This window comes from Microcebus murinus, chromosome 10 (assembly GCF_040939455.1).
Source record: "Microcebus murinus isolate Inina chromosome 10, M.murinus_Inina_mat1.0, whole genome shotgun sequence".
Lineage (NCBI taxonomy): Eukaryota > Metazoa > Chordata > Mammalia > Primates > Cheirogaleidae > Microcebus > Microcebus murinus.
In genome coordinates this window covers 78,734,739-78,984,451 of record NC_134113.1, presented here as the reverse complement: position 1 = coordinate 78,984,451, position 249,713 = coordinate 78,734,739, and the positions used below count along the sequence as shown (strand labels likewise).

Here is a 249,713-nt window from a genome sequence, read left to right as displayed (position 1 = left end):
CTCAGGCTAGTTTCGAACTCCTGACCTTGAGCAATCCACCCACCTCGGCCTCCCAGAGTGCTAGGATTACAGGCATGAGCCACCGCACCTGGCCTGAATTTTTCATTTAATTTTAATTAATTAAAATTTAAATGTAAATAGCCACACATAGGCAACATAGTTACATGAGTTCAAATTCTTGCAAAACCTCTAACGTGGTTTCAGATAATGGGTGGTGTGTAGACTGGTCAGTTGAGGTCTTAATCTACAAATGGGCCCATGTATATCAGGCAGGATCCATTTTCAGTCTGGAAGTGACTGTCCCAGCAATTTTCTTGAGTTTAGGAAACATAAAACTGGAACGATATATTTGAAATCATATTTAATTCATTAATTTTTGCCACTTGGGAAATACTTTTAAAAATAGACATATGTCAGACATTATGGGTCCACAGAAGAATAACCAACCAATCCTAAACCTGGAAGAGATATAGATTCTTAGGAATCTTAGTTGGGTTGTAGATTTTGAGAAAGATTAGATTTTAATAGAATAAAACAGGCTGCATAAAAAGTGCTATGAAGGAATTTTCTAGGATTTCATGTTGCTCTGTGCTGAACTGTGTCCCTCTCCAGGTTCATATGTCAAAGCCCTAACCACCAATGTGACTGTATTTGGAGACAGGGCCTGTAGGGAGGTAATTAAAGATCAATGAGGTCATAAGTGTGGGCCCCTAATCTTATAGGACTGCTGCCCTTATAAGAAGAGGAAGAGACACCAAACAGACCTCTCTCCATTCCCTACAGAGGAAAGGACATGTGAGGCCATAGCAAGAAGGCAGCCGTCTGCAACTGGGAAGAGAGGCTGCACCAGGAATCCAATCAGCTGGTACCTGGATTTGGGAGAAAATAAATTTCTGTTGTTTAAACTCCCTAGTCTGAGATATTTTGTTATGGCACCCCAAGCTGACTAATACAGACGTTCATCTCTTAGGTTATTCAAGAATAGCTGAATACTAACTTCTTAGCTTCCTAAAATGAACTTTATGCATTGACACTGAAAGTTCAATGTGGAAAAACCTTATTTAAACATGTGCACACACACACACACACACACACACACACACACAAGGCTGTATTTTGAAAATTCTGGAAGTTAAAGAAAAGTAAAATATTATCCACAATTCCACTATTCAGAAATTCCATCGTTGACCATTGTATGTTAAATTTTGGGCTTTCCCCGCCACATTGTCTCCATATATTTGAGATCGTAGTATATATAATTTGCTCCCATTTACTTAAAACCTCCGTTTTTAAGATTATTTTTGTACTATTCCTATTTTATCAGCTTTGGATGTCCTCCTTTCTTTCCGTTGTATTTGAGCATTGATGGAAGATGAACTCCTCTGATGTCTGTGAGGCAGAAATGCTATCACAGCCTTTTGAACTGCCCGAGAGAGCTTTATTAAGTCAACAAAATGCTTTCTCAGCTTTGAGCTACTGTGCAGTGGGATTCAACACAGACATTCCACTTTGTCTGGATTTTCCATTTTGAGACTCATGGAAGTTAGACAAATATGGACGTTGCACCATTTTCTTTGTATCATATCTTTCATGTATTCTTTTTATGTATAGCCGTATATTTTCAAAATGACAGGTGTTCATAGAATTGATAGGACTTGCAGAAAGTCTTAGAGGAAGGTATTATAAAGTCTGTAATTTACTTTAAAAAAACATTGGTGGTTGGTCTATCATTACATACATGCCAATTAGGTAATGCTGTGATTCCGGGGTGGCCAACCACCTGCTCTCAAGCATGTGTGCTGGGCTGCTATCCTGTCCAGGGCCTGTATGGAAAAGGCCAACTCCCAAGATGCCTCCTGTAGGATTCTCTGCGACCCTATCTCCTCCACCAACTAGGCCTCAGTTAATGAGCACAGTGGATGTCAAAAATGGGGTTTTATTAGCAAAACTAGTGTCTGTATTAGGAGGGTAGATGTTAGAAACTGGCTCTCACTGGTGAAAATTATATTCTCTATATGTGTGTAGGCAAAATAATTTAGGGACAGTCCCTCAATCAGTTCACAATCTATGGTTCTCTTCTAAGTCTGGGCTGGATTCAGTGACTTCATTATAATGAATATAATATAGCAGAGTGATGGAATGTCACTTCCAATATTGGGATTTTTTGGTGTTTTGTTTTTTGAGGCAGAGTCTCACTCTGTCACCTGGGCTAGAGTGCTGTGGCATCAGCCTCACTCATAGCAATCTCAAACTCCTGGGCTCAAGCAATCCTCTTGCCTCAGCTCCTGAGTAGCTGGGACTACAGGCATGAGCCACCATGCCCGGCTAATTTTTTCTATATATTTTTAGCTGGCCAATTAATATCTTTCTATTTATAGTAGAGATGGGGTCTCACTCTTACTCAGGCTGATTTTGAACTCCTGACCTTGAGCGATCCGCCCGCCTCAGCCTCCCAGAGTGCTAGGATTACAGGCGTAAGCCACCGTGCCCTGCCTGATTTTTATTATTTTCAGTAGAGATGGGGTCTCACTCTTGCTGAGGCTGATCTCAAATTCCTGGGCTCAAGTGATCCTCCTGCCTCAGCCTCCCAGAGTGCTAGGATTACAGGTGTGAGTCAATGTACCTGGCCCAATATTAGGTTTAAAAAGACTATTGTTATCTTGGCATACGCTTTCTCTCTTTTCTGTCTCCTTCTCTTGGATTGCTCACCCTGGGGGAAGCCAACTGCCAAACTGTGAGGCCACCATAGAGGAAGGCCCACAGGGAGAGGGACCTATGGCTGCCAGTAATCACAGGAGTGACCTTGGAAGCAGAGCCACTTAGCTAAGCAGTCCTGGATTGCTAAACTCCAGAACCTGTGAGATTATAAATGTTTAATGATCTGGGTCTCTAAATCTTAGGGGGATTTTCTTCACAATAATGGATAATTAATAAAAATGGGTAAGACATAGAAAAGCTCAAAGAAGCTACTCAGTGTCTGATATATTTTTGGCAATCATATAGCTAACACTTCAGAGAACCTGGTATGCGCTAAGCAGTGTTCTGTGTATTTTACATGTAGCAATTCATTTCATTCTCACTTTGATACTATTAATATCACCGTTTTACATATAAGAACAATGCTGTAGAGAGGTTAAGGCACTTGTCCAAAGGGATAGATTAGAGGAAACTAGGAAATCTAGATCTTGAGCCCATGCACTTAATTGCTGTTATTCTGCTCCTGTTACAGTCCATTTCGGCAGGGGGAGCGAGTCAAATTCTATTAGAAGACCATTGTGGGCCAGGTGCGGTGGCTCACGCCTGTAATCCTAGCACTCTGGGAGGCCGAGGCGGGTGGATTGTTTGAGGTCAGGAGTTCGAGACCAACCTGAGCGAGACCCCATCTCTACTAAAAATAGAAAGAAATTAATTGACCAACTAAAAATATATATACAAAAAATTAGGCAGGCATGGTGGCACATGCCTGTAGTCCTAGCTACTCGGGAGGCTGAGGCAGCAGGATTGCTTGAGCCCAGGAGTTTGAGGTTGCTGTGAGTGAGGCTGATGCCACGGCACTCACTCTAGCCTGGGCAACAAAGTGAGACTCTGTCTCAAAAAAAAAAAAAAAACAGACCATTGTGGGTAGGGGTGGAGGGGTGCATGAGTAGACACAAAAAGTTGAAAAATCTCACTGAAGACTAAGTTTGAATTTATTAAGCGTAATCTACATGAATTAAATCACCTACTCCCTATGTCTTAGTCCATTTTCTGCTGCTAAAACAGAATACCACAGAATGGATAATTTATAAAGAAGTTTATTTGGCTCATGGTTCTAAAGGCTGGGAAGCGCAGGAGCATGCTGCTGGTATCTGGGGAAGGCGCAAGGGGGGAAGGCAGAAGCAAGTGCACTAGAAAAAGAGAGGATGGAGCTGAATTTTGGAGGAGCCCCTTCCAGGACAACTAACTCAATCTCATGATAACAGCATTAATCCCTTTATGAGGATGGAGCCCTCACACGACCTAATAAGCTATTAAAGGTTCTGCCTCCCAATATCATTGCACTGGGGATTTAGTTTTTGATGCATGAACTTTGGTAGGCGCACATTCAACCCATGGCATTCTGCCCCCCCCCCCATGCCCCAAAATTCGTGTCCTTCACACAATGCAAAATACATTCATTCCATTTCAAGAGTCCCCAAAGTCTTAACTCCTTCTAGCGCCAACTGAAAAGTACAAAGTCCAAAGTGTCATCTAAATAAGATACAGATGAGACTTGAGGTACGAATCATCCCAAGGCAAATTCCTCCAGCCGTGAGCCTATGAAATCAAAACAAGTTATCACGAACTATTGTCCAGATCAGGGGTGGGGAACATTTTCTTGTTGGAAGGCTGCATAAATTTAGCTGTAATCAAATAAGGCCATTTTCAAGAAACTTCAATTAGATATACTTAAAAATGCACATTATTTTCTAAAAGTCTAACTACTATGTACTTAATTTCAAAAAAAGGAAGCTATTCATTAATTTTAGAGTTAACTAACCTTTTAATGACTTTGTGTGTCCGCTTTTTGTTGGAAAGCATTTGAATATTTGGTTGCAGCATGGAGGTCCACAGTTTCAGTTGACCCTCTAGATGGGTGGCAGTCATTTGTGACTATAAGGGTGTCTTGCTTTGGGTTAGATAGGAGAGTGTAGATTCTCAGTAATAAAAGGTTGAAAAGCAAGAAAGCATTTTTAGGCATATTGCAGAAGGTGTGAATATGTTATTGCATTTTTCCATAGTTCAACTGGATTTTTCTTAGCATCAAACAATGACTAAATTATCATCTACTGAGAGCTGAACCAATTCCATTTGTAGTTGTTTAGGTGCCTTGGTGATATCAACCAGAGGAGGCTGAAATGCTAATTTGAGTGTGATGTCATGATTCTCAAAGTCAGTGGACCTTTCATTGTATTCTCCAATTAATAGGTCTATAACAGCTATATAATCTTCAAATGGTTCGCATATATCATCCTGCTTATTAATGACTTTTGTTAAATGGGGAAAATGTTCATCTGAAATTTCCTTTTGAAGAAGTGTTTTGAAAAAAGATTGTTTCTTTTCAAAATGCTTGGATTTTTTTTTGCCACATATCATATATAGACTTAGTTTTACCTTGCAAAGAAATATTCAAGTCATTTGGATTTGACATGGTATCACACAGAAATGCTGCATTCCTATGGAAATCTTTCAATAATTCACATTGCTAATTCTGTTTTTCATAAAATTTAACTATCTGTTCTCGCAGAGATAAAATCTTGGCTAACACCTGTCTCTGCAATAGCCAATGCACTTTAGAATGATAAGACAAATCCACACTGAATACCTCATCATTCAACTTTAGCATGTTATGAAACTGACAATGCCATGTTGCATTTGCACAAATATAATTAACAATACTTATAAATTGTTGCAAAGTGTAACTTAAAATAGTAGGTTTAGCGCAGAGATTTTGCTGATGATACAATAAAAGATACAATGAAAAGGCTGGGCGTGTTGGCTCACGCCTATAATTCTAGTAGTCTGGGAGGCCAAGGCAGGATTGCTTGAACTGAGGAGTTTGAAAACAGCCTGAGCAAGAATGAGACCCCATCTATAATAAAAATAGAAAAATTAATTGGGCATCATGGTACGAGCCTGTAGTCCCAGCTACTCAGGAAACTGAGGAAAGAGGATTGCTTGAGCCCAGGAGTTAGAGTTTTCAGTGAGCTATGATGATACCATTGCATTCTACCCAGTGTGACAGGGACTCTGTCTCAAAAGAAAAAAAAAAGTTACAATGAAAAGAAATGAGAGCATCTGGATCAGTTAATACTCTTTTTATCTGTGCAATAAACCCTTCATATTTTCTTGTCATGGAGGGTGCACTGTCTGTTCATACACTCACTAAATTTATCAAATTCAGTCCAACTTCATGACATTTATCTTCAAAGTTCTTGACGATATCTATTCCCCGTGTTCTGTTCACGAGAATGCCCAAAGTGAATAACTCTTCATTGCAAAGAAAATCTTTTGTTATGACTCTAATGAAGTATAAAAGCTGTACCGGGTCAGTAGCATCAGTTGATTCATCCAAAGCAATTGAACAATGTATATTTTCCTTTTGAAGTATTGCATGAAGTTGTTCTGTTAAGTTGAAGGCTAATTCATACTGCCAGTCAGTAATGGTTCTCTTCAAAACAGGCAGTTGTTTGTACTTGCAAACATTATTGGGGTCTAAATATCCTACAACTGCGAGAGTGCATTCTTTCACAATTTCTACGTCACTGAGTGGCTTCCCTTTTTCCCCCTGAGTATATAAGCCACTTTACAAGTTGCTTCAGTGGCATGATTTCCAGGTCTTACTATTGTTTGAAAAATTTGTCTTTGCTTTTGCTTTTCATCTTTTAATTTCTGCAATCCAACCTTTCACGCCTCTCCCTCTAATTTAAAATGTTTGTGGTCCTTGTGAGTGTTATAATGCTGATGAGCATTGCATTTCTTTAATGTTGATATTGCAGTATCACAAAGCAAGCAAACCATCTTATCTTTAGCAGAAAAAAGATAATGTTGCAATTCCAAATCCTTATTTAAAAATCTGTTTTCTTCCTTCAGCGCTCTCTTGGTCTTCTTTGACATGGTGGGCTGTTAAGCAGACAGAATTTAAAAAATACAGTCGAGCTGTGCAACTATTCACAAATTCCACTTCAAACAGAAACACAGTGCACTGTTGTCAAAAGCTGACAAAAGGCTGGTGTACTCAACCCCCATAAACTATTGCTAATAATACCAGCCTCATGTGGTAGTGGTGCCAGTCAGGTGGGGGAACTTAGAACTAAATCATGAGCATAGCAGCCATCAATTTAGCCCTTATAGTTTCTTAATTAATGTTCTAATTGTACTGGTCAACCTGGGAGGATTATTTCATTGAAACTTATTTTATTCTTTGATATTTTAAATATGTTTGTTTTAAAAATAAAATAAAAATATAAAAGATGAACAAAAATGTGTTGATAAAAATAAAAGGATTTGTTCTGTAAAATTTGGATTCAGTCAAAAGGCTGCACTTAAGGACCTAGAAGGCCACATGTGGCCTTAAGGCTTCCCACCTCTAGTCCAGGCCATGAAAAAAATAAAACAAAACAATTTATCTACTTCTAAAATACAAATTATCCACTTCCTATTATAGGCATGGGATAGATATTGCCATTCCAAAGGGGAAAAATAGGCAAGAATGGGGTAATTGGTCCCAAGTAAGTCCAAAATCCAACATGGAAAACAAGAATGGGTCTTAAAGCTAAGCTGGGTGCTGTGGCATGTGCCTTTAGTCTCAGTTACTCAGGAGGCTGGGGTGGGAGGATTATTTGAGGCCAGGAGTTCAAGGCTACAGTGTGCTAAGATCACTCCTGTGAATATCCATTACACTCCAGCCTGGACAACACAGTGAGACCTTGTCTCTTAAAAATAAATAAAGTCTTAAAGCTGGAGAATAATTTCTTTTGATTCACTGTGGGGGGAGTTGGGCCCCTAAGGCCTCTGAGAGCCCCGCCCCTATGGCTTTGCTGGGCTCAGCCCATGCTTCAGCTCTCCCAGGCTGGAGTTGCACTCTGGTGGCCCTAGAGTTCTGTGATCTTGGGGGTGGCAATGCCTAGTGCAGGCTGTAGTGGCTCTGCCCCTGCAGCAGGTTTCTGCCTGGGCTTCCAGGTGGTCTGCAGCATCCTTTGAAGTGTAGGTGGAGGAAGCCATGCCTCCACAGCTTTTGCATTCTGTGTGTTTGCAGAATTAGCACCGTGTGGATGCAACCAAGGCTTAAGCCTTGTAACTTCTAGAGCAGCAGGTGGAGCTGCACCTGGAACCACTTGAGCCACCACTGGGGAAGCCAAGGGCCATCCAAGGTGGCTCTGGGCCATGAGCCCAGGGAAGACCCTTCCCTGCCCATTCCCTGAAGCCATTCTGCCTTCCTAGAGCTTTGGCCTATGATGGGAGCCGTTACCTCAAATATTTCTAAAATGCCTTTGGTGTCTTTCTCCCATTGTCTCTATCAATGGCACCTGGGTCCCTTCTAGCCGTGGTCATCTCTTTAGCAAGTGGTTGCTGGACCACACTCTTAGGATTCTTTTCTGAATGTGCTTTTTCACTGTTTACATGGCCAGGCTGTGAGTTTTCCAAATCTTTCCACTCTGCTGCCCTTTTAATGATAAATTCCATCTTCAATTTCTTTGCTCTTGTATCTCACTATATTGGTTAAAAGTAACCATGCCGCCGTCTGAATGTTTTGCTGCTTTGATATTTCTTCCACCAGATATTCTAGTTCATTACTCTTTAAGTCCTGCATTCCACAAAGCCCTGGGACACAAACACAATTCAGCCAAGGTCTCTGCAACTGTATAACAAGGATGGCCTTTACTCCAGTTGTTAATACTTTATTCTTCATTCCCATCTGAGACCTCCTTAGCATGGCCTTCATTGTTCATATTTCTGCCAACATCCTGGTCCTGACCACTAAGGAATATCTAAGAAGATTCAGACTTTCCCTAGTTATGAGGTCTTCTAAGCCCTCACCAGAATTGCCCTTAATGTTTATTCATAGTAATCTAGGCTGTTTTTCAGCCTGCTCCTCCAAATTCTTCCAGTTTCTACCCATTACCTAGTACCAAAGCTGCTCCATATTTTCAGGCATTTGTTATAACAACACTCCCACTCTTGGTACCAATTTTCAGTCTTAGTTTGCTTTCTGCTGCTATAACAATATCACAGACTGTGTAATTTATAAAGAAAAGAAATTTATTTGGCTCATGTTTCTGGAAGTGGGGAAGTCCAAGAGCATGGTGCCAATGTCTCATGAGGGTCATCCCATGACAACAGTAAGCACACTAGAAAATTGAGGATGGGGATTATTGGAACTCACTCCCATGATAAACAACTTACACTTGTAATAATGACGTTAATCTATTCATGAAGGCAGAGCCCTCATGATCTAATCACCTCATAAAGGTCCCACCTCCTACTATTATTGCATTGGAGATTAAGTTTCCAACACATGAATTGGGGTAGAGGGACACATTCAAACCATAGCACCCTGACCCCACCAAGAGCAACTAGCAGACTATGAAGAAATTTGTCTATTTTGGCAGGCAGGGGCATTTTCAAAGGAGGCAGAAAGCCCAAGTAATAGATATGATAGCTAAAATCATCAGTGTTCTTTTGTGATGCTATCTGTGTTACATTTCCACCCCAACTGATTCACTCAAAAGACATAAATTCATCAAAAGATTGATCCAGGCCAGGTGTGGTGGCTCACGCCTGTAATCCTAGCTCTCTGGGAGACCCAGGTGGGTGAATCGTTTGAGCTCAGGAGTTCTAGACCAGCCTGAGCAAGAGTGAGATACCGTCTCTTCTATAAATAGAAAGAAATTAATTGGCCAACTAAAAATATATAGAAAAAATTAGCCGGGCATGGTGGCACATGTCTGTAGTCCCAGCTACTCGAGAGGCTGAGGCAGGAGGATCGCTTGAACCTAGGAATTTGAGCTTGCTGTGAGGTAGGCTGACTCCATAACGCCATGGCACTCTAGCCTGGGCAACAGAGTGAGGCTCTGTCTCAGAAATAAAAAAATAAAATAAAAAAAGATTGATCCCTATGGGCTTCCTCCAAGATGTAATAAAATCTATCATTGTTATTTGTCACAAACAAAAATGAAAATCAAAGGCTATTTTGTTTTCTTTGTCTTCCTTTGCATAGTGACCTTTGTGCACCTATATCTGGCATTTAGAATTGTGTGAAGGAAGGTACTGGGGGTCTCAGCGGAGCCTGATACACTGCATCCTAGTTTTGTTCCTGCAGATGAGACCAAAAATGTCCAATGTCTTTACTCCAAGCGCTGTCTGACCTGATTGCTGGGAAAAAAAATAAATCTCCAGCATCCTTTGGCTGGTGCTGCTAAAAACACCTGTTGGGTATCAGAAAGTTAAGTGCAGCATAGTTGTTCCAGTAAGATATTGTAGACAAAGGATAAGCAGATTGGAAGAAAGGATTTTAATGAAAATATGAGCACTGATGCCTCCTTCTTAAAACCTCCATGGTGCTGACAGACAGTGAGTAGTAGGGTTATCCTACCCTTATAGCAGCTTTGCACCTGGCTGCTCATTTCCAAATCCAGATATTCAGGACTAGAAGTTCTCTGATAAACTTTCTCTCTCTCATGACAATTACAAAGCCAACTCGATTAAGTTTGGTATGTAGAGAATGCCTAGATCTTACATAGGGTGCTTGAGTTGTGACTCAGCTCTGTGCGCTACTTACTTCGTGAGTAGTTTTATGGAAGAAAAGTCATCGTGAATAAGTGATTCCATTTTGTACATCATAAAAACAAGGAAGTGAATGCAATATTTGTGTCACACTAATTCTCACCTGCCAGGCAGCAAAAAATAAAAACATATTTGTCTTGCAAGCTAAGTAGGGCTCTCAGTCAAGTATTTATGATTGCACATTTGGGGGGAATGAAATGTCTCTTCCATTTAAAAAAATGCTAGTGTGTATTCTATTCAGTGTTCTAGTATATTATATGGACACATGAACCACTCAAGGGATTATTTTCAAAAAATATACCGAAGACAGATATATAAGCAGTACATCTAAATCAAATGGCTCAGTCACTAGATGCCATATAAGGCCCTCTCTTGGAGGAACAGCATAAGCTGGGCTTACAGAGTTATTAGAGCACACTCACACAGCCACTCACTCCCTGGCCGTACCCTTGACCTTGTCATTACCAAATGCTGCAGCCCTGTCATATCTGTATCCCACTCTTTGCCTGCCACCTGCTAACTTTCCAGCTCACCCCTTCTAGTATCCCAACTTCACCAACCTTCATTCTTACCAGGATCTTCAATTCACTGATCCCATTACTTTGCATGGTCCCTCATTCTCACACTGTATCTCACGATTGGGTGTTTTCTTGCTACCTAGGTTAAATCTCATGGCCATCAGTACAGTCACTACTCTGCATACACTTCCAACTCTACTAAGTCCTTCTTCTTATATTGTACTTGCTCAGATAGATCATAATCCTAATTAACTCCAATTCTCCACCTACGCTGTACCCGCACCCACGCAGCTGAAAGACACGCAACCGTGCTAGCTGGTCTCCTGTTACATTTGGGACCATGAATTTTTCTTGCGATCTTTCATGGTGCCCAGCAATCATGCTGGGTTTCCCTAATCCATTCTCTGTTGCATTTTCTTCTAGAGTATCTTATTTATTTTTTAAGACAGTCTCACTTTGTTGCCCAGGCTAGAGTGAGTGCCGTGGCATCAGCCTAGCTCACAGCAACCTCAAACTTCCTGGGCTCAATCCATCCTCCTGCCTCAGCCTCCCGAGTAGCTGGGACTACAGGCATGCGCCACTGTGCCCGGCTAATTTTTTCTATATATATTAGTTGACCAATTAATTTCTTTCTATTTGTAGTAGAGACGGAGTCTTGCTCTTGCTCAGGCTGGTTTCGAACTCCTGACCTCAAGCAATCCTCCCACCTCGGCCTCCCAGAGTGCTAGGAATTACAGGCGTGAGCCACCGCGCCAGGCCTATCCATGACTTCTTGTCATCATTTCTCCTCCCAGATTATTGCTGTAAATGTCTAACTAGTCTCACCATTTCTGTCCTCGACTCCCTTTACTTCATTCATTTATTCAGAGCACATCTCTGCTCTGCTTAAAATCCTTCAGTGGTCTCCCATCTCCCTGAGAGCAAAGGGCAATGTCTTTCTACAACGCCAAGATCCTGTATAATTTGCTCCCCTTCCCTTAGTGCTCTGACCTTATTTCCAACTACTCTCCCCTATATTTATGTCTTTCCAGCCACAGTGGCCTCCTTGCTGTTTCTTGAATACGTCGGGCAAATGTGTACCTCAGGCCCTTTGCACTTGCTCTTCCTTCTGCCAGGATGCATTTCCTCAGGTGTCCTCTGCCTGCCTCCTTCACTTTCTCACGTCTTTATTCAAGTATGCCTTAGGGCAAGCCTTTCCTTAGCTACCCCATCTACAGCTGCAAGCCTTCCTGCAAAATCATTCTTCATGTTCTCTTTATTTTTCTTTCTTTAGCATGTATCAGTCCATAACGTACTATTTTTTTTTTGTTTGCCTATTATGTAACTTTCTTTCTCCTCCCATGGGAAGTAAGCTTCATGAGAGCAAGAAGTTTGCCTATTGTATTCCCTGTATATCCCTAGCACAAGTTCTAGCGATATACAGTGAACACACCAAGTACTCTCTACTTGTTGAATGAATGAATTATAATGGTGACGGACATGATGAAAATAAACAGACTGACAAACATGCACAATCTTGCTTACTTTTATACAAATTAGTGATAACTATTGTTAAAAATAGTTATTTTATCCTCAATGTTCCCACATGATCAAAAGCATAGTTCTGCACCCAGAAGACAGTTAAAACACTAGAATTGCGGGCCACTACCAAAATGTGTAGCTTTTGTAACTTTAGAAAATTAATTTGTGTTTTAAAAGTGATAATACAAAATATTATCATCCTTATGATACACCGTTCAAACACACACTAGTAACCACAGACTTGAACCTAAGATTAAGTCATAGGTAGGTTTATTAATGATTTGTGGGGTCACTGAATTTCAACTATTTACCAGCAGAGGGTGCTACGTATCCACATTTTCACACATGTATAAAGAATTTTGCTGAACGAAAAGGGCAGGTTTCAATGCTGTATATGACATTATCTTACAAATCTACCTTATGTGATAATGAATCAGTCACTAAAACATAATAACTTGAGTTCTAAGAAATCTATTTTTTTCGTAATTCATCTATTTATTTATTTTGAGACAGAGTCTCACTTTGTTGCCCAGTCTAGAGTGATCCATTTATTTAAGTAGGTGATATCATACATGAGTGTGGAACAAAAAAATAGGCAGAAATAATTAAATCTCTTTTCTACCACTGTTCCCTAGTCCCCCAGTTTTTCCTCCCGGGGTTATTATTGTCTCTGGTTTCTTCTATATTTATGTGTATGAGTGTTTTGTTTTGTGTTTGTATCGTATGGTTTTTTTCTGTTTTGTTTTGTTTTAATCAGAAATAATGTGAGCACTGTTCTTCAGCATAGGGTTGATTTATAACAACCACATAATTTTCAGATTCTATAGCAGCACAGTTAGAACCTTTCTTTTAAACAGCTATATTTCAGTCCAGTGGGTAAATGAATTGCAATTTATGTCACCAGTACTCTGTTGAAGTTGCTAAGGTTTTTTAAATATTTTGCCATTTCAAAGGATACTATAATAAATGTGTTTTTACATTTTTCTTTGTAAATATGTGCAAGTGTATCAGTAGGGTAATTTCCTAGAGAAAACCAGGTAGCCATCTGAAAAATAACGAAGGTGGAGTCCCATTTCTCTAAACACTAAAATTAATTCCAAATGTATGGAATCATAAAAACACTAGAAAAAAAAAACCACAGGAAAATGTTTTTATAATTCTGGAGCCAGGAAGCTTTTTCTAAGGCTAACACAAACTCAGAAGCTGCATGAAAGAAGATTGCAATTTGATTATATTTTTAAAAAATCTGTGTGGCAAAAAACACCATAAACAAAAACTATAAATGACACATGGTTAAAATGTATTCGTAATACATATCACAAAGAAATAAATTTCATAATATATAAAAAACTGTTGAGGCTGGGCACAGTGGCTCACGCCTGTAATCCTAGCACTCTGGGAGGCCGAGGCGGGCGGATTGCTCGAGGGCAGGTGTTCGAAACCAGCCTGAGCCAGAGTGAGACTCCATCTCTACTATAAACAGAAAGAAATTAATTGGCCAACTAATATATACAGAAAAAATTAGCTGGGCATGGTGGTGCATGCCTGTAGTCCCAGCTACTCGGGAGGCTGAGGCAGGAGGATCGCTTGAGCCCAGGAGTTTGAGGTTGCTGTGAGCTAGGCTGATGCCATGGCACTCTAGCCCGGGCAACAAAGTGAGACTCTGTCTCAAAAAAAAAAAAAACCAAAAAACTGTTGAAATGGATAAAATCAAGCCCTTTGAAAAATGACCAAAGAATATGAACAAATAGAACATAGAAATGGAAATACGAATGGCTTTAAACACACGAAACCATATTCATAGTGAGAGAAATGCAAATTCAAATGGTCGGATGCCATATTTTACCTATCAGATTGGCGGGGATCAACACATTGTGTTTGTCAGGGTGTGGGGACACAGGCGGGCTCACAGATTGTTGGAGAGACTATAAATTGGTACAACCTCTATGGAAACCAACTTGGCAACAGCTATTACAATTTTTTTTTTGAGACAGAGTCTTACTCTGTTGCCCGGGCTAGAGTGCCGTGGCGTCAGCCTAGCTCACAGCAACCTCAGACTCCTGGTCTCAAGCAATCCTCCTGCCTCAGCCGCCTGAGTATCTGGGACTACAGGCATGTGCCACCATGCCTGCCTAATTTTTTGTATATATATTTTTAGTTGGCCAATTAATTTCTTTCTATTTTTAGTAGAGACAACTTTCTTTCTTTCCTCCCTTTCTTCTAGTAGTTACTCTAAACTGTAACACCCTCTCACCCCCATTTATATTTGCTTAGACAGAATGACTTCCTTGGATCAACCAGAGATTAATACTAGAGATCCAACATATATTTAAAGCTTGATAATCTAACAATATTGAAGATTGTATTAGAGAGAAGGGGACATGTTATTTAAATAGATTTTTTGACCTATTTACATGATAAGATTTAATTTCCTTGAAATGCCATTTGAAGGCTGGGATTGGTGTCCATTATAGGTTATCTCATTGCTTTCAGGTTACTTGGCAAGTAACAACTACGGTGTTTCCCGGAAAATAAGACAGGGTCTTATATTTATTTTTCCTCAAGAAGACACCCTAGGCCTAAGGCTTATTTTCAGGGGATGTGTTATTTTTTTTATCTTTACCACTCCGTGACAAAGTGCATGGGTTGTGCAGATAAACTGCGTAGCCACGACCATCACTAGGTCTTATTTTCGGGGTAGGGCTTATATTGCGCAAATGCTTAGAAATCCTGCTAGGGCTTATTTTATGGGTAGGTCTTATTTTCGGGTAAACACGGTATTTTACCAACTACCTGCAGTGTGTCTAAAACATGAACTCCTATCTTGGCTTTCTTTTTGTCAAATCTGCATTTGATCCCTTTGTATTCTTTTCCATGTTAACCAAACAAGTGTTCAGAGTTGGAAAATCTGTTTCAGTAGAGACTGCATGCTTCTGGGTGCTTTGGGGCGGGTGGGTGGGGTGGGTACAGGAGTCACCTGCCTTTGTCATCCAGGGTCTGCTCTTTTCCCTGTTTGCTCCCAGTGGGCAAAGCCCCGCATTGTGGGTGCTCTCTGAGAACTATAATGAGGGCAAGATTAGGTAAATAATGAAATCACATGTTAATGCAATTCATTGTAGATCCATTGGAATTTACTGTTCATATTATTCCCTTTACTGCTCAGAGAAACGTCAGTTCTGCTACCCTCATTGGAAGCAGGAAGTAAGAGTATGATTCGTCAGACAGGCGATATGGTCTAGTGAGTTCAGAATTTGAATATTATTTCTGGCTCCGCTACTGGCTTCCCTTATGACTAGGAGGGAAATCTCTCTGGGTGTTGCTGGTTTCGGTATCTGTGGATTGATAAGCAGATCATGGATTTTATGATAGTGCATTTCATGGGAAATTAAACAGTGCAAGTCTCATGAGAGCAATAGGCTAACTGGTCATTTCTTTCTAGGTGCCATTTGGTGCTTTAAGAGGACATCTAATACCGGAACAAATTAAAGGACTTTCTCAGACAGTGCATGATAATACCTAACGTTACTGAGTACTCAGAATGTGCTGCGAGGTTCTATAGGCTGTGCACGTATTATCTCATTTAATCCCTGCAGCACACCCAGGAGGTCATTGCATGATATTAATGCAGTTTTACAGATGGAGAAACTGAGGCACAGAGGGTTAAGCAATCTATCTAAGGTCACAAAGCCAGCAGGCTGCAGAGCTGAGATTTGAACTGAGGTCATTTAAACTCAGAGCCCCAACTCTTAACTACTTGACTCCCCTTTCTTCTCTCCTGATGAGAGGAGCATATATAAAAATTTAGATATTTAAAAATGAGATTTTTCAGAGCACCGTAAGTGAAGCAGGGGAGAGAGAAAATAGAGGAGAAGTAGAAAATCACCTGAGTTAATGTCTGTGAAACGTAAGGACAGGGACCATAAGCGGTCTGGCTAGAAAGGCCTGGAGTGTATTACACAAAGCTGCCAGTTTGATGACAAAATGTCCCCGTTTGGGCGCCTTGGGCTGTGTGTTTAGAGTCCTGATCCTGGTTTGCTTTTTTGTTTGTTTTATGGTAGGTTTTATTTTGATCTGTTTTTAAGATTAAATACTGTCTCAGCTGAATAGTATTTCCTTGGATGGGAAATGGCATTGGAGAAGATTTCATTCATTTCAGAATCTGGCCGTGTCCTACCTTCCAAGCTCACACTTTTTTTGCTGCTCTGCATCTGCCCACCTAGCTCCTGGTTCCACCACACCGCTTGCCCGGTGATGCCAAATAACAATCTGGGTCTCCCCACTGTGCTTTCTCTCTCTCCCAACTGCTCAGCTTTGCCCAAACCCCCAGCTGCCCAAACTGTTTTATTATTTAATTAAGCCCAGAGATGTACCCCTTCCTTTATAAGCACTTTTCAACCTACATTGGATTTACCCTATCCTGACCTCCCATGGAGCTTAATTTATGTAGTACTCATGCATTTCATTGTTTCATTATTATACTTTGTATAATTTATATACTGTGTCTCCCAAACCAGATATGGTCCCATAAAACACAGGGATAATTCCACTCATGTTTTAAAAACCATACAGCATTTGGCCCAACAGCAACTTATGAAATTTAATTTATAAAACGACTTTTCCTTCATCCTAGAGAGAATTAGAGATAGTATATTTGGAGTGAGCTTTATTTTGCTGTTATCACTGTGGTGGGGAGTGAACCAAAATGGCGCCTCATTATCTTGGCTAGAACCCAGGCAGGTGCAGCTGATCAGTGGCTTCCCTCCTCTCCAGCTTTTATCTTTCCCCTCACCCAGCCACACTGTAGAAATTAGCTCCACCCACGTCACCTGATCTGTTGGCCTCTGCTTTCTCTTCCCAGTTTGCAGAAGATGGTTCTTGGAGTGCTGGTAAAGTGAAGTGAAAATACAGTGGTGAGTTTTCCCCAAGTAAATAATTCAATTTTGGCTGATGCTGGCCCCTAGTCAGTCAGCTAAGGCCAGGAAAGTACCGCCCTAAATAGTAAACTAAAAAAGCAATCTTAGATGTAAACTGCCCTGTCGTTCCTTCACCCCAACCCCAACCTCAATTTGCCTGCAGCAAATGAGACAAAGCTCCGCTATCAGGCTATATTAAAGGTTCAACAGAGTTCATTGAAAACTTGAAACCAATCTAGAAAAGAAAACCACTGAAAAAATGGGGAAAAAAGATGGATCGCTGAGAGTGGTAAAGCTAGGTTCCCTAGAAGTGTTGCTTTTACCATCAGCAAATCTCAGAATTGTTTTCAAAGGGACTTTTGGATACTTAAAAAGTCCTTAATGGTGTTTCCAGGCTTCGCCATCAGGAATGAGCATTAGTGGAAAGCAGTAATGTAGGTGGTTTTTCTTTTTTGAGACAGAGTCTGACTCTGTTGCCCAGGCTAGAGTGCTGTGGCATTAGCCTGGTTCACAGCAACCTCAAACTCCTGGGCTCAAGTGATCCTCCTGCCTCAGCCTCCCAGGTAGCTGGGACTACAGACATGTGCTACCATGCCTGGCTAATTTTTTCCATATATTTTTAGCTGTCCAGCTAATTTCTTTTTATTTTTATCAGAGATAGGGGTCTCGCTCTTGCTCAGGCTGGTCTCGAACTCCTGACCTTAAGTGATCTTCCCGCCTCAGCCTTCCAGAGTGCTAGGATTACAGGCATGAGCCACCGTGCCCCGCCAGTAAGGTAGTTTTGTTGACTGTAAGAACATGGGAGCACCTCAGTTGTTGGAGTCAGAGATTTTATTGTAGGTCTTCTCCTGGTCTCTGAGAAGAAAACCAGACCTCATACAATAAGAAGTGAAACAGAAGAACAGTCAGTTTTCAGAAGCATATGTGGTGTTCTGCTATTTCAGAAATTGTTCCAATAAGAGATGTTTATAACAAGCTTGGTGAGACCCAGCCAAGAAGCTTAATATAACAAGGTTAGGTGAATGGTGGGAGGAGAGGGTTCTAGTCTATACCAGCTTGCATTTATTAATAATCAGAAAGGTTGCAGATGACAAACTCACTGAGCATTTACTAAATCTGGGACTTGTTTGCAAATCATTTTGATTAACAGCTGCTATCAACTAACCTAGAAAGGGCAGGGAAAAGTAAGTGTTATTATTTTATCACATAAAATACTAGTCACAAAGAGACTGAAAATACTTTAAAATGGCAAATATAAAATTCGCTGGTTAAGTGGGAAAGCATGGTCTGCCCTCCCACTGAGCTCCCTAAAGATGGGTTTCCTGGGAACGTCTTAGTGAACAGATGTTTCTTCTTATGTTTTGATGAAGAGTTTCGTGGCATCTAATCATTAGTGAAGGGATGTTTTGGCAAAAGGAACCCCTTGTTTGTAACTATCTAGTTAGCTATGTACCCGTATATTTAGATTTTTTTACATGCATTAATTAAGGATTTTACATTTATTAAACTACCAAGTGGTGCTCAGGTGAGCCATGAAAGATTTGTCTGGCTTTCATATCAAGTATTGAATAATTTAAAAAATCTGCCCACCTGACCTAAGGTTTGAAAGTTCAATGTTCAAGAAACAATATTAGTAAAGGGAGAAAAAAAAAATTGTGGTAAAGAAAAAAAAATGGTAAAGGAAAGATAATTACATTGTCAACATAATCTTTTTTTGAGTTAGAATTTGATTCTAAGGCTTTCTAAAGAGCCTTTTGAATCACCCTGCAATCTGCCAGCTTTTTCAAGGATGCTACTTTTGTACCTCTGTATAATTGTTATGACTTTCTTTGAAATGAAATTTTTGGGGTGGAGAACCCGTGGCCTCAAGGCCACATGTGGCCCTCTGGATCCCCTAGTGCGGCCCCTTGACCGAATCCAAACGTCACAGAACGAATCCCTTTAATAAATTGGATTTAGTCAAAAGGCTACACTCAAGGATCCAGAAGAGTAGTACATATGGCCTCAAGGTGACAGGTTCACCACCTGTACTGTTGCCATCATCAGAGGGTTTTCATTGTTGCGTTACAGTTTTGGATCAAGCAGATGGTTGAAAAGTGTTAATTCAAGAGCTTTTACTATATATAACAAGACAATTCAGGCAATAGTAATAGTAATGGGACTAAGAGTCTATAATCAAGAACAGTGAGGCACATTCAATCAATAGGAGGGATTAAGCAGTAAGATTAGTGAAATAAGCAGCATGGGAAATCTCTAACATTATTTTACTTTACATTTAGCTCATGTGAATCCAAGTGGAAATTCCTATAGCATATTTATAGTTCTATTTTAAAATGTTCTGTTTCTAACCCTGCATTTAGCTAACAATTTGTATAGTATTATGCATAGTGTATCGCACATAATAGATGCCCCTAAATTTTTCCCTGCACTCACTCCCAAACTGGGATAATCTATTACAGGCTATCACAGTTCCTGGCTATGTGAGTAATTATTTATTTGTGGGCTTTAGGGTTGCCAGATTTAGCTAATAAAAATAAAAGACATGCATTGAAATTTGGATTTCAAGTAAACAACAAATAGTTTTCTAGTCTCAGCATGTTCCATGCAACATTTCGGACAGACTTATACTAAAAAAATGATCATTATTTATCTGAAATTAAAATTTTGGGCATCCTGGGGTTAATCTGGCAACCCTATTGGCTTACTTGTTCATATCTGCATCTTCCACAGATTACAAATTTTAGGAGAGCAGGTGCTCTGGTTTCTTCATCATTGCATCCCTAGTATCTGCACAGGGTTCAGCACTTAGTAGGAATTTAATAAATATTGGTTGGCTGCTTGAAGTATGTGAAATGTAACTGAGTTCATAGAACCTAAAAGCAAAAGAAGCACTTGCCATTGGGATTTCTGCAAGTGTATCATCTTCACACAGTAAATAATCAGCTAAAACAGATAAATAACAGGGAAATTCCTTTTAAAAGACTTCAGGCAACTGATTCTCCTAGTACAATTCACTCTGTTTTTAATTTTTCAGTTAATGCTTTTTCAAAGGCAGTAATTGTATAATACAAAGCAAGTTAGACTTGTATTTTTAAGTATTCTGGCAGACTGCAGCTGATCTTTTCCACCAGGATCTAAAACTAAAAAAGAGGTTAAGAGGTTTAGACAGAAGAGACAAGAGGTATTTCCAAGCCGTATATGATGAAGGTGGCACAAATTTTGAAATCTTTATCACCGCATCTTATTCATTGAACTCTCACAAATGTTATGCTTTATATTAGAAAAAGCAAAACAAGTTAACCTTGTGAAGCTCTGTTCGCTCATGAAGAGCCAGTGTCTTAAGTGTACTCTTCATGAGGTTTAGCTTATCAACCACCAAGCAGGACTCAGGTGAGTTGTAGAAGTTTAGAAGACAGATGGTAGAAGGAGAAAAATGCTTTGGAAAAGCAAATACAAATGCGTGTCTTGTACACTAGGAAGGTTAATCCGGGTCAGTAACAAATGCCTACAAAGTGAGGCTTCTCATTGTGACTTGAACAACACACCAGGCGGTTGTTCAGTGACAGGGGTAGACAGGGTTTGGGAGTCTGAGGTTCCAACTTCAGGGCATCCGTTAGCCCCATATCCAACCTGTCCCTCAATTTCCCTGGCTCGGGAAGAAACGGTCTCTGGGAGAAACAGTCAACTCAAATTGAAAACACTGATAGATACTTACCCAGTCTTTAGTAAGGCCCTTTGCTTGACATGAGGAAGTCAGATGTATTCCTGCTAAGTCACTTCCATAGTCACCTGTAGATTTGGAGTGCATCGTGTTCACGAGCAAATTCTCTTCCGTCATTACTACTATTTCACTTCCACCCTCCCACTTGAGCAATTGAGCAGCTCTTGTTTAGACAAAACGGTGTAATTCTCCAGAAAAAGTGATAGCTGAATGTAGTTGGGAGCCAAAAATCACAGCAGCTGGGGGGCATGGCCACAAGCCTGATAATTATAGATATTCTATAGAATTGCAGATTAGCAGTTGTGCCAACAATTATGTATTGAATATCTAGGGAAAGAATCACATGATGGCATTTGAATACAAGCATTAAAAGCATTTTTGAGGAGACGACATGCATTCACATTTGAAACAATCCAAGAATGAAAGACGACATTTAATTAAATGAGAAAATATACAGTATAATTATAAATCCTAGGAAAGATCAGAAAGAATTGAGTCCAGTGAGTATAAACCGATTCCAGAATTTTAGTAAAGGGATGTGTTTTAGGCTACACATTGAAAGATAAGCTTTGCATAGATGGAAAAGAAGGTATTGTTAGGAGACAACATAAAGGTGCAGAGATGGTCCTAAATGGTAAAAAGGATAGTGGAAACTCATTGTATTAAAGTAAGATAAAGCCAGATTGAGGGGATTTTGAGTGTCTTCTTCTTTGAGTATCTTCCTGTCCTTCTAGGTACCCCTTTCAATTATAGCTCTTTTAAAATTTCCATACTTCTTGTTCATTCTTTATTAGGGGAGTTAAAAAAAAATCTATGGAAATTTTTGTCAAGGTCCTAAAAAATCATAACTTTCAAAACTAATACTTTCATAGCTGTTCAACTATTTGGTTGTAACTATTCAAACGATTGTAATTCTTTGCCTAGACTAGTTATTTACTTATTTAATTTTTGAGACAGTCTCCTTTTGTTGCTGTGGGTAGAGTACAGTGACGTCATCATAGCTCACAGCAATCTCAAACTCCTGGGCTCAAGCAATCCTCCTGCCTTGGCCTCCCTGGTAGCTTGGACTACAGGTGAACGCTATTGTGCTTGACTAATCTCTTCTCTTCTCTTCTCTTCTCTTCTCTTCTCTTCTCTTCTCTTCTCTTCTCTTCTCTTCTCTTCTCTTCTCTTCTCTTCTCTTCTCTTCTCTTCTCTTCTCTTCTCTTCTATCTTTTGAGATGGGGTCTTGCTCTGTGGCCCTGGGTGGCATGCAGTGGCGTGTCATCGTAGCTCACTGTAGCCTCAAGCTCCTGGGCTCAAGTGGTCCTTCTGCCGCAGGCTCCCAAGTAGCTGGGAACTACATGTGCACGTCATCACATCCTGCTAATTTTTTCCATTTTTGGTAGAGACAAAGTCTCTGTCTTGCTCAGGCTGGTCTCGAACTCCTAACTCCAGAGATCTTCCGGACTTGGCCTTCCAGAGCACTAGAATTACAGGCATGAGCCACCATGAGCTCGGCCCTCGGAGTTGTTTTGAAGTCATGAGATGAAGGGTATAGAGCTTAGCACTATGCCTGGCACATGGTAAATCCTTTACGTATGTCAGCTGTTCTTTCCTAGAAGTTTGATTGCCAAAGTTAAATGCATGGAAAGTTGCTTAAAGCAATTGAGCGTCTGGTCTCGAGCCCTCCAAAGTTGACTTGGGAATAAATGGCCTGTTGCTCAATTATTGTTAGGACAATGCTAACTTTTAAATATGTGTCTACTTTTTCCTATACTTTAGCCACTTCGTCTGTGTAACCGGGGGAGAAGTCACCAATGGCCTCTGCAAGGAAAGTCCCTGGGAAGCGGCATAACCCAGTGGAAAGCATTTGTAGAAAAATCAGAGCCATCCAAAGGAGAGAAGCCATTTCAGATCCGATTCGACAGATAATCAAATACCAGTCTAGCAGTTTTGATAGTCCACAGACCAACACCAAGAGAAATTTTGAAGAGGTACTGAGGAAACTGACAGCTGCGCACATTCCTGTGCCCGACTCTCATTTGTCAAGTTATGACACCGTTGACACCTTCGCTTCAGCTCCTCAAATACTATCTCCAGGAACCCCATCCAGTGCTCACCTCAGCCCCCCTGAGGCTGAGACATACTCTGTTATTCTCACAAGCTCTGGAAACATCTCAAAGCCGAGGTCGGCGAGCAACAGGACTTACACATCTTCGATGTCACAGACCAGAAAACAGGAGTTCTCCTCTAGCGAGCGTTTGAATAACTATGCTAGTGACAATCATTTTAGTGCCTTAACACTCGACTTTGATTCCAACTTTTGTCGGAGCTCTGAATGTTTGGATCCTCAGGTTTCAGTGGTCAAGAAATTATCTCTGAATGAAGATGGTAAATAGTCATCTTTTAATGTTTGTTTTCCCAGTAGAGCAATAAGCATATCTACATTTAAAATACCTGAACTGAAAAAAAAAAACCAAATCCACATTATTAAAGTTTGGATGGAAACATCCATCTTTCCTTTTCTGTTTTAGCCATGTTTGTTTCCTTCCCCTAAAAGAAAATCTTATGTGTAAAATGTAAGTATTTTTGATGCTTCCAGTTAAAAACCTGATAGAAATTCTGGATTGTATTTATAATCATGTGCTATTTCTCCACTGACCTGCAAACAGACTTTCTCCAGGCCAAATCAGAATGTCACGATGGGAATACACAGATACAGGGGTGTTAAAATTCATACGGTCCTCAGGTGTCTTGCTGAAGTGACCGTGTTGGCATTTCTTTGTGTAAGAGTCAAACAAACATGTATTGGAGTGTGGGTTCCATTGCAGGAGCCAAGGACGTGGGCCAGGGGAGCATGTGAATTTTGCAGGCCAATGGGAATGTAGGGAACTCTACTTAGGAGACTGCAAGAGTGCCATGTGTAATAGGCACTGAAAAACAAAACAATGTAAAATGATACATTATCTGTAGAGCTAGTTTCTGCTTTCTCTCTATTTTTCTTAAGAAAGATTCCTGTTTGTGTTATACTAGTTGCTTTTTCATAGGACACTTTTCACATTAAAGGGCAAAAAAATGCATTTCCCTTTCTGTCTTTCCTTCTCTCCGACCTTTTATAAAACTTATAAAGTAAGGCCAGGCACAGTGGCTCACGCCTATAATCCTAGCACTTTGAGAGGCCTAGGTGGGAGAATTGCTTGAGGTCAGGAGTTCAAGACCCCACTGAGCAAGAGTGAGATCATGTCTCTACAAAAAAAAATAGAAAAAAAATTAGCCAGGCATCCTGGTGTGTGCCTGTAGGCCCAGCTAGTCTGGAGGCTGAGGCAGGAGGCTTGCTTGAGGCCAGGAGTTTGAGGTTGCGGTGAGCTATGATGATGCCATTGTACTCTACCCAGGGCAACAGAGCGAGACCCTGTCTCAATAAAACCTCAAAAACTTGTAAAAGGAAAAATGAATAATCTTTTTTTTTTTTTGAGACAGAGTCTCACCCTGTTGCCCTGGCTGGAGTGCTGTGGTGTCAGCCTAGCTCACAGCAACGTCAAACTCCTGGGCTCAAGCAATCCTTCTGCCTCAGCCTCCCCAGTAGCTGTGACTGCAGGCATGCGCCACCATGACTGGCTAATTTTTTCTATATATTTTTAGTTGGCCAATTAATTTTCTTTCTATTTTTAGTAGAGACGGGGTCTTGCTCTTGCTCAGACTGGCCTCGAACTCCTGGTCTTGAGCAATCCGCCTGCCTCAGCCTCCCAGAGTGCTAGGATTACAGGCGTGAGCCACCACGCCCGGCCCAATAATAGACCTTTTAAGACTACTTTTTTGTTGGTCCATTTAACCTAAGTAACCAGTATGGTGGGTGACTGTTTATTAAAATAGGTTTTCTTGTTAAAATGGAAATTAATCATTATAGCACAGAAAAAAAATTTAGATTTGCAAACTTTTTCTTCTACTAGGATGGAAACGAGGAGCTGATGGTGGTAAAGACATAACAGATGGCACCCACAGGGCCCATGAAGAAGAGGTGCTCACAAGTATTTTTTATGCATGTGACACAAAACACAAAGGTAAGTCAAAAGTTACCTGCTTGAGCATTTGGTGGTGCTAACCAAGTCATCTGTGCTTTCTATTTCGGGAGAAAGGGAAATGGTTTGGGGTAGGGGGTGTCTCTGTATCTGTGTCTACACATCTGCTGGATACAACCTAATTTGGGAATAAGATTGGCTATTTAGGTCTTGGTTATTTCTTTATAATTTCTTTGTACCTGTTTTGCATTTTTTAACAGTGACTTGGATGATTTTATTGAGCATAGCAGCTGACTTGCCAGCTGTAATCATTGATTGGAACTACTTACATGGCAGAGGTATTTCCCCACAAAAAGTATATATTTTAAATATATAACACCACTATATACAAGTTTAACTCAAAATTTTTAGTTAATTTTAGATTTTTTCACTTCTGTATTTTTTGGAGATGTGTTCTTTTTTAAAATTTCTGCAAGTAATTTTTAGTATGTAAATGATTCATACTCATTGTAACACAATTAATGATATATTAATAAGCAGAAAGAAGAGAGAAAAACAATCATCAGGAATCCTATTTCCCTGAGTAACCATTGTTAGTGATTTGTTCCATATCTTTACACAATATCCTCTGTCAGTATGGTTTTGGGTTTAGTTTTATTTGGATTAAAAATTTTTTTTATTATAGAACATTGCAAATACATACAGAAGTAGAATAGTATGATGAACCCTTATATGTGTGTTATAACCACTCATGTCTCGTTTCAACCCCACTCATTTTCCTCCACCCTGGATTATTTTACAACCCAGACATCACTTTATTTCATCTGTAAATATTTCAATACATATTTATAAGAGATAGTGACTGATTTTAAACACGACCATAATGCTATTATTACAACTGAAAAAGTAACATACTTTCCTAATATTATCAAATATCTCGTCAATGTTCCAAATTTCTCATTGGTGTAATATATATATATATATATTTTTTTTTTTTTTCTTAAATAGTCTTATTGTTCAAATCAATATCCAAGAAAGGTTGGTTTGTTGCAATTGGTTGTCTGCTTTATCTCTATGTTCCCTTTCTATCTTTCTTTTTGGCATTTTATGTTAAAGAAACTGGCTCTTTTATAGTTTCCCATAAACTGAAATTTGGTGATTGTATGTTTGTTGGAACACTTACCCTATTTGTCTCCTATGTGTAGAGTTTTAATCAGATAAAAGTTTGAGGGTTTTTTTGGTTCATTTTTTTGCATAGATAGTGTGTGTTTTCATCAGAAGGCAAAAGTTGGTGATGAAGGCCTAGATCTATTCTTTCATTAGGTGTTCCAAATGGCAATATTCTATCATTCATTTCTAATTTACCAGCTGGAATACATCTATAAAGAGAAATTACACTCTGCTTTGTCAACTCTTTGGGTATTCTGGGTCTTGTGTCTTGAAGGAGACACAGATAAAAGCTTGACTGGGTCCCTTTATCTGCCAGTTTGCAAATAATAAATTGATCCCTGTAGCGTCCTTCGAAGATGACCAGTGAAGTTTTGTGTGTGTGTGATTTTGAATTCATGATTTTAACATATTTGATATATTTTATCCATTGTAATTATTTGCCTTATTGATGATTATCTTTTTCTTATTGATGTCCATGGTTGAGCAGCAGGAATCTCTTCATGTTGACTACAGAGTCATTTTGGCAGGGAAGGAGGTGGTATAACTTTTCTATTAGTTTGAAATTATATCAAAATGTAAAGTTTTAAGAAAAGTGCAAAAAATTTGCATATGTCCTTTATCTAGATATATCAGTCATTTACATTTTGTCCCAATTGCTTTATCATTGGTCTCTCCCTCTTTCCCTCCCTCCTTCCTTCCTGCCTTTCTCTCTACCTCTTTTCTCCCTCCCTCCTTCCCTCCCTCTGTCTCCCACTTGAGACTAAGTTGCAGATATTATGCCCTTTTGTTCTCAAGTACATCAGTGTGTATTTCCTACTTAAAAGGGCATTTGCTGGCCGGGCGCTGTGGCTCACGCCTGTAATCCTAGCTCTTGGGAGGCCGAGGCGGGCGGATTGCTCAAGGTCAGGAGTTCAAAACCAGCCTGAGCAAGAGCGAGACCCCGTCTCTACTATAAAATAGAAAGAAATTAATTGGCCAACTGATATATATATAAAAAATTAGCCGGGCATGGTGGCGCGTGCCTGTAGTCCCAGCTACTCGGGAGGCTGAGGCAGAAGGATCGCTCGAGCCCAGGAGTTTGAGGTTGCTGTGAGCTAGGCTGACGCCACGGCACTCACTCTAGCCTGGGCAACAAAGCGAGACTCTGTCTCAAAAAAAAAAAAAAAAAAAAAAAAAAAAGGGCATTTGCTCACATGACCACATATCAGAATATTTAATATTGATACAATACTATTATCGAATTCAAAATTCCACATTCAGATTTTGTCCGTTGTCTCACTACCGTACATAGACTTCATAGCATTTTTTGTTTCCTGGTCCAGGTTCCAGTCCAAAAGTCACACGTTGTATTTAGCTATCACATCTCTTCAGTCTTTTTAAATCTGAAACATTTTTTTCAGATTCTTTGTCTTTTTGACCTCAAAAAAAATTTTTTTTGAGACAGAGTCTCACTCTATCACCCGAGCTAGAGTGCCGTGGCGTCAGCCTAGCTCACAGCAACCTCACACTCCTGGGCTCTAGCGATCCTGCTGCCTCAGCCTCCCGAGTAGCTGAGACTACAGGCATACGCCACCATGCCCGGCTAATTTTTTCTCTATATATTTTTAGTTGTCCAGCTAATTTCTTTTTATTTTTTATTTATTTATTTTTTTAGTAGAGACGGGGTCTCGCTCTTGCTCAGGCTAGTCTGGGACTCCTGACTTCTAACGATCCTCCCGCCTCGGTCTCCCAGAGTGCTAGGATTACAAGCGTGAGCCACCACTCCAAGCCAAAATTTTTGAAGAGTATAGGCCAATTTCTGTGTGTAATGTCTGACAATTTCCTCTTGATTAGATTCGGGTTATTCATTTTTGGCAGGCATACTACAGAAGTGACTGTGTGTCCTCAGTAGGCTATGTCAGGACTTTTAACTTTGATCACTTGGTGAATGTGGTGTCTGCCAGGTTTCTCCCTTGTAAAGTTACTATTTTTTCCTTTGTAGTTAATAAGCATTTATAAAATGAAGATACACTGAGTGTATTTAAGTATCCTCATCAAATTTTCACTCATTCCTTTTAGCATCCATTGATATTTCTTGCCTGAATGAATTATTAGTATTATACGATAATGGTTGCCAAATGAGAATTTTTCTGTCTCCATCATTCTTGCTATGTTTATTACCTGTCAATCTGCCTTAAGGGCTTTACCTTCTTTTTTTTTTTTTTTTTTTTTGAGACAGAGTCTCACTTTGTTGCCCTGGCTAGAGTGAGTGCCGTGGCGTCAGCCTAGCTCACAGCAACCTCAAACTCCTGGGCTCGAGTGATCCTTCTGCCTCAGCCTCCCGAGTAGCTGGGACTACAGGCATGCGCCACCATGCCCAGCTAATTTTTTATATATATATATATCAGTTGGCCAATTAATTTCTTTCTATTTATAGTAGAGACGGGGTCTCGCTCTTGCTCAGGCTGGTTTTGAACTCCTGACCTTGAGCAATCCGCCCGCCTCGGCCTCCCAAGAGCTAGGATTACAGGCGTGAGCCACAGCGCCCGGCCTTTTTTTTTTTTTTTTTTTTTTTTTTTTGAGACAGAGTCTCGCTTTGTTGTCCAGGCTAGAGTGAGTGCCGTGGCGTCAGCCTAGCTCACAGCAACCTCAAACTCCTGGGCTCGAGCGATCCTTCTGCCTCAGCCTCCCGAGTAGCTGGGATTACAGGCATGTGCCACCATGCCCGGCTAATTTTTTATATATATATCAGTTGGCCAATTAATTTCTTTCTATTTTATAGTAGAGATGGGGTCTCGCTCTTGCTCAGGCTGGTTTTGAACTCCTGACCTTGAGCAATCCGCCCGCCTCGGCCTCCCAAGAGCTAGGATTACAGGCGTGAGCCACCGCGCCCGGCTAGGGCTTTACCTTCTTACTAGTTAATTACTGTTACTATGAATTTCTGGATTCCTCTTACATTTTGTTGGTTTATAATTTGTTGCTGTCATTATTTATTTTGATGCCAAATTGTCCCAATATTGGCCCTCAGGACATTCTTCAAGCTGGCTCCTGTATCTGTCTGATATATCCCCTCTTTTATTGGCATTTCCTTACTTCCTAGTGCAGCCTGATGTCCCAGGTACTAATACTTTTGACATGTGCCCCATAGTTTTGAATAGCTTCCTTGTTTTTCTTTGTATTATAAAATTCTCTAGGCTTATCTTGTACATTTCCTGCTCCTGCCTTGGAATCAGTTATTTTTTCAAGGAGTACATGGCAACTTTTCATGGGAAATATTATATAGAGAGCACAATCATGGCATAAAGAATGGTTGTTGCTTCTAGGCATTTGCAGTGGTTAGATACAGGAAGCACTAATATTTGTTGAAGCTAAAATGCATTATGAGCTCATAGTCTTTCTTCCAGTGCAAGGGTTAGTGGATTGGAAGAACTGCTGGGTTTTTATGTCTCTCTCTCTCTTTTTTTTTTCTCATTAAACTTTGTTTTAATGGGTCTCAAAATTCTGTGACAGATTTTTGGTCAAGTTGTTTCCATTAAAAAGTACTGATTTTAAAAACTAATAACTTAAAACTGCCACACAAAAAGAAACAAAAGTGGTCCACAAAACATTCTCCTTTCCTTCTGAAGGTTTTACGATGCATTGTTATTAACAACCAGTCTTTTACTATTAAACTTAAATGGCCAATTGAAACAAACAGTTCCGAGACCGTTCTTCCACCACTGATTAAGAGTGGGGTGGCAGGTATTAGGGATAATATTCATTTAGCCTTCTGAGCTTTCTGGGCAGATTTGGTGACCTTGCCAGCTCCAGCAGCCTTCTTGTCCACTGCTTTGATGACACCCACAGCAACTGTCTGTCTCATATCACGAACAGCAAAACGACCCAGAGGAGGATAGTCTGAGAAGCTCTCGACACACATGGGCTTGCCAGGGACCATATCGACGATGGCAGCATCACCAGACTTCAAGAATTTAGGACCATCCTCCAGCTTCTTTCCAGAGCGGCGATCAATCTTTTCCTTCAGCTCAGCAAACTTGCAGGCAATGTGAGCAGTGTGACAATCCAGTACAGGAGCGTAGCCAGCGCTAATTTGGCCTGGATGGTTCAGGATAATCACCTGAGCAGTGAAGCCTGCTGCTTCCATTGGTGGATCATTTTTGCTGTCACCAGCAACGTTGCCACGACGAACATCTTTGACAGACACGTTCTTGACGTTGAAACCCACGTTGTCCCCTGGAAGAGCCTCACTCAAAGCTTCATGGTGCATTTCAACGGACTTTACTTCAGTTGTAACATTGACTGGAGCAAAGGTGACCACCATGCCAGGTTTGAGAACACCAGTCTCCACTCGGCCCACAGGGACAGTGCCAATACCACCAATTTTGTAGACATCCTGGAGAGGCAGACGCAAGGGCTTGTCAGTTGGACGAGTTGGTGGCAGGATGCAATCCAGAGCTTCAAGCAGTGTGGTTCCACTGGCATTGCCATCTTTACGGGTGACTTTCCATCCCTTGAACCAAGGCATGTTAGCACTTGGCTCCAACATGTTGTCACCATTCCAGCCAGAAATTGGCACAAATGCTACTGTGTCAGGGTTGTAGCCAATTTTCTTAATGTAAGTGCTGACTTCTTTAACAATTTCCTAGTATCTCTTCTGGCTGTAGGGCGGCTCAGTGGAATCCATTTTGTTAACACCAACAATTAGTTGTTTCACACCTAGTGTGTAAGCTAGAAGGGCAAGCTCATGGGTCTGCCCAGTCTTTTTTTTTTTTTTTTTTTTTTTTTGAGACAGAGTCTTGCTTTGTTGCCCGGGCTAGAGTGAGTGCCGTGGCGTCAGCCTAGCTCACAGCAACCTCAAACTCCTGGGCTCGAGTGATCCTTCTGCCTCAGCCTCCCGGGTAGCTGGGACTATAGGCATGCGCCACCATGCCCGGCTAATTTTTTATATATATATATCAGTTGGCCAATTAATTTCTTTCTATTTATAGTAGAGACGGGGTCTCGCTCAGGCTGGTTTTGAACTCCTGACCTTGAGCAATCCGCCCGCCTCGGCCTCCCAAGAGCTAGGATTACAGGCGTGAGCCACAGCGCCCGGCCTCTGCCCAGTCTTTGAGATACCAGCTTCAAATTCACCAACACCGGCGGCAACAATCAGGACAGCACAGTCAGCCTGAGATGTGCCTGTAATCATGTTTTTGATAAAGTCTCTGTGTCCTGGGGCATCAATAATAGTCACATAATATTTGCTGGTCTCAAATTTCCACAGGGAGATATCAGTGGTGATACCATGCTCACACTCAGCTTTCAGTTTATCCGAGACCCACGCATACTTGAAGGAGCCCTTTCCCATTTCAGCGGCCTCCTTCTCAAATTTTTCGATGGTTCCTTTGTCGATCCCACCACATTTGTAGATCAGATGGCCAGTAGTGGTGGACTTGCCCGAATCTACGTGTCCGATGACGACGATGTTGATGTGGGTCTTTTCCTTCCCCATTTTGGCTTTTATGGGTGGTTTTCACGGCACCTGTGTTCTGGCGGCAAACCCGTTGCGGAAAAAAAAGCTTATGTCTCTTTTTTATCACTGAATTGCCTTTCTCACCCAATGGCAATCCTGGTTCTCAATGTCACCAGTACAAATACTCATTTGCTTTACTCACACACACACACAATAGTTTCAGAGTAATAATACCAAACTACTTACATTAGTTTTCTATTGATGAATTACCAAAATTTGGCAGCTCCACACAACACAATTTTATTAACTCACAACATCTGTGAATAACAAGTCTAGGCACAGCTTAGCCAGATCCTTTGCTAAGGAATTCTAAGGCTGCGATCAAGATGCTGATAGGATTTAAGAAAGTATTTCTCTGAAGAAAATAAGAAAGCTTCACTGAAGGGCAATGGGGTGTGTATTAGGGTTCTCTGATGGGAAGATATATCTACATCCCTATATCTATCTAAAGAGATTTTTTTTTATAACAAACTGGGTCATGTGATCATGGAGGTAGGGTGAGTCAGCCAGCTGGGGATTCAGGAGAGCCAATGATTTGTTCTAAGTCCTAAGGCCTGAAAACTAGGCAAGCTGATAATATAGTTCCAGTCTAAAAGCCAACCGGCTTGCGATGAGGGAAAAGCCAACATTTCAGTTGAGTCTGAAGGCAGAAAAAAAGCCAATGTCTCAGTTTGAGGGCAGCCAGAAAGGAAGAATTCTCTGTCACTTGAAGGAAGGTCAGCTTTTTCCTTCTAGTCAGGCCTTCAACTGATTGGATGAGGCCCACCCACATTAGGGAGAGCCATCTGTTTAACTCTGTCTACAGATTTAAATGTTAATTTCATCCAAAAACACCCTCACAGAGACACCCAGAATAATGTTTGACCAAACATCTGGGCACCCCGTGGCTCAGTCAAGTTGACATATAAATTAACCATCATAGGAGACCTTTCTAGTTTTGAGGTATATGATAGAGGGTTTAGAATTTTAGAGAAGGAAAATGAGATAAATATATTCTTGTTGGCGTTCTGGCTTTCTTTCCAGTTCTACTGCAAATAAAGAACAAAATAATCTCTCTAAATAATTGCATTAGTCGTTTTATTTCTTTCCAATACTTAACTATCACATCTAAATGACATGTTACATCAAATTAATATTCCCTTTGAAGTTATTCAGTCCCCTTTGCAACTATCTCCTCTTCCTAATTATGAGACCTACTTTTTTCTTATGTTCTATCCTTACTTCCTCAAGGGAAGACCCTCCACTCTCGCATCTATCCTGTCAACCTTCTAATTAGTTTTTCCTCTCCCTGGCAAGCAGCCAGCCCAAAGCAGGCTCTAGTTGGAGTAAGAGAGAAGTCTTATGTTTAAAGAAGATTAGTGTGTCAATTACTAACATAGTCTGGGTGATTTTAACTTCTGAATGTGATAGTAGGACTGGTTGTGTCTAAGAATGGACTCCTTCCTGCAAAAAAAGAGTTGAAGTTTTTACTTGAGACTGAAATTTTATGTGGAGCAAAGGAAAAACTTCCTTTTTAAAAACCTGCTTTTTAAGGAAAGAATGAGAGAAAACATATAGCGCCATTTTGATTGCCTCCCGTAAGTGATTATTGATTACATATATCATCAATATTTAAACCTCCCAACAACTCTATATGATACATATCATCATTCACATCTTACGGACAAAGAAGTTGAGAGGCTCAGATTATTTTTTCCCATAGCCACACAGCTGGTAATTATCAGAGCCAAGATTTGACAGTAGGTCCATTGGACTCTAGCCCAAGGCCTATGGTCTGCTATACCATGCCATCGTGACAGGACTGTGAAGGTTGTATGGCATGTTTCTAGGATCCAGGAGATATAAGATTTAAGAACCTCATTTGTCAAAGTATATCTTCTCCATCTTTGAAAACTAATTTCCCTTTCTTCCTAAGGCTCAGTCGGAGTGGCCAAAATAATGGATTACCTGAGACAAACACATAGCCATGATTCTGAAGACAGTGGCCTTGAGGAGCTGTGGAATGTGCTGGATCCTGAGAAGAGAGACCCCCATGTGGATCTGGAAACTTTCCAAGCGCTCATGAAAGAATGGATGGCTTACTGTAGAACCAAATGGTAATCAGAATCCCAGCAGGATGCATTTTAAAGTTCTGTTTTAACAGTGGATTATAACTGATGCTAATCACTGCATTTCTGTTGATGAAAATGCTATGATCTGTGGCTTCTCCTGCTTTAGCATGCATTGCAAGCACCTGAATGATGTTGAACCGGCTTGCTGGGCCCTACCACCAGGATTCAGTAGGTCTGGGGTGAAGCCTGATAAATTTGCATTCTCACAAGTTTTTTAGTAATGCTGATAGTGGGGAGTGGATGCACTTTTGAGAACCGTTCCTCTAATATATTAATTCTGATAACATTCATTTCTCATGGCGAGTGGGGAGCACATAGTCTTATGTTCTCGCAAAGAATTGAGCTGGCATCAGAGTCAAGCTCATTATTGATATTGACCATCAAATCTCCAAATGTTTTTAAATTCAAGAATTCCCTTTTAAGGCCAGTGGAGCTAGTCAGTGACTGTAATTTGGAAGCCTAGAATATAGGGAGGTGAAGGGGAAAAAGAAAGGATAATGGAATTGGAAAAAAGGGTAGAGAAAGAGAATGGCACCCATGGTCCCATGTGCCCCTGGCGGATACAGGAGACATGTTATCTTCTTTCACAGGAAACCTAATTCCTGCTTCCCACTTGGCCACTGAGCTCCAGCTATCAGCAGATACATACTAGGGATTTGCTTAAAGAAAACGTCAAACCCAAAGAATGGAAACATTTGCTAGATTTCTGGCAGGGTGAGCATGTATAGATGACTTAAGAAAATATGACTGAAATGGTGTTTGCCATACACAGGTGAATAATGAAGACAGAATAAATATATAAAAATACATAATCTTATTAGTAATCAAAAAAGGCATGTAAAGAAAATGTACCCTTTTTGCCCATGAGTTTAACAGAGATTTAAAAGAATTACTCTCTGCTATGTCGGAGTGGGGAAAAGGATGAAAACATAAGCCCTCTTATATATGGGTCATAGTGCAAGTTGGCATAGTTTTTTAAAGAGTAAATTTAGGAATAGTATCAAATCCTAAAAAATATGCAGTCTCTTTGACCGACAATGTAACTTCGAGAAAAATAATTATATGCTGTAATATTTATATAGAAGGTTGTTTCTGATAGTGAAAAATAGAAGCAACCTAAATATTTAAAATTAGACAAATAAATTAAGGTATTTCCATACACTGGAATCCTAACTAGTCATTCAAAGTAATAATTAGATAAATATTTGACAAGATAAATTGGTCATATGTATTGTATTTATTTCAAATAAATAGGCTTCTATAGGTAGTATAATTTCATTTTTTGTCAATGAAAAAGTTGGGAAGAGTAGATGCCAAAATGATCTGTGATAATCTCCACATGATAGTTTTAATTTTTTGTTCTCTTATGAGTTTTTTTTTTTTTTTTTTTTTTGAGACAGAGTCTCGCTTTGTTGTCCAGGCTAGAGTGAGTGCCGTGGCGTCAGCCTAGCTCACAGCAACCTCAAACTCCTGGGCTCCAGTGATCCTTCTGCCTCAGCCTCCCAAGTAGCTGGGACTACAGGCATGTACCACCATGCCCGGCTAATTTTTTATATATATATATCAGCTGGCCAATTGATTTCTTTCTATTTATAGTAGAGACAGGGTCTCGCTCTTGCTCAGGCTGGTTTTGAACTCCTGACCTTGAGCAATCCGCCCACCTCGGCCTCCCAAGAGCTAGGATTACAGGCGTGAGCCACAGCGCCCGGCCTCTTGTGAGTTTTTAATATTTCTAAAATATTTAAGTTTGATTATATGATAAAAATATCAATCCATTTGTAAAGCAGAGTGAGAGCAAAAGAAACTCTTGTTTCTATAACAAATATAATGGAAGAAACATGGGGTTATAAATACAAAATATAAGAGCAGAAACTCAGAAATGGGGATGAGTGTGTCTGTAGGAGTAATGGAAACACTGCGTGAGTGTTTTTGCCCAGCCAACAATCCGACAGACGTCTCACACTGGAAACCCAGGAGATGTAAGCACAAATCTGCAGAATTTTGTGGCTGCTTCAGAAAGAAGCTAAGGATTTGACGCTTAGAAAGATAAAGTAACAAAACTCAAATTATAGGCTGGGCATGGTGGCTCATGCCTGTAATCCTAGCACTCTGGGAGGCCGAGGCAGGAGGATCGCTCGAGGTCAGGAGTTCGAGACCAGCCTGAGGGAAGAGCAAGACCCCGTTTCTACTAAAAATAGAAAAAAAATTAGCCAGCCAACTAAAAATAGAAAAAAAATAGCTAGGCGTGGTGGCACACCCCTGTAGTCCCACTTACTGAGGCAGGAGGATCACTTAAGCATAGGAATTGGAGGTTGCTGTGAGCTAGGCTGACGCCACAGCACTGTAGCCTGGGCAACAGAGCAGGACTCTGTCACAGAAAAAAACAAACAAAAAATCCCCCCAAAAAACCCTAAATTATAGTATAAAGATTCTGAAAAGAAATGGTTGGAATTGTAATATGTTTATTTTGTAACTAGAGCTGGAGTTGTGCATTGCACGGACGCCTGCACAGAGGATTCCCAAATTTCAGGAGTAAAATGCTCCAAGCACAATTAGTCCAGGGGCTACTTGGTTCTCCATGAGAAAGGGAGGATGCTGGCACCATCAGTGTACCCCAAAGTATTAGTTGTTCACGCCTTTCCTCCCCAATCCTTTAAGGCTGCATTTACTGCTCCACAAGTCTCCACTTATCACTCTAAATGATGTCTACTTCCTAATCCATTGAGACCTCCTGTCCCCCAATCATATGCTCTGTATGTGTGTTTTCTTTTTCGTATTAGGGTGACAGTGCATGGCTGGCGGAAGTAATGCCTTATGTTTCTTTGCTATCGCTCTAAGTGCCTAGCATAGTATTGGGCTCCATATAGTTGCTGGATGCATAAGTGGTTTTTTAAAAAAAAAACTCATAAAGAAATAACTGGATAGGCTGGGCGCGGTGGCTCACACCTGTAATCCTAGCACTCTGGGAGGCCGAGGAGGGTGGATTGCTCAAGGTCAGGAGTTCGAAACCAACCTGAGCGAGACCCTGCCTCTACTAAAAATAGAAAGAAACTAATTGACCAACTGAAAATATATATACAAAAAATTAGCCGGGCATGGTGGCGCATGTCTGTAGTCCCAGCTGCTCAGGAGGCTGAGGCAGGAGGATCGCTTGAGCCCAGGAGTTTGAGGTTGCTGTGAACTAGGCTGACACCATGGCACTCACTCTAGCCTGAGCAACAAAGTAAGACTCTGTCTCAAAAACAAACAACAAACAAACAAACAAGAAATACCTGGATAGGAAAGTACAGAGAACATCTGAAAAGTGAACTAAACTGTTCTGGCAAAGATTCCTAACTCACTGGCTCTGTCTTTTGGCTACAGGGAAAGAGCGACTAGTAGATCAAGCAGCAGCATCGATGATTCTGTGTTTGAGCAGCCGGACAGCATTCAATCGAGTGGAGCAAGTAAATGCATCTCTCTTCGGGATCGCTCTGATGCTTTCTTGTGGTTTGGAGACAGTGGTTTTTCATAACGCTCTTGTATGTGTTTCAGTTAAGATGACCACAGGTAGGACAAATTCCACATCAGGGAGCTTCGAGGCTTTGGGTGGAGACACGTCTAGAGGAGTCTTGTAAGTGTCCTTTCTTGTAATGCTTCCTCACGTCTCTAAACTTTCCTTATTTATTTTTCTTTATTTCACAAATCTACGTTTTTCAGTTATGACAAAGTCGCCTAGCTTTTTTTGCAGTAGAACTAGCATAATTGATTTTAAATTCTTGACTATTCTATGTCATCTGTATTAGAACCAGTTTCACTAGGAGCACAATTTTTTTTTTCTTTAGACAGTCTTGCTCTGTCGCCCTAAGTAGAGTGGTGTGGCGTCGTCATAGCTCACAGCAACCTCAAACTCCTGGGCTCAAGCGATCCTCCTGCCTCAGCCTCCCGAGTAGCTGGGACTACAGGCATGCGCCGCCATGCCCTGCTAATTTTTTCTATTTTTGGTAGAGACCAAGTCTCACTCTTGCTCAGGCTGGTCTTGAACTCCAGAGCTCAAGCAATCCTCCCGCCTCAGCCTCCCAGAGTGCTAAGATAATAGGCGGAGCCACCATACCCGACAACACAAATTCTTATTAGGACTAGTAATCCAAAACCATTTGCTCACTCGTGAAACCCTTCTGCATTGCCTTCATGGTGTTTTCTATAGAAAATGAATTCCATTTGAAGTAGGGTTGTGATATTGATCTTAAGTTCTTTTGGAAATGATTTTAAAGTAGTTCTTTAATAGAACCTTATAGGAACAAATAAAAAAAAAGCTGTTTTCCACTCAATTTGTAAGTTTTAGATACTAAAGAGAGGTGGTTTTGCATTTCCCTTATTTTATCTTTGCCACTTCAAGTTCATCCCTGCAAAGAGGCAGAGTAGGAACCACTTACCCAACTTGGGCTAAGCACTGGGATAAGATAGCAGCACAGGAAAGGAGCCCTGAGATGCTGTGAACCACATAGTCCAGTGGGTTCATGAACTAGTGTCAAGGCAAGAGTGACATTCATACTCATTAACAAGCCATGCAAAATGTCAGGAAAGATGAGCACTAAATTGTGAGTCACAGGCTGTAAACCTGAGACTTCAGGAATTGTTTCCTCAAGGCCTACTGAAATTTGTCAAGAGTGCTGTGTTCATTTATTTCAGGATCCTACCATATTGCAGGCAGAAATAGTAACTTCTTCAGTGTAGAAGGAGGCAGATGTTGAGAGTGACGTGAAAAGGAATAAACAAAAGCTGTGGAAGTTGGTTTCACAACTGGCAAATGATGAATACCTGGCAATTTTGGAAAAAATCTATGATGCTATTGTAATAAATATTTGCATAAATATTTATTGTGTATGTGAATTATGTTTGTGATGACAGAGGAAGGCAAAGTAGAAACTCTTACAAGAATAGTTAAGCCTGTTTGGGCTTAACCATGTGCCTTATTTTGGTTGGAAGGGGTTAGAGATGTTGTAGATTACTCTCATTCATCCTTCCACCTGCAGAGAGGTGTCTGATTTGATTACTTATGTAGCAGACCTACATTTCAACAAGCAGAAGTTGGAAGAGGAGAATAATAAGTTTAAGTTGGCATTAGAAACTTTGGAAGAAACTAACAGCCAGTTGTCACAGGACTGTGCTGAATTACGCCTTCAGATTAAAAGGTGAGCTACGGGGGGCACACTGCATGCTGGGGGCTTTTGGTTCTTTTTTCTTTTAAATCTTTTTTTTTATTGAGATATTCACATAGCATAACATTCATTCTTTTAAAGTATGCAATCCGATGTTCTTGAGTGTATTCTAAGGCTGTGCAATTATCACCATCATCCAATTTCAGAACATTTTCATCATTTCAAAAAGAAACTGGATCCTACCCCAGGATAGGATCCCCCTGCCTGCAATATGGTAGGATCCCCAACTCCATTAGCAGCCATTGACCATTTCCTACCCCATCCCTCAGCCCCTGGAAACCTCTAGGCTACTTCCTGTCTCTATAGAGTAGTCTATTCTGGACATTTCATAAACAGGGAATTATATAACATGGGGCCTTTTGTGTCTGGTTTATTTCACTTAGCATAATTTTTTTTTTTTTTTTTTGAGACAGAGTCTCACTTTGTTGCCCAGGCTAGAGTGAGTGCCATGGCTTCAGCCTCGCTCACAGCAACCTCAAACTCCTGGGCTAAAGCAATCCTCTTGCCTCAGCCTCCCGAGTAGCTGGGGAGGCATGCGCCATCATGACCGGCTAATTTTTTCTATATAGATTAGTTGGCCAATTAATTTCTTTCTATTTATAGTAGACATAGAGTCTTGCCCTTGTGCAGGCTGGTTTTGAACTCCTAACCTTGAGCAATCTGCCTGCCTCGGCCTCCCAGAGAGCTAGGATTACAGGTGTGAGCCACCGTGCCCGGCCCATAATGTTTTTAAGGTTCATCCATGTTGTAGCATATATTACAACCTCATTTCTTTTTATGGCTGAATAATATCCCATTGTATGGCTATACTGCATTTTGCTTATCCATTCTTCAGATGATGGACATTTGGGTTATTTCCACTTTTTGGCTGTTATAAATAATGCTGCTATGAACATTTGTGCATGAGTTTTTGAGTGGGCATAGATGTCACTAAAGCATTCTCACCCTCAAAGGTTTTGACCTTGTCTAGTCCAACCTCTAAACCAATCTTATAAAATAATGAAATAAATGCTTATCTCAAGTTCTCTCTATTCCACAAGTAGCTTATTTATTATTTAATTGAAATGTAATTATTTATCGTTTCTTTAACAAAACTGCTTTGGATGAATGTGCTGGTCAGGATTTTTGTTTGCAAGCACTAGAAGCTGACTCTGGTTAATTTAGGCCATCAAGAAATGTATTAGAAAGGAATAAGGTAAATCAAAGAATGGACAGAAAGACTGGGGAATCTGGAGTGGCAGCCAGAATGCCATTATCTACAAAATTAAACCATGTACCATTCTCTTTTCTCCTTCCCCTAATCCTCCACGAAGAGCCTCTGTCTCCTGTGGGCTGTCACAGCATGTTTTTGATACTGTGCAGTAGTCCGTCATAGTACAATTTGTCTTCTATATTAACTGTGCCCTCGTTGATGGCAGGAATTATGTCTTATTCATCCTGGTTACCCTAGTGCTTAGCAGAATACCTACTGCAGAATAATGCTACCTTCCTTCCAGTTGCTTGTAAGCCAGAAACCTTTGTTTCTTTTGGTTCCTCTTTCTTAACATGTATTGTGATTATGATTATTTGTTTACTAGACTCTAAACTCCGGGTGGGTAGGGTTCTCATGATTGGGCCACTTTGGTTTCTTTAATGCCTAATATAATACAATGCCTGACACAGAGTTGCAGCTCAATAAATACTTGTTGAATGATCAATGTAATTTTTTTTTTTTTTTTTTTTTTTTGAGACAGAGTCTCGCTTTGTTGCCCAGGCTAGAGTGAGTGCCGTGGCATCAGCCTAGCTCACAGCAACCTCAAACTCCTGGGCTCAAGCAATCCTGCTGCCTCACCCTCCTGAGTAGCTGGGACTACAGGCATGTGCCACCATGCCCGGCTAATTTTTTCTCTATATATTAGTTGGCCAATTAATTTCTTTCTATTTATAGTGGAGACGGGGGTCTTGCTCTTGCTCAGGCTGGTTTCGAACTCCTGACCTCAAGCAATCCACCCGCCTTGGCCTCCCAGAGTGCTAGGATAATAGGCGTGAGCCACTGCGCCCGGCCTAATGTAATTTCTTAGTAATGAAAAAATCTGTGTCTTCTGTGAGGCCCTCAGAGAACAGTTTATAATCTAGTGGGAGATACAAATAGGTAATTCCATGATAAGGATTAGCATAATTCATGTAATCGATTTCCTGTTGGTGGATATTTAGGTTATTTCGAATGCCTTGTTATTATAAATAATGCTGTAAAAAACTTCTTTATAGAACATTTCATATAGAGACTGTTGGTAATTATTTGTTTGGTTGTCATCTCCCTCAGTGGTCCATAAGCTCTATAAAGGCAAAAACATGTCTCCTTTGTCCTCTATCATAGCCTGCATGCAGGGTATAGCACCTGGAACATGGTACCACTCAATAAATAGTTGTGGAATGGCATTAACTAATATTAACCAATATTACATCTTCTTAGTAGGGGGAAAGAACCATGCGATTCAGCCAATGATCGATTTCAAAGGGATCCTCCAAATCTTTAGCTGCAGGAACATATTTGTTGATTTTCCCCTCTATTCTCCCTTCCCCACCCCCTACTTCCTTCCAATTTCTTCCTTTTCCAAGGACTGTGAAAGATCACGGGTATATTTTTACTATTGTGGGCATCTGGTTTAAGCCTTGAGTGGTTTTCAACTGGGGTCCAAAAATAGTCTTTGGCTTTACTCAGTGTCTTGGACGGTTATATTTGAGGTTTTGCTCATGGCCTTCTCCCCCCCGCCCCCACAGTGCCCACCAGGCTATTATGAGAACAAATCTGTTAAAAGAAGAGCTGGAGGAACTGAAACTGAGTGTGAATGCCTCAGAAGAGCAGAAGGCCGTGACTGTAGCCCAGAACAAACAGTTAGTAAGTCATCCAAACACTTTGAAATTGGCATATAGTTTACATAGCTGAAACACAGGAGGGCTTATTTGGGGGCAAAATTCAGAAGCCAATAGGTTGATAAATGAACTGGTAGCACCTTAGACAAGTAAAGGCAGGTGGTAGGATAAAGAAAAATCTGTTTTCCTTTTCAGTCAAGATAAAAATTCTTTACAAATTTCTCAGTCATGTTCACAATGGTTTGTGAGGATCTAGAAAAATCTCTGGAATGCCTCCTGAAATTGGTAGGTGAATTCATAAGTATCTGATACTAACAACCACTTGAATTAAAAAAAAATTGTCTCTATCAAACTTTCATATTTTTCTCAGGTTTTAAAAAAATAATCAATTCTCTTGAGTACTTGTCACTGAGAAGCTCCATAAATCATTCCTTACACTGAATAAACACAGGCTTGTAACTTCAGGGCCAAAAGTTATTTAAATTAAGGTTTTTATTATTTATTTATTTATTATTTTTTGAGACAGAGTCTCGCTTTGTTGCCCAGGCTAGAGTGAGTGCCGTGGCATCAGCCTAGCTCACAGCAACCTCAAACTCCTGAGCTCAAACAATTCTGCTGCCTCAGCCTCCCGAGTAGCTGAGACTACAGGCATGTGTCACCATGCCCAGCTAATTTTTTCTCTCTATATATATATTAGTCAGCCAATTAATTTTTCTATTTATAGTAGAGACAGGGTCTCACTCTTGCTCAGGCTGGTTTCGAACTCCTGACCTCCAGCAATCCGCCCACCTTGGCCTCCCAGAGTGCTAGGATTACAGGTGTGAGCCACTGCGCCCGACCCGTTTAGCTTAGCTCTTGTTTCAATAATAAAATGTGGGGCCCCGACCCATGGCACGTCAGGTCCTCTGTGACCCTATGAGTCTCTATGGGTGCATTATAGGAAAGACCCAGCAGGGACCACTGAGGATAGTAGAGACCTGAGTAAGAGCCCGCACATGGGAGACAGACTGCCTGCATTCAGGTCCTGGCTCCAAGGGCTGTGTGCCTTTAGGCCTGCCCGGGAACCGCTCTAAGCCTCCATGCCCTCCTGGGTAAAATAAAGATGACGATACTACCTACCATAGGGCTGGGCGGGCGACAGGAGCTAACAGGTGTAAAGCGTTCAATGTCCTTTTAACATCAATAACGTGAACTGTTATGGATTAAAGTGCAAAGTCCTAGATAGACAATCTTAAATCATTTACATTTTATAGTATTTTATAGTTTTGAAAGAATTTTTAATATTTTATCTCACTGGTAATTATAGAAATTCTGTGAGGTAGGAACAGAATTTGCTACATCTCTGTATATTTGAAAAAAAATTTTAATGGAGTGATGAAGTCCAGAGATGTTTTAATCAGTCAATTGTTTAATAAATGGTAGAGCTAAACGAGCCATTCCACTGTGTATGTGCTTTAAAACATCATGTTATACATGATAGAAACACATAATGTTATCTATCTGTCAATTTTTAAAAAATGGTAGAGCTAGAATCAAGCTCGAGTATTCTGATTTTAAGTACATAGGGGTGTGTGTGTTCTTCTAGTGCCAATGAAATTCTAGACAGAGATGTTTTCCCTTTAATTTTTTTTCCCTTTTTTCCCTTTTTTTTTTTTTTGAGACAGAGTCTCACTCTGTTGCCCAGGCTACAGTGCCAGGGCATCAGCCTAGCTCACAGCAACCTCAAACTCCTGGGGCTCAAGCAATCCTCCTGCCTCAGCCTCCCAAGTAGCTGGGACTACAGGCATGCGCCACCATGCCCAGCTAAGTTTTTCTATATATATTAGTTGGCCAATTAATTTTTTTCTATTTATAGTAGAGACAGGGTCTCACTCTTGCTCAGGCTGGTCTTGAACTCCTGACCTCCAGCGATCCGCCCACCTTGGCCTCCCAGAGTGCTAGGATTACAGGTGTGAGCCACTGTGCCCGGCCTTCCCTTGATTTTTATATTAAAAAGGTAATACCTGTTTATGAAAATAAAAAAATCCATATTAACACAGAAAAAAATCCCACAAAATCTTACTGTTGACATTTTGGCAAATATCCTGCCCTGGAATATATTTTCTTCTGATGGTTCTGAATTTGAAGCTGTTAATTATAAAATAGTTTTTGATGTTCAGATGTTGTGGTGATGTTGAATCTGAGAATATCCACAGCTTCAAATAGCAAGCTTAGAACTCTGTGATTTCAAAGTGCTATTTAAAAATCTGAGCTTACAATTACCTGTTATAAATGGATAAATAAATGGCAAAGTAGCAGGGAAGGAAGCCAGATTGTTCCTTTTTCCGTTTTCATCTTTTCCTCCCTAACTATCATAGTTACATTGAGTCCAGGAGAGGAGTAACTTCTCACAGATCCCCAAGAAACTACAAGCCAAGGTGTAACCCCACATTGAAATTATTTTAGATTAGGCTCATTTGTGACATGTGAATGTCACATTTAAAGTTGGTAAGAGGAAAGAATATCAATAGCTTTGGAGGTAAATGTGGTATTTCCATAAACTTCTTTTTTTTTATTTTTTATTTTTATTTTTTCTTTCTTTTTAAAACTCAGAAAAGCATATCCATAAACTTCTTAAATTCTTTTTCGTTATTTTTCTCACAATGAATCAGGAGACAGAAAACCGGGCCCTAATTCTTAAGATTCGGATTCTACAGGAAGAGGTATGTTGAAATCATAAAACACTGGTGTAGACAAACATGGAAATCATATAATCATGAGTTATGACTGTGGGTTAAATAAAAATCATGCAAATATTCAGGGGCCTGTGGGCCAATGAGCAAATTGATTTGTCAAATTACAAATGAGGAAGAGTGGATAGGATTTTCATGTCTGTACAGAGGTACCTTATTACTTTTGCAATTATCCATGGGAAAAAATGGCATTTAAGAAATTTAGATTTAAAATGAAATGACGTTATCCCATCTAAAAAATATCCAAATCAAAAAAGAAAGCATGGATGCCATCTAATCATTTTTCATTATTATTTCATTGGATGAGGTGGCAAAAGTCTCGAGTCTAAAATTCATGTCTTAAATACACTGAAAGCATGACCTTGGAAAAACCATTTATCTTTTCTGGGCTAATAATACTTATTCCATACAATTATTTTGGAGATTAAGACGATTCGTGTAAAAGCATTTGGTAAACCATACGTACCTTATATATGTTAGGAAATATTAGTATAATCTCTGAAAAAAGAATAATTCTTTGCAATATACATTTTTTAAGCACCAGAACTAAAGCGTTAGAAGAAGAGGTCACAAAGCTGTAAGTTACTGTACTGAAGGGGAAATTCTCTATAGACATCTTTTGAACATAAAGTATTATGCAGGTTTAGATTTGGGTTTTATATAAGACTATCAGAAGTATTAAGTTGTGCTGAACAGTCTGGGGAGTTATTCAAAATGCAGGCCAAGTTAAAAATATCTCACAGTGGATTGGAAAGGAACAATTAAAGATTGGAAAGAAGCCTACATTAGATTCAGATGTGTTACAGCTGCAATGCCAGATTTTTGTGAAACTAGTGCTTTCTCATTAAACTCCTAATGTAAGATATTTTTCTCCTCATATTTAAATGAGTGAAAACCATCAAAGAATTGCATGAAACCAGTTTAGAATCGAGATACAAGGCAGATTTAAAACCCTTCATTCTAAAGGGAGAGATAGCAATGCAATGATTGACTTACATTAAAAAATGCATGTAAGTGTTGCGAAAATTCCTTTAGGAAGTAAAAATCTGATGCATTGTGAAGAGAAACAGCATAAAGGTTTGGATAGTGATTCACTTTCATTAATTCATTCAACGTGTATTCATTGGAAGGCCCCTATGTGTGGTGCTATTCCCCCTGCTGAATACAGGAGCCTAAACAAAATAGCCCGTATGGAACTAGTAAGTTAAATGGTGATAAGTGCTATGGAGAAAGGAAAAGCAGAAAAGGGAATTGACAAGGAGGGGGGTGCAATTTAAAGTGGAGTGGTTAGGAAAAGCAGCACTATGAAGCTAATTCTTTGATTACAAACTGGAAAGGAGTTTTACCTGTGAAAGAGCCTTCCAGGCAGAAGAAACAGCAAGCTCAAGGGTGTGAGGCTGCAGCGCACCTGCTATTTTGGAGGGACAGCGAGGCTGGTGTGTCCGGAGCAGAGTGAACAAGTAGCAAGAGATGAAAGCTGAGAGCTTCAGGGAGCCAGACATGTAGGGTTTCATACAGACATTGTAAGGACGCCAGCTTTTTATTTTATTTATTTTTTTGAGACAGAGTCTCACTTTTGTTGCCCGGGCCAGAGTGCTGTGGCATCAGCCTAGCTCACAGCAACCTCAAACTCCTGGGCTCAAGCAATCCTCCTGCCTCAGCCTCCCGAGTAGCTGGGACTACAGGCATGTGCCACCATGCCCGGCTAATTTTTTCTATCTATTTTTAGTTGGCCAATTAATTTCTTTCTATTTTATAGTAGAGACGGGGTCTCGCTCTTGCTCAGGCTGGTTTCGAACTTCTGACTTCGAGCTATCGACCCACCTCAGCCTCCCAGAGTGCTGGGATTACAGGCATTAGCCAACCTGTCCGGCCTATTTTATTTTTTAATTGTTTTTTTTTTTTAACACAGAGTGAGATAGAAGCCATTGAAGGTTTTTGAGTACAGGAGTAATCTGATCTAATTTCTATTTTAACAAGATAACTCAAGCTGCTGGGTTTAGAATCCACTGTAGTAGATTCAGTCAAAAGCTGATGGTGACTTGGACTGAACAGCCACAGTGGAGGTGGACAGAGTGTTTAGATTAGGAAATACTTTATCATACATCCAAAGACCTTTATTATGTATTCGGGTAACATGGAAATTCTCTTATTGGTTCTAGTGTCTCAGTGAAATACCAAGCAATGTCATCAGCTAAAGGAGAGGATGTTGGAGGAGCTATTGGAAATTTGAGGAAAGAGAAGGGATGTTCTGGGCCAGGACTTGAAAAACTTTTGCAAAGTCCCTACCTGATAGTAAATAGTTTCCAAGCTTTGCTAGCCAAAAGCCCTTTGCTGCAATGACTTACCTTTGCTTTTGTAGTGTGAAAGCAGGCATAGACATATCTGTAAACAAATGGGCACAGCTGTGCTCTAATAAAACTTTATTTACAAAAACAAGTGATCAGCTAGATTTGACCTTTGAGGGTCAAATCACCAACCTCTGATTTAGGAAAATGTTGGTGTGAATATACTAGGGTTATATGGTATGATCACTAATAAACGCTGAGGACATGAATTTAACGTGTGAACTAACTGTCCCTTCTTTCTTTAACATGTGAACTAACTGTCCCTTCTTTCTTTAATGTGTGAACTAATTGTCCCTTCTTTCTGAAAGGGTGCTGGCACGAAGTGAGTGGCAAGCTAATTTAAGCCTATACTAAACAGCAGCGGATAGGGAAGGGAACTGAGGCAGTGGAAGGGAGTGATCATAATGACTGACTATGGAAGTCAGAGGGCACTGAGTTCATGGGAAGGTTGAAGGATATGGAAAAAGGTGGTGGGATCATTGGATTGCAGGTTCCAGTGGGGACTGAAGGTTTGTTGGTGTTACAGGAGGTAATCAGGAAAGACGAGAGGTGGTGGTTGGAGAGTGGGGTGCTTGCAATTAAGATAATGGAGGGGTCACAGTTACTGGTAATCACACATTTGCACTGGTAAGGGCCTGAGGTGGAATGGAAGCTCAGAATGCAGTACCTCGAGTATTCCCGGATGGTCATGTTATTTCTACACAAAGTCTAAAGTTTTGTCCCTTAGTTTAAAATGAATTAATTACAATGTTAACAATGAAAACACTACTTCCTAAAAGAGATTTTGATTGTGATTTCCTTGCATTTTTCTTGGTGCTAAATCTAAGAATACTATCTTCTTTTACATTAGAACATGAAGAACATCATGGATATAGATAAACTGGAAAAGACAATTGAGGAATTGTCTAAGACCGAGATAGAGCACCAAGTAAGCCCTTCCCACATACTGGTAAAATATTTTTTTTTTCTGTTAAGCCAATCTTATTTTATAATGATGTATATGACCCATTGACAAAATAACCTCTGGTTACAAGTCCTGAAATTTGTACTTTTCAAAATGTCTGAATTATATAAAAGGCAATTTCTTTTTCTTGGTAGCAGCTTTACTAATACATAATTCAGATGGCTTAAAATTCACCCACTTAAAGTATACAAGTTGGTGTTTTTTAATACATTCACAGCTGTGCAACCATCGCCAAAATCAAGTTGAAAACATTTGCATCACCCCAAAAGAAACCCCTTTAACAGGAGCACCCCTTACCATCCCCTCCCCAGCCGTAAACAACCACTAATCTATTTTATCTCTCTATAGATTTATTAACATCTGTTCTGGGTACAGATATTACGTAGAACCATGTAATATGTTGTCTGTTGTGACCACTTTCTTTCACTTAGCATGATGCTTTCGAGGTTCATCTATGTTATAGCACATATCAGTACTTTCTTTTATTGCTGGATAATATTCCATCATATGGGTATGCACATTTTGTTCATCCATCAGTCGGTGGACATTTGGGCTGTTTCAACTTTTTGGTGGTTATGAGTAATGCTGCTATGAACATTCGTGTGCAAATTTTTATGTATACATAAGTTTTAATTTCTCTTGAGTAAAAACCTAGCAGTAGAATTACTGAATGATATGAGAATTCTGTTTCACCTTTTGAGGAACTGCCAGACTGTTTTCCAAAGTGGCTGCTCCATTTTACATTCCACCAGCAGTGTATGAGGATTCGAATTGATCTACATCCTTGCCAACCCTTGTTATTATTTATCTTCTTGATTATAGTGGCAATTTCTAATTTAACAGTATCTGATTTTGTAAATCCCTAAATCAAGAAAGATTTTATATATTGTACCTTCTTGATACCAAAAATGAGAGAGAGAAAAAAATAATCTATCCTTGATTAAATTAAGGAATAATGCCTTATAAAAATGCTTTCTGTCTGTATCTAAAAAGTTTATATTCAGTATATATTTTTATCTGCCATAGATTCTCATTAGAAAACAGAAGACAACTACTAGTAAATTCATGAATGTGTGTCGTGCTTATTGTCATCTCTAATGGTTTATTTGAGCGATATTTTTTGTTGTTGGCCGTGTCTGAAATGATGTAATTAAATTTCATATCTATACGTGGAATTTGCCAGTTTCCTGGCAGAAACCATAATCTCTTGTGCGTGTATATGTGTGTGTGTGTATAAAAGAGCAGTTATAACTTAGACATTGCAATTAGTTCTGCACTAAGAATGGCTGTGTTTGGAAAACACAACTGTGATGAACAAGTAGAAAGACCTGGAAGACATGGATTTAGATCCTGTCTTCTCTACTTAAGAGTTTCTAACCTCAAGCAAGTTTTAAGTCTCAATTTTCTCATCTACTAACTGGACATGCTATTTCTGCCTACTCCACAAGCTTGTTGAAACACAGATGATGATGTGATCATATCCAGTGTATATGAGTATGATGATGTTTCTGCTTCTGACCATGCTGATGAGTTTTTTCAGGTTCTCAATCCAGTCAATATGCGTATTAATTCTGTTATATGTAGGAGCGTAGGCCACCAAGCTTGCTTTGGATTTGAATAAACTGATGTATCCCTAATATTCAATTTGCTAAAAGAAATCTCGAACATTTCTAAATGAGATTTTTAAAAAAGGAAGAGTCTTCTATGGGTTCTCACGGAAATCTGTTTGTGTCCTACCTAGATTTTCATTTTCACCAAAGAAGTGGAGACTCAGTACGTTCTCTTATTATATGAGGTGTGGAGTAGTGGGAAAGGCACTTGACTGGAGCTGTCCACTCATGCTGTGGGCTCAGCTCTGACAATGACTGTGTGTGACCCAGGGCCCGTCCCTGAATAATGCTGAGCTTTGGTTTCCTCACTGGCAAAGTCAGGGCAATGACCTCCACCTCTAGGGTTGTGAGACTGGATGGGAAAGTTCTTTGTAGAGTGAAAAACATGCATGTTAAAGGAGCTCTGGAAACATATCTCCCTTCCTGAAATGAGTTTATGACACTGTCCTTTTACCAAAGCAATTTCCCAATGGGCGTCCCTAAATGTGTTTCTTTTCAGATGCAGTTATACACATATGAGAACGCTTTACTTAATAAAGATGCAAGTTTGCAGAAGGTCGGTGCTGTTCCTTCCCATGAAAGCCTGCAGAATTGGCTAGTTCTCTCCAAATCATAAAGGAGATGGTCATTTGTGTAATTCATTCCTACTAAAAGATCTGATTCTATTATTATGTCATTAGACTTCCCTTTATAGTCCTTCACTAAAATGCTCTTCTGAGTAAAGAATAAGTCTGAACCTATTCTCTCTAAATTCTGGTGGTGGTCATCCACTTACATAACAAATATTAGTGTGCCAATCTCCTAGTTGCTGGCTATATACTGGTGATGTAGTTTTAATTTACAACAACACAAATGAGTGGGTAGACATTCATTCTAGAAAAGAAGATTACATACCCAAATTATTTGCTATCTAATTTGATTAATTTATAGATACATAGATATTCTATTCTTATATCCTGTGATCATAGCCTCTTTGGTAACAAAGGATGCTGGCTACAGATGCTGATTATGGGGGCGTCCCTTCCCTGAACATTATGGAGTTTCAAAGGAGCCATTCATAGCTTGTAGACTTTGATCAGGATACTGAATATCATAGTAACTTTATTTATTTCTAAAAGCCTGCATGGTTTCTTATACTAACTTTATGTCTTCATTGTGGGTGTTCTCTGTCTGTGGTAATAATATTGTGAGAGGGTGGCTACTTAGCTCCTCCGTAACTCTGGTCTGCCCACCATTCTGCACTCCTGCCCAGCATCCATTAGGTATTGACTGAGCACCTTCATGAGCCAGATACTAGTGCTAGTTATGGGATAAAATCATAGATCAGAGCTGGGTGCAATGGCTCATGCCTGTAATCTCAGCATTTTGTGAGGCCTTTTGCAGGCCTGAGGTAGGAGGATCACTTGAAGCCAGAAGTTGGAGACCAAGCTGGGCATCATAGCAAGATCCCACCTATATAAAAAATAAAATAAATAATAAAGAATTTTGGCTTTGAAAAAAAATTGTACAGGCACTACCTGTACCTTCTGGTCCTGTAGTATAAAACAATAATTTTAAGAGGGTATTCAGAACTGGATAAGCTTGAGTGTCCTTATTTCATTGGTCATTTGCAAGTAGAGACTGATTTTCTTTTTCTTAAGTGCATTTGATAATAGTTATAATTTTAATTTGGGCTTAAGAATCACTTTTTAGAGTTCGATTCCATTGGGCTAGACAAACACAGAATATGATGACACCAATTAGATACAGATGCCTTGTTGTCCTATTTTTCTTGTGTGTTTTGATTTTCAAACAATATTTTCAATATTGGTTCAGTTTTCAAATAGTGAAATTGGCAGAAGATCTCATGATGATTGGGCATTTATAATTCTTCTCTGGTTCACATTGATAGTTTAATATATGATATGGTGGACCCATTGCTTTTTCGCTGCTATTTCTCTCTCCTTTTCAGAAGGATTTAAGTATAGAAGAACTTAAGTCAACCATCATAGAATGCCGAAGCATTATAGAGGTATATCTATTATTAATTGTTATTAATCTCACAGCTTGCAAGGTGGGCTTGTTAAATGTAAACGTAAAATTCCCCACTAGAGTAACCTGTACAGCCTAATGTTGTGTGTTATTCCAGAGTTTAAGAGGGGATAAAAATAAACTGGCTCAAGAATTACAGCACTTGCAACAAGAACTCATCACGTAAGTACAGAGCAACCCCCTGCCAGCCTTCTGTCTTGTACACTACATTATTGGTTAAACGAGCTATATGTAGTCCCTCGTAAGTGCCACATTGTTTTCTTCTATACCATTGTAGGTGATATTTTCTTCTTTTCTCCATGAGAACTCTTTTAGGAGTTTTCTATGACCCTTCCCTGATTGTCTTAGCTTGGGCTGCTATTACAAAATACCATACACTGGGTGGCTTCAGCAACAACACATTTTTTTCTCAGAGTTCTGGAGGCTGGACGTCCAAGATCAGGGTGTCAGCAGGGTTGGAGAGAGCCCTCCCCCAGGTTACAGACTGCTGACTTCTCCTTGTATCTGCATGGAGGAAAGAGGGCTGGCTAACCTTTGGCGTCTTATAAAGACTCTAATTCCATTTGTTATGACACCACCCTCAAACCTAATTACCTTCCAAGAGCTCCACCTCCAAATATCATCACACTGGGGTTAGGATCTCAACTTATGCATTTGGGAGGGATGCAAACATTCAGTCCATTGTGTTGACTTTCCCTTGCTCTTCCCTTACCTTGACGTGAAGGTAACCCTTTGGAATACAAGCACGGCCCATCGTTCTCACTTCTTTCCTAACACACACCATCCTTGTATTACAGTCATTTATTTTCGATTGAGTGTGATGTGCTAGTCCAGGGACCACCAGGAGCCACTCAGATAACAAAAATGAGTAAAGCAGATGGAGAACGATACACTTACATTCTGTGAATGGCAGACAAGAGCAGTGTACTCCCCACGTAAAGGGGGCCACTCTGCTTAGCTCCCAGCTCATTATTACATCAACACTATATGGGCCAGGCGCGGTGGCTCACGCCTGTAATCCTAGCACTCTGGGAGGCCGAGGCGGGCGGATTGCTCGAGGTCAGGAGTTTGAAACCAGCCTGAGCAAGAGTAAGACCCTGTATCTACTAAAAATAGAAAGAAATTAGCCAGACAACTAAAAATATATAGAAAAAATTAGCCAGGCATGGTGGCTCGTGCCTGTAGTCCCAGCTACTCGGGAGGCTGAGGCAGGAGGATTGCTTGAGCCCAGGAGTTTGAGGTTGCTGTGAGCTAGGCTGACGCCATGGCACTCTAGCCTGGGCAACAAAGCAAGACTCTGTCTCAAAAAAAAAAAAAAAAAAAGACTATATGGACCCAGTTTGGCTACATCTTGTTATTTTGGAAGAAAAGCCAGAAATCCAGATTTTGTTAGTGAAATTTTCTAATTTTTAACCGTTGTCTCTAATTCTTTGTTGTTGTTATTGTTCAAGTGTGGCTACTTGTCTGTGACCTCAAGTCACTTCTGGAGAACAGAGACTCTCTCTCCTCTCTCTGTTCCTAAGCACCTTACAAAATCCTTGCCACACACGGGTGCTTACTGATGGGTGATAAGTGAACCCTATTCTGGTGACTTCCAACACAATGCGGGAGGCACCCTAACCAGATTGGACTCTACTGTGTTTGTTTTTTCCAAAGAAATGGAATCCGGTTGAATGTTAGCGGAGAGCGTAATAGTGTCATCTCTGGAGAAAAATCCTTACATTATGAACTCATCCTTGCTCAGTCTGCAGAGGTAGGTAGTTGTCACATGATGGAAAGCTTTGAAAAGTAACCACCCCATATGACAGCGTACTAAAGTCCAAAGCTTGCCAAAAACCACCAGACATTGTGAGGGAATCTTCTGATAGTTTTCAGAATCCAAGTCTAAAAATCTCTTAGTCTGAAGGAAGGGACGTGATTTTAGGTTACAGCCAAAAGCTACATGAGGGTTAAAGTGTGGGTTTGTGGAAGTGTATGTTCGGTGAATCGGGACTTTAGAGACCTTTATATGCCTGATTTTGTTTCAGAATAGACTACCTGCACTGCTCCCCAGCCTGGGTTCCTAGGGGTAGCAGTAGAGATCTGTGAGCTATTTTTTTAGTATTTTCCAAACTCCCAAATTAAATGTATTTACCAAAAATAAAGACGTGAACAACGCCACCAAGTTTCTTTGCTTTAGGATATTTAAGGACATTAATTATTACACGCTGAACAGAAACTAGCGTTTTTTAAATATATGTTTTGGTTAATTTTAAAGTAGCAAAATGAATTACTAGGTTTTTTTTTTTTTTTTTTTTTTTTTTTTAAATCTCAGTTTGGTAGACCCAATTCTTTATAACATGGGAGGAAATACTAATTAAAAATAAAAATCTTGGAGATGAAAACCTTGTAAACCTCCCCACACCCCATGCTATATTTTCACTCCTTTTGTGTTTTCCAGTCTTGTGCTTGTTATGTTAGGAAATATTTTGTGTAGCAAACTGCTTCCGTTCCACCACGTGGTGGTCTCTCCACGTCTGTGGATGATGGATTTGTCAGAGGGGTCTCCTGTTGACAGCTGTGACGTGACCTTGGAGAGGAAGGGAAGAACGCCTCTGGGGCACATGCTGTCGCGTTGCTCCTGCCAAGGATGCGGGGACAGCATATGCTGCCTTCATCCGAGGCCGCCTCAGGCGTCCCTGGACGTCCTGCCGAGGGCTGTGCTTTGCTGACATTCGGCTTCAAATCCTCCTCCTTTCACTGTGGTTCTGAAACCGAGCCAGACTGCCAGACTGAACGAAACTGTGGCAAATCTGCCACGGCACTGTGTTTCTACCCTCAGGCCTCTGAGAGAATAATGATGTCAAGACGCCAGTCCAGAAAGTTCTATCCTTCTAAAAGGGGGGGAAGTGGAGGGAGTGGTTATCAACTGGCAAAGTTCAGGCCCCGAGGTTTACCCACCGGTGAGTTTTAGGGGGTTTGCCTTCTAACCAAGGCCTGGAAATCGGGGTCCTCTGACCGTTTTCAGTGGACAGCAGCCAGGTGGTTACATCTCAAGTGTGGCAGGAGACAGGGACTTTGCTAGAAGTACCGGGAACATAGTGTGAGAAACATTATCCGAGAGCATCGTTTATGAACAAGACGGAGACAAAAGAAACCAACCTGTTTTCAAGGAGATGGATTTGATAAGCCCCCTTCCCCTGTAGCTTCTTCCCCTTGTGAATTTCTTTACCTTCCCCTATTTTTACTTTCTTTTTTCTTTTTGAGACAGAGTCTCACTCTGTTGCCCGGGCTAGAGTGAGTGCCGTGGCGTCAGCCTAGCTCACAGCAACCTCAAACTCTTGGGCTCAAGCGATCCTCCTGCCTCAGCCTCCCGAGTAGCTGGGACTACAGGCATGTGCCACCATGCCTGGCTAATTTTTTCTATCTATTTTTACTTGGCCAGTTAATTTCTTTCTATTTTTAGGAGATACAGGGTCTCGTTCTTGCTCAGGCTGGTTTTGAACTCCTGACCTTGAGTGATCCTCCTGCCTCAGCCTCCCAGAGTGCTGGGATTATAGGTGTGAGCCACCGTGCTTGGCCCACTTTTAAATATTTATTTATTATTAGCATAAATTCATGGAGTAAAAGTGTAATTTTGTTACATGCCTAGATTAAGTAGTGGTGAAGTCTGTTCTTGTGGTATATCTATCCCCTGAATAAGGTACATTGTATCCATTAAGCAATTTCTCTTCCCTCACCCTCTCCCACTTCCTCATTCTTCCCAGTCTCCATTGTGTGTCACTCCACACCCTGTGTCCACATGTACACATTATTTAGTTCCTACTTATAAGTGGGAACATGTGGTATCTGACTTTCTGTGTCTGACTTGCCTCACTTAAGATAATGGCCTCCAGTTCCATCCATGTTGCTGCAAAAGACATGATCTTTTTAATGACTGAGTAGTATTCAATTGCCTTCCCCTATTTTTATATTAAAATTAGAGCCAAAACAGTTTATGTCACCCACATGTAAATGTTATCTGTTCATAAACGAGTTTTCCTTAAGACAGAAAACTTAAGTTTAGTTAATTGTTCAATTAAAGCTGTTCTGGAGAGAAAATGTCAACAGTATTTTTTTTTTGTTTTTTCAAGGATGTAGAAGGTTCCCACAAGACTACTTAGAACTATTTGATGATGACAATTACATTGGCTCATGAGCATCATTTTTGTAAAGTGAAAATAATGTTCTTGGGATGACAGAGTTGTGGGCATTCTGGTAATTGTTTCAGAACAAAGACGCTGAGTGGCAGTGCAGTTTAATCAGCTTGTCATCTCTGGATGTGATGATGAACCAAGAAATGCTGCTGCTACCAGGAGAACCTGAACAAAGAGGAGTGGAATTCACAGCTACACTTCAGAAGCTGGTATATATATATATGTGTGTGTGTGTGTGTGTGTGTGTATATATATATATATATATATGTGTGTGTGTGTGTGTGTGTGTGTGTGTGTGTGTGTGTGGCTTTTGCTGTTTCACTTTGGTTGGAAACATCTGCAGATAAAAGACTTTATATAGCCTGTTTGCTTAGTTCAAATGTATCTGTGTGCTTTTGAGACCCAAATTACTCCTACTTTGAAAAGCGAAGACTTTTCTCAAACCTCCCTGAAGTTGGTCTTCTAGTTCTGGGTCGATCAGACTAACAGATTGACCATAAGATGGTGGCTTGCTTGAGCTTATTTTTCCTGTGGGCTAATCTTTAGAATCAAAGGGCTTGAAGAAATGGTATCTATTGGACAGTTTCCTTCTTAATTTTCTTCTAGCTAACAGCCAGTATTTCTTTCTCCATTTTGATTTTTCACTGGGAGCTCTAGACGATTAAGGGAAATCGGAGAATAGCATTGTCGTGTTGGTATTTCCTGTCCTTTTCACAGTGCCTAGCATGTTGTATAGGTAGCATTTAGTTTGATGAATGATGAAAATGCTTGGGTTTTTTTTTTCTCTTTAAAAGGGGTATAAAAAGGATAGGTTTTGTTCTGGAAAATGATTCTACCTGTATACACTCAGTACGTGCAGAGCATCTGACGAGACTTAGCATGTACACACGGCAACATCCCGGGATAAAGGAAAGTGACTAAGAGGCATTGGATGAGAAGGAACTCACTCTGGTGTCTTCCTGAAATTACCCATAGGGCAGAGCTTTGGTCTAAATTAATTCTGATTATATAATAGCATATGCCTTTCACCTGAACTCATAGTTGAAGATGTGGGACTCTCTTTTCAGCATGAAGAAGTTTCTGAAGTTGCAACCCTCATTGAGAGATTCTTACAGTGGGTAACTGACCCAGAATTTACCATGAAAGAAAAGTGGGAGAGACAGCTTACTGTGAGTATTCTATATTTTGTGATTTTCCCGGTTTTTCTTCTACTTTGTTCAGTCAGGTAATATTTAACGGACGCAGTACCATTTCTACAACCTTATTGTAGTCTTCTGCCGTCTTAGTCTGACGATGGGTATCGAGCGCGTGTCTGGGTGTGTGTACGATCAGCATAAACGTGTAAGGACAAGGCAGGCACACAACAGTGAGTGTATGGACATGTGAGATGTGATGGAGAGATGATAAATAAGATGACTTAATGAAAAAAATGTGTTTTATGTGTATCCGTGTGAGAGCTGGCTAGTCTTAGCTTAAATTTTTCCTTGGCCTATTAAAATTTCCTAACTTTGACAGCATGATTCTTATGTAAAAGAATCTTATTCCTGACAATTTTATTATCCCAGAAAGTCACAGAACATTTGTAGCTATTCCCAGCTTTGTTAGAAAGAAAACACATAAGAAATCTCGCCTATCACCTATTATCTCTACTTCCTGACTGCCAGACTGCCTTTGCATCTATCAGCCCCCTAAGTGAAGCTAAAGAAAGAAGTAAACTCTGCAATATTATTTCAACCTCTTTGCCAATCTAACCTCTTTTTTCTTTAAAGTTGCTTTTGGATATGAAAACCAACTTACTGATTTTATTGCATTATCTTATCCCATCCTGTTGTAAAGCAATTGTGAAGGACTGCTGAAATGGTCAGGAACCCACTTAAGAAAAAGAAAAGAAAACTCAGTTTTAGGCACATGATAGGCACTTTATTCACACTTGTTAAACTGGGATAATCAATAGGATGATCAGTCTCTGGGCAACTGAGAATTGGTATCAATCTAATTATAACTTTGGTGTCTAATAGCAGTGAATGTCGTTGAGATGGGAATGTCCACAGCATTTGAAACTGCCTCTGTCATTTGTCATATTTAACAGCGGGCTACTGGGGTTTGTTGTGTGGCTTTTCTTGTAGGAATTCAAACATACTGTGGAAGAGAAGCTAAACCTTTGCATATTAATGCTGGACAGCTTGGAAAACCACAAAGAATCTCTTGATAAAGAGTTTGCCAAATTAATGGAGACTTTGAAGAGATCAAGGCTGGAAAACTTTTATTTCAGAAAAGAATTTCTTTCCAGGTGATGGTCATTTATATGTAAGCAACCCATGCTTTATATACAGGACATGTTTGTCTCTGTGCCAGGGTGCTCACTTTGCTTTTTACAAGTTACATACCCTGACTTCAGATGACAGTCTTTCAGAGAAGACACTCTATTTGATAATTCTTAATTATGAAATAGTATGAAATTGACTTATGTTCAGAATTGCTAATGATGAACCTTAAAATCTGTGAAAACCAGTATAATGAGTTATTTCTCCCTAGAGTAAGAATTTAGAATTATGCAGTATAGAATTCTTTTAACCAGAAAGGGCCTTAAAGATTTCCTAGGAATGTCATAACTTCACAGAGGACTAAGGCATAAGGAGATATAAAGTAAGTTGATCAAGGACTGAAAGTTACTAATGGAAGATCCAGAACTTGAAGCCAGGAATGTTGAATCCTTCCTCGTTGGGCTTCATGTTGCATCTCAGTATGCAACGCTGTGCACTGCGCCCTAGTCCACTAGATTGCAGTTAAATGAAGCGATAGGGAATGGAGGATACAAAAACATAAAATAGCTTTTACTGTCTTTCCTCTAACCTCAATTCTTATGATTATGAGGAAGTTCTTGAAATTTCTATACTCTGTAAACCACATACTAAAACAAGGGCGGCGTTTCTATCTTTTCTCGACCACTATTTATAGAGCTGCTGGTACCATACTTAGCACTCACTTAAGAGACTCTTGTTGAATGAGCAAATGAACACGGGTGTCTATTGAACTTGAACAAAAAAATGTTAAAAACTAAGGTAAGCTCAAAATAACTAGAAGAAACGGTTTTATTTCCCCCAATATAAGGAGCCTGCGTACCAGAAAGAGGTTCATAGCAGAAAGAACTCTCAAGAAAATGATCTTCTGCTTTCCCTAGGCAGCAGGGAGCCCACACTTCCCCATAGTGGTAAAAGATGTGGGTTAAGTGAATGTGCAGCTTCCTCACACAGATATCATTTCCACAAAAGGAGAGCCGGAATCCTTCTGTTTAGCAACAAAGAACTATTTGGAGAGAGGCCTGGACTAGGGTCATCTCTGAGTGAGCGAATCTTCTGTATTATCCTACCAGACATGCTGGCGGCCCAGTTAAATAACAGTAGGTGTCGTTTGGAGGTTACTGTTGTCAGATGTAGTGCTAAGAATTTATAAACATATAATTAAACATAATATAATAAATATATTATTAAATATATTAATTATATATATTTTATATTTATAATATATATAATATATTATATATAAAAATTAATATATAATAAATAAAAATAACATAATGCCAGGGAGTGGTAAGCGATACGGAGAAAATTAAGGCAGGAGAAGACCACAGAGAATGACAGGAGGAAACTCATTTTAGAAAGAATGGCCCAGGGAGGTGCTATCTCAGGAGTGAAGGGTCGAGTGGAGAGCCGAATGAAGTGAAGAGGGTAAGCTGTGTGACGATCTTGGGCAGAGGATGTAGCTGGTGCAAAGACCGTGAGGTGGTAGGGAGCTTGGTGTGTCTGAGCAGCAGCAAGAAGCCAGCACAGCTGGGGTGGGGCAAGGGCCCGGGCAGCGGTAGGAGATGGGGCCAGAGGGATAGGCAGGGGTCAGGTCACACACAGCCTGGCAGTCCACGTTTAGGAGTTGGGGTTTTATTCTGAATGTGGTGGGAAGCCATCAGAGGGGTATGAGCAGAGAAGAGAGATGATTTGTGCTTTGAAAGATCTACTAGGTAGAGAATTATCTATAGAGGGCAAGAGTGAGAGCAGTGAGAAGAAGAGTTTTTTCAACAACAGATCACCATTTAGGAGATCCTGATATCAATTTTTTGACCCATTTCTTAAATAGGAAATATAAGAGTACATTGCATATAGAAAGAGTTTAGTAGTGCTTAATAAAATTTTTGTTTCAGCCGTGTGTGTGTGTGTGTGTGTGTGTGTGTGTGTGTACGTACTGGTTGAAATATAAAATATTTATTGAGTCATGGTCCAAAAAGTTAGAGTTAGGAGATACTGTAATAGTCCAGGTGAGGGATATAGTGTTGGCCAGGGCAATAGTCATAGAGGTGGTAAAAATGATTAAATTAAAGCTACATTTTTTTTTGGGGGGGGGGCCAGAGCCAATTACTAGTAAATTAGATGTAGAGCATGCAAGAAAGAGAGGAGTCATCCTTTACTCAGAGGTTTCTGGTCTGAAAACTAGGTAAATGGTGTGATATTTAGATAGCAAAGTCTGGGGGAGATGCGGGTTTTGCATGGATTGGAATAGAAATCAAGATTTAGCATTAGAACATGTTAGCAAGGACAGTTGTTGCATTTAAAAATACATGCTCAAAGCTCATATGTATACCTAACATGATAATAAAAATTTCTAAGGGAGAAAATCTCTGAAGGTTCAACATCTGTTGAATATCTTTAACAGTACTATCTGATTATTTAAAAAGCTATTTCTAAGACTGATTAATAAAGTTCATAAAAGAAAGTTATTATCTTATAGGTGGAAATGCATATTGAAAGTGTTAGTATAACTAAATGTCAGGGGTTCTCAAACTTTTTAAACAGGGGGCCAGTTCACTGTCCCTTAGACTGTTGAAAAGTGCGCACTGTGGGCCCGGGACGAGTCGGCTGCTAAGCAGGACAGGCAGCGGCGGCAAAAACACCCAGCGGGCCAGATAAATGTCCTAGGTGGGTGGCATCTGGCCCGCGGGCCGTAGTTAGAGGACGCCTGCTAAATATGGATGTCTGATGGTCCTTAATGTTCTTTTGCTTTCTTTTGGAAGATAATGGACACTTCTGAAAGCATAGGCTATTCCTGGAGGAGAGAAAAGAAGATAAAATGGATGTCTTAAAAAAAAAAAAAAAAAAAAACAGAGAAAAAGATGTCAGAAGGATCACTTGGAATGGAATAGGAAGCCCTGGACCCTTCTTCACAAGGACACACTAATTCAACAACAATACAATACCAAATTCCTTTTGTGAGAAATTCAGAAACCAGTTGAGAGGTTCCTGCACCCTGGGCAAGCATGAAACTAGCCATATCAAGGCTGGTATGAAAATTTGAGGAGCCCTTACCATGTTCCTTACCCCCAACACAGTGTAATATGATCAGAAAAATTCCTCAGCTCCCTGCTTCTCCTTGGGGAAGAAAAGAATTATTCCACATGTCCAACATTCAAGCTTTTCTGGGGGCTGCCTAAGGTACTTGTTTCTGTTTCACCTGTCTCATGGTGCTGATGGGAACTGGCATACTCTAAATGTCTGGAGGCCACTGAAAACAAGGCAGTTTGAACATGCACGCACTTGCCAGAGCCTCCTACTCCCAGCTCAGTGCAAAGCAAGCAGATGCAAAATGCTAGATCCCAGCTTTTCCCTGGGAGTGGAAGGATGAAAAAGTTGGACCATGCATCTAATATTTCAACTCTTTTGGAGCTACCCAGGGAATTGGCTTCTGTCTCACCTGTCTCAGAGTATTGATAGAACCTGGCATACTTTAGATGCTTGGGGGCTGCTAAGAAGAAAAACAGTGGTCTGGACTAGTGTGAACGTTTGAGAGTCCCCCCTGGAATCTCTGGATTCTGGGTCAGTTAAGGGTTTTCTCCTGTAGGAGACCAGTCTATGAAGACTAGAGAAACTGGCTATTTTTTCTAATGTGTAGGTAAAAGCACAAAGACTCAAGGAAAATAAAGAAACAGGGAAATATTAATATGTCTCAAAGGAACAAAATAAATCTCTGGAAACTGACCCTAATGACACACATAAATGATTTACCTGACAGAGAATCCAATAAAGATACTAAACAAAGTCTAGAGAACAATGTATGAACAAAGTGAGAATTTTAACAAAAAGCTAGAAAATACTAAAAAGTACTGAACTTGGAGCTGAAGAATTAATAATTGGACTAAAAATTCACCAGAGGGATTTAATCAAACAAAGGAAAAGATCAGTAAGCTTGAAGACAGGTTATTGGAAAAAGCAAAAAAAAAAAAATAATAATAATAATAGAAGAGCGAACAAAGCTTAAGGGACTTATGGGCTATCACCAAGTGGAATAATATATGTGTTATTGAAATCCCAGAGGAAATGAAAGTGAGAAAAGGAAAGGTTACTCAAACAAATAATGGCAACATTTTTCCAAATCTGGGGAAGGAAATGTACGTTTAGATCAAGGAGGCCCAAAAGATCCCAAATAAGATGAACCTAAAGAAATCCACACCAAGAGATTATAAACAAACTGTCAAAAGTCAAAGAGAATTTTGAAAGCAGCAAGATAAAAGTGATTCATCACATAAAAGGGGATACCCATAAGACTATCAGCAAATTTCTCAGCAGAAACAGTGCAGGCCAGAAGTGAGTGGGATGATATATTTAAAAGGATGAAAGTACAATAATATACCTGGTAAAACTCCTCAAAAATGAAGGAGAAAGAGACTTTCCCAGACAGACAAAATCTGAGGGAGTTTATCATTATTAGACCTGCCACAGAGGAAATACTGAAGTTAGTTCTTCAAGTTGAAACAAAATGATGCTAAACAGCAATATACCACCATGTGTAAGTATTAAATGCATTGATAAAGATAAATATGTAGACAAATATACAATATTGTAATACTGTAATGATAATGAATAAGCTACTTAATTCTAATATAAAAGTATTATAAGTAACTATATAAAATATGTTAATGGATACAAAAGATAGATGTAAATTATGATATCAATAACATAGAGTATATGGTGGGGAAGAGTAAAAGTATATAGTTTTTGTATGTGATTGAAGTTGTTATCAGCTTAAAATAGACTATTAGAACCACAGAAATTGTATGTAAGTCCCATGGTAACCACAAAGAAAATACCTAGCAAAGAGGCACAAAAATAAAAATCAGAGTATATCAATAAAAAAAATCAACAAAACTCAAAGGAAGACAACAAGAGAGGAAAAGAAAGACATACAAGACAGGAAACAAATAACAAAATGGCAATAGTAAGTCCTTTCTTATCAATAATTACTTTAAATGTAAATGGTTTGAACTTTGCAAAGACATAGAGGGCTGAAAGTATTTACAATTTTTTTTTTTTAAACCTAAAGTCTAACTATATGCTGTCTTCAAGAGACGTTATTTTTAGGGATGGGGTTTTACTCTGTCACTTGGGCTAGAGTGCGGTGGCATGATCATAGCTCTCTGCAGCCTCAAACTCCTGGACTCAAGCAATCCTCCCACCTTAACCTCCTAAGTAGCTGGGAGTACAGACATGTGTCACCATGGCCAACTAAGTTTTTAATTTTTTGTAGAGACGGTGTCTTGCTATATTACCCAGCTTGGTTTTGAACTCATGGCCTCAAGTGATCTTCCTGCCTTGGCCTTCCCAATGCTGGGATATTACAGGTGTGAGCCACTACACCTGGCCTAAGAGATTCACTTTAGATTTAAATACATATATAGGCTGAAAGTGAAGAGATAGAAAAAGATATTCCATGCATATAGTAACCAAAAGAAAGCAGAGGTGACAATACTTACACCAGACAAAATAGACTTTAAGTCAGAAACTATCATAAGAGACAAAAAAGGACATTATATAATGATAAAAGGGTCAATTTACCAGGAAGGTATAACAATTATAAATATCTATGCACCCAACATCAGAGCACCTAAATATATAAAGCTAACACTTACAGAACTGAAGGGAGAAGAAATAGAGAGCAAGAGAGTAGGAGTCTTCAGTATTTAAATTTCAATAATGGATGGAACATCTAGACAGAAAGTCAATGAAGAAACAGCAAATTTTAATAACACTAGAAGCCAAATGGACCTCAGTTATATACAGGATATTCCACCCAACTACAGCAGAATATACATCCTTCTCACATGCACATGAATATCCTTTGCATCCCATGTTAGGTCACAAAACCAGTTTTAGCAAATTTAAGAAGTTGGAAGGCATACTAATTATCTTTTTCCTACCACAATGGAATGAAACTAGAAATCTAGAATGAAAACTGGAAAATTCACAAATGTGTGGAAATTAAATAACACACTCCTGAACAACAAATGGATTAATGAAGAAATCAAAAGGAAAATTATAAACATCTTGAGACAAATGGTAACAAAAACATGCCAAAACCTATGAGATGCAGCCAAAGCAGTACTAAGAGAAAGTTTTATAGTGATAAACACATTAAAAAAGAACTCAGATAACCTAATAACATCTCAAAGAACTAGGAAAAGAGCAACTTAAGCCCCAAATTAGCAGGAGGAAATAATAAAGATTAGAACAAAAATTTTAAAAAGGAGTAGAAATACAATAGAAAAAACAACAAAACTGAGTTGTTTTCTGAAAAGATAAAATGGACAAAGATTTAGGCTACAAAAAGAGGACTCAAAATCAAAAAGGAAAGGAAGGGCTGGATGCGGTGGCTCACGCCTGTAATCCTAGCAGTCTGGGAGGCTGAGGCGGGCGGATTGCTTGAGGTCAGGAGTTTGAAACCAGCCTGAGCAAGAGTGAGACACCCCGTCTCTACTATAAATAGAAATAAACTAATTGGCCAACTAAAATATATATAGAAAAAATTAGCCAGGCATGGTGGCACATGCCTATAGTCCCAGCTATTCGGGAGGCTGAGGCAGTAGGATTGCTTGAGCCCAGGAGTTTGAGGTTGCTGTGAGCTAGGCTGACGCCACGGCACTCACTGTAGCCTGGGCAACAAAGGGAGACTCTGTCTCAAAAAAAAAATTAAAAAAAAAAAAAGAAAGATATTACAACTAAAGGTGCAAAAATATTATGTGAAGGACCATAAAAGACTACTATAAATAATTATATGCTAAAAAATTAGATAACCTAGAAGAAATGGACAAATTCCTAGAAACAAATACCATACTCAGGCCGGATCATGAAGAAATAGAAAATCTAAACAAACCTGTATAAGAGTAAGGCATTTAAGACTGCCATGTGACTTGTATTCTACTCATGCTAGTTTTGAGCTCAGGGCTTTATGAAACAAAACCTGGGCAAAACCATGTAGTTGGTCTGTGAAAATCTTACCTCTTGGTGTTTTTATTGTTATAATTAATATTGACAAATTCTAAAAATGTGGATTAAATGAATAGAAGTCAATAAATTTCATTTTTCACTAAATTAGAAAGGATCATTTTGTTTTTGAAGTTTTATTCTATTTTCATAATAAAACACTATGGCCACAGGGAAAAATTGTTTCTAGTGTGGCAGTCAGTGTGTTAAGTCAGCAATTGAACACCTCCCAACAAAGAAAATCCCAGGATGAGATGACCTTACAGGTGAATTCTACCAAAGATTTGAAGAAGATTAATACCAATCCTTCTGAAACTCTTCAAAAAAATGTGAAGAGAAGAAAACAGTTCCAAACTGATCTTATGAGACCAACATTGCCCTGATACCAAAGCCAAACAAGGACACTATAAGAAAACAAAGCTCTAGGATAATATCTTTGATGAATATAGGTGCAAAATCTTTAAGAAACCATAAACTACCTAAATTCAACAGCACATTAAAAGGCTCATACACTATGACCAAGTGCCATTTATCCCTGGGATGCAAGAATGATTTCAACATATGCAAATCAATTAATGTGATATACTACATTAACAAAATGAAGGGTAAATATTGCATAATCATCTCTGTAGAGACAGACAAAGCGCTGATAAAATTCAAGTCTTCTCTGTGAAAACTATCAACAAACTAGGAATCAAAGGAAGCTACCTCAACATAAGTTATATATGAAAAGCCCACAGCTAACACCTTAATGGTGAAAAACATAAAGCTTTTAAGATCCGGGGACAAGGCAAGAATGCCTACTCTTGCAACTTGTCTCCAATATAGTACTGGAAGGCCTAGCCAAGAGCATTTAGGCAAGGAGGGAACAAAAGCATACAAATTGAAAAGGAAGAAATAACAAAAAACCAAATAACCCGGTTTTAAAATGAGTAAAGGAGTTGAATAAACATTTTTCAAAAGATGTACAAATGTTCAACAGGTATATGAAAAGATCCTCAACATAGCTAATCAGAGAAATTCAAATTAAAACCACAATTAGATATTGTCTCATACCTGTTAGGATGGCTATTACTAAAAATAGGAAAAAAATGATAATAAATGTTGGTGAGGATATGGAGACATTGGAACCCTTGTACACCATTGGGGGGAATATGAAATGGTGCAGGCACTATGCAAAAACATTAAGGAATTTCCTCAGAATATTAAAAATTGAACTACCGTATGATCCAGCAATCCCACTTCTGGGTATTTGTCCAAAATAATTGAAATCAGGATCTGGAAGAGATATTTACATTTTCTCGTTCATTGCTGCATTATTCACAATAGCCAAGTTTTGGAAACAACCTAAATGTTCACAGATGAATAGATAAAGAAAACGTAATATATACATACAATGGAATATTATGCAGCTGTAAAAAAGAAGGAAATCCTGCCACACGTGACAACATGGATGAACCTGGAGGACCTCATGCCAAGTGAAATAAGACAATCACAGGAGGAAAAATACCACATGATCCCACTTACCTGAGGCATCTTAAACTCATACAGTAGAGAGCAGAATGGGAGTTTCCAGGGGCTAGGGGCAAGGGGAAATGAAGAGTTGCTATTTAATGGGTATAGAGTTTCAGCTGCATAGGATGCATCAGTTTTAATGATCTGCTGTACAACAGTATGCCTATAGTTAACAATACTGTAAATTTGTTAGGAGGGTAAATCTCCTGTTAAATGTTCTGCCTCAGTAGGAAAAAGCAAAACAAAACAAGAAACAACTGACCATATGCTATTGAAGAATGCTCAGTAGATTGTGTGTGGTGATTTAGGTAGTTTTTATTTTTGGTTAGCATTTTGTCTACTTGTTTACCAGTACGGTAAAGCATTCTATGAAACCATTCTTGCCTCTTACATGGTCCTTCTTGTAACCGGGTCTTGTAACCTTCTTGTAACCGGTGTAGATTTATGCCAGTGTGCATGGGATTCTGATTATAGTTTAACATTTGAGAGGCAAGCAAAAGGCCTACATCTTCCTCACTGCTTTGAAAGTTTATCATCCCTCTTTTATTTAAGTTAAATTGTTGCCAGCTAATCATTGATATGTTGACATGTAGCACAGATTAAATAATCTCATCAGCTAAAAGCAAATGCATTTTTTAACGTATTTTGGAGATTAGTGTTGGATACAGTAACATAATGACACTATGACATTTGTAGTGGGGAAGAGGGGAAAGGGGAAGGACTTAAAGAAAGACAAGACTGTAGTGGAAATGTCCACAGCCAGTTTTCATCTGTGTGGTCCTTCCTGTGCTCATAACACATACTTATACCATGATTGACAACCCTTAAGGAGAAAGGCTAAGGTCATGAGACAAAGCTCTCTCTTCTTTTTTCTCTTTTTTCCCTCCCCCCTTTTTTCTCTCCTTCCTTTGTTTTTCTGCAAAAGCTAGCTATGATGTGTAAGTATTGCACCTGTCACCCTGACCTCATTGTGAGCCATCCTCCCAGCAACTGTGCAACCAATGCTGAGTACTGTGCGTGTAGCTTGTGGGGAACTGAATATATTTAATAGCAGTGTAAAATAGGAAAACAAAATGTCCTTGTCTGTAAAGTAGGGGTATTAGGCTAAGTGATCAATATGATTGCTTTCCTTAAGGTTTTATATTTGTGCAGCATCTATATGTACATAAATACTTTCACTTTTTCCTCTCATGTCTGAGGAAGTATGTTAAGTTTGAATTTGTCACAATTTCCCAGAGTGACTCTTAGATGAAATGTCACTGACAGCTTGCGGTTTGGACTTTTTGCTTGCTTTCTTTCATTTTTTTTTTTTTTTTTTTTTTGACTCTAGTCAGAAACAGCTAGAAGCCATTAGGCAACTGCAAGAAGATGCTGTCAACCAGGAAGCCATCCTCAGGAAGAGGCTCCAGGAAGCCGGCCAACGGCTGGCGGATGCAGAGGAACAGGTAGGGTGGCCCTTGACTACATCAGATTCAGGACAAGTCTCCTCAGATGTTCTTAAAACCAGGAAATAAAAATGGAGGAGGAACAACAATAGAAAAACAAAGAGGAACTGTGAAGTTCAGTCCCTAGCGACTGGCAGCGGGCGGAGGAAGTACAGGGGGAGTGTAAGAGAGGCGGTGTCAACAGCCCGCTGATGAAACAGGCAAGTCTGCAGAAAGAGGCAAGCTGACATATCAGGACTTTGCCGCTGTAGAAATAGCTCAGGCACACCAAGCCCATGCAAACACAGAATTGCAGAAGTTCAGGAGAGGCTTATCACTTCCCTGAGAAGAAAAGCACATTTTTTTATTCAGCTTTGTGTGCATAATCAGAGTGAGCGGCTCTCAATCGCTTGCTTTCCTGGCCGCACTGCTAAAATCCAGTATTAACTACCCGTATCCAGGTTAAGGATCGAGATCGGGCAGCCCACTCTGCCAGGGAAAAAGCTGCGTCCCTACTGCAGAAATTAGAGGAAGCAATTTCAGAACAACGGAACCTGCAAACTCTAAATGCTGAGTTATCGGACGCTTGTCAGACCCTTGGGCAGAAGACAAGGAAACTGAAAAGTGAGTAGCAAATATTCACTTATGCCCCAGGTCAGTTCACCCTGAGGTGGGGCAAAGGACCACAGCCATTTTTCTAGATTACAGCCGAGGTATTATTACTGGATTTATGGCAATGCAATGGTTTGAGAAGGCAGGGGGGCTTTCAGACAGGTTTGCTTAGTGGCTAGGTGCATGGATTTAACCATTAGCTTTCATTTTTGGTTGTTTAAAACAAGCTGGATTTGTCTGTGACTGTTTTTTTTCTTTTAAAATGAAATAAAACTTCTCAATATCTCTAAAAGTAAACAAGAAGAAAAAAATCTTGCATGCATGAAATATTTGAAATTGCAAACTGTTTACATATTCTACCCTGATTTTATTAGCTAGTTTTTACCCATCATATGGTAGAAAAGGCTCTGCCTCTCTGTTTTCTTTTCAGTGGTAATTTTAGGGGATTGGGCAAAATCATTATAAGTTTGATATGTATAAAAATATTAAATATGTGTAAATATCCTTTTTAAATTTTAATGCATTTTTATACACACTTTGCACTTTAAAAATAGGAATATTTGTCATTTTTCTGTATTGCTTAAAAGTGCGTAAGCATTTAAAAAGGATTTATGTGAGAAGGCAATTGTCAAATTACAGATGTCATTATTTGAAACCAGTTTTATTCTAGAAAGATCGTGTGGTAAAAATAAAACTTAGCCATTTATCAGACAACTGCTTTTGTTAAGCTAGCTTCTTGTTCTATCAGTGTAAATGTTCTTTTTATAGAAAATTAGTTGGTTGGAGGAATAAACAACTAAATATAAGCTTGAGATAACCTAGAGATGAAAATTTCAGGCTTGTGTTTGGGATTTATTATACCCTTTCTACTGTTATTTGAGAAAGCTACTTAAGAGTTTAAAGAATTGTCTAGTTTCAAATTAGCAATGGTTAGTCAATATTTTATTATTTTTAAATCCTTGTGAACGTGCCAGTTTTCAACAATTCTACATATTAGTTTAGTTTGATTCACTCTGTTAGGCAATATAAGGCATGCTTTAAATTACATAGTTTATATGTTGTTTTACTATTGCCCAGAGAGCATTGGAGAAGGTTCCCTTGTCATTACAACTGTTCATGTTGAGACATGAATCATAAGGCATTCCAGATTTGGCTGAAGGTGTGTCTGCTTTAGACACTGCGATCAGAGGACTAATCTTTTGTTCCAGCTATATTTATCTGTTGATTAAATCAATATTATCCTCCAGTTTTATAAACGACTAAGAATTTATGTCCCTTTTTTTCTCCCCATGATTTCCTTATATTACCTTCTTGGAAGAGTCAACTTTGTAACTTTTATTCCAAAGTATACATTCTTGATATTATGAACTTGCTATTATTGTCTTCCCAGTTTTTATCCTCAGGGGATAATTGATTCAACTCTTATTAAAAGCAGAATATGAAATCTGTCTTGGGTTGAATGCATGTATTTTTTTTCCTGCCTGGATACAGTAGGGTGGACACTTCCTTTTTGTCTTGAGTTGCTCATAACCTGCCTGGATTTATGAAATCCCTGACTTGTGTCTTTTGCTGCCCAAAGAAGGCATACATATCAGGATTTTGCTCATAAGACCATTTGCTTATGAAGATCTTTCTAATCATACTCTTAAAAGTCAATCTTTGGAAGAAGGAGGAAATCTACATAGCACATATTTTCCAAATGTTCTCTACAAAAGATAATCCAGATAGACTGTGAACAAATGTCAATGAGGTAGGACAGTTACCACACAAACACATCCACGCACAACCCACCATGGCCACTGCCGCCCATGCTGTTTGAATTCTGAGTCAGACGTTTGAATTCTGAGTCAGGAAACAAAAATATTTAAATCTATTTAGCTTTTCTGAAACTCTCTGTCTAGTTTAATAAATTTCACGAAGTGTTTAGGGCAATTGCTTTCTGATCCATCTAAGAAGATTCATCAGCAAATTGTGTGGCGATGCAGTTGGTTTGTCCAAATGTTCAGATCAATGTGCTCAGTATTCACAGACTTGGAACAAGGAATTTGTTTGTGATATTTGGTTAGAAATCCTGAACTTTGTGTTGAATAATAATCTTATTCAAGTTTTCCAAGGCCATCAGGACTGGACTGATTTATGAGGTAATTAGTGTGCATGCCTCCATGAAATGTGCCATTAGAGCTATTAAATTTCTTGAGTGGTTACTCACGTATTTTCTTTCTTCTGCTTCTTTGTTTATATCTAAGCATCTTTTTAACATAGGCAATACTGAATGATAATGAGTGTTTGCTTTAGAAAGGAAATTTTAAAAGTTTCTTAGCTCTAGTGTATGCATGGAACATACTAGGATGATCTTATGTACAGAAATCATAGACTAATTGATCTCAACTATCATCCCTTATTATTCACCATCTCTCATCCCTATCTAATATGAAATATTCATTGAGTCAGTCATTTAATAGACAGTGAAGGAATTACCTTTAGGAACCATAAATATTTCCTTGGGGAAAAATCCTGAGACCCTCCTGTATATTATAATTTCTTATTTGAATATAGTATCTGCATATGAACTTCATAGTTTAGAGAAGACTTTTCTTTTTTTTTTTTTTTTTTTTTTTGAGACGGAGCCTCACTCTGTTGCCTGGGCTAGAGTGCCGTGGTCTCAGCCTAGCTCACAGCAACCTCTAACTCGTGGGCTCAAGCAATCCTCCTGCCTCAACCTCCTGAGTAGCTGGGACTACAGGCATGTGCCACCATGCCTGGCTAATTTTTTCTATATATTTTTAGTGGGCCAATTAATTTATTTCTACTTTTAGTAGAGACAGGCTGGTCTTGAACTCCTAACCTTGAGTGATCTGCCCACCTCGGTCTCCCAGAGTCCGGGGCGTGAGCCACCTTGCCCGGCCTTAGAGAAGACTTTTCACTTAAACAATTGCATTGAACACTCTCTTCTAGCTTGCTATTCTTAGGTTGGAGGGCACGAAGTATGGGAGAGGAAAGTGCCTTACAGCTGTGAGGATGGATGCAAATGAGAGCTATGTATCCTCAGTAGTCAGTAAACAAGATGGAAATATGCCAAAGAAGAGGGGATCCAGGTGATTGAGACAGTTAAAGAAAGTGTTGGAATGAGTGCCAAGGAGAAAAAAAACCAAAGCTAAATACAGCTTGCTCAACAGCTCCAGTGGGATGGGGACCCAAGTTTTTCCAAATGAAAAATGTAGTTATGGATGAAATTATCCAGGAAATGTAGTATAATGATTAAGAGCATGGGATTGAAAGTTAAACCTGTATTCTAACTCTAAGTAGCTGCGTGTATAGGTGAGTAAACCACTTTGCCTCTCTGAGCTTCCGTATCCTCTTCTGTTAAATGCAGTTGTTGTGAATTATAAATAACATGTCAAATGCAAAATGGTAGTTAGTGTGTGGCCACAGTTGGTATACATGCTGTGCTAGAGCACGTGTCTATGACGTGAATCACCTCATTTGTGATAGGTAAATGGGGAATGACATGGTAGTGTAATATGGAAGTTACATTGTTTCATTCATGATTTTCTTGGGAATGGGATTTGGACTGGTAGGAATAGAACTCACATCTTCAGCAGGAGAGGAAAAAGCCCTTAGCTTGGCTGCTGAACAGGCAGCAGGAGCCCTCTCAGCTTTATTTTGAGAAAATTAAAAAACAAGTATCTGCACCTGGGCCTTCTTCCCCTGAGATTATGAACCCCAGCCTTGCAGAGCCTCATCTCTGGCAGATCTTACCCCATTATGTGTTCACTTTGGCAGCCTCTCTCTGCCTCTGAGGTCCACTTCCATCTGCGTTTTCTTTGCACCCCACGAGCACTGTTCCAGTGAAAGCTAAGCATCACTGGCATTTCTGCTCTCTTGTCTCCGTGCATCTCTGGTATCCTGTAAGGCATTTTAAGATCATGTCTGAGTTATCTATGTTATCTTCCTAGGCACTAATAATTTAATAATTGTGGGTTAGTGCTCTGGTTATAATGTTGCCTATATTTCTTCCTAACCCTGTTTATCTCATAAACCCTCTGGTGTTTCTGTTCTTAGAATTTTTCATTCTTTTTTTATTCATGTATATTTAACATATCATAAAATGTTCAGATCTTGAGTGTATTGTTCAACCAGTTAGATAAATGCACATCAAAACACAGAACTTCTATCACCCCAGAGTCTTCCCTTGTGCCACTTCCCAGTCAATGCCTCTTCCCCACCTCCACCACCAGGAGGCGCTACCACTAGTCTGACAGGTTAGTTTAGCCTATTCCAGAATTGAGTTACACGGTATGTACTTTTTCGTGTGTTTTTCTTCTTTCCCCCAGCATGATAATTTTGAGATTCATCTACATTGTGTTTATCAGGAATATATATATATAAGGAATATATTTTTATTGTTGAGTTGCATGTGTTTGTATAAGCATTCCAAATTTGATTATTTTTTTCCTATTTTTGGATATATAAAGTATTTTCACTTTGGGGGTTGTAATGGATAAAGCTGCTAGAACATCTACGTAACAGGTCTTTGTGTGTGGACATGTGTTTTTATTTCACGTAGAATAATTAGGAATAGAATGCTAGGCCATAGGGTATTTGTGGCTCTACCTTTTTAAGCAAGTGTCAGTTTTCCATAGTGTTTATAGCATTTCACTCTCCCAACCAGCAGTGTGTGGGAGATCCAGGTGTTGCAGACCTTCAGTGTTTGGAAGTGCCAGACTTTTTCATTTCAGCCACTCTACCGGGTATTTCACTGCGATTTTAATTTGTATTCTTCAGATGACTGATGATGATGAACACTTTCTCATGTGCTGATTGACCCTTGTATGTCTTCTTTCAGAAGCCTCTAAGTGTTTTGCCCATTTTAAAATAGGTTGTTTGTCCTTTTTTTGTTGCATGTAAGTCCTTTGACAGATATATGTGTGTGTGTGTTATTGTATAATATAGTGAATTATTTCGCTTAGTCTGTGGTTTTTAATGAACCCTGATATTTTTAATACACAATTTTGCAGAACATGAGGTTTTTTTTTCAGTTAATATATAAATTGGGTTATTAAAGTCTATATTCCATAAATGTCAACCATCATCGCTAGCTGACATTATTACAGCTCTAATGATGTTATGGTTTTCATTTTCAAGAGTCAATTAATTGTGGGGCCTTTGCCCTCAAGCCTCATTGCACAGTCGTTTAGAAAGTTGCTGTATTCCAGCTTCCTGCAAAGGCACTGTGTCCACGACACCTGGTCCCATCCTACATCACAGGTGACAGCAGCAGGGGACACAGTGGCCATTGTTTTGCTTCTGTAGGAAGACTAAATGTTCTAGAGACATCTGCAGGTCCAACTTCAAACACACAAAGATTATGCAAAGGTCAATGCAAATTGAGGCCATAAGGCAGCTTGTTTTGCCATGTGGAAAATATGGAAATAGTTGCTACACATTGCACAAAACATCTGTTGAAACTGGTTTTCAATTTGAATGCTCTGAGATAGAGTCTGTCTAAAACCCAAGATTGCCTGGTGGGCAAGCAGATGGGTAATTTTGACAGTCTTATACTAACTCATTATTTCTTAATGGAATAATTCTGAACCATAAGATTAGTTTGGTAATTCTAAGACACTATTTTGTATTTTAGAGATACATGACCTTCAGAAACATGGCCACTTCTGAAAGCTTTGGTTGGTATTATTTAGCTATAGATCAGGAGAAGGCAGGGCCTTCTCCCTTAATTCAGTTAACACAGAGATTTTTCAAAAATCTAATCTTTACTAAAGTTCTGAGTATTAATAAGAAAAAAAAATTTTAGTTACTTTAACAGGTTAGAAATACTTTTTTTTTTTTTTTTTTTTTTTTGAGACAGAGTCTCACTCTGTTGCCCGGGTTAGAGTGTCGTAGCATCAGCCTAGCTCACAGCAACCTCAAACTCCTAGGCTCGAGCAATCCTCCTACCTCAGCCTCCCGAGTAGCTGGGGCTACAGGCATGCACCACTATGCCTGGCTAATTTTTTCCATTTTTTAGTAGAGACAGGGTCTTGCTTATGCTCAGGTTGGTCTCAAACTCCTGAGCTCAAACAATCTGCCCATCTCAGCCTCTCAGAGTGCTAGGAATAAAGGCGTGAACCACTGCACCCGACTAGAAATACTTTTTAAAAAATGTGTTTACTGGGCCTAGCTGTGCTGTGCCAAGCTTAGTTGAAAAACAAGTTATTTTTATTAAAAAAATGAGTCTTATAAAATAAAACTTTTATGTGGTAATTTTCTACATAATAGAAAGCCCTTTTTCCTGAAAAACAATTAAAAATTAGATTATGTACTCCTTTTCACATATATTAGCATTATGTTCATGACTCAGAATTTCTTCAGGCTATTAAGACATAAAACTGTTGATCTATAAAATAAGAAGCACCAGATTTCTATGTGTTTTGGATACCAGAGTATCTGCTGTTAATAATTTTTCTGGCTGTTAGTGGTAAAAAAAACAAAAAAATAGTGGTAGCTATTAATATGCTTCCATCTAGCAGAGTTCCTTAACCTTGTTTAAATTTTTGCTTTTTATCTTCTGTGGGCCGAGAAATCAGTCAAGCTAGTGAGAATTACGTATACATTCAGAGCCCACTGCCTGAGTCGAAGTGTGAGTTTTGCCACAGGAATAAAGGGCACGGATATCAGTAGCTATTTTGGTTGTTCAAAAGATTTGGATTTATTTTCTCATTCTTGGCTATATTTCAAAGAGTATGGCATGTCCAACAAATAATGTGTTGTTATGGAAATCAAAGAGTTAGATATTTCCCCCCATTTCCATTGTTTCAGGGATAAGACTTGGGAAGTTACTGGCAAGCTGGTTTTAGCAAAATAGAAAGGCAAATATTTTTAAGTTCACAGAATAGTACCCCGAATTGAGCACTGTTCCATGAGTCCAAGTTCAGCTCTGACAGTTGACATTTCAGTCCTCTGGACACCAGTGTTTTCATGATCCTCAGATCTGCTTGTAGGATTCTGGGCTTCTAGGGCTGTAATTCTAGGGCTCAAGCAGAGGTTTCTAGGTGAGAGGATTTCTGTATCGGTAGGAGGTTGGACTGAATGACTTCTAAGGTGTATTCTTATTTTAAGATTGGATAATTCTGCGACTCACTTCTAGAAGACAATTCACTTGCTGCAGCTACCAAGGTAAATTTTAAACACCCGAGGGTGATAATAGGTTAGCTGTTCCAGTTTGCTTTTTCCGTTTTCCCCAGCTACAAGCTGAGAATGCCATTCTCGGAAATCATAGTTCTCCCCTCTCCTTTCCTTCGGGCCCTAAATGTAAAGCCATTAAAAGTTTACGAAGCAATGATATGCATTGAGAGAAAGGAAGTTCAAAACGGTCATATTGAAGCTGGTTATACATTCTCTTTGTAGCAACAATTGAGTTGCTTCGAAAGAAGTTAATTGAAGGGAGACTCCATGGCTTGCTATTTCAGGTAAAAAGAAAAACAGCCACAAAGAAAAACCTCTGTGATATGTGTTTACTCACTGTGTGGGGAAGACGTCTGACTTGTGTAAGGTTTTGAAGCTAGTTCATGATCTATAGATGACTTTAATCACTAAGTTAAATAAGCAACTTAGAAGAAGATGCTTTGGTGGGCTTTGTTCTCTTACACACTGAAAGCATTTAGCAATACAAGAGTGGAGAGCTCACATTACTGAGGCTCCTGATAATGTCTTCCAGAGAGGAAGCATTTTAGAATTTACTTGGCCCAGGCACTGTTTCTGTTAGCAAAGAGCCAGTTTTTTAGTCTTAGACACCTCCTTTCTGAGGATAAGGGTGTATCCTTCAATTCGGAATCTTATGTTGAAATTTCCAGTAGGCTTTGAATAGGCTTTACTAGTCACTATTGCTTTTTTCTTTTTCCTATTTGAATTAAACTTTCTACTTCTTTCTGTCTGCATGTCTCCGTATATCCCTGGTAGAGCTCAATGTATTTCTCTCCCTTATGATGCTTGGTGAGTCTCCCTTTTGCTCATAAAGGAAGAACATAAGGGACCAGCCAGGTTGGCGCTGAAGAAGGGGACGGAGGAGGAAAGAGGGTGATATTTGCATGGATCTGTTTCCTGGGTATAATGCAGACACATCTGTTTAAGCAGGGGAAAAAAAAATTATTCATGTGGAAGATTAAGCTAGGCAGAATGCCTAAAAAGCCCTCGGCTATAAGTTGAGCTAGAAAAACCTCCGTATCTAAAGATGCTTTAATCATCTCAAGAACGCCAACATTTTGTATTGTAACTATGATAGATATGTATCTGCATCTTGGCTCGAGGCCATCATTTTATTGCTAAAAATTTTTCACAGACACATTTTACTACTCTGAGTTCTGTCTCCAACCAGCTCCTTTGGCTTCTTCCTAAAAATGCCAGTGAAAAAAATCTTTGTTTCTTGTCCGTGATCTTTGGATTTCATTCCTAGATCAAGTGATGGGGAAACTACAATGAGAGGTTTACAGTTACAAATGTGTTCCCTTAAAGTGGAATATGAGATTAAAAAAAAAAAACTAGTCAATTTTACCCACCTTAGGTAGTGTCATATTTGAAGTCTAGTGTGTTTTGTATCTTTGACACTTTCTTCTTTCTGTATTTGAATGCACTCCACCATTTTCTCATGACAGAGCCTTTTAGATGAAAGATTTCCTCACTATGATCCCCTGTCCTGCACAAATACAGTACAACAACCTCTTAAAGAAAAATTGGTTAGCATGAGCATTTTGAAATTATTTAGAATCCACATCTATGCCAAAATAGAAAGCTAAGCCCCATGTGTATTGGAAGCCTTAGCATCCTAAACTGTATTGCTAAGAGATTATCAGATGAAGCAATGGATATCTATTTTTTTCTTTTCTTATTTTTTCAGATACGTGTACATACAATTCTGGTTGGTCCTAAGAAGTAGCACTATTTCAAAATCTTTTATCGCAGTATCATGAAGCATTTTGTCACTAAGCTTGCCCCCTCACTCCTACCTTTTTCTTCTCAGAGCCTTTGTTTATATCAAAGTGTCAATTATTTGGAATTGATGATGCTAAGTTTTTGAACTGTGATTTTTTGATAAGAATTATAATTTACTTATAGGGTATATTTAATCAAACGCATCAAAGCTTTTTTACTTGACATCATTTCTTTCCTTCCTGACCTCTCTCACGGGGTCATTTGAGACTAATGATAGTCTTTCTATTTTGGAAGGTGAAGAGAGTAGGTTATGAAATGCGTTATGTTACGCTCCTTTAGACAGCTAATAATCCTTGGTTTTCTGTTCAGAAGCAGTGTTGCCACAAACCATATGGTGGTCAGGAAGCAAGAATACATCAGACACCCCTGACCTTGAAACATACGTGCTGGTACACACCTCTGCTGGGTAAGAATGGGTAGCCCCTTCTTACACCTGCTCAAACGTGGCTGGGGGTGGGATGCATTGGAAAGGGAAAATAATTAGTCACAATTGTATTCATATAGGAAGAATTGTTGAATACTAGATATTTATCCCCGAATTCAGTCAATCAATATATATCTGGGCACTTACTCTGTGTAAGGCACTATATGATGATGCATCATATAGTATAAATCCTAAAGTCTCTCACAGACAGGGGTAGAGGAGGAGATGAGATGTGGGCTCAGAGAAGTCAAAGAAGACTCCATAGAAGAGGATAGAGTTGAATCAGCCTTGAAAGAGGGGTTGGATTTGGAAAAGCAAAAAGTGTCAAAAAAAAAAATGTATTCCAATGGGTGAGAGTGATATGAGCAAACAACAACAAAAGGAGAAGTAAGAATGCAAAAGGCCTAACTGTTTGAAGAAGAGTCACAGCTGGACAAGTCATTTTGGAAACAAAAGGATTCAGGTTGAGATACAGTAGAATATAATTTTGGAGAAGGAAAAGCAGGTGTGGGTCAAGTCGTAGACTATTATTCAATGGCAGGCTAAGGAGAAAGAGCTTTATCCTAGGAAATGCTCAAAGTGGTGACATCTCTGAGTACAACCTGGATGTGGTTAAAAGCAAAAGTTAATGTCTGGTTCTGAAATGTCAAAAGAAATGGGATGATCATCAAAATAAATTTAAGAAGGAATAAAGAGTAAATAGAGTGATTTATGGATCATTTAAACTTGAGAATGCCACTACTAATGGAGTGTCCATGTGTATCAGACGATAGATTAGTGCTTTATAGAGATTATTATATTCACAATAACTCGGTGATAATTACCACCAACAGTAGCAACCCTTGAAGAGCGCTCACTATGTACCAGGCACAGTGCTATGCTCTTAACATGTCTATTAACTCATTGAACCCTCACATTCCCATGAGGTAGGTGTTTATGTAATTCCCAGTTTAAAGATGAGAAAAAAGGAACATGGAATAAGTAATTTGCCCAAAGTCACCTCTCACTTCATGTATAAGTAACTAAAGCCCAGGGTGGCTTAGTTAGTTAGTTAAGATCACATAACTTGTATGTGACAGAGCCAGGATTTGAACTACAAATTTGTGATTGACTCCAAAGCTCATGTTTTTTTCCCATTAAGCTCTGCTGCTTCCTATACTGAGAAACACACATAATGAGATGGTTTCCCCAAAAAAGTGGTTTGTCATCCCAATCTATTTCCTGCATTACTCTTTGACAGGTTCTGATCACAACATCTAATGCTTTTCTCCTCGGAAGTCTGCAAAGTTGTTTGGTAAAGGGCTGGATAGTAAATATTTCAGTTTCTGCTGCCACTACTCAATTTTCCTGTTGTATCATGCAAAGGTCTTCTGGCCTCCCTGAAAACCCCCTTTAAAAAAAAATTGGCATTTCCACCCTCATGTAACTAGACATCAAAGGTATTTATGTTAAAATGTTAATAGAATTGAGTTGAGTTTTGCTTTTTCAGAAATGGCCCAATCTCTTAAGAGGGGAAGGATTTATTCTTTAATATAGTTTGAACCAGAAATCAATCTCTATTTTTCTTCTTTTCTGTTCTGTTACAGATGCCTTATCTCTGGATAGTCTTACAACAATTCCAAGGCTGGAAGTGACGTCCTTTTCATGTGTAGCCAACCAAATCCATGCTTCGTGTGAAAAGCCCAAATATGAAGAAATAAAGGATGGTGCTTTGGCTGTGACAAGACAACACAAGTAAGTTAAAAGAGCAAAATTTACTTGCCCTACTCTTTTTTTTTTTTTTTGAGACAGAGTCTCGCTTTGTTGCCCAGGCTAGAGTGAGTGCAGTGGCGTCAGCCTAGCTCACAGCAACCTTAAACTCCTGGGCTCAAGTGATCCTCCTGCCTCAGTCTCCCGAGTAGCTGGGACTACAGGCATGCGCCACCATGCCCGGGTAATTTTTTCTATATATATTAGTTGGCCAATTAATTTCTTTCTATTTATAGTAGAGATGGGGTCTCGCTTTTGCTCAGGCTGCTTTTGAACTCCTGACCTCGAGCAATCCACCCGGCCTCAGCCTCCCAGAGTGCTAGGATTACAGACGTGAGCCACCTTGCCTGGCCTTGCCCTACTCTTTATTGGTGGCCTAGCCCCATTGCCTAACATTTTTAGTTGATTAGATTTTCATGTTCTGAGATCATAACACCTTTATTGCGAAACTTCTCTAACTTTCTCAAAATTTACAATTTTAAAATAAAGACATCGCTGTAGTTTTCTTGTTTCTTTTGAATTTCATAATTTCCATTCTAAAATTTAAAAGACAAATTAGACTACGTAAGATGTTTCCTAGTTTTTAGGAATATACCACATACAGCTAAATTAACTAAGGTAGGTTGTGATCACATTTCTAGTCCTTTCACACCTCAAACTTAACATGCCTTTGGGAACCTCCTCCTGTCTCTGCACCCTATTCCCTTTCTTTTTAAGAACACTGACTGATCTTCCAATCTAAAGGGGAAAAAAACCCCACAGTCACCAACAGACTTTCTGCTATAATATTCTCAACTCTACACTCTGACACCATGTTTGGGTTTCTCCCCCACACACTAACCAATTCTCCAGCAGACACCAAATGAGCATCCTCTAACTCAGTTCAGCTCTGGCACTATTTCCTTGGAGGTAGTGTCAGATGCCAGAGGTTACGGGGTCAGTCCCACAAGACTTCAGATGCCAATCGCAAGTGCCAGGTTGGGACCTGTACTTCTGACCAGCTGGCTATGGCTTGGGTGTTCCCATGACCCCTTTCTCAGGTTTAATTTACTAGAAAGGCCCACAGAACTCAGGGGAGCATTTATGTTTACCCATTTCTTACAAAGCATGTTTTAAAGGATGCAAATGAACAGCCAGGTGAAGAGATACGCAGGGTTTGCAAGGGTCCCAAGTGCAGGAGCTTCTGACTGTGTGGAGTTGGGGTGTGCCGCCCTCCCGGCACGAGGATGTGTTCTTGTTCTTCAACCCAGAGGCGCTCTCAGCCCTGTGCTGTAGGATTTTTATGGAGGCTTCATTACATAGGCACGATCAATTAAATCATTGGTCGTCGTTGATCGACTCGGCCTTCAGCCCCTCTTCCTGCCAAAGGAGGTTGGGTGTGGGGTGGGGTGGGGCTGACAGTTCCAGCCCTCTGATCACGTGATTGGTTCCCCTGGCAGTCAGCCCCCCCCTGCCTGAAGCCATCCAGGACTCCACCAAGAGTCACCCCATTAGGAAAAAGATGCTCCCATCACCTAGGAATTTCAAAGGATTTAGGAGCTCTGTGTCAAACGCTAGCACTCAGGAAATTACAAAGGTCTTAGGAGCTCTGGGTCAGGAACCAGGGTTAGAGATCAAATAGTAGAGCAAAAGATTCTCGTAATGCCCCCTATCTGCAAGGATTTTAGGAGGTCTGTCTCAGGAAGTGGAATATCGGCTCTACACTGCCAAGTTAACCCACGTAGGTTTTGACAAGATCTCTGTGTCTTTTATGCTCAAGGTTAACAAGACTTTGGGAATCTACCCTTGTCCCTGCACCCCTTCCTGTTTTGATGCTCATTTGCTCTCACCTGCCTTTTTAAGTACGCAGACCGGCCTTCCTTAGGACAAATTCAGAAATGTCAGTGGAGTTTGGAAGGCCTAGCTGCCCCAGTGAAATGTCCTTCCTGTATTGAGGGTAGGGAAGGAAGACTTTGAATTGCGAATTCTCCATTTTCTTTTTTGTCTGGATTTTCTGTTGTTTTAATCTCTCTCTGATGAAGGTGGGAGTCTCTCTTTCATCGTGTCTTAAGCCATAAACTTATTTAGAAAAATGATAAAATTGGGACTGGGGGAAGAGGAGTGGGAACTATGTTATAGCTTGGTATCTGCTAAAATGTGCGGTTTTTCTACCTGCTGTAAATAATTCTACTTTGTATTGTCAGGTGCCCAGGCCTCACAGGAGGCCCCCACCCAGGAACAGATCTTCCAGGTAGCATCAGGATGAACGATGACCTAAGGATGGAAGTGAGTGTTTCATTTTCTGTATTAGCATATCCTGGCCCTCTCCTGTGGGTGTTCTTTTTCTTTTTCCCTTTCCTTTTCTCTCCCTCTCTCTCTCTCTCTTAAAGTATCATGGATACTCTTGTAGCATGTAGGAGTCTAACACCACAAAACTCAGATTCATGAGAAATAGCAACCTTTGAAGTCAACAAACTGAAATTTAGTCATTGGGGGGCCCTTCTGCCCCTTGCATAGTATGAACTCTGGAGAGATTTATTTATTTATTTATTTTGAGACAGAGTCTCACTCTGTTGCCTGGGCTAGAGTGCTGTGGCATCAGCGTAGCTCACAGCAACTTCAAACTCCTGGGCTCAAGTGATCCTCCTGCCTCAGCCTCCTGAGTAACTAGGACTACAGGCATGTGCCACCATGCCTGGCTAATTTTTTTCTATGTATATTTTTAGTAGGCCAATTAATTTCTTTCTATTTTTGGTAGAGACAGGGTCTTGTTCTTGCTCAGGCTGGTCTTGAGCTCCTGAGCTCAAAGGATCCACCCACCTCGGCCTCCCAGAGTGCTAGGATTACAGGTGTGAGCCACCGTGCCAGGCCCAAAAGGAGATTTTGATGAAGTGTGCTGAACTTTTTGAGAGGCTGGCTGGCTTGGGACTTAAATTCACTAATGACTGCAAGAAGTCCCAGGTCCTATGGATTCTCTTAGAATTGATGTCAAGGCCAGATAAACTTTGAGGGGCTGGCCGTTTGTTGAAGACCACAAAGCAAGGCTAGGCCCATGGAGACTATCCATCCCAGAGGTCAGGTCCTAATACCACTTCCATGCCCAAGAAAAGAATAACAATAAATGACTTGAAGGTCACTTAGGGTCAACTCCCTAGATCCTTGAGATGTGGTTGGAGTGCCTTCCTCCATCTGCAGCCTGAGCCCTGTAATCCTTACAGTCAAATGAAGCAGGTGGTTATATTCCAGGGTCTGACAATCTATCACCCTCTTTTTTATTTTTTTAACAATTTTATTGAGATAGAATTCACACACCAAACAATTCCTTAATTTAAATTGTTCAATTCTTAAATGACTTTCAGTATACTCAGAGTTGTGCAACCATTGCCACAATCAATTTTAGAACATTTTAATCACCCCCAAGAAAAACTGCATACCCATTAGCAGTCTCTCCCTATTTCCCCCTCCCCTACACACCCAGGTCTAGGCAACCACCAATCCACTTTCTGTCTCTATGGGTTTGCCTATTCTGGACATCTTATATAAACAGAATAATATGTGACCTCTTGTGTCTGGCTTTTTTCACTTAACATAAAGTTTTCTAGGTTCATCCACGTTGTAGCACATTATTAGTACTTTATTCATTTGCATGGCCAAATATTCCATTGTATATCTATGCCACATTTTGTTTGTTCGTTCATCAGTTGATGGGCATTTGAGTTGTTTCTACTTTTTGGCTATTGTGTGAAATACTATTATGAACATTATTGTATAAGTTTTTGTGCAAACATGTTTTTAATTTGTGGGAGTATATATCCAGGAGTAGAATTAATGTATCATATGGTAACTCTATGTTTAATGTTTTGGGGACCTGCAAAACAGACTTCCACAATGGCTACACCATTTTACATTTCCACCAGCAGTGTATGAAGATTCTAACTTCTCTGCACCCTCACCAATATTTGTCTATTTTTTTGATGAGAGCCATCTTTGTGGGTACAAAGTGATTTCTCATTGTGGTTTTGATTTGCTTTTCTCTAATGATTAATGATGTTGAACATCTTTTCATGCGCTTCTTGACTATTTGTATATCTTCTTTGGAGATGTGTCTACTCAGATCTTTTGCCCATTTTTAAAACAGGGTTCTATTTCTTTTGACCATTGAGATGTACAAGTTGTTATTCTTTTAAGTGTGCGTATCTGACATTTTTTTCTGGTCATTAGTACCTGCTTTGTTGAGTAGCTAAGAAAAAGAAAAAAGAAATGAATCTATTTTGCTATTACTTAGCAATTCTTACAAAGTTTTAATAAAGGAAGTTGAACTTGGAGGCTTACAGGATGTTGGTTATTGGCAATTCCCCTTTTATCTGGCACTGACTTCTCGAAGAAGGAAGAAACAAGTATCAGCTGTGTACCAGGCACTTTGAAGGAAAGCATTTCCCCATACCCTGTTATTAAGCCTCCCTATGCTCTGAGTGGCGGGTATTCTCTGCTTTTTACAAAGGAGGCAACTGAAGGTGAGAGGGTTAGATAACTTGCCCAAGATCACCCAACTAGTAAGTAGCAAAGTCAATTCCAATTCAGGTTTGTCTGTCTTCAAAGGATATGCCCTCTCCTCAACCATAGTACACTGAATTCAGACATTTCAATCATAATGATCCCTTATAGTTACCTTGAAAGTGGATTTGGGGCTAAGAAATGTACTGCCTTATGTATCTAAAAGGGCCTCCTCATCGACTCTTGTTAGGATATGTGACTAAGGTGTTTTGTCTAGGTCTTCATACCCATTTAAAAATAGAAGCTAACAGGGATCACAGCAGAAACCCTTGTTGAATGTTCCTGAGGAAATGTATAGGCTCCCCGAAGGTTTTCAGGCTCTCTTCTGTGCCATTTCTTCTGTAGTCCCCAGGAATTAATCTGTTGACTGTACTTTGTGATGGATAACATCAATTCTTCACCTTCCCCCTTCTAGGTTTGTTCCACTGAAGAGCCCGGACAGCCTGGTAGCTATATTCCCCACGCCCCACGCCCACCTCCCCTCATCCCTTGAGCTATTCCACACCTTCCATTCATTTTTTTTTTTTTTTTTTTGAGACAGAGTCTCACTCTGTTGCCCAGGCTAGGGTGAGTGCCCTGGAGTCAGCCTAGCTCACAGCAACCTCAATCTCCTGGGCTCAGGCGATCCTTCTGCCTCAGCCTCCTGAGTAGCTGGGACTACAGGCATGCGCCACCATGCCAAGCTAATTTTTTCTATACTTTTAGTTGGCCAATTAATTTATTTCTAGTTTTAGAGATGGGGTCTCACTCTTGCTCAGGCTGGTTTTGAACTCCTGACCTTGAGTGATCCTCTCGCCTCAGCCTCCCAGAGTGCTAGGATTACAGGCGTGAGCCCCACCACACCCAGCCCTACCACTCATTTATACTCCCTATGTTTACAGCACATAGAAAGCTCTCCTTAGAGAATGCTGTTCTAAGCATTTTCTTTAGGAATAAGTACAGGGAATTAGAATAAAATATAAGACAAATTATTAAAAAAAACATAATCTATGTTCATCCCAGTGGACCCAAAAATTGATAATGTTTTCTTAACTCCTTGGATTTCAACAATGGATTTTGTCCGTCTCTACAGGCTTATAACAAACAACGTGACCTGGTGTTCAAGGCTCTCTCTAACCTGGTTGCAACCTACCTGTCTACTTTTAGTTTCCCGTCACTGCCTGTGGCTGTCCCTGAATGTCAGGCAAACCAGGTAGCTCGTATCTTCGGAACATATCGCACAAACCTGTTGGTGCTGTTTCCTCCGCCCAGAGCACTGTTCCTGTTTCCATTTATCAAACTTCTATTTGATTGTCAAGGCGCATTTCAAAAACCAATAAAGCTTTTCTTGTGGTAGCATAAAATGTTGCCAGTCAGGCATCTCTAGCCCTTCTTGATGTGGAAATCGTAACAGACAGGGGGGGATCAGGTGTTTCCCAGGGTTGGCCCTTTGTGTGAACTCTGGAAAAGTCTGGAAAAGTCTCATGGTTTTAAGCCTCAGTTTCCTCATGTCTCAACTATCCCACTCAGGAAAAAACTAACTTCATTCCTTTCTCTGAGACTCCAATAACTCTTTGGCCTCCCTTCTCTGTCGCTTATATTCTGGTTGCAGCATAGTTATTCATTTTCTTGTATTTACTCCTATATTAGATCAGCTCGCCAGAGGATTCCTTTATTTGGCCACTAACAAATATGCATCTAGCACCCTGTATAGGTTTATAGACAGTAGTGCCTGATAATGTTTGTTGAATGTCTCTTTGTTTATTTTGACTCACCACAGGGTCTATTTAAAACATTGACAGCGAGGCACTTAATTAATTTACTGCTTTCTGTCTCCTTTCTTTGGCCTGGAGCTCCTAAGTGCAGGATTTACCTTCTTTTCCTTCTCCACATTCACAGCAGAAGCTGTATTCTGGCATCTTTATCAGAATGCACAATGTAAGAGAACAATGAACATCAGTATTTTTAAAAGGGTCTTTGAGAGAGCAAAGGACTCTAAGAGGAATGTCTCAAATAGAACATCTCATAGTAAAATAATTTGGAGCCCATTTTGGGACATTCTTTAGGAAACTTCTTTATTGACCTAATGACTTAGTTTATTTGGGATCTTCTGGTATAGCTTGGAAAGAAGGAAATAAATTATTTCCAGATAAATTATTTTTTATCTTTTAGAGATTCATAGTCAAATATTTATGGATGAAATGTTACAGTATCTGGGATTTGCTTCAAAGCAATGCAGGGGTAGGCTTAGTGGGTAAGAGGGCTTGAAACAAGATTAGTTGCAGGTTAAGAATTATTGAATGTGTGTGATGGATATATAAGGATTAATTTTTCTGTTCTGTCTGCTTGTGTATTTATATGAAAATTTTCCTAGTAATTTTTTAGAATTTTTAGTCACATGGTATAGGCTTTGGAGTCAAGTAGACCTAGGCTTAAGGCGGGCTCTAAGCCAGGTGCAGTGGCTCACGTGTATAATCCTAGCACTCTGGGAGGCAGGAGGATTGCTTGAGGTGAGGAGTTTGAGACCAGCTTGAGCAAGAACAAGACCCTGTCTCTACTGAAAATAGAAAAATTAGGTGGGCATGGTGTCGCATGCCTATAGTCCCAGCTACTCAGGAGGCTGAGGCAGGAGGATCGCTTGAGCCCAGGAGTTTGAGGTTGCTGTGAGCCAGGCTGATGCCGTTGCACTCTACCCTGGGCAGCAGAACAAGACTCTGTCTCAAAAGGGAAAAAAAAAACCTGGCTCTATTACTCATTAGGCGTGTGAACTTGGACAAATGGCCTAACTTGTCTGAATTTGTCCCCCATGAAATAGAGATATTACTTTGCAGAGTTCTTTTGAGAATTCAAATGTACGTATGTATGTACATTTACACACACACACACACACACGCACGCAAGCGCACACAGGCATACACGCACAGCTAAGTTCTGGCCTAACCAGTTCATGGAAACAAACCAAGTAGGTCATATTTAAAGGAAAGATACTGCCTCACAATGTCGTTTCCCTTCTTGCTGATGAGTAAGAAGGCCTTTCTTTTTCTTGGAGTCCCTTCCCTACATTTTCAAGAATCTGCAGAGGTGCATACCTAATATGCCACCATGCTCTTCGGGCCTCACCAATTAGCAGGTTCTAGGTAGACACTTAACGTCTTGAGAAATTGAGGGGCAAAGAAGTTGGTTTCCCTGCCCACATCTCTGCAGTCCTTCTGCTCACTGCATGCTGCCAACCTCCTCACTCTGTGTGTGGGCCTCCGAGGATCTCCCTTGCCTGCTTAGTGGAGAGGCGACTCTCGCTTCTTGTTCCAGCACATTCATTCATTCATTCATTCATTCATTCATTCATTCATTCATTCATTCATTTATTTATTTGAGACAGAGTCTCGCTCTGTTGCCTGGGCTAGAGTGAGTGCCGTGGCATCAGCCTAGCTCACAGCAACCTCAAACTCCTGGGCTCAAGTGATCCTGCTGCCTCAGCCTCCCGAGTAGCTGGGACTACAGGCATGCGCCACCATGCCCGGCTAATATTTTTCTATATAAATTAGTTGGCCAATTAATTTCTTTCTATTTCTAGTAGAGACGGGGTCTCGCTCTCGCTCAGGCTGGTTTTGAACTCCTGACCTCGAGCAATCCGTCCGCCTCGGCCTCCCAGAGAGCTAGGATTACGGGCGTGAGCCACCGAGCCCAGCCCAGCACTTTTAGAAAGGGGTCCCACAGTGGGGTTGGGTGGGTTGCTTGTGATGTGGTTGTTAAAATTATCTTCTGCTTTTCAAGACATGTAGATAATCTAGCAGGGCTGGTGGACACAGTGGTCAGGAGCATAGCTGCCCATCGAATCCAGTGTTACTGTTGCCTTCGTCAGCTACATCCGCTTCCTCAATTCCTCCGTGCTCTTGGCAATTTCTCTCTAGGGGCTAGTGGTCCCTCCTTACTCTGTCTTCCTGTTCTTAATCACTGTTCCCACCACTGAGTCTGAAGAGCAACCAAAGGCTCTCTGGGCCTTTGCAAAACAGGACATGTGCTTAGGTGCCTGTTCGTGTCCCCAAATACTCCAAGAATTAAGAAGCTCCATGAGGCCAGGCACAGTGGCTCACTCCTGTAATCCTAGCACTCTGGGAGGCTGAGGCGGGAGGATCCCTCAAGGTCAGGAGTTCGAAACCAGCCTGAGCAAGAGCGAGATCCCCTCTCTACTAAAAATAGAAAGAAATTCACTGGCCAACTTAAAAAAAATATATATGTGTATATATATGTTTTTTATATATTTAATTTTATATATTTTATATATAATATGTATTTAATTTTATATATTTTATATATAAAATTAGCCAGGCATGGTGGCACATGCCTATAGTCCCAGCTACTCGGGAGGCTGAGGCAGGAGGCTCACTTGAGCCCAGGAGTTTGAGGTTGTTTTGAGCTAAGCTGACACCATGGCACTCTATCCTGGGCAACAGAGTGAGACTCTGTCTCAAAAAAAAAAAAGAAGCTCCATGAAAATTCTGTGACAATAAAACTGATTCCTCTACTTTACTTCAGTCTCAGTCTCACGCCACTGAGATACTTTGTAACATATATGAAATATCTGGATCATAGTAAACACTCAAAAAAATTAACTGTTACTGTCACCCTGAATCAGAATTATCAACAGGGTGTGAAGCTGAGAGGATACTTTGCAATAGGACAGAGACCTGGGCATGAATTTCTCTATTTTTCCTTTGTTCAAAAACAAAAAAAAATCACATACACTAAATATTGTGTCTTGCCTGCCTTTGAGTTTTCTTTCATGTTATTACATGTTTTTGTCTAAGATACACTATCACTGGGAGGAGGTGATTTATTGAGGCCAAGAACAGGATCAATTTAAAAATATCTCAGAAGATTTTCTGGCCGTTGTCTGTCCTGTTCTTCCAAGTTCTGTGTGGGAGAAGCATTAATAACCTTGGAGAATAAATAACATTGCCAGTTGCAAAACTGGGACGTGTAGAAGTTGACTGATAACTGTATTATAAATGATCCTCAAAGTGGTGGGTGTGTCCCGTAGATCTGAGGGTGTGGTGTACTTTTATTTAGAAATGGAAAAAAAAAAAAAAACCTATAAGCAAACGTAGTTTTGTTTAGGTTCCAGTAGTTCTAATCTTTTAGAAAGTTCGTCTTAACATTCTTCCTCTTTTCAGAAATTTTAATGGACCCTGAGTCAAGTCTGAAGTAAGTCTATACAGACTCTTTGGTCAATTTTTCTTTTGTTCCCAGAAAAATCACATTAATTTATTGCACTAGCATTAGTTGTCTAAAATAGATCCAATAGCAAAAATTATACCAGTCACATAAATGTTTTAGTAGAAGGATTTCAGATCATAACATCTATAAATTTAAGTAGCATTTTATATAGAAGAGAAAAGATAAAGTAATCTTGGGGGATTATCTAGGCCAATTAATTGCCATTACTAGTATCTTAAAAGTTGTTTCTTATTGTTCTTCATATTTTTTCTATCTAGATATTGAAATAATACTGCCGCATGTGTGTGGCCCTGCATTTGCTGACCCAGCCCATGGGAGAATCTGTCTCATTTTTTCCATGAGTACCTTGGCTACCCCACCCTATGTTAGACTCTTACTGTCAAAAGCAAATGGGCTGGATTTTTTATGTAAATGTCATGCAGGTTAATATTTGAATAGCTTGGACAGGAAGAGCATTCTTCCTGCTCTATGCTATCGGCAGGTGCTACAGTCATTGACTTGAGCCAATCTTATACATGTAAGTAAATCTATCATCTGAACTTTCCTCTCCACGCTCTTAATTTCTTGATTTTCCTTGGTTTTAAAATATATCTAGTAGATTATCTTTTTCATGATCTGTCCGGATCTTGCAATTGGTGTGTGGGGGTTAGGTTCTTCTGTGAACCTGGGATGCTGACTTGAATAGGGGCAACTTTTGGAGCTGGAGGGAAAGAGCATGACAGTGGAAAATTTCTGCTGAGTTCCCTCTACCCCTTGAGGGGCTGTATCTGCAACTTTCATTCACTGTAACCCTAACTTTAAAACTACATTTAAAAAAATCATTTCCTTCTTTACTCTGGTTATTCTTACAAGAAGGAAAAAAATGTTAGACCAAATTTATGAAAATTTAGAATATGTTGTATATTGGGTTATATTCTGATCACTGAGATATATAAAGATTAATGATTTAGGAATAATATCCAATTGATTACCTTGCAACTGTTCCAGAACAATGTAGTAAGATATGATTTCTAGATATATGTGATTTCTCTAAAATCACAGAATTATTTGTTTAATCAATAAATATTTTATATTTATCAAAAGGCTTCTAACTAAAATATCTCACATATAAGGTATAGGACAAAAGGTCTCACGCAGAGCATTAGGGCAAATGAGACTCATTTGTAATGTTAGGGAGGCAAGCTGTATTTTTGCTGTATTTATTATTTTGACTTTAAATAGTAATTAGACTTTTTTTTTTTTTTTGAGACAGAGTCTCACTTTGTTGCCCAGGCTAGAGTGAGTGCCGTGGCGTCAGCCTGGCTCACAGCAACCTCAAACTCCTGGGCTCAGCGATCCTTCTGCCTCAGCCTCCCGAGTAGCTGGGACTACAGGCATGTGCCACCATGCCCGGCTAATTTTTTTTTTTTTGTATATATACTTTTAGTTGGTCAATTAGTTTCTTTCTATTTTTGGTAGAGACGGGGTCTCGCTCAGGCTGGTTTCGAACTCCTGACCTTGAGCGATCCGCCCGCCTCGGCCTCCCAAAGTGCTAGGATTACAGGCGTGAGCCACCGCGCCCGGCTAGACTTTTTTTTTTTTTTTTTTTTTTTTGAGACAGAGTCTCACTTTGTTGCCCAGGCTAGAGTGAGTGCCCTGGCATCAGCCTAGCTCACAGCAACCTCAAACTCCTGGGCTCAAGCAATCCTTCTGCCTCAGCCTCCTAAGTAGCTGGGACTACAGGCATGCACCACCATGCCTGGCTAATTTTTTCTATATGTGTTTTTAGTTGGCAAATTTATTTCTTTCTATTTTTAGTGGAGATGGGGTCTCGCTCTTGCTCAGGCTGGTTTCAAACTCCTGACCTTGAGCAATCCGCCCACCTTGGCCTCCCAGAGTGCTAGGATTACAGGCGTGAGCCACGGCACCCCGCTGTAATTAGACTTTTTAAAACAACCTTTGTGAAAGTGCTGTGCTCCATTTTCCTTATCTTGGAGACTAATTTAATACAACAGGAAATAAGAACTATATTCTCTTTCCTATCTCTTAAACTCAAATATGAGTATCCATGACCCAGATAGGTAAAAGATGAAGTCTTTTCTGACAAAATTAGCTTTTTAGTTATAGTGCAAGAATAAGTGTTATTTCAGGCTGCATATAGCGACAGTTTTAAATATATATTATAGAATGTTAAAATGGGCTTTTTATTAAGAAATCATTCTTTTTATTGTATATGAAGTATTGATATTCAATAAAAGTGAGGGATATTTAATTTTCTCCAATTTTTATAGCTTCATTTCTTATATACATATTGGAGTATATTTACATAAACATATAAAAATGACTGATATAATTTATTTAAACATTTTAAAGACAGTGCCATCATCAGTTAACTGCCTACAGGTTATAAGGTACAATTTCTCTTTAAAACTTGATTCAGCACCCACTCTGTTAATTTTGTGCTGTGTATATTACTTTTCTCTGTGGAATGCAGCTTATAAATTATAAAGTAGTATTTGTGTTATACACTTCCCGCCCTGACTGCCCTACGGGATCTTCCAGGACAAGGACTGTGTTTTTGTATGTCTCTAGCCTTGTCACTGTTCCTGGCACAAAGCAGATTTTTGACAAAAGTTTGTTGAGTTAAATTAAATTGGTGTCATGAGGAGCTTCAGTCACACATGGTCTGATGCAAAGCCATTTAAAGCATAGATGAAATAAGAGAGAAGGTTGAAGAACGCAATTGGTCTATAGGAAGATAGGTATGAATTCTTGCTTTGCAAATTCAATTGTGGATTTTTCTAAACATTGTAAAAGTTTATATGTAAAACATCTACCAGTCTAAGCCACGATTGGGAAGTCTTTTCTTCTCCAGTAGCCTGGGTTGGGATATGTGAAAATTAGTTTCGTTTACAATGGAGAGAACACTCTATTTAGTTCGATCTGTGATTGAAGACTGGCTCCAACATTCTGAATGTTCTTGGTAAAATTACTTTATTCACTGGCCTAATTTCGTTGCCTGCAGTAAGTAAATCTTTTCTCACTAAAACTCACTGCTAAGATTGTTGGAAGAATTAAATGAGGTGACACTTTCATGTGAATTTTGTGAATTCACTTTTGTGAACTTTAATGTGCTAAACAGATGTAAGCTGCTATTATTGGACTGGGTGACTACAAGTTCTGCACACCCTTGCTAAACCTTTACTGTTCTGTGACTAAGGTAGATATTTTCTTGGACAGATTTTAAATACTCTCTGTGACATATACAATCCTTCCATAGACACCTTTTGGGTTGTGGCAGTTAATAAGTTCTATGTTTGATTATTGAGGATTGAAATGTCTTCATTTTCATATTGTCTGTGTAGGTTTTATATGCCTAAATTATTTCAGTTTTAATTTATTAAATTTTAATTTATTTTCTTAACTAAGCAAATAATAGTTAAAATAATATATTCGAAAAGCTTATTATTAGAACAGAAACTATGTTCCCACTGTATTTTTTTGAAAAGAGAAAAAAACGAACAAACTTAATACCTAAAGTTCCCCCCAAATCAGGAATTCCTGGTAGAAATTAAGAGATTCATGTATGACTTTCAAACACTAGTGCTGGCAGGCTGGGACCACAATTTTGTTAAAAGCTCTTTCTGAGCACCAAGTAATAGGTGCTGACTTAGATGTAATCCCTCAGATTATGGAGATAGATATGGATTAAGTTTAAAATTCTAGTCTAGCAAGAATACTGAGAATAATTTTTAAACCACCAGGTCAAAAGTTTTAGGTTGAGTAATATATGAATAAATAATAAATAGAAATGTTGTTTTATGCCCATGTAGAACGTTCTGCTTGAAGATACCTTGACTTATATTTATGAAATAAACTCTATCTGCCCTTTGAGTTTAGAATTTGTTTTGCCCAAGAATTTATCAGGTTTTCCTTAAACATCAGGCTTGCAAATATGCTTAGTATTGGATTTTTTTTTTTGTAAGTGTGGCTTTGAGGAAGTATGTATATCACTATGATATATCATCTCATTCCCATATCCTCTCCAAAAGAGCAAGGCAAATGTGTGTTAATTTAAAACTGTATGAAAATGTTTGCTTAAAACCATCTCTCTGGAATAGAAAATGTCAAATTGTTGAACTTATATCTCCTTTCTTTTTCCTTTAGGAGAATGGTGTTGAACACTTGCATGCTGAGAGCCTGCAGCAGTCCAGGTTTGCCTGTTTTTGCTGTGCGTGTGAATTTGTGTGCATATTTAGTTGGCTTTTAGGAGAATTCCTGGATCTGACGTTCCAAAATATTTCTTCTGTCCTTTTGGCAGGGAACATCCCATACTACCATCACCTGGAGGCACTTCATCGACAGACAGTACTGTAACTTCCAGTGGTGAGTGGACTTGGAAAAGAGAGACAAAAGGAGTGTTAGTACCATGTTTCCCCGAAAATAACACAGGGTCTTACATTTATTTTTCCTCAAGAAGACACCCTAGGGCTTATTTTCAGGGGATGTGTTATTTTCCCCTCAAACCCCCAGCTTGCAGCAAGCACAGGATGGCCGGGACCTGACAGGGGGAGCCCACCTTGTTGGTGGGGCTGCCTGCAGCTTTTGGGTCACCTCTGGGATAGAGGCTGTCACGATGGGGCAGATGAGAAGGGCTGCTCATCTTCTTTACTGCTCCACGACGAAATGCATGGGTTGTGGAGATACGCTGCGTAGCCACACCCATCACTAGGTCTTATTTTTGGGGTAGGGTTTATATTCTTTTTTTTTTTTTTTTTTTTTTGAGACAGAGTCTCACTTTGTTGCCCAGGCTAGAGTGAGTGCCGTGGCATCAGCCTAGCTCACAGCAACCTCAAACTCCTGGGCTCAAGTAAGCCTCCTGCCTCAGCCTCCCAAGTAGCTGGGACTACAGGCATGCACCACCATGCCTGGCTAATTTTTTTTCTATATATATTAGTTGGCCAATTAATTCCTTTCTATTTATAGTAGAGACAGGGTCTTGCTCTTGCTCAGGTTGGTTTCGAGCTCCTGAGCTCAAACGATCCGTCCGCCTCGGCCTTCCAGAGAGCTAGGATTACAGGCGTGAGTCATGGAGCCCAGCCTGGGCTTATATTCTTATATTGTGCAAATGCTTAGAAATCCTGCTAGGGCTTATTTTATGGGTAGGTCTTATTTTGGGGGAAACACGGTATTATAATTTAAGCCTGATGTTCTGTGACTTGCTGAGCATGTGCAAATGAGAAGAAGATAGGCAAATACTCTCTTTGCATAGTATTCACGCTGTTGGTTTCTTCCTGTTGATAGATTCTGGATCAGAAATTTTGAATGTGGCTTCTAGTGATCTTGACGGTCAATCACTCTGTAAGAAAGAGGAGGCTGCGTCTACCGTGATGGAGACCCAAGGTAAGCTGTTGAAGGGTGTAAGTGTAGTTTCCACTCTAAAAGATGGAGCAAGCCTGTAAGCTATTGGAGTAACTATCCTCAGTAGCTCAATAATGTTATTTAATATTAATTTTTATAAAATAATTCGTATAGTCTAGAGAAAAGATGTCAAAGAGGTAGCCATGGCCCTCATGTATGAGGACGTTACCAATTTTTTTTTCCAATTCTGTAGATAGAGCAAAAATTACAGTATATTGTAATGCAACTGAAATGTTTCCTATGGCCAGGATTGACTGGACATAACTGGGTTTCGACTGTGGCATAGACATGACATTGCTTGCTTAGGAAACTCTTAGAATCAGAATCTATCAGGTTAGAGGGATGGACCAGTTAGTAATGGTCCACTCAGGAGGCAGGAGAATTAACCAGGTGACATGTTACATCCTTTTCTGCTACTTGACTTTGAAAACAAAGTAGTTGTTCTCCACCATTCCCAGTGAGACACCATTATATAAAACTGACACTTAAGGGAGGAATAAACTCCAATTTCTACCAAAACCCAGAAAGATCAGCCAAGGAAAATCCATTCTGTTGTTTGAACTCTAGATTTAAATTTGAGATATTGGTGCTAAATTAGAGTAGCCGTAAAATTGCAGAAGTGGAACACGTGTCATGGGTTAATTGAAGAACATCTTTCTTTAAACTCCACCTTATATTTAATAAGGAAATGTTTTTAATTAAAACTGCACCAAGTTACCATTTTTCACCTGTTATATGGACAAAGATGCAAAAACTTGATTAAATACTGTTGGTAAAGCTGTAAGGGAAAAGGGAAATTATTGTAGAGGGTGTAAATTTTTGTAACTACACTAGGGCCCCCGTTATCGACAGGGTCTACATTCCAAGACACCTAGTGGAATCCTGAAACTGTGGATAGTACCGAACCCTACATGTCCTGTTTTTTCCTATATATACATACATATGATAAATTTAATTTAGTAATTAGGCACATTAAGAGATTAATAATAATAGAACAAGTCTAACAATATATTGTAATAACAGTTATATGTATGTAGCCTTGCTTTATCTGTCTCTCAAAATATCTTATATGTATTAATAATTAATATTAAATATTTTTAGACCATGGTTGACCACAGGTAACTGAAACCATGGAAAGCAAAACCTCAGATAGGGAGGGACTACTATAATATGGACGGAAATTCTCTAATATCTATCAAAATGTTAAATATACATATCCTCTGCTGTGATAAAATTGATCTTATAGATAAATGTACACACATCCAAAATGACATGTGTAAGCTTATTTATTGCAGCATTGTCTGTAATAACTTAGAAACAAGTTATCTATCAATGGAAGATTCTATTTTGGCATATCCGTGTAACTGAATACTAATATGCAGGCACAAAACATATATAAGGGGACTTTGTATGGTGGCTGATGCCTATAAGCTCAGCACTGTGGGAGGGCTCAGGTAGGATGATTGCTTGAGGCCAGGAGTTGGAAGTTATAGTGAACTATGATCACACCACTACACTCCAGCTTGAGTAACAGAGCAAGACCCTATCTCTAGGAAAACAAAAACAAAAAACCCCAAACCCAAACTTGTGTAAGGAGACTTTATTCTTTGAATCATATGAAGGGACTATTGTTTCTTGAAAAAAAGTACAGAATGTTATATATATAGCATGTAAAATTTTGTGAAAAAAATACAAAAAATTTTTATTCATACAACAGTGGAAGACTAGACAAAAATTAGTAACATTGTCTACTGGGAGATAAACTAGATTTCCAGCAGACGTGGAAGGAAGAGGAAATTTCCCCTATAATGTATTTTATGCTTTCTGATTTATGAACCATATGAATCTGCTGTCTTAAAATCAACAGAAAAACTAAACTGAAATTTCCATACAGAAAAATGATATATCTCCTAAGAAACTGGTTACCATTTTGTTCTTTTACCATACAAATTTTAAAAATATACATCCTTTAAATATTTTTTCCTAGAAATAAAGCCTTTCTGGAACTGCTGAGCTTTGTGCCTGCAGTGGATTAAGTGCAGGACAGTGGGCCAAGTGGAAAGGAGAATAATTATCGGGTGCATTCCGGTACAAATAAAGTACACAAAAAGAACGGACAATGACAAAAAGGAATGGCACAAGTTAGAAGTGCATCTTTTCTTCTTAGTGTGATGAATTTTATGTAGGAAGATGATACCATGTTGTTTTAGAAGGATGTCATACTTTGTTATCAGCCTTGCCTATGTAATTTTTAAAGAAAATCTGTTTGTCAAGCTATAAAAAAAGCTATGAAGCTACTCACTGTTCCTCCTTCCTTCATCCGTTTTCTGTTATTATACTAGTAATGTGTTTGATTAAAAAAAGCAGCAGCAGCCTAAAAAAGATTTTTTTTTAAAATTCTACTCTTTGAAAGTCATTTAGACAGATGTTCATTTCTTTTAAGAAATCTTTTATGGTTTTACCTTCCTTGTGGACCTTACCTGCTCCATCCCAATTCTGAGTCAATGGGCACGTCTGTGTTTTTACTTTTTATTTATTTTATTTCAGCACATTATGGGGGTACAAACGTTAAGGTTACATGCATTGCCCTTGCCTCCCCTCCTCCCTCGAGTCAGAGCTTCAATGTATATATTTTTTGTAGTACGTAATTTTTCTCACATGCTAATAATGCCTTTGCCACTTGCTGGTCTGATATATTGCCACCCTCACTGTTTCTTCCTCTCTTCCTCTTCACTGCTCCCCCACAAATGTTTTGTGTGTTTCCTTTTTCCCATAGGCACAAGTCCAGCTCATGAGAATATCGCATCCCAGGACTCTACGAATAAGGATAAAACCGTATTAACTATGGTAAGAAAATACATGCACGCTAACACTAAAAGTAATAATATATTACAATGGTAGAACTGTCTCTTTAAGTTTGCAAAGTACTCTTAAAAGTATTAATATTATTTTGTCATTTCAAACTATCATGAGGTTGATAGAATTTAATTACATCAATATTTTATAGACAAGGAAGTTGAGGCGAAAGTGTTTTTGTGACTTGTCCAAGATCACATAATAGAGTCAGAACTAGGACCTTCTGGCTTCACCTTGATTTTTCTTTCATTCATTCATTCATTCATTCACTCGCTCATTCATTTATTTTTTCATCAAAGCTCTATTGGAAATAAGCTACGTCTATCTTAATAGAGGACTGCTTAAATAAATGAATGCATTGAAGTTGAATAAAACAGTGATATCTATCCTAATAATATATTCTAATCAGATGAAGAAACAGTTAATTAATAATTAGAGTGTGATTAGTGATTCGAAAGAAAAAATGCTTGGGGTGGAAGGCCAGAAAAGGTGTCATGGAGGAGGTACCATGTAAGTAAAGCTGAATGTTCTGTAGTTGCATGGCAAAGCTTGAGAAACATCATAAGGGTTGCTGTTCATAGAAAAGAGTTAAATTTCTTTCCTTAATGAGGACTCATATTTTCATTCATTATTAAAATTCATTATCGTATGAATTAATAATTATTGAAGAGTAACTTATGGACTATGGATCCAATTCCACAATTCCTCAAGGGTCTTATCTATTAGTCCCTCCATCGTGGGTGTGGAGTTTTGTGTGGGTATATTACCATTGCTTTCCCCCCAGGGTATAAGCATAACCATTTTTCTAGTTAGGCCCATCTGGTTGCAAGAAACAGAGACCCATGCAAGATGCAAGCTAGCTCCAGTTAAGAGGTGGTTATAGCATGGCTATATTTGGGCAATAAGGTTTTTACAGCATTTCAGTCTGAAGGGAGCAGAATGACTGGACATGTGATTTGGGATGATCCTTTGACTGTACTGTGAAGTAGAGTCGACCCTTGGTTTCCGTAGGGTATTGGTTCCAGGACCCCTGAGGATACCAAAATCAGCAGATGCTCAAGTCCCTTCTATAAAATGGTGTAATATTTACATAAACCCACGCACATCCTCTTGTATACTTAAATCATTTCTAGATTACTTATACTACCTAATACAATGTAAATGCTATGTAAATGGTTATTATACTATACTGTTAAGGAATAATGACGAGAAAGGTCTGTACGTGTTCGCTACAGACGGAACCATCGTAGACCTGATCACATTGTCGATTCTGGGTTGGTTGAATCTGTAGGGGTGAGACCTGGAGATGCAGAGTGCTGACGGTGCAGGGAGAGTGTAGTGCGGGCTGGGCTGGCACACGTGCTTAAAACGGGTGCCCCTTGTGAAAAGTGAACAGAAGAAAATCCTTTAGTCTCTCATAAAAGAAGCTTCTGAGAAAAAGTTCCTTCTCATCTCAAAAAAACGTAGGCACAAAGACACTTAAAAAAATAATGGATTCTCCAGCCTGGGTGACAGAGTGGAAAACAAAATAATGGATTGGAAAATTGTGGTAATGGAGGGGGTGGGACTGGTGAGGATACCATGGCGATAAGTCAGACACGATGAGGGCAATGAATTGAGTGACGGTGGAGAAAAGGAGACTCAAATTTGAGTTGTATTTAAGGGGCAGAATTCACAGCAGGTTGTGAAGTATCAGGGGTGTGGGAAAGGTAGAGACACCCAGGTTTGTGGCTTAACCTACAGGATGAATAGAATAGCGTGAGAATAGGGAGGAGGAAGGGATTAATAGATGGTTTTAGACACTGCAGTGAGGTCAAGTATGATAAAGACTGACAATTATCAGTTGGATTTGGCAACAGGGAGTTCGCCGATAACTGTTGAGAGCACTTTCCTTGGAGTGCTGGATGAAAGGGTGAAGTAGTTAATTGATCACATATGGGAGACGAACTGGAAACAGCAGCTATGGGCAACTCCTCCCAGAAGTGTGGCTATGGAGGGCACGAGAAGAAAATGCCATGGCTGGGAAAGGTCATGGGATTCAAGTGGGGGGAGGATTCAAATAACTAGTGGATATTTATATGTTGGTGGCAACAATTCAGTCGTATGTGTGTACTACTATATTTGTTACATTTTATTGAAACCTTAGTTTCAATTGTCTAAAAATTACATGACATGTATCAATGGCCCTACCAAGGAAAGTTGTCTTTTTAGACTTAGTTTTTAATGGAAATTTTTTTTGATTTTCTAAATTTGTCCATTAATCTCAGAATGTTGAATAATTATTATTTTAAAATGTCTTATATACGTGAAGTTTTCCCATTAGGTGTGCCCAGGCAGTACAGTACAGCCCTGTTATTATGGGGATGCTTGTTACACAGATACCTGTAGAAGACAGTTGGTCAGTGACCTTAAAACATATTCATATAAAGTAAAAGCCTAGCATGACCCAGTCTTAGCAGCTGTCTTTGCCAATTACTCCAAAAACCCATCTAGAAAGCCACATGTGCTATCCCTATATCACCCTCACCATTCCTCTTCATCCATCCAATCCTACCTCTCCACCACACTCCAGCATGTCCCTTGTCTGCAGAGACTCACTGTGCTATTCAAGCCATGGTGCTGCTTTTCTTATTTAGAGCCCTTATTTATCTGTATCTCATTTATTTTGTAATTAGTCCTAGTTTGCATTGTTGTAACTTGTGTCACGTTGGCAGCTTTTCATATATTTATGTCCATTTTGCCTTGACTAGCTTGGAATCCCCCTTTGAACCAGTCTTGTTTTCTTCTTCTTTTCTTTCTTTCTTTTTTTGGGGAGGACAGAGTCTTGCTCTGTTGCCTGGGCTAGAGTGTCGTGGCATCAGCCTAGCTCACAGCAACCTCAAACTCCTGGGCTCAAGCGATCCTTCTGTCTCAGCCTCCCAAGTAGCTGGGACTACAGGCATGTGCCACCATGCTCAGCTAATTTTTTCTATTTTTAGTAGAGATGGGGTCTCATTCTTGCTCAGGCTGGTTTCGAACTCCTGACTTTAAGGGATCCTCCTGCCTCAGTCTGCCAGAGTGCTAGGATTACAGGCATGAGCCACCGTGCCTGGCCTGAACCAGTCTCCTTTTCTTCTTAACCCTCAGTACAGTTCCTTGTATTACTATAAAAGGTTTTCGACAGAGTAGGGTTAGGAAAGGGCAGGAAGTTGGGAAATGATTGGTTGTGAGGGATTTCTATTCTCTGTGCGGCAATAAAATCTCTTTATGATTTCAGGAAGCCAAAGAGGAACCAGAGACAATAGAAGAACATAAAAAAGAATGTGCTTCAGGAGGTAAGCAATGTTCTCTCTCAGCCCCCATGGGGACTTTTGTCCCCCGCTGATATGTTTGTGAGTGGAATTTTTGAGTGACGACATGCCACCGACAAATTCCACATCTCTGGATAAGATCAGCCAATAGGACCAATTCTTGATTCCATCTGGACCATTTTTTAAAGGTCACATTTACATTTCACTGGCTGTTTGTTCCCAGAAAACTTGTAATAACTAGTGTCTGTTGTGAACTAAGAACCAAGCAACGTTGGTGGTAAATTCTAAGTTCTACTTCAAGTTCTTTTTTAGTACTACATCTAAAAGTAAGTTGGCCAACATTTACAGAATAAGTGCCAATGTGCTTCCCTTCTCAGCCTACCTCCATTAAGAAGGAATAGTGGATACAGTTCAGACTTCAGATTCTTCTAGACTCTAGACTGAGTCAGTCTCTGAATAGCTCTGTGATCCTGGACACTACTTAGTCTTAAGTCTCAGTTTTCTCATCTGCAAAATGGAAATGATGAGTTAAAAAAAAAAAGTACACTTTATTGGGAATATACTAGATGCTAAATCCTAGGCTAAATTATTTATGTGCATAGTTTTATTTAGTCCTCCAGGTACTGTGTGAGGTAAGCAAACTGTGATTCAGTTGTTTAGCCTTATAAAATGTGGACAGGAATGGTATCTACCGCAGAAGGTTTGCAGTGAGGATTGAAGAAGTTACTATGCACGAGGCACTTAGAAAAGTGACTGGCACCAAAGTTCTTATGAAAGTTCGCTACTATGTAAAAATAATATCGGCCTTATTTTGTAGATGGCTTCATGAGGTTGTGGCTTGTTCAAGACCAGATAGCTGTAAGAATCAAACAAAGCTCAGATTTATTTATCTATGATTTTTATTTCAAAATATTAGGGGGTGAAAGTGTTCTTGTTACATGGATGAGTTGTATAGTGCTGAAGTCAAGGCTAAAGCTCAGATTTAAACCAAGTTTGTTCAACCTTAAATCCTAAGTTATTTACATAATAACTAATATATTGTTCTTTATAAAGTTCTCAAAGAAAATCATGGTACGTGTAAAGAGCTTTGTGCTGGGGCTGGCATATAATAAGTGTGTGCTTGTTGCCATGTTTATTGTTGCTGTTATTGTTACTAGTATTATTGCTACTACTGTTATTATTGCTTTGGTTAGTGGAGACAAAACACAACAATATGGGATGAAATATGAAACATTGTTACTGCTTTTAAATGTTAAGCCTTCTTAACCAAATAACATTTTACTGTCTTTTAATAGACACCGCTGTTTCTCCTCTTCCTGTAACTACTGTGAAATCAGTTAACTTTAGACAAAGTGACAAGTAAGTGCTTCTTTCACATAACATGTTAACATGTTTCCCTTTTCAGTTGGATTATGTTTGAATAAGTTCTTTGTCTTATCCCACAGCACTTCTGCTAATGAGAAGGAGGTGGAGGTGAGTTTTAAAGCACCTGTGTTTTTCTTTTAAAAAGAAAAAGAAGTGTTTCAGACTCACATGCTGCAGTTGCTCTGTACTTTTGCACAAGCTCTCATACGCCTGGAGTCTGTTCAGCTTGGCAGTCACTAAGTGCAGAGGAAGCCTGCGCATGCCAGTTTTGTGTCGCTGGGAGGAGAAAGAAATGCCTCTGTATCATCTGGAATTAAGCTGAAATACCTGACCCCATCTAATTGTCTCTCCTCTGCCTCACATCATTTTGACAACAGGCAGAATTTCTCAGGTTATCTTTGGGATTTAAGTGCGACTGGTTTACGTTGGAGAAAAGAGTGAAACTTGAAGAGAGATCCCGGGACTTGGCAGAAGACAATTTGAAGAAAGAAATTACTAACTGTCTAAAGCTATTAGAGGTGAGAATCAGAACATTTAGGAGTCTAAACATTTGGTTATATTTTTAATAATGTTTTTGTGTGATGATCTATGAGTTTGTGTGTACGACCCACACCGATACCAGCTACCAAGCCCTGCCTGACTCATGTGAACTAACAGAGAGAATTCAGGATCAGGCTGAAATACAAGTTTCACTATTAGGAGAATATCAGCAATAAAATAACAAAATGTCCTTTAAAATGTTGTATGAGTCATCTGCCTTCTGTCTGGATGTTCAAATAGATTTCAGGCAGAAAAGTGATCATTCAGAAAACTGAGCAATAGAGGAGATACCCATTTAAAGCCTTGCAGAAGAGAATCAGAAATCTATTTCCAGGCTGGGCACAGTGGCTCACGCCTGTAATCCCAGCACTCTGAGAGGCCGAGGCGGGAGGATCGCTTAAGGTCAGGAGTTTGAGACTAGCCTGAGCAAGAGCAAGACCCTGTCTCTACCATAAATAGAAAATATTAGCCAGAAATCGTGGCTCATGTCTGTAATCCTAGCACTCTGGGAGGCTGAGGCAGGAGGATTGTTTGAACCCAAGAGTCTGAGGTTGCTGTGAGCTGATGCCATCGCACTCTAGCTCAGCCAACAGAGCAAGACTAAGTCTCAAAAAATTTTTTGAAAAATTTGTGGATGAACTGTCCATCTTAATAACATACTGTTTATAGAATCTCATAGGCTGGCTGGGCGTGGTGACTAACACTTGTACTCCTAGCACTCTGGGAGGTGGAGGTGAGTGGATTGCTCAAGGTCAGGAGTTTGAAACCAGCCTGAGCAAGAGCGAGACTGCGTGTCTACTAAAAAATAGAAATATGTATAAAAAATTAGCCGGGCATGGTGGTGCATGCCTGTAGTCCCAGCTACTCGGGAGGGTGAGGCAGAAGGATTGCTTGAGCCCAGGAGTTTGAGGCTGCTGTAAGCTAGGCTGATGCCACGGCACTCTAGCCTGGGCAACAGAGCAAGACTTTGTGTCAAAAAAACAATAAAAGAAAAAGAAATCTATTTCCATTTATGATTAACTGAGGGAAGAGAATGGTGACTGATTCAGTCTTGTTAGGTGATACGCAAGCCTGCTGTAAGGTACTGAGAGAAGAATGAGGGTACATAGAAGTGCGACAACTACTGTTAATCCTTCGATATTATGAGGTTTTCATAAATTTAGAGGTAGATTGGAAAATTGAGAGATTTAATTTTGGATAAAGAAAATTAAAATTGAGAAACTATATTTTGTTATTTTTATTGTGATAAAAATATGACAAAATTTACTATCTTAACCATTTTTTAAGTGCATAGTTTAGTAGTGTAAATTTATTTGCATTGCTGCAAAACAGAACTCCAGAACTTTTCATCTTCTGAAACTGAAACTCTATACCTGTTAACTCCCCACTTTTCAACTTAGTCCCTAATAAGCACCATTCTACTGTTTTTATGAATTCAACTGCTTTAGAGACTTCATGTAAGTGGATTCATACAGCATTTGTCTTTTGTAATTGGCTTATCTCACTTAGCATAATGTCTGCAAGGCTTATCCACATACAGCATGTGACAGATTCCCCTTTTAAGGCTAAATAATACTGTGTTGTATGTCTGTACCACATTTTGCTTATTTGTTCGTTCATTGATGGACATTCGGGTTGCTTCCACTTATTGGCTATTGTGAATGTGCTGTTAGAAACGGGAGTACAAATATCTCTTGGAGTCCCTGCTTTCAATTCTTATGAGTTTATATGTACCCAGAAGGGAAATTGCTGGATCATATGGTAATTCTGTGTTTAATTTTTTGAGGAACCACCATATTTTCCATAACAGCTGTACCATTTTACATTGCCACCAACAGTGCACAGGTTTCAATTTCTCCAAATTCTCACCAACACTTGTCATTTTTTGTTCATTTGAGTTTATCCCATCCTAATGGGTATGAGGTGATATCTCATTGTGGTTTTGGTTTGCATTTCTCTGATGATTAGTGATGTTGTACATCTTTTCATATGTTTGTTGGCCATTTGTATATTTTCTTTGGAAAAAGATCTATTTGAGTACTTTGTTTATTTTCTGATTGAGTTATTTGGCATTTTGTTTTGAGTTGTAGAAATTCTTTATATATTTTGTTCTATAAAGTTAATATATTAATCCCTTATCAGTTATATGATTTGAAAATATTTACTCCCATTTTGTAGATTGAATTTTCACTATGTTAATTGGGTTCTTTGCACAAAAACTTGTAAGTTTGATATTCCATTTTGTCTATTTTTCACTTTTATTGCTTGTGCTTTTGATGTCATATCTAAAAATCATTGCCAGATCCAATGTTCCAAAGATTTCCCCCTCTGTTTTCTTCTAGGATTTTTAAAGTTTTGGGTCTTACTTTTAGGCACCTAATCCATTTTGAGTTAATTTTTGTATGTGGTATAAGGGTACAACTTCATTCTTTTGCATGTGGATATCCAGTTTTCTCAGCATCATTTTGTTGAAGAGACTATTCTTTCCCCATTGCACATTCTTGGCACCCTTGTCAAAGATCATTTGACTCTATATTTGAGTGTTTATTTCTGCATGGTCTATTCTATTTCACTGGTTTACATGTTTGTTTTTATGCCAGTACCATACTATTTTAATTACTGAAGCTTTGTAATATGTTTTGAAATCAGGAAGTGTGAGTCCTCCAACTTAGTCCTGTTGGATCCCTCCTAGATTCCCTAGGAATTTTAGGATAAATTTTTCTATTTCTTCAAAAAATGCCATTAGAATTCTGGTAGAGATTTTCTTGAATCTGTGGATCACTTTGGGTAGTATGGACATCTTAACAAAATTAGGTCTATGAATCCATGAACATAAGATCTTTCCATTTATTTGTGTTGTCTTTAACTTCTTTCAGCAATGTTTTGTAGTTTTCAGTATACAAGTCTTTTACCTCCTTGGTTAGGTTTATTTCTAAATATTCTTTTTTGATGCTATTGTAAGTGGAATTGTTTTCTTAATTTCTTTTTTGAAAATTTTGAGTGTATAGAAACACGAGTAAGTTTTTGTGTTAATTTTGTATCCTTCAATTTTGTTGAATGTGTATATTCTAATAGACTTTTTGTGAAATTTTTAGTGTTTACTACATATAAGTTCATGTCATCTGCAAATAGAGATAATTTTACTCCTTTTACAATGTGGAGATGCCTTTTTTTCCTTTTCTTGCCCAATTGTTCTGACTAGAACTTCTAGTACTATATTGAATGGAAATGGTGAGAGTGGGCATCTTTTCCTTGTTCCTTTCTTAAATGAAAAGCTTTCAGTCTTTCACCATGGAGTATAATATTTTCTGTAGGTTTTTCATATATGACTTTTGTTGTGTTGAGGTAATTTTCTTCTGTTCCTAGTTTAAGTGTTTTTTTCCAATCATGAAAGGGTATTGAATCTTATCCCATGCTTTTTCTGCATGGGTTGAGATAATCATGTGATTTTTGTCCTCCTTTTTATTAATATGATATATTACATTGATTGATTTTCATGTGTGGAACCATTCTTGCAGTTTAGAAATAAATCCCACTTTTTCATGATGTATAATCCTTTTAATGTGCTATTGAATTCAGTTTACCTAGTATTTTGTTGAGGATTTTTTTTTTTTTTTGAGACAGAGTCTTACTCTGTTGCCTGGGCTAGAGTGCCATGGCATCAGCCTAGCTCACAGCAACCTCAGACCCCTGGGCTCAAGCAATCCTCCTGTCTCAGCCTCCCAAGTAGCTGGGACTACAGGTATGTGCCACCATGCCTGGCTAATATATATATATATATAGTTGTCCAGCTAATTTCATTCTATTTTTTTTTTTTTTTTAGTAGAAACAGGGTCTCACTCTTGCTCAGGCTTATCTCAAACTCCTGAGCTCAAATGATCCTCCCTCCTTGGCCTCCCAGAGTGCTAGGATTACAGGCGTGAGCCACCACGCCTGACCCGAGGATTTTTTTTTTTAATTAAATTTTTTTTTTAATTCAGGATATTATGGTTTTTATATCAATATTTATCAGAGATATTGAACTGTAGTTTTCTTTTCTTGTAATGTCTTTGTTTGGCCTTGGCATTAAGGTAATGTAGGCCTCATAGAATGAGCTCGGACGTGTTTCTTCTTCAATTTTTTGGAAGAGTTTTAAGAGGATTGGCATTGATTCTTTAAATGTTTGGTAGAATTCCCCAGTGAAGCCATTTAGTCATGGGCTTTTCTTTGTTGGGAGGTTTTTGATTACTGATCCAATCTCCGTACTAGTTATAGGTCTTACTAGTTATAGATTTTATAGTTTTATAGATAGATTTTATAGTTATAGATTTTCTACTTCTTCACGATTCAGGCTTGGTTAACCATATTCTGTTTTGTTAACAAGGGTCATCTGCTCTTCCCTTCCCAAGTGGAGGTGGTTATTTAAACCACTGTAAGAAGCTGCATGTCTGACAATTGCCATTCCAGTTGGTTAGCAACTCACTGAAAACAACCCATACACATCTGTTTCACAAGTGGCTACTTTTCACTGAGCACCAACTCGGTGACAAGGAGTTGACATCTGTTACCTCCCCTATCAGAGTATTCCTGGAAAGGTGTGATTGTCTCCACCTGACTGATGAGGAAACAGCAAATCAAAAAGTTGACATTTTAGGCCAGGTGTGGTGGCTCACGCCTGTAATCCTAGCACTCTGGGAGGCCAAGGTGGGCGGATCGTTTGAGCTCAGGAGTTCAAGACCAGCCTGAGCCAAGAGCGAGACCCCGTCTCTACTAAAAATAGAAATTAATTGGCCAACTAAAAATATATAAAAAATTAGCCAGGCATGGTGGTGCATGCCTGTAGTCCCAGCTACTCAGGAGGCTGAGCCAGGAGGATTGCTTGAGCCCAGGAGTTTGAGGTTGCTGTGAGCTAGGCTGATGCCACGGCACTCTAGCCCAGGCAACAGAGTGAGACTCGGTCTCAAAAAAAAAAAAAAGAAAAAGAAAAAGAAAAAGAAAACATTGACATTTTAACATTTCTAGAATTACAGTACAATTTACAATCAGTGGTGCCTAATGGTTTTATAGGTAAAACTTTTTTTTTCTTAATGATATACAAAATAATGGTACCTCTTAAAATTTATGGTGTTTTAGGTTTGGGTGAGTCTTAGGAATTCACTAACAATCGTACAGCTAATGAGCGATGTGCAAAGTCTTGTTTGCTTCCAAATCTTCTGTTCTCTTACTTCTGTCTCTACCCTAGTTAGAAGGATGGTTCTTTTTTTTTTATTATTTATTTTTTTTATTTTCGCATATTATGGGGGTACAGATTTTAAGGTTTCAATAAATGCCCTTTTTTCCCCCTCCCCCCAGAAGGATGGTTCTTCATCATGAAGGGCACCATCTTGTACAAAGGACACTGGATTGGGAGGAATATTCATAAGGCAATGAATGCTTACTCACCTAGCCAGCCCAGGCATACCTTACCATCCATGGAAGAGCAAGTGTAGTAGTCACAACATTTCTAATTCCAGTATGTTTGGTTACTTTTCTCAAAATTCCAACTTATCTTCCTCAAATGATATATCCAATTCATTTATAAGCATAATCTCTTTACCATTACCATAATCTCTTTACCATTTCTGAAAATTCCAACTTGTGTTCCTCAAATGATACATCCAGTTCATTCATGGGCATTAATCTCTTTACCATATTAGTTGATGGTAAAAGGCTTATCTTATTAATTGAAAGATATGAATGCACATGAGGAAGTGGCAAGTTTGGGAAGTGTAAAGTAAGAGGGGATCAAGAATAGACATAAAAGGTTTGTGATCACCTGCACATACCTACCTGTTAGGCAACAAAGACATGAATATTTTGATATCATTCATTATTGGTCTTTGCTGCTTTTCATCCTCCACCAAGATAATTGAGATTGAACTGTCTTCCACATTTGCTATATGGTCAGTGTTAGAATCACTTGCTGAATGCTTGTGTTGGATATCTTTTAACACTCTGCTCTTTGTGCAGTCTTTAACACCTCTGTGTGAAGATGACAACCAGGCCCAGGAAATAATTAAGAAGCTGGAGAAGAGTATCACATTTCTTAGCCAGTGCACAGTACGAGTGGCCAGTAGGGCTGAGATGCTGGGAGCCATTAATCAGGTAACCTTGTCTCCATTTCTCCAGTTACAGTGAAATTCCTAAAAGCATTTATTTCCCCTGAGATTATGGATTACATTTATAGGAAGAAGTTTTAAAAAATGCTTCTTTGTTACGTAAGACATACATGTTTAATGTAGAAAAAAATGAAATATACAAATAAAAATGTAAACAAATCTCTGATAATAACATTAGCTAGTGACCATTATAAAAATGTTGTCATATATTTTTCTAGATACTCCCCTCATATAGTGTTATAGTATAACCTTCTTTTTCATTCAACACGTAGCATAGATAACTTTCCATATGAAATATATATATGTATATATATATATATCATTTTATGGTATTTTATTGGTTGAATAGATATAAATTATTCCACCAATCCGGTATGTTTGATCATTTCAGGATGTTCTTGATCATTAGCTATTATAAACAATGCTAAAATAAATATCCTTGTACATGCACCTTTGTGCACTTAGAGAAGCAGAATTTCAAATTTTTTTGTGAGCAAATCTGAGGAGACTGTCATTTTTTTGATCAACATACTTGTTAAAATGTATTTCCATAAGGAGCAGATATTTAATTATGGTGGTAGTTTGAATTTGATCATTTCTTATACATTTCTTTAAATCCTAGTTCCTCATAATCCCTCACTAGAGAATGATATTCTTTGGTTTATTTTTTACTAAAGTTGTGTGTGCACATAGTTTTTTTCCTAAAAAATCAAGTAACTCTGTAAGTCGTATGGCCCAATTTCTCATGCTCCAGAGCAACAACTTTCAACTCTTCTAGCTTGTTTTGTGTTTGCATCTACCTTTCTAAGTATCATGCTATGCTGTCATTTCATTGTCTATTTTCTGTTTTAGGTATCGTCTGTTGTTTTCCCACTATGAAGATGAATATTTAGTTCTTTATCATCCTGTGCCCTCACACATTTTCACTGTCCTTCACCCTGTTGTTGTCCTCCCTTCTTGAAGCTTGAACCAAGCTTGAACTCCATGGTCAAACATAGTATTCACTACCTGGCATGAACCCCCAATACTTTCCCCTTTCTTGTTTTGTCTGAATCATTTGGCAAATCTACACCCTACACTCCTGTTTAAATGCACTTCCCCACCTGCTGCTGCCTGAGTGGCTGGGAAACATCACAGCCCTGTGCTGACTGAGCTCCTTTTAAGTCCCTCGTCCCCAATCTCAGGTCAGTCCTTGGGCTTCCTGTCATTCACCCTCCCTCTCTTTTAAATATCAGCTTCACACCCTTGTCTTTCTCCTCAAAGCAAGGTCATGTCCTTCCCTGTATTCTCTGTCAAATACAGGTACTGACTTTGCTTCCGACCTCACTGAGAAAATTGAGACAGTCAGGAGGGAACTGCTCCAAGCCCTGAACCCCCCTAAAAAGCTGCCTTCCTCCTCTTACTAAAGATGAGTTGTCTCGCATCCTATCTCGGGCCAGCCTTCCCACCTGTATATGAGATCCCATCGTCTCTAATTTACTCTTGGTCGTGAACTCAGATTCTCCCAACCTTCCTCCATCTTCAGTGCTTCCCCACTCTACTGAACCATTTTATCAGCACACAAATATGTTGTTTACAAGATGGAGAAAATGACACAGACAAAAAAGCCTTTAACCCTTTCTTCTCTGGGTACCACCTGGTTTCTCGGCTCCCACGTATAGCAAGTCTCAACAGAATGGTACTTGCTCCGTCCAATCTCTCTCTTCCCTCTCTCTCTCTCTTAAACTTATTCTGATCAGTCTTTTCCCTCCACAGAGCTGATTTTTGCCAAGGTTACCAATGACCTCCACATGACCAAATTCAGTTTCTCAGTCCTTATCTGGCATGGCTGAGCTCTTCCTCTTCTTGGAAACACTCTACTCACTTAGCTTCCAGGTACCACATTCCCCTGACTCTTCCCTCCACATCACGGGCTGCCCCTTCCAGGTTCCTTTATGGTTGCATCTCTCCTCCCAGACCTCTCAGTACTGAAGAGCCCCAGGACTCCCCTCGTGTACACCTGATCTCCCTCTGCACTCAATGCCCATCTGCCCTCAATCCCCATATCATGACTCCCAGATTCTTACGTTTGGACTCATCCACTCTCTCGAGTTCCAGGCTGGAATATGCTACTGCTGGCTCAACACGTCCACTTGGTTGTTTGATAAACAGCTCAAACTTAACATCCATAACTAAACGGCTCATGGTCCCTCCCAAACCTACCCCCACCCATCATCTCCTTACCTTGGTCAAAAGCAACTCTTTCCTTCCAGTTGCTCAAGCCAAAACTGGGGCTGGAGAGTGGTAATTCTCAACGCCTTTCTCTCTTACTTTGCATCCAGTCCTACAGAAAATCCTGATGGCTCTACCATCAGAGTATATGTAGAATTCAACCACTTATTTCAATCTCTATTGACACCATCTTGATCTAAGCCCTCATTCTATTTCTTCCAGATTAATACAATAGCTTCCTAGGGCTATAGCAGCATCCCCAGGATCAAACCAGGGATCTTTAGATCTGTTAGTCTAACGCTCTCCCAACTGAGCTATTTTGGCTAGGGTTACAATAGCTTCCTAAATGATCTATTTCCACCTCATCCCAATCCCTCCTCCCAGTATCATCTCTTCTTAATGAAGCAGCCAGAGTAATCCTTTTAAAACTTAAGCCAGATCATGTTACTTTTTGGTTCAAAGTCCTCCAGTGGCCCCTCACTTTACCGAGGGTAAAAACCAATGTCTTACGATGGCTTAAAAGGATCTACGTGCTTTCCCTGACCTCTTATGTCTTGCTCTTTATCTCCTGTGACTGTCTTCATGGACTACTGTACTGCAGCCACACCAGTCTCTCTGCTGGTCATCAGACATGCTAGGCAACCTAGGTTCTTTCTAGGCTTTTCTTCCTGTTTTAGGGTTCAGCTTTTGCAGGTCTTAGTCATTTACCATAGTTGTCCTTCTATACAGCTTTCAAAATATTGTGGCTCTTCTGTTTTGTTTGCCATTGAGATGCATGTCTTTGAAAAAAAACTTTATTGTCATGTTAGTGGGGTTTAGGAATGGAATGAAGGTAAATACATGTGTTTAATCACCATCCTTTAATAGAGTATTAAGAATAGAATTTTTAGTGTAAATTTGCTTTTTTTTTTTCTTACTAGGAAAGCCGGGTTAGTAAAGCAGTTGAAGTGATGATTCAGCATGTAGAAAACTTGAAGAGAATGTATGCCAAAGAGCATGCTGAATTAGAAGAACTGAAACAAGTTCTTTTGCAGAATGAAAGGTCTTTCAATCCTCTTGAAGATGAAGGTAATAAAAGTTGAAGATAATACTATTATGTTTTTCTTACATTCTCCTCTTTTATGCTAAATCTTACTATACCTTTAGTATAAAACCCTTAGGTAAAGGTTATATTAGAATAAATAATTCATTGCTGTTATTTATATAGCCAAAAGTAAGATGTCAGAAAACAGGTTGGGAGACATGAAGAATTCTTTGGTAATGAGACCAAAAATTCCTAAATTCAATTTAGATAGCTGTAATGAGAGAATATATTTAATTCAACTCAGTAAGTTGACCCTAGTATTCTCCTATTTAGGATATGTTAGGATTGGCTTTTTCTCCGTATATAAAGTAAGGATCAATAACTTAAATGAGCCATTCTCTACAACAATGATTTTGATTCCTCAAAGAAGGGAAGACCCTGTCCCATTAAGTTGACTAAAGGACTGAAAGACAGACACATGAGGCTGTGAAAAATATTTTCACATATGGTTTCTATAAATTGTACAATAGTTTTATTTTATTTTTTTTTCATTTTTTAAGATGGGGTCTTACTATGTTGTCCAGGCTGGGCTCAAGTGATCCTCCTGCCTCAGCCTCCTGAGTAGATAGGGCTACAGGTGTGCACCACCATGCCCAACTAATTAAAACATTTTTTTTTATAGAGATGGGGGTCTTGCTATGTTGCTCAGGCTGGTCTCGGATTCCTGGGCTCAAGCTATCGTCTTGCTTCAGCCTCCCAAAGTACAGGGATTACAGGCACGGACCACCACCCTGGCTCAGAATTCTTATTTTAACGATCTGTTGCCTCTCCTGGAAAAAGTAACCGTATTTGATACTCTTCTGAACTGTACTTTTGGATTCCTCTCTCCAGTAGACATTCCTTTAGTGCCCACCCTGTGCTGGGTAGGTATTGCAGACATCCTCAGTGACACAGACCAAGGTCTCTGTATTTCACTGGTTAAGATGGCAATTGTTATGAAACACAAAATAAATGGTAAACAGATATTTATATCGCTCAGTAGTCTCTAGAGTCTTAAGGAAATCTTTTCTGACCTTTGCTTTACTTTGTAAACAATTAAGACACAGCTTTAACATAAATTGCATGTGTAATATCTAATATATACAAATGTGTTTTTCCTTTCAGATGACTGCCAAATTAAAAAACGTTCAGGTTCTATAAACTCTAAGGTATCTACTCATTCACTTAACAAATGTCTATGAAATGCTTGTAAGTAAGATGGTTTTAAAATATTATTTGAAGCTACACGGCTTTAAATGTAAATCATAAAACAGTGATTTTAATTCATGTAGATAGGTGTATGTATATGTGTATTTATGGAAGTGTGCTTTTAATGCCTCCTGCTATATTTGTATATCAGTTAAGTTTGCCTGGCAGCACAGGGAAAGCCGATATGACAATAGTTTCTCTCCTGTCATGTAAAACCAAAGTTGGGAACAGGCAGTCTGATAGTGGCCAGAGCAGCTTCACAAAACCCTTGGGAACTATAGTCCCCTTCCTGCTGCTTCGCTTCCTTCCACCTCTTGGTCTAGGATGGCTATTCGGATCCAGGCACCATGTTGTCATTATGTCAAGGAAAAGGAAGAAACAGATTCAGGTGTTCCCTTTCCCTGTAAAGACTGTTTCCAGAAATCCAACATAACACTCCCCGTTTTGTTCTCGGTTGCGAATGAGACTGGAAAATATGATTTCTATTCTTGAGCCTGGATGGCTAGCTGAAAATCAGGGGGCTTGTTACTAAATAGTCTATGAAGAGGAGAATTTGGATATTGAAGGTCGACCATTAGTTTTTGCCACAGTTTGAAAATCAGGATTTCATAAATATACAGACTTTTTGAGTAACAGACTTTAAAATCATTCCATACAAGTCCTCCCCCCCCCACAGATGAGGAAAGAGAGAAGCACAAAAGTGATTAGTGATGATCATGTGCTGGTAATACCATGGAATTTTACAAGGATGCAAACCAGGTTTCTTGGGCTGCAATTTGATATTCTTGATGCTCAACTAACCTATTTAACCTAATTAAATTATGGATGATGGTTAAAAAAAGGATTCACATAGAACCCATTTAAATTAGTGTATTTACTACATTTAAAGTATTTTTTTTTTTTTTTTTTTTTGAGACAGAGTCTCACTTTGTTGCCCAGGCTAGAGTGAGTGCCGTGGCGTCAGCCTGGCTCACAGCAACCTCAATCTCCGGGGCTCAGCGATCCTACTGCCTCAGCCTCCCGAGTAGCTGGGACTACAGGCATGCGCCACCATGCCCGGCTAATTTTTTGTATATATATTTTTAGTTGGTCAATTAATTTATTTCTATTTTTGGTAGAGACGGGGTCTCGCTCAGGCTGGTTTCGAACTCCTGACCTTGAGCAATCCGCCCGCCTCGGCCTCCCAAAGTGCTAGGATTACAGGCGTGAGCCACCGCGCCCGGCCTAAAGTATTTTTATATACCAAAGTTGCACTTATATAAACTTTAAGAATCACATAATAATATATATAACACTTTCTTGTGCAAATCGCAAGGCTGATATGTAAACATATCCATTCATTAAAATATCATGAAAATCTTTAATGTGTTAAATGCAAAAACTGAAACCATGGGAAAAAACTATAAATGTAGGTAACTGTATCCTCATGAGTTGGGAGAATCTTTCTAAGCATAAAAGCAATGGTAGCAAAAGAGAGAAAGACAAGAATAGATTTGCCTGGATCAACAATAAGAAAACCTTTCTGCCAGAAATATGAACAAAATTAATATAGGCAAAGGTTATAAACAAGTGGTTTTCAGAGCATAATACATGGTTATTCAACATAAAAATGCAATGTTTAGTGTTATTAGAAGTCATATGCAAACTCAAGAAATCTTATATTTTTGTTTGGCATAAATTGTATAGTAATAATCCAATGTTAGAGAAGGTAGGATATAAATTGGTAAAATATTTTGGAAGTCAGTTTGACCATAACAAGATCCTTGAAAGTATATCTGTTGTTAAACTCAGCAGTGGTCAAATGCATGGATGTGCATGTACAAGGATATTCATCAGTGTTGCTTGCAACCATAAAATATTACGAATTTTCTAAATGTACATTTTCCTCCTCTGGTAGCCATCTTCTCTTCGAAGAGTGACCATTGCCTCTTTACCCAGAAATATTGGAAATGTAGGAATGGTAAGAAAATTCCTGAGATTTCTTAGTCAAAAGTAAATTTAATTTATTTTCATATGGCAAAAATATAAACTACACTAAATTCATTTTTTATCATTTCTTTAACATCTGAAATTCTAAAGGTGGCTGGGATGGAAAATAATGAACAATTCAGTAGGAGGTCAAGCAGTTGGTAAGTATAATTTTATGGCTGCTCTTTGGGAACCTTACTATTTTATAGTTGGGCTAAAGTAAATGAGTATTTGAAATAAGTAATATAGTAACATTTGATTTGTACAGAGTATAAGTAGAATGAATAATTATATGAATTGGTATATGATCATGAATTTTTTATTATGAAGTAGGAGGTCTGAATATGCCAAAAAATTAATTAGAACATATGTAATTTTCATATTGATTTAAACAGTAGCAAATAAATTGATAATGGCTAAGGACGTATATGATTTGACAAGTGGTTATAATCATCTTTATTTAGGCGTATTTTGGGGTCAAAGCAGAGTGAACACCGTCCCTCATTACATCGATTTATTAGCACCTATTCCTGGGCAGATGCTGAAGAAGAAAAATGTGAACTAAAGTAGGTGAAGCTTGGTGTGTGTATTAACCTGACATGAACTGGGGCATAAACAATGGGAACCATTTTATTCCATGGAGATGAAGTCATGCTGCATGATCAAAAAGATAATTCATTGTAGAAGACTTTTATAGACTGTAAAGCACTATGTAAATGTTATTTGTGAATACATTCACTCTTGTAGCTCTCGAAATGGCAAGGTTTGAGGTCTTAAGTTAGAAAAGACTGTGGAATTTGCCAAATTTTTAAAGATAATTTTTTTCCTGTCTGGCCATCAGATGGAAAGGTTAATAAAGAGCCACAGAAGTAAAATGGTCATCGACTTAGGTTTTAAAAAAACATGAAATATATATGTGACATATATGTATTGTATAACATAGGCAACATATGTAACATGTATATACATCTATCTTCCATATATGTAAATCAAAAGTAGGGGAAACATAAAACTCTATCACTGTGTCTGTATCTAGCAAATTAAACAACATATACTTCTATAGTGAAAAGTAAAGGACAAGGAGGGACAAGAAGTACTGTCACCTCTAAGACCTTGTGTGATGTTGGACAAATTGCTTAACCTTACATGGTCTCAGTTTTCTCATATGTTGAATTGAGAGATCTTAATGAAATGATTTTATGTTCGTTTTACACATTTTCATTGAGTGCCTACCATGTGATAGACTCTCTGCTCAATCTTAAGGAATATAAAGATGAGCAAGGACAGAGTGCCAACCTGAAAGGGTCTTTTTTGTTTGTTTTTCTTTTAAGTCCTGGGAGCCTACTGTATGTGTTGCAAACTCTTTTCAGATTTAGGGTTAACATAATGGATCTTTTTTGAGCTGTGTAGAGAAAAAATTCAACAGGTTTCTTCAAAAGACTATAATTTATTCTTTACCTTTTGTTAGTATGGTATGATTTCTACTGAGAAGTCTTTGTAAACAAAAATACTGATATCTTGAGAATTTTACAAGAATGTAACTTATTCTGGCTTTTTAGGCCTTGTTTTCTCTAAAAACTAAATATAAATTCCCTATAGACGTTTGACTGAAAAAAACTTTGAGACACATTTTCCCTTAGCAATTGTGAGGCCATTATGAGCTTGGGAATTCAAGTTCAACTAGGAACTTCATCAGTAAACAAGATAATGAAGCAATTGTGTTTTGTTTAACCTCTCTTTAATATGATTCAATTTAAAATAGTCAATCTAATTGCTCTTTCCAGTTGAGTACTAGTTTAGCTTTTTATTTTAACTAGCTTTACATTAAAAATATTTTCATAAACATTTCTAAATTTATTAACATTTTTAAAGAAAGAAATGAACTTTGATGTTATTCCAAGTTAGCACTGATCAGAGAAAAGAGTAAAATCAACTGCTAATCCAGGACATTTAAAAAGATATGGTAGGCCGGGCGCGGTGGCTCACGCCTGTAATCCCAGCTCTCTGGGAGGCCGAGGCGGGTGGATTGCTCAAGGTCAGGAGTTCGAAACCAGCCTGAGCAAGAGCGAGACCCCGTCTCTACTATAAACAGAAAGAAATTAATTGGCCAACTAATATATATAGAAAAAATTAGCCGGGCATGGTGGTGCATGCCTGTAGTCCCAGCTACTCGGGAGGCTGAGGCAGCAGAATCGCTTGAGCCCAGGAGTTTGAGGTTGCTGTGAGCTAGGCTGATGCCACGGCACTCACTCTAGCCTGGGTAACAAAGTGAGACTCTGTCTCAAAAAAAAAAAAAAAAAAGATATGGTAGAAGAATAATGAGGAAAAATGTTTATGTTGAGTGAAAAAAATACAAAGAGTAAGAAACATGGTATCCACATTTGTTTTTTAAAGTATGATTAAGTGCATTTATACACATTTTAGAGAAAGAAATCATAGTAATAACATTGGTTAATTATGAGTGGTGAGATTAACTTTTATGTTTTCTTTGTAAATTTCCCCTTTTTGCATCTTTGGCTAATATCCCAACATCCTATACAAACATTTTTCTAAATAGAAGAAGTTATTTTCTAAAATTAATTTCCTATAAAAGGTTTAAATTATAAATTTGTGATTTGACTTTTAGAGTTAGATATTTATCAAAGCATCTCAAAACATATTCGTGAGCCTCTTAAGTTATATTGTAAAGTTTTAGCAATATTTTATAAATAATTATGGCATACTATCCTTAGTTTCAAATATTGAAAAACAATATTTATTCGCAGAACTAAAGATGACTCAGAACCACCTGGAGAAGAAATAGTAGAAAGGACAAGGAAGCCAAGTCTTTCTGAAAAGAAAAACAATCCATCAAAGTGGGATGTCTCTTCAGTGTAAGTTGTCTAACTTGCTAAATGCCACCTTTATAGTACAATGGGAAAGGGTAAGGCAGTATTAATCAAATTACTTTACTAAAAGACATGTCCAGGGCCGAGCGCTGTGGCTCACGCCTGTAATCCTAGCTCTTGGGAGGCCGAGGCGGGCGGATTGCTCAAGGTCAGGAGTTCAAAACCAGCCTGAGCAAGAGCGAGACCCCGTCTCTACTATAAATAGAAAGAAATTAATTGGCCAACTGATATATATATAAAAAAAAAATTAGCCGGGCATGGTGGCGCATGCCTGTAGTCCCAGCTACTCGGGAGGCTGAGGCAGAAGGATCACTCGAGCCCAGGAGTTTGAGGTTGCTGTGAGCTAGGCTGACGCCACGGCACTCACTCTAGCCTGGACAACAAAGCGAGACTCTGTCTCAAAAAAAAAAAGACATGTCCATTAGTTATACTTAAGATGAATAACAAAGGAGGCAGGAGAGTTTATAGGAACTCGACTCGGAAGCAGGCAGCCTAGGTTTGAATTCCAGCTCTCTACCTAGCTTCGTGACCTGGGCATGTTCGTTCATTTTTTGAGTAACACTTCCTTCATCTGTAAGATGAAGATGGTAATAGTACCTATGTCATTGTGGTGTTGTCACGATTAAATGAACTAGCATGTGTAAAATGCTTCATACAGTGTCTAGCACAGGGTTAACTATTTTCAAAAACTTAAATGCCATAATACATTTTTTGGCAGATACTTCTAAAAGAAATTGTTTAAATTTTAGTATAGAGTATGGTGAGAAATGTGCCATGTTTCTAGATAGCAGTCCCCCCCTTATCCATAGTTTCACTTTCATGATCCAAAAATAGGTGAGTAATGGTACAATAAGATATTTTGAGAGGGAGAGACCACATTCACATAACTTTTATTATGGTGTATTGTTACAATTGTTCTATTTATTACTAGCTATTGTTAATCTCTTACTGTGCCTAATTTATAGATTAAATTTTATCATAGGAATGTATGATAGGAAAAATACACATATATATGCTTTAGTACATACATATATGTCCTGTTCTACCCAGTAAATAATATTTTTGTTTCCACTTTAGGAATATAAGTTACCTTACCTCATTGAAAGAATGATATAAATACTTGTATGAACTTGTTAGGAGTAAACCACATTATTTTCAGATTCTCATTATAGCATTTATTTTTTTCTTTTGAGATAGGGTCTTGCTCTGTTGCCCAGCCTGGAGTGCAGTGGCAGGATCATAACTCACTGCAGCCTCAAACTCCTAGGCTCAGGAGATCTTGCCACCTCAGCCTCCCAAGTAGCTGGGACTACAGGCCTATGCCTGTAACCACCTCTGGCTAATTATCTTATTTTTTGTAGAGAAGAGGGCCTATGTTGCTCAGGCTGTAATTCTAATAATTGTAAGGGGGGGCGAGGAGGGAGCACACTGTGCCCAAAATCAAAATGATAAATCATAATATGTAGATTATAAGGCAGTATTGGCGGTATGTAGAGCAGATCATTGACTGGATTGGTATTGTTAGCAAAAGGAGTGTTCCTAATAACAAGTTATATTGATTACCAAATTCTATATTTGTGTTTTCCTTATAGTTATGATACAATAGCTTCCTGGGCAACAAATCTCAAGACTTCCATCAGAAAGGCTAATAAAGCACTCTGGCTTTCTCTTGCACTCATTGTGCTGTTTGCAGCTTTGATGAGCTTCCTCACAGGCCAATTTTTCCAAAAGTCCGTGGATGCTGCTCCCATACAGGAAGGGGACACCTGGATATCTTTAGAACATATCTTGTGGCCATTTACCAGACTCCAACACAACGGGCCACCACCAATGTGACAGCAGCACATGCTAATATATGTATCTTGATTTTTGAAGTTTCAGTATCTGAACTTTATAAATTAGTAACTTAGCTGGGAAAGTATAGCATGAAACCAGAGGTTTTCAGAATGACTGTAAGATATTTTACATTCCCTCTTTTCCTGATTATCTCCCCAACTAAAATACAAGGAGGAAGAAGCCTGCCTATGATCTTTTAATGAGTTTTTGAGGAAGAAATATATTGTTTTGTTAAAGTTTATTGAAATAAAGAATCATTCAAATCTTCATACAGTGAAAGTTGAAATTCTCAATAGGCCAAGTATTCAAAGGAAAATTTGAGTAGAAAATGCTGATTAGACAATTTTAATTGCCTATCTAAAATATATTCACTCCTTATACTTTAATTGAAGAAATACCTGATTTTTTTTCAACATGCTTGATTTTTCATACTGATTAAAATTTCTAAGTGGAGATTAAGAATAACTGAGCAATCTGGTAGAAAGTAGCATTTGACATACGGCATCAAGAAACTGACAGTTGGAACTCCGGGTTTTCTCCATTGCTTCTCCAGAAGCAAAATCCTTAACCATGTGATATAAAGTAGAGTGAAACTCAGTTTCTTCTTTAAGTGCTTCAGAAAATGTCTCACTCTCTTCATTGATCTTAAGTGCCTGTGCTCTATCACCACTAAACATGATAAGGGCCCAATTAGGATTCTCAGTACGTTCTTTAGTAAGGTGTTCCTTCACCTAAAGAAAAAAAAAACTGTTAAGTTCCTCTTTTATCAAGTATTTTGGTAGTAGAATATTATTTGAAGGGCTCAACTAAGTCCCCCAAATTGCTAAAGTTAATATTCTTAATGTATCATTTATTGAATTTTTTTAAACCATGAAACTGTTTATATCTTGGTGATTACTGACCTTATCCACATGTATTAATTCATGCAACAAATATTTATTGAATGTCTATCATGTTCTAGGTGCTAGAAATATAACAGTGAAATAAAACACAGAAATAACTAACTTAACTGCCTTCAACAACAAAACCCTACCCTCAAATAGCTTACATTTAAGTAAGGGAAACACAATAAACAAGAAAAATAAATACAGTGGCTTGTTTATGCTAAAACATTTATCAGTCAGCCTTTAGAATTTGATACCTTCTCTACCAGGTAATAGTAACTGTGTCAGAAAGTTAAGCTGGAAGCCTAATCCTCTCAAGACAGAGTTTGTGAATCATAGATATGTTCTTGAGTCAACATAAAGAGATGAGGATTCTGGCCTGAAGTCAAGAGCATTTGATACCATAATGAACAACAAAGGCATAACCTTTACATACTTTGGATTTATATTTTTGACAAACTTTTAAAAATTTTGAAATTTTAAGACTCCATTTTGAATGTTTTGGGTTGTACCTTTTTAAGAACTAGTACTTTGTTTTGGAGGACAAAGTTTTATGGATTTTTACATACTATACCTTAAATATAACTTTTGTAGAATTACATCGTAGGTTCCACTTGCTCCAACTAAATGCAAAAGCAGAACTTAGTAGAGCCATTTGTCGATAAGCTTTCATTTCTACCAAAGGAACCTGTCAATATAGAAACAAATGGAATTGATCTTAGAGCCTCCCATCTTTGGCATACATTCAGTCTATTTTCAACACAGAAGGATCCACTTAAAATTGTCAGAGTTACATGACTCCTCTCTCAAAACTGGGTAGTGGCTTTCCTTTTCTCTCAGAATAGAACCCAAAGTTAACAATGATCTACAAGGCCCTCCATGACCTGACACCTCAGCCCCCAACCTCCTCATGTATATATTCCATTATCTCTCTGCCTTATCTCCTTGTCTTCTCCCTTTGCTCTCTGTTCCAGGCCTCCCTGATGTTCCTCCAATTCTCAAACAGACCAGGTCACTCCCTCAGGGCTCTTGTACTAGCTGTTCTACCTGCAAGCTGCTTCCCCAGATAAACACCTGGCTTAATTTCCTACCTTCAAGTTTTGCTCAAATCTCAGAGCCTCTTCCCTGACACCCTATTTGATATTGAACACTGCCTCAACCCCACTACTCCTGATCTACCTTTTCTTATTTCCATAGCATTTTTCACCTTTTTCATATACTAGATCATTTTTTTTTCCTTCTACTATGATGTAAGCTCCACAAGGGCAAGGACCTTTGTTTTATTCACTGATATATCCTAATCATCTAACAATATCTAGCATATTCTGTATTCAGGAAAAAAAACTTTTCATTGAATATTCTGAAAACATCAATAGGATATTATATTCAACACTGTAGAGTAACAGGTAATTTGAGTTACAAAAACCAAGGGTTTTCTCTATGTACATGCCCTTAGTTATATGATTATTTCCAAATGTTATAAAATATATACCTACATTGTCATTTTCTGGTGCATTCATAACCATGTTCTTGAGCATAGAACTCATCTGCCTACAAACACACCTTTCTTGGTGTCTTCATTCACGTATCACAAATGTTTCCTAAAAAATCTGTATTCTAGGAATATGCTAGGGGCCAGAAAAATTAAAGTAGATTAAGAAACAGCCCCCATCCTCAAGAAGCTCACAGTTTAACCTGGAGGAGGGATCTTATTTAACTAACACCTTCCATAATATGAAAATCTCTATGCACATAAACTAGAAAACAGAGAAAATGGACAAATTCCTGGAAACACACAATCTCTCAGAATCAATCAGGAAGAAATAGAACTTGAAAGCAGTAATAAAAATCTTCCAACCAAAAAAAAAAAAAAAACCCATACCAGATGGATTCACAGTCGAATTCTACCAGATCTACAAAGAAGAGCTGATATCCATATTGCAGAAATTATTCCACAACACTGAGAATAAGGAAATCCTCCTAACTCATTCTATAAAGCCAGTATCACCTTGATTTCAAAGCCAGAAAAGGACACAATAAAAAAACGACAGACTAATATTCCTCATAGATGCAAAAAACCAGTCAATTGATGCAGAAAAAGCATTCAACAAAATCCAGCACCTTTTAATGACAAAAACCCTCAACAGATCAGGCATAGAAGGAACATATCTCAAAATTATAAAAGCCATATATGACAAATGCACAGCCAACATCATGCTGAATGAGAAAATGTTGAAAGCATTCTAATAACGAACAAGAAAAGGGTGGCCATGACCATTTCTATTCAACATAGTGCTGGAAGTCCTAGCCAGAGTAATCAGGCAAGGGGAAAAAAAGAAAGCATATCCAAATCAAGAAAGGGGAGGTTAAACTACTGTTTTTTGTTGATGGTCTGATCTTATATCTAGAAAACCACATAGACTCCACCACCAAGAGACTCCTGGAATTGATAAATAAATTCAGCAAAGTTCTCACGTTACAAAATCAACATAAACAAATAAGCATTCCTATACACCAACAGCAAATAAGAGTCAAAAGACCCAGCAGCATTCACAGTAGCTATAAAGAAAATAAAATACCTAAGAATATGCTTAGTCAAGGGGTGAAAGATCTCTACAAAGAGAACTACAAAATACTGAGAAAAGAAATTGCAGATGATACCAAAAAATGGAAAAACACATCATGCTCTTGGATTGGTAGAATCAACACCATTAAATGTCCATACTAAAAGGGATTTACAGATTCCATGCAATCTCCATCAAAATACCAACATCATATTTCACAGATCTAGAAAAAATAATTCTGTGCTTCATTTGGAACCAGAAAAGAGCCTGAATGACCAAAGCAATCTTAAGCAAAAAGAACAAATCTGGAGGCATCACATTATCAGACTTCAAATTATACTACAAGGCTATAGTAAACAAAACAGCATGGTATTGGTACAAAAATAGAGACATAGACCAAAGAAACAGAATTGAGAACTCAGATATAAAACCATCCACATAAGGCCAACTGACCTTTGACAAAGCAGACAACAACATATACTGGGAAAAAGAAGCTCTATTCAATAAATGGTGCTAGGAGTATTGGATAGCCACATGCAGAAGAACGAAACAAGATCCATCTCTCACCAATTACAAAAATTAATTCAAGATAGATAAAAGACTTCAATGTAAGGCATGAAACCATAAGAACTCTAGAAGAAAATGCTGGAAAAACTCTTCTAGATATTGGCCTATGCAAAGAATTTATGAAGAAGACCTCAATGGCAATCACAGCAACAACAAAAATAGGACTTGCAAAAATTAAAAAGCTTCTAAACAGCTAAGAAAATAACAGACCAAACAGTCAACCTACAGAATGAGAGAAAATATTCACAAACTATATATCCGATAAAGAGCTAATAATCAGAATCTACAAAGAACTCAAGCAAACCAGCAAGAAGAAGGAAAAAAACACATTAAAAAGTGGGCAAAACACATGAACAGAAGCTTTTCAAAAGATAGACAAATGGCCAATAAACATATGAAAATGCTCAACATCATTAATCATCAAAGAAATGCAAATTAAAACCACAATGAGCTATCAGCTAACCACAGTTAGAATAGCTTTTATTAAAATATCCCAAAACAATAGATGTTATTTATATAATCCTATTTATATGAAACTTATAAAGAAGTAAAGTCTACAGAAACAGAAACCAAATAAATGGTGTCTGAGACTGGATGAGAGCAGAAATTTACAGTAGAGGGGCATAAGAAAACTTCCTAGAGATGATAAAAATGGTCAAAAACTGGATTGTCATGATATTGTACAACTATACACATTACTAAAACTCATTAAACTGTACACCTACAATGAGTATACTTTGTGTAATATGCACTATATTCAAGATTGAGAAAAGAACAAAACACGTGCTGGCATGGATAGAGAGAAAAAGAAACACTTCTACACTGTTGGTGGGACTGCAAATTAGTACAATCTCTATGGAAAACAGTATGGAGATTCCTGAAAGAACTAAAAGTAGACATATCATTTGATCCAGAAATTCCACTACTGGGTATTTACCCAAAAGAAAAAAAGGCATTTTATAAAACATACACTTGAATGTTTATTGCAGCACTATTCACAATTGCAAAGATGTGGAATCAATCCAAGTGCCCATCAATTCATCAGTGGATTAACAAAATGTGGCATATGTTTACTATGGAATACTACTCAGCCACGAAGAAGGATAAATTAAGGTGTTTTGCAACAATTTGGATGGAACAGGAGACCATTATCCTATGGAAGCGATTTCCATATCCTAAAGAATGGCAAGACAACCACCACATGTACTCAATATTAAATTGGAATTAACTGATGAGCAGACATGTGCACAGACAGAAGTAAAACTCAGTGGAAATCAAGTAGGGGGAAGAAGGGAACGAGCAAAACTCTACTTAACTCTACCTACAATGTACACTATCTGGGTGATGGGCACACTTACCCTGACTCAAGCATAACAAAAGTGATCCATGTAACCAAAAACATTTGTACCCCTGTAATATTTTGAAATAATTTTTAAAAATGATTTGCCATAAACGGAAGTGAAAACAAAGACCATATGATCATCTCAATAAATACATAAAAAGCATTTGACAAAATCCAACACCCTATCATGATAAAAACTCTTAATAAACGAGGCACAGAAGCAACATATCTCAAAATTATAAAAGCCATATATGACAAAGCCATAGCCAACATCATGCTCAATGGGAAAAGTTGCCAACATTCTCCCCAAGAACTGGAACAAGACAAGGATGTCAACTGTCACCACTTATATTCAACATAGTGCTGGAAGGCCTAGCCAGAGTAATCACGCAAGAAACAGAAATAAAGGATATCCAAATCAGTAAAGAGGAGATCAAACTTATCATTTTTTGCTGATGATCTGATCTTTTTTTTTTTTTTTTTTTCTTTTTTTTCTTTTTTTTTTTTTTGAGACAGAGTCTCACTTTATTGTCCAGGCTAGAGTGAGTGCCGTGGCGTCAGCCTAGCTCACAGCAACCTCAAACTCCTGGGCTCGAGCGATCCTTCTGCCTCAGCCTCCCGAGTAGCTGGGACTACAGGCATGCGCCACCATGCCCAGCTAATTTTTTATATACATATCAGTTGGCCAATTAATTTCTTTCTATTTATAGTAGAGACAGGGTCTCGCTCTTGCTCAGGCTGGTTTTGAACTCCTGACCTTGAGCAATCCGCCCGCCTCGGCCTCCCAGAGAGCTAGGATTACAGGCGTGAGCCACCGCGCCCGGCGTTGATCTTATAAACTCCATAGACTCCACCAAGAGACTCCTGGAATTAATAAAGTCAGCAAAGTCTCAGGTTACAAAATCAATGTACGCACGTCAGTAGTATTTCTATATACCAGTAATGGTCAAGCTGAGAGTCAAACCAAAGACTCAATACTATTCACAATCGCTACAAGAAAATACTTAGGAATATACTTAACCAATGAGGTGAAAGCTTTGTACAGGAGGAACTATGAAACACTGATGAAAGAAATTGAAGTGACACAAATAAAAAAATATGCTTATGGATTGATAAAATCAACATCATAAAAATGTCTAGACTGCCCAAAGTGATTTAAAGATTCAAAGCAATTTCCATCAAAATACCAATATCATATTTCACAGATCTAGAAAAAATAATTCTATGCTTCATTTGGAACCAGAAAAGGGCCTGAATAGCCAAAGCAATATTTTTTCTTTCTTTTTTATTTCAGCATATAATGGGGGTACAAATTTTAAGGTTACATATAATGCTCTTGCTCCCTTTCCCCCAAGTCAGAGCTTCAAGCATGACCATCCCCCAGATGGTGCATGTCTCATTATGTATGCATATACCCACCCCCTCCTCCCCCCTCCCACCTGCCCAACACCCGATAAATGTTATTCCTATATGTCCATTTAGGTGCTGCTCTGTTAATACCAATTTGCTGGTGAGTACATGTGGTGCTTGTTTTTCCATTCTTGGGACACTTAGTAGAATGGGTTCCAGCTCTATCCAGGAAAATACAAGATTTGCTATATCACCATTGTTTCTTAGAGCTGAATATTACTCCATGGTATACATATACCACATTTTATTAATCCACTCATGTATTGATAGGCACTTGGGTTGTTTCCACAGCTTTGCAATTGTGAATTGTGCTGCTATAAACATTCGAGTGCAGGTGTTTTTATTGTAGAATGTCCTTTGTTCTTTTGAGTAGATGCCCAGTAATGGGATTGCTGGATCAAATGGTAGATCTACTTGTATCACTTTAAGGTATCTCCATATTGCTAGCCAAAGCAATCTTAAACAAAAAGAACAAATCTGGAGGCATCACATTACCAGACTTCAAACTATACTACAAGGCTCTAGTAACCAGAACATCATAGTATTGGTACTAAAACCTTATGAATAACATGCAGCAGTATACAGACATGGAGGCTCTGCCAAGAAACCAAAGGAAGTTGAGTTCTGTACATCGGTGGTCTTTGTGTATGTTTAATTTTGCTTAATTTACCAACTTAAGAGCAGAGTTATTTATCCTTTTATGAAATCTTACATATATCCAAGCCATGGAAAAAGAAAGAAAATAGATAAAATGAGAAGTCACTTAGACTACCTTTGCAATAAACTGACCAGCTGTGGAAACACTGCATTTGTCAATATGAAGATCATACTACAGGCTTACTTTCTTCAGGAAAATTACTCTTAAGAGAACTCTGGATTTCTGGTCTTTTCACTTATTCTTTTATTCCTTTCTAAACTATGTAATCCTGTATAAGTGAACATATAAAACTCATGGTGTCCATAATATTATATAAAATTTAATACTTGCTAACATTCTAAATGTCCACTACATTAAATTTGCAAAGATTCCTTCTTGCCTTATTGTTTATGGCAACATAAAAATGAGAGAGTGTGGTAGGGAAGATATTCAGTCCAGCTTCTTTCAAAGCAATAATGAAAGAAAAAAGAGTCATCCATTTTCCTTCCAATATAGAGAAATGTGCTTTTTTGTTTCTTAGTTTGATTGAAGATAACATGCAGAGGTTTTCCTAGGTTAAATAAGAAAAAAACCTTTTATGTAAGTTGAGATTATTACTGTAGTATCATTTCAGGCCCAGCCTTTAGATTCTTTATACTTTTAATCATTTATCACTATATTAAAAAGAGTACAGGGCAGGCATGTGTTAGGCCTGATCTAGGAGCTCCATCCCAAAGTCCCCATGTTATTGTAAGCAGTTTATTATTAATAACTCTTTTGGGGCTTCATTTGAACAGTCAAGGGAATGGACTAAAGGATCTCCCAAATCTCCTCTGATTTTATAAGTTATAACCTAAGAATCTGTGTATGTTCACATTGAATTAAAATAGCTATTTGATAAAAATCATGACTGTAATTACAAGTATCATTCTTAATTTTTTACAAGTAAAATTTAATGTAATGATATAAAACTATTATCTCCAGTTATAAAGTTTGGTAAAGTGGCAATCTGAAGGTATGGAGTTTACATCTACCATATGGAATTTTTTAAATGTTAATATATGTTATTTAACCCAATATATCTGAAATATTTCAATATGTAATCAGTATAAAATTAATAAGACAGTTTATATTTTTTATATCTTCTAAATCTGATAAGTATTTTACAGTTACAGTACATATTAATTTGCACTAGTCACATTTCTAAAGCTCAATAGCCACCTGTGGCAAGTAGTAGCTACTGCATTACGCAGCACAGATGTACCTTTAAAATCTGACCTAAAAACATACACTGAGCAATCTCTGGTGTTTCAACCTTCATATTAATAAATTAACATTGTGAAGGTGTTTTTATCCTTCCATGGGGCTAGAGGAAGTCTTTGCACAGGGGTCTTCAGGGCTGCTGAGATGGTACAGGGGAAGCCTGACAGACTCCCAGAACTATAAGCCCTGACACCATTTCAGAAAGGTCACTTAATCTCCTGATCTCTTTGAGCATCAGTTTCCCTCTCTGTAAGATGTAAGGGTAGACCAGAAGCATTTTAAGGGCTCTTGTAGATTGATTACCCTGAGATCCCCATCTCCCATCTCATCTGGTTTTAAAAGTAATGTTTAACAATATTCTAGTCTTCCTGCTACATTCAATAAGACACCCCAGGCTATCTCTCTTTTTAACAACAACATTAAGATTTATTTTACATATCATAATATAACAGAATGGCTTCAAAAGGGTAAAAATGTTTTCTGTCTCTTCAAAACCCCCTCAACCTTTTTGAGAACTAAAACCTACATCCCTGCCTCAGACCAGTGGTCAGGAGGGGCAAGGGAGTGTCCTTTGTACCACAGGAAATGGCTCAAGGGAATTGTCCGGGCGTAGGTCACAAGATTGTCTTAGCTGAAGATGGGATTAATCAGAACCATTCTCTTTAAAAGCCCTGTATTTCTACTCAGAAGCAGGATCTTGGTACTTTAAGATGGGAGTCTGCCAACCTCCTCATTTGCCGGCAGATAAATAAACTTCTCTTTCCTTCTTCTCAAACCACTTGTCCTTGTTCTTCTTATAGGCCTCCGGGACAAGTGCCAAACTTTTGGTAACAAAAGTCATCCATTTCAAGTATACAATCCAGTGATTTTTAGTAACTTTACTGAGTAGTACATATATCACCATAAATCAGTTTTAGAACATTTTCACCCCTCCCACTAAGATCTCTTATGTCCATTTACAGTTAATCCTCATTCCTACCTCCAGCCCTAGGCAACCACCAGTCTTCTGTGTCTATAAATTTCAGGCTATGTAATTGCTGACTAAAAAGAAATAGAGGCTCATTCAGAGAGAAACCAGCTTCCAAGGGGATTTGAAATGGCTGAATGATAAGGATCAGGGAGCCTATCTTTAGGGTGAATCAAAAACTCTCTGAAATTCACATTGCAACCAGGCTTGTCAGTTCATTAGTTGATCTATCCCTAGTACCTTTAGCGTCCGAGCCTTGCTATTTACATGTTATTGCCTATTTAATTATCCAATTAATATTTCATTTAGAAATTATAGCTCAAGGTACAATTTAAATGTAGTTATAAAAGACATTTCAATATATAAATCAGCAGTGAGTGATTGCTTTGATATACTTTATTATATCCATCAAGAGATGATAGTAACTCACCTTAATTTGTATCTGAATCTCAGTAAATACTGTAGTCACAGTCAAAAGTACTTCATTTACATCAAGTGGTCTTAGTTCCCATGACTGGTATGGCATGTTAATATGAGTATCCTGAATCAGGGTAACAGGGCCAAAGGTTTCCAAGCAGAATGTTATAAGTCTTTCTTCTTGTCTGTAATATACACTGCTGATGCCATCAGTTCTCCAATGTTTACCTGTATTAATAAATGAAGAAAGTGACATTAGTTTCATTTTTTTCCTATAAAAAATAAGATAAATGAAACTACCAAAATAATTTCTATGTGTATAAATTGACCTTTTATGTTTAGAATAGAATCTCAACAAAAGGCCAACTGTGCTGGGAGATGTACCCTGCCTACAAGATCAAGTCCAAACTCAGCATGCTAGGTAAAACCGTCAGAATGAAACTTTGATTCACTTTTCTCGTTCCGTTCCTTACCACTTCTCACACCTGTTTTCAGACCCACTTTTTTCCTTCCCCAACACCACCACACACCTCTCGGCTTTTGCACATGCAAATCTTTCTTTCTAGAATACTGTTCTCTAATCTTATAGAGAAAACTCTTTTAACCTTTATTTTAAAACAACTTTAAAATTCACCTGTTTTAAGTACAATTAAATTTTTGTCAATTTACCCAGTTATGAAAAAATCACCACAATCCAGATTTAGAACATTTTTATCCCCCTGATAAGATCCCTTATGTCCAAATAGAGTTAATTCTCATTCACACCTCCAGCCCCAGGCAACCATTAATATACTTCCAGTCTCTAAATATTTGCTTTTTTTGGACTTTTCATACAAATGCAGTCATATAATAGGTAATCTTTTGTGTCTCTTACAAAATCAATAAAAAACACGACCCAATTTAAAAGTGGGTAAATGATATGAATAAACATTTCATCAAAGAAGATATATGAAAGGCTAATAAGTACATAAAAAGATGATTAACATTATTAGTCATTAGGGAAATACAAATTAAAACCATAATGAGATACCACTTCACACCTCCTAGAAGGGCTATAATGGCAGATAACAAATGTCAAGGATGCAGACAACTAGGAAACCTCACACACTGCTGGCAGACATGTAAAATGGTACAGCTACTTTGAAAAACAGTTAGGCAGTTTTTTAAAAAGTTAAATACAAATTTATCATTCAACTCCTAGGTATCAATTCCACTCCTAGGTATATACTCAAGAGAACCAAAAACATTTATCTTCAGGAAGACTTGCACGCAAATGTTCTCTTCGATTGCGAAGGCCCTGTTCAATATCCAACCCTATGAGAATTCTTCCTTGACTCTTCAGATGGCCCCTGTCCCCACCAGGCTCTTCAGCACTTTGCATCTATTCTAGCGCCCTGCTATGCTGTGCTACAGTGTGATGTTTCCCCCAACCCATGCCCCCACTGCCCCGACAACTTTGAAAACTCCCAGAGGAAGGAACTGTCTCATTTATCTCTGTATCTCTCATTGTTTAGATCTTTACAGGACAAATGAACGAACCATTCTCTTCCCAGATACTTTCCATTTCTATTTGGCTCTCTTTCTTCTTCTCACATGGAGGGTTCCATGAATAGTTTTTTCTCTTAAATTCAATATAACAAATACAGTTATATTGATGAACTAAATTATTTTTACTTCTTCTTTTTGCTTCTATATTAACAAAATTTTAATTTGTAATGGTAAAAATTATTGCCTATAAATAAATTCTCCAAATTTCTAGCATTTCCTGGCAAAAAGTTTCCCTATAATTTAGAAATTATTAGAGTTGTGAATTACTGTTGTCTGATTACTGCAGTTATACAGTCAAATTTTGCACAGTTATATTTCTCTGAATTGTGTGGGATAATTTATACCTTGTCTAATTCTAGTTTAGTATGAATAATTTTTAATGTGATAAATATTCAGGAACATTACTCTTTTTTTTTCTTTTTTTGAGACAGGATCTTGCTCTGTCACCCTGGCTAGAGTGCAGTAGTATTATCATAAGTCATTGCAACCTCAAACTCCTGGGCTCAATAATCCTCCTGCCTCGGCCTTCCGAGTAGTTGGGACTACAGATGTGCACCACCACACCTGGCTAATTTTTCTATTTTTTGTAGAGACCGGGGCTTTTTCTTGGATTACCATTAAAGTGACATTTCTAAAGCAATATGAAAGAAGAAATTAAATAATTGTTCATTTTGATGTATTTTATAGTTTAATACGTTAAGAATTTACTGTTTTTAAAAACCTAAACTGTTGCTAGAATATAAATAATATTAATATATTGTGGCTCTGTCTATACAAGCAAAAATGTGGAGCACTGGGGCATTCATAAAGTTTAACTACAAAATATTTACTTTTTTTGACAGACGGTCCTAAAATTCTCTGTTCCTAAATTCTTAAATTCCTCTTAATTAAGTAGAATAAGTAAGAGCTCTGTGCCTCCATGATCTTATCTGTTCCTAGATTATCACCAAGTGTGTAAATCCCTTCACAAATAGATAAATGTAAAACAATCCTTAAAAGCAAAGCTATACAGCCTGGGCACGGTGGTTTACACCTATAATCCTAGCACTCTAGGAAGCTGAGACCAGAGAATTGCTTGAGCTCAAGAGTTGGAGACCAGTCTGAATAAGAGCAAGACCATCTTTACAAAAAATAGAAAAATAAGTCGGGCGTAGTGGTGTGGCCCTGTAGTCCCAGCTACTTGGGAGGCTGAGGCAGGAGGATGGCTTGAGCCTAGGAGTTTGAGGTTGCAGTGAGCCATGATGCTGCTGCTGCACTCTAGCTGGGGCAACATAGCAGTACTCTGTCACCAAAAAACAAAAAAACCCCCCACATAACAACTTGAAAAAAGAGAGAAAACAAAGTTATACAGCTTACATCTAGGATCCTTAAAAGTATATCCATTAATTCACAGGACTAAGACCTTTCAAAATTCAGCAAGCCTACCCCACAGGAGGTTTTTGTTAATGGTTAACAAATCATTAGCTTATATCTCTGTTGGTACTTCTAACTTTATTAATATTTATTTAATATTTAGAATAAGCAATACTTTCCCATGGTTCAAGAATCAAAAATTTAAAAAGGCATACCATGGCTAGTTTTCCTCTTTCTCATTTTCCCATTTTGCCCATTCCCTATCCCCAATACTTGTTTGCAATTTATAAATGATTAACATTAAAAATAATCAACTATTAATCACCCAAATCTGAATTATTTGGTTATTTCAAGAGAGAGTAGACTTTTCATTTGTTTTTGATTTGCTAAATTACCTTGATATTTTCATTCATTTCCTTATTTTGAAACATAATGATATAACCATAAAATAACTGTTCAGAGACTATGGCAGATGTATTAATAAACAGTTTAGAAGCTAACAGTTATAAAACCCAATAAAATTTTGAACTCCAACCCTTATTTATTCCCATCAAAGAGCAAACACAACAAGACCCTAGAACTGGCATAGAAATATGTAAGATAAAAACTCAGTTTATATACTGCATTTTCTGTTTCAATTTAAGGATCTGTATTATTATCCCTCTTTTTATTACTTAATTATAAAAGCTGGGTAAGGTGTTGCTATACCTTCAGCATCCCACCTCACAACCATAGGATCCTCAAAAAAGATTACATTCTCATGAACTTCAAGCGTGATCTCTATAGGTGGGAAAACATTTTCTGGATCATACTCATCTATATTTTCTGGAGGATACTTGAATTTTTGTAATCCTTCTTTGAGTATCTTTTAAAAATAACCAAAACAACACAAAGTTAGAAGTTGACTGGTAACAGTTAAAAATGTAAATATTACTGAATAAGTGATATAGCCATTTTTATTATAATAAAAGCACTGCAGTTTGGTCCCATTTATCTACAGATTGACTAATAATGTCACAACAAAATCTAAAAAGATAAAAGATTGAGGGGAAAAAAAGCACTGAATTTGGAGGTAATTACAGAACTTCCTATGGGCCAGGTTCTATGCTGGGGCTTATTCATCATTTTAGTCCTCCAAGTGATCCTAAAGGCCTATATTTAACAAAGACAATAATAACAAAGACTTAGAGTACTTTGCTGAAGATTACAAAATAACTTCAAGGAGGCACCAGAACTCAAAAACAGATCCATGGGACCCCAAATTGCATGCTGTAAATACCTTGGTAAAGGCATGTAGGTGAAGAGAGAAAGAAGTGCAGACCACCTTTGAAAAGTGTAGAAATGAATGGATGAAAGTGAATTAAGCAGGCAGCAATTTTTTCTGGGATAAGGGAGATTTTTGCATTATCTGAACGCAGTAGAGAAAGACCTAGGGAAGGGATAAGATTAAAAATGTTAGAAAATAGAGAAAAAAATTGAATAGGACGAAATTCTAAGGGAGGTGGAGGTTTTGAACAAAGCCTTGAAAAAGGGAAGAAAGCCTCTTTGTTATAGGAGAGAAAAATAGGTTTGAAGGAGGATTTGTTGGGTTTAAATGGAGAGCATGGAGTGGTCTTGGGACCTTCTGATAAAATTCAAGAACAGCAGATCTTTAGATAGATCCTTAAAAACTCCAGCTCGGGCTGGGACCCACCTATGGATAAAGAGGATATTAAAATTTTATTGGGAGGGGCAAGTAGGAAAAAAATGCCTACAAAGGATCCTTGGGGGGCAATAATAGGAAAAAAAAGTTGATAAATACTAATGCAAGAATGCACCAAGGTCCTTAATGGGACTGAAGGTGAGAAGTACCTTGCAATCAATGTCCATCCTGTGCAGGAGGGGAGAGGAGAGATGGAGGGTAGAGGGGGGAGTGTAGAAGGAGGAAAGTAGTGGGCTATGACAATGTAACTGGGTACATATGGTAGAATGTTAGACTACTATTATTAAAGCCAAATTGGCACTATCAAAACATAATGATATAGGTTTACAATTAAGTTACTATGTAAGAATTCCAGTTTTAAAATTCATTACTTTAGATTCTTTTATTTTAGTATCTAATTCAAATTTTCAATATTTTGTATCTAATTCAAATTTTACTCATACACTTAAGACTATTTAAAATTACATTTTTTTCCCTTTGTGCTTGTTTAATAAGGGTTAAAGCTCATTAGATGTTAGATAATTTGAAATAAAGTGTGAGAAACTATTTTACTTATAAGTTTTGATACAAGAATCAACCTACTTCCACAATCATCCAGCCCTTCACTGGTTTATACTGTGGAGGAAGCTCCAAAATATCGAAGTGGTACACTCCACCCAGAGTTGTGAATTGGCATAAATCCACCTCATTGTCTTCAAAGATATCTGGCTTTTCAGTAGCATTCTCTATCAGCAACAAGTGTGCTAAAATTAATCAGATTAGTACAGTTACTAAATAGATCACAACATTTTTGTATATTCTTAGGAGGAAAATGAAAAAATTCTAATACTGGTAAAGGAATTTTTTATTTAACTAGCCAGTAAAGCCTTTAAAAAAGTGGTTAACTCAAAACAACATATAGAGCTAACCCTGGATGTGGGAATGGTGAGGCACAGGGAAGGCATGTATAATGGTGGGGCACAGGGAAGGGCTTCATTTTTATTTTATATACTAAGATTTTAGAAATTTGCATACAATAAATATGTGTTACTATTAAAATAAAAACAAAAATATATTTTATAAAAGATAAAATCATGGTTTGGGCTGTGCACGGTGGCTCGTGCCTATAATTCTGGCAATCTGGGAGGCTGAGGTGAGAGGACTGCTTGAGGCCAGGAGTTTGAGACCAGCCTGAGTAAGAGTGAGACCCTGTCTCTACAAAAAATAGAAAAATTAGCCAGATATAGCAGTCCTAGCTACTTGGGAAGCTGAGGCAGGAGAATCGCTTGAACCTAGGAGTTTGAGGTTGCAGTGAGCTGTGATGATGTCACTGCACTTTAGTTGGGGAAACTCTTGTCTCGAAAAAAGAAACAAAAAGGCTTAACACAAAATTTGATAATTGACAAATTAATTTCTTAAAATTGGATATTATGAGGCTTAAAATGTAAAAAAAAAGTTGTATGGTGAAAAAATAAATTTTGGTCCATATATAAAATTAAAGCTAATATTTTTTCTCAACAAAAGTAGGCTCAGCTCATAGAAAAATAGGAATGGAGGGTTGAAAGTGAAGAGACTGGATGGGATAATCTCTGGTGTTAGGAAATTCTATGATTCTGTATTTTTCAGTATACAATCAAAAGGAATATCTGAAGTCCCATATTACAGGGAGCATTCCCATCCTTAGCCAAAATTCTTTCAATGCAGCATCGTGGGTAAGAAAGAGAAGTCAGACCACTTACAGGTTTTACCCTTTATTAGCTGTGTGACATTGGGCAAGATGTGCTAATTAACTTTTCTTTTTCTTTTTTTTTTTAGACAGAGTCTCACTCTCTTGCCTGGCCTAGTGTGCCATAGCGTCAGCCTAGCTCACAGCAACCTCAAACTCTTGGGATCCTTCTGCCTAAGCCTCCCGAGTAGCTGGGACCACAGGCATACGCTACCATGCCTGGCTAATTTTTTCTATATATTTTCAGTTGTCCAGCTAATTTCTTTCTATTTTTAGTAGAGACAGGGTCTTGCTCTTGCTCAGGCTGGCCTCGAACTCCTCAGCTCAAACAATCCTCCCACCTCAGCCTCCCAGAGTGCTAGGATTACGGCATGAGCCACGTCACCCAGCCTAATCTCAGTTTCTTCTACAAAATGGATCTAATAGTAGTAGCAATCTTATAGAATTTGGGAGAGGAGTGAGTTAATACATGTAAAAAGCTTAGAACTGGTGTCAGAAACGTAGTAAAAACTCAGGAACTGTCAGTGTGATTATTTCTTATTACAACTTTCCTCTCCCATAAAAGCAAGTGCACTGGGATTGCACTGAATTTAACTCATGTAGATGAGGCACTGAAAACTAAACAACCAAATAAATTCCAGCTAAGCAATTGCCCTTTTTTTCTTGTGAACCTTCAATTAATTGCAGTCTTTAATTTTAAATATATTTAGTTAATAATTTACCTGAAAAGAATGAATGTGTCCAAATTTAGATAGTTATATATTATAGTATTTGGGGATCACCAGGTAGAAAAGTTTGGTAGTTTTGACATAGGTTCATTTACTGACTCTAGTGTCATATTTCCAGCAGTAAAATTACTCAGTAAGGGCTTAGAAAAATTTATAATTTTTCTTATATCTTTATAATATATAAACCTCAGTGACTGCTGAAACAAAAGTGTGTTACAAAAAGTGAAGAAATCGGGAGGAGGAGAGGGGCAAAAACCCACCTAATAGGTACAATGAACACTATTCAGGTCATGGGCACATTTACAGCCCTAATTCAAGCCATGTCTCAAAAACATTTGTGTCCCCTTAATATTTTGAAATAAAATAAAATAAAGTAAATGCAGGAAAGAAAAGAAAAAAGTGAAGAAGTGGGCAAGAGGCCTATTGAAAAAAAATGCTAAGAAATATACAGAAAATTCCTTAGAAGTTGTTGGAAGAAGTATAGGTTATTAAGTATGGAATGTCTGATTTCCTTAAGTTCTAAGTTTTATAGTTGATCTCTCTGACATTTCACTTTGACAGTCTTTTTTTTTTTTTTTTTTTTTTTTTTTGGAGACAGAGTCTCGCTTTCTTGCCCAGGCTAGAGTGAGTGCCGTGGCGTCATCCTAGCTCACAGCAACCTCAAACTCCTGGGCTCAAGCGATCCTCCTGCCTCAGCCTCCCAAGTAGCTGGGACTACAGGCATGAGCCACCATGCCCGGCTGATTTTTATATTATATATATTAGTTGGCCAATTAATTTCTTTCTATTTTTATGGTAGAGACGGGGTCTCGCTCAGGCTGGTTTTGAACTCCTGACCTTGAGCAATCCGCCCGCCTCGGCCTCCCAGAGTGCTAGGATTACAGGCGTGAGCCACCGCGCCCGGCCTGACAGTCTTTTTTAATTGTGAAAGTACATCTTCATTCTTTCAAATGCACATTTTGACTTGTGATTATCTTTCAAAAAAATTTTTAGAGAAATTTTTGTGAAACCATGGATAAGTCAAAAATTTGTATTATTTTTGAATATGAGTTCTAACGTGGAACCAATGTAGCACAGACAGCTTAAAATATCAACAAAGTGTTTGGGAAAGACGTGGCTAATGAATACATAGTACACTGCTGGTTTGAGAAGTTCCATTCTGGTGATTTTAATCTTGAAAATGAGCCATGTGGGTCACCTGAGACCAAGGTGGATAATGATGAGCTGAAATCTGTAGTGAAAGTGAATCCATCTTAACTTATGCATGAATTAGCAGCAAAGTTTGACATTACTATTCCAACAACATTGGGCCATTTGAAACAAATTGGCAAGGTAAAGTTTGGATAGGTGGGTTCCACATGAATCAAATCAACATCAAAAGAGAAATCGTCTTGAAGCTTGCCTTTCTTTGCTGTCACAACATAAAGGCGAACCTTTTCTACACCATATTATTAGGTGTGATGAAAAATGGATTCTTTTAGACAATCTCAAGCATTCTGCACAATGGTTAGATAAAGACAAAGTACCAAAACATAGTCCAAAAACCGAATATCCATCAAAAAATGTTAATGGGTCGGCACGGTGGCTCTCGCCTGGAATCCTAGCACTCTGAGGCCAAGGCGGGCGGATTGCTTAAGGTCAGGAGTTCGAGACCAGCCTGAGCAAGAGTGACACCCCATCTCTACTAAAAATAGAAATAAATTAATTGGCCATCTAAAAAATATATATATAGAAAAAATTAGCCAGGCATGGTGGAGCATGCCTATAGTCCCAGCTACAGTAGATGTCTACTGCAATCACTTGGACGAAATGATGAGGATGCTTATGATTAAACAACCAAGATTGGTCAATAGAGACAGGCCAATCCTCTTGCAAGACCACATTGTCATAAAAAATAACACGGCTCAAACTACAGAAGCTGGACTTGGAAACTCTCCGTCATCCACTGTATTTATCAGACCTTGCACTGACTGACTAAAACTTCATTCAGGCTTTGGGCCACTTCTTGCAAGGAAAAATATTCAATTCTCAACAAGGTGTGGAAAATGCCTTTGGTGATTTCATCGCCACTAGCTCTCCAGGCTCCTTCGCTGCTGGCATAAAGGGGCTGCTGTTAAGATGGCAAAACTGTGTCGATTGTTTAGGCACATACTTTGATTAGTTGTATTGCGTCTTGTTTGAGATATAATAAACTAAACTTGATTTGAACTCAGACATTTCCTACTTAATGACCAAATACAATGATAAAGTTAATGGAAACGGTGTATAGAAATCTCAAAGTAAAAGACTGACAAATTAGATATCACTATCACTTTGAAATTTCTAAACTATATCCAGTTGCTATTTGCCAGGACCAGATTGAATACAAAAACTTTTGAATGCTCACAAGTGTTGAGAAATTTTCAATTGTGTATGTCTGCTTGTAAAAGTTCATTACAACATTATTGGATATACTAATAAAAAATTAGAAGTAACTTGTCTATCAACAGGGATTTAAGTAATGTTCCATTATTGGATGGAATTATATAGCTTCTACAAAAAGATTACTAATGTGTTCTTACTTAGAATAGTGTTGAATAGTACTCATTTATGTATTATGTTCTATGTATATACCATATTATTAGGTGGAAAAAAGTAATTTTGAACAAAAACACCTGTGTGGTATGGTTCTATGGTTTTAAAAATCGAGAGAGAGAGAAAATAAAAAATCTGTTAACACTACTTAGAAAAGGGACTATGAAGACTTTTCACTTTAAATGTATTTCTGTAACATCTGAATTTTTTATGATGACTTTGCATTTCTTTAGTGAGAAGAAAATCTCAATAAAGTTGAAATGTAAGAATGAAATTAGGAATACCTGCTGAAACCGTTTCACTGAATAATCTCATCTCCAGTTCACCTTTTAGGGCTTCAGATTCTTCCTCAGAACTCTATGAAAAAATACAAAAACAGACAGGTGTGGTTATCACTGTCTGCTTCAGCCCAAAGTCAATCTCTTCGTGTTCCAGTTCTCACTTCAGATGCCTCCTACCTTAATTCAAGGGCCCCAAACTGATACTTGCTATAACATAAAACTGGACTCAAAACCAGTATTTTTAAAAGCGATTTAAATGAGAGCACATCCCCACAGAACTTCACAAGGGTAGGAGCTAGTCCATTCAGATTCTCTGCTGGAAACCCAAAAGTATAAAATATAGACACTGGGAAGCAATGCAAGCTATAAAAAAAAATAAGTATTTGTAGTATTTATAATTGTATTTTGATGTTAGCCAAGGGGTAGATTTTGCTTAAATTTGATAATCAACTCTCTGATAGAGTAATTCCAAAGCTTGATTTTGGGTAAGTCACTCAAGGAAATTAAAGATGCTGCACATCAAATAATGTGGTAAATATTATCTCATTATACTCTGGTGTAGTAAAAAGAATACCAAAGAGGGGGTCATAAGAGCTAGACATTGTATCTAAATCTGCCACTAACTTAATTAACCTTTGTGACCTTGAGCAAGTCATTCAATTATTATGAGCCTCTTGATATACCAGCATATTTGGTACTTAATTATGTATCAGACATATAGCACATCTTGCAAACAATCCTAAGAGATAAGGAAACTGAACTTTTGGGAGATAACTGTTTTGAGGGTCAAATAAAATAATTATAATAAAAGAACTATGTACACTGTAAAGCACTAGATAAATGCAATGTTGTTATACAAATTTGGAAATAAAATACCTCAACTCAATAGAAAAAAATGAAGTAATCTGATCTAAAAATGGGCAAAGGATCTGAATACACATTTCTCAAAAGACGACATACAAATGGCCAACAGGTATATATGAAAAAATGCTCAACATCATTAGTCATCAAGGAAATGCAAATCAAAACTACAATGAAGCCGGGCGCGGTGGCTCACGCCTGTAATCCTAGCTCTCTGGGAGGCTGAGGCGGGCGGATTGCTCAAGGTCAGGAGTTCAAAACCAGCCTGAGCAAGAGCGAGACCCCGTCTCTACTATAAATAGAAAGAAATTAATTGGCCAACTGATGTATATATAAAAAATTAGCCGGGCATGGTGGCGCATGCCTGTAGTCCCAGCTACTCGGGAGGCTGAGGCAGAAGGATCGTTCGAGCCCAGGAGTTTGAGGTTGCTGTGAGCTAGGCTGACGCCATGGCACTCACTCTAGCCTGGACAACAAAGCGAAACTCTGTCTCAAAAAAAAAAAAACAAAAAAAAAAACTACAATGAGATACCATCTCACCCCAGTTAAATGGTTTTTATCAAAAAGATAAGCAATAATGAATGCTGGAGAGGATGTAGAGAAAGGGGATCCCTCATATATTATTGGTGGGAATTAAATTAGTGCAACCACTATGGAGAACAGTATGGAGGTTCCTCAAAAAATTGAAAATAGAACTATTGTATGACCCAGCAACCCCACTGCTAGGCATATATCCAAAGGAGGGGAATTCAGTATATCAAAAAGATATCTGCACTCCTATGTTTATTGCAGCATTATTCATAATATCGAAGATTTGGAATCAATCTTGGCTATCGGTGGATGAATGGATAAAGAAATTGTGGTACTTATACACAATGGATTATTATATTGCTACAAAAAAGAATGAAATCCTGTCATTTGCAACAACATGGATGGAACTGGAAAACATTAGGTTAAGTGAAATAAATCAAGCACAGAAAGATAAATCTTGCATGTTTTCATTCATATGTGGGAGCTAAATATTATTAATATATAAACAATTGATCTCATGGAGACAGAGAGTAGAATGATGGTTACCAAAGGTTGGGAAAGGGAGTGTGGGATAGAATTGGGATAGTTAATGGGTACGAAAAATATAGTTCGATAGCACAGCAAAGTGACTATAATCAACAATAAGTTAGGATATACTTTAAAATAACTAAACATGTGGAATTGGAATGTTCCTAACACAAAGAAAGGATATTGCCTGAGGCGACAGATACTCCAATTACCCTGATTTTATTAATTCACAATGTATACCTGTATTGAAACATCACATGTACCCTATAAAGGATATACAACTCTTATGTAGCCATAATAATTAGAAATAAAAAAAATAAAAAGTTGGCACATGTGAGCTAATAGTTGCAAACTGCATGATATCCAGCAAACTTCATTTGACCTCAGATAGTACCTGTATTTCCAAAGCAACAGAATAACCTATACCAGAATTCTAGTTAGAAACTTAAAGCCAGTTAATCCTTCCATGACTCACTCTCATCCTCAACGATGACACAAAGACAAGGCCCCTTAGTAAACTATCCTTTCCCTCACTCTCATCACCATATTGCCCTAGGTGTCTTCCTCTTGACGAGTGTTAACACTACTGCATTCTCCATGCAGCCCACGTGGTCTGGTATGGTTGGAGTGAAGCATGCCAGGAGAGTGTAAAGATCTGAGGCTGGAGAGGTGCAGGAGCCAGATTGTGGAGAGCTCTCGGTGCCACTTTAAGCACTTCAGAATTTCTCCCACTGGCAAAAGAGCCCACAAAAGGCCTTCAGTGGGAAACTGTCATGAAGAAATTTGCATTTGGAAAGAGTATTCCAGTGGCCAGCGGCTGAATGGCCCACTCAGTGAAGTGTTAGAAGTCCAGGGTAAAGAGAATCAGGACCTGACCAACGTAGAAGCAGGCAGGGCCACCAGAAGGAGCACATATGAGAGATGAGGAGGAGGCAAAATCAACATAATTGTATGGTGATTGGTGCTGAGGCTCACTTTCAGGTTTAGGTAATCAGGTGAACAGTGGCAACAAGAAGAAAAGAAGAACACGTTTGGGGAAATTAATGAATTCAATTGTGGAATGTTGAATTTGAGGTACCTGTGAAACATTCAGGTGGCCTTTGATATTTAATATTATTTCCCTTTAAAAAACAAGTTATATTTCTTACAGGGAGGATTATGATCATTACAAATACCAAAGATATCAGACCAATAAGCAAGTCAGGCTAATTCACATCTTTAAAAAGTTGAGAACTCTTCAAAGAGTTTAGACCAAACTGGTTTCTTACCTTGTAGAACAATAAGAATTCAGACTTTTTCAGTTGATAACCATAGTACTTCAGCATGCGGTAACAGGAAGGAATTTATAGGTTTCTATATCATCACATACTACAGAGAACAATCTTGCATTTAGCATATTGCCTTTACATAATTCAATTTTTAAAAAAGTTTTTATTGCTCTTTAGCTCGATTGACTCTTTTTTGAAGTTAGACTTCTTGATGAGGAAAGTAGTGTGTCAATTTACATTCTAGTGCCAGCTCCTTTATCCTGATAGCTACTCTAAAATGCTTTCCTGTCATTGCATCTGTGTCATCAGAACATGCTCCTGCACAAAACTTAAACTTTAAATCTCATTTGTTGACAATATAATCCTTCCTAGTTTTTATACATTATAAAGCTTAAGTTTGTTGGCAATAAAGCCAATAAAATATTTGTGTTTTCATCATGTTTTACATCTGGTAATAAAAGTCTTCCTTCATCGTAATTCTGTTACAAAATTGGCTATTTTCCATGTATTTTTTTTTTTTGTGTGTGTGAATTTTATTTATTTTATTTTTATTTTTTTGAGACTCTGTCGCCCAGGCTAGAGTGCAATGGCATTAGCCTACCTCACAGCAACCTCAAACTCCTGGGCTTAAGCAATCCTCCTGCCTCAGCCTCTCAGGTGGCTGGGATTAAAGGTGTGTATCACCGCTCCCAGGTGATATTTTCTATGTTTCAGTAGAGATGGGGTCTGACTCTTGCTCAGGCTGGTCTCCAACTCCTGAGCTCAAGCAATCCTCCCACCTCGGCCTCCCAGAGTGCTAGGATTACAGGCATTAGTCACCATGCCCAGCCAACCAGGTATTTTTTTCTTCTAAACTTTCATAGTATTTTTTCAAGTCTCAAAAATTAGTGATTAGAAATTTTATTTGACTTGCACTAGATTTATAGATTTATAATAAATCTATATAGTAAGTAACATTTTCTAAAAGATGTTTGCTTAGAAATGTTGACAGAATATGAAGCAGAGAAGCAGGTAGCTAAAGTATAACTTTTCAATGACATGTTGGCCCAATATATACCAGACCTGGCTTATAATATGGAAGAACTTCATGGAATGCTAAGCAGCAAAGCACTTTCACTGCAACCTGATAACTGCACAGATATTGTAACATGAAAATTCTTTTAATATATGTGCAATTTCAATTTGTTATAAAAACATAATCTGGATCATGAATAGGTGGATCAGTGAAAACAGAGTAGAGATTCTAAAAATAGATCTTAGGATTCACTTGGGAATTTAGCATATGGCATTTCAGATCAATGGAAAAAGCCTAGGTTTATATGGTGTTTTTAGACAGCTGGCTAAGATTTGCAATAAAATAAATTTAGATTCTTTCCCACTTTACACTAAAATAAATTCCAGATGGATAAAAGATTTAAATGTAAAAACATAACTAAGTCAATCAAAAGCCATAAAAATCATTCTGAAAGAATATAGGAAACTGATACCAACAATTATTAATAAAGTAGATGATACTGATAATATCTGCAAAATGTTGGCAATGACACTACAAATTGATAGAATGTCTTGAATTTTACTGTCCATCATCATCAGATTTACACAAAAGTAGTTTTCTGGTCTGAAATCCATTTTTTTTTTCATCAAAAGATAATTTAAATTTCACTATAACTTCAGAATAAATTATTGGAACTGGCTCTTGATAAGGAATTGAAGATAAGTTTTGAAAATATAACATTACTTGCTTCATTTTAGATAAAAGTTAAGAGTGATTATCCTGAGTCTGCCGAAGTCTCATTCGTTCCTGTGGCTTTAAATACCATCTATAGGATGACGGTTACCAAACATAAACTAGTGATGCTGTTTAGCCACACACATTGTGCACTGCTTGACTCCAGAGAAGTTTACTACACAACCTGCACATGAAGCACACGAACATGTACATGGTAGCTATGTCTGAGTTTCCTCTGAACTCCAGATTCACATTTGCCTACTTGACATTTCCATTTGTGTGTCCTAAATCTACGATGACCCAAACAAAACTCTGGTTTCATAGTCACTCTCAACTGGTTCACCCCATTCTTGTTCATTTAGATAAATTACACCACTATCTGCCTAGTTTCTCAAAATAAAAACTCGGCAAGATTTGTTTATTTTACTTCTAAAACATACCCCAAACATATCCAACTCTTATGACCACCTTCATCCAAGCTACCGTGACTCTCATGCTTTACCAGTATTATTTAACTAGATACTGTGCTTTTAGTCTGTCCCCTCAGTCTGTTCTCTGCATACTACCAGAAAAACCTTTCAAAGCCCCATATTATATAAAGTCCATGCCTATATCAAAAGATTCAGCTCAAATGATACCATTTCAGAGACGACTTCCAACCTGTTCGCTTGTTTTTATTTTGGATTAATTTTGATCTCTTAACTCCCATGCATAATCTCTCTCATTGCACATACTGGAACGTATGGTCACTGTTATTCTCCTCTACAAGACTGTTGGCTCGTTAAAAGTAAGATCATGTTGAATTCCTTACAGCAGGTACTTCGTAAATGTTTGATAAATAAATATTAATATTATATATTTATATATGTTATGTTAAATCTTATATCTATTTATAGTATCTTAAAGACAGAGACAACTTTAAACTTGAACTTTAAAAAGTTCAAAGACCCACATACTATCTTGTGGTTTCCTTAGATCACTAAAAGCTTTCTAGTGATTATCATTTAAAAATTTTTTCATAAATGTGCTAGTTTTTCATAAAGTTGGGCTTTTCTAAATATTTTGTATGATATATTAATTGGGAATACAGTATTACCCAATACCTACAATATTATTTTACACATTTAAATTAAGTAAAATATGGTATTAAGAGCCCTCTAGTGGCAAAGTTCTTAATATACCCACGAAAAAGGAAAGACATAATTTTCTAATGTTAAGAGATTTAATTTTTAAATTAAGTACTGATTACTTATTTGTGATTATCTCACATATCAAATATAACATACATTGTGGGTCATAAACTTCTACATTATATATTTGCTTTGCATTATCTCTAAAGTCATTATAAAGATATAAGAAATATAATATTTATAATAAAATATGCCAACCTAAAATGACAAGTGAAGGCCGGGCGTGGTGGTTCATGCCTGTAATCCTAGCACTCTGGGAGACCAAGGCAGGAGGAATGCTTGAGCTCAGGAGTTAGAGACCAGCCTGAACAACAGCAAGACCCCATATCTACCAAAAATAGAAAAACTAGCTGGGCCCAGTGGTTGCACCTGTAGTCCCAGCTACTGGGGAGCTGAGGCATGAGGATCCTTGAGCCCAGAAGTTTGAGTTTGCAGTGAGCTATGATGATGCCACTATACTCTACCAGGGCAACAGAGTAAGACTACCTCAAAAAAAAAAAATGAATTAATTAATTAAAATAAAATGATGAGGCAAGCAGCTTATGCTAAACAACAAAAAATGTTGTAAAAATAGAGACTTTTCTCTAAAACAGAAACATGTAAGTTTGCCTACTGATCTTATAGGTAGTCTCTAAACACATGCACACAGAGGTTGAATTTCATGAATTTATATGCCATTTTTTAAAATTTAGAATACAATTTGTCAGACACACACCCCAATGTGTTATGGATGACAATCAGGGTTATGATAGTTCCCATGTGGCTGTGATTATAAAGGAATACAAACTTCACCACCATCTACAAGTATTGCTTCAAACTCACTCTGAGTTCCAACTGGAATGTGAGGAGCATACCTTTCCCGAGGCTGTTGCAGTGATGAAAACAAAGTCTTCCTGCCTTATACCAGATCACAAGGGAGGTAAAGGGGGGGGGGTTCAGAACTGCTGAGGAGAAGGTCCTAAGAATCCCTACTGACAAGCTTGCAGATTCCCTACAGGTAGTAGAAATTATTCATATCTCCAGCACTTCCAACTGTAATGAAAAAGATCTTAAGTATCTCTTATTTTGACAGCAATAGTGGTTGAATTCCTTGAGATGGGTGGCTATTCTTATGCAGGCTGCTCACAACAAATCAGACTCAAGTCAGGGCCTACTTTTTTATCACTCAACCACCATTCATTCACTTATTCCTTCATTCATTCAATAAACATTCATTGAGCCCTTATCATTTAATAGGCCCAGTGCTATGTACTATGAATATAAAGTATATCAAGAAATAAGATCATAATTTAGTGTTTAAGGTAATAATTCTAATAATTAAAGAGAATAATAAGAGCATAGTGGAAGCACATCTAATTTAATATAAGGAGACAGGAAGAACTTTATGGAGGTAGAATTTAAAGTAAGTCTTGAAAGACAAGTAGAAGTTAGGAAAAGTGGATGAGGGGGTGATAGGAGGAAGGGAATTTCACAGAGAGGTTTATCATGAACTCTTCACCCTTTCAGACCAAAACAGGAAATATTTTGTTTCATTTCCTATGAGGAAAGTAATGTGTGTTCAGTTCTTATTTACTGAAAATTCAAATAATACAGGAATGTACAGAGAGTAAAAATCCCTGATAATATACTACCTTTCCCATGCCTTTTCCCCTACCACCAAAGATAGCCACTCTATTGTGAATAGGCTTCCAAATATCTTCTATGCATTCAGAAAAATAGAATCATATTGCAGAGTTTTTAACTTAAAAAGTATCTTAACAATACATCCTAGGCATCTCACCATATTAAAGTATATAAAGTCTACATCATCATTTTAAATGGTGACTAATGTTTGTGTGGATATTTTATAATTAATATTTTGAATTTTTTGCTACTATTAAAAATACATCAATGAATACTTTGGCATATTCATTTTTATTTGTCCCTAATAATGAATTACTAAAAGTAAAATCACTAATCATAAGCACATTTACACAGTGTAAAACATTGATTGTACAAATTTATACTTCTAACAGTATGTGAAAATGTGTCCCTCCCTCCATGCTCAATCTGTTTTTTTAATTTGATTATTTGGTTGAGTATATTTTCATATTTTATTGGGTAGTTGTATTTCTTTTCTCAACCGCCTACTCATGTCCTTTGCTTAATTTTATATTAGGAAATGGTCTCATTGATTTGTATACCATTTTTATTTTTTTTGCAAGCACAGAAATGAGGTTTATTGAGGAGAGAAAGATAGGACTATAAAGCAAGAGCAAGATATTAGGTTTACAGAGCATGATACATATGCCACAGATGACAACCAGACTCATTGTCATGGCAGGAAAAAAGAGCAAAAGGAAGGGCACAAAAAAGGGTTTGTATAATACAAATTCTTTATATTAAGATAGTAACTCTATCACCTATGTTGAAATATTTTTCCCAGTTCATTGTCTTTCAACTTTGTTATAATGAGGTTTATTGGGCCTATACAAATGTTTGAATCCAATTAATCTCTTTTTCATTCATAGTTTTGGTTTTGATACACTGATAAGGCCTTCTTAGTAAAGATAATAAAATAACTTTCCTATGCTCTCTTCAAATACTTTTATTTTTATGAGTTTTGATTAGTTTAGTTTTTTTATATTGAAATATTTAATCTACCTGATATTTATTTTTAGTCTATAGGGTGAAATAAGAATCAAAATTTATTTTAAATCTTCATCAGCTGTCCCTTCATCAATTATTATGTCAAAGTCATCCTTTCCATTCTCTACTTTGGAAATTCTTTTATATAGATATTGAACCTCCTATTTCTATCCATCATTTCTCTAATCTTCCCCCCACCAAAAAATTCCATCCAATTATCTTTGTCTTCCTCTTTTGAACTATGGATTGTCTTTATGAATTCAGTGACTTTTGCTGCCTGCAGTCTACTCACACTTACAAAAAAGTGGTTCACACTGTTCAGAATCTGTGGCAAGTGTAGGGCCAGCTGAGAATTGTTTGAGTCTGCGCGCTCTCTCTTTTTCTACCCAGCTTGGTGTGACAACTGGTTTTGAGTTGGGAGATTCTTCACTCTAGACAGTCACCCACTGCCCTTCCCCAACCCTCCTACAGCACAGGAGATGGCTTTCCCCTCCTGCCTTGGTACACTTCACCTCCACTAGAGGAATTCTTGTGCTTCTGTGGAAATCATATATACTTTAGCGTTATTCATATTAGCTTTTTCAGAATGCTGTCAGGTTTCTCGAAGAATGATAAGCACACTACATAAGCTTAAGCATCTATACATGTGCCTGTTTGGTGGTAGTGAGAGGATTCATTCCTGGAACTGGGGGTGGGAGCATGTGCATGACAATTGAGTCAATGTCATTCTCATCTTTTAGGCAATCACACTTCTCTTTTGAAATCCCCTAATATCATAAAGTTCCTCTAGCCAGGTTCCTTCATCTACCATTCACACAGTTCTTGGCCAAGCTTCCCAGGCTCTGGAGAAGTTTATATTGCTTTTCATAAAGTATAATTATTTCTGCCATACCACTAATTGTCTGCTGGTCTTTACTCTGGGTTTCCTAGACTATTTGAAGATGGTCCCAATAGTAAATAAAATGTACATTTTACCACTGGTATGCTTTTCCTTGGTGTACATTTGTGGCAATTTCAACATTAGCATTTGCATATCTTCAGTCATCATTATAAGCTGAAACTGTTCAGTATAACATTAAATAATAACAAAAACCAATGTAGTTCAATTCAGTGGTAAGGGTCATTCAAACCAAGAAAAGCTTAGGTTAGTACTGTCAAGCCCACTGGCTGAGAGTGAAGGAAATGTCTGTCCACTAAGTGACAAATCTTGAGAATATGTAAATGCACTGGGTTCAGTATTGTAGTGAATCCATATGCTTATATTTTTAATGTAAAACTATTGCCCAAATTAACAGAACTATAATAAATCTCTATTGCATGAGGCCACTTTAATTGAGACATATGCATAAGAAAGAAATGCTTTAGTCATGCAAATTCAAGTAATGGTTCAAGTTATAGGGTTTCTAATTATTTCAAAAATTTTAAATTATTAATGTGAAATTCTTATGTGAAATATCAGTGGGTTTCCATAAAATATTAATTATGATCAAAGAACTTGGCAGAGGCCAGGCATGGTGGCTGACGCCTGTAATCCTAGCACTCTGGGAGGCCTAGGCATGAGGATGGCTTGAGGTCAGGAGTTCCAGACCAGCCTGAGCAAGAGCGAGACCCCATCTCCACTAAAAATAGAAAGAAATTAATTGGCCAACTAAAAATATATAGAAAAAATTAGCTGGGCATGGTGGCACATGCCTGTAGTCCCAGCTACTCGGGAGGCTGAGGCAGAAGGATTGCTTGAGCCCAGGAGTTTGAGGTTGCTGTGAGCTAAGGCTGACGCCACAGCACTCTAGCCTGGGGAGGCAACAGAACGAGACTCTGTCTCAAAAAAAAAAAAAAAAAAAAAAAAAAAATTATCCAATATTTTGATCAGATCAAGACCAAATATTTTTAGATACTCTTTTCATACTCATAACAATTTTGATAACTTTTTATTTTTTCTTTGTTTTCATGAATTTAAAAACACAAATCCTGGCAAATTTTAAGTTATTGGGATTTCATTTTGGTTTTTCACTGCATACTGAAATAACATTAAGTCCAGGGCCTGTTTACTCATTCTTTTTTTTCCCCTTTAGAAATCAGTCTGTCATATCCACTCCCATCTTATTAGCTAAAGTGAGTCAACAAGGAGTGGAATATAACCCTCCCATATGTTCAGGAAAGGAAAGAGAACTGGAGATGTTATTGAACTCTAGTAAAGCTATTTTGCTACCTAAGAGTTAAAATGAAATTTTTATGTTAAAAACTATCTTACTGCACAAAGAACATTATAACAAAAATGACACATTTTTAAAGGAGAATAAGTCACTCATTTCTTGCCTCTCTAAAATACCAAGTATGCACAGGTTTCTGGGCTCTTCTCTCCTATGCCTTCTAAAATTTTACATGGTTGTAATCAGACTTTAAATATTATTCTCTGTACTTAATATCATATCATTTTCTATTGCTATTTATATTGCTATAGAGTCTATGATTTTTGATACTGGTGTAATACTTAAAATAGAAGTTTTAAACCACAAATGTTCTTAGAATATGTAATAATGCCTATTCTGATTTTAAATTTGTATTCAGTGTAATCCTTAACTCTTTCCTATGTTTAAAGAAAATGAATCAATAAACCTATACATTTCACGTCTTAAGCACTTGTAGGAAAACCCAATATTTCTGGCCCCTCTTAACGTGCAAACGTACTATGGCTAAACTAATAAGCTGCTTAGCTTTGCGAAAGTATTACTAAATTCTTGAGAGAAAATTTTTTTGACATAATAAGTAAACAGTTTGAAAATTGTGGCAATAAAAAAAAGAGCAGAAACCAACTAAAGGAATATGATTCTTAAATTGCTCAAATAATATTATATCTAAAGATGTCAAGTTTTCAGAGAGGAATATAGACAGTATTTTAAGAAAATTGATTTTTATAAAATACTTTCTTACAAAACCAAAAGGAGGAAGTGACAAAGTGATGTCAGATAATCCTTCAGTTTATGAAAATATTTACTGCAAATTTTCATTTAATGGCAAGTTCCCTTGAGTTTGAAATATATATTAACAAATATATCAAAATTAAAGGTCATCAGAGCTTCCCAGGAATGTACCTACTATAAAAATGAGCAATTCCTGTGCTAAACTTTAGGATGTTGAAGCAACTGGCTCAACCATGAAGTGACTATCAATGAAAGGCAAAAAAAGATACACTTTAAAAATTGAGGCACTGGTAAGGAAGTGGCTAGTGGTTTTCAGACCATTTCTAGTTTAGGGAAAATCTTAGGAATATTTCAAGGGAATCTAATAACACGTGATGCATGAAGAAAAAAATTAAAATTACATATTTAAATGTGTCCTACCATTTGTACTTCAATATCACCTTGTTCCTCAACTTTTATTTCTTCCTCATCAATTAACTTAGACCCACTTTCTTGTGGTTCAGACTCTTTACGGTCCTCTTTGCTGACCGCATTTTCTAAATTCTTAACTTCATCTTGGAAAATTTCAGTTACTGAGGTGGTATATTCTTCATTTGGTGGTGTTAGAACAGTTTGCAAAGGAGAAACATGATCATAGTGAGTATGTAGGAGTCGTACAGCAATGTTACTTGTTGCTAATATCCTTGGAATTTCAAATCCAACTTCTGTTTTAGAGAATCTGATACTTCTGTACCTGTTAATGATTAATTTTAACAAAAAAGATGGGAGCTTAGGAAATTCCAGATCTGTTTCAAATTTATATCTAAGCAGTCTCTACTTTAATTTCACTGGGGTTTTGAGTCCTGACCATATGTATGCAATCTTTGCAGCATACAGACCCAGTTGTTGACACTAACGTTCTCAAAACACTGTCTTGGGATCCCTAACTCCACTCTTTTCCTCCATCTCTGGCAGCTCCTTCAGTCTCCTCTGTATGGCCTTCTTCCTAACCATCTCCTAAATGCTGATGTTACTCATTGCTCCATCCTAAACCCTCCTCTCTTCTCCCTCTACACACACACTCGGAATATTATTATTTCTGTGGACTCAATTATTATACTATTTATTTTTAACATGAGTCTTATTTTTCCTGGAGTGGGGTAGGGGGAAGAGGCATCTCTAGCCGGGCGTGGTGGCTCACGCCTGTAATCCTAGCTCTCTGGGAGGCCGAGGCGGGCGGATTACTCGAGGTCAGGAGTTCAAAACCAGCCTGAGCAAGAGCAAGACCTCGTCTCTACTATAAATAGAAAGAAATTAATTGGCCAACTGATATATATATAAAAAATTAACCGGGCATGGTGGCACATGCCTGTAGTTCCAGCTACTCGGGAGGCTGAGGCAGTAGGATCGCTTGAGCCCAGGAGTTTGAGGTTGCTGTGAGCTAAGCTGACGCCACGGCACTCACTCTAGTCTGGGTAACAAAGTGAGACTCTGTCTCAAAAAAAAAAAAAAAAAAAAAAAAAAAAAAAAAAAAAAAAGAGGCATCTCCAAATGGACATTAAGAGGTCCAAAAGTGCCTTTCCATATGTGTGAGCATATGTAATTTTTTGATGTTCAGAAGAATCTATGACTCCCCAAAAGTTAAGAACCATTGATCTATATGTTGATGACTACCTGAAATAAACTCTACCTCAATGCCTTCAGCCAACTGCACTTTGATATCTCATAAGTACTTCAAACTTAACAAGTCCAGCACTGAACTCATCCTTACAACCCCCATCCACCATCACCATCAAAATATAATTTGTTCTGCGTCCACTATTCCTTATCTTACTAAAAGATACCACTGCAATTCTCTTCTTAAACCTGGGTAAAGAGTAGAGCTATTATTTTACTTCTATCTTTGAAAACTACTCTGATTAAGTTCCTTTACTCTTTTCTGTATATATCTTACAATGAAAATTGTCTCTAATTAGATAAAACCAAAGAGTATTTTGTAGCAAATGGAAGGAATTTAAAAAATATTTTATTCCTTTTACTAAATTTCAAAAATAAAGTCCAATTTTATTCAGTGTCATATGAGTAGTTTTTTCAGAGCTGGGACCAGAACTTAGGCCTTCTAATTTTTATTCTGGTAATTTCCCCCAAAAACTCATTGCCCTACTAATGCAATCAATTTGAAATGTTTAAGATCAAGCAGCAACCAAATGATTATGAATTTGTTGTTATCACTATCATTCCTCAGAAAGATGTTTCTTTGTTGAAAACAATTGGGGAAACATCACTTAAATGTCTAAAAAATAACAAAGTATATTATTTTTAACAGTTCACAAAGATAAATGTATATATTTTTTAAGGTCCAGATTGCTATGTAGAAAGCACCTATCACTTCTACTTTTTTGAGAGGAAGTGGGATTAAGTGAGTGAAGAGAAGGGGGAAGACCTTATATTTATTGCATGTATATTTATCTTTTTGTTTCTGTTCTTCTTTAGATATGGGGTCTTGCTATGTTGCCCAGCCTGGTCTCAAACTCCTGGTGGCAAGCAATCCTTCTGCCTTGGCTTCCCAAAGTGTTGGGATTACAGGCATGAGCCACCAGGCTTGGCATGCATATATGTTTGTACTACATCATGCTATAACTTCTACATACACTGTTTAATCATCAATCCTATCCTATTAAATAGTATAATCATTTTTTCTGATGATATACTGAAGCTCACCAAGGCTAAGTAACTTGCCTAAAGTAAACAGTAGATCTATGATTCAATCCCCTAGTTGGCTGACTTCCTAACATGGGTTTTTCCAAGTATATCATGCTACTATGCAGCAGGCACCTGCCTGGCAATCATGACTTTAATGTCTTTCCACCTACAGAGATAGTGTCACCCACAGGGGTACCTTGGATTCTTCTTGAGGTTTGCCCATACATACAGAGTAACATTTTCATCTCGAATGATTTTTTCCATATTTCCACTGTCCAGATCTGCTAAAGTACTAGCTTGCTGTAAGAGAAAAAGAAACCATTATAACGGGCCAGAGGCTTCAGAAATTATACAACTTTGATAAGTTATTTCTTCACTTATGTGTTGGATTTCCTTTATTATTTACTTAAAAGAGTAATGTGGGTAAAAATAAAGCTCAATCAAAATGAGAAAGAATTGTTTTTAAAAATCCTTTAAAGCATGCAAATGTATTTACCTAATTAAATATGCCTCTCCTTTTTTGCTCTGTTTCTCTTTTTAAATTTTTTTTTAATAGTTTTGTTGCTTTGAGAAATACAGGTAGCACCTGTGGATTACTAGAATATTACCTTTTTCAATCTTAACATCAGAATCATGACTTTCCATTTTAACTACACACATGCTTCTTTACCTGTATTTTGTTGAAATGTAGACTGTTCTACTGCACAAGTTAGCCTATCTGTGAACATATTAAGTTTAGAAAACAAAATATTCTGTTTATGGAATCCAGATAAGTCATTTGTTTTACTAGTCCAATACCTGATATCCAATATTAAACATATAATTTAAGGATGTTCTTAATTTTTTTAAATAAAAAAATTAGTTTGATGCCTATTGCTCAGCTTTCATAAAGGGTTTAAGTAATTTAATATGTGTTTGGTTGTTATAATGTAAAAACTTAAAAGTGTTGGGTATTGTATTGATTGCTAACTTTTTTAAAAAAGTGATTATCTCCCCACACGTTTTGTTTTCTGTGACTTCAACTTTTTGAAATGTTCAGGATAGTTGTCCTATAGAACCTTGTTCCACATTGTAAATTTATGTGATTGTTTCCTCATGGTATTGTTTAACTTGCTCCTCTATCCCGTTTATTTTTTGTACACTGTAAGGTCTAGGGGTTTAGATTCAGATTAACCATTTTTAGCAAGAATGCATCATAGGTTATGTTGTGCTCTTGATACTGCATCTCATCAAGAGGAATATGATGTCCTACTATTAATGAAGAAGACTTGATCATTTGGTTAAAGTGTTGACTACCACATCTTCCCATGGTAAAGTACATTTTCCCCAATCAATAAGTAATATATGGTCAAATACTTTAGCACTATGAGAACAACATGTTCCTCAACAAGTTTTTACCTAATCATTTAGGTAGCCACTTAGGATCCTTATCTGAATCAATTACTACCTTGGGCATTGAAAATGGTGATTTTCTAATTGATTATTCCTTTCACATTAGTTAGATAGTATTCTTCTATAAAGAAGTATTCTTCCTCATCCCACTTTTCCCCTTTCTTTTAAAAGTATCACTATAGACTCATGGCTTTTTAATTTATTCAATGTGCTACAAAATTATTATAATCATTATTCTTTCTGATATTCAAATTATTCCAAATTTGGTCTCCACCTCTAAACTAGTCTCTGTTCCTTTGATATGATCCATTAGTCTCTGAGCATATACTTGCTTTCTATCAAAATAAAATAATCCAGCCTTATCTTTCACTTTTCCTGCCCAGACCTGGAACCACCATTTACCCTAATTAGTCTTGCTTCCTCTTTATGAAATAAAAAGAAACCTAGTTCATACCGATTTTCCATTTCAAATTTAACATTACAGTACTTTTTTTCTAATTTCCTTTTATAGATTATATCTCTTTTCTCTTAAAATAAAAATCTTGGTTACTAATAATACATTTCCTTTGTCCTACAATAAACAAAAAATAGTTGTGCAAAGTTACAACATGAATATCACTGCTAACAATAAACTTAGTGATGTTAAACTTTCTTTGCAATACTTTTTGTACTTAGAACATATTCTACATCTTTGTATAAAAGATGGTGTTTTAGACCAAAAGACACCAAAGTAACCAAAAGATAGCCAAAAACAATGTATGAGTGTAGATTGTTCTCTGATTTAAAAAACAAAATGAAAACAGCTATAAAAGATATTCAGGGAAAATTTGAGTATGAACTGAATATTAGAAGATATTACAGATTATTAATTTTCTTAGGTATAATGATTTTGTGGTTGTTGGACCTTAGTGCTGAGATATTTGGGGATGAAGTACCATAATATCTACAATTTTCAAATAGTACCAGGGAAAGTAAGGATAGAGATAAAGCAAATATTATAAAATATTTTAAAATTATTGATTTTTGTCTATCAATTATACCTCAATAAATCTAAAAAAATTACTGAATCTAGGTAGAGGGCATATGGGGATTCATGGTACTATTCTTCCAACATCATGTTTGAATATAGTATTTTCAAAATAGAAAAATAGATTGTAATTACCAATAGTTATAATCTTATACCAATTGATTTATCTACAGAGAATATCTAATATATAATGTTTTATAAACTTATTTTCATAATGAACTTAGTAAACTTTGTGAAGTGTAAAAAAAACTAGACTTTAGCTATATTGATAACATTTTATTTCTTTAAAAATAAAATATTAACAGTTAAATCTAGGTAAATATACACACTTTAAATTATTCTACTGACTTTTCCATAATCTCTGGATTTTTAAAAAAAAAAACCCTAATACTGGATTATTGTATTAGGTAGCATAAAATGTTAACTCTTATAAAAGTTAATAGTATTTAAGCAAAACATCACACTTACTCTGAGAAGTATTTCTGTGGCTACATTAAATTTAAGATGGAGGAGTTCTTGCAGTTGTAGAATTGATTCTTGGTACTGTATTATATTTTTATTTTGCAAATCACATAGTGGAGTTTCCAATAAAATTAACTTCAATTTCCTAATTAACTATAAAGTAACAGAATAACAGAGTATTTACATTAATCCTCTGACAAATAATCAAAGGAGAAGTGAAAAAGGGGATATTCTACCAAATTTGAATTCAGGAACATATCTTATCTCCGGTAAAACATAGAAATCCTTTTCTATATTTATTCTGTAATTTAAGATCACAGAGAAATAAATATTTCCCCCTAAAATTCCCTTATTTAGTATTTTTAACTATGTGTAACAGTTTGATTAGCAAGTCGACAGATGAGTCACAACTTGTCATTGTCTAAGACTATGAATTGTAAACTTAAATAAAATCATAAGCTACTCACCTCCCACTAGCCAACTGAATGGACCTTTTCTTGGACCCCAGAAAAACATTAAAACTGAATTCTTGGCCATTAAGGGAAAGGAAGTTGTATTAATACATGCCTTGTTATACCCCCTCCTCCTTTTGGAGTTTAGATACAACAACTGATCAGCATTAATGTTAAAATAGAGATCATAAGACTGACAAAATAGACTCTTTATGACAACAAAATACTGAATTATTAACAGGACCTAAGGCCATGCGGAGCAAATGTTAAATCACCTGAAAGCCATCGATTTGCTTTATAGAACACTTGAGTAGGTATATTATGGCTTGTCTCTGGTTAACAGACTTCTCTATGTTAACTTAAAATAAGCCTTTGACAAAGCTTCATCTCTTTAAGCAATTATAAATCAAAGAATCTTTAAACCCACTTATAATCTGTAAGCCCCCTCCCTTTTGAGATGTCCAGCCTTTTCAGGCCAAACCAATTCACACTTTTCATGTGTTGATGTTTGATTTTACCTGTGACTCCTGTCTCCTTAAAATGTATAAAACCAACCTGTAACCCAACTGCCTTGGGACCACTTGCTCAAGACTTCTTGGGTATGGATCCCTGGGCCTTGGAAACAAATATTCCATTCAGAATAAACCCCTCCACCCATTCATCCATTCATCCCTTCAGGCAGGGTCTCGCTTTGTTGCCTGAGCTAAAGTGCAGTGGCATCCTCATAGCTCACTGCAACCTCAAACTCCTGGGCTCAAACAATCCTCCCACCTCAGCCTCCTGAGTAGTTAGGACTACAGTATGAGCCACAACACCTGGCTAATTTTTGTGTTTTTTTGTAGAGATGGGGTCTTGTTATTGCCCAGGCTGGTCTTGAACTTCTGGCTTCAAGCAATCCTTCGACTTGGCCTCCAGAAGTGCTGGTACCATGTTTCCCCGAAAATAAGACAGGGTCTTATATTTATTTTTCCTCAAGAGGACACCCTAGCACAATGGGGCAGATGAGAAGGGCTGCTCATCTTCTTTACTACTCAGTGACGAAATGCATGGGTTGTGCAGATATGCTGCGTAGCCACACTCATCACTAGGTCTTATTTTCGGGGTAGGACTTATATTGCGCAAATGCTTAGAAATCCTGCTAGGGCTTATTTTATGGGTAGATCTTATTTTGGGGGAAACATGGTATTACAGGTGTGAGCCACTGCACTTAGGCCCTCTTTATTTTACAGAATTTGGGTTTTTTTCCCCTTTAACAGAATAATAGGAATAACAACAACAGTATGTTAACAAGGAGGAGGAGAAAAACTATCAATATTTACTTAATGCTTACTATGTACCAAGAGCTATTCCAAATGCTCTATATGTTTTGATCCATTTAATCCTCACATAACTCTATGAGGTAGATACCGTTATTGTGCCTATTTTATGGATGAGGAAACTGAGCACTGGATGATCGAGGAAAAACTAGTAAGTAGCAAAATTTAATTTTTAATATTGACATGGAAAATACATAGAAAACTTCTAAATTAAGAGAATAAACACAGTAGCATAGGACTCAACCAAGAATGCTGGGCTTCTATCCTAGCCACTTCTTACTAGCAGTGTGGAGTTGGGCAAGTTACTTAACGCCTCTGTGCCTCAACTTCCTCATTTGAAAAATTGGGTTAATGGTGCCTCCTATTTCAGTGTTATTATGAGAACTCAGGAAGTTAATATTTCCAAAGCTCGGCATAGATTGGGTGCTATATAAGAGTTTCAAAATTCAGAATTTGGTGTTCACTATCACGTCATTTCCTTCTATTATTGCTATGCAACTCTGGCTACTCCTTTTGCGGCTTTTTGCTTTAGGTTGCTGTTACTGGGATCACTCTCCTCTTCTGTCTCCTGTTTTGTTTTACTTATCCTTTTCCCATCTTCCCTGTTATTTATTACTTCTACTCTGTACTCCATGTTCCATGTTCTTGTAACAGGAAGATGTCCCTTCAACTCATAACTGGTGAATTTCTAGTGCTACTTCCCACTGCCTTCCTGCTAATTGCAGAGTATCAGATTCCAGAACTGGCATCAGAAGTCCTGAGAATATGTGTCCAAGGCAGCTGGGTTATAGTTTGATTTTATACATTCATGGAAACAGGAATTACATGTAAAACCATAAATCAATACATGGAAGGTATACACTGGTTTGGCCTGAAAAGCAGGGCATCTGTGGCGGTTAGCAGGTTAGAGGTGAGTTCAAACATTCTTCGATTTGTAATTGTTGTAACTGGTTAAAGAAATGAGGCTTTGTCTGAAGGCTTGGAATATTTTAAATTAAGGAAGTCTGTTACTCAGAGATACGCCTCAAGGAATCTGTTAATTGATGGGCTGCAGGTGTGGTTTAACCTTTGTCTTGCATGGCTGTAGGTCCTGTTAATAATCGATTTAATATTTTATTATTACAAAGAGTAACTCCAGGCCGGGCGCTGTGGCTCACGCCTGTAATCCTAGCTCTTGGGAGGCCGAGGCGGGCGGATTGCTCAAGGTCAGGAGTTCAATACCAGCCTGAGCAAGAGCGAGACCCCATCTCTACTATAAATAGAAAGAAATTAATTGGCCAACTGATATATACATAAAAAATTAGCCGGGCATGGTGGCGCATGCCTGTAGTCCCAGCTACTCGGGAGGCTGAGGCAGAAGGATCACTCAAGCCCAGGAGTTTGAGGTTGCTGTGAGCTAGGCTGACGCCATGGCACTCACTCTAGCCTGGGCAACAAAGTGAGACTCTGTCTCAAAAAAAAAAAAAAAAAAAGAAAAAAAAGAAAAAAAGAGTAACTCCAAAAGGGAGGAGGCATAAGGAGGTACATCTGACCTCCCTTCTCCTCATGGCCACCAACTCAGTTTTAAGGATTTTCTGGGGTCTCCATGGCCAAGAAGGGGTCGATTCAGTCAGCTGGGGGCTTAGGATTTTATTTTAGTTCACAGGCATCTTCCCTGGGCGAGAGGACATACAGTGGCAAGAACATTGTATGAATCCATTGACATTTAAATACCTCAGAGTGTATGGAAGACTCTTTGGGGCCTTTGGAAAGTCAGAGCAAGGTCCAACTGATAAGGGAAACCCCCATCTATTACTTGGCGCATCAGGCACCAGAGACCCTCACTTCTCATGGATGGAAGACCCACATCAGCATAATACTAACCTGTTTGCTGGCCCATCAACTAGTCTATTGTCTGGCATCAGCATAACACTAAATCTACTGCCTGGCACATCAACTAACCTACACCTGGTACCCCACTCCAACTTAATAAAAATGGGAAAAATCGGGTAGATAGTGCTCAGAATTTGGCGGTGAGGCCCCTCTGAGCCCACTGGTGAATAAACTTTGATTCAGGTCCACCTGCTGTAAAACTTGCTGTAACACAACTAAGGTCTCATAGGGGACTGTAGGCAAGTCACAATCTATGTTTCTTCAAATGTAAAATGAATCTTATAACATTGTGGTCCAGATAAAATCAGAGAATGCATGGTATGAACTTACGAGTCTGGAGTTACTGTGTCTTATAGCAACATGGGGCAGTATACTACAGCAACAGTGACAAGAAGCATAAAAATATTGTGAATGGGAGCAAAAAAAGCATTAAGGGATAATAACAGGAATAAGAGGAGTGAATTCCTTCTAGTTTCTATTACTGTGTAGTTGTGTTTAAGTATAGAAATCTAAAGAAATCTCTGCCCCTTACTCCTGGCACAGAGCTTCTAAAACCCTAAGAATAGCGGTGATAAGAGCCTATGTTGCTATTCATAATAAGCCTTTTTTTAACCATACCTGAGTTTTTGCTAATAAGGTCGTTCTTGATGGGCCCCTAGGTAGCTTCAGGATGGCAGCTGATTGCTAGAGGGATCAACCATGTGATTACAGGCTGGGACTTTCAGCCCCACTCCCTAGCCTGCAGGGAGTGGCGAGTGACTAGACATAGAGCTAATCATCAATGCCCAGTGATTTAATCAATCATTACTACACGTTTCCCCGAAAATAAGACAGGGTCTTATATTTATTTTTCCTCAAGAAGACACCCTACGTCTTATTTTCAGGCATGTGTTTTTTTTAAGTACGGTACAATAATCTACAATTTTTTTTTTTTTTTTTTTTTTGAGACAGAGTCTCGCTCTGTTGCCCAGGTTAGAGTGCCGTGGCATTAGCCTAGCATACAGCAACCTCCAACTCCTGGGCTCAAGTGATCCTCCTGTCTCAGCCTCCCGAGTAGCTGGGACTACAGGCATGCACCACCATGCCCAGCTAATTTTTTCTATATATTTTTAGTTGGCCAATTAATTTCTTTCTATTTTTAGTGGAGATGGGGTCTCGCTCTTGCTCAGGCTGGTCTGGAACTCCTGACTTCAAGCGATCCTCCCGCCTTGGCCTACCAGCGTGGTAGGATTAAAGGCATGAGCCACCACACCCAGCCAACAATCTACATTTATTGAAATATAGTTAAGTCGTCTTCTTCTGGAACATCATCCTAACTATCCAAACCCCAAATTCCATCCTGAATTTCTTGCGACTATTTCCTTTAGAACCATTGGCCAGGACCTGGCAGCAGGAGCCGACCTTGTTGGTGGGGCTGCCCGCACCTTTCAGGTCACCTCTGGGATAGTAGCTGTCACAATGGGGCAGATGAGAAAGGCTACTCGTCTTCTTTACCACACTGCTAGGAAATAAATGCCTTGGTTGTGCAGATACACTGTGTAGCCACGCCCATCACTAGGTCTTATTTTCAGGATAGGGCTTATATTGTGCAAATGCTTAGAAATCCTGCTAGGGCTTATTTTATGGGTAGGTCTTATTTTGGGGGAAACACGGTATGCAATGAGGTTTCCAGGAAACCCCTAAATGATGGGGTTCAGAGACGTGGGCCAATGAACACATGGAAATACTGGGAAGATGGTGTGTCCACAGAGGGCATGGAAGTTCCATGCCCCTTCCTACAAACCCTCACCCTATGTATTTCTTCATCTAGCTGTTCATTTGTATTCTTTGTAACAAACCAGTAGATATAAACAAATGTTTCCCTGAATTTGTGAGCCATTATAGCAAATTACCTAACCTGAAGGGGGTAGTGGAGACTCCTGATTTATAGCTGCTTGGTTAGAAGTACAGGTGACAACCTGGGACTTGTGATTGGAAGGGGACAGGCAGTCTTGCAGTACTGAGCCCTTAAGCTGTGGGATCTACACTAACTCCAGTAGTTAATATTAAATATCAGTACTGAATTGTAAGACACCCACTTGCTATATGACGAGTTAGAGAATTGGTGTGGGAAAACCCCACACGCATTTGGTATCAGAAGTGTTGTAAGCATAAAAAAAGTTGTTCTTTTTACTTAAAATGTTTTGGACTTCCTGAATCTGAGGGTTCATATCTCATCAATTCTGGAAAATCATTACTCATTATCTCTTTGAATATTGTCTTTTTTCCATTCTTCTATATCTCCTTCTGATACTCCTTTTCCATATATTTTTAGACCATCTTGCTGTATCAAACATGTCTGCTAATCACTCTTTCATATTTTCTAACTCTTTTTGCTATATTCTGGTAAATTCTTCTAATCCAACTTCTGATTCACTCATGATTAAGAATTCTCAGTGGAGACATCTTTGTTTCCCCTTCACTAAGCTAGAGATGAGCCAATCACATCTTATTATCTCCTCTTGTATAGTGGATTTTTTCCCTATTAACACATTTTGAGGCTCCCAGACATACATGGTCTCTGATCCAACTTGCCAGCTTGCACATACCCTAGGCTCTGTCTCTTGATGGCCCTTTAAACCACTGCTAAACCACTAGGAGTTAGCATATTATCTCTGGAAAGCCACTGGCTTTGAGACTTTCTCACTTTCTGGATTGTTTTATGGCCTCTAAGGTTTTCCTTTAGTTTTTCATGAACTAGGCAACGGATTTAAGTCATTAAATATTTTTTCCCAGTATTCTTAAGTGCATTGTAAAGTGGAAGCTTCTCAGGCTACCCTAACAATCCTATTTGCAGCAGAAGTTAGAATAGTCTTACTCATCTTTGTACTCCCAGTGCCTAAAAGAGTGTATGCCTGGCACCTAGTAAGCATTAAAAGTCATGGTCGCTGAATTACTGAACAGTGGATAATTTCAGCTGAGAATAAAACACCCGCTTTCCCCATCCCCACGAGTTATCTACATAAATGCATGCAACTTGATTTTTTTTTCAGCTTGAATTACAGAAAGATTACTTCACATTTATGTGTTATGTTGACCTTATCTAAGGTGGCAAAAGATTTCTAGGAGTTGTAAAAGGAAACAAAATGAAAAGATTAGCAAATACCTCTCTCCATAGCCAAGAGTTGTAAAAGGAAACAAAATGAAAAGATTAGCAAATACCTCTCTCTATAGCCAAGAGTTCAGAAGCTCATAATACATTAATTTATTTTCATTTTTGGAGTCAATATCAGACTATTTGTAATAAACAATTTAAAGGATAATACTTAAATACTTACATTTAGTACTAGTTTACTCTTCTTAACCACTTCCTCAAAACTCTCATTTGTTTCCTCTTTCCATAGGCTAATGAAAGTATTCATTTCTTGGGCTATGGAAGGATCAGGACTCCCATCACATTGAATGTAATGTTTCCACTGTGGGATAAAATTGTTTAAAGGTTCAGAAGGATGAAGACTGAACCAAAGATTAAATTACTTTTCTGAAATATAAATTCTCATAACCCAGTATCACCCAAATAAAGGAATGAGGCAAAAATCTCAATCAATGGAGGTTTATTAAGCCGAGATTTTGAGGATGCACTGGGGAAAACACCAATCACAGACAAACTGTGGCTGTTTTTTCTTAAGGAGAGGTTGAAACTTTCAGCATTTTAAAGGCATACGAAGAGAAGGATACAGACGGGGTGGAGGGCTGGATGAGGTAGTGGCTACATTCTTGTGAAGCCCAAGAAATCTACATTTTATGTATAAAAAGGGAGTGAAGGAAGTATCAATTATGTAAATGTCCCTGGATAGATCGAAGAATGTGTGATTCTATGTTGTCTCCAGATCTATTGCTTGTAAAGTAAACTTATAATTCACTACTAGTGTGGAAGAAGATAGTTTTTAGTTTTAGGTACAATTTGCATGTCCTTGCTTATGGGAGGTTAGCAAGAAATCTCCTTAATGAATGATCTATGGGGCCAGTTAGTTCTTCACAGATGCCTGAGGCTATGATTTTCTTTTTACATCAGTTTTCCCAATTTAGACAAAAACATATAATAGCTTTAGGTGGTAACTTAAGATAGGTCTAAAATAACCAAATTCTTCTTCATCCACATAATTTCTAATCCTCAATATTCAGATAAACAGAAATACATTTACGTTCATATTTTATTTTTAAGATATTATTTGAGTGGTTTTGTTTTGCTGTTTTCCTCTTTAATCACAGGGCTTATTTGCAAAAGCCAACATTTGGTATAATTTCTACTTCCCAAGTTATTACTAATTGCTAGCTGCCACTAGCAGCCAGTATATTGAGTCCTTCAATTCATTTTGTAGTCCATGCAAATTTTACATTTGCAATCATATTGTACTGTACTTAACATTTTTCACTTAAAATTATACCATAATCTTTTGCCACATTATAACAAATTTTTCATTTTTCTCTTGATACTCATCTATATTATTTCCAAAGTTATGCTGCTTTGAGCAAAACTAGATTGCCTGAAGCACAAAGCTTTTACATTTTTTTCTTTGTTTTTGTTTTGTTCTGTCACTCAGGCTCTGTAACCCAGGCTGGAGTGAAGTGGTGCAATCATAGCTCACTGCAAACTCAAACTCCTAGGTTCAAGCAACCCTGCCTCACCCTCCCAAGCAAATGGGACTACAGGTGCAAGCCACCACACCCAGTGAACTTTTAAATGTTTTTGTAGAGACGGGGTTCTCACTGTGTTGTTCAGGCTGGTCTCAAACTCCTGGCTTCAAGCAATCCTCCTGCCTCCAAGCAATCCTCCTGCCTCCAACTCTCAAAGCTCTGGGATTACAGGTGTGAGTTACTATTCCCAGCTACATCGTAATATAGGATAATTTCCTCAGTATAGATTCCCAACAATTGAATCAGAGTCAAAGTATATAAACATTTCAAGGATATTATTACTGACAAATAGCTTTCTACAAAGTTATATCAATTTACTTTGTCATAAGCAATGAATCTGTCAGATGAGAAGGTTTGGAGTTTTTTTTTTTAATAAATAAATTTAAAGTTTCTTGAGATCAAAATAGATGTTGGACCACAATTCTCTTTTGTGGTGACAAAGTATATTAGCTTAAAAAAAGAGAGAGAAAGAAATCAGTCTTACCTGAGAAAGCAATCTAGTCTCTCGTTTCAATTTCTCTGCTTCAGGAAAACAACCCTCTAATAAATAAAGTTCTTCAAGTTCTTCATTTCTCCTTTCTAGATCCTGTTGCATGGGGATAGATATGTTGATTTGCTCTTTAATTTTAGCTTTATGTTTCCCAAGTGGCATCTAACATTTGCTTGGTTAAATATATAACTGTAGTTTTAAAATGAGTTAAAATTAGTTTGACTATAACTGATATTTTCAAAAGGTTTCAACTAAAATAATGACTTGCAAAGTATGATCTACATAATCTTGGTGGGTCCTCAAAACTCTTTTGGGATCTGTGAGGTCAAATCTATTTTCATAAAGATACTTAGACATTATTTGTCATTTTTGCAGTGTACGTATTTGTACCGAGAGTACAAGATGGTGTATAACTGCTGGTGCCTTAGCACAAATCAAGGCAGTAGACCCAAACTACACTAGTTCCAAGGGAGAGATAAGGGGAAAGAGCCAGTTTTACAGATGAATGACCTGATGAAAAGGTGAAAATTATTCATTTTATTAAATCTCAACCCTAAGTACATGTCTTAACATTAAGGGAAGTATGATAAAACGGGAAGAATGCATGAAACATTTCTGCTGCATATCAAAGCACAATACTGTCTTGATAAAAAATACTTGTGCAATTATTTGAATATTTTGGCAGAATTTCTCTCAATAATGAGTGTATTAAGCCTGTCACTTCAAACATACAACTCAAAATATTTGTTGACAATGAAAAATTCAAGCTTTCAAGCAAAAAGTCAAATTTTAGAAAACTTGTATCTATCTATCACTGTTTCCCAATCCTTAAAAACTTGTTTTGATTGAAGATACTAATGCAAGTGATGCTTGGCACTGAATAATAAAATACATCAACATTTGAAAGCAAATAATTCAGTGAACCAAATTTTTTCAAGGAAACAATGCATGATCTAGCAGAATCATGCATGGAAACAAGATCTATTCAAAGCATGTTGACAGAGCAATATGTTTTAAGTTAATTGATATGGTTTCACATTCTACATTAAGAAACTACCACTTGTTGAGTTTTGGTATAATATCAAAGAAAAATATCCACAATTATCTGAAAGGCTTTTAAAATATTCCTCCTTTTTCCAACTGCATACCTGTGCGAGGCCAGATTTTCTTCATATACTTCATTCAAAACAACACATTCCAACAGCTAGAATACTGAAGTAGATATGAGAATCCAGCTGTCTTTTGTTAAGTCAGATATTAAAGATATTTTTAAAATATAAACAATGCCATTTATTTCCCTGATTTCAAAAAAAGTATTTACTAAAGTTTATTTCATCAATGTTTAATGTCTATTAACAGGTGTTTTTTTGACTGGGCGTGGTGGCTCATGCCTATAATCCTAGCTCTCTGGGAGGCCAAGCTGGGCGGGATTGTTTGAGCTCAGGAGTTAGAAACCAACCTGAGCAAGAGCGAGACCCCATCTCTACTATAAATAGAAAGAAATTAATTGGCCAACTAATATATATAGAAAAAATTAGCCAGGCATGGTGGTGCATGCCTGTAGTCCCAGCTACTTGGGAGGCTGAAGCAGCAGGATTGCTTGAGCCCAGGAGTTTGAGGTTGCTGTGAGCTAGGCTGAGGCCATGGCACTCACTCTAGCCTGGGCAACAAAGCGAGACTCTGTCTCAAAAAAAAAAAAAAAACAGGTGTTTTTAAATTTATCAGTTTTAATTTCTAATATGATATACAGTTTTTATAGGACAGACACTAGCCCTGGATCTACATGGTAAATATTGACAGATGTAACATATGTAAAGCTCCACATAAACAAAAGCTCCTTGGAGTCTTCAATTTTTAATCATTTAATCAAGTTTTGTCCTGAAACCAAAACATTTTCTTTTTTTTTCTTTTGCTAACTTAGACATTTAGTTGAAGGCTAGAATTTTTGAGTTCTGATTTCTCTTTCTGTATTTTTTTAAGTTGTAGGCAAATCAAAAGTACTAACTCTGAGTTTCTGATTTATTACACTTTAACCCATCTTTCTTCACCTATGGTTGGTTCAACTGAGTTTTAGAAAACTAAATCTTGATCTCAGATGCTTTAGTTACTTTTTTTTTTGAGACGAGAGTCTCACCGTGTCACTCGGGCTAGAGTGCCATGGCATCAGCCTAGCTCACAGCAACCTCAAACTCCTGGGCTCAACCAATCCTCCTGCCTCAGTTTCCCGAGTAGCTGGGACTACAGGCATGCACCACCACACCCATCTAATTTTTTCTGTTGTTTTTTTTTTTAAATAGATACAGGGTCTCTCTCTTGCTCAGGCTGATCTCAAACTCCTAAGCTCAAGCTATCCACCTGCCTCAGCCTCCCAGAGTGCTAGAATTACAGTTGTGAGCTACCGCAACATTTCAGAATAACTGATGTAGAAGATTCTGGTGAAAAGAGATGTATAACTAAAACAGAAGACGTAGAATTTGAATATTTTGAATTACATTTTATGGTCTCTGTGGAATGTCTATAAAACATATTCATGCATGCTTAATAATTACAAGCATAGGCTCTGAAGCAAGACTGTTTAGGTCTAAGTCCTGGCCCTGCCACTTATCAGCTGCTTAATTTCCCGATTTCCTTTATAATGAAATCATGAGTAATAATGTCACTTACTTTATGGTAGGATTAAGTTCATTTAGGCTTAAGTATTACTGGTAGCTACGGGCTGAGGACATTAAATGGCAACAAATCTGATAGCCAGTTTGTCTCCATTAAGAATATTATTGTTTATTTACCTTTTTTTCAAGTTGACGCCATTTTTCTTGCTCAATTCGCTGCATTTCAAGTCTTTCCAGTTCTTCTTTCTCATATTTCAAACGGGCTTCCTCTAAAGAACCAAAAAAATTTTTTTCGGTGATTAGATCACTATATTTTCATGCCCTTAAAATTACTCCAAATATTTTCAAGATGTAGTGGTGATGTAATATTTTATAGAAGTCACAATCTTTATTGGGTGGTAGAAATGAGAAAATTATTAGCTTTCCTTTCTTCAAAAAAGTAACACAACTCAAAGTTTCTGTACAAAAAAGTAGGTCCATAATGATATTTCTCTTCTACAAAAAGTTTATAGTAATCCAATAATGATTTTAGCCAATAAAATATGATAGATCTATGATGGGCAATTAAGGGAGGTAAAGTCTTCAGAAGACTTTCATAACTTTGTGTGACATCTACATCATCAGAAGTAATTAATCTTCTCTTGCTCTATTAAAAACAAAATACAAAATATATATTGAAGAATAAGAGCTTTACCCAACATAATAATGCATTCCCCATGATATAGATCCTGATATTATATTCTTATCAGGAGTCACCTAAAAAGGATTTATAAGATTACACACAGAAAATCAACATGGAACCTTAGGATAGTCTTTTAAAAACCTGATTCTGAGTCTACAGATGTTCTTAATGCCAAAACCTACAAACACTTGGAATATTCAGATTTTTTAAATCACTTTTTGGTATTTTAATTAACCAACACTTTTATCTATGTTAAAATATAATTGATATTTTATAAATGAAATTGGAAATTTTAATTTGGCAAATAAAATATTAAATGGTAAGAATTTAGGCTGCCGTATTTCTTGCTAGAGAATATTTCTCATACCTAATGAATTTGAGTTTCAGAATTCCTATTGCACAATTAGCACCAATGCCTCTAATCTGATCAGTAAATATAAACACTTTATGATGGGGTTGCAAGAACTAGCAAATAAAAACACAGGATGCTCAGTTGAATATGAATTTCAGATAAAAAATGAACCTGTTTTTTAAATATGTCCCAAATACTGCATGGGGAAAATTATCCCAAATTAGCCACTGATTATCTGAAATTCAAATTTAATGGGCTCCTGTATTTTATCTGGCAACCCTACTTCAAGATATATCTGAAAGTGATTGATATGTACTAACAGATCTTTCTGGGTACTCTCTAAATGGTAGGTATTTACTATAAAACAGATTAAATTTTAAAATTAAAGAGTTTTGGAAAAATATTGACTGGATTACAGAAATACCAACCTATTGTTAGTATTATCTGTATATGAAATAGTATCATTGTTTATTTTGTACCTTCCTCTCTCAGTCTTCTCTCCTCTTCCTCTTGTAGCTGCTTCAATCGCTCAGCTTTGGTGATTTTCTTTTTCTTATTACCAGCCTTAACAAAAGCCACAATATAAAAAAGACAATTAACATGCACCAAAATTGTTTAAAAACACATCTCCTCAAATAGTAATTATGAAAACCATTTTTGCTTTCATGAAAACTAGTCTTTCATGTATTCAATCAACAAATAAGACTTCCTGTTAGTGCAAAGCTAACAGTGCTTTGAAAGACAAAATCTAGAAATAAGAAAAATAAGCATATAAATTATTCAAAGGCAAGGGTGACAGTAACAAGTATATGCACTTTAAATAATTTGTTCATTCCCAGTTTCCACGTCTTTAAAATGGTGTTAAAGAAAGCCTAATCTTGTAGGAATAAAGCAATATGTAAAAGCAGTTTGAAAACTGCACATAAAAATGAAAATAATTTTTATGATTAACAGGTATACAGACAGTTATTTTGCAGGTTTGGAGGAAGGAAAGATTACTTTCAATAGCAGGGATCGGGTAAAATGTTCATAGCACAGGAGGTATTGAAATTTGTGCCCAAAAGATTTTAACATGCAGGGGAAGAGATTCTAAGAAGAGGCAAATGCAAGTGTAAGATCAGGAGCTAGAAGAGTGCCAAATGGGCTACCAAGTTCAGTGAGCTTTGGAAAGACTCCAAGAGGAGGTGATGAAGGAAATCAGAACGGGAAAGAAGGCTAGAGCCTATACTAAAGAGTGTGGACATTATTTGAAGAGAAAAGAAAAACTATTGAAAGTTTTTTGAGAAGGGCTGTCTGCGGCCATTAGAAATATAATTTGGAAAATTAACCCGGTATTGAAGAAAACACATTTAAAAAGGGATACCATTTTGGTGACTATTAACAAGATTCAATAAAGTCTTGATGGTAGAAATCAAGAGGATCTGATAAATATTTTATAAGCTAACTTTTTTAATGATTACAATTGAAGGCAAGGAGAGGAAAAAAGTCAGAGGAGATTCTGAAAAAGGAAGAATGGCAGTCCAGAACAAGTAAATTTGAGAGAATTGTTGAATTTACATAGGATTATTAATAGTATGAAATGCTGGTAGGCAATGCTTGCAGGCATTAGAATTGTAGAACTGAGGTTCAGCAAAGAGGTCAGGACTACAGAACCAGATCTGAGGCAATTTCTGTGATAATGACTTCTCCATTTTCATAAGGGAAAGAGAAGAAAGAATAAATGTAGGAGGAATCCACCCAAAGAGTGGTTAATCCTTGGTACAGACAGACTCTTGGATGACCATCTTCTCTTTTCGGCTCACCTGCTCCAGAATGCTCATAGAATTCCTTAGCTCCATTGGAATATCTAGTCAAGTGGCCCTACCACTTTTTCACCATTCATCAACCCCTTCCACACCTTCATATCTTCCTTTCTAGATTAGATTTCACTGTTCATCACCATAATCACTATCTCACTACCTCTACCTCCTCTTTTCTCCTCTTCCTCTAAAAAGCTCAGTTGGTAAAATCCTATAAACTCAACTTTCTATTTATTCTGTGCTAGCAATAGGAGCAGCTAAATGTTGCCAGAGGGAAATACACGAGCTCAAATTTATGAGCACAAAAGACTCTACACACTGCCCAGTATTCCCATAACTACTTCATTCTCATTTCAAACTTCCCTAATCCTCTCTTCCTTCCTATTCTCAGCTGTTGATCTTATAACACTGAGAAAATAGAAACTTTTAGAAGAGAAAAAATCTCCTTTACACACCAAACACTTGAACTTATGTATATTTTTGTTTGCCTATCTTCCCACCACAGTGGATAAACTATATTTTGTTTTTCTACATTTTTAAGTTGGCATTGAAAACTTTTCATCACAAGCTTAAATAGCTACAAATGTTGTCCTTTCCAGTATATAATCTGTGAAGCCTTTACAGCACTTTGTTATGGTTTTTTCATTTTTAAATTTTTTTAGTTGTATTTTATAGCACTTTTAAGTATATTCATCACTATTCAAAATATATACAATGGAATCTACACATCAAAGGGATTTAATGGCCAATGTCATCAATTTAAAAGTACAAACAAGCTTTTCATTAATAAAAATGTTAGTACTTTTTCTCTTTGAATTGATAGTCCCACTCTACTTCCCTAACAGAGTCTTATCCTAATAGGGTAAGATTTGTAAACACTTTTGTTGATTCTCTTTTCATATTTATTTGTTACAAAAATATGCATGAAAATTTAAATTTAAAAAATTTATTTCCCTTGTCTCTAAGCATTAAAAATTCTGCTCTAGATTGAGTTAATCTTGTAATTATTTTCAGTACACAACTGAACAAAGCAATATGACAAATTTTGATAAGTAAATATTAAACATAAAAATTAAAATTTTCCTAGACACATATCTCTTGATGAGATGGTAGGGCTTTTTCTTTTTTCTGAGAGCTCAAAATTCATGGATAAATGTTGCTATTATTGAATGAAACAGATTTAAATTGATTCTATTTTTAATTTTTACAAATAATATGAAATGAGAAATCCAGTTTATATTAAAAAGTCAATGGGAATAGGTTTGTTAGAGCAACATCATGCAGTTCTTTGAATTCCTTCCACATCATATGCCAACAATCGCATACTCATTTACCATAAAAAAATTATCCCTAGAGATAACCACTGACTTTTGTGATGGTTTTTTCTTTATAGTTTTCTTATGTATGTATCCCTAAACAATATGGGTTTCATGTTTCAGGTTTCCATGTTTGCAAGGAGTTTCAATGGGATATGATGCAGCTGTGAAAAGGAGTGAGGTAATCTCAATGTGCCAAAAGAAAAAGGTCCCCAAGGAATACTTATTCCTTGGAACCTAATCAGATGTAAAATGTAACTTTATTATTACCCCGAAAAGAAATAATGCCCATGATGGGAGTCTGAAGGAGACACCAGTATAAAGCTGGAAATAGGTAAAGACAAGTGAACCACAACAGAGAAATGCACAGCAAAAAAACTTGCATATCTCAGCCCCAATACTGGGTAGAAGGAACCAAAAATTTCCCTAATAATTTAAACCACAAGCCAGTTCATGAGGATTTGTGGTTTGACTAATACTATTCGTGTGGTCCAAAATCCTCAGACAGAGAATTTAAAGTAATATCAAGTTAATAATGAGCTTGAGTGACTAAACAGAAGCAAACATCCTCTGTGGAAGAAATGGATGTCAATCCAGGACCGCAATGGTTGTAAGATACTATCTATTATGAGACACCTTTCAATTTCAGGAATGTTAAAATGTAAAAAGATGAGTATCCTAGAATTAATAAAATATTAAGTGAAAAACAGAAGGTACAGAATGCTCCCATGTGTGGGTTGACAAGGAGTGTGTGTGTAGTCTTTAATGTTTAGAAAATTTATAAAAAGATATATATGGCTCTTCTAGGAAGGCAGATCAGATATCTTGGGTGGGGGGCAATTTTCCATTTTTTAATGCTATTTTAATTTTGTACCATATGAGTTTATTATTTTCCTTAAAAAGACTTCTAAAGTCAGAAAGAATATGTCTTTCAATGTTTTCCTAACTATACTGTAAATTCCCTTCACAGATTCTCCTCATCCCCAAACTGCAATCTTTCAAAATGGAATAATTAAAAAGTAAATGATTTCTTCCCTGGTTTTGGTTTCAAATTTCATGGGAAGAATCTCACCATTCTCTCAGAGAAGCAACACTATAAACATAATCCAAAAGCATTCATTTAGCACCCATGCATATGTGATTAAGCACCAAAGTAATTTAGAATGAATTTTCAGATTTAAAACAATGCCTCTAAGATTTCACAGTCTAAAACAGAAAATGAAAGTCCACACAAGCCAATGAATGACTGCAAAGGCACCTAGGGCCCTTAAGAATGTTTCTAGAACAATGCATTCTGAAACTAGAGAAATAAAAAAAAAAAAGAATGTTTCTAGAGCCTTCATACATTTTGTTCAGTTATACCCACAGTTCCTAAAAGAGTATCAGGTTGGTAGTGCGTCCAGCTGACTGACAGAAGAAACAAAGAAGGCATTCAACAGTATTTCCTGTTTACTTGTATAAATATTAAATACACATTTATATTAAGCATTTTTTTTTTACCGCACCTATATAAGCATTTCTTTTAAACAGTCAAGAACCCAAGTGTTTTTAAGTGGTGGTAGATTAAATGGGGTTTCACATATCCATTCGATGAATATTGATTAAATTTCTACTATGTGCCAGGCACTGTGTTAAATGTTATAAACATAAAAATGGCACACTCCTGACCTTGAAGACCTAACAGTTATAATTATAATAAAATAAGGGTTACAAGAAGCATGTGCTATGAGAAGACATAGCATAACTGATTCATCAAGAGAGAATGATGGGAAAATTTACAGAGAGGTGACCTTTAAGATGTGCCGCGATGAAGGCATTACAGACCCAAATCCCTGTTGGGACCAGGCAGGTAAATAAAATAAAGGTTTTGGTCATGGTCAGGAGTATAGCAAACTGAAGACTTTATACACTCCTAAAAGGAGTAGCTGCTATTCAACCCATTCAAGTGTTACCTTATAGGACTAGATCAGCTGAATGTTATCAGGTTTCCAATTTTTTAAGAATAGATGTAAATCAGATTTTGGGGTGAAAATCGTTTGGTAACTGATTTAAAAATTTTTTTTTTAAATGTCAGGTCAAACAAAATATGTGTGTAGGCCAAATCTGGCTTGCCAGTCAAGAGATTATATTCTCTGCCTCAAAGTAGGAGAGAAAGGGTCATTTTAGACATATAACAGTATATATCTTATAGTACTCAAATTTCTACACAGCACAAAAAACCAAAAAACAAACAAAAACCCCAAACAAACAAGTATGTGTTACCATGCAACCCATTTAAAGTCATATTACCTTAGAGTGCATTTTTAATTCACAGTACGTATTACAACTAAATTTTTATGTATTTAAAAGGGCTTCCTAATTCAACATTTTCTAGAGCAAAAGCAACAAAAAGCCTCAAATCTAGATACAAGTAAAAGTTAAAGGCTATTAAAAGTCTTTGTGTAACTAGAAGTATCTTTTTATGTCAAATTTGATATGTATCTCAAATTTAGATACAAATCTACACACAAGTAAAAATTAAAGGCTATTAAAAGTCTTTGTGTAACTAGAAGTATCTTTTCATGTCAAATTTGAAATGTATCTTGCTATTGCAAAGAATATTCCATGATTTAAACAGCATTAATGTCTAAATAATAAGCTTAGTAAATTCTATGAGCCAAAATTAACTGGAAAAATATTTTAAAATTCTGTAAACATTTTGTTCATACAATGTAAATTCTTGTACAACTATTTTTTAAAAATTTCTACATACCTTTTTTGCTTTGGGACCCTAAAAGTTGGAAAACAAAAGAACTGATAAATTTCAAAGAGAATTCAGATCCTTTTAACAAAAGCATCATGATTATGTAATAAAATTAGGAGAAGCTGGGTAAAGGACATAAGGGAACACTCTGTACCATATCTGCAACTTTTCTGCAAATCTAAAATCCCCAAACAAAAAGCTTTTAAGAAAAGAATTCGACAAAACTAGAAGCAACATGTTTTAAAGTAGATCTTTTTAGAAATTATTTTGGAAAGCACAGATCAATAAAGATTAACAATTATGAATATTTTTCAATAATACCACTTGTAATTTCCTGATTAGGCTCATGTGTCCATCAGACTTCTGGACACATGAGAAAGGATCATGTGACTGTAAGATTATACACTTCATGCTTAAAGAGCAATGCATGGGAAACACTGGTTCGCGCCATAAGATTATCACTGTACAAAATGTGAGTGTTAAAATTAACACATACCAGTAGATTGTATCTTCTTGAAGAGTGCATATATTTCATTAATTCATTCAGCAGATATTTATTAATGATTTACACACAAGGCACTCTGAGGCACTGGAGATGATATAAACAGGAATAGCAGAGATTTTGCTCCCACATAACTTTCACAGATGGGTTCTATTTTTATCAGATTTGCTATCAATTAACAGTTAACATACTTCTATCTTGACATAAGTGCTAAACAGCAGAATATGTAAATAGCACTGCCCCTGTTCTCAAGTAGCCATATTTTAAAGATGGCCAAATTGTCACTTCTCATTAGTGCTTTTAATATGAAGCAAATTTGGAGTAAATACATATTCTCATTCCTGCTATAAATCAGAAGAACATTATATAGTTAAGTAGCTCTCAAAGTTCAGAGGGCATAAGAATCATCTAGGAAACTTGTTAGAAATGCATCTTCCTGGACTAAAAATGTACACACTCACTTCCCTTCCCACACTGTGATTCAATAGATGTTATGGGTTGAAAAATCCTCCAAAATTCATACACTGAAGTCCCAACGCCTAGTACCTTAGAATTTTACCTAACTGTAAATAGGGTAACTGCTGATTTAATTCGTTAAATTAAGATGAAGTCATGTTGAAACAGGATAGGCCTCTAATCCAATGGCTGGTGTCTTTATAAAAAGAGGAAACTTGGACACAGACACTTACAGAGGGAGACCACCATGTGGAGAATGAAGTTATGCTGGCACAAATCAAAAACTAGTGTAACCTTGGGACCAGCCAAAACCAATCAACCATTGTTTAAGTTGTTACAGATGGTGCAGAGCCAAAGTTGCAAGTCACATAGCTCAGGCCATATGCAATGGGAAAAGCTTTAACCTAATTGTTAATACCACAAACCTGGCGGACCCGCTGCATTACCATCACCTGGGACTAGTTAGAAATGCCATGAAAAGCTTAACCCATCCCCAGACTGGGGAGAAAGATTTGCGCATTGCCCCCTCTTTGCCAGTTGACTCACCGTAAAGCTTTTTCTTTCCTCAAAAGCCAGTGCCATGGGTATTGGTTTCTATGCATGTTGGGAAGCCAGCCCACTGCTGGGTAACACCATAAGTGGCTAGGAGAAAGGTCTGAACAGAACCCTCCCCAGGGCCTTCAGATGTAGTATAGCCCTGCTGGCACTTTGATCCTGGACTTCTAGTGTCCAGAACTATGAGACAATAAATTTGTTGTTTAAGCCATTCCGTTTGTGGCACACCTTTACTTGACAGCCCTGGGAAACTAATACAGTTGATTTTAGAGTTGAGTAGGTTCCTGGAATATGCATTTTAAACAAGTATTCCAGGTGTGTTATAAGCAAATGTTCCATGGTCCACACTTTGAGAATCATTGCAAGAAGGAACTAAGAAGAAACTTAAGTACCCCTTGGGAAGTAACAAACAGGTGCTTATCGTTGTGCCAATTTATCAGCAGTTTCAAATTGGTTTAAGGTCCACTTGCATTCTGCCAGGAATGTTCTCCATTCCCTATTTCTTCCTACCACTTGTGGAAGACTCACTTATACATTAAAACAGGTTGAAAAGCACCGCTCTATCCTTCCCTTGTCTTCCTCTCTGCAATTTCATCATTTCCAACTTTGTGTTACCCCATTTTAGATATTTCAATGGTTACATTTATGAAGTTGTATTGTAATTAATTTTTAAATTCTGTCTCCCATAGCAGGGTTGTCATATTCATCTTTGTATACTTGGCTTCTAGCCCAGTGCCAAGTACAAAGAATGCACTCAATATTTTCTGGTAATTAATGAATGAATTAACTGAATAATTACATTCTTCACTTCCTCTTGCTTTAATCATAGAAGATGTCTTGGAGGAAATCATATTTCAGAAAATGAGAACAGAGATAATCTTATAGCTACACGTTGTCTCCTTGGTAAAAACATGGCACTTGAGGAGTGCACAAAAACAAAACGAGAAGCAGCATGAGTACCCTGAATCACACTTCATATTCTTTTTTCCGGGGGGACGAGGGGAGGAGGACAGAGTCTAGCTCTATCACCTGGGCTGGAGTGCCGTGGCGTCGTCAGCCTAGCTCACAGCAACCTCAAACTCCTGGGCTCAAGAGATCCTCCTGCCTCAGCCTCCCAAGTCGCTGGACTATTGGGGCGCGCCAGCTGCAGGCCCTCACGCCCAGCTCACAATTCATACTCTCACAAAAGACCACATAAAATAACTTTTCAAGGCAGATTAAGCTGCATCAGCTTTTAACTGACGAGGAGGTATAAAAATCTGCCAAGTTGCAATAAGACAGCAATTTAGTGGGAACGTCTAACATTATTAAAAGCTACCAGATTGGGACAAATTTTCAAGTTTAGCACCATGCGAGATTACGATAGAGTGTGACCGCTTTGGCCATCTCCCTTTTGCAGAAACTGGTTTGGGACTTCCACCTGCTGCGGGAGCCAGAACAGGAAGGCCACCGGTCAGGGGAGAGCCGACCCACCCCGGGGTATGAGTTCTTTCCTAAACCAACTCGCTCCCTGTAAAATATGACGGGCTCTTATAACATCATCTAACATCAGAGGAACGCAATCGACGCTCGCCTGTCTCCCTCATTTCCCCTTTTTTACCATGATGAGGCAAGCACGACCTCCGCAGTCTGCAAAGCCGGAGTTCAGTTGTGTGGACAAACCCTCCCGAGTTGTCAAGACAACAAGCCCCGTCCACTTGCGCTCCGGGGAAACAGCGCCGACGCCCCCGCACCGATCTGCGCAGCCGCGCGGGAGCGCTTCCGGCTTACGCCCCGCCCCCTGCACTGACAGGTGGCCCCAGCCCCAGCCCCGCCCAGCTTCGCGGCTGACTGGTCCGGGAGTCCGAGCGTTCAGAGGCTTTTACGACTGCGGAGTGCCGGAAAGTGAGTGAGTGCGGCCGCCGGGGCGTTTTGTTTTGTTTTCCGTAAGCCGGGGTCTGGAGGCGGTGCGTATGTTCTGGGCGAGGACTGCTGGGTGTGCTTTTGGATGTGCGTGGTGGGCGAGAGGGGTTTGGACAAGGGTTCTGGGCGTCTTCGGACATTGACAGTCTCTCTTCCTCATTATTTTCCTAAAGTGTGTTGGGGTGAGTCTTTCTGTGAGGGTTTCGAGAAGGAAGGGAGCTGGCATGGGATTGGGACAAGCGACTGGCCACCCGGGTGGGCTGCCTGGTCCAGCACGGTTAGGGCCGGCAGGGGGACGGGGCTTATTCGGCAACCTAAAGAGGTAAGTAAGGTGACCCAAGAGAGTTGGTTGTTTTGTGATTAACGACCTTCAGACTCTTCTCCCTGCTGTGTTCATTCTGTTTACTTTCTGTGCAGCATGTATGCCCTTTTCCCTCAGTGTCGTAAACACGATTTGGAAATGATTTGAAGCAATTTCTGGGTAAAAATATTCTGTACACATGACGATCGTTGAGGTCCAGAAGACACATTAAGTTACTTGCCCAAGGTCACAGACTAACTGTACACACCCGCAGCACAACCTTCAGAATTTCAGCCTTCTCCCCACGTGAAGAAACACTGGCACCTTAGACCAGCAGGAAAACTAGAGGGAATTAAGGGAGGCTCTTCTTCTAAAGACCAGCTGAATTCGCGACCATTTTACGACCCACCTAAACTCTGCTTTAGCACCTGAAATACTTTTAAATTGTTGGCATTATTTTTCATCTCTGAATTCTAATTTATATATATATATATAAATAATTGGGGGGGGCTAATTTCTTTCTATTTATAGTAGAGACAGGGTCTCCTCTTGCTTGGGCTGGTTTCCAACTCCTGACCTTTAACAATCCGCCTGCCTCGGCCTGCATTCTAATTTTATAATGTTCTATGACTTGTAACATCATTTACTAAATGTATTATTTATAAATAAATAGTAGACTGAGCTAGTCTGTGTGGGTTAAAGTGTTAGCCCCATTGTAACAGAAATCAATGTTACGTGATAGCTATGACATCTCATCTCCAAATCCTGATAGGCATATAAGGACATCTTAACATCAACTTCATATGGAGTTCTAATTCAGTTTACCATGGCTATTTGATATAGATGATAGCTTTTGTTTTAAGTTAGTTTTTTCAACAAAACGAATGTTTCATGATTTAACCCTCAGTCAACTGAAACTAGGACTGATGGGGGCAAGGAGGTGTTATGGTAATCCTAAATTAATTTAAATAGTAGGCCTTTAAAATAGAGGATTTACTCAAATTCTCACTCTAACAACTTCCCTCATAGGGAGGAGGGGTCTCTGTGTTATAAGGGATAATACCAATGACCTTCATTTTTTTAGTACTCCTTGTGCAAGAAGCTGCTTAAGTGGTAAGAACATCTGTTTCCTACTCTTTCTCCTTTACCTTCAAATGGACATAGTTCTTGCCTTTTATAAACATACATAGCCATCTTCTTTCAACTTATTTAATCTGGTTTCTAGGCCTAGACCAAACTGTATGAAAAACAAGGGATTTTGCCCCCTACCTCTCTGATTATATACCATCTGGTGCTGGCAAGTGTGCTGGAATAACTTTTTGTCTGAAACTTTCTAGGCTTAACCAGTTTGGAGAAATGTGCTTCACCTGTTGTTTGAGTCAAGTCTACTAGAACCAAATGGCAAATAACATTGTACTGCCTTTCTTTGCCAGTTTTCTTTCCGCTTTTATTGTCATCTGAACTTTACTGGGATGAATGAACTTTGGGCACCATAACTCCTAGTAAAATGACAATTCTTCGTTAACCCAGAACTGGAGTTGGTTAAGTTTAAACACCTTAGCCTCGAAACCCTGGGAAAAAAGCTGTGAGTGGAGATTGCATCCCCCTCTCACCCACCACAAACATTCAAGTTCTTAGACTACTGGGGGATTTCTCTTAGTCTCTAACTCATTTGGCTCTTTACTTACAACAGTAACTTCCATGACTTTGTGCAGAATTCAGGATCAGCCTCAGGTCCTCACTGTGCTTAAGTTTTTCATTTGCTAAATTGTGAACTCTATTTCTCCCAGTGGCTAAAATAAACCTAAATGCCTGAAGGTCAACTATATAATAATAAAGATAAACTGCATTAATGCATATAAGTTAACATATCAAAGAAGTGGACAAATTTACCTTAGCCATACTAGCTACTTTTTTGCTAGGCAAATCTTTTGTTATGCATAATTTGTAAAAAGGACAACTTAAGCCAGGTTCCTAAAAGCTTTCATAGATTACAAATTGTGAATTAAATGCAGCTATTTAATTAACAGAAGCTCTTTTCCAGGCATTAAAGAGGTTATAATTTGATATTTGACTTACATCTATATAGATTTAATTTTGAATTACTTAAAAATCACATGGTTCTTAAGAGTCATTCTTCAATAACATTAAATTACACTGAAAATGACTCTGCCAAAAAAAAAAAAGTTTTAAAAATGACATAGTTGTTAATATAGTGGGCTAAATACACTAATTGCACTCCCTTCCAAAACTCCACTAAATCTTCAGTAAAGAGATATAAAATAAATGGGAAATATGGGAGAGATTACAGCAATAAAACTTTAGAAGCTAAAATACATGAATGAGTATGACTTAGCGCACAAGAAAAGCCCATTTTATATTGGAAAATTCTCAAAAGGCACTGAAACAAGGGCCCTGGAATTGGAAATGAAGAGTGAAGAGGACTACATAAAAGCTATTTGAGAAACACTTCTATGTAACTGCACCCCTCACTGTATTTTTGGACAAAGTAATACTAGTCCCTGGACTAGGACATCCTCAGACATACTAAAGTACATGCGAAGCATGATGAAAACAGGGATTAAGTGAATTTAGCTATACATAATGCTGAATGCAAGGCCCCCATTCCGCTTTCATGTTTTAATATTTAATAGGCAAGTCCTCAGAAGATTGGAAGACTCTGCTCTTGGGAATTAACCACCCCAATAGAAACAACATGAGATATTATTATCAGAGATTCCCCAATAAAGTGCCCACTCAGAGCACCCTAAGTGAAGCTGGAGTTTCTAAGGTTCACCAATGTATTATTATCTAAAAAGCCTTTTCATCCCTTCACTCATAAGAGTGGTCAGAAAAGGATTACCATACTTTGGAAGAAAGCTCAGAAGTGACAGAAACAAAAGCAGGAAAAAAGCAATTTGAAGTAAAACAATTTCAAGAAAGCTAATATTAGTGAGCTCAAAAAAAAAAAGTTTGTTCACCTACATTGTAATGCTTGTTATGTGAATTAGCTCATAAACTACTAAATAGAATCTTACAACTATTAACATGGAAGTAATGTTGGTTCCTATGTGATTTTATTTTCTAAGAAGAGCCAGAAAAACAGTTCATTTATGAATTTTCAAGAAAATTAAAGATCTTTGGTTAGCTGCTATACTGGCAGAAGGTGCCTTTCTTTCAAGTATTTTTTAAAAAAATTTAACATAAGTGCTTATACACCCAGGGCTTCCTCCTCAGAGAGGCATACCCCAAGTTTTATGCAGCCATTGATTGGTGGCAGGTTGAACTACCCATCCTACCCACTAATTGGCAGCCTTATTGTTTAGATAAATCTCTGTCTACTTCCATGTGTATCTCAGTGTCTCCTAGCCCTGCTCTTAGACTTTTGCCAGCATTTCTATTTTTTAACAGTTTTCCGGAGGTAGAATTGACATACAATAAACTAGACTTAAAAGTACAATTCAATATATTTCACACATATACACCCATGAAACCATCACCATAATCAAGATAATAAACATATCCATCATCCCCAAAGGTTGCCTTCTGCATCTTTGATTCCTTCCTGGAATAAAGCCCCGACTCCCAGTCTCAGGATACTATATTAGTGTTTTTAACATCTCTGTAGTAGTCTTCAGCTATGCTGAGAGCAATCTGTGTGGTTCAAATTAAATGTCCAGGTACTAATTTCTGGTTTATTTTTGCTAGTGCTCTTATTTATAATTGCATAAGATTTGATTGGTCTGCCCCAAACCTATTTTCACCATAAGCCCAGTTATTTTTAATGTGTTTTTTGCAAGATGAAAGGTTTCTCAGGAATACATATATTGTGCAATTGGAAAATCACCTGTGTTACATTCTTTTTTGGGGGGTGGGGAGGTGGGGACAAAGTCTCACTCTGCTGCCTGGGCTAGAGTGCTGTGGCATCAGCCTAGCTCACAGCAACCTCAAGCTCCTAGGCTCAAGCAATTCTTCTGCCTCAGCCTCCTGAGTAGCTGGGACGACAGGCACACGCCACCATGCCTGGCTAATTTTTTCTACATACGTTTTTAGTTCGCCAATTAATTTCTTTCTATTTTTTAGTAGAGACAGGAATCTTGCTCTTGCTCAGGCTGGTTTCGAACTCCTGACCTTGAGCGATCTGCCTCCCAGAGTGCTGGGATTACAGGCGTGTGCCACCACGCCCGGCCAATCTGTTACATCCTTAAAACAAGAACAGGATACTGAAAAAAAACATTATAATGAGTTCTTGGAAGTTAAAGCAGAAATGAAAAACTCAACAGAACACTTGGAAGAGGAAGATAAACTTCCCCATAAAATTGAGTAAAAAGACAAAGAAATGAAAAATAGTAGAGGAAGTAAAAAGGACATGCCTAGAAATTCAAACATCCAAATAACAGGAGTTCCAGGAAGGGAGAAAAGAGAAAATGGGACAGGAATGGGAAATCATGAATGAAATAATCTTTTTTGAAATACTTTTTGAAATACTTCACTATAAAGAAACATGAATGAAATAATATACATTTTTTTTCCCAAAGTGAAGGAAATAGGTGTCCAGATTGCTAAGGGCCAATTGAATATAGCACAATGGAAGAAAATAAACCCACATCAACACATCATTGTAAAATTTCAAAATATTCCTAGAGAAGATTCTATAAGTTTCCGGGGAGAGCAAAAAAAATACAAAGGATCACTTATCCAGACTGTATTGAACTTCTTAATTGTAATGCTGGAAGCAAAATTAGATGAGCAACTGCTTCAAAATGTTGAAAGAAAATCATTTCTGGCTTAGATTCTATACTCAGCTAAACTAGCAAACAAATACAGCCATTTTTAGACATTCAAGCTCTCATTTACCTTCCATGTACCCTTTTCAAGAAGCTATAGAGGATGTGCTTCACCAAAACAAGAATAAAACCAGAAAATGGAATACCTGGAATATAAAAAATAGGATAACTAATAGACAAAAGGAATTTAAGATGGTTAAGAAAGATCCAAGTGCAACTGTGTACCCCTTGATACAGAAAGCAGCCAGTCCAGAATGAAGCTATGATTCACATCCATGGTTTTTGTCACCAAGATCCCTGCTGCCTGAGGATCTTGCCCAGATTCTCCAATCAGTACTTGCCCCGTCTTGACAATGTGGTAATGAAATTTCTGCTTTCTCTGTGCCATGCTGACTGGACCAACTGAGGACATTCATTTTTACCCTTCTGTTTCAAACTATTCCTGATAGCTGATGTTGAGCTTTGAGCATAAAGCAGAGAATAGTCTTCCTCCTCTCCTATTCTTGCTGTATATTGGCCAGAAATCAAATATCAGTTCTACATTCTGATCTTTCCACATGCTTGAGCTGTGGAAGACCAAGTATTCACTCATGACATTGCTGATTAAGAAGGTAAAGCCGGACTAGAACTGTTGGTTTTCATTTAACAGCAGCATTCTTGCCTCTTTTCTTACTAGAGTCATGCTTGCTACTCATATTATCAAAACTAAATAGATTATTTAGGGCAATGTTCATGGGTAGGAAAATTGTAAAGCAGAATTATTAAGTCCTTAAAGTTTATCTTGGTAAGATGGACAAGAAGATGCAATTTGAGAGGGGGACAAGGGGATTTACAAGATTTTTTCAATTTTTTTTCAATTTTTTTTTTTTTAGAGACAGGGTCTTATTCCGTCGCCTAGGCTGAAATGCAGTGGCCCAATCATAGCTCACTGTAACCTCAAACTCCTGGGCTCAAGTGATCCTCCCACCTCAGTCTCTGAGTAGCTAGGCATGTGCCACCACACATGGCTCATTTTTGCTTTTTTTTTTTTTGTAGAGATGGATGTGTCATTGTGCTGCCCAGGCTGGTCTCAAACTCGTGGGCTCAAGCAATCCTGCTTTGACCTCCCAAAACACTGGGATTAAAGGTGTGAGCCACTGTGCCTCACCCCCCTCTAAAATTTTGTTTCATAACTTGAATAATGGGTACTCAGATGTATATTTTACATTCTTTAATTTGCACATATTTTATGCAGTATTTTTATGTATAATTAAAAGATGAAATATATGAAAGCACTGGCTCACTGCCTTTCAAATTATGAAAGATGTAAATTTTCAAAGTGCCAAAAGGTTGGGTGGGGGTGGGGGACAGGTAAAGTCGCAGTGAAAATCTACACTATTATATTTTAAGGCTGAACCAAAATAAAATAGGACTTAAATTATATAATTTTTAAAATGTGGTACTATAATTTTAATCTACATTTCCTACTAGTTAACTATGAAATAATTTTTAAAACTGATCTAAAAGGCTATTTAAAAAATATAAGTTGCTTCCTGCTTGCCCTTCAGAATAATTCAGTCCAAAGCCATTATGTAGGGCTGAGCAAGGTAGGCAACTGGGGAAGGGGGTGGGAGGTGAGAAAAGAAGTTGGCAAGGCAGCAGCCCAGCAGGGGGTACTAGAACCCAAATAGGGTGAGGAGGGTCTCTGGAGGGCAAGAGATTGTGCATAGCAGCAGTCTAGCATGAGATGAGGAGGGCCTTCTTAGGGGGAAAGGGGTGGTGGCACAGATTGTTAGAGTCCAAACTGGGTGAGGCTTTTCCAGGAAGGGGGTGAGGTGCAGTGTAAGTTGTCTGAGCCCAAGAGGGGTAGGTGACAGGAACTAGAGGAATGGGGAGAAGATGTGTGTGGGATGGTGGCAGAGCTCAAGCAGAGAGTAGAGAAAGTGTGCTAAGTGGTGACAGCAACAGGAATTTGGTTACATAGTCGGACGAGGGGTGATAATCCAAAAAGTAAATTTATTGAGGACAATGGGAACCAGATTCCTCATTATTGGACAAAAGCATTAAAACTATGGAAAGAGGAAACTAAAATAAACCCTATAGTGTTGGAATTGAATGTTAGGTATCAGATTATATAGATTAATATATATATACACACACATACTGCACTTACATCTATCTATACATATATACACTTGTAGCATTGTCCACTTAGAGGACCTGGGAACAGTGACAATGCCATAGTAATGAGCATTTCTAGCATCCAGATCCTGGTTTCTAAAATATTCCATCTAGGCTGTAGTTTGTAAATACTCTTTTTCCATTAAAAGGATGAGGTTCCTTGAGAAATAATTTTACAGTGCACAGTCTTGGCAAACACCACTTTAATCAGGCAATCAAATTTAACATAATAGAACAAATTGGAATTGTGTCTACCTGATAGAATGCAATGTTAGAAATTTATTATTTAATCCCCACAACTATAATAATGGAAATTATTTCCTCAGGTTGTCACAGTGCCTTTAAGGAGCCACCTCTCCTTAGTAACATTAACAAATTACGCATAAAGCAACATGATCTATCCCACTGGACGTTCCTGCTCATTAACACCCTTATGACAGACTGTTCATTTGGCCACTTCACCACCAATCTTATTGCCCATCTCCCACTGATTCTAACCTGCTTGACTTACACACCCAGTTGTTTTTTTGAGATGGAGTCTCGCTCTGCCACCTGGGCTAGAGTACCATGGCGTGAGCCTAGCTCACAGCAACTTCAAACTCCTGGGCACAAGGGATCCTCCTGCCTCAGCCACCCAGAGTGCTTGCTAGGATTACAAGCATGAGCCACTGCACCCAGCTCAAACCCAGTTTTTTCTAGTTTTTAACCTCCCTCTGGATAAGCACTGTTCCACATTTGATTAGACCTCTTTTCAATGTCCTTCAAATGGATCTGGTCTTGCCATGAGAGCAGGGTAAATACAATCTCCTTTTTAATAAGGAAAACTCAGGCTCAGCAAGGTTAAGTAATCTGTACATTATGCAGCTAGTATTCAAATGAGTTCTAACTCATTCCTCTGCGGCATAAAAGGAGGTACATCTATGTATCTTATCTGTGACAATCCATTTTCTCTCTCTCATCCTAATTCCTTCATAGGACTTCTCACAATTCATAATTATCTTCTTTGCTTATTATGTCTCCCTTATGAGAAGTTCTGTGACAGCAGATTATCTTATCTGACATGTTCATAACTATATCCCCATACTGGGACATAAAAGTGCTCAATAAATATTTTTAGAATGTAAAAAAAGTTACCATCTTCCCAATGTATAAAATATTTTCTCTTTGATTCTTTAAGACAACAATAGTTATTTGCAAAAATTTTCTTTTTCTTTAGGTATGTTATATATAAAAGGGGATAATTTATGTGACAAATGAAAATGGCCAATTCTTTAAGAGGAGAAGTATTGAATCTTTATAAAAATGTAAGTATGTTGCCAATTTAAAAACATATTATTTGTATTCTTTAGACATATATAATCTTTCTTTTTTTCAGTTGCTGTATCTTGGACGAGAATATCCAAAAGGAGCAGACTATTTTAAAAGGCGTTTGAGGAATGTTTTCCTTAAAAACAAAGATGTGAAGGACCCAGAGAAGATCAAAGAACTTATTCGACGTGGTGAATTTGTAATGAAAGAGCTAGAAGCCTTATACTTCCTTAGGAAATACAGAGCTATGAAACAACGCTATTATTCAGATATCAACAAAACTAACTGATCATTACTACTAGAAAGCTGAAAATCAGCACCAGCTGTTTATGTATATCAAATATTGTAAAATAATTCTAATTGAAAATGGGAAAATATACATGTTGTATAAAAAAAACCTGAGCTGCCCTACTAAACTAAAATTAATAGGTTTCAACTTCTATTCATATGGAGAGTTTTATCAGTGCAACCCTTGATGCTCAATTTTTATACTAAATGCAATTCAGCTATACTACCAATTATAAAATAATGAGTACCCAATTTTGAATGAAAATATAATACACTCAAATTTTCTAACTTAAGAGGATTAGCCAATTATTCTTAGCCTATTTCTCCATTTTACTGACAAAAGAATGCCATTTACTACATATTTAAAAGGCAAAATAATTTCTTACACATTTATTCCTCAACTTTTGAAGAAGTTATCTTATTTTTGACCAATTTGGCACATTAATAGCACATGTTCAAAATTCACTACAAAACAAATAGTACCTGGTAATGATGTAAATGTAGTTACAGAAATAATAGTATGTATGAAGTCATCAGATTACTTTTGACCTTGTAATAATAGCCTGCTGATGACTGGTATTATATACACAACTACTCAATTATGTCCATTAATTTTGCTGCTGGCTATCTTTCGGCCTTAAAAAACAAATCACCTATTGTGCACCATTACCTTTTTTGATAAAAAGTAATAATGTTCTATATTCTTTTGTCATAAAGGCAGCTCTGTCTTGCATCTTCTTAAAAATGAGTTGAGAAGGCAGTGAACCTAAACCTAATATGGTTTTAAGTTTAAGCAAACACTTAAACCTTTACATAATTTCACAGTGCCTTTTATAAATAAAGAATATTTCTAACTTAAAAGTTGCAAAAATGATTCACTGGTATACTATAGTGTCTATAACTAATAAAGTATTCTGTATCAATAGTGAGGCAAATGTTTCAAATTTCCATCAAGAAAACAAACTATCATAGTCACCATAACTATGTTTATTACATTACAATAATTAGGAGCAGTACAGTTCATGACAAAAATATTACAAATTTCAGATCACTTCACAGCACATACTCCTATAAACATTTAAAAGTTAATTTTAATTAAGAGTGGTCATTTTAAATGTTTGATATGACCAACATTCCTAGGTCAGCGCAACCAAATGATGGAAAACAACTGGATCACACTGCATATGTTCCACACAAAAAAAGCACAATGTACAAAATGTGCATGTTTCAGTTTACACTATACAAAAATAGTTAAAATACATTCCAGGTAAACATGTTACATTAAGAAATAGTACTAGTAAGAAATTGGCACTCAAAGGAAAAATGCAAACGTATTTTCAACATGAAAACACAAGACAGTGGAATAGGAAACTTTTAGATAAAGTATTATTGTAACCCAGTTAGCTGAGGGGGGTGGTGGTGGTAACCCTCTGTAATTGACATTTCTGCTGATAACTTTGTTTTTCCTAAATTCATCTGAATTGCCTATCATCATCCCAAACAGGCACTTCAAACTATTAAACTGAAACACAGATCTTAATCTAGTTATGACTGTTCTTCAAGAACTAATATAAATATCTTTAGAAAGAAATAATTTTCATTTTGATAGAACTTATAACTAGTTGTATGTTATTCAGTTTCTCAATGCAGAATTCATGCTACTCAATATTAACACAAGTTATTAAATATAAATTAAAGTAACTGCTGGGTTTTTAAAAACATCACTATGTAATTATCAAGAAATTATTACTTTTTGATAAATGGAAATAACTTCAGATAGTTTTTACTGCCTACAAAATAAACCTGAATGTATGTATAGATCATTTAGGAAAAAAAATGGTTAGAAGAAAAAAAAATCACTAGAATACAAATGAGATGAACTTGTGCAAACTGTAACTTAACATGCCTCACAATGTTTTTTATATATTAGGACAAAATTGTGCAATGGTGGCAAAGGTTTTGATAACCTATAAAAGTTAGGATCTAAGTTCCTATGCAGTGTGACTCAGTTAAAATAGAGCCTAGAATTCCTAATTGGGAGTATTCACTCAAATTATTCTATATATGTTTGCTATAGTCCTCCACAAACATGTTAATGCCTAAGACTATGTAATTTAGTACTTAAAAAAAAGTTCCAACAAGGATTTTTATCTTTAAGGCTGTAATAATTAGATAACATTTGTCATTTCTAGTAATCTTCCCCCTTTTAAAATCTCTACAAAAACAAACCTTTTGTTAAACCATTCAAAATTCACATAATAAAAGATAATTAACACTACTTTAAAAAAATGTCCAGCTACATCAAAAATTCGTAAGTCCTAAACATCCTCTCAGTTATTTACTGCAGTTCCTGAAGTATGGCCATTTCTTCCTCTGTGTAGTAACAAGAGGAGGTACTATATAAGCCTTAATACCCTACCTAGGCAATGTTCCCATAAATCTGTAGTTTACCATAGTGTTTCAGAATCTTATTTTTACACAAGTTTCCTTTTCTGTGAATTAGTTCAGGCACCTGTTTATTCGTACCCAGATCAACAAAACTGTTTTAGAAGTCAGTATTTAATTTGTAAAAGTCTATTTTAAAAGAGAAAACTGGAATATTTGGGTATTTTAATATTAGTATCTCACACACAACTTAATGTGTGCTACAACTTTCACAACAGAATTAGTTATTCCAAATAAAAACAATATAATCAAGTTTATTCCTTTAAAACAGTTGAAGTGATTTATATAAAATAGCTTGAATAAACAGTTGCATTGGAATCATAGCAAAACAATTATTTAGAATTGGAAGAAACCTTAGAGACCAGACCCCTTCTTTGCAAAACTAAAATATGCATTGTGTTACCTCTGGGTCATGCACCTAGGGCCTTACTAAGATATTACAGACCACTCTAGCACTACCTAAGGACAGGGATTGTTTCTTGTTTGGGGACACCATATCCTCCATGCCTTGTGCAATGGTTGGCATCTGGCAGGCACTCAGTATCTGCTGAATAAATGAATTCTACAAAAAAGCTTATGAATTAAATGTTTAAGTATTTTTCATTGTAAGAAGATTCTGAGTTATTAACACAATGCAAGGTGTATTACTATTACCAGGGCTAGTCCTAGTTGTAGATTACTGAAGGAATTCTTTCAGCACTACCTTTATTAAATTCTCCTTCCGCTGGATAGAGTTCTGTCTATTCATACCAGGTTTGAAAATTCCTACTTAGTCACTAATGGACCAAGCAGTAAAGAGATGATGTTCAAAGGATCAAGATTAAATTACTACAGCCACCACCTGAAAATCAGCTACAAGGTCAAATTCCATTATAATAATTGTCAGATTATTTTGAGCTCTCAGGAAATAAGTTGTAAGGCATTTTGATGTAACTTAATGGGAAATCTTCATGAAGATACCCATAGCAGCAATAAATCTTAAGGTTAGGGGAATTAAAAGTATTTAAAAAAAATGTCATGAAGTCATGAGACATACGGAAGGATAGGCAGGCAAGATGACACTAATATGAGAGGAATCCTAAAACTGGAAAATGGATACTCAAATATAAACTTCACCTCTTGCACAATTTTGTCCAAGACTGGTACTGAAGATGATAACACAGGTAAAAAGTTACAGATTGTGCTGTGCTTGACAAACAGGTATATCCTTATGTAAACTGAATGTAAATCAAATCACATAGTTATGAAGTTAAACAAAGCCTTTGAGATGACTTCTTTTTTCATGAAAAAATGGATAGTGATTTGCCCCAAATCAGAATTCTAATACATATATCTAAAATCTAAGTCACCTTCCTCCTAGTCCAGTGATATTTTCACCTTACCACACCATCTCATCTCACTTCAGATATTTCAAATTAAGTAACATTTTAAATGTATTTAAAGGACTTTTTATTAATGTTAATTTTTTAAACATTAGATAAATATGGATCAGACCTGGAAAGTATTTATGAAACATTAATTTAGCCAGTGTTAAGAGAACTGGCCAAACCTAGATTCTGACACTTTTTCATTTCATTGTTTAAAAAAAAAAAATTAATGTCTTGGCAACCCCACACCCTAAAATCTCAACTTTCAAGTTAATATTTAAAACTAATTTTTTACAAAAAAAGTTCTTTTTTAAAACAAAAGTGATACTCTTGATTTGTCAGTAGAACTACCATATACTGAGAATGCAGCTTGTTGAGCTACCCGAACTCTCTCTTAGTCCCCCCATTTTGACCAACCAATGCATTGACTACACTGGATGACGATGCAGTCCATGCTGTGAAACTCTCAATCCAGTTCAAAGGTACACACACAGCCTGACCTTGCAACCTTGGTCTCCTTAACACCTACCAAGCAGTTAAAACTGGCCCAAATACTCTTTAATATCACTACCAGAATTAAAACTATTTTCAAAGACTGAAGTTCAAGAAAAGATTTAAAGTTATGCTATGAAAGAGCAATCTGACACAGGGAGACTATATTTAATTCCTATGAGAATTTTTTATACATGTTAAAATTTTTTCAATTATTAAAAAATTTAGTAGCATGTAAATATAGCCCCCAAATGGTTGCTATAATCCCTATTTCATACTGGGTCTGCCTTAACAGGAAATGCTAGTAGGAGTCTTATAGTAATTTATCTAACATGGAAAGGAAATGGCCTTTTATTTTTCCATTGCCTTGTATTTTTTTTCCATTTTTTTTTCTTTTTATAGAAAAAATATATTTTTGGGAAAGTGACCACAACTAATAGCAGTGGAAAGAGAGACAAAAACCTTTGTGAACAGTGTAACTTTACATTCATTAAGGATGACAAACTATAGGACATGATGCCTAGAAGATGAATCAACAGGATCCCATAAATTTGTGTTCCCTCAATGTTTCAGTAAAACCAATCATAAAGTCTCAACTGAAGTTAAAATTAGTAATTAATCCATTTATGTGATTAGATAAAACACAGAGTAGGGATGATTCAAAAGCTTCATTAATTTGTTTCACACCAATGTCCACAATTGGTAAGAAAAATAGGAAGTAATCAACTGCATGCACCAAAACCCCAAGACAGAAATCTCAGGTATTCAGTTTCTTTTTCACAGGCATTGCTAATTCAAAAACCAAAACTCAGGGAATACTGGCACTTAGAGGAAAAAAAAAGTTTCCACTGTCATTTTAAAATAAGCATTTAAGATAAAAGCTAACAGTTTGCATGGAGCAGAAAAAAATTAGGTAATGCTAAAACAAATGCTAATAATTTAGTGTAATGTACAAAAATTACCACTTTTACTTAAGTATGCCTTAAGAAAAAAGTACAAATTGTATTTACATAATTATACACTTTGTCTTTGACTTCTTTTTCTTCTTTTTACCATCTTTGCTCATCTTTTCTTTATGTTTTCGAATTTCTCGAACTAATGTATAGAAGGCATCATCAACACCCTGAAATACATAAAAAGTATTAAAATGGGATTATTTACATAAAGGAACATTGATTTTCACAATAGGCAATGATAATCAATGCCACAGAATCTTAAGCTTAACAAATGACTTTCTCTCAGGAGAACATAATTTGCTACTAAGTTTTCCACACTGGCAAACCTTGGTCACCAAAACCCAAATGCCTGTGTTTGTTTGTATACTTAATGTTCCTGAGTTTCTGGGCTTTATTTGAGCTCTGGTTCCTTCCATATTTGTGTAACTTACCAAGAAATAATCAATATCTGAACTTACTCCAATAGTTTACCATGAAGTAAATAGTATCTGAACAATCACTTCAGTTTTCAAATAATATAATATTAAGACAGTAGTTTCAATTCATATACTTATCATTAAGAGGTTTAACACAGGATAAAATTACTTTGAAAATTTTAATACCTCTGATTTGTGGAGAAATGAGCTAAGTCATTTGAATGGTGGTGTAGTTTATACCAATTTGGAGGAGATTATTTGTCATTGTTTTAGTTTCTGTTTAATGCATTAGGTACTCAAAAGCTTGCCAAAAAAGCCAAATGTCCTATCTTCAAAGACTCCAACATTTAGTCATTGTGGCCTACATCTATTTGTGATTAAAGGAAGGTAACTAAATCAATATGGCTAAAAGTGATTTTAAATCAGAATAATTTTCAAGGTAATAATCCATAATGTGAAAAATGGCACTCTGAAAGTGGTAGAACAGCAGATTTTAAACCTGCAATATTTAAATTATACAACAAAACATACGTCAATTCTTGTCATCTGTTAAGAAAAATATAAGTAAAATAAAAAAAATTGAAGAAAAAATATAATCCTCTCTGTATTTTAAAATCTATCCAACTGAAGAGTAGCTATAAAAAGAAAATCTAGCTGGGTATGGTGGCTCACACCTATAATCCCAGGGACTCAGGAGGCTGAGGCAGGAGGATCACTTTGGCCCAGAAGTTGGAAGTTGCAGTGAGCGATGACTGCACCATTGCACTTCAGCCTGGTCAAAAGTGTGGGACCATCTCTTTATTAAAAAAATTAAAAATACATAAAAAATAAAAATTTTAAAAAGCCTGTTAACCAAATAATACTTCCAAACTTAGACACTAGAGGGAGTCTTAGGAACGAATACTCAACAAATTAAGTTGTATAAATGAAACTATTTGAATAACAATGAAAACTGAGTTTTTACTCATTGTAAAATAACCTCTGTTGCATATTATCAATTGTATAAATATTATAATATGTATGGATAAATTCACTAAGTTATATTATCTTGAAAATAATTTAAAAATTTAACACTGATGTGATTCCTCCTTTACTCCATTACTAAAATCTTCAACAATATTTCAACAAAATTAATTTAGAGCATTTTCTTTCAAAGAAAAAATTTTCTTTCAAACAAAATTAGTTACATTTAACTAATTTTCACAATGTATATATAATTCAGAAAAGCATGACCAATATTTTAAGCGAAGCAAACAGAGTGGGAATGAGAGGCTTGCCCTTAAACAGCTTGCCCTTACACTTAAACAGTAGGATTTTAAAAACCAGTATTGTTGGTTTGAATGCTAATGAATAAAATGTCCCCAACAGAGTCCCCAAACTGTACTCGTTAATGTTGTCTACTTTCTGATATCATCACTGATAGAATACAAACATATGCTTGCCTCCCTCCCAAAGGAACAATGGTAAGAGACAATTTATCAGCAATACTATCAAAGCTTAACTATGTGTGTGTGCATCTATTCATGCTAACCTTCTTAACACATATAAAAGGAAAAACTTCCAATGATATAATAAAGATTAATCTCTAGCTCTCCAACACGTGACAATTTGGAGTCATGAACCCTTAAAATGTGACAATCTTAAAAGAAGACCTACTCTAACTCCCCTACCCTTCATGAATTTCCTTTGATCACACATCCTTATGTAGTCCATTCCATTTCGACTACTTTTATAATGAAGAAAAATGCCAATAATACTAAAACAGTTAAGCAGAAAAACTGAAAAACCACAATATGGATAGAAGACAGATTCTATGGTAAAAACAATATACAAGTATTTAAGAGACGAAAGAATTTGATAACATTGCCCTCTTCTAAGATTTTTTTTTTTTTTTTTTTTTTTTTAGACAGAGTCTTGCTTTGTTGCCTAGGCTAGAGTGAGTGCCGTGGCGTCAACCTAGCTCACAGCAACCTCAAACTCCTGGGCTCAAGCGATCCTTCTGTCTCAGCCTCCCAAGTAGCTGGGACTACAGGCATGTGCCACAATGCCCGGCTAATTTTTTCTATATATATTAGTTGGCCAATTAGTTTCTTTCTATTTATAGTAGAGACGGGGTCTCGCTCTTGCTCAGGCTGGTTTCGAACTCCTGACCTTGAGCAATCCGCCCGCCTCGGCCTCCCAGAGAGCTAGGATTACAGGCGTGAGCCACCGCGCCCGGCCCCTCTTCTAAGATTTTGACAAATCCTTTAGACTCATGTTTCACTGAACTCCCCTTTCTACATAATCTATTAAAATTAAATCATTCCAATGATTAGGGAAATACCACAATTAACCTAACACAGGGCAGTGAATTCCTTTTTCTCATATGGGAACTAATCATTCTCACACACAAAGATAAAAGTTACTTTGTTATAACAAAAAGTGATTTTGTTTAGTAATAACTTTTATTATTTTGTTTAAACCTAACGTTTTTCAGGACTAAGAACAATTCATTTTTATTGTCAAATTTTTTAAAAGTATTTTTTACTTAGCTTTAAATTTTTAAATATTACCAAGTATACTTCTTTATATAAATGCTATCCATATCTACTGAAAAAACAAGGATTCAATTCATCATGTCAAACAACTATGTGACATTCACACTACAGTCACTGTGAAAAAATAGTTTGCACAAATTAAAAATTTTAGAATAGTATTTGCTTACATCTTTGTTTTAAATATAATTTAAAACATAAAACTTATTTATTTTACTCTAAATAGTACTATTTTAAAAGTCATCTAATAGAATATGGGAGAGGAAAATAAAAAATTAAAACTATCACTCAAATCTGGTTATGGTACTGTTATTTACAAGGTTCAACTTTTCAAACTGCATTATAATGTTATATTTTACCACAACTTCCATATTGAAATATTGCTTTACCCAATGATACTCAAAAAATATTAAGAATGTGTAAATCTCAGTAAGAATTAATGCCTTGTTTCTTCTGAGTGTAGATTAGTATACCACATAATATCTTTGTGAGATACTTAAAATTCATATAATAAAGAATACCAACTTTTACTTTAATAACTATAAGTGACATCCTAGTAGTTTTTGAAAACTAAATTTATTTCACATTCTCACAAAACATTGTATGTTACAAACTATGGTATCAACAGCTTAAGCTTTGGCATGAATTTTACGGCACCTATTGAAAGTATTTTCTGAGCAAGACAGAATGTAGATTAGTTTAGAATGGAAAATGAGAGATTCCACTCAATAAATCTTTGGGCAGTTACTATGTGTCAGGAACTTCATTAGGCAATGGGCATGCATGCACAGATAAAAAAATATATGATTCTGGCTAAGATTCTATTGTCTAATATAGGAATGAAACACAAAAGAAGAGTATACTGGGAATACACAGGAAGTAGACTATGCCCAGTTGCAGGGTTTAGAAAGATTCTTAGAGAATAGGAGATTGGGGATTCAGGAAAGAGTATAAGCTAATTAGTAAGATTAGGGTAACAATACTGGCATTCCAAAGAAGAACCAAGATTCAAGGGAAAGTAAGAAATAATATGGTGTTTGTTTATATAAGGACAAAGCAAGATGATGACATTTTTAGGTTAAGGCCAAAAAAGGGCTAGAGACGTGGGAAGGTGGTAAGGACCATATATTACATACTGTGGAACTTGAGATTTTATTCTATAGGTAAGTTAGTGACGAGATTTAAAGACAAGAGAATGACATTTCTATTAGGTATCTCTCTCTGGTTGTACAATGACTGATGGCAGCAACAGGTAAATCAAATGGGGGGTTGTACACAGTCCCAGCAAGAAATAACAGAAGCCTGAACTAATGATGTGATAAAAGACATGGAATGTAACATCACAAAATATGTGGTTGCTTCCACCCCACAAGCTTGTGGGGTGAAAAGGAGGAGGTAGGAGTCATCCTAAACTTCCCAGTGCTGTTGATGCCACTGAATAGGAGAACACAGGCAGAATAGTCGTTTGCTTGTGAAATGTCCCAAAGGTAAATACATTGTAAGAGTGGCTCTTTCCCCACCTTCTAGAACACTCAATCTTATCATTCTATACCATTTCTTCCATTTCTCTAAGAAAAATCAAAAGCTGCTGATCTCAAAACCTCAGTGTGATTTCCCTTAAAAATAAAAGTATCAGTTCCCAAATGCTTACTTTACATAAGACTAATTACATCATTAGACCTTATGCTGAATGTAGATTAGTCTACTATAGCCATCAAAATTGTCTCAATTATAATTAATACCTTTTAAACTAAAGATAAATGTATTAATTGTGGAAACAGACTATAAAAGTTTCTTCTCTTTTAATTCTTCAAATTAGAATACCACACCTAAGTAGTTCCACAGTGGTTGCTACTTTGTTACCTTTGAAGACATCTGCTTTCTGCCAAAATTAATATGCTGAACTTACCAGATTACATTATAATGCATTTTTTAATTTTCACACAGCCAGGAGTCTTTTCTTCTTTGTTGATTTTTCTCAATCTGTATTGTCGGATCTCTCTCACCAATGTATAAAAAGCATCCTCCACTCTCTGCATTGTAAAACACAACTTCTTTAAAGTCTGTTTCAATGGTAAGAGTAATTTATTGGGACAGCCATGTGCAAGAAGTTTGAAATTAGGAGCTTAAGAATTTTTTTTAAAACAGACATCAGATTGTTTGGCTAAAATTGAGGATGCAGTTTTAAAATATGGGCTAGAATCCTGGTTTGTTCTTGAAAGTCAGTTTTGTTTTCTAATGGAATTAGAATTTAAAAATTTTAATTAGGAATCAGGAACAATTATAAAAAACCCAAATAGATGTATTGGTATCTGTTTATCAATTTAATGCAATTATTTTAGTTTGCTAGTCTTGGAATTAAAACTTAAACTAAAGTTAGGTTTATTTCTTTGACTTAGGGAAATAGGTTATTTATGTATTACTGACTCACATCAGGACTACTTATGTACTACTGATTCCAGTGGGAAGAAAAATGGTACAACAGGGATGTAAAAACCTTTGCTAAAACATAAAAAGGATCTCAAAATAAAGGTGAACGAAGAGACTGTAATCTTGAATTTTATTTTCAATTATAAAATTTTTCAGTCTATTTCCAGGGTCCACAGGTGGAGCCTGAACTGTAACTTTTGTGAATGGATAAATATATTATTCAAATTAAAATGTTAAATGATGGCTATTTGCCATAATATAAAACATATAAACTGTTTAAAATACACATGTAATATAGGAACATTTTGTATCCTTACTATAAGTCTTAAAAATAATTTTCAGAATAGTGTACAATCCATACTGGCTTTGTACCTTCTATTCTAATTTAAATTCTGCAAAGAGGTTTTTCCTGCTGAAGGCTATGATAAGAAAGCTATGACAAGCACAATCATTTATGGCCATATGGAGAAAGTTTCTAATCTTTTCCAATCCAGAAAATTAGGCAGTAGCCAAAGCATATAAAAAGTGCTTAGTTAACTATACTGTTAGTTTGTCCAGAAAAACACATCACCAAAGTAGACTCTAAAAAAGAAATACACAGAAACTAATCTACATGTAGTGCAGATTAATTTAAAAGATGTAATATTTGTGTTCATTCTTCTAAAAGAAAGAGTTAAGTGCTTAGGAAAGCCAGTATATTTTACTACACATTAATTTTAAGCTTATTCTGTTCTTTTTAATTTTAAGAATGAATTATTTAATTTGGGGACCAGCATATTTGAGCTTTCTGGGATTGGTAACATCAATGTTTCTATTGAACCAAAAGTGACAAAATGGACCTTTGCACCTAAAAGCTAATTATATATATATAAGTATGATTTGTAGTTTTAAATTCAATCAGGTACAGAGAATTGGCCACTAAGTATCAACTAAAGTAAGGCAATGTTGGCCAGGCTATGGCTTAACTTTTGCATGGAGAAGTCATGTGTATATCCATTGCCTACAATAGTTAAGAAAAAGACACTTCAATTTTTTAGGGCATATTAATTTTTATAAATCTTAGAAATACATTAAGAACTGCTTCAGTACAGTTCACTAATTTACCTTTAAAGTAAAATTTTAACTTAAAATTCATAAAATTAAGTTTCAGTTAAAAAGCAGGGATTGCGCAATGCAATTATATATTAAAATGCATATCTCCTGTTACTACCATACACCATTCAATGATATATTTCAAGTATCTAACAACAAAAATCATTACAGCTCAAGAAATTATTTATCTTATTTTTAATGGAATCAATTTAATCAACTAGCTAGCTGAGCCAACTAGGAATAAAAATTTCCAAGCACTTTTTGAAATCATTAAATATGTTAGCACTTTAAATTACATCCCCATTTGTATATAAAAGTTTTTAATAGTTTATATTTTATCATTAATCCTAAAGAGGGCAGGGTTAATTATTTTTACTCATTTATCCTTGAAAAAATTATATATTAGAACTTTTTATTATTAAGCAATATAATTTAAGACATGAAAACAACTCTTTCATAAAGCATGTAAAATGTAAAACCTCAACTCTGTCATTTACTATATTTTCATAAATGACTTTCAATATGAAAATTAATGCAAGAAATTTAAAATATATATATATCTACATATACAAACCAGGTAAAAGCTCATATTTTCTTAAATTTTTTAGAATGTAAACTTTTATGCCTGTTTGAAAAAAAGTTATAAGGTCAATATAGAAGCACCAAAACATGCTATGAGGGGGAAAAAACTGCTTTGGCTCTCCACTAATTTAGCAGAAACAAATTTTCATTGTAATTCATTTCTAAAATCAATTTGAATGTGTCTATTTTTTCATTGTGAGCATCCCCATCACCAATACCAGGATACATGATTTTTGTTTCCAGCAATGCAGAGAGAATTGGAAGCCAATAATTAAAAAGAAGAGATTACATCCACCACCAAGAATTCAGTGTTAAGACCTCACTGGCTCAGACACTGAAAAATAGTTATTTCAGAGTGATTTTTTCCATTTCTTACTTTTACTAATATGAAATTTAAATTTGATTTGAAAGAATCTGTCATTTACCATATTTTTTCAGGCTTAAATTAGATACTTATTGATAACATATTTTAAAGTCATACAGACATCAAGAGAAAATGAGAACATTGTTATTTATCCTTGTGTGCACTTAAACCACTGGCATTTGCTCTTATTTTAGAAAACCAAATACAGTATATACCTATGAAAAAGAACATTGGTTTCATACTCTAAAATTTATAGATAATTTTTTAAGATGGACTATGGCCAAAACAGATATTTAATATGTACTGTGGCTAGCTGCTAAGCTGTTAACTGGCACTCAATGATTTATTCTGGAGATATGGCTTGTGGCCACATATACTCTTTTTCAAATATTACTTATAAAACTCTTAAAAACAAATGAAAATATTTATGTGGGAACAAAAGTGTACACTTTACAAGATGTAGATCTTTTTTTAAATCAAGAGATTTGACAATATTTTCAGCTCCGCTATCACCGAAAACATATTTGTGAGACTATGGAAACAGAGCACTCCATACTGAGGAAGAACTATTAACCAAATCATCATTTTATATCCTGGTGTTTTCACTAAGAGATTTTGTTTTAAAAAAGTATTTATTCCTGTTCAATCTGTAAAAATTTCTGCAAAACTCTGTCAAGGAAATAACACACCAAGAAATAATTATATGCCGATGTAAGAATACTGGCCTTCTTGAGGGAACGGAATGAAAGAACAAGATATACTCTAAAAACCAAATTTGTATACTTGACTTTCTCAAGAAACTTTGCCAAAAACTATAGCTCACCTCAGGTATAATTAAAATATAGCAAAATCACTACTGGGAGGATACCATGGTACACAGCAGATGCTTAGTAATTATTTTGTCAATTTTTAACTCATAAGCTAAAGTTCAAAATATCGATCTGATGTACACAAACAACTATTATTAAACAAAGCGGTATGGCACATAGGAGGTTTTTTTGTTTGTTTTGCCTTGTTAAAATAATTCATGAGCTTTTGTTAATGGAGTTCTTCTAACAACTTATTTTAAGTATCTAGAAACAAAACCAGCAAATTACTCAACATTTTTAAGTTCATAAAACTAATTTTTATATTATGTTCAAATTGAGACCTCCAGAAAGCAAAAGCTGAATCAGGAGTAGCAGATACTCTGAAAATTCTGCTTCTGTCATTCACTTTACTGAACCCTCTCCACTTTTGACTTTAGCAGACTAGAAAATACACAGCTGATTCCAATGGTGTCAATCTTTCAGTTTCATCAGCTTTTGCCAACACTGCCATACACTATCCAAAGGGACCAGAAAAATCTGTCAATTACTAAACTGCCCAGATAAACGTGAACTAGACAGCAGTCCTTATACACTGGGAACATGGGGACCACAAACAATGTGGTCCTAGCAGAAAATAACTCCTTTTGCCTTTCAGATATGGAGTAAGCTGATTGTAAAAAATATATAATGCATTATGCTCTAGTCAGGTAATGGGCTTTTTTAAAATTACAAAGGAATTAAGTTAGTAAAAATATATATTCTGCAATCCTTAGCTTAAAAAGTACTAGGGTAAAATTTCTATTTCTCTTTCACAAAATACTTAAGTTTTACTTTACAATTACTAAGGGTTAACCCTTTGCACTCGCTTCCTTTTTTCTCATTATCCACTCAAGATTATCCACACTCGACATTCGAGTGCAAAGGGTTAAGTTGAAAGTCTGATCTAACTTCTAGTGTTTAATCAAACACTAAAGTTACCCAGAGAATCAGTACACTACAACGCATGGGCCAAATAAAGCCACAGATTATTTCTGTACTATGCACAAGCTAATATGGTTTTTGTATTTTTAAAAGGTTATAATGATAATAAAAAAGAAATATGCAACAGATACCACTTGTGGCCCTCAATGCCTAAAATATTTACCATCTGGCCCTTTACAGAAAAAGTCTGCCACCCCCTGATTTATATCAACAAGAATTTCTAAATGAATGTTCTGTTCTATAACTTGAAAATCATTCTTTTTGATGTTTGTGTTTTAAGGCTCATGATCAAGATAAAAAATTACAGTACAAAACAAATTGCTGATAAAATAAGAATACACATTAATTTTGCTTAAAGAAGAAATAAACCAAACAGATGAGTAATAAAATACTCTGTAGATAGCAGGGCTTCACAAACTGGAGATGTAAATTTATTTCATTTTATAATCTCTACAGTTACTTGAACTAGCTCTTTAAAGTCTTCCAAAAGCATGCAAATATTAATTTCAACAAAAGAAGATGAATAAACCCTTCAAAGGCAAATTAATTTCTAAGAAAAGCAAGTCCACTTAATAAAAAAATCAAAGAACAGAAATTAAATATCTGAGTTATAGTTTAACAACATAGATTACATAAAAACACCAATAAGACAGGATATAAAAAAGGCTAAGTGCTAAGATGTACAAATATTCTTTTCTATTATATTCCTCTATATTCTAATTAGATGGTCCACATAAATGTCTACAAAGCAAATGTAAGTATATCTATTTACATATCATACATCTTCAAACAAGTCAAACAAAAAAAAACAAAAAAACCAGCCAAGGCCACAAAACAGTATAAAACCTAAAAATCTATTTTAAAAGAAACTGCCATGTGGTTTTTTGATCAAATATGAATGCTGTGTTATATTTAAGTATTAATGTCAAATAGCAAGAATAGATTAGTACTTCTGAGGTAGTAATCATACAACAAAAAAAGGAGACACAGCTCATCTAGACTTATCAAATAAGAAGTAGAAAACAATACTGTGGGAATAACAGGACGACTCCTCTTATTGTTCTTTACTGCCTTTCTACTCAAAAGCGTGGATGGACCCTGCACCAAAACCAGCATCACCTGGGAACTTGTCAGAAACGCAGAATCACAGGTCCCAGCCTAAATTAATTAATGAATTAATTCTAAGCTCAATTAGAATCTGGATTTTAATAAACCCAGTTGATTTCTATGCATATGAAAGTACAAGAAGCACTTCTCTATCACAACCCTTTAAAACTTTAGGCAAAGTATTTTCAGTATTTTCTTTGTGAAATGTAAACTAAAATGTTCCCCAGTCTAAAAAGCATCTTTTAAAAGTTGTAAATAATGCAAGTATAATAAAATGATAATGATGGAATCTAGGTAGTAGGTTTGCAGGTTTTCAATGAAATTCTTTCAATTTTATATTAGAAAGTATTTCATAAGAAAATGTTGGAAGAAAAAGTTATAAATATTAGAATCATGTTTTCTGAGTGCCTAAGGAAAATCAAGCAGACTGGCCAGGAAAGATTAGTAAAAAGGAGACAAAAACCAAGCCTCCTCCCAGTCTTTGAAACCTGGGAATGGATTTAAATGAAATCTTAATTCCTTTAAAGTGAAGTGAAGTACATCAAGTCTTTCTTTAATCTATAAATCAGGTTTTAGTAAAACTGCCAGAGAAGAGATATTTGTATGGTGGTCAAACTACAGAAATTCAATCACTAATCCCCAAACAAAGGCTTATTAATAAAATAGAATTCACTGTTTCTTTACTATGTACCAAAACTGTATAACTAGGAAGAGGTACATATGATCTCCCAGTAGGGAAATAAGACATATATACTAGCTGAATAATAACTTATGTTTAAATTTTTACCTTTACAAAATTTAATAAAACTTCCAGAGTGTCCATTTTTATAAGTTTAACAATGTAATGAGTTGTTCATCATATCTTTTTTTTAACTACTAGCATTATAGAAGTTAAATTCTACAAAATCAATTTTCTGGGCTCACAGATACATGTAACCAGCAAAAGCCCTAACAAATTTATGGAACATAAATTAATCAATTTCTTAGTACAGTCATGTGCCACGTAACATTTCAGTAAACAACAGACTGTATATATGACGATGGTCCCATAACATTATAATGGAGCTGAAAAATTCCTATGGCCTAATAATGCTGTAGCCATTGCAACATAGCACAATGCACTACATTTGTGCCAAAGCTGATGTAAACAAACCTGTGCTGCCAGTTGTATAAAACTATAGCACATACAATTATGTACAGTATATAATACTTGATAATAATAAATAACTATAGTACTGGTCGGTCTGTGTATTATCTATACTATATTTTTATCATTAGAACGTATTCCTTCTACTTATTTTTTAAAAAGTTAACTGTTAAATAGCTTCAGGCAGGTTGTTCAGGAGGTATTCCGAAGAAGGCGTTGTTATCATAGGAGATGACAGTTCCATGCGTGTTATAACCCCTGAAGACCTTCCAGTGGGACAAAATGTGGAGGTGGAAAACAGTGACACCAAAGATCCTGGCCCTGTGTAGGCCTAGGCTAATGTATGTGCATGTCTTAATGTTTAACAAGAAAGTTTAAAAAGTAAACAATAAAAATTCTAAAAATAGAAAAAAGCTTATACAATAAGGATATAAAGAATATATTTGTGTACAGTTGTACAATGTGTTTATGTTTTAATCTAAATATTACAAAAGAGTCAAAAAATTAGAAAAATCAAAGTTTATAAAGAAAGTTACAGTAAGCTAACGTTAATTTATTATTGAAGAAAAATATTTTTTTATAAATTTAGTGTATAGTGTTTATAAAGTCTACAGTAGCATACAGTAATGCCCTAAGCTTTCACATCCACTTACCACTTACTCACTTACTCACCCAGAGCAGCTTCCAGTCCTGTGAGCTCCATTCATGGTTAAGTATACAGGTACACCATTTTTTTAATCTTTCATACCATATTTTTACTATACCCTTTTCTATGTTTAGATACACAAATACTTACCACTGTGTTACAATTGCCTACAGTATTTAGTACCATAACATGCTGTACAGGTTTGTAGCCTAAGAGCAAGACGGTACACCATAGAGCCTATGCGTGTAACAGGCTATACTATCTAGGTTTGTGTGAAGTACATATGACGATATTACCTTACAATGCATTTCTCAGAATGTATCTCCACTGTTAAGCAATGCATGACTGTATATGAAAATTATATGCCTTCTTATCTTTATATAATCCTTTTTAGGATTTTTTTTCTGCATCTTAAACTGGTTTCATGCAAATAGGTTAAATGATATCAACTGAAATTATTTTATTTTTACCTCGAGAAAAAGTTATTTTTAAAATGAAGATTATTTTTTAAATAAATTCAGGTTCCACCTGGCATTAATTTTTGTCAGAAAACAGTGAATGAATAACTGAGAATTTCTATTTATTTTCTAAGTATTCTCTTGCTCTAATGAAAACTTTCTCCAAATGTCCTCAATTCCACCAAAGTAAAATTCTTCAAATATAACAAAATTTAATCTAAAAGGATATAGTACTCTTAAAAGCACTCCTAAAATTGGAAACTCAAATTTTGTTCCCCTGTTCTATGTCTTTATGTATATAACACTGAAAAAATTCCCACATCTCTTAAATTCTAAATGTAAGATGTGCTCAGAGTTGAAGAGAAATTTTAAATGTGGAAAGAAACAAAAGCCAAAAGTATTATCATAGACACTGGATTAAGAAGCACTGCCCTCTCAAGAGAACATTTGCCAAATAAAAACTTTTATTTTCTATATTAGCATAATGGAGAGAAAAATTGATAAATCACATTAAGTAACATAACAACATTTATGTTATCTGGCATGTATATTTATTAATGTCCTTGCCCTCCTGCTGTTTAAATGATATTATTAGAATATAAATAAGTAAATTATGATTAATGATTAAAATCACTTGATACATTTTACAGAAAACAGAGTTTTATTTATTCTATAGTTTTACTTACCTGTCTTGTCTTTGCTGACGTTTCAATAAAAGGAATTCCATAACTTCTTGCTAAGTCCTGAGCCTGTTTTGTGTCTACTGTTCTAGAAGGCAAATCACATTTATTTCCTACTAGGACCATAGGTACATCTTCAGAGTCTTTGACTCTTTTAATTTGTTCTCTGAGAAAGAAAAAAAAAATTATAGCAAAGACATGAGTAACATAAATATCTTTCAAAAACTATTCACAACTTTTGCTTTATAAAATTTGGCTAAAAGACAATGTAATTCCTAATTTCCACTATATCAAATTTTCCTCGCTTCTCCTTCTATATTTTTCTCCACTGTAAACAGAGACCATATATATTTCTTCAAAGATCAAACACTTAAAAGTATGGTAAAACTACAATCTAATAGGATCATATACAGGTAGATAATAATGATAAAACAGAAAATACTGAAAAATTCTAGACCCAAAATGCTATGCCTAATTTTAAAAATTATACTAATAATCTTAGAAACATGTTATACATGTGATTATATATGTATATAAAAATATTTTTACAAAAACTTGAACTATGGTAATAACATAACTTTCATATAACTTTCTCAAAAAAACAGAGAAAGTAACAAATGGAAAAACTTTGATTTCCAGGTGGACAACAGTGAAGTTACTGCACTGTTTGTTCTGTTAAAAGCCCTTCTACATGCTGCTAATTTTCAATGAGATGTGCCTAAAAACTCTAAATTGGAACAAAATTATATTTCTTCACAATTTTAGGTGAGTTTCAAAGATATAACATGAGAAAAAAGAGCAGAGTAGACAACAGAGTTAGAACTGGTTCAAATTCCCAGTTCCTCTACTTATTAGCTGGGTAAACACAGATAAGTTAACAATTTCACATATTTACTACTCCACAAAAATACTACCACTACTACTCACCCAAATTTCTTTTTCTCTATTATTAGACTATAGAGTAACATGCTACAATAAATGTTCTTAAATAAAATGTTAAACCTCTTACCTAGGCTAACCCACTGTTACATGACATAGCTAATGAGTGGAATATTTCTTTTAATATGCAGTTTTATGAAAATCGCAAACCCTTAAAGAAACAGAATATAAACATATTTAATACAATGATTCAAGTAGTCAGTTTCATGCAGATTTGTCAGATTTGAAAAAAAAATCTGTAACTGCTCTAATGCTTCAATCATTTACTTCAGAGTTGTTTATCCAGTCCAAGAAATCCTCTACTAAGTATATGTGATTATTCTTAAGACTATTCAAGTGTTACCATCTCAAATTACTTTCCCATATTTTTGTTTACAGCTTTCATTTTTATGCTGTATCTAAAAAGTTTACAGTCTTGCTTCTCTAGTGTAGTGTGGTTAACAGTACAGAAGGTTTTGTAGTCAAATGGGTCTAAATTTCAATCCCAGTGCCACCACTATGTATGCAATCTGGATCAAGTTACTCCACTTCTCTAATCCCCATGAAATTTCATTTCTAAAACGTGGTACCTACCTCACAAAAATTATTTTAAAATTGAAATTAGATAATATATGCATGGTGGTTAGCAAGACTCAATAAATGAAAACTATAATTATCCTCAATGTCAATTTATTATACTCAGCTTAAACCCACCTATAATGGTGAATATCTTCAAAAGACTTAGTATTATTTATGGCAAATACACAAAGAAAGCCCTCCCCAGTCCTCATGTACTGGTCCCTCATTGCACTGTACTCCTCTTGACCTGCTGTGTCGAGAATATCCAAGAGACAAGTTTCTCCATCAATTACTACTTGCTTCCTGTAGGAATCCTGAGAAGGGAGAAACATAGTCTGGATTATTACAGTGTACCTTTTACTTTTAAAAAGGTGTTACATGCAACTCAATAACAAAAAGACAACCCAATCCAAAAATGGGCAAAGGGCTTGAAGAGACATTTCTCCAAAGATGGAAAAATGGCCAATAAGCACACAAAAAGATGCTCAATACCATCAGTCATTAGGGAAATGAAAATCCAACTCATGACATTATCGCCTCACACCCATTATGATGGCCACTCTTAAAAATCAAAACAACCCCCCTCACTCCTCCCACCAAAACCAGAAAATAAGTGTTGGTGAGGGATGTGGAGAAAGTGGAATCCTGCATATTGAAGATGGGTATGTAAAATGGCACTGCCACTATGAAAACAGTTTGGCAGCTCCTCAAAAGTTAAACATAGAATTACCACATGATTCAGCAATTCCATTCCTAGGTATATAACCAAAAGAACTGAAAACAGAGACTCTAGCAGATACTTACACACCAATATTCATAGCAGCACTATTTACAACAGCCAAAGAAGAAACAGCTAAGTGTCCATTAACAAATGAATAGAGAAACAAAATGTAGTATATACATACAATGGAACATTATTCACCATAAACAGGAATAAAATTCTGATACATGTTGAACATATCTACTCTGAAAATCTGAAATCCAAAATGCTCCAAAATCTGAAACTATTTGAGCACCATGATGCTCAAAGGAAATGCTCACTGGAGCATTTCTGATCTCAGATTTTTGGATTAGGGATGCTGAGCTGGGTAAGTATTTGCAAATATTCCAACATTTGAAATCCAAACACTTCTGTTCCCAAGCATTTGGATAAGGGATACTCAACCTGTACATGCTACAACATGGAGGAACCTTGAAAACATTGTACTAAATGAAATAAACCAGACAAAAAAGGACAAATATTACAAAATTTCACTTATATGAGGTACCTAGAATAGGCAAATTCATAGAGAAAAAAAGTGGAACAGAAGTTAACAAAGGAAGGGGGAGGGAGGACTGGGGAGTTACTGTTTAATGGGTACAGAGTTTCAGTTTGAGATGATCAAAAAAGTTCTGAAAATAGTACTAATGGTTACATAAAATTATGATGGTTGCTCATTATGAATGTACTAATGCCACTTAAGTGTACATTTAAAAATAACTACAATGGTAAATTTTATTTTATGTACATTTTATCACAAAAAGATTTTTAAAAGGTGTTATACAGAGATATTTAACAATTCAAGTGTACATATTAGTAACAAAAAATTACCTCTAAAGGAAAATAATTACACAAATGGGACAACTCTACCAATTCTATTATTCAAGATGATTCAGGTGACAAGAAAACCCAATTAACCTAAAAATAATTGTCATGTATCTATTTTATGTATAGTAAAAGGAATACATAAGAAAATGGTCAATACTCAAGATTCTAATGCCCTCATCCACTTGTGAAAAAACCCTAGGAACAATATCTAACAGACAGATGGATACCATAATTCTAAAGAGCAAAACTGTTTCAATCTGCAAATTCTAAGAGGCCTCTTTAAAAAAAGGAAGAAAAAGACATCTTGAAGAGGCTTTGCAACTATAAGACTGAGTAAAGGAAGGGGACAGATAACTTCAACAGAATCTTGAAATGAAAGTTTGATTTTCCTCTGACTTTTGAGTAATACTTATACCTAAGATCTTACACACTCTGCCAAAACAGGCCTCAAAAAATAAGGAAAAAGGATGGTACAATGTGAAGCCATGGAATAAGAGGCAGGGCTGACAATGGATATAAAGTATAAAGGCTTTATTTCTTATTGTTTCAAACTGTAGTACCAAAGTGCCCTTAGTTCATGAATTACTTTACAGAAACTATCATTTAGAGAGAGAAAATGGTCATTAAAAATCACATTTGCAGTAAAATGTTTGACAAATGTTTACAATATAAGAATACAAAGATATGTAGTATGATCCCAACAAAGTATATGTACATATTTGTATAAATGTAATCGTACATATATTTAAAAAGTGGTGGCATATACATCAAAATGTTAATAAAGGCTGCCTTCATGGCAATAAATTGAAGAGATTCTTATTTATCTCTTTTTTGGTACTAGGTGCTATATTAAATGTACTTCTTTCTTTGGCTCTCAATTTTAAAGTATGAAAAACTACCATATTATACTATGATCTCTTATCTTTTAAAGTATACTGTATTTTCCACATTATCTATAAAACAATTATCTCACCAGTTAGGAAAAACAACAATGGATGTTTATTCCTTAAGAAGCTCTTCAATAAAGATTTGAACATTTGGTTGACATTTTGTTATTTTGGCCTATTCCCTTAATTAACTGCTTGAAAGAACTCTTGTAGATTATTGAAAACCAGTGTTTTTGAAGAATAATGAAAAAGCAGGAATTGGGAGTACACTGTCTTAAGTCAATCCATTACCCGGGTGTGGCTACAGAGCATGTAAAACTGACCCCAGACTTCCTTATCTATTGCTGTCCTCTCACACTCTTTACTTATCAGTCAGGTCCCCTATCTGTATGCTGTAAACCCAAAATCTGAAAACACTTCTGGTCCCCAGCATTTCGGATTAGAGATTCTCAACTGGAATGTGGGCTATTAGTTTTTGCATGTATTTCATATTTTCATGATGAGTACTCCACCAAAGGGACTGAGAAACTGGGAGAACAGTCCCTATTCACTGATAAATCTCATTCCCATTATCTTTTCCTTTTCAGATCCTAACAACATTGACAGCAAAGTTCTGAGCCACTTTCAGTTATTTAAAAAAGTAATCCAGGCCGGGCGCTGTGGCTCACGCCTGTAATCCTAGCTCTTGGGAGGCCAAGGCGGGCGGATTGCTCAAGGTCAGGAGTTCAAAACCAGCCTGAGCAAGAGCGAGACCCCGTCTCTACTATAAATAGAAAGAAATTAATTGGCCAACTGATATATATATGTAAAAAATTAGCCGGGCATGGTGGCGCATGCCTGTAGTCCCAGCTACTCGGGAGGCTGAGGCAGAAGGATCACTCAAGCCCAGGAGTTTGAGGTTGCTGTGAGCTAGGCTGACGCCACGGCACTCACTCTAGCCTGGACAACAAAGTGAGACTCTGTCTCAAAAAAAAAAAAAAAAAAAAGTAATCCACAACCTACTCATAAACAATACTGATTAGAAACGGGTATAGGTTAAAAATTCAGTATTTTCAAAGTTAACTAGAATCCTTATCCTTAGAAGCACAGTCACTGAGCTTTAGAAAAAGGCAGTGCAACTTGGTAAAAACTAAAGAACAAAAAGTGTTAAATGATGAAATATGATCTAAAAAGAACTGATGGGTATGAAGAGAAAGGGGAAAGCAAGCACAACAAAAATGACATACAAATAAAGATTTTACTCCAACTTGAGGTTAGCCATGATAAAAGAAATATCCTCAGTATATGTGGGGTATTGGTTCCAGGTCATGCCCCTAGTACCCCATTCCAAAATTCACGCTTGAACACACCCCGCAGTTGGCCCTGGGAACCCACCTATAAGAAAAGTTGGCTCTTCATATATGGAGGCATACATTTGATTGGGAAAAAAAATCCCCATATTAAGTAGACCTGAGCAGTTTAAATCCACGTTGTTCAAGGGGCAACTTGTGAGGGTAGAAAAAAAATATTATGCATCAATGTAAATCTTTCCAAAGATTAGAGTCTAAATAAGGTTTCAGCAAACTATTGCCCAGAGGCCAAATCTTACCCACTGTTTTTGTATGGCCCATGAGCTAAGAACAATTTTTCAATTTTTAAATGGGTTGTTTAAAAAAAAAAAAAAAAGATTGTGACAAAGACACAAAAGACCCATGTGACTCTTTATAGAAAAGTTTGTCAACTCCCTTTATTAGCTGTAAGCTAATAAAATAACTTCACAAATTTAAAATATTCTCAACATATTATTTATTCCCTTTATATTAAAAAAATCACCACACTGAGAAAGTATTGGTTATCAAAGTCAAATCAATTTAAAAACACAGAGATTCTACAATGAAACTAGTTAATGATAGAGCAAAGAAAATGATCAAGACTTAAAATTTTTAATGAGTATTATTTCTAGCCTTTTTAAAAAGTGAATTTTTAGATCAGGTTTACATAGGTTACTAATATCTTTAGAAAACTTGTCACTTAAACTAGCTCATAGTAAAATATTAATTAATATTTAATATTAATATAATTAATATGATTAATAAAATATTAATCATAGTAAAATATTAAATGTTTATATTTCCCTCACTTACAACTAAAGTGCCATTTTTTCAGCTACTGAAGTAGTAAAAACTTTTCCAAATGAAAGGTACTATACTGGCAAGAGCAAATTGTAAATAAAGTTCAAACATACATGGTGATACAATAAACAGGCAAGATCCTTTTGGAAGGCAATTACAGTGTTTACCTAGAGCCTTACAAATATTCAGTCTTACAAACAGCAATGCCTCTTATGGTAAATGATGATAAGGAAATATGGCTTATTTTAAAAGATAGTTACAACAGAGATGCTTAACATGGCATCCTAAAATGTCTTACAAAGAAAAATTACATAGGCAACTGACCCTAAATTTTGCCTCATTATCTCTCTTCAAAACATACCTTACATCCAAGCACCACCATCACCATCCATCCCCCTAGTCCATGATAACTATTTTGTCTCAATCTGCTGCAATTGCATCCTAGCAGGTATCCCTGCTGTTACTCTTATGATATATTCTCCACATAGCAGCAAGTGATAGTTTTTAAATGTAGATCATGTCACTCGCTTGCTCCAAGTCCTCCAATAGCATCCCTTTAGTCTTAAAAATAAAATTCCAAAGCATTCCTCCATCCCCAGCACCTCCTGTTTTCTCCATAACCTGTATTATAATCTGTGATTATGTATGTATTTATTTGTGTAATTGTTTAAGTCTATGTCCCCCACTAGGCTTTGATCTCAATGAAAGTAGGGCTTGCACCTGTTTTGCTCACTCACCCTGTGCTTAACAGTCTTGAACATTATAGGTAATCAGTACTGTCTGCTCAATAAATGAATGAATCTTTTCAAAGTAAATGTACACAGACAAAAATAAATATAAGTTTCAACTACAATTAAAAGTTAATATAAACATAATTTAACAGATTGTTCAACTGTACAAACCCTTCACAAATATTCTTAAGATACTGCATATTTGAAATGAATCTATATATATAACCAACTCCCCCATTTTCAATGTAATAGTTTGCACTGGTAGATTTTTCCATCTCTCAACAATTTGTTTTTAAATATATTTTTCAATGGTCTTTTATCAATCAGTCTTACAAAATAAGTAGAAGGCTTAGGTGTGGTAGCTCACACCTGTAATCCTAGCACTTTAGGAGCCCCACGCAAGAGGCTTCCTTAAGGCCAGGAGTTTGAGACCAGCTTAGACAACATAGTGAGAACCTGTCTACACACAAAAAAATTTTTAACAGCTGGGTGTGGTGGCTTATGCCTGTAATCCCAGCTACTCAGAAGGCTGAGGTGGGAGGATCCTTTGAGCCCAGGAGTCTGAGGTTACAATGAGCTTTGATCATGCCAACGCACTCCACCTGGGAAACAGAGCAAGACCCTGTCTCTCAAAAAATAAAATGAAATAAGTAGAAATTTAAGATACCATAAATTTGATTAAGACAATGAAGTTGTAATTTAAATTACAATATGTTAATTTGATAAATGTCTTCAATTAAATTGTATATAATATGAAGACTTTTACGTAAAAATACAATCAAAACAATACATACAAAGATTTTAAAATATTTATGGGAAGGAAGAGAGTTAAGACTGGGGAGAAGAATACAGGGTCTTCAACCATATTAAGTTTTGTAACTTGAAAAAGAAAAAACTAAACCAAATGTAGCTAAATGTTAAGAATAAAATAAAGCTGGTTGTTTGAATACATGATGTTCATTATATTAATATTCATTTTCCATAAAGCATTGAGTGTACCCATATCATCACTATTTTCTAACGATGGATGTGATATTTTTTCTTTAGATTTCTGTTGGTTTGATAGGCTTATTCTTATTGTTTAAATATCAATTTCTGAGGAATAATAATGTTATATAGATTTTTTCTTATCTTCATATTTATTGCCATCACCTGTGTCCTTTGCCCATTTGGAATTTTCATTTTTTTTATGCTGACTTGTATAATTTTTTTAAGAAGTATTTCCCACTTTACATGTCTTTAAATGTTGTTCTGATGTACAGAAATTTATCTGTAGACCTATTAGGAGGAATTTGAAAGCTAAGGCTAAATCATTAAAGATAAAGTCATTATCTAGAACATCAGTTTATCATTTTTCTATTGTAATTAATAACCAAATTATTTCGTATGTTCATCTTTTAACATACTCAACTTAGTTTTCCAACTCAGCCAGTAACTCTGAGATGAGAAGGCATACTACCGTGTTTCCCCAAAAATAAGACAGAGTCTTATATTTATCTTTCCTCAAGAAGACACACTAGGGCTATTTTCAGGGGATGTGTTATTTTTTTAAGTACGGTACAACAATCTACATTTATTCAAATATAGTTAAGTCATCGTCTTCTTCTGGAACATCATCATAACTCTCCAAACCCTGAATTCCATCCTGAATTTCTTACGACTCTATTTCTTTTAGTACCATTGGCCCCAATCTCTCATGTCAAGCAACATAGCTTTCATGGGGCAGATGAGAAGGGCTGCTCATCTTCTTCACCGCTCTGCGAGGAAATGCATGGGTTGTGCAGACATGCTGTGTAGCCACGCCCATCACTAGGTCTTATTTTCGGGGTAGGGCTTCTATTGCGCAAATGCTTAGAAATCCTGCTGGGGCTTATTTTATGGGTAGGTCTTACTTTCGGGAAAACACGGTATATACTACATCAAATAAGACAAAACATACATATATATTTTGTTACTATACTATAGAAACAAAAAATCTAAAGAAACTAATAACTTTTACTAAAGTAGTAATTACAGCAGTCAACATTTACTGGGCCCTTTCATGCTGCTGATTCCATCAGATGCTCTTGTCAACATGAATAGGACTGCTGAAAATGTCAGCTAATGTATTATTTGGGAATCTACTTTTGAAATTTTAAGTTTTCTTAATATGTTAAGCATTACAAGTACTTTTCACGTACTGCTTAATAACACCTATAGGCAAAAATGAGAAATTTACTTTTAATACTTAAGTACTTTATGTTATGTTACTCTTCTAAAAGATTACTTGAATCCATTATAGAATGATGCATTCCATATTACTGGATGTAAACCATCAAAGACTGTTGAAAATTGTTAGAATTATAGCAGGGAAGAAACAGAATTTGGGGTATGGAAACAGAGGTTTCTGAGTTCATTCCCACCTACCCACCTCATTCCCTTTTGTATCACAGGAATGCTTATTGAAAAACTAGTGTCCCATATTGTGCCAGGCATTACATAGTTTCTGACCTCAAGGAACTTGGCCTAGAAGAGATATGAATGTGAACAAATAATTAAAATAAAGTGAAATAAATGTAACAGCTTATGCAAGACAAAGTACAATGGTGGCACACAGTCCAACTTTGCTTGTATGAATTAAGACAGGGAGGGGAGGGCAATTCCAGCAGAAGCAGCAAAGAGAATGCACAAAAAAACATAGACCAGCATGTTGAGTACATTGAACCAATGAGCTCAACATAATTTTAGCTTACAGGGCTTCCAAATAAGTAGCAAGAAGTGAAACTGGATACTCAAGCAGAAGCCAGCTTATAGAAGGTCATGTATGTTACATTAAGGAGCTTTAACTTCATCCTACACTAAATCACCGGAAGGTTTTTAAATAAGGGAGGATCAGATTTAACACATTCACTGTTAGATTATGACAAATTATGGAAAGGGACAATGTTTTTTTGGCCTTCACCAGTAGCAATGTGCAATACCATGTCTAAAGAGAGCTAAGCCTCAGGAATACAGGCCCCCTGCTCTGAGATTTTACTTCTAACTCCCCTGCCCCAATCTTCCCTGCATTCCCTGAATCCTAGGGTAGTGTTGTTACTGTGGCACCTTAGTGTTCTCTTTTTGTTTTTCAGTCTTCCAACAACTAATTAACTAATTCTCCACACTAAGTTCTCCACGTTGAAATATCTAGTGTGGTTTCTGTTTTCCGGACTAGACTTCTGACTTCTATAAATGTTAAAAACTGGCAAAAAGAGAGAGAGAAAGGGATGGAGGCAGTGAGGGGAACAGAGCCTGGGAGATGAGCTAGGAAATTATTATAAGAAATGACAGTGCTCACTTTGGCAGCACATACACTAAAACTGAAATGATACAGGGAAGATTAACATGGCCCCTGCGCAAGGATGGCATTGAAAAAAAATTATTAAAAAAAAAAGAAATGACAAAACTTGAAGGCAGCAACAGCAGTAGGGATAGAGAAAAGTAAGTAGATTCGAGAAATACTTAATGGGAACAACCCTCAGATTGCTGATAGGAATTGTAAATGGTATAGCCACTTTGGAAAACAACTCGGAAGTTTCTCAAAAAGTTAAAGACAGACCTGTATATGATCGGCAAATACCCAAGAGAACTGAAATTATATGTGTACACAAAAACTTGTACATAAATGTTTATGGCAGCATTATTCAAAATAGCCAAAGAGAAGAAATATCAACTGATGAAAGGATAAACAATATATGGTATATCCATAAATACAACAAAGTATCATTCAACCATAAAAAGGAATGAATGACTGATCAACATGCAACAACATGGATGAACTCTGAAAACATTATTCTATGTGAAAGAAGCCAGATACAAAAGGCCATGTAATTATATGAAATACTTAAAACAGGCAAATCCACAGAGATACAAAGTAAATTTGTGGTTTTCACGGGTTGGTAGGAGAAGAGATTGAGGATGCCTGCTAACGGGCATGGGACTTCTTTCTTGGGTGGGAACATTCTAGAATTTGATAGTAGTGATAGCTACACAAACTTTTGTGAATATACTAAAAACCACTGTACACTTTAAAAGGGTGAATTTTGTGTGACATGACTTATATCTCAATAATTAAAAATAGCAGATCATATTGATGGGTATGGGAACAGAGAGGGGTTAAGGAAAAGGTGAGCTCGATTTGGGGTATATTGAATTATTTTTTAATTATTATTTCCTAAGGTCATGGTGTATATAACCTGTAGGCAGCATGATATAAAGGTCTGGTGCTCAGGGTGGAAGTCTAGGCTAGAGATAGACTTGAGAGTCTTCAATCTATGGGCAGCCAAAGAACCCCACTTTTGTGGTGTGGGCTTGGACGAACTACTTAATCCCTCATCTACACTAACTAACTGTTCCTTCATCTTTAAAAGTGGGTTAATAATCACATATAGGACGACGTATACAGGTTAGGATTACAGAATATGAAAATCCCTTTACAAACTGAAAAACGCTATAAAAGGTTAATTGTATTATTTTATATATTGCATTGTACATGCCAAAAAAGTAGAGGGAAGGCCATTGACTACTAGGAATTATACAGAAACAGTATCTTGTCCTTATATAATTATTGAACATCTACAGTTGAAATAACTTGCAAAACTTTTGGTCACCATATTTAGAAATAAATATAATGGAACTGGACAAGTTACAAGGAAGGAGAACTAAAACAGAGGGTTATGAAGGATTTCTGTTCTGATTAGGGAGTAAGGGTGTTATAGACCTTGTTTTCATAATAGAATTTTCAATTAAAGACCAAGACATTCATTAAAAGTAAGGATAAAGAAAATAAAGCCTTCTTTACCAAATGCCGGATACTTGGCATTGTAAGAACAGTGAATATTAGCTTAGGACTAGAGAGAATTAAATGTATACTACCCCAAGAGAGAAAACGAGTTCAAAAACTTGAATAAACTCAAGGAAAATGTACATAACACATTTTGAAAATAAAGATGCTATAAGCATACATCTGTAACCTGTTGAAGTCACGTGGCATTCTTCCACAAGTTATCACCTGAAGTCAAGGTAAGAATGACAGACTGGAATGATCATGGATCCAATCTTACAATTATAGATGCCATACAATTTTTGTGTTTTATATTATATACTTCTCAGTCATTAATTTAGCCTTGATATCAATTTCCTTAATTCAAGAGTATATCTGCATAATGAGGCTTTAAAAAGAGGGAAGTATGAAATAATCTAATAGTATCTAATACTTTAGTGCCCTTTTCTCTCTCTCTCCAAAATGAGTATTTCTGTCCTACCCCCAACAGTATATGCTTATTTTAAAAAACTGAACCACCACAGAGAATGAGGGAATAATTAAGTTTGTTTTTAGGTAACAATGTGCTATGACCCAGCTTCACTTACATAATGGACATTTTTCAATGTCAGTACATATAAATCTACCTAATCCTTTTGACAACTGTATATTATAATTTGTATGGATATGCCATAATTTGCTTCACCCATTCTCTACTGGTAGACATGCAGATTATTTCCATTTTTTAAAAATCATAAAGAGCACTATAAACATTCCTGTATCTACAGCTTAAACATTTATCCAATCAAATCCCTTGGATAAATTCTAAGAAGTGGAATTACCTGGACAAAGGACATGCAGTTCGAATTTTGAAACTCTTCCCAAACTGACCTCCAGAAAGTTAGAGTTCATATTTCCACTACCGAAAAAAAGAGCACATTTCTCCATATCCTTTCCAGCACAGTTACCATTCTAATCTTAGTCAATATTAAAGTATGAAATGTTATTTCTTGTTTGAAGAAGAAATATTCTTGTTGCATTGTACTAATAAAGTATCTTTTTATATGCTTATGTCATTTGTTTTACTTCTTTTGTGGCAGACAGTCTAGCTATTTATATCTTTAAGCCTTTTTTTTTTTTGTTTGGATGTTTAGTTTTTTCTAATACATATATGAGATAGTTTCCTGTTCTATGAACCAAATGGCTTTCCCAGGTTTTCAGTTGTCTTGTATTTTTATTAAAGACATCTTTATGTTTACACAGCCATATAGCTTAATCTTTTCCTAAATGTTTTCCTTAATGGTTCAAGGATACTCTGATAGTAAGAAAACAAATAAGGAAACTAACCTAATGTTAAATTAATTCATTCAATATATGTTTCTTAGACAGGCAGTCCCCAACCATTCTGGCACCAGGGACCAGTTTCATGGAAGACAATTTTTCCACAGATGGTGGGTAGGGGGGTGATACCTTCTCATAAGGAGTGTGCAACCCAGATCCCTTACATGCGCAGTTTACAGTAGGGTTTGGCTCTTAGGAGAATCTAATGCTGCTGCTGATCTGATAGGAGGCAGAGCTCAGGAGGTGATGCTAGTGATAGAGAGCTACTGTAAATACAGACAAAGTGTTGCTTGCCCACTGCTCACCTCCTTCCTAACAGACCACAGACGGTAATAGTAGTCCACAACCCAGGAGTTGGGGGACCTCAGACTCAGATAACACTATAAGAACCAGAATTTAAGATGGACATTATCATTTTTATTTCACAACTGTATACAGTTATACCTTAAAATGTAAACAAGGTAGAACCAGTTTTCTCACTTTTAGAAAAAGACAGGAAAGTGAGAAAGAATAGTGAACTCATGATTGTGGGGTTTTTTGTTTTTGTGTTTTTCTTACTGAGACAGAGTCTCACTCTGTAGCCCTGGCTAGAATGATGCAGTGGCATCATCATAGCTCACTGTAACCTCCAACTCCTGGGCTCAAGAGATCCTCCTGTATCAGCCTCCCAAGTAGCTGGGACTACAGGCACACACCACTATACCTGGCTAATTTTTTTCTGTTTTTTGTAGAGATGGGGTCTCACTCTTGTTCAGGCTGGTCTCGAACTCCTGACCTCAAGTCATCCTCCTGCCTCAGCCTTCCAGTGCTAGGATTACAGGCATGAGCCACTGTGCCCAGTTGAACTCATGATTTTTTATAACATGTATTTTCTAGCTCAACACATTGAAAAGGGTCTAGAAGCAGTGATGCCCCAGTAACAATAAACACACCCAATATCCAGATCTTGATTTATAAATACCATTTCCCATTAAAAGGCAGTAGGGCTCCTAGGACAAATGGCTGAATCTAGTGTTGGGACAGGAAAAAGACCAGGTGAACCTAGAACATATAGTGCCAGAAAGTAAAGAAGAGCTCTGAAACTAATGAGGACCTGTCAAAAGGATAAAGCAGCCAGCTTGAAAGGGATTCCACTGGCTATATCAAAAACAAATTTGAGCATCAAAATCAGTAATTATAGTAACAGACTACAACAAATAAATAAAAGGAGAGGGAAGAGAAAAGAGACAGCTCTTATTTATGGCAGATGCCAATTAATGTAGAAGTAATGACAGAGTTAGAAGATTGCCATTTTGCAACCCCTATGGTAGTAATATATTTAGGTAAGAATTATCAGTTGGACGCTAAATCCTACTATATGCAAATATATTGGAAAACACTGCATTTACAGTCTCAAAGCATCTCCTCACAGAGTACTTATTAATTATAAAGGAATTAAAGCCATTTTACAGAACGAAATCTGATAGACACCAACTTAACCAAAGAAATCAACATTATCAATAATGTGACAACCCAACATCATCACATGCCTCCTATTGTGATGCAAGGTGGAAGACATAACATCACGTATGTATCATTACTGTCAAAACTGTTTAACTTGAATCTGATCATAAGGTAACAATCACAAAAACCTAAAACACATTCTACAAAACAGCTGGCCTGAATTCTTCAAAAAGTGACACTGTCCAGGAGGCTGAGGCAGAAGGATCACTTGAACCCAGGAGTCTGAGGTTGCAGTGAGCTGTCATGACACCACTGCACTCCAGCCTGGGTGACAGAGCAAGACCCTGTCTAAAAAAAAAGGTGCCATTGTCATAAAAGACAAAGAAAACCAAAGAAACTGTTCTATATTAGAGAGACTTTGAGACACGACAACTAATTTGTGATTGTGGATCACACACATAAAAATTAACTGCTAAAAGGATATTCTTGGAACACCTGACAAAATTTGACTGTGAACTATAATATATTATCAATGTTGAATTTCCTAAATTCATCATTGCATCACAGTTAAATAAGAAAATATTTTTATTGTTAGAATAAGATTGGCAAAATTTTTCTGTAAAGGGCCAGATAATAAATATGTTAGGCTTTTGGTCTTTTTGGTTGCAGCTACTTATCTCTACCATTGTAGTGTGAAAGCAGCCATAGACAATATAAAAGCAAAAGCATGGCTGTGCTCCAATAAAACTTTACAAAGAAACATCAGGCAGGATTTGGCCAGCAAGCAAGCCATTTGGTTTGCAGATCCCTATCTTAGAAGGTAGAAGTTTAAAGATAAAGGATAATATATGCAACTTAATCTCAAAGGTCAGCAAAAATAAAGAATATGCATTCATGTATGTGTATGTGTGTGTATGTACATATACACACATACATACATACATAAACATATACAGATCTAGAAAAAGCAAATATGGCAAAACTTTAGTGAATCCAGTTTAAGGGTAACAGGTATTCACTGTACTATTTTTTATTACTTTTCTACAGGGTGGAAATTTTTCAAAATAAAATGTTGAAAAAATAATCTAAGTTACTCACTATGTCCCTCCTTAATCCTCTCAAATATTTCATTTTTTACTACCCATTTCTACTAATTTTGTTATATTAAGATCACAATAATGTAACTATTCCATAAAGCTAGGCATTATGAGATAATAAAGCGATACAAGGAATGTAATGCTCTCCTAAAATATAAAGCCTCTATATTAAATCATACATAATTAGCATCACTGACTAGAAATACTACTCTTCAAAATACAGTCAGTCCTTCATATGTGTGGGGATCTGCACTATGGATTCAACCAATTCTGGACAGAAGTATTTGTAAAGAAAAAAAATCCAGAAAGTTCCAAAGCAAAACTCAAATTTTTTTTTTTTTTTTTTTTTTTTTGAGGCAGAGTCTCGCTTTGTTGCTCAGGCTAGAGTGAGTGCCGTAGCGTCAGCCTAGCTCACAGCAACCTCAAACTCCTGGGCTTAAGCAATCCTCCTGCCTCAGCCTCCCAAGTAGCTGGGACTACAGGCACGTGCCACCATGCCCGGCTAATTTTATATATATATATTAGTTGGCCAATTAATTTCTTTCTATTTTTTATAGTAGAGACGGGGTCTCGCTCAGGCTGGTTTTGAACTCCTGACCTTGAGCAATCCGCCCGCCTCGGCCTCCCAGAGTGCTAGGATTACAAGCGTGAGCCACCAAGCCTGGCCCAAAACTCAAATTTGCGTTATACAAGTACTACGTTGAATCCATGAGAATGAATCGAGATGTAGGCATTGTATGAGGTGATGGTTTAAAGTATATGGGAAGATATATGTAGCTCATATACAAACACTATGCCATTTTATAGCAAGGACTTGCATATTCACAGATTTTGGTACCCATAGGAGGTCCTAAAACCAATCTCTGGTGCAGGGGTCCTCAAACTTTTTAAACAGGGGTCCAGATCACTGTCCCTCAGACCGTTGGAGGGCCCTCGGAGAGTGCGGCGCACATTCCACACATGCACACTGCAGGCCTGGGACCAGTCAGCTGCAAAGCAGGACAGGCAGAGGTGGCAAAAACACTGGATAAATGTCCTCGGCGGGCCTCGGGCTGTAGTTTGAGGACCCCTGCATCTGATGAATACCAAGGGACAAGTGTATACCTAAGACTAATAAAGCTCCATGAAGGCAGGGACCAGTCCATTTTGCTCCCCTATGTACCTCCATCCCCTTGGAAGATTGCATGGTACAAAGTGGACACTGAATATCATTTTGGGGATTAAGGAATTAGTTGTATTGTTTAAACCAGAATCTGAGGAGATGACAAACTATAAAAACATTTTTTTCCCCTTTCACTATTTCCATTACCAACTTCCATTTGTATGTTTTTAAAGCTTTGTATTTATAAAAACCCTAAGGAGAATAAAACATTTCCAATAAAGTTTAACATTCAGGTCTAAATAAATACTTATTAATATTTATTCATAAATTGACCTAAATACAGTACCTGAGTTTTGTGTTAGTTTATTCTAAAAATCAGGTGCTTCACAACTCTTCTACAGTCCTATAAAAATCTACAAGATGTGAACTTTCACAATTTGCCACTTTTGAATAGGCTCTTCATAACACCCCCTGTAACATACCACCAAGCTCTGGTCTCTGTAAAGTAGCTCCTGAGTGCAAGCAAAGAAACGCAGAGAGCCACACTGCTGCTTCTTAGTCCCTCAACGTAAACTCATTATGTGTTAACAGTGGACTCTATTTTCGCTTATAGTGCCTCATTTCCTTTCTTAAATATACTCACTCACTTGCTTGTTAGGCCTATGTATACAGTAATCTCTATATTAATTTTAGCAAAGTAAAAATGATATTTTAAATTTTTAAAAAATCGATTATATAAGACTTTTAAATAAAATTCATGTATTTATACATTGATTATACCCACAGTTTATATAGGAAAAACATCCAAACTTAGGATTTCATTATTTATAATGACCAGTAGAGGGCACTCACAAAAGGGGGGAAGACCTAGCCACAGCCTTGAAGAGAGACACACTGACAAAATTGCAGTGAATATCCTATTTTAAAAACAGAATGCTTTAATAGAACACTGGAGTAGTTATCACCCCTCATTGATAACCACTAATACATTGTATTAAATCAGAAAAATAACAACTTACAACATTACATAAGACTTTTCTTACACCACTCTTCAACACTGTTTTAGTATTATATTATAAAATTTCTCTCTATAACTACATACTTTCTTCTGCAAGTAAAATAGATTCAATAATTATCATGGGAAAATAAGAAAATAGAGAAACTGGTAAACCTTGGTAAAATAAACATAGCCCAGAGCACAGAAGATGGAACAAATCAATCTAATTATTAATCTACTCTTCATTACTGAGTAGGAAACTATTCCATCAAAGAAGGGCATAATAACTTGAACTGAATTGTAAGTGTCACAATAAGAAAAGCATGAGGATGTCAAAGAATTAGAGCCTGTGGAAAATACTTCTTGCTATATTTATCTTTACTAGATATTATATGCAGTAGATACTCAATATATATTTATTAATTAACTGATTCTTCTGATCTCTGTTTATAACATCTTACATTTTTTTTAAGACCAGATTATTCTCCCCCCAAATTTTACCTTGGAAAAAAAATTTCAGGCAAAATGTTTTGATAAATAGTGATCTCAAAACTATAAAAGCATATATTAAATATTTCTAGCCAAATATTGTGTTTGGGGGCTTGAGCTTTTAATAATGTTGACACACTAACAAGATACTTCATTATCTCTTTGGTGGACTTCATAAAAGATAAAATCTTTCAGAATAAAAATAAAGGTGATTATCACATGTGATTATCACATGTCAAATATAAACAAAATCCATCTATGTGTCATGCCTGCCTAACTATCAGATCTCTGCCAATAAGTTGCCATTAGATAACAGGCTAATTTCAAATTTGGGTATATTGATAAATCTGAATTAGTCTTCATTATTAAATATCTTCTTAGCTTGAAAGACAGGTAATTTTTACTTTTAAAAAGTTACACGAATGTACAGTGGAAATTCCACTTAACTTGGTCTCAGAAAATTGAAGTTCAAATCCTACCACTTGCTAGCTAAGTATCCTTAGGTGAATCAGAACCTCTCAGAGACTATTAATTATCTATAAAATGAAATAAACAATGACCACCTCTTGATCTACCTCCTACTGTAAATCTCTGGAAATCCTAAATCATTAAAAACTAGTGTTGATTGAAATTTTTAAAAATTCCACTAAAAAAATGTAGGAAAACAAATGAGAATTCCAAACATGCAAAGTCTATGTCCTCTCTAATTTTCTTTCTAACCTACATTATTCATCAAATAAAACCTCACAGCGGCAGTGAAATCTCCCATCTTCTTTTTTAACTTTTTATAACATGAAGTCAGCATTTTTATTCAATCAATTATTTATTAAGTTAAACTAGTAAGTTCCCTTGCCTTTCTTATAGTTGAACTACACCAAGAACTTTGTGTCAGTTCCCTCAGAGACTCACTGTAACTGGGAGGTAAAAGATAATCTCATTCCCAGGTGGCTAAACTACAACAGAATGTCAGTTTCAAAGTTCACAGGTAATCAATGCTTCCCAGCGTCAAGTCTTCTGTTTTGGCAGAAATCATAATCAGAGTTATGGGCTTAAGTTTATAAACGTTTTCAACCTTCCCCCTACATAAAGGATTACTTGTTAGCTTTATTTCTTCAAGATTTATGTATCATTTTAACAATTTTGAGCAAAAGGTTTCCTAACCTATTTTATCACATTCATGATGCCATGCTATATGCATTCATGACCTCTGATAGGAAACAGAATGTAATGGAATTTCTCATATTTTCAAGGAAGATGGAGGGCATTTCTGTTAAAAATCATCTTCCACAATACCAGGAAAACTTCCATGCTTAACCCAAAGTCTATTAAAATTTCCTTTTAGATTTGATTTAAATGGTAGAATATACCAAGTAACACTGGATTTGGAATACAGATTGAAAGGGTGAACGACTCAAACCTCCGCAAGGAAGATGGAGGGCATTTCTGTTAAAAATCATCTTCCACAATACCAGGAAAACTTCCATGCTTAACCCAAAGTCTATTAAAATTTCCTTTTACAACTGAACTATAGTACAGCATTGAACTAACTTGTCAAAAGTAAATACACAGAGATTACATAGGCAGTCCACTTCAATTAGACTGTTCTTTACTAAAGCAAATTCCTAAACTTGGAAGCCAAATAAAAGTTGTGTCTATGTTTAAATCAAATCTTTGTAAATCAATATTATTTCTCCATTTTGTTATAGTACCAAAAACATTTGACATTTTCTTCTGAACAGTTATCTAATCAATGCTGAAAGTTCTAAATTGCACAAACATGGTTCTAAAGCCACTGATGCCCTCAGAATCCACCGCAGTGCAGAGTGTGTCTTTAAGACATTACACAGCACAGTACCTTAACAGGGCATTTTGGTCTGTTACATTCCACAATTTGGGATTTGGAGAAAGTTATGGGAAAATTTTCAGAACTGACTAAAAAAAATTGGTACATTAGATCTAGAATAAAACCTAAGGGATTAGAATGGTTTAACCTGAGGTAAAGAAGCGTAAGAAATAATCTAACAATATACAGCTATTTCAAAGACAAAGCGATATATTATTTCTACCTCTACTGATGTTAAATTTAACATGAAGATTCAGATTATGCATGAAATATGCTAATAATTATGTTCTGAAAATGGGTTGACAAGGACAGTTATGGAATATTCCCTCCTGCAGGCCTTTGTATTAAATAAATCCTATCTGCTTGAGATAATTTGACTATAGTGCTGCCAGAGGCAGTAGGAAATACCACTACCTCACCTCTTAAGGTCTCTTTTAGGTCTTTACCTCTCCTTTGCTACTGGCCTTTACTTTGGTAAGTTTTCATAAAACCAAAAGTGTCTGAAAATAATCCTCAAAAGCTAATTAGTCAAATTGTAATTAAAAAACAATCCTAATATTTCCTTGAGTAAACTAAAAATGGAATGCAAAGATAAAGATTGGTAGGTACATTTATCACACCTTAGACGAAGAATGAGCTTTTTACAATGCATCAGGTAGCTATCAGTTCTCCACTACTTTAATGTTGAGAGGAAAATAGGAAAATACTACTAATTAAGTTGAAGAAAAACCCAACCATCGATTACATTTTACCAGTACAATTCAATCTAATGTCAAAATACCAGGAAACCCATAAGAATAAGTTACACTAAAAAGTGACTTTCAGGTATAGATGAGATGCAAATTCACCTTTCCAGCCTCTCACAAAACTTAGAAATACACTTCCAAACAAAATGCTCATACACTGACACAGTGTGAACGAACACCACGGACCTTGGCTTCCCAAGGGAAGTAAGGCTCCCATATTTATGGTTATGTATAACTTCAGTTAAAGTCTTGAAACCCAAATACATTTCAGATAACTAAAGACAACTTTCAGTATAATTACTTTGTAATAAGTACTCACAAAAATGATCAGAGAAACCTTGATTTGTACAAAAGGATGGTCCTGCACAAGTAATATATATAACACTAAAATAAGATTTACCTCTATTGTTGGATCATATTCATCCACAAAGTGATTCTGAATTAGCTGTATCGTCAAGGCACTCTTGCCTACGCCACCAGCTCCAACTACCACAAGTTTATATTCAGTCATTTTCAGCAGGCCTTATAATAAAAATAATGAAAATGTGACTAAATTAGGATATGTGTTATACATGCAGTTAATACTCTATCAAAACATTCTTATCAGTACCTTTTAACACAAACCCATCTTTATGTGGAAAATTATTGCAAAATATCTTATAAAATTCAATGATAAAACTTCAGTTGACTACAGATAATGTATTGTAATGAATTGTACTTCATTTACAAACTCCCTCATTAACATTTGAGAAAAACACATACAGACTACATAGACAGTTCTTTTATTTTATATTCAGGTTGTTCTATCTGAAGAGCCAGACTGCTGTTCTATAGCAGCTGATGGCTCTCAAAGGACTTCACTCAGTACAAGTGTCTAGCAGAGTTCTCTATATCCTGTAGACACACCCACACAAAACTTGTTGACAGCTATCTCCAATCCTATTGGTTCAGTATTCCCAGTTGACTCCCACCTCTAATAGTTAGAAGTAGGTATGCTAAGTGTCTTTGTTGGAGCCAACAGCTACAGAAATCTTTATAAAGGCATCATCATAGTAGTTCTCCTGTATAAAGAGCAACAATCATCAGATGGGGGATAGAAGGATGAGTATCAAATAAAGCTGGACTGTATTATGGGGAAATAAAAATTTAGACACTGAAGTAGATAAAGACAATATTTAAAGACATTTTAATCTGTAAAATACCTCTGGGGAAAATAAAAGTGAAAACTAGGAGCAATTTGAGAACTTTGGATTAACTATTCAGTATAGGAGATCTGATCATCAATCACAATACACAATCCTATCTTAGTGCTGAAATACAGCACTTTTGCACACAAAAAATATAATTAAATAAAACAGAGATAAACACTGCTTTTAATAAGAAAAAACTTTTAAAAGACTGGACATGGTGGCTCACACTTGTAATCCCAGCACTTTGGGGGATCTAGGTGAGAGGATCCCTTGAGGCCAGGAGTTCAAGACCAGCTTGAGCAACAAAATGATAACCCATCTACAAAAAATAGGAAAGTTAGCTGGGCATGGTGATGCACACCTATAGTCCCAGCTACTTAGGAGGCTGAGGCAGGCGGATTGCTTGAGCCCAGAAGAGTTTGAGATTGCAGTGAGCTATATGACAACACCACTGCACTTGCACTCTAGCTCAGGCAACAAAGCGAGAGGCTGCCTCAAAAACAAACAAACAAAAAGGAAAACTAAACTTTCAAAAGATGTAAGTGAATACGACTCAGTAATCCAAGTGACTTTTACTTTTTGCTTTTCGTACATCATCTCCCAACATGTGCAACAAACACTGACAACTTGTACAGTTAACAAGCGCGAGATAAAAAATAAAATCTGATATTTTTTAGTCAGCTATTTCAGACTTTTTGAAATAAAATAAATATATTTAATTTCATCTCCTTTCCCCCATGTAATATATTAATACAAATAAGGAGTGAAATGCAGAAAGAATGGCAGTAAATGCACATTTATTATAGGATAAGTAGTTCTAGATTAATGAATGTGCATATATCATAAACACTTAATACATGTGGCATCCTATTTACTAAAGACCAAAACTAAAAACAATAATAATAATTTGGTTTTCCAAATGATAACATACTAACCTTATTCCTGAGCCCCCTCACAAAGAACACAGGCTTGAAAACCGTTGTACCAGACTGTTAAAGTCCAGCTCCCTGTCTTCCTCTGTTCCACCTATCCTTATGCACTGCTTGTTGAGGGCCACGATGACAGCCACTAGAAGCAAGTATCTTGTTTGCCTCCATGTTTTATTCCAAATGTAGGCCATAGAAAATGACATAGATGAGGAGACTCATTCCAAAATGTACCCTCTAGCTGCCTGCCCACCTCACACTGCAAAATAGTTTGGATAGCCGATAGCCTAAAAGTGTTATTCTCAAAATGTGGTCTGAGACAGACCCCTCTGGTTCCTAAGACTTTTTTAGGGTCCAAGACGTGGTCAAAACTGTTTTCATAATAATAGTAAGGTGTTCTTTAACCCTTTTGACTCTCATTGTTTCACAAGTATATGGTAGAATTTTCCAGATGTATGATCACAACAGATTGAATGCAAATGTAGATATGAGAATCCACTATTAAGTTGGACAATTAAAGACAATTGCTAAAAATTACTCTTCTAATTTTTGGCTTTATTTTGGAAAAGTCCCTTTTTATAAAATATTTTGTTCCTGTTACCAAGTAATAGGCTTATTATTTCTATTTTTAAATGAAGTTTTTAAAAATTTCTCAGTTTTATATGGTGAATATTGATAGATCCCATAGAAATCAAAGATTTTTGAGACCCTCAATAATTTTTAAGAACGTAAAGGAGTCCTTAAGACCAAAAAGTTTGCTAGCCTAAGAGATACTGTGGACAGATAATCGATTAGAGTTTAGTTGTATATGTACATCTGAATTCAGAGACACGCGCCTTCTGGTCTACTTGTTTATGCAATGGTTGTTCCCAGAATAAAAAAAAAAAATATCCTTGAACTGGATTTTTAAAACCACTCAATATTTAAACCCACTAGACAGAATTGTGTTCCTAAGGAGTTTTATTGAATGAAGATCACATGTCAGAAGGGGCCCTCTCACCTAAAGTTGCAAAAGCTGGCAAGGAGTGGAACTGGTAGTAAAACCCAACATTTTTTTTAACAATAACAAAAAAAATTTGCTTACCTTTGTCATAAAACTAAATTACCATCTATAATCTCTTAAAATCAAGAGTGGTTGTGGATGCCTACAGTCTCAAAGTAAATAGTATTGATATCAATCATATTTGATGTTTATAGTCTATCACGTGTAGGAGTCAGCAATTTGGACCTTTGTCACTTAAGAGTGACACTGGTTATATGGTTAATTCTGTGCTGATGATTACAAACAGACCTTTTCCCTGTATAATTTCCTTTTAAATTATTTTTTATTAGAAACATACATATATACATATTGTGTAACAATTAGAAAATATCTTTCTATTTTTAACCCTTTGATTTGATTTAAGAAGGCTAGCTTAGGACTTCAGCTATATAATAAGTACATGCCTAAGAGAATTCAGGCAGTTAGCTGGCCTACTGCTACAATTAATTTTTGTTAGTTTAAAAAATCAGGTGAGTGCTGTTTAGCAGTATTGTAATAACTCCTGGGATGGGGAACAAATCTGTATGGAAGAGGGTAATATAGCAGAGATGGGGGAAAAGGAGAAGAACAGGCAAATTAAATTTTAAGTACTATTTTAGCTACTGCTGTCTACACTCGACTAGCAAAGAAAAAGCCTTGCTTCTGCCCTGTGGGTTTTCTTCGTGTGTTTTAACTTGACCAAGCAAAACAGACCTTCTGGGATTAACTTTTTCCTTTTCACTGCAGGTCACAGGCTTTACGTGTAGGGTGTTGGCCACCTGTTCTTCCACCACCATCTCTACCTCCACCTCCTCCTTTGTGGCCACAGCAATGTCACAGCCCATACATGGGGGAGGGGAGCAGTCAGGAACTCGGAGGCAGACGCGTTTTTTTCCCCCAAACACAATAACCTCAAACAGTGGTCTCTAAGTACTTTCCTATGCGCTTCCAAAACGTGACCTCCCTCCTTACCCACACATCCCTTACACGCTGAAAGGACCACTACCCGTGCAGCCTGCGCTCGAGGGAGAAGTTTATACCTCGGTGCTAGAGATGCTAGATGCAGCAGAGAAGGCAGCGCCGAGGCAGCCGAGCGCTGGGAAGGGAGGAAGAGGTGCGGGAGCGGGGAGGGGGGGAGGGGAGGCTGGAGCGCCGCGGGAGAAACCTCCACCGCACCCGACCGCCCCGAGGGGCAGCCGGCCGGGCCGCGAGTTTCTCCCCCGCCGCCTCCGGCCGCGGCTCTCGGGGAGGAGGAAGGAAGGGGTTCCCCGTCCAGGAAGCAGCACACAAGCGGCGGCCGCCTCCAGCCTCACCCTCCTCAGCCCCGCACCGCCCATTCCCCACTCCCCGCGTCGCCGCGTCCCCGCGCCTCCCCTGCAGAACCCCCACCCCGCCCGCCGGGCCCGGCGCCCGCGCCCCCGCCCCGCCCCTCGCGGGACCCCTAATTCATTCACTCGCCGCCGGCCCCGCCCGGCGCCGGCGAGGAGGGTCGGGACCCGGGCAGGGGCCCAGGAGGGATGGTCCGTTCCGTACCTCTCTCCCGCACCTGGGAGCCGCCGAGCCTCTGGCCCCCGCCGCTGCCTTCACAGCCTGCGCCGCGCTCGCTCCCAGTCCGAAATGGCGGGGGCCGGGAGTACTGGCCGAGCAGCCGCCACCGCCGCCGCCACCGCCGCCACAGCCGCCACAGCCGCCGCTGCTGCCTCCGCCGCCGCGGCCGCCGCCTAGGGAAATCGAGCGCCGAGCACACCGATAGGTTCGGGGCCGGGCGGCCGCAGAGGGCAGAGCTATCGATGCGTTCCGCGCTCGATTCCCCCTCAGACGGGCGGGCGAGAGGGAGCGGCCGAGGGCGGTGTGGGAAGAGCGAGGAGAGGGAGGCTGCGAGCGCCGCCGAGAGGAGGAGGTGGAGGAGGAGGAGCGGGCCGGGCCGGGCCGGGCCGGGGGGCGGAGGAGCGGGTCTGGGCGGCGCCTCCGCGGGGAGGAGGGACTGCGGGGCCCACGCGGCGGCCCGCCCCCTGGCTCTCGCCGCAGGGCCGTCCCCGCGGGCAGCCGCAGATTCGGACCCAGACCGGGACCCGGCGGCGGAGGGCTACGCGGACGCCGCCGTGCTGATGTCGGGTCTACACGGAGGAGCTGCGACCATCTCCCGGACCTCGGGGTCGGCCTACACTTGTGCACACTCATCTGCCGCATGTCAATAAACACGCAGTCACCAAACGTGGAAGGCGACTTCGGTGACTTAGGCAGAGCCCCGGCGGATGATTCTCCACCCCGGGGCTTTCTGATCGCAGCCGGGTTATTATCAGCCTCCACCCGCGGGCTGGGAATTTAGCCCCAGGCCCAAACAAATGCTATGAACCCTTTTTTTCATCGCTAATCTTTTTTGGGGGTGGTGGGGCGTCTGTGATATTTTGTTGTCATTTTTTTTTTCTGGATATTTTGAAGCTATCACAAGGTTTCTCTAAACAGGGACCTTTTTTCGATGTACCCGTTGCTCCTGAAAGCACAAACAGAAGACTGTTTTTAAGTAGAAGTGCCCTTGACAGTTTAGACCTGAGGAGAGTCATTCAAACATTAATTAGGAAACTGAGATTAATCAGTTAACCTTCTGGAGTTAAGACATTAAACAATGGGGCAATTGAACATGCCACAGCATACCCAGAGTCTGCATTGATAAAATACCTAGAAAGGTCCACTGGGAGAGTTTTAAAGGATTGAGGCCTGGCAGACCAGCGCCTATGCCTAATGGGACCGCCCATCTGAGTCTCTGCTTCCAGTTCTGTCTCTCTAGTCCACATCATAAACCACCAATAAAACATGATTTTGAACCCCAGCTATTATGTATGTTAAGCAAGGCTTTAGATCAACTGTCACCGTTTGCTTCCTACAATCTGCAGTGCCTGTTCCAGCCTCCCTCTCCTAGACCAGGTGGAAGAGACAGAATGGAATACGGGGAAGGGGAAAGAATGTGTTTAAGTCCACATCAAGTATTTACTAAATGTTTTGCACATGTATCATCTTATTTAATCATCACAACAACAACAACCTCATGCGGTAGAATACTTTTCACTATTTTGCAGATGAAGAGACAAATGTTAGAGAGGTTAAGAGTTGGGCCCAAGTCCACACACTTAAAATGTGGAGTGTCCTTCTTGTCAGATCATTTTCACTCTGCTTCCAGTTCTTCAGTGGCTCCCATCCCACTTAATGGAAAAGCAAAATTCTTCTCAAAATCCTACATGGCCTTAGCTTATTTGATGTCCCTAGCCTTCTTATTTTTTTGGACTCAAATCCTAATATTCTCTTTTTCTCGGTTCCATATATACACACTGGTTCCTGGCTGTTCCTTGAGAATGCCAGACAGGCTTCTTGGGGAGTATGCACTTATGCACGAAGCCTAGTCTGGCACCTACTTTAAATTTTTGTTCAAATGTCTTTTTTTAAATGAGGTCTTCTGTGATGATCATCTTTTATATCAAAACTCCTCCTTGTCCCCCCAAATTCTATCTTCTCGCTTTATTTTTTCTCCAGAGAACATATCACCTTCTAATATACTAACTTATTTATTTTCTTGTCTCTCTTGCCACCAGAATGTAATCTCCATGAGAGCAGTGTTTTTTGTCTGTTTTATTTACTGCTAAATTTCCAGGGCCCATGAAAATCTCTGACACAAATAAAGCGCTCTAACTATGGACAATTGAATGAAGGAATCTATGTGCCTTCCTGAATTCTGTGACTGTAACTCCTTATTAAAACAGAGTGACGTAAGCCTCCTGTCAATCTCTTTCTTCACCATCTTACAAAATCTGCTTTTAAACTCACTCAGGTCACCTTGTGACAAGCCACATTCTATAGTATCTAGAAAAGTACTTGGTATATAATGGACACAATGAATTTTTGTTGAATGAATGAATTTGCACTTATTTGTATGTTGCTTTGTGGTCACTCTGAAGCATAAATCAATGATTTATTTTGTGCAACGTCAAGTACATGGTAAGCTCTTGTTTTCTTTTGTAGCTGCCGATACAATGTTCTCCCTGTAATTGGTGCTCCATAAATCTTAAAAGAACTGCAATATAGAAGAGGGAAAAGCTTTATATAGCACTTTTATGCTGATTATAAAAATTCTGGCATTAGCAGAAACCTAATCCATCCACATGGTCTCAGTTATCATCTAGGCTCATGATTCTCAAAATGAATCTGCATCTCACTGTTTGTTCCATGCACCCTACATTCCAGTTTCACCTCACACACTTTCTCCTTCCCTTTCACTCCCAAGGCGATTTATACATACACATACGCCATGTCAGGCCTTCCCACCATTCAGTCTTGGGTGCTTTCTCAGAAGCCAGCAGCCTCCCCCTCTCCCCCAACTTTCCCTTTCTTTCCTTACACAAAGCTGACAGCAGTGGGTCTCAAGGGTAAGTGCTTCCTGAATCACCTGCCATGCTTACAAAAAATGCAAGTTCCTAGGCCCCCACCTGGATATTCCATTCAGTTGGTCTAAGGTGAACCAGAAATCTTCATTTGTAATAAGTCAGGTGATCCTAAACTGGTAGTTTGCTGTGTGCACATTGGGAAACTCTGATCTAGATACTCAAATTCTCGGCAGGTGCACCTTCTACCATCTTTAGGGTTCCTCTTCCCCAAGTCTGGTGGCTCACTGAATTATCTCCCTGGCTTTCCCTTTTTTTGCTCTCTCCAATGACAAGCACACAGACCCTACTGGGATCACAATGGGAAAAGGGGAAAGGAATAACAAAAAGTAAAAATGTGAGGATTCCAGGCTTGCTCTAAGATATAACTGAAGTTTCTACCCTCTACTGTTAGACTCTTCCGGAAAGGCAGACACATATGCACGTGCACACGTGCACATCATTTTGATCTGCTTTATGAAGACCATACAGACCCTTTCCTACATGAGACACTCTCTTCTGCAGATAGAATCAAAGTTAAAACAGGAGTACCCTTGTGTTAGTTGGGCTCTTACAAGGTATAAAATGCCAGGACATACTTAGAGCACTGCAAATGCTGAGGATTTATTTTAAGGAAATAAGGACACTTTAGAAAATCATTATCATCAGCCAGAGAACTGCTGTTCAGTCCAGGAATCGACTGCACTTCTTGTGATCCAGCAACAGGCTCTGGTGCCCTGCTCATCCTCTCATTCACAAGCATCCATTGCCTGTAACACTAGTAATTTTGCCATCGTCATGAATCAGTATCTCTCTGCTTCTTTTTCATATACAATCTGAGCTTCAACTGCTATCTGTGCTTCTAGTGATCGCTCTCTGTGACTTACATTCAAAACATTCCAAGAGAGAGGATCTGACAGTGTCTGTCATTCACTATTCAATGAGAAGGGCCTTTATGAGGCACATTTTCCTGTTTGGTGGCTGGCCTTCTTTATGTCTGGCTGAAAGACCATTGCCTTTGTTTTCGTGCCAATCCTGGGTCTAGACAGTTGTGGCCAGAGTAGCAGCAGGACACAGAGCAGGGGGACTTCAGCAGGAGGAGCCACCTAGGGATGCTTTAATAGACTCTACTTCCGCACAAGCTTTTGACTCAGGTGGGAAATTTGTAGAGATGAATAGATGTTATTTAATTCACATATCCAGCGCATTACCTCCACTGGACACATGTTATTATACTTTGTGTTCCTTCTTTGCCTGTGTTTTCCCCACTAGGTGGTAAATTCCTAAGGCCCCTTCCTCTTTTAAACTCTATATTCTCATAGCTGTTAGCACATATGAGTTCTCTGTGAAAATGTTTGTTGCAGTAAATGAAATTATAATGAAACTTCAGGCCTCTTTATAGTTATTTCATTTCTCATCGAACCGATTTCCCAGACCATTTCTAAATGAAGATCCTATCATCATTGCAAATGCCTGTCCGAAGCCCAATTCCCCATCTTATTCCCTGAAATGAATTCCTTTTCTCAATTCTTCCATCTTACCTGAGTGGCATCGTGGTTCTTCAACACAATTAGACTTGAAATGCTATATTAATTTTTTAACCCACTCCCCATTCAAATTGCTCACAGCTCCTTTTAATTACACTTCCTAAGTATTTTTCTCGTATCTGCCTCTTCTATATTCCTTCCTTCACAGCTACATTTCTGGAACAGCTTCCTCATTGACTTTTCTACCTCCTGGCTTTCTTCTTTTAATTCAGGTCATATGCTTTTGCCACATTAATCCTCCTTACGCATGTCTTTCATCATCATCAAACATTTACTCTGTACCTACTCCATATAAGCTGAGTGCATATAGGGTATATATTTTTAAAGTGGAAAAAATTACAAGCTCAGTAACTAATGAGTACCTAAAGATGATAAGTGCCTTAGAAATTACAGGGAGAAATGATCACTAGTCCCGGCTATGCCTTCACTAATCTTGCTTGCAAATCTTTAATACCTTGCCATACCCAGCTGAATCCAGGGCAAATCCATAGTGCCCAGCTTTTCAGAGCATCTGCAGTCAGGTACTACTCTGACCCTGTGACTCTGTTTCTCAGCTTCTGAAAGCAGATGTTCTGTCTTCAGGCAAATCCCCTCTACATGCCACCAAAATAGGATGTTTCATGTCTCTGCTCCTTTTCTCACCCAGCACCTTTTTGCCTCTCTTTGCTAAAATTCTCTCTCATCCAAGATCTAGAACAAGACCTACTTTCTCTATGAAGACTTTGTTAATTATACCATCTCTTTTTGATCTCCCTCTCTATTATTTCATATGGATTAATCATGTCTCCTTAACTAAAGTCTAGAATCCTAGAGGCAAGAGCCGTATCTCAGGAGTGTGAACCCCACCCACCATACAGGCCTAGCTCACTCCAATTACTCAATAACTACATGAATGCACATAATGTGCTTATCAGCACGGTAAGCATGATGAAAGCAATGTTTGAAGAAGATTAGAATGGCAGCCACATGCAGAAAAGATGGGAAGGAAAAAAGACCTCAGGTAAGGCATTTTGTGGATGGCATAACCGTACCTAGTGGCAGTGGGAACGGTGCCCCGGCTTAATTTACTAGTCCTGTGAGCTGGAACAAATCTGTGAATCTCTGCAAGCTTCATCTTTAAGAAAGGAGTAATGAAATAACAGCTACCATTTGTAAAACTCCTCCTATGAGCCTGAGAAGCTCTATATACCATTTTAAACAAATAAATGTATCTCATATCTGTCCACTTCTCTTCACCACTTCCATTGTGAACAGAGGGAGCCACTGAGTCGCCATGGTCCCTCTTCCAGGTGAACAGTCAGCTGCTAACAGGTCTCCTTGCTTCTGCACTTGCTCCTCTACAAACCATTCCCTATGCTGCAGCCAGAATGATTCTTTTAAAAATGCAAAATGGACCGTGTGACCAGATCAAGCTCTCCAATGGTTTCTCATTGCACTCAGAAAAAAAAATCCAAACTCTTTCAAGCCATTTCATGACCTAGTTTTTGCCTACTTCTGACTGCACCATGTCCAACTTTTATCCTCTCTAAGCTCCAACTTCATCAGCCACCTTTTTCTTCCTGGTACACTCCAAGCTCATTCCCTCCTTAGGTTTGTATCTGCTGCTTTGTCATTTGGGCCTCTTCCTGCCAGCAAGCCTTTCTGTCTTCCAGGTGTCAACTTCACACCACCACTTCAGTGAGAGATTCCCCAACATGAGGGGTAAATCAGCACTCCTCATCCTATTTGCTAACTTCTACCCTTCAACTCATCTCTCTTTAACATAGCGGCCTGTTTCATTCTTTTATGTAGCGCTATCATATCTGAAATTATCTTGGTTGTTTATTTGTTTGCTTGTTTGTTTCCTCCCTTGAAATATAAGTTTCATAAGCCAGGGGCCACTGAATCCCCATTGCCTAGAAAGAGTAGTCATTTAATAAACATTTGTTGATAAATTGCTATAAGGAAAATAATAGAATTAACAATACACTCTAAGTGAGGTCTCTGCAAGTCAATTTTAGGTCTCTTGCTTTTGTTTTTATTAATATCAACATATTGCAATAGTGCTTCACCTAGTGCTTGTTTTTTTTTTTAAGCATATTAGAAATCAGAAGATTTAAAAAAATTATTTCCTTCTAATTCCCCAAGGATCTGCTAATAGGACTACCTACAGATTACAAGCCTAATTATTCTAGTTTCTGTCTTTTCTCCCTAGTCACAGTTATTGAATATGTTGTGAGGTGCTTCTATTCCATTCTTGGCAAGTGTATACAAATGAAGCTTTATTTGTGCGTATCAATTTAACATTGTGAACTCTAGGGGCATTAGTTCTTTGGGACCAGGCATCTCAGTTAGGATCCGTATGTCCTTGGTTGAATGAAGCAAGTCACGTTTTCACTAAATTCTTCTAGTCTCTCTGGAAGATTGTTCTGCCTTGTCAAATAATTTCTTGTATCAGGGCTCTGTGAATATGGAGAGGTTGTAAATGGAAATATAAATGACTATTTCACTTGACTTTGAACTCTTTTCATGAATAATTCTAATGTCTACATAAAATTATTTTATCCTAAGGTGTATCCACAAATCTCAACAAACCCAAACATTACCATTTGTTACAGGCCCTTAAGAAGCTAATATAAGTTAATCTAATATGTTAATAATATTTTGTTGATTCATTCATTATAAGTCTTTAGTGAGCACTAACTATGTGTCAGGCACTGTTTTGAGTATTTAAGATGCACTGATGTACAAAACAGACAAAAATCTCTGCTGTTTTGGAACTCACCTTCTAAAGCACTGGTGTTCAGACTTTTTGATTTTGGGATTATTTCACATATTTAAAAATTATTTATTTATTTTATGCTTATTAATTTATTAATAATAATAAACCAATTGCATGTTAACATAAATAACATTATTATGAAAATAACTATTTTTAAAAAGTATAGTGAGAACAGTAGCATTATTTTAACATGTTTGCAAATTTCTTTAATTTTTTTTAATAGAAGAAGCTAGATTCTCATCACTGCTCTTGCATTCTGTCACATATAACTTCTGGAAAACTCTATATTCATAAGAGAAATGAAAGTGAAAAAGAAAAATAACAACTTAGTATTATTATGAATATAGGTTTGACCTTCCAGACTTCCTGAAAAGGTCTTGGAACCCCCAGGGGTACCTGGACTACACTTTTAGAACTGGTATTTTTTCTTGTAAGAACTGCTGTTCTGAACAACTTTTGATTAACAATATTTTTTCTAATAAAACAGGGCCAAATTTAATAAAGACAAATGCAATAATTAGCTTTCCCAAAATTATTGTTTTCCTCCTTAAAACAGGCTCTCTGAGTCTCTATTAGACAGCATTTATTGATAATTATAATTCAGGAGAAATTATTGCTAAATAATACATAAAGTGAAACAGGTACCCCCAAAACTTGAATGCAATAATTGAAAACTCTTGTTTTTAGGTCAAACTTATGTTTTTGATGCTCTTGAAGTACATTACCAATGTTAATTAATTGAACTTCTCAGGGTGCCCATGAAATAAATGTTTGTAAATACAACTTTTGTGCATTTTGCAGACAGTTTAACTGACAAACAGGATAGCAGGGTTTCTCCTGGCTTGAAGGAAAGCTGTGAGCAAAACCAAAGAATTATCATGTATTTATTGTGACTATAAACACAGTATTTTGTCTCTAGACTGTTTTAATTCACCAGGGTTGTCAGGAGAACAAGCTATATTGCTATAATAAAGTTACTATTCTCAAAGTCTTGATGATACTTGATTTCTTTCATTCCTTTTTTTTCCCGTCCCTCCCTTCCTTCATTTCTTTGTTCCTTTATTTTTTCCAGAAAAAATACCAAAACTATGAAACTGTCCAGACTTAATTTGATCACTAAATCTTAGCCCAGCTCCATAAAACCCTAGATCTCTAGAAGTTATCACTTAAGTGACCTCGCACTAATATTGTATACTATCCACTGATGTTCAAGACAATCACAATAAAATCTTGTCACTCCTCTGTTCAAAACCTTCAGCAACTGCCCATCTCATTCAAAGGCAAACCCCTCAAATGACCTACAAAGGTCCCCTTACCTTTCCAATTGCATTGCCTAATCTTTTTCCTCTTGTCTGATCTTTTGTTGCCATACTGGTCTCCTTTTATGCCTTGGGAGATAATATTATACCAGGGAGACACTCACCTCAGGGCCTTTGCACTTGCTGTTCTCCCTACCTAGAAGGCTGTTTCCCAGATAACCACACGATTGGCTTCCTTACCTCCCTCAGCTCTTTGCTGAAATGCCATCTTCTCAGCGAGTTCTTTCCTGACTGCCTTATTTTAAAAAACAAAACAAAACAAAAACCTTCCATTCCAGAACTCTCTCTTCCCTTTATCTGCATTTCTTTTTTTATACAACTTATCACCATCTGTCACACAGTATGTTTCACTTATTTATTTGTTCACAGTCTGTCTTCCCCCAATTAGAAATTAAGCTATACAAGAGCTGAGAGTTATATCTGTTTTATTCACTGTGGATTTCCCATCACTAGAACACATAACAGACATTCAAAAGATATTTGTTAAACAAAAAAGAAAAATAAAGAAAGCCTAAAATGTGCCTTGACATGTGTCAGAATGAATAAGAATGTAGCCAACTAAGAAAACATGCTAAGGTATAATAAATGTGGATTTCCAGAAACTCATCCTGAAAGGAGAAATTTCATCAATTGGACAAATGGATACTTCATTCACTTTTTTCTCCTGGGTTCAGAATGTTATATAGCATGTACTATTTTTTAAAAGTTAATGGTAGGATTACCAAAATGAATTCTGTTAACATAGAATAATTTGTGAGCAGGGTATAAATTCTCCTCATGGTTTTATATGACAGAAGTTACTTAAATTAACTACCTTTGAATCTATTTTGTGTATTTCTTATTTTCTCTTTATGGTTTTGGAAACTATTGGCCTGAAATCATTGTTAGCAAAACAAAATAAACCCTCAATAACCAATCTAATTTTCTAAACCAAAGAGCAATCTGTATGTAATTTTTTTATAGAGTTTGAAAAATCAAAGTTCAGAAAATAGAGGTAAGAATTTAAAAATGTAAGAGTTTGCTATGGTTTGAATGTGTCCCCCTAAAAGTATGTGTTGGAAACTTAATCCCCAAGGTAACACTATTAAAAGGTGAGACAGGCCAGGCGCAGTGGCTCACTCACGCCTGTAATCCTAGCTCTCTGGGAGGCCGAGGCGGGCGCATTGCTCCATGTCAGGAGTTCAAAACCAGCCTGAGCAAGAAAGAGACACTGTCTCTACTATAAAAAGAAAGAAATTAATTGGTCAACTAATATATATATAGGAAAAATTAGCTGGGCATGGTGGTGCATGCCTGTAGTCCCAGCTACTCAGGAGGCTGAGGCAGGAGGATTGCTTGAACCCAGGAGTTTGAGGTTGCTGTGAGCTAGGCTGACTCCACAGCACTCACTCTAGCCTGGTCAACAAAGTGAGACTCTGTCTCAAAAAAAAAAAAAAAAAAAAAAGAGAGAGATGAGACCTTTAAGAGGTGCTTATGCCGTAAAGGCTGTACTGTCATGAATGGATTAATGCTATTATCTAGGGAGTGGATTTCTTTTAAAATGACAAATCTGGCCCCCTTTTTCTCCCGCTCTCTCTTTCTCTCTCTCTCTCTTTCTCACCCTCTCTATGTCCTTCCATCATGGGATGATGCAGTGAGAAGGCCCTTGCCAGAAGCCAGCCCCTTGATCTTGGACTTTCCAGACTCCAGAACCATGAGACAATGAATTTTTGCTTATTATAAATTCCCCAGTTTCAAGTATTTTGTTATAGCAGGACAAAATGGACTGACATAGCGTCTACGTGTAATTAAGCCTGGGAACGTGCACATGCGTGTGGATGGTGGAGGAGTACGTTGTGTGTGCATCTTACAGACACTGAATAGTGCTTGGTGGTGACAGCGGCCAGTCCAGCAGCTCTCCCCTTAGCCAAGTGTGGGGATGTGTTTAGTTGTAAGGATCTCCACAAATCATTTGTAACTAATGGTAAAAGTATTTCACGCTTGAGTTGGCTTTAAAATTTTTAATTCATGTTCAAGGTTATCCCTAGCACAATACTTCTCAAGCTGGCTTGAATTATCACATGCTTTCCTGAGTGGGAGTTGCAGTTAGTTCCCATGGGAGTGTACTATGAATGTGATTATCCTCAATCATTTATTTGTCACAGAGAGAAAAGATTGAGAATTATCGTTCTGATTCTTTTACTGAGGAAAATCAGAAACCCTACAAAATAAAGGAAAAGAAGAAAGAAAGCAAAGCTTTGATGTGATTATCGATAAACTTGTTGGGCCATCTTTTGCAAATATTTCTAGAGTGGAACACTTGAAAACCATTCATCATGAGCATGGTGTCAGACAGTTAAAGGTAGGCTGCTGTAATGCAGGTAAGTTCACAGGGTGAAATGTGAGTTTATAAAATTCCAAATGGTGCAATATTATGCGTTGAGACACTAATGTATGAAATGCAACATCCAAAGGTAGATTGCTTTTGGTTTTCTTTTGAATCTAAGAATTCTCATAGCATCGGAGAAAAAAAAGCATTACTTTGTAAGAGAATTTGGGACTGATTAGGTTTCAGTAACATCTCTCTGCACAAAATAGTAAACAATGTGTGGAGTGGTTATTATTTTTCCTTATGTGCTGTCAAAGAAACAAGCTGTTATGGAACTTTGCATCTTGTATGCAATCCCATTGCTATAAATTAAAAAAAGATGTCTAGTATTGTTGTGGTACTAACTTACCATAAAAAGCTGTAATAAATAAATAATGAAGATGTGTGAAAATGCAAGACTAACACAAATACTCAATAGTAATGCTGAAAAGTATATATAATTTTATAATGATGATAATACACATTGTCTTTCATCTAGGCTTTTGCACTAGGTCCCCTCCTCTATGATTTTTCCCTCTTTAAATCCACGTCATATACTATTTTCAGATGAATCCTCTTGAAGCACTCATCCTCATGCTGACATTCCTCCATTGTTTAGAAATCATAAATGCCTAGAGCATTGATACCTACAGAATAAAGTTCAAGCCTCAATCTGCTTTTCCAACCTCACATACCACTAATATTCCCTTTCGGATGCTTTGCTTGAAGCTTCACTTCTTTATTTCTCTACTGGTCCTGCCGCCATGATTTTGATCACTGCCTGGAATTCTTGTTTCTATGTCTGAATCCTCCTTGATCTTCAAGCATTAGGAAAGCAGGTTCTAATGGGGAGAGTGGTATAGACCTCAGTGGTATAGACCTCAGACCTATTTCTTGGGTTTATAGGAAAGTGAATACCTTCAAAAGGTGTAAACCTTTGACCACTATGTTTATGATCTCTTCTGTAATGTATTTTTCTCATTGCCTTAAAAACTTTCATGACAACATAACACTTAAAGAATGCTGTACGAGTCCCATTTCAGAGACTCTGTTTGCAGGGAGCAATCTCTCCCTTGATACCCACCAACATACTCTCTCACTTTAAGGCCCTCCTTGGATGACACTCCCACTATAAAGGCTCATCTCTGATTCTTTCAGCAAGAAATAATTTCTACTCCTCTTAACTCTCATTTTACTTTATCCATTTCTCTTATTCATTCAAACATCTGCATGACCTCTGTGTCTGGCACTGAAACTGCAACCGTAAGATGAATCCCACTGTTAAGCTCTCATGTGGTTGTTGTGCTAGAAGAGGTGTTTTCAGGGTGCAAGGAATAGACACAACCAGGTTACCCCCTAATTAATAGGAATATATTGTGAAGCTCTGCAGGAAAGTAAAAGAAAGAACAACAAAGTGTCACAATAGCCAAATCAATGGAGAAAAGAACCTTAACCAGAACACAACAGTGGTTGGCTTAGGAGCTCTCTAGGCTTAGGAGCTGTAGAGATCTGCTCAGCTGGCCGTCCTCATTCCCTCAACTCAGGCAACACATCATCAGTTGCTCCTTGTTCTAATTTTCTATTCTCACAGGGATTTAGCAACCTTCCATCTCTGCTTCTCAACTCCAGCCACATTACCAATACATTTAGTCTCCCTGCATGTCTCATTCAAATTTCTGGAAGGTGAACTTGAACATGCTAGCCAGTATTGGACTCCTGCATTGGACAGAACTCGTGCCCCAGACCACCTCTGGAAGTAGGTATTTATCTCTGATTCCATCTTCAAAGCATTGGGATACATCATGTATACATAAAGAAATAATGCTAAGTTGTTGTTTTTTAATTTAGGTAGAGGAAATCATGCCCCCATAGCTCTTCCATTTTGCATACCGGCAGAATTAGCATCATGCAGATGCCACCAAGGTTTATGGCTTGTACCGTCAAGAGCTACAGCTGGGGTGGCCAACGGGTGCTGTACCAGAATGCAAGGAGGAGAGACCCAAGGCAGGGGTCTCGCAAACCCTTCCAGTCCTGGAGCTCTGGGCCTGTGATGGGAGGGGCAACCTCAAAGACCTCTGAAATGCCTTTTGGGACATTCTCCCATTGTCTTGATGATTCCTTCTAGCTGGACTAAATCTCTTTAGCTGACAGTCACTTGGCCACACCCTTGATTTGTTCTCCTCAACAGACTTTTTCATTCTTTATATAGCCAGGCTGAAAATTTTCAAAACTTTTCCTTTCTGTTTCTCTTTTAATTATAAATTCTGTCTTCTTTTATGATTTTTTTTCTTTTTTATTTCAGCATATTATGGAGGTACAATAAGGTTATGTACATTGCCCTTGCCTCTCTTCCTCCCTTGAGTCAGAGCTTCAAGCGTGTCCATCCCCCAGACTGTGTGCATCACATTCACTATGTATATATATATACCCATCCCCTCCTCCCCCCTCCAACCTGCCCGACACCTGATAAATGTTTGGTTTTTTTTTTAACATTTTGGTTACATTTTATATCTTTGCCTCACTCTAGCAATGGTTAGAAGTATGCCCTTTCCCTCCACTATGCTCACCACATCCCTCAGATATGGGAATACCCCCTCACCCCCTAAATCCCGGGTGAACATGACCACTCTTTGAGCAGCATAGTGTTAATCAGTCAGTACCAATTTGATGGCGAGTATGTGTAGAGCCTATTATTCTGATCTTGTGTCACCTCACTTTGGATAATGGGTTTAAGCTCAATCCAGGATACTATAAGCGGTGCTAGCTCACTGTCGTTTCTTAGAATTGAGTAATATTCCATTGTAAACATATACCAAATTTTAATAATCCACTAATGAATTGGCAGACACTTGGGTAGTTTCCACATCCTTGTAATAATGAATTGTGCTGCCATAAACATTCAAGTGCAAATGTCTTTATAATAGAATGTCTTATGCTCTTTGGGGTAGATACCTAATAATGCTATTGCTGGGTCAAATGTTATTTCTATTTTTAGCTCTTTGAGATATCTCCAAATTCTTTTCTACAAAGGTTGCACGAATTTAGAGTCCCACCAGCAGTGTAAGAGTGTTCCTGTCTCTCCACATCCTCGCCAGCATTTGTTATTTTGGGATTTCTTGATACAGGCCAATTTCACTGGGGTTAGGTGATATCTCACTGTGGTTTTGATTTGCATTTCTCTAATGATTAGCGATGTTGAACATTTTTTTATATGTTTGCTGATAAATTCTGTCTTTAAGCCATTTATTTCCTCTTGCATCTTACTGTATGCAGTTAAAAGTAGCCAGGCAGCTCCTTTAATAATTTGCTTAGAATTTTTTCCACCAGATATCCTAGTTTACTGCATTTAAATTACACTTTCCATAAAGCTCTGGATGTGAACACAATTTGGCCAAGTTCTTTGCCAATTTATAACAAGCCTGGCCTTTATTCAAGTTTCTAATAAGATATTCCTGATTTCTATCTAAGACCTCATCTGAATGATCTTTAGTGTTCATATTTCTACCAACATTCTGATCGTGGTCACTCAAGTAATCTCTAAGGAGTTTCAGACTTTCCCTACAACTTTCTTCTTCTTTTGAGCCCTCACTGGAGTTGCCCTTAATGCTCCATTTATGTATGGCACCTTAGGCTTTTTCTAGCCAAATTTCCTCCAATTTCTTCCAACCTCTAATATTACCCAGTTCCAAAGCTGCCTCCACATTTTTAGGTATTTGTTATTGCAACAACCCCACTTCACACTACCAATTTTCTGTCTTAGTCCATTTTATGCTGCTATTACAAAATGCTTCAAACTGGTTAATTTATAATGAAAAGAAACCATTTTCTCATAGTTCTGGAGGCTGAGAAGATTCCAATATCAAGGTTCTGGCATCTTGCAAAGGCCTTGTTGCTGTGTCACACCATGGTGGAAAGTGACAGGGCAAAAGCGGTCAAGAGAGCAAGAGAAGAAAGGGGCCAGATGCATACTTTTATCTGGAACCCACTCCTGTAGTAATTAACCTACTTCTACAGGATATCAGAACCTTATGACCTAATCACCTCTTAAAGTTCCCACCTCTCACCACTATTGCACTGGAGATTAAGTTTCCAGCACATGAACTTTGGGGGACACAGTTAAACCATGGCAAGTAGCTATGAATATATAAGACAATCAATATTTCATATCAGACATACCTTTATTGTAGCTGTATGTATTGTTTTCTATCCCTTACCTGATTATAAGCCCTTCAAAGACATAATTGTATACCATTTATCTTTGCATGTTACACAGAGAGTTTAGTATCTGTCACAGAGTAGTTGCTCAATAAAAATATATTAATATGTGTCCAGATTACACCCTGAATATAAATCCTATCCTTCCCCCAAAAATGCTGTGAAGTGTAACCTGGCATTGGTAATTCTCCAAGATAGTTATGTATTACCCCTGTTCTCAGCAGCAGTTACTTTAAAACAGAGTTTCATTATTTCATATATAGTTCTAGTCAAAAGAGTACCAAGACATAGCCAAAGGTGGGGTAGAGGAGGGGTTGTTTGTCAGTTTGCTATTTTCTCCACTGTGGAATATGTTCTGTACAGTTTGGTAAGATTTCACTAGTGCCTAGGGCCCTTACATACATAAGAAATGCTGAAGTAATTACCTAGTGATGTTTTAAATGTAGTAGAAAAGAATTTCAGGGTGGAGCAAGAATGTGAAACAAAGTTTATATCCTAGATATCATAACCACATTTCTAGTCTAACTCTGGTTTGGCAACCATCCAGGGGGACCACATTAAAATATAGATGACATTTTTAAAAATAGGAATTTACTAATGCATTTTGTTGTTGTTTTTTTCTTTCTGAGTAATTTTTTTGTTTCTCCTTTTCTTTTATATCTCTGGATTGTATTTCTAGGTAGTAGTCCTCTGATCATATAAAACAAAAAATTTTTGTTTTTATTGTGTTTATTACTATTCTTCTGGAACCTTTTTACTAATAGGTTCTTACCCATATTCTTCTTTCGTTAAGTTCTGAATTTATACTTTGCAAGATTCCTTTATTTCTCTAACACAAATTATCCATGACTGTACTTTATCATACATATTTTTGACATGGACATATTTCTTTTAGTAATGATTCTTTCCTGAAAAGAATATCAATAAAGATAAATCCATAAAAAATGTAAAATGTTTATGTAAAATCTCATTTTACTTTTAAATCACTTATCAAATATGAATGCTTTCACCCCAAAAGAAAATGATTTATTTGCTTTTTTTGCATGATTACCCCAGTGTGTGAAAAGAGAAACACAAAATCATTTTGTTAGACATTTTGTTTGAAATTTTTTCATTAGAAACATTGCAGCTTGAACTGAAAGAATGACAGGAATGAATGTTACATGCCCAGTAAGAAAATTTTTATGGATATATAAAACAGCACTAACCCATGTTTAAATTAGAATAATTATAGTCTAAAACAGTAACACATTAAGTAATTGAATATTTTGCTTTTCTACTGGAAAAATAAATCAGGATAGATTCTTCAGACAGCTCTATTTCAGTATATGATCCATCAGTTTAACCTCTGTAGTTGACTTGAGAAATTATACACATAGTTTCCATATTAAATGCTTTGTTACAGGGAAATGCAGGCTTCTATGACATAGCTCTTCAATATTATACATAATGTATGACCACCCCTAGCCTCTGTTTCTATTCATCAAGGCTTTGTTGGAAAGTATCCATACTATTAACAGAAATAAACAGATTTACTCAAAACTTTATATACTCCTCTGTATTTTCCATAATAAAAATATTACTAGCCCAAATGGCATTCTGTTTTATCACTAAATGTTCTTGTTGTCTATTATTTGCAGATTAAGCAATGTTACTCACGTGCATCAACTAATATCATCAAAATACAGAGAGCCTTTCATGGAACTCAATATCATACACCATCTGTGCATTGCTTTTGCAGGATTCTGTGGAAGCTAAGAATACATTTTAGAGTCACAGTTACCCTTGTAGTTGAAAATTTTCTCTTAAAAAAAATCCTTTTCTGTGATTATTTGGGAACAAGGACTTGTAATGTTCAAGAGCATAATTTGCTTTCATTTTAGGAGATAATCCTAAAAGAAGAAATTTTTCTTTTTTTCAGGCCTAAGCCAAGTGACTTTCAAGGTAGAACACAAATAATTTAATAACAACCTAAAGTAGAAGCTCAGCTAGCAATTGAGCCTGGTCAACTTTCTTACTCATATACTTAGAGCAGAAAGATATGGTGAAAGAATTTGACAAATCTTGCTTTTCATTTCTAGTTTTTTTCTGTAATGGCAATGTTACTCTGTAAGTATTTAGGGTAGTTTTTATAAATTAGGTCTCCCTAATAACTCAGTAAGCCATAGACTCCCTATCTCTGGTTTTATTGTTCCTAGGGACCCACACTGCTATTTTTTCTCTTCTCCTTCTCTACCTCACTGTAATATTGGATCAGAAAGTACAATGCTACACCAATGGTAAAAAGGGAGGGTGATATTAAAATTATTTGCAGAAATGTATATTTGGACTCAAAATATAGGCAATGAAATGGAAATAGACATGGTAAAGTCCAATCATGAAGAAAAACTGAAGTTATAGACACACACTAGCAGCAAATTGACTGAGAATAAAAAGTTTGACTCAGTTCAGTACATTTGCCTAGGAGATAGAAATATTTATCACCCTCCTCGCCTTCTTATAGCCTGTGGCAAACTGGGGAAACCAAATTCTATAGCTTCATCCTTCTCAAACCATTTCAAGACTGGATTTGGTGCCTTTCCTCCCACTTTGTCCCTATGGGAGCATTTACCACATAGTCTTTATTTCTAGTTTAGTAGAGTGTATTATTCTTTAGGACAAGAGTCATATCTTGTTAATTAATTAATTCAACAAATATTAACCAAATATCTACTTCGTACCAGTCACCATATCAGGGTACTGGGGATATAACAGCGAAAAAAAAAAATAGAACAAAAATCCCTCCCCTCACATAGCTTGTAGTTTAAGGGATTTGGTGTTGTGACCCTTTCTCAGACTGACTTGGCCATGTGTCTTCCTTGCTTTGATGTCTCTTGTTCTCTCAATGTTGTCATTCC

At 37.4% G+C, this 249,713-nt stretch overlaps 4 protein-coding genes, 1 long non-coding RNA gene, 1 other non-coding gene and 1 pseudogene across 19 annotated transcripts in view; 3 read left to right on the top strand and 4 right to left on the bottom strand.

Annotated features, from left to right (window-relative positions):
• The first annotated feature begins 22,777 nt into the window (after window positions 1–22,777).
• IRAG2 (inositol 1,4,5-triphosphate receptor associated 2) lies at window positions 22,778–120,471 on the top strand. Of its 4 annotated transcripts, XM_076007558.1 has the most exons (39): window positions 22,778–23,351; window positions 24,911–25,021; window positions 33,559–33,739; window positions 37,118–37,200; window positions 37,289–37,367; window positions 38,770–38,928; window positions 41,716–41,833; window positions 44,460–44,510; window positions 47,739–47,816; window positions 49,962–50,018; window positions 51,414–51,473; window positions 51,591–51,655; window positions 53,150–53,246; window positions 55,743–55,877; window positions 56,736–56,837; window positions 57,795–57,958; window positions 67,816–67,930; window positions 68,371–68,533; window positions 75,926–75,987; window positions 77,170–77,250; window positions 77,816–77,912; window positions 79,517–79,664; window positions 81,863–81,944; window positions 93,576–93,622; window positions 93,730–93,794; window positions 94,713–94,811; window positions 97,606–97,676; window positions 100,942–100,999; window positions 102,271–102,334; window positions 102,421–102,448; window positions 102,718–102,858; window positions 108,869–109,003; window positions 112,149–112,296; window positions 113,417–113,460; window positions 115,398–115,460; window positions 115,580–115,629; window positions 115,933–116,034; window positions 118,234–118,341; window positions 119,949–120,471. In XM_076007558.1, exons 1-39 carry the CDS (start codon window positions 22,778–22,780, stop codon window positions 120,190–120,192), a joined length of 4,329 nt encoding a protein of 1,442 aa, XP_075863673.1. In that variant the 3' UTR covers window positions 120,193–120,471. The 4 variants fall into 4 exon arrangements, with proteins under 4 accessions (XP_075863673.1, XP_075863674.1, XP_075863676.1 ...); XM_076007559.1 differs by lacking the exons at window positions 22,778–23,351; window positions 24,911–25,021; window positions 33,559–33,739; ... (14 more) ...; window positions 75,926–75,987; window positions 77,170–77,250 and having other exon boundaries at window positions 68,280–68,533; XM_076007560.1 differs by lacking the exons at window positions 22,778–23,351; window positions 24,911–25,021; window positions 33,559–33,739; ... (14 more) ...; window positions 75,926–75,987; window positions 77,170–77,250 and having other exon boundaries at window positions 68,443–68,533; window positions 77,819–77,912.
• LOC142873407 (elongation factor 1-alpha 1-like) lies at window positions 29,586–31,693 on the bottom strand (annotated as a pseudogene).
• A 176-nt stretch (window positions 120,472–120,647) lies between the features above and the next one.
• Window positions 120,648–178,896, bottom strand: DNAI7 (dynein axonemal intermediate chain 7). 5 transcript variants are annotated; one of them, XM_076007567.1, is made up of 16 exons: window positions 178,775–178,896; window positions 175,671–175,688; window positions 170,283–170,367; window positions 168,947–169,038; window positions 166,155–166,256; window positions 164,311–164,448; window positions 157,360–157,506; window positions 154,669–154,772; window positions 152,211–152,523; window positions 140,138–140,210; window positions 135,429–135,589; window positions 133,853–134,009; window positions 130,257–130,471; window positions 127,997–128,167; window positions 121,651–121,764; window positions 120,648–120,923 (listed from the first exon to the last, which is right to left on the bottom strand). In XM_076007567.1, the coding sequence occupies exons 1-16, from the start codon at window positions 178,775–178,777 to the stop codon at window positions 120,648–120,650; spliced, it is 2,169 nt and encodes a 722-aa protein (XP_075863682.1). In that variant the 5' UTR covers window positions 178,778–178,896. The 5 variants fall into 5 exon arrangements, with proteins under 5 accessions (XP_075863682.1, XP_075863677.1, XP_075863680.1 ...); XM_076007562.1 differs by lacking the exon at window positions 127,997–128,167; XM_076007565.1 differs by lacking the exons at window positions 127,997–128,167; window positions 157,360–157,506.
• A 67-nt stretch (window positions 178,897–178,963) lies between these two features.
• Window positions 178,964–188,621, top strand: ETFRF1 (electron transfer flavoprotein regulatory factor 1). Of its 5 annotated transcripts, none has more exons than XM_012739561.2 (3): window positions 178,964–179,058; window positions 187,541–187,628; window positions 187,700–188,621. In XM_012739561.2, the coding sequence occupies exons 2-3, from the start codon at window positions 187,578–187,580 to the stop codon at window positions 187,919–187,921; spliced, it is 273 nt and encodes a 90-aa protein (XP_012595015.1). In that variant the 5' UTR covers window positions 178,964–179,058; window positions 187,541–187,577; the 3' UTR covers window positions 187,922–188,621. The 5 variants fall into 5 exon arrangements, with proteins under 5 accessions (XP_012595015.1, XP_075863670.1, XP_012595014.1 ...); XM_076007555.1 differs by having other exon boundaries at window positions 179,019–179,062; XM_012739560.2 differs by having other exon boundaries at window positions 179,039–179,120.
• Window positions 188,622–193,162: 4,541 nt separating this feature from the next.
• KRAS (KRAS proto-oncogene, GTPase) lies at window positions 193,163–232,064 on the bottom strand. 3 transcript variants are annotated; one of them, XM_012739558.3, is made up of 7 exons: window positions 231,749–231,881; window positions 227,479–227,600; window positions 208,059–208,237; window positions 206,433–206,592; window positions 198,048–198,163; window position 195,267; window positions 193,163–193,347 (listed from the first exon to the last, which is right to left on the bottom strand). In XM_012739558.3, the coding sequence occupies exons 2-7, from the start codon at window positions 227,587–227,589 to the stop codon at window positions 193,231–193,233; spliced, it is 684 nt and encodes a 227-aa protein (XP_012595012.1). In that variant the 5' UTR covers window positions 227,590–227,600; window positions 231,749–231,881; the 3' UTR covers window positions 193,163–193,230. The 3 variants fall into 3 exon arrangements, with proteins under 3 accessions (XP_012595012.1, XP_012595011.1, XP_012595010.1); XM_012739557.2 differs by lacking the exon at window position 195,267 and having other exon boundaries at window positions 198,040–198,163; window positions 231,749–232,064; XM_012739556.2 differs by lacking the exons at window position 195,267; window positions 198,048–198,163.
• LOC142873550 (U6 spliceosomal RNA) lies at window positions 216,549–216,655 on the top strand. The gene has a single exon (XR_012921564.1). It is a non-coding gene; the product is annotated as a U6 spliceosomal RNA (small nuclear RNA).
• Window positions 232,065–238,422: 6,358 nt separating the features above from the next.
• Window positions 238,423–249,713, bottom strand: part of LOC105857298 (uncharacterized) — an 11,447-nt gene continuing 156 nt past the window's right edge. The window contains exons 1-3 of the long non-coding RNA XR_001147585.2: window positions 249,658–249,713; window positions 248,476–248,570; window positions 238,423–238,615 (exon numbers count right to left, since the gene is read on the bottom strand). The exon at window positions 249,658–249,713 is cut by the window's right edge and continues 156 nt beyond it. This is a non-coding gene — a long non-coding RNA (uncharacterized LOC105857298). The remainder of the gene's footprint in view (window positions 238,616–248,475; window positions 248,571–249,657) is intronic.

What these genes read in the sequence shown, in the direction of transcription:
- IRAG2 (XM_076007558.1), top strand. Translation starts at nt 22,778, where the DNA reads ATGGCCTCTGCAAGGAAAGTCCCTGGGAAGCGGCATAACCCAGTGGAA. An exon ending in GAGAGCCTGCAGCAGTCCAG is followed by an intron (nt 93,623 to 93,729) that starts GTTTGCCTGTTT and finishes TCCTTTTGGCAG; the next exon opens with GGAACATCCCATACTACCAT. An exon ending in AAGTGGGATGTCTCTTCAGT is followed by an intron (nt 118,342 to 119,948) that starts GTAAGTTGTCTA and finishes TTTTCCTTATAG; the next exon opens with TTATGATACAATAGCTTCCT.
- DNAI7 (XM_076007567.1), bottom strand. An exon ending in CCACAGAAATACTTCTCAGA is followed by an intron (nt 154,773 to 157,359) that starts GTAAGTGTGATG and finishes TTTCTCTTACAG; the next exon opens with CAAGCTAGTACTTTAGCAGA. An exon ending in AACCTCAAGAAGAATCCAAG is followed by an intron (nt 152,524 to 154,668) that starts GTACCCCTGTGG and finishes AATCATTAACAG; the next exon opens with GTACAGAAGTATCAGATTCT.
- ETFRF1 (XM_012739561.2), top strand. Translation starts at nt 187,578, where the DNA reads ATGAAAATGGCCAATTCTTTAAGAGGAGAAGTATTGAATCTTTATAAA. An exon ending in TATTGAATCTTTATAAAAAT is followed by an intron (nt 187,629 to 187,699) that starts GTAAGTATGTTG and finishes TCTTTTTTTCAG; the next exon opens with TTGCTGTATCTTGGACGAGA.
- KRAS (XM_012739558.3), bottom strand. Translation starts at nt 227,589, where the DNA reads ATGACTGAATATAAACTTGTGGTAGTTGGAGCTGGTGGCGTAGGCAAG. An exon ending in GAAGATATTCACCATTATAG is followed by an intron (nt 206,593 to 208,058) that starts GTGGGTTTAAGC and finishes TTTCTTTCTCAG; the next exon opens with AGAACAAATTAAAAGAGTCA. An exon ending in CGTCAGCAAAGACAAGACAG is followed by an intron (nt 198,164 to 206,432) that starts GTAAGTAAAACT and finishes TTTACAATGCAG; the next exon opens with AGAGTGGAGGATGCTTTTTA.